The following is a 288,358-nucleotide window of genomic DNA, read 5'->3' on the forward strand; positions in this document are numbered from 1 at the left end:
AATGTGGAAAGTTTCCTTTGTCAGCGTCACTGACAACATTAGCGGTGTGGTTACAGCTAGTTTGGCCACTTCTCGGTAGGAAGCAGCACTGTTGTAGACAACAAACACGCAGTGGCCACTTTTCTCAACCTGGCCACTTTACCCTACTTTCTCCTATTGTGCTTTTACGTGAATTGCTGTCGTTTCCCTTTTGCGTGTGCGTCAGTGATAGGGAGTTTCACACCAAGCTCGTGAATCAGATTTAGAAACTGTTTCCAGACAAATACATTGAAATTCCCCCATTGCTATTATTATGGTCTTCATTCCGACGAATAGTGTGAAGCAGTTCTCCATACTACCCTAGCCTGTGCCAGCCTCTTCATCTCTGCATAACCACTGAAACCTACATCCACTTCAGTCTGCTTAGTGTAATCAACTCACGGTCTCCACCTGCAGTTTTTACCCGCGATATTTCCGTTCATTACCTAATTGAAAACACGTCGGTGCCTCTGTATGTGTCACACCAACTGGCCCCTTTCTTCAGTCAAGCTGTGCATAAATTTCTTTCCTCTCTTACTCCATTCCATATCTTTTTATTAGTTATCCGATCCAATCTTTGGCTTTTTCTTGCCTTATTTCAGAAGCCTATATACTTTTGTTGCTTTAATTACTGGCGATCTACGTTTCAGTTCCTTGCAAGGCTTCACTCCAGACAAATACCCTCTCCTACCATCTATCTTGAATCTCCTTAGCGTAGTCAAGCCTTGGTCTCCGCCTGCAGTTTTTACCCACATGTCAAAATAATGGTTCTGTGATTACTCGTGTCTTCACTTGCCTTTTTGGACTTACAGATATGGAATTCCCTTGTTATTCATCAACGACTGATCGTGGATATCATAGTTGTTTTAATATGTATGCGATAATAAGATTTTGAATGAAAAGTTACCATTACACTCATATTTTAAATTAAAATTTACACATTAAGTTTATGACGACACACTTATAAAGTCTTTCCTAATTTCATTTCTTCAACATAGTCTGCTGTTATTGGACAACATTCCGTTATCCTTTTTTTATTTCTGTTGACATTATAATCCATTTTCAAAACTCTATCCACTCCACTAAATAGCTCCCAGACTCTTTTTGGCGTCTGTGACAGAATCATAATGTCATCACCAAACTCAAAGTCGAAACAAGTCCTCGGTAATACACGATATTCCGTCCTAAGTGCTGATAGCCTTGGTAGAGCCGGCCAAGACAAAACTCTTCCAGCAGATGTGTATGATGTTTGAGACCGGCAAAAACCCTCAGGCTTCAAGAAGAATATAGTAATCCCATTCCCCAAGGAAGCAGTTGCTGACAGAGTGAAAACAACCGAAATATTAATCTTCACTTAAAACTTCCGGGCTGATAGATCGTGGTCGATGTATAAAACTCTCCCCTGACGTTTCGACTCCGATTGCGGGGGACATCCTCCGAGGTAAAGCGGCGAACTGCCTTACCTCGGAGGATGTATCTTGCAGTCGGAGACGAAACGTCAGGGGAGCGTTTTATACATCGACCACGGCCTACTACGGAGGATGTCTCCCGCAGTTGGAGACGAAACGTCAGGGGAGAGTTTTATACATCGACCACGGCCTACTTCGGAGAATGTCTCCCGCAGTTGGAGACGAAACGTCAGGAGAGAGTTTTATACATCGACCACGGCCTACTTCGGAGGATGTCTCCCGCAGTTGGAGACGAAACGTCAGGGGAGAGTTTTATACATCTACCACGGCCTATCAGCCCTGGAGTGTTAAAAATGAAGACAATATCGGCCGTGCAAGCCTACACTGTATGATCTACCGAAATATTAGTTGAATAAGTCATGTTTGCAAAATAGTCACACGTATTCCTTGCAGAAGAATGAGAACACTGGTAGTAGCTGGCCTTGGATATCAGTTTAGATTCCGGAGAAACGTAGGAACACGTGAGGTAATACTGACCCTGTGACTTATCTTAGAAGATAGGTTAAGGAAAGGCAAACCAACGTCTATAGCATTTGTAGACTTAGCGAAAGCCTTTGACATTGTTAATTAGAACACTCTTTTTGAAATTATAAAGTCAGCGGGGATAAAATACGGCAGTGAAAGGCTATTGACAACTTGTAAAGAAAGCAGACTGCAGTTACAAGAGTCGATGGGAATGAAAGGGAAGAAGTGATTGAGAAGAGTGTGAGACAGGGCTGTAGTCTATCCCCTATATTATTCAATCCGTACACTGAGCAAAGAGTGAAGGAAACCCAACAAAAATTTGGAGTAGAAATTTAAAGTTCATGGAGAATAAATAAAATTGTAGTTACGTCAGAGACATCAAAAGACTTCGAATAGCTGTTGAAAGGAATGGACAGCGTCTTGAAAGGACGATATAAGTTGAATATCAACAAAAGCAAAACGAGGATATGGGAATGTATCCGAATTAAACCAGGTGATGCTGAGGGAATTGGATTAGGAAACAGACACTTAAAACAGTAAACGAGTTTTGTTTTTTGGACAAGAAAATAACTGATGATGGCCAAAGTAGAAAGGGTATAAAATGTAGACCAGCAGTGGCTAGAAAAGAGTTTCTGAATAAAAAAGATTTGTTAATATCGAATGTAGATGTAAGTGTTTGAAAGTCTTATGCAGGCATTTGTCTGAAACTTATATGAAAGTGAAACACTGACGATAAACAGTTTAGACGGGAAGCGAATACAAACCCTGGAAATATGGCTATACAGAACAAAGCTGAAGATTAGATGAGTAAATCGCGTACCTAATGAGGAGGTACTGAATAGAAGTTGGGGAAACACGAAATTTATATCACAACTTAAATAGAAGAAGATCTGTTGGTAGGAAACATTGAGACATAAATGAATCACCAACTTACTACGGTGAGAAGTATAGGAGGGGGGAGGGGAGGGGAGGGGTAAAACTCGTAGAGGGAGACCAAGAGGCGAATAAAGTAAGCAGATTCTGAGGGATGTAGGCTCGGATAGTTATTGGAAGATAAAGAGGCTTTCAAAGGATAGAGAGGCATGGAGAGCTGCATGAAACCATTCTCTGGTCTGAAGACAACAACAACAACAACGTCATGTCAGTATATTTAAATTATATTGGTACTTGTGATAATTTAATGTACAACTGTTGTGTGTGTGCACCCTGTTTCAGTTATGGGTCCAAATGAATACGTAGTAGTGTGGGAGATTCACACTCATTTACCTATTCACTTACTTTATGGAGACAAAAGTGTACTCTATCGCTTTGTTGCTATTTAATGGTAGTTTATTCCTGTGCTTTCACATATTAGTTTGTTCCTGAGATGCCACTATGGAGACATCTTAGCCATTCTCCTTCGTCTATATTGGTATGAGTAATTACAAGAGTTGTCATCAGAGTATGTTACTGACAAGCAGGGCAAACAACTAGGCTGGACATTCATGTATATAAGAAAGAGAAAAGGGGCCTGGATAGGAGTCTCTGGCACTCCTATGCTAAGAGGTAGGGCATTTCATCTGCTATTACTTACTGTGACAACTCTTTTCCTATGAAACTGATATGGTTAGATTAATGATAGTTGCTTGTGATTGATACAAAATAAGGGCTTTAAAGACATTTGAGAGCATCTGTAACCATAGAGTTAACAGTTTCGATGGTGGGTAGACCAGGCTGAAACCATATACCGAAATAAGAGATTAGCTTATAGCTGTTGTAGTAGCTGCATACTTGTTCTTTCATGCAGTGTTCTATGACCTGGGATATTTTGCGAATTAACGATATTGGTCCATAATTCTCAGGACTGTTATTGTCTCTCTTCTTATAAATTGGGACAACAGTTATAGATTTCAAGACATACGGAACTTACCGAGATGAAACTTCCAGTTCATAAGCTATGTCAAGTGAGATACTGTAATGTCAGTTATTTGGAGAAGGCATGATAGCTTCACTGTGTACGTTACCTAGTTTCATATAATTCGGTACTCAGTCTCGCAAATAATCAGTGTCTTCTTGAAGGTAATGAGCGGGATATCAGGTAGGCCTATATTGTGCAAAGTGCCTTCAGAATAGTTTTCATCTATTTCGAGGTAGCAGATTTCTCATGTTTTGCACAGTTTATGATTAAGATATTTAGCTCCTCATGTGACAGTGGAGTTACTTGCTTGATTCTCTGTGCCATTTGGGCTTCTTTTAATACTTTGAGGGACGTTTCAATGAAAACATCATTGACTACCCTCTTTTCTACTTGCACTTACATCCTATATATTTTTTTGGTGCCCTATATATCTGCATCATAGCGAGATCGTCAGTTTTTGTATTGGTGAGCAACACAAAAAGTTCGTCTCTGAGTTCTTTCAGATAAGGGGTATAGTAGTGTGATTTATTCTATTTCCTTGCCAAATAAGTTTTTACACTATTAAATACTTGTGGGTAGCATTCAATGGGTCAGTTAAAAGGAGTATCAATAAAAACCTCGGAGGGTCTGCCGATGGAGTCACTGTTATTCAAACTTCGCCTCTCAGCTTCGAATAATTTCTTCCTTAAAGATATAATGTGATCCACTCTTAACATTTTGAACTTCTGAACATAATAGGGTTGCCCTATACTGTAATTAATACCTTAAATTCTTCATGACATTTGATCTGTCATACCATAATCTAATTCATTTTTACCCAGGGTAGTAACTAATTTGTTCAAGAATGCATCTTATTTTGTTGGGTGTTCGTTATTATAAGATGCGGTCAAATGAAACGAGACGTTTGGGGAGAATGTAAATAAACTGATTATTATTTCAAAAGCAGTCGCCGAACATGTTAATATACTTATCGCGCTGTGAGACAAGGCGGTCAATACCTTCACGGAACATACTGTATTTACAGTTACTTACGTCATCATGACTGTCCACAAGCGCGCATCTGTTCGTCCAAACCACATCGAGGGCACCAGTAACCTTCTTCAAGGCATCAAAAATATGGAAATCGCTTGCGGAGAGACCGAGATTTTATGGAGGATGTGCAAGGATTCAGAACAACGTTGGCAGCATTCAGGCTGGCCCGTGTCGTTTTGCTTATTTCAGCCTCTACTGCCTCCACTACTTCCTCCACTAAAGCTACGATTTCGTCTTCCAATGTATTCCTTTCCTGTATTTCCGTCAAACAATGTCCAATGCCGTTTTTTAAAATCTCATCAGCCAGGTGTTCTTTCGATTTATCAAGGTCCCTCACACTTATCTCCCACTTTTCTGCAATTTATTCGATTTTAATTCGAAGTTGATAGCCCTTAAGTTACTGACAGTGTTGACATCTGACTCTGGAAATAGTTTCAGTTTAAATTCTGATTTTGACATTTCTGTTTTATCACTATATCAGCTTGTGGGATCTTACTCACTCGTCGCTAATAGGATGCCTAAGGGATGCCGCATTCTCGTAATGATATACAACAATTCAAACAAATAACACTAGTAGTTTTATTTCTATAAAGCAATGGACAATACTTAACTTTGGAAACAGCAAATGTCGCTAGCGAAAGGCGACATGAAAACAGTAAAGTTCTTGCTATACACAAAGTCCAAGTAAGCACTTGATACGGATTACGCCAATCTGATAGCGCAGCACTAATCCCGTTGCAGACTGGGGCCGATTTGAGCAGCTGAGGCCATCAGAAGCGGCACTTACATTCACTTCTTCCAGGTGTCGCTCTCGGTGCAGCACGGTCCAATTCCGCGCACCATTGGCCGATGTTTACTCACCGCCTTCTCTGGTGCTACGTACTGCATCTTCGTTCCGGCGCTTGTGGTTACGCCAGGACATAGCTTACTTAACCCTTCCCAAGTCTCAAGGCCACTTCAACGTCTACATTTTTTCTTGAAAATTGTTAAACCAACTATTAGCAATGAATGCACTCTGACGGGTTCCACAAGGAGGATTCCTCTTACATTCCTTTCCTCAGTATGTGTCCTCCTATTACTTTTCCTTCTCTTCCTTTTACTACTGTAGGATTCCAGTCCCCCAACAAAATTAAATTTTCGTTCCCGGTAATGCTATGTACACTACTGGCCACCTAAATTGCTACACCACGAAGATGACGTGCTACAGACGCGAAATTTAACCGACAGGAAGAAGATGCTGTGATATGCAAATGATTAGCTTTTCAGAGCATTCACACAAGGTTGGCACCGGGGGCGACACCTACAACGTTCTGACATGAGAGAAGTTTCCAACCGATTTCTCATACACAAACAGCAGTTGGCCGGCGTTGCATGGTGAAACGTTGTTGTGATGCCTCGTGTAAGGAGGAGAAATGAGTACCATCGCGTTTCCGACTTTGATAAAGATCGGATTGTAGCCTATCGCGATTGCGGTTTATCGTATCGCGACATTGCTGCTCACGTTGGTCGAGATCCAATGACTGTTAGCAGAATATGGAACCGGTGGGTTCAGGAGGGTAATACGGAACGCCCTGCTGGATCCCAACGGCCTCGTATCACTAGCAGTCGAGATGACAGGCATCTTATCCGCATGGCCATAACGGATCGTGCAGCCACATCTCGATCCCTGAGTCAACAGATCGGGACGTTTGCAAGACAACAACCATCTGCACGAACAGTTCGACGACGTTTGCAGCGGCATGGACTATCAGCTCGGAGACCATGGCTGCGGTTATCCTTGACGCTGCATCACAGACAGGAGCGCCTGCGATGGTGTACTCAACGACGAACCTGGGTGCACCAATGGCAAAACGTCAATTTTTCGGATGAATCCAGGTTCTGTTTACAGCATTATGAGGGTCGTATCCGTGTTTGGCGACATCGCGGTGAACGCACATTGGAGGCATGTATTCGTCATCGCCATACTGGCGTATCACCCGGCGTGATAGTATCGGGTGCCATTGGTTACACTTCTCGGTCACCTCTTGTTCTCATTGACGGCACTTTGAACAGTGGACGTTACGTTTCAGATGTGTTACGACCCGTGGCTCTACCCTTCATTCGATCCCTGCGAAACCCTACATTTTAGCAGGATAATGCATTACCGTATGTTGCAGGTCCTTTAGGGGCCTCTCTGGATGCAGAAAATATTCGACTACTGCCCCGGCCAGCAAATTCTCCAGATCTCTCACCAACTGAAAAGGTCTGGTCAATGGTGGGCGAGCAACTGGCTCGTCACAATACGACAGTCACTACTCTTGATGAACTGTGGCATCGTGTTGAAGCTGCATGGGCAGCTGTACTTGTACACGCCATCCAAGCTCTATTTGACTCAATGCCCAGGCGTATCAAGGCCGTTATTATGGCCAGAGGTGGTTGTTCTGGGTACTGAATTTCTCAGGATCTATACACCCAAATTGCGTGTGAATGTAATCGCAAGTCAGATCTAGTATAATATATTTGTCCAATGAATACCCGTTTATCATCTGCAATTCTTCTTGGTTTAGTAATTTTAATGGCCAGTGGTGTATAATTTTCTGTACAGAGCACACAGTTACATTCTTTCAGTGTATTGACTGTCAGCTGCGCTATTACACAAATAAGCTTGTACTCTGCTCTTGATACTGGCTGTGTGCCTTGGTTGGATATGCATGGGCTTCAGTGTGTTGTTCATAGTACCTGACCGACATTTGAGTTTTTGTTTAGGACTCTGTACCATCCCGATAAGAAACTCAGTCCTTTCTGCTATTGCACTTCACTAATTCCTATCTTCTCTAACTTCGTCTTATCCATTTTCCTTTTTAGTTTCACTAATCCAGCCACTCACGCAAGGGGCAACATTCTAAGCTCCAACTCGCAGAAATCCAGAATGACAACATCTTCTAGGGACTCGTATATAGCCTACAGTGAGCCAAAGGGCAGGGCTGTATTTCCTCAGGATGCACGGAGACCTTTGTCGCGACGAGATCTCTCTGGGACTCAGTTATTAACTAATCTGGGGAAATACGATTGGCGGGAGATCTAATTAATCGTGATGGAACCTTGAACTTCATAGGGCACAGGACCCAGTGGTTAATATCTGCAGAAAAAATTTTACACTTAATGACACGTCACGCAACGATTAATTTAACTATTTTGATCACTGAATTTTAGCTCCAAAGCCCATAATTTGACGGAAAACGTGCATGTAATGTCACCGTTACCCATGCACCTACGAGCCGCAGATGCAGCAGTATTCGACAAAGGGCTGTAAACCCTACAGGGGGCGGTCATTCAGCGATAAATTATCCGCATGAGCCTCCGTGACAAAGTCTGGAATAAACGTACTGACTTGCACCAGGAAATACCAGTGGAAAACTCACCTGAAGCTGGCTGAATGTTTTTTCAGCCTAAATATCACGGCAACATATCGACCCGGTTCTAATTACGATACCTCATGAAATGCTCGTTACGCCGGGAAAATGCCAAAAAGTGGCGTAGTACGGGTCATACCAGTTTAACGTTTGATACGGGCCGTAGTCATAGAGTTGCGATTTTAATAGCAGTGTATGCATTGATAGGTTCAATGAGTAATTCCCAGTTGTCCCTTGGAGCTGAACAAAATGAACTTTCAAAAATATTCAAGTCAGCAATATTTGATTCTGAAGTGCACTACAACAAATGGTACATTTCTCATGTAAACCTACGGAAAAGAATACTGGTCTTTTGTAGATCTCTCTAGCAACAGCGAAGCTACCGCGGACGTTTTAAGACACAACCCAGAACCCAGTGGATATTCAATAACCCAGAAGCAACGTCTGAAAGCGAGCAACGACGGCGAGGTACAAGTCGAGCGTTCTTTTGTGTCGGGCTTGGCTGCTGCTGTACAAGGGCGCGTGGCAGCTTTTGCAGGGTCCTCGGGCGGAGAATAAAGCCTCGCAAAACTGCTGTTACACCGACTAACACAGCGATCGATGGCGTACATTTTTAGAGTGCCGTTTCAGGACAAAAGTTTTAATAGACTCAACTTTTGTGGAGAGGGTTTAAAGGGACACTCCGCGAACGAATCCGTAAGCACTCTTTTAAAAGCTTTTCCGTGTATGGCAAACAGAATTTTAAACGTGTAGGGCTCCCATTACTCGTTTTACAACTTTGTGTCTTTTGCTAGACTGAAGGGTCGACAACTGTGTTCGATAACTGAAGTCGGTATTTCATATCGTTCCGATGAAAATACCTGTGAGTCAGCAGCAAATATGTATGTTTGAGGCTTTGGCAAATGTACAGCCAAAATCGAGAGGACAATCCACCTCACTGAGCAGTATTTTCATCTAAAAATATGTTAGTACATTATTGAGGTTCAAAAAATGGTTCAAATGGCTCTGAGCACTATGGGACTTAACATCTGAGGTCATCAGTCCCCTACACCTTAGAACTACTTAAACCTAAATAACCTAAGGGCGTCACACACATCCATGGCCAAGGCAGAATTCGAACCTGCGACCGTAGCGGTCGCGCGGTTCCACACTGAAGCGCCTAGAACCGCTCGGTCACAGCGGCCGGCCATTACTGAGGAACCACATTATTATATACAGCGTGTTCAGAAATTTCGGTTACAATCTTCTAGGACCTGTAGACGAGAGTGAATACAGAACATTATAGTAGGAACCCATGTCCGGAAACGAAACGTTCCCTTCTACGAGGGTTCCAATTCAGAAGTCTAGCTCATCCACTTCTACTTGAGAAACTGAGAAAGCGATGACGCAGTACAAACACTATGTAACAATTCGCAAGGAAACATAACGAAACAGCCGTTTATCAAATGGTTCAAATGGCTCTGAGTACTATGGGACTTAACATCTGAGGTCGTCAGTCCCCTAGAACTTAGAGCTACTTAAATCTAACTAACCTAAGGACATCACACACATCCATGCCCGATGCAGGATTCGAACCTGCAACCGTAGCAGTCACGCGGTTCCAGACTGAAGCGCCTAGAACCGCTCGGCCACAATGGCCGGCAGCTGTTTATCACTTAAGCACATTTGTTTGTGTTAACTTATTACGTGTTTACATCATTCCAAAACAAAAATTAACCCAACATACTGTAAGTACAGAACGTAATGTTTTTCAGCCAAAATATCATGGGAACATATCGACCTCGCCCGGCTCTAATTACGTGTGCTTTAAGTGTTAATACAAACAAATGTGCTTAAGTGATAAATAAATGTTTCGTAATGTTTCCCGTCGAATTGTTAATTACCAGTTGTACTGCATCACATTTACTTAAGTTCCTCAAGCAGAACTGGATGAGTTAAACATCTGATTCCGGACATGGGTTCCTATTTAGAATATTACGTACTCATTCCCCTCTACAAGTCCTAGCAGTTTGTAACGAGAATTTCCAAATTTAATATTTCATTATATACAGTACATAAAGTGTGTATATGTATTACCTAAACATTACACCACCTTTCATTTTGTGAACGGTTCAAGGTATCGAAACTAAGTTACCGGAAAAAGATAATATGCACAGGGATATTCCACTTTTTATAAGGGCTATTCTGATGGAGGTATAGTAAGGGGAATTGCCATGACGTCTCAAACTTGAAGCCGACGGCATCCATGTTAGAAGCCCTAACATTAGCTTCCGGTGCAAATGTTTCGAAAAAGAAACGGCAACGTGCAACATTTACAAGTGTGCAAGTCGTCGTGATTATATCTAAAGTGTAAAGGAATCACGTCTGATTGGTAAGTGGAATAGTTGAAGCCATATTTTCACTTATATACATGAATTACAGTTGCGATGACTAGTTTTACTGTAGTGGTTTTATTTCTGTGATTTGGCTTACGATGTGCTGTCAGTACAACTCGAAGATCGCTCTGGTTGTAGATTGTGAAAAGGAAATATTGTTTACTGTCCAGACTTAGCAAAATATGTATTCAGAATTTTCAGGAAGATCAGTGTCTTCTTTCCATATGAAGGAAAACACTGGATTATGTAATCAGTCTTTTCCACATCACATACTTCTCTTCTTGGTCATTCGAAAAGTGCTTCAAAAATAAAATTATATTAACGAAGCGAAACGCGCCTTTTTACTGGATCAAATATGTCTCTAAGACCAGAAAAACTATGCTGTTCACGAAATCACTGAAATATTTACTATTTAAAACAACTTTTGCGTGGACACGACAGACATTAAAAACGAGGCTCCCCTTAATATATCTTCATAGTTACACTCTAACTGTTGCGTCAACCGAGATATTGAGAGAAACATTTTTTAATAGAATGATGTACTTTTTAAACAGCACGTTATAACACGAGTACAGCTACATAAAATAGAGCAAATGTTAAAGTCTGGGGCGCTTTCGCGTGACTGGAGTATTGGCTGTACTGCAGGTGGACTGAAGCCTTTCTTCGCTGCAGCAGGAGAGGCTTTTAACGTTTGACAGCAGGCTAAGTGGACGAGGGACCGTCCCGCAGAGACTTGAACGAAGGAAAATTCCTGCTATCGTCCGGAACTGAATCTAGTGCTCTACCTGCTAGGCAGGCATGGGATGACAGTGACGTAACGTTTGCTAAATTTCACGTTGATACTGAAACCTCCCCTTAGAAAAATTTATCAATTACTGTACTGGTTAACCTCTTACGTTATTTGATTTTCAAACAGCTGAGCAAAACTGGACGTAATCAATCATTTCTCTCTTTACTTATTCTGATCAACACTAAACTGGCACACAGTACTTTTAGCGCAACGCAATCTGACTTTCAATAATCCCTACAAAAGAATGGCCCTGACTAACAATAACCTATACCTTTCATGAATCACTTATCCCACAAAAATCTTCGTTACTCGAACTACCGCAATACAGCGTGCACCAATACTGCTAGCTAAATAAAAGATTCTAACTACTGAAGGCAGTAACTACTCATAGGCATAGTTAGCAAATGACAGATTTTGATAGGGAACATACAATGTATTTACCCTAATAATATTCAGTCTACATCTACACATCTACATCTATACTCCGCGAGCCACCTTACGGTGTGTGGCGGAGGGTACTTATTGTACCACTATCTGATCCCCCCTTCCCTGTTCCATTCACGAATTGTGCGTGGAAAGAACGACTGCTTGTAAGTCTCCGTATTTGCTCTAATTTCTCGGATCTTTTCGTTGTGATCATTACGCGAGATATATGTGGGCGGTAGTAATATGTTGCCCATCTCTTCCCGGAATGTGCTCTCTCGTAATTTCGATAATAAACCTCTCCGTATTGCGTAACGCCTTTCTTGAAGTGTCCGCCACTGGAGCTTGTTCAGCATCTCCGTAACGCTCTCGCGCTGACTAAATGTCCCCATGACGAATCGCGCTGCTTTTCGCTGGATCATGTCTATCTCTTCTATTAATCCAACCTGGTAAGGGTCCCATACTGATGAGCAATACTCAAGAATCGGACGAACAAGCGTTTTGTAAGCTACTTCTTTCGTCGATGAGTCACATTTTCTTAGAATTCTTCCTATGAATCTCAACCTGGCGCCTGCTTTTCCCACTATTTGTTTTATGTGATCATTCCACTTCAGATCGCTCCGGATAGTAACTCCTAAGTATTTTACGGTCGTTACCGCTTCCAATGATTTACCACCTATGGCATAATCGTACTGGAATGGATTTCTGCCCCTATGTATGCGCATTATATTACATTTATCTACGTTTAGGGAAAGCTGCCGGCTTTCGCACCATGCATTAATCCTCTGCAGGTCCTCCTGGAGTACGTACGAGTCTTCTGATGTTACTACTTTCTTGTAGACAACCGTGTCATCTGCAAATAGCCTCACGGAGCTACCGATGTTGTCAACTAAGTCATTTATGTATATTGTAAACAATAAAGGTCCTATCACGCTTCCCTGCGGTACTCCCGAAATTACCTCTACATCTGCAGATTTTGAACCGTTAAGAATGACATGTTGTGTTCTTTCTTCTAGGAAATCCTGAATCCAATCACAAACCTGGTCCGATATTCCGTAAGCTCGTATTTTTTTCACTAAACGTAAGTGCGGAACCGTATCAAATGCCTTCCTGAAGTCCAGGAATACGGCATCAATCTGCTCGCCAGTGTCTACGGCACTGTGAATTTCTTGGGCAAATAGGGCGAGCTGAGTTTCACATGATCTCTGTTTGCGGAATCCATGTTGGTTATGATGAAGGAGATTTGTATTATCTAAGAACGCCATAATACGAGAACACAAAACATGTTCCATTATTCTACAACAGATTGACGTAAGCGAAATAGGCCTATAATTATTCGCATCTGATTTATGACCCTTCTTGAAAATGGGAACGACCTGCGCTTTCTTCCAGTCGCTAGGTACTTTACGTTCTTCCAGCGATCTACGATAAATTGCTGATAGAAAGGGGGCAAGTTCTTTAGCATAATCACTGTAGAATCTTAAGGGTATCTCGTCTGGTCCGGATGCTTTTCCGCTACTAAGTGATAGCAGTTGTTTTTCAATTCCGATATCGTTTATTTCAATATTTTCCATTTTGGCGTCCGTGCGACGGCTGAAGTCAGGGACCGTGTTAAGATTTTCCGCAGTGAAACAGTTTCGGAACACTGAATTCAGTATTTCTGCCTTTCTTCGGTCGTCCTCTGTTTCGGTGCCATCGTGGTCAACGAGTGACTGAATAGGGGATTTAGATCCGCTTACCGATTTTACATATGACCAAAACTTTTTAGGGTTCTTGTTTAGATTGTTTGCCAATGTTTTATGTTCGAATTCGTTGAATGCTTCTCTCATTGCTCTCTTTACGCTCTTTTTCGCTTCGTTCAGCTTTTCCTTATCAGCTATGATTCGACTACTCTTAAACCTATGATGAAGCTTTCTTTCTTTCCGTAGTACCTTTCGTACATGATTGTTATACCACGGTGGATCTTTCCCCTCGCTTTGGACCTTAGTCGGTACGAACTTATCTAAGGCGTACTGGACGATGTTTCTGAATTTTTTCCATTTTTGTTCCACATCCTCTTCCTCAGAAATGAACGTTTGATGGTGGTCACTCAGATATTCTGCGATTTGTGCCCTATCACTCTTGTTAAGCAAATATATTTTCCTTCCTTTCTTGGCATTTCTTATTACACTTGTAGTCATTGATGCAACCACTGACTTATGATCACTGATACCCTCTTCTACATTCACGGAGTCGAAAAGTTCCGGTCTATTTGTTGCTATGAGGTCTAAAACGTTAGCTTCACGAGTTGGTTCTCTAACTATCTGCTCGAAGTAATTCTCGGACAAGGCAGTCAGGATAATGTCACAAGAGTCTCTGTCCCTGGCTCCAGTTCTGATTGTGTGACTATCCCATTCTATACCTGGTAGATTGAAGTCTCCCCCTATTACAATTGTATGATCACGAAACTTCTTCACGACGTTCTGCAGGTTCTCTCTGAGGCGCTCAACTACTACGGTTGCTGATGCAGGTGGTCTATAGAAGCATCCGACTATCATATCTGACCCACCTTTGATACTTAACTTAACCCAGATTATTTCACATTCGCATTCGCTAATAACTTCACTGGATATTATTGAATTCTTTACTGCTATAAATACTCCTCCACCATTGGCGTTTATCCTATCCTTGCGGTATATATTCCATTCTGTGTCTAGGATTTCGTTACTGTTCACTTCCGGTTTTAACCAACTTTCCGTTCCTAATACTATATGCGCACTATTTCCTTCAATAAGAGATACTAATTCAGGAACCTTGCCCTGGATACTCCTGCAGTTTACCAATATTACGTTAACTTTTCCTGTTTTTGGTCTCCGAGGACGGACATTCTTTATCAACGATGATAATGCCCTCTCTGGTAAGCCGTCAGGTATTTTATCGTTTCGCCCAAGGGGGGGTCCCTCTAACCTAAAAAACTCTGCTACCCTAGTAGCTGCTTCCGGTGTCATTTTATATATATATATTGTTTGTTCTCTATCAAAATCTGTCATTTGCTAACTATGCCTATATATATATATATATATATATATATATATATATATATATATATAATGACTTAGAATATTATTAACGTAAATACATTGTTTTTTCTCTATCAAAATCTGTCATTTGCTAACTATGCCTATGAGTAGTTACTGCCTTCAGTAGTTAGGATCTTTTATTTAGCTAGCAGTATTGGTGGACGCTGTATTGCGGTAGTTCGAGTATATATATATATCAGTTCATGATATACAGTATTACAAATTTACTCTTTCTGATGCACAAATGTCCAGACCGTCCGCTCTCAAAATTCTGCCATCTCTCTCCCCACATCCACCACTGCTGGCGGCTCACCTCCAATTGCGCACCGCTACGCGCTGTTCACATCCAACTGCCCAACACTACAGTAGCGAATATTCCAACAATGCCAGGCAGCCATAGACTGAACACAGCACAGCCAGTGATATTCATACAGAGGGCTCGTGACGATACCAACATAAAAACCTAAACAGCCTACTTACAATACCTCTCGCGAAACAGGCGAGTAACATGCTAAAATTAAATGCAAACTCCGTTGGAATCGCCTTTTGCTGTATAAACGCTGTCATCTAGGCACTCTCACTCCCCTCAACCGTTGTATCAAGCCTTTTCACTGTTTACTTTTCTCCAAAAATGCTATTCGCATAAACACGATTATATATACATACACTACTGCCATTAAAACTGCTACACCAAGAAGAAATGCAGATTATAAACGGGTATTCATTGGACAAATTTATTATATTAGAACTGACATGTGATTACATTTTCACGCAATTTGGGTGCATAGATCCTGAGAAATCAGTACCCAGAACAACCACCTCTGGCCGTAATAACGGGCTTGATACGCCTGGGCTTTGAGTCAAGCAGAGCTTGGATGGCGTGCACGGGGTACAGCTGCCCATGCAGCTTCAACACAATACCACAGTTCATCAAGAGTAGTGACTCGCGTATTCTGACGAGCCACCATTGGCCAGACATTTTCAATTGGTGAGAGATCTGGAGAATGTGCTGGCCAGGGCAGTAGTCGAACATTTTCTGTATCCAGAAAGGCCCGTACAAGACCTACAACATGCGGTCGTGCATTGTCCGGCTGAAATGTAGGGTTTCGCAGGGATCGAATGAAGGGTACAGCTACGGGTCGTAATAGATCTGAAATGTAACGTCCACTGTTCAAAGTGCCGCCAATGCGAACAAGAGGTGACCGAGACGTGTAACCAATGGCACCCCATACCATCACGCCGCGTGATACGCCATAGCGTTGACGAATACACGCTTACAATGTGAGTTCACCGCGATGTTGCCAAACACAGATGCGACCATCATGATGCTGTAAACACAACCTGGATTCATCCCAAAAAATGACGTTTTGCCATTCGTGCACCCAGGTTCGTCGTTGAGTACACCATCGCAAGAGCTCCTGTCTGTGATGAAGCGTCAAGGGTAACCGCAGCCATGGTCTCAGAGCTGATAGTCCATGCTGCTGCAAACATCGTCGAACTGTTCATGCAGATGGTTGTTGTCTTGCAAACGTCCCCATCTGTTGACTCAGGGATCGAGACGTGGCTGCCCGATCCGTTACAGCCATGCGGATAAGATGCCTGTCATCTCGACTGCTAGTGATACGAGGCCGTTTGGGATCCAGCATGGCGTTACGTATTACACTCCTAAGCTCACCGATTCCATATTCTGCTAACAGTCATTGGACCTCGACCAACGCGAGCAGCAATGTCGCGATACGATAAACCGCAATCGCGATAGGCTACAATTCGACCTTTATCAAAGTCGGAAACGTGATGGTACGCATTTCTCCTCCTTACACGAGGCATCACAACTACAACGTTTCACCAGGCAACGCCGGTCAACTGCTCTTTGTGTATGAGAAATCGATTGGAAACTTTCCTCATGTCAGCACGCTGTAGGTGTCGCCACCGGCGCCAACCTTGTGTGAATGCTCTGAAAAGCTAATCATTTGCATATCACAGCATCTTCTTCCTGTCGGTTAAATTTCGCGTCTGTAGCACGTCATCTTCGTGGTGTAGCAATTTTAATGCCCAGTAGTGTATTTTGGTGAGACCATAGAAGCAACAATAGTGGAAAAGGAAGCACAGAAAGTTCGGTTGCAAAAGCTCAAACGAGCATGCGGGAGATCGCGTGATATCTACGACAAGAAATGTATGACCATTTATACAAGTATCAAACATTATACTACAGTGATTAAACCTAAAGTGCTGCACGTGAGCAAAACTTTGGTAGTTAATAGAAAAGGCGATCTGGAGAAGATCTTGAAGGACGACAGAAAGATCATAAGGAAAATGCTGGCACCAGATAAAACAGAAGAGGGGTACAGTCTCAAATCGCGCAAAGCAACAGAAGAACTGTCCTACCTTGCTGCAGATATCAGGAAACGAAGGCTGAAATTCTATGGACACATTCATAGACTCACATCTTCAAGGCTAACTAACAAGACTTCTTCATAAACTGCAAAACTGAAGAGCATTCCACGGGTAGAAGAAGTCAAATATGACTTGGAAAAGTCACAGTTGGGAACATCGGACGTACCGTCAAAAGATAAATAGATGGCTAGTAAAGCCAGATAATGAAGTCCCTAAAAGTTCAGGGACCAAGTGGTCAGAAGAAAGGAGGAAAGAATTGAAGCTATATGCGATATTAGAAAGGCGAATCATAAATCTAATGCGTCATCCGACAGGGTCCATACGCACACAATAATAATAATAATAATAATATAAAACTTCCGTTACCGCGCAGGGCAGCGCGGAACGCGAGGAGGTTTGTCTGGGTCAGTTCGCTCGGATATACGACGAATTGAATAATTATGGAGGATTGCATGGAAGGTGTGCTAATGGGGAGAGCGGACAATGTTTAGCACTTCTCAAGCTGCATAAAACTAGCGTTCATGAAGAAACGGAAATGTCCGAACCGAAGAGGCAGGCATATCCAGATGTTGCAATAATTGAGATAGTCAACCCAGCGACGCAGCTTCTAAAGAAAAGTGAGTTCTGAAGAGGGCAAGACGAGTTTGCCGCTGATGATCGCGTACAACTAATTGATGGCCACATAGATCACAGTGTCTACGAGGTTAAGGCCGACCTCATACAGTTGAACGAGAGTGGTGTGGGTTGCATGACCCCGGTAGAAGAATTAGAAGCAGAAACGGAGCACTTTCCTCAAAGCAGTTTGGAAGATGATAGCCATCTTTCCGAAGAAAATTGGTCTGACTTGACAGTTAGCGAAGTGTTGGTAACACAGGTTCATTAATTGAAGAAATGGATAAAAATGTTACACTGTTGGGGTCAAAACAGAAACGCAGAACAGCCAGACAGAAATTATCAATGTCCAAGAACAGAAAATAAAAAAAAAAAAACAAAAAACACGAGATTAACTGATATCGGTGTCAGAGCCGGACGGATTTTTCGGGAATAACCTTGATGTGGATGAGGACTTGTTATGGGAAAACCAAGAATTAGACACAAGTATAGAGAAATGATAGTTCCCGTCGATATGCACGGTCTACTAATGTATGTTTTAATAGATACCTGGGCAGAACTAAGTACTATGTCCGGAAAAAATTTCGATTTGTTAAAGGAAAGACCAGGAGTAGTTGTAATGCCCGTAATCAGACTTAAATAAGAGGTGATACCAGAAAGAATGGCGTACCTATATCCCTTCAAGCATTTGCCTGTTTCGAAATTCAAGGGCAAAAATTTGAACGTGAATATATAGTCGTGTCAGATTTGAGCACCGAGATAGTAATTGGCTTAGACTGGTTACTGAAATAATGCACAGACGGCCGGGGTGGCCGAGCGGTTCTAGACGGTACAGTCTGGAACCGCGCGACCGCTACGGTGGCAGGTTCGAATCCTGCCTCGGGCATGGATGTGTGTGATGTTCTTAGGTTAGTTAGGTTTAAGTAGTTCTAAGTTCTCGGGGGCTGATGACCGCAGAAGTTAAGTCCCATAGTGCTCAGAGCCATTTGAACCATTTTTTTGAAATAATACAAAACGAAAAGACACTGATGTGCACGTCAAAAGATAAGACCGAAATTAGTGTGAGTTTTAACGAAATGGGTGGTGATGTCAGTAGTCAGTACCAACCAATTCATATTGTTACTCGGCCTGATGAGATTGGTTTAGGCAGACGTATGGATTATTGCAGTACGCGGAATCTAAATGTTGACAATAGATCGGAAGGCAAGTTACAGAGTATTGTGGACGGCGTGCCAAATGCTACACGTGAACAGTAACAAGACTTGTGTAATACTGTGTAGTTATGAGAAATAAAAGCGTCTTTTCGAATAAACCGAGGCTTGCTACTGGAAATGAGTGGTAATTAAATGTAATGGCCCATGAACCGTTCTTTTCACGACCGTATACGGTACAGGTGTCCAAAAAAGAGGCTGTACAACAAGAAATAGACTGAATGTTGGAATGGAATGTTATAGAGAGGATTATCAGTTCCTGTAAAAATCACCTGATCATACTAGGAGAAAGAGATGGTAGTATCAGAATTGTGGTAGATGCACATACACTGAACAAAGTTGTTCAACGTGAAACGGATACACAAGAAAGTATAGAAGAGATAATGCAATGATTTCATGATTTACAGTCTATGAACAGCCTCAATCACACGGCTGGCGATTGGCAGATCGCTCTTGAGGAAGAATGTAGGACATATACTGTTGTTTTGTATTGAGGTACGTGTTACCAGCACAGTGTAGTGCCATTCGGTATGATCATATCAGTAACTGTCTTTATCAGGGCGTGCAATAAAGTACTAGGCCCGGCCCTAAGTTCCAGACTGACAGTGTCGGCCGGAGTGACCGTGCGGTTCTAGACGCTACAGTCTGGAGCCAAGCGTCCGCTACGGTCGCAGGTACGAATCCTGCCTCGGGAATGGACGTGTGTGATGTCCTTAGGTTAGTTATGTTTAAGTAGTTCTAAGTTCTAGGCGACTGATGACCTCAGAAGTTAAGTCGCATAGTGGTCAGAGCCATTTTAACCATTTTAACCAGACTGACAGTGTACGTGGACAACTTGCTGTTGGCGAATGCGACCTGGCAAGAACATTGCGATCTTTTAGATGAGATTTTCAGTGCGTTACGGAAAGGTGGAATTACACTAAAACTGAAAAATTGATTTTTTTGGTCATGTAATCACTACAGCTGAAATCACCAAATATACATAGAAGGTGAAGGCAATAAAGAATTGTCCACCCCGAAGACTGAAAAATAGTGAAAAAGTTTTCTACGATTAACCGGACTTTATCACATGTTCGTGCAGGGGCAATCGTTCGATGATCCAAACTTAAACAACTTGTTACGAAAGAATACACCGTTTCTGTGGACTAAGGAGTGTGAGGCGGCAATTGAGAGACCGAAAAGCGAGTTGTTACAGAATAACATATTATACCATCCTGACCTTTCGTTACCATTTCGCAAGGGAACGGGTTCCTCCTGTTTCAGGAGGTGGGAAAAGGAGAGAACAAGGAACACCGGATGATTGCGTTCGCAAGTCGGACGCTGGCGAAAAGTGAGCGAACCTATACGATTTTTGAGAAGAAAGGTCTCGCAGTTGTATGGGGTTTTAAAAATTTCAAGGTTACTTGTGAAATTTACACGACGCTCACTCATCCCAGAGATTGTCGTTTACTCCACGAGAGACTGACAGGGTAGTTTCTTTATATACAGCAGTTTATTCATGATATTTATTATGTTAAAAGTACAGACAATTGCATAGTGGGTGAGTTTATCTGAGACCGGTAAGCGAACAGTGGAAAACGAATCTGAAGGTGTACTGAAATTGTAATGCTTTCAAGACGTAGAAGGACGAAAGAAGATAGAGAATATTAGTAAAAATCTGCGCCGTCATTAAAGCGAGGACTAATGCTTCAGAACAGTGAACACCAAGTATGACGAAAAGAATAAAGACGGAGAAAACTTGTAAAAGTATTACATGATGTACAACAATATCCTGTGTATATTGAAAAGTGAAAATAGCGATATTTAGTGTGTGTTTTGGCCCACGGAGAACATCTCCGAAACTGTAGACTATTATCAGTTAGCCTATGGTCATTGCGGGGCCAAGAAATGTACAAAGAAAATGGCTGAAGTTATGAACTTTAACAACATTTTAAAGAGAATAACAAATAGTATAAAGACTTGCTAAAAGTGTCAGAGGGTGAAAGTGATCAACACAAATTGTGGTCCTACGGAGAGTAAGATCTCAGGTAATTTCGTCTACGTATTAGTAGTGCTGGAAGCTTTTTCGAAGTTCATTAAGCTGTGTCCGATAAGAAAAGCAACAGCTAAAGTTGTTCATAACAAACTTCCAAATGATTACTTTGTGCGTATCGGCAGACCAAAGGCGATTTTGCCCGATAATGGGGCAGAGTTTACTTCCAAATTATGGAATGAAGGTATGGAAAGCATTGGGATTGGAGTGATACATATCTCAGCCTACGACCCGGCCGGAAACCAAGCGGAACGATACACACATGAGCTGTGGCGACTTTGTCGAACTATTTTCACCACAATCACAGGGCGTGGGGCAAATACATAAGAGATTTTGAGAAGATTACGAATGCTTTGACGCACAAATCTATAGGATTCACTCCGGAGGAAATCCTTTTACACCTTTCAGACTTTAGTTTGGTGGAAGAGGTAATTCATCTCCCTCCGCGAGTTAGTATTATTTTGGTGAAGAAAGAACGTTTACGAGAGTTAATGAAAAAGAAAGCAGAGGCGTCATAAAGTGAAAGCGCGGCTTGGTAAATTTGCAATTGGCGACCTCGTTCTCATTAAAGCGAACGAGAAATCAAGCGAGACTGATAATGAGATTTCAAAATTTTAATTCATTTATAATAGACCGTTTAAGATTGTCAGTATATCTCACACTAACGATTATTGTTTACCTTTTCTTAAATCTGGCAAGCTGTCAGGTGCACGTAACATTGTTGCCTTCAGTTGCATCAGTCAAGAACTGATTAATCTGCGAAAGAATTTCCACTAAAAACTGTGTTATTACTGTACTTTTCAAAATTTATATCTTGGACGAGATGGTCATCAACAATTTGCAAAAAGTATAACGAGAAATTTAGCTTACAGTGTAGATGTTCTAAAAGCAACTGAAATAACAAGAGATGCCTAAGCCATGACCAGTGTGTATAAATGCCACTCTGATCTATGTTTCATTTGTAATTTTGTAAATAATATGTTGCAAAAATTCTTTTATGCCATGTATTATGTAAGTTAAACAGATGCACTCAGACAGTGTAGAAGTTTCATGTCTCTGTATGCGTGTGAACATGGACAGTGTTGAGTTATCCACTGGGACAGAAATATAAGGACTCCTTGAGATTACTCTGGTCTGAGTTTTCAAAGAATAGAAGACAGGTGGACGTTCTAGAATGCCACTGTACACACAGAGAGATCAAGACTGCCTCTGTGGCACACGCAACAATTCCAAGTCTGGACTGGGCAGCTGCTCTCTTGGAGCGCTGCGCGGAGCGTCCTTTGTAAATACGTGCAGAACGCGACGTTCTTCTTTTCAGCATAACCGGAATAAGGCTTTAATGTATTAGTTACCTTGTTTCATTATCCTTTTACTCATTCTTTTGTATAGCATTAACTATGTTGCTTACGTTTTCTTGTACAGTACTGACATGTAATATTGTGGTTTAAAGTAAGTTATGGCACACTGTGATGATCTGAGCTATAACGACACAATGTTGTCATGCTATTACGTGTCCACACATAATTATGATAATTAATGAGAAGCTCAATGAGCGATTAACAAAATGTATGTAAACAAAACTGAATGCATTTACGCAACTGCATTTTCTTTTGTATTTCTTTGGACATTCCCTGGATCCGTTTCTATTCAGGGAAAAACTCACGGAATGAGGGGCACATGTAACACCAAAAGTGCAGATAACATACGTTTTGCAACATCCAAATTTTTTTGGCGTTTAGTATCCGTTGATAACGTGTACTGTACTTCTGATTCTGAATATGTAATCACGAACTAATAATGTGCAGTTTCATTTATTCTGTATTTAGCTTAGCGAGTGACTTCTGCTAGTTATTTATGTATTTAATTGTTATATTAAACGTAAATTCAGTTCCTCATTCGCTTAAAGCGAATTGAATTCATTCTTTCAATAATCAAAAGTAAATTGCTTCACTTTCTCTGAATTTTACATTACGTTACACTGAGGTTACTCAAAGTAAAATTGTTTACTTAACAAAGTTTCAGTTACATTTATTTAACCAATAACTCCAATTAACTCTACTTTCAGACTTAAGTATTTCGAAATAAGTAACTGAAATCTGTGTTTTCTGATTCATTTATTTTATTTAACCAATAACTCCAATTAACTTTACTTTCAGACTTATGTATTTCGTAATAAGTAACTGAAATCTCAGTGCTTTCTGATTCATTTATTTTCTCGTGAACTGCTGTACTGTGGAATAGCGTGATAACCTTCTGTAGCCACGCCAATAGCTATTTGCTTAAACTTCTTTGCCATTACCTTTCTTAACATTCTGGACATTCATTGCCCTAATGGGCTGGCGACCGTTTAATTGCCTGTTTTTTAGCTAATCAGTATTTTTTTTATTATCAGTATTTTGTGCATTAAATATTACGTGGTACCCTTGCCCCCTCTGTGTAGTTCGTGAGAGACAGCAGTATATTCCACCCATTTAAAAATTATCATCAGCATTTAGATTAGGTTTAGAATAGATTCTTCCTTCACAAGGGTCTGTTATACAGTTTTCTCGTACTAACCGATATTATTTTCTTTTGGTTAACAAGAGTCTTATTTACTGTAAAATTTCATTAGGAATACGCGATCACAGTCAATTATAGCGCAATGCAGCAGTCCAATTAGGAAGGGGGAGACTCTACTCCAGCGATGTCGTTATCCTGAAGGAAGTCATTCACAAGACGTGCACGATGGGGGCGCGAATTGTCGTTCATGAAGACGAAAGCCTCGCCAATATGCTGCCGATATGGTTGCACTATCGGTCGGACGATGGCATTCGTGTACCGTACGGCCGTTACGGCGCCTTCCGAGAACACCAGTGGCGTGCGTCGGCCCCACATAATGCCACCCCAAAACAACATGAACCTCCACCTTGCTGCACTCGCTGGACAGTGTCTCTAAGGCGTTCAGCCTGACCGGGTTGCCTCCAAACACGTTTCCGACGACTGTCTTGTTGAAGGCATATACGACACTCATTGGTGAAGAGAACGTGATGCCAATCCTGAGCGGTCCGGTTGGCATGTTGTTGGGTCCCACTGTACCATGCTTCATGGTGCCGTGGTTCCAAAGATGGACCAAGCCATGGACGTCGGGAGTGAAGTTGGCATCATGCAAGCTATTGCGCACAGTTTGAGTCGTAACACGACATCCTGTGGCTACAATAAAAGCATTATTCAACGTGGTGACGTGCTGTCAGGGTGCCTCCGAGCCATAATCCGTAGGTAGCGGTCATCCACAGCAGTAATAGTCCTTGGACGGCCTGAGCGAGGTATGTCATCAACAGTTACTGTCTCTCTGTATCTCCTCCACGTCCGAACAACATCGCTTTGGTTCATTCCAAGACTCCTGGACCCCTTCCGTTGTTGAGAGCCCTTCGTGGCAGAAAGTAAGAATGTGGACGCGATCGAACCGCGGCATTGGCCGTCTAGGCATGGTTGAACTACAGACAACACCTGCCGCAGACATCACAGACAACAAGTTCCTGGAGAAATGACGGGAACTGATAGGCTCTCGGACCCACTCCGTCTAATAGGCGCTGCTCATGCATGGCTGTTTACACCTTTGGGCGTGTTTAACAACATTTCTGAACAATCAAAGGGACTGTGTCTGTGATACAATATCCATAGTCAACCTCTGTCTTCAGGAGTTCTGGGAACCGGGATGATACAAAACTATTTTTGATGTGTGTACGTTCTATCCAGACGGATTGCTGACACCTTGGTGAGAAACGTAAAATTGACTGTAGATGGATGCACGGCTTCCCAAAAATCTTTCATTTGGAGATTTGAAATTTGGCTTCTGGTCCTAGGCTTGAAGTATACAGTTCCAAACGTCACGTATTATCATGTATTCGGCGTCACCCCGTTGAGATATAAACTCTCTTGTTTAAAAGATACGGCTATTTCCTGATTAGAATTATTACCAGACGGATCATGAACTTTAATAAATGTCAAGTTAACAATCTTACAATTTATCCTTCCCTCCCATTCTAAATATTTCTCATATGCGGATGGATGCCTTGCCTAACTAAAGAAGCGGTCCCATGTAAATTTTCGGTTGCCACAATTAAGATCTCTTGATAGCCTGGAATGCGAAGATCCTTAAGATTTACTTCTTGTAACGTTGCCACATCCGTGCCTGATTCATAAAGAAACTCCTTCAACGCACTAACTTTCACCGGAGACTGCATTCTAATGACATTATAGTTGCTGTACTGGACGTCTGCATGATTATAGAGGATGAAGTGAATTAATTATGTCAGTAGTGGTGCAAATACCCACGATTCAAATTGCAACAGGTGCTTCAAGCTGACATCGGAGAGTCAGATTTGGAGTAAGCCAATAGAGGTCAATTCTTCCTTGAATGAACTTCAGATGCTGCGCTTCCTCGCCTCCGACGTCTGCTGGCAACATTGGACTCGTCGTGGCCTGCATCGGAACAGGCTCTCTTTCAAAGTCATTTCCACAGTCCATGTTATGGTTCTCATAGTGACATAGCTCTCCTCGTTAAACTTTTTGCTGGGACCACGTTCTTCGCGATTTCCCCATCGTCTACTTGCTGTGGCTGTTCCACGAGAGGGCAATCTAGCGCGACAGTCGTTCGAGTTGCGGCCACGGGCGCCGTTCAGTTCATCAGCGGCATTTTTACGGCCAGAGCGGCTGCGTGAGCCGCGTCGTTGAACGACGGGGTGTGGTTGGTAGGTTGATTTGTGGAAGGGGACCAAACAGCGAGGTCATCGGTCCCATCGGATTTGGGAAGGATGTAGAAAGAAGTCGGCCGTGCCTTTCCAAAGGAACCATCCCGGCATTCGCCTGATGCGATCAGGGTGGGCGGACGGAGGTTTGAACCGTCGTCCTCCCGAGTGCGAGTTTAGTTTGCTAACCACTGCGCCACCTCGCTCGGAGACGGGATGTATTTCAACAAATCATTTTTCACCTGGAGAACACCGTTGAGCATAAGCAAAGGAAAACAGCAAACTCCCACCTCTCCTCAATAACTGAATATACACATCCATGCAGCCCCAGATCTCCAGCGTTATTACAAATGATTGAAGCGATTTCACAGCTGTACAATAACTTTATTATTTGAGATATTTTCAAAATTCTTTGCACACACAAACAAAAACTCAAAAAGTGTTTTTAGGCGTTCACAAATGTTCGATATGTGACCCTTTAGTGATTCGGCAGACATCAAGCCGATAATCAAGTTCCTCCCACACTCTGCGAAGCGTGTCCCCATCAATGAGTTTGAAAGCATCGTTGATGCGAGCTCGCAGTTCTGGCACGTTTCTTGGTAGAGGAGGTTTAAACACTGAATCTTTCACATAACCCCACAGAAAGAAATCGCATGGGGTTAAGTCGGGAGAGCGTGGAGACCATGACATGAATTGCTGATCATGATCTCCATCACGACCGATCCATCGGTTTTCCAATCTCCTGTTTAAGAAATGCCGAACATCATGATGGAAGTGCGGTGGAGCAGCATCCTGTTGAAAGATGAAGTCGGCGCTGTCGGTCTCCAGTTGTGGCATGAGCCAATTTTCCGCGGGCTACGCGTGAAACTTGCCCGCACGCGTTCAACCGTTTCTTCGCTCACTGCAGGCCGACCCGTTGATTTCCCCTTACAGAGGCATCCAGAAGCTTTAAACTGCGCATACCATCGCCGAATGGAGTTAACAGTTGGTGGATCTTTGTTGAACTTCGTTCTGAAGTGTCGTTGCACTGTTATGACTGACTGATGTGAGTGCATTTCAAGCACGACATACGCTTTCTCGGCTCCTGTCGTCATTTTGTCTCACTGCGCTCTCGAGCGCTCTGACGGCAGAAACCTGAAGTGCGGCTTCAGTCGAACAAAACTTTATGGGTTTTTCTACGTGTCTGTAGTGTGTCGTGACCATATGTCAATGAATGGAGCTACAGTGAATTTATGAAATCGCTTCAATCATTTGTAATAGCCCTGTACGATATTTCAGGAACCGGGGCAAATACTTGATAGTGGCTCCACCCCTGCACCTCCAGCGCTTGAGAGGGGACGTCTAACATTTTAAGAAATCGGTTTTTCGATAATATGTTCATTTTGTACCGCACATCTTCCTCAAGAGTTTAATACATACAACATATATGTTCGAGGATGCATAAAACATATTAATTGGTCTTAAGTTTTAGCGTCCTCGCGTCCCGCGCCCGGGTTCCCGGGTTCGATTCCCGGCGGGGTCAGGGATTTTCTCTGCCTCGTGATGACTGGGTGTTGTGTGATGTCCTTAGGTTAGTTAGGTTTAAGTAGTTTTGAGTTCTAGCGGACTGATGACCATAGATGTTAAGTCCCATAGCGCTCAGAGCCATTTTTGGTCTTAAGTTTGCCAAAGTGCGGTGTCATACGTCTTCAATCAGCATGCTTCTATCGAAAGTCACTGAATTTAGCTCTATGGGCCTCAAGTCTGTGTATTTTCTAATCGAAGGCATCAAACCTATCTATATTCAGGACAGCATAAATTAAAATATCCTGTGGTGCCTCTCCTGTTCGCAGTTGGCCGGTTTGACATCCTACTCTCTTTAAAAAAACTCACAATTAATACTGGGTGGGATTATTTGTGGCCGGGAGAATACGAACAGTTCAGAAAATTTGCACTTAAAAAAAACTCACAATTAATACTGGGTGGGATTATTTGTGGCCAGGAGAATACGAACACTTCATAAAATTTGCACTCTTCATTGCCTATTAGCTAATAACTTTCCCTTTTGAGTGAAATAAAATTAAACATATGAAACAAAAAAGTAGTAAAGACAAGAGACAAGCAAGATAGTCACATTTCTTCAGTCCTTAGGTCCCAGAATTTTTTCTCTCTAATCCTGCTACAGCTTTGAAAGGAGTGCTTTCCTTTCTGCGGAAGACTGTATTACCGCAAAGTTCGTCAAACATTTTGCTACACGAAAACTCAAAATGTTGTCTAATACTAAAAACGCTGTTAATACGAATAGTACCAAGACTCGTGTGGCTTCTCGATTTGATTACGTCTATTTTGTCACTGTCTGCTACATGAAACGAAATAGGACTTTCTAGTATTGAAACAGTTGTAATATATGCCAAAGAAGCGGCACTTTTTTGGGGACAAATGGTCGTTTCCGTCTATCTCATTTACGTAAATAAAACGACAGAATATAATTCACGAAGAATCACTATCAAAACGCTACTACGCCTACTACAAGCAAAAAGTTTTATGTTAGGAAATACTTTTACATTTCGTTCATATGCTCCAGTTTCTCAAGCATGAGATCGAAAAGTAGTAGTAGTAGTACGAAATATTTATATAAATTCGCAATCGTCATATTCTTCCATATAATTTGCTAGATATCCCCGTTTCTTCTCCCTCCTCGTTCTAATAAAAAATCCTGTCATCATTAACTCTTTAACTACTCCTGGCATTGTCTAAAGGTACTCTCCGATTAGCTTCACTGACGCTTGCAGAATCACTGGTTTAGCTATACCGGTTACGCGTTATTACGTGCTCCTACAAAGCATTTTCCGCGCTATTGCGAGAACAGAATTAAGCGGCTGCCAAACGGGGGCTGTACAACTGGTCCTTAGTAGTGTAGCGATCTGGCAAAATTTTTCTCTCAAAATTTCATTTTCTTGCATACGCCGAGAAGACGATATGTAATCTCTTTTACCTATTATTCCTGTTAGTCGTTTATTTCCACTCTGGTAGTCTGAATCTATGGATGTCGCTAATAATTATAGCAGCGCTTATCATTTACACACTCAATCACATAAACAAACAGCAATTGCCATTCGCCCGCTCGGGTTCATTCGGCTCAGTTCATATATCCCCGTCCCCATTCGTCTGCGCGAAAGCTTTTTTTTATTTCTAAATGCGACAGGGATTCCCCTCGCAGAGACATCACGTACACTATGCATGCAGTCAGAAATCAACTTACGATTCGATCAGATATCAATTTAGAATAAGTATATGTTCTTTCGAGAACAGTTACTGTCTTCATATATATATAGTTAAAGGCTACCCAGCCATTGACCTTCGTCTGTGAGAATGCGCATAGGTTGGCCAAACTCTTACGGGAATCGCCAAAGCGTGCGCGAGTAATGAGTGGATGAGCAAATGTCTATAAGGTACATTAGATATTTAGAATTGTGGACAGTTGGGAATGTGAGTCTCACGGGAAGCGTGCAAGGGATAAGTCCCTGCAGTGACGCTATTCATCTGTGTCCTCGGTGGCTCAGATGGATAGAGCGTCTGCCATGTAAGCAGGAGATCCTGGGTTCGAGTCCCGGTCGGGGCACACACTTTCAGCTGTCCACGTCGAGGTATACCAACACCTGTCGGCAGCTGAGGGTTCCAGTTAGTCATCATTTAACTTAGAATAGGTTCAAAAATGTTCAATAACCAACAGGGATCCGTTACAATATCAAACGAACAGTCGATAGAGCAACGTGGGCTGGATGCTAGGCGCTTTGTGAAACAAGGGATTTTTCTTCAAGAATATGAATTTGGCGCTTCCTGAAATTGCCGCACGGGGCAGATACTCCGGTTTCCCTCCTCTAGATATGGGCCTGCGTCCATGTTAACTAAGCGAACGGCTAATATAATCCGTTGGAAGCTCAAAAGGCAATTCAAATACGCATACAGTACGGAAGGCCATTCCTGCATGCGACACATTCACTTCACCAAAGTTCGCTCACAATGTGAGTTATGTGAGCTAAGGGGATTCCTGCTGCTCCAGTGACAAACTTACGAATGTCAAGTGAATTGGGCTTTGGACATTCACAACTCAACGGTAACTTGACCGTACCTCTACAATAAATCGTGGCCAAAAATCCAAATACACGTGCAGTATGCAGCTACAAACTTTGACCAGCGAAGTAAAAAAAGCTTTCTTCGAGAGAAACAGCCACCGAGAGTTCCCCTATGCAACCACTCGTCATGACGGCTCGAGGCAAGCTGATCACAGCTGTGGAGGCGGACCGTGGTGACGTAGGATCTAAGGAAATACGTTTCATCTCTGTAGTGTAGATCTCCCTGGTTACAGGATTTAAGTAAATTCCCTTTACAGACCTTGAAGCAAGACTTTGAACAAGTGCTCGTATCTCTGAAGATATCCACGTTAGAGCCCTTATATACTGGACAATCCTTCTGTTGATTCGGTGTACATCTACATCTACATCTACATTTATACTCCGCAAGCCACCCAACGGTGTGTGGCGGAGGGCACTTTACGTGCCACTGTCATTACCTCCCTTTCCTGTTCCAGTCGCGTATGGTTTGCGGGAAGAACGACTGTCTGAAAGTCTCCGTGCGCGCTCTAATCTCTCTAACTTTACATTCGTGATCTCCTCGGGAGGTATAAGTAGGGGGAAGCAATATATTCGATTCCTCATCCAGAAACGCACCCTCTCGAAACCTGGCGAGCAATCTACACCGCGATGCAGAGCGCCTCTCTTGCAGAGTCTGCCACTTGAGTTTATTAAACATCTCCGTAACGCTATCACGGTACCAAATAACCTTGTGACCAAACGCGCCGCTCTTCTTTGGATCTTCTCTATCTCCTCCGTCAAACCGATCTGGTACGGATCCCATACTGATGAGCAATACTCAAGTATAGGTCGAACGAGTGTTTTGTATGCCACCTCCTTTGTTGATGGACTACATTTTCTAAGCACTCTCCCAATGAATCTCAACCTGGTACCCGCCTTACCAACAATTAATTTTATATGATCATTCCACTTCAAATCGTTCCGCACGCATACTCCCAGATATTTTACAGAAGTAACTGCTACCAATGTCTGTTCCGCTATCATATAATCATACAATAAAGGATCCTTCTTTCTATGTATTCGCAATACATTACATTTGTCTATGTTAAGGGACAGTTGCCACTCCCTGCACCAAGTGCCTATCCGCTGCAGATCTTCCTGCATTTCGCTACAATTTTCTAATGCTGCAACTTCTCTGTATACTACAGCATCATCCGCGAAAAGCCGCATGGAACTTCCGACACTAACTACTAGGTCATTTATATATATTGTGAAAAGCAATGGTCCCATAACACTCCCCTGTGGCACGCCAGAGGCTACTTTAACGTCTGTAGACGTCTCTCCATTGATAACAACATGCTGTGTTCTGTTTGAATAAAGCGAGTTGGGTTTCACACGATCGCTGTTTCCGGAATCCATGTTGATTCCTACATAGTAGATTCTGGGTTTCCAAAAACGACATGATACTCGAGCAAAAAACATGTTCTAAAATTCTACAACAAATCGACGTCAGAGATATAGGTCTATAGTTTTGTGCATCTGCTCGACGACCCTTCTTGAAGAATGGGACTACCTGTGCTCTTTTCCAATCATTTGGAACCCTCCGTTCCTCTAGAGACTTGCGGTACACGGCTGTTAGAAGGGGGGCAAGTTCTTTCGCGTACTCTGTGTAGAATCGAATTGGTATCCCGTCAGGTCCAGTGGACCTTCCTCTATTGAGTGATTCCAGTTGCTTTTCTATTCCTTGGACACTTATTTCGATGTCAGCCATTTTTTCGTTTGTGCGAGGATTAAGGAACCTTTCCTCGGAGTCTGTCAAGGGAGTTCATTACACCCCGTACAACGACAGACTTTGGCATGAGTGACCCACTTGGACGAGCTTATACCGAGAGAGGTGATTCCAGCCGTCTTGACTTTAAAATTTAGAAAAGTTTTCAGATTTTTTCAACAATGTTCAACGCCAACATTAGCAATGGCTATTTCATTGCACTTATCAATTCACAAACTTAACTTCCCTTATTAAAAGTAAAAGAAGTTCGTAATATAGCGCGTACAGCAATGCCAGATGCTTTTAATAATTTACACAACGAAATTCTGTCTCTAAATCTGGCAGAAAACACAAAGAGATTCTGGTCATACATAAAGCACACCAGTGGCAAGACGCAATCAGTACCTTCACTGCGCGATAACAACCGTGAAGTCACTGATGACAGTGCCACTAAAGCAGAGTTATTAAACACGGTTTTCCGAAACTCCTTCACCAAAGAAGACGGAGTAAATATTCCTGAATTCCAATCAAGAACAACTGCCAAGATAAACATAGAAGTACATATCTTCGGTGTAACAAAGCAGCTTAAATCACTTAATAAAGGCAAGGCCTCCGGTCCAGATTGTATACCAGTCAGGTTCCTCTCAGAGTATGCTGATGAAATAGCTCCATATTTAGCAATTATATACAACCACTCGCTCACAGAAAGATCCGTACCTAAAGACTGAAAAATTGCTCAATTCACACCTATACCCAAAAAGGGAAGTAGCAGTAATCCGCTGAATTACATGCCTGTATCACTAACGTCGATTTCCAGTAGACTTTTGGAACACATACTGTAATCCAACATTATGAAGTACCTCGAAGGAGACGATTTATTGACACATAATTAGCACGGATTCAGAAAATAACGTTCTTGCGAGACACAGCTAGTTCTTTACACTCATGAAGGAATAAGTGCTGTCGACAGGGGATGTAACATTGATTCCATATTTATAGATTTCTAGAAGGCTTTCGACACCGTTTCTCACAAGCGTCTTATAACCAAACTGCGTGCCTATGGAATATCACCTCAGTTGTGCCACTGGATTCGTGATTTCATGTCAGAAAGGTCACAGTTCGTACTAATAGACGGAAAGTCATCGAGTAAAACAAAAGTAATATCCGGCGTTCCCCAAGGAAGTGTTATAGGCCCTCTAGTGTTCCTGATCTATATTAACGACATAGGAGACAATCTGAGTAGCCGTCTTAGATTGTTTGCAGATGATGCTGTCATATACCGTCTTGTAAAGTCATCAGATGACCAAAACGACTTGAAAAATGATTTAGATAAGATATCTGTATGGTGCGAAAAGTGGCAATTGACCTTGAATAAAGGAAAGTGTGAAGTTATTCACATGAGTACTAAAAGAAATTAGCTAAATTTCGATTACGCTATAAGTCACATAAATCTGAAGGCTTTAAATTCAGCTAAATGCTTATGAAGTGGACTGACAAGGCAGCCAGTCCACAGTGACGGGTAGCCGATAGAAAGGCACGCGTACACACTCACGCCGACGGGCGTCAATTCTGGAACAGGATAACTATTGAATGGTAGCAAGAAAATTACGTAGCTGCTTTATACTTAACTTTATTATTTGATGACTACAGCATTCTTCTTGAGACATTTATACTATAACTCTCAAAGTAGGTAAGGCTAATGGCGCCTTGCTAGGTCGTAGCCATGGACTTAGCAGAAGGCTATTCTAACTGGCTCTCGGCAAATGAGAGGAAGGCTTCGTCCGTATGGTCGCTAGCAATCTCCTCGTACAACTGGGGCGAGTGCTATATCGTCTCTCGAGACCTGCCTTGTGGTGGCGCTAGGTCTACGATCACACAGTGGCGACACGCGGGTCCGACATGTACTAAATGGACCGCGGCCGATTTAAGCTACCACCTAGCAAGTGTGGTGTCTGGCGGTGACACCACATTCCTCCCCCGCAAATCGGCGAACGGTCGTGAGATAAGGCTTCCGCCCGTCGTGGGGAGGACCCCATGTTGACGTATGCGACGAGGTGGGGAGCCTAACAACAGGCGAGGCTGTGCCACCCGCACCCGGCCATTCGGTCCGAGGGGAGCTAGGAAACGCCTGAAAAGCTAGTCCAGGGTGCACGTCAACATGCGGTGTATGCGCCCGTAAAGAAACATGAGGGGCCGAAGTGTCTAACTCCATTGCGTCGGGGTAGCCGACGCGCGATGACGTCATGTGGTCCGGAGCGGTCGGGAGTTCCATGGCGGAGGACAGCTGGTCACGGGAAGCGATCGGCGGCGCGTGACCCTGGGAGGCGCTTGGCGGCTGCAGCGAAGCGTCTAATGCGGGCGGCGCCGGCGGGAGAACAGGCAACGGCGGCGGCGGCGGCGGCGGCGGCTGCGGCGGCGCGTCGCCATGGGGCAAATGGGAAGGCATCGTCGGTAACACCTGGGGATGAGGCGAGCCAGTAGATGGGTCCCCAGGGCGCTGACCGGACGGCACCGTTGCTGAAAGCAGACGGGGAGCGGCAGAACCCGTGCGACGACAGAGGCGCAGCTGATTGAGATGCCGACGCACCTCACCAGAGGCCCCCAAAACCAAATACATCGCGCGGCCGAGGCAGCGAAGAATGCGCCCTGCGAGCCAACGCCGTGAACCGCGATAGTTGCGATAAAATACAACGTCGCCTGGAGCAAAAGCAGGAGTCTGCCGCTGCACAGGAACCTGATGCGGCGGATGCAGCAAAGACATCAAGGTGCGATGAGGACGACCGTGGAGCAACTCAGCCGGCGAGCGACCATCTCGGGGCTGAGAGCGATACGAAGACAAAAAGAGCAACAATGCGTCCTCCCGAGGATGCGACTCTTTCAATTTCAACATCTGTGACTTGAAAGTCCGGACCAATCGTTCAGCGGCACCGTTGGACTGAGGCGAAAACGGCGCGGATGTCAGATGTTGAATACCATTGGCCTGGCAGAATGACTGAAATTCTGCGGACATGAATTGTGGGCCAGTGTCGGAAACAATAGTCTGCGGAAGACCTTCAATGCAAAAGATAGCAGACAACGCTTGGATGGTGGCGGAGGACGTCGTGGAAGACATCCGGACAACAAAAGGAAAATTACTGAAGGCATCGACCAGAACCAACCATCGAGCATTCCAGAATGGACCAGCAAAATCAATGTGCAAGCGTTGCCAAGGGGAAGTGGCTTTTGGCCATGCAAAGACTTTCCGCGGCGGTGCGGATTGTTGTTCGGCACACGCCATGCAAGAAGAACACATATTCGTAATCGCAGCATCGATTCCGAACCAAGTACAGTGCTGACGTATGCGAGGGCAGTTGACCGGGCCGCGCAGCTCGAGAGCGCCCGGCGGGCCGGTTAATGTTACACGCAGCTGGCGAAGTTTCAAAAGATTCCTGAGCACAGTCAAGTGTGTCCTGTCTATCCAATATGTCTATCACTTGTTGAAGGGAGGGATTAACTAGTTTCAAAATTTGCTCCCGTATGCGAACATCAGAAACGTTCTGTGCAATTGCATCACGCACCATTGTATCTGAATAAGAAAGACCACAGTCACATTCAAAGGCACAGTCCCTAGTAAGTCCTTGCAATGTTGCTACCCACTCCCTATTAGTTTGACCGGCCGTACGTTTTGTACGAAAAAACGTATACCGTTTGGCAACCACATTAACTGTTTCTTTGAAATAGGCATCTAAAGCAGACAAAATTTCCTCGTAGGACAGAGTTGCTACGTCGCGTCGGGGAAACAATTTCACTATCACACGGTATGTGGACACACCGACACAAGAAAGCAAAAACAGCTGCCGCTCATTACCTTGAATTCTGTAGGCAGCGAGGTGGAAGGCAAACTGGCGGGACCACTCTTGCCAGGTCTCTTGGTTCGGGTCGTAGTGCCTAAAAGGCGGTGCAACGGCAGGTTGTGGCTGCGGTAGCGGTGAAGCGGCGGCGGCCGCATCGGTGTGCAGCGCACGTTGACCCTGGACGAGCTGTCCAAGGGCATCCAATAACGCCTGCGTCTGCTGATTCTGCAAGCGATAAAATTCGGACAGTACATCTGGCGAAGCCATGACACAAATAAATTAGGGCAAAGCAAAACACAAGATCCTTTGTAGACTCGTCGCCAATGAAGTGGACTGACAAGGCAGCCAGTCCACAGTGACGGGTAGCCGATAGAAAGGCACGCGTACACACTCACGCCGACGGGCGTCAATTCTGGAACAGGATAACTATTGAATGGTAGCAAGAAAAGTACGTAGCTGCTTTATACTTAACTTTATTATTTGATGACTACAGCATTCTTCTTGAGACATTTATACTATAACTCTCAAAGTAGGTAAGGCTAATGGCGCCTTGCTAGGTCGTAGCCATGGACTTAGCAGAAGGCTATTCTAACTGGCTCTCGGCAAATGAGAGGAAGGCTTCGTCCGTATGGTCGCTATCAATCTCCTCGTACAACTGGGGCGAGTGCTATATCGTCTCTCGAGACCTGCCTTGTGGTGGCGCTAGGTCTGCGATCACACAGTGGCGACACGCGGGTCCGACATGTACTAAATGGACCGCGGCCGATTTAAGCTACCACCTAGCAAGTGTGGTGTCTGGTGGTGACACCACAGCTTAGTGATTATAATTACAAATAACTTAAGTTGGAACGATCACATAGATAATATTGTGTGTAGAGCAAACCAAAGACTGCGATTAATTGGCAGAGCACTTAGAAGGTGCAACAGGTCTACTAAAGAGACTGCTTACACCACGCTTGTCCGCCATATTCTGGAGTATTGCTGTGCGGTGTGGGATCCGCATCAGGTGGGACTGACGGATGACATCGAAAAAGTACAAAGAAGAGCAGCTCGTTTTGTATTATCGCGAAATAGGGGAGATAGTGTCACAGACATGAGACTCGAATTGGAGTGGCAATCATCAAAACAAAGGCGTTTTTCGTTTCGACGGGATCTTCTCATGAAATTTCAATCACCAGATTTCGCCTCCGATTGCGAAAACATTCTGTTCTCACCCACATACATAGGCAGAAATGACCATCACGATAAAATAAGAGAAATCAGGGCTCGCAGAGAATAATTTAAGTGGTCGTTTTCCCCGCGTGCCGTTAGAGAGTGGAACAGTAGAGAGAGAGCTTGAAGGTGGTTCATTGATCCCTCTGCCAGGCAGTTTGTGAATAGCAGAGTAATCAGGTGGCTGTAGATGTAGAAAGCGCTCCACCGAAAAAGCTACAGTTCGGTCAAGCAAATTCAGTTGATACAATTGTTGAGGGTGTTACCAATACAATTTTACGTGCCCCTCTGTCTGCTATCGTTGGCCGAAACCTCGCTGTTTTCACATACTGAACCGTCCACAAAATAAAACTGACGTCACTTTTAGGCGTTTCACCATGGATATAAACAGTTCATGGAATTGACATTGCTACCTTCCACTTTCGCTCATCTGCATAGCAACGTGGTAGAACTGTCACCATAAATCAGTCACCTTCAATTGTAGCTGAACCCTAGAGAAAATTCTGAATGTAAATACTTATAATATACTGGTGCAAGGTGATTTTCCCACAGGTAACCTGCATCGATTAAAAAATTATCCAACATGCAAAACGTAGGTTCTTCTCTCATATTATACACTATCTGCTCAAAAGAACCAAACACAACTTTTTAATGTGGAACTGTCCCGCGAGAATAAAAGGAGGCAAGGAATATTGTGTTGTCCGTGGAGAAGCAGTAACAGCGGAATCGGTGGTTCGGTAGAGTTCAAGGACTTCAAATATAAACTAATCACTGGGTATCATCTGAGTAACAAATCCATCAGGAACATGTCAGCCTCTCTCAACCACCTCATTTCGATCGTCGGTGACGTGACTGTGAGGTGCAAATAGCTAAACTAAGACCATGCAGGCCTTAAGTATATACCGACTGGAAATATCGAACACTGCAGACGGTGGTATTAAAATTCACATGAAAACATGTCAAGGAATCCCTTGTGAATTCCAAAGGGCTGCTACCAGTCCAGCTAGCACAATGTCTTTGCGTAGGGAATTAAAAAGAATGGAGTAGACTGTGTAACAACGACTCTGTACTATTGTACATATAAGTAATTCTTTTCATCTGATCTTACGATAAACTTGTGTAATTGATGTTCTGATTTCATTTCCTTTTGTTTCATGCCATTATGTTAAGAAAACTGTAAATAAGTTTCAATGTGAATATTAATGTCTATGTCAAATTTCAAGTAATATTGTAATAGAATTGAAATGTAACAGATGTTGAAACTGTTGTAAGATGTTTAAAATTGTAACTGTGCGTCTGGTCCACACGTAGGCAACGTGTTAGGATGTGTAGAATGCAAAACCTCGGGTGAATACCCGGTCCGGTAAAAGGTGGATGGCAGGCGAGCGCGGGAAAATGCACGCGGGCACTGCACGGCACAACGGGCTCAGTAGTAGTTGGAGTTTGGCACTGGTTTAAGCAACACCTTCTGGAGCGAGGAAGCTCTCCTGGAAGACATAGCTTCACCGAGCCTCGGGTATGCCGTTCCAACGCCCACACAGCATGGCAAAATTCCATAGGCACTAAATGGAAAAGTATTGCGACTCTAAGAAGAATTAAAGTACCGATACGTCAAGAGCCATAGCTGTGGTTGTATGTGTGCTCTGTGCCTCGCCATCTTGCCGCCCGCCAACCGTCGCATCGACACTAACAAGTTGAAACTTTTAGTACTGTATTCGTGTGGATCAGAGAGTGAACTGTGTTTGTTTGGTGCAATAATAACCTAAATTTTGCCAGAACTTTTCAGTCATTTAATCATCCGCACAACTAACCTAGACAGGGTTCTTTCCAAACATTGTGCAATCCGAGTGTCCCGAAATGAAAATTAAAAATTGTGTTAATAATAATTATTTGCAGAACTAGCTATATTAGAATGGTGTTTAAAGAAATGTATTGTTAATGAACCAGTAAATGAATAGCGAAGGTCTAACGACGTTGAAAGATAACTTCAGTGTTGGTATAGTAATGAAGTTTATTATTCTTGAATGAATAGTAAATTCAGTAATCATTTTTTTAAATAGAGCGATCATAACAGTTTCAGGGTGCCCCCTTCATTAATTTGAATTCTGAAGTGTTCTAAATTGGTTTGACCAGCAAAAGTTAAAGTCAAAATTTATCAGTGTTTTATCTTTATCAAAATTGACATTTTGTGTGTGGTATGAAAGTATAATTTGTAGGGTAACCTATGCCCGATTTTAATCGGATTAATAGATAGTATAAAGTTTTGTAGTAAACATTATAGTGTAGTGTTATGTATTCATATCAGTACAGAATGTGAAACTATCAGTTCAATAGATTTTCTGGTTCTAAAATTCTAATATATTATGCAGTGTTACAACTTGTTGTTTTGCATAAATATATACCAACTTGTACAGGGAAGAAACTCCGTTAGTGCCTAATTAGGCTGGCGACCATATTATTGTCACATTGGTAGCATCTTCTGGTTTGCTTTTGGTCCATCCTGACGTGTGATTGCGTTTCGAACTTACTTGACGGATCATTGTTACTACAGAGTGGATGTAAGTCTGATTTGCCACCATTCAGGTACACGCGGTCGATATCTATGCGAAAATCCTTTCTCATAAGGTGAATCCCGTCCACTTACCATAGCACAGGCTTTAACGAGTACTCTGTCAGGGATTACAACTGGACGACGAGCTCCCCATGAGCCACACATTTCTGACGCTGAAACGTGTGATGTGGAGTGATGAATCACGCTGTACCCTGTGGCAATTCGATGGAAGGGATCGGGTTTGATTAATCCGTGGAGAACGTTAACTGGCATCATGTGCAACGCCAACAATGTAGTACAGATGTGGTGTCAGGGTATGGGAGTCTTTTTCGTGCTTCATGTGTGGTGCCCTTACTACGCCTAAATACGGAAGCACAGGAATGCACTTCATGGCACTGCGTACTGCATACAGTCGAGGGAAGTTTCGTAGACGATGATTCTTCGTATCAGCATAACAACGTGCCCTGTCAATTCAGCATCTGTGAGGCAATAGTTTATGGACAATAACATTTCTGAAATGACTGGTCTGCCCACAGTCTCGGAATGAACTAAAACTTTTGGATGGTTTAATATGTCGACTTCGCTCCTGACATCATTTACCGCCCCTCACTTCAAGTCATGGGAAAGAATAGGCTGTTATTCTACAGAGATAATCAGACACCTCGTTAAAATTATCCCTCTACAGAACTCAAGCCGTACTAAGTCGACTAACGGGTGCCTGAATGCTTTGATCAAATATTTTTCCACGGGTCACGAATAAATTTAACCTGCCAGGTGCCCATACCGAACCGACCACTACTGAAGTAATTATACTTGCAAAATCCACAAATGTGTACAAAAATAGCGTAAATAATGGATCAGATGTACGCATGTAAGTGACAATTCTTCCCATTCTACATTCGTCAATAACATGGGGAGAAACGTTAATACATGACCAGTATAAGTGCTAAGTCACGGAAGCTGTACTGAGAAGTTGAGTGCAGAAGTTGCTATGTATGTAGAATTTGTAACTTTGTAAGTGTTCAGGATTTTCGCTTCAAAGAAATTTTGCACCTACAACACACATCTTGAAAGACAGTTTTGAACGTCATTTACAAACATATTCCACAATATGCACTACTGGGACGTTCTGTAACAAAATGGTGAATAGTTTGTCTGCCTGCTCCACAGTAGCATTTTGGAGATGGAGTCGTACCCCATCTACACTCCTGGAAATTGAAATAAGAACACCGTGAATTCATTGTCCCAGGAAGGGGAAACTTTATTGACACATTCCTGGGGTCAGATACATCACATGATCACACTGACAGAACCACAGGCACATAGACACAGGCAACAGAGCATGCACAATGTCGGCACTAGTACAGTGTATATCCACCTTTCGCAGCAATGCAGGCTGCTATTCTCCCATGGAGACGATCGTAGAGATGCTGGATGTAGTCCTGTGGAACGGCTTGCCACGCCATTTCCACCTGGCGCCTCAGTTGGACCAGCGTTCGTGCTGGACGTGCAGACCGCGTGAGACGACGCTTCATCCAGTCCCAAACATGCTCAATGGGGAACAGATCCGGAGATCTTGCTGGCCAGGGTAGTTGACCTACACCTTCTAGAGCACGTTGGGTGGCACGGGATACATGCGGACGTGCATTGTCCTGTTGGAACAGCAAGTTCCCTTGCCGGTCTAGGAATGGTAGAGCGATGGGTTCGATGACGGTTTGGATGTACCGTGCACTATTCAGTGTCCCCTCGACGATCACCAGTGGTGTACGGCCAGTGTAGGAGATCGCTCCCCACACCATGATGCCGGGTGTTGGCCCTGTGTGCCTCGGTCGTATGCAGTCCTGATTGTGGCGCTCACCTGCACGGTGCCAAACACGCATACGACCATCATGGGCACCAAGGCAGAAGCGACTCTCATCGCTGAAGACGACACGTCTCCATTCGTCCCTCCATTCACGCCTGTCGCGACACCACTGGAGGCGGGCTGCACGATGTTGGGGCGTGAGCGGAAGACAGCCTAACGGTGTGCGGACCGTAGCCCAGCTTCATGGAGACGGTTGCGAATAGTCCTCGCCGATACCCCAGGAGCAACAGTGTCCCTAATTTGCTGGGAAGTGGCGGTGCGGTCCCCTACGGCACTGCGTAGGATCCTACGGTCTTGGCGTGCATCCGTGCGTCGCTGCGGTCCGGTCCCAGGTCGACGGGCACGTGCACCTTCCGCCGACCACTGGCGACAACATCGATGTACTGTGGAGACCTCACGCCCCACGTGTTGAGCAATTCGGCGGTACGTCCACCCGGCCTCCCGCATGCCCACTATACACCCTCACTCAAAGTCCGTCAACTGCACATACGGTTCACGTCCACGCTGTCGCGGCATGCTACCAGTGTTAAAGACTGCGATGGAGCTCCGTATGCCACGGCAAACTGGCCGACACTGACGGCGGCGGTGCACAAATGCTGCGCAGCTAGCGCCATTCGACGGCAAACACCGCGGTTCCTGGTGTGTCCGCTGTGCCGTGCGTGTGATCATTGCTTGTACAGCCCTCTCGCAGTGTCCGGAGCAAGTATGGTGGGTCTGACACACCGTTGTCAATGTGTTCTTTTTTCCATTTCCAGGAGTGTATAAAGAAAGCTCGCGGTTCTGTCATGATTAGTGCGTATTCTACTAATCTTTGTCCATATTATGCGCGACTGGTCGAAGGCAGAGGGTATCTTTCTTATGCAGGGTGATACTCAAGCCTCTTCCCGGGCTCATTCCCATGTTGTACAACACAAAGACGATTGATGAGGGCGGTGGCAATGACTTTTATGAAGGCAGTCTCACCAGTAGAGAGTAATTATTTCAGAATTCTCCTTTATTGATCATAGGGCACAAGAGTTTCTTTCCTTTCTAAATATTGTGTGTGCTTTACATTGCAATATAATATCTAAATAAGGAGACCGTTTAACGGGATTTTTGTTAGAAAGTGTATAGTGCCTCTCGGTGAGTATGGCGGCACAAATGTTTTGTAGAAGCCAGTTCTTTTTCTAAAAATCATAAGAAGTGTGGAAAACAGTGAATATGATTACAAAAGAAAACGGAAACAAACCAAAGATGCACAACAGGAAGAAAAACATTGAAACGTCCCCTTAGAAAAATTATACAGGACTGTGCTTAACCTGACACACAATATTTTTAGCGCAACGCAATCTGACTTTCAAAAAATCCCTACGAAAGAATGGCCCTGACTAACATTAACCTATGCGTTTCACAAATCGCTTACCTCTCAAAATTCTTGGTTACTCGAACTACTGCAATACAGCAGGCGCCACTACTGCCAGCTAAATAAAAGATTCAAACTACGGAAGGCACTAACTACTGATAGGCATAGTTACCAAATGAAAGATGTTAATAGAGAACAAACAATGTATTTACCTTAATAGTCATAATATATATAGCAGTTCATGACAAATTACAAAACTCCGCCATCCCTCTCCCCACATCCACCACTGCTGGCGGCTCACCTCCAACTGCGCAACGCTACGCGCTGTTCACATCCAGCTGCCCAACACTACAATGGCACACAACAATGCAAACTAGCCACAGACTGCACACAGCACAGCCAGTGATTTTCATACAGAGAGCGCTACGTGGCGGCGGCGTTACCAATTTAAGAACCTAAACAGCCTACTTACATAGCCCCCATGCTCCCCACAAAAAATTTTACAAATTGTTTTGGGCACTGGGCAATACATATTTGTTAAAATTTTTCATAATCGTAATTACAATAACAAAGAAATCAAATGCACACACTTATTGATACAATGTTGGTCAAAAGCTAAAATTTTCTCACAGTCCATAAAGATAGTCCTGATCATTCATCATAATAGAAATTACAGTTTTTTTTCACAAAGTCTCATTAGTAAAAGAAATTGCACACAGAAGTAGTGGATTTCCATGCAGTCTTGAAGTAGTAGTGTTGTCCTTCCAACGGAAAGACAGTGCTGACTCTTGACATGCTGACAGGTAATGGGCCACAACAGAGCAAACCCACAGCAGAGTCATTCGAAGTTTTGAAGAATATTGGTAGGTATGTCATCACAGAGCAGACCCACTGTAGTCCTGGTAGAGATTACGGTACTGGTGGGCCACCAGAGGTGCAGACCCACTGCAGTCCTTGTAGAAATAATGGTATTGGTGGGTCATCAAAGGTGCAGAACCACTGCAGTCCTTGTAGAAATTGGTGGGCCATCAAAGATGCAGACCCACTGTAGTCCTGGTAGAGATGGCCAGCAGCCATCTGTTGTGACTGTGCAGGTGCACAATCACCATTGAAGAGTCTTGCGGATTATATAGCAAGTCCATAACCACCACTTGTGCACTCACAAAGATTTTGGAATTGTCCTTAGAACCAGCAATGCTGTTATCCAGTCCCTTGCTGAATTATTAACACATGTGCAAACACTATCAGCCCCTACTTCTCACATATTGTCCTTATACTATGACCAACAGAAACGTGTGCAGTGAAATGTAACTTACAAGTTACTTAATTTGATGAACTGGTGTCAATTACAATTTTATAAATTTACAACATGAAAATACAATTGCAAAGGTACAAAATACATCATTAAAGAACATAATAGTACAGATAACATTTGTAGTAATATGGGCTTTACAAAAGAATATAAATAAACGTGTACATCAGTGTTACAAGAATTATGACATAAGTACATACATAAAAGATCAGAATAAATTTTGAAACATCAACTTCACACATGAGCATTAAAAAAAAACAGAATAAATAATGTCTAAGGATATTTACAAGGTACATAACATATTATTAATGCCAATTATATTTGAGGATAACAGTATTCCTCATCATAGTGAATGTAGCTTAGTATTAGAAAAATTCTACAACATAGCTCTCATCAGCTAAACACATAAAGACAGGAAGTACACAAATACCCAAGGGTACTCAAACACATAGCATAATAATACAAAAGGAAAGGACATGCTTTGTTTTACTGCAGTATTTTGCAAACAAAACTTTCTTTACTTCTTGGAGATCTCCCTTCATTCATCATTATTCCCAAAAAGACCTATCTATACCTGCTTTCTGTATTCTATTCATATTTCTTTCAAAATAATTATTTCTCAGTGCACAATACTCATTTTTGCCAAATCTGTTTCTTATATCTTCTCAATGCGTTTCTTCCAATTCATCGCAACTCATTCTCTTATAGGCTACACCCTCTTAAGCTAGCTTAAATCTACTGAGCTCAGATGCTAAACTAAGGGACGAGGCAATGCAGCAGCACAAAACAATTAACACAAACAGCAATGATAAAAAATACAAAAGGCAAAGCAAGCAGCATAAATTACAACTAATATAAGGCAATGAGCAGCAAACAAGAAAAATAAATCAGTAGTAAACTGGCTTAGCAGAGTAACACAAATTAAAATTCAGTAGCACTATGCCTGGCAAACAGCAGAAGCAAAAGCAATAAATTAAATCTAAACATGACAAAGCTCAAGCAGAAAAAATAGTACACTAAAAATGGTCATGTCCCCTTAGAATAATTATTACTGACTGTGCTTAAACTGATGCACAATATTTTCAGCGCAATGCAATCTGAATTTCAAAAAATCCCTACGAAAGAATGGCCCTGACTAACATTAACCTATGCGTTTCACAAATCGCTTACCTCTCAAAAATCTTGGTTACTCGAACTACTGCAATACAGCAGGCGCCACTACTGCCAGCTAAATAAAAGATTCAAACTACGGAAGGCCCTAACTACTGATAGGCATAGTTACCAAATGAAAGATGTTAATAGAGAACAAACAATGTATTTACCTTAATAGTCATAATATATATAGCAGTTCATGACAAATTACAAAACTCCGCCATCTCTCTCCCCACATTCACCACTGCTGGCGGCTCACCTCCAACTGCGCAACGCTACACGCTGTTCACGTCCAGCTGCCCAACAGTACAATGGCAGACAACAATGCAAACTAGCCACAGACTGCACACAGCACAGCCAGTGATTTTCATACAGAGAGCGCTACATGGCGGCGGCGTTACCAATATAAGAACCTAAACAGCCTACTTACAACATGACACGCTGTCAAACGATAGAAACGCGTGAAAACAAAGTCGACTTCGTAAGTTGCTCTCTAAATTTGTTTCCGTACGGAATTTAGCTCAGCTTTACCTTCCACTCTATAAAAGTACACGTATTACCAAAACTATATGTTCACAAACTGTTATCCAACTTACACTCATATGCTAACCTTTGATTTCACTGATCCTAATTTGAACTGAATTGTAACTTATCTGAATGCAGCTTGACTTTTGTTAAATGCGCAACAGAAGTAAAACTATTATGTTGCCCCAAGTAAAATTTTCATCAACCTCGCTTCTTGACAACATTGTTGTAGATTTCTAGAAAGCACGACAGCAAACAGCAAGGAGACAGTGGCTAAGCTAGATTTCTGTTTCTAAATACACATTCAAACTGTTGCATGTGGTAATGCGTAGTGATAAACACTGAGATGGGGAGAGTAACTATTCCTATGAAATGATGTTCCAATACAACGATTTTACGGGGTTTATTCGGAAAGTAACAAACGATCGCTCGCGAAATGGAAACCACAGTGAAAATCCGATAAAGTTTTACGCAGGTGTGTTGGGCAGTGTCTCTAATATGCCTGTCGATCGCATTTCGTCGTTATTTTTAGTTCTGAGCACACAGGGAGCACAGAAAGATACGTAGAACAATAGTGTCTCCCGCCAAGTACGAGGGCCTGCTGAGAAATTTCGCCTGAAGCTATGCAGCCAACATTACATAACTGTCGTGCGTTATCTTCTTCGAGACAATTCTCAGCCGCATTCTGCAGGGACAATGTATATGCTCCTGCATCGTTTTGAATCGGCAATGTTTGATTACCCACAATACAGTCCGTAATTGTCTCCCTCTGAGTTTCATCTCTGCTCACATGAACCGCTGGCTATGAAGACATTTGGGCACAGACAACGAGCAGTAGGCCAGCGTAGAGAATTAGCGGAAGGCGCTGGCGACTGTCTTCTATAACGAGGGTACTGTAAAGTTGGTGCAACGCTACGACAAGTAAGTGGGTCGGCGGCTATGGAGACAAGTAGCTGGAAGTTCTAGCTAACTGTTGCAAGTAAAACAGTTTCGATTTTCACTGTGGTTTGCATTTCGCGACCTATCGTTCCTTACTTTCCGAATAGCCCCAGTAGAATGAAATATATAGCCAAAACTTCGCATGATCTTCTCATGTAACACTGGTCTGAACAATAGTATGCTTACCGAAGTGAAGAATGATTTAACAGGATACGACGTTAACAAAGAATTTTTATAAAAATCAAACAGCTTAATCAACTAATATTTAATCCATTATTCAAGAGTGGAGGGGTTTTTCTCTCAGCTCTGAGCAAGTTAACTATCTGACAATAATCAGTCTGACAAACTGGGTGCTCAGTGTTGCAGTCTTACCAAACTTCCTCTCATCAGAAATAATGACATTCTCCAATGTACACATTATACTCATCCTTGCTGTCCTTTCTCCATCTAACACATACACCACTTCTAAATATGTCCATCACCTACCACACTTCAACTAGGAATGTATCAGACTGCTTAGAGGAGAAGATTGTGTCACGACAGGACCAAAGATTGTTTAACAGTAACATATCTCGCTCTCTCTCTCTGACGTACACATCGATGACATACAAAAACCGCATCACATGACCATCTTACAACTTCCACAATTTATATAACTTCTGAAGAAACTCGAGACCCATAGAAGATGACACATAAGTATCGAAATATGTTTAGATATACAGAGTGTCCCATTTATTTTGACCACCCTAAATAACTGTTTGTCCAGATGCAAATGTTTCAAGAAAATGTTCTTTAGCCGTCAGGGGAACATCAATCAGCTGACTGCCTTCGTTGTAACTTTGTTTTTTACAAAGATATGAACAGAGGTAGGGACTTCTTTAAATGGCACCCTGTATTTTTATTCGGTAATTCATTTCCTCTCCTAAAGACCTGTTCAAAAATGAATCACAATGAACCATTCACTGAAACACAACGTTATTAATTACATAAAACAACACTTACTTTGAGCCCGGGATCAAAAATTCATCCAAGTGCTGGAGTTCTCAGAAGCAAATGAAAACCAAGTAACAACATAACACAAAATTGACTTTGACTCTCTTGCAACATTGCCCAGGAGTAGAACATTGAAAGGTGCTCAAAGTGGTGACCCTGGACACCGATACACTGGTGCACTCGTTGAATGAAAGAATTATTTACTGCTTCCAGTGCTGGCTGCCGATGAGAATTACAAGAAAGCACGATACGTTCCTGCATGTCCTCTGGAGTTGTTGGAATATCGCGATAGACAACGTCTTTAATGCGTCGCCAAAGAAAAAAGTCAAGAGAATTTAAATCAGGAGACCTAGCAGGCCAAGTAACTGCTCCTCGACCAATCGGGCTGTGTACCTTCGGTTCAGAACGCGACGTGCATGCAAGGCATTGTGTGCTGAACATCCATCGTGCTGATACCACATAAGCATTCTGGTTCTTAGCGGCACTTCATCCAGAAGAGGAGGAGGAATTCGTCTGAGGAAGTTGGCATACGCTGTGCCGTTTAGACTACAATTGAAGAAATAAGGGCCAATAATTGTGGTACCAAGCATCCCACACCAGACGTTAACTCTCCATTGACGCTGACGTTCCACCTGTCTGAGCCATCGTGGGTTGTCGCAGAACCAATAATGTTCTTTGTATTTACCTTTCCTTTGTTTGAGAAGGGACATTCATCGGTAAATAGAACAATGGAGAAGAAGTTTAGGTTGGTAAGGATTTGCTGCTGTGCCCACTGACAGAACTGTACACGATTCTGGAAATCATTCTCATGCAGTTCTTGATGTAGGTTTACATGGTAAGGATGGAACCGGTGACGTGTAAGAATACAAGAATACGATGTACGCTGGTTTTAGGAATGCCAATCTCGTGTTCAAACTGTCGTGTGCTCACATGTGGATTCGTAGCAGCGGAAGCGAGAACTGTAACTTCGGCAGCTTCGTCTGTGCGAGTGCTACGACGATTGCGTTTTCGTAGGTTGAAAATTCCTGTTTCCTGAAGCGTCGCAACAAGGCGATAAAATATCCGTCGGCAAGGTGTGTTCTTGTCCTCGGTACAGTTCGGCTGCCTGGGTAGCATTTTGCCTTCCTTCAACAACAACAACAATAAAAGAAACGTTACGTCGATGCAGTTTGTAGGAAAGACAGCCTTTACTGTATGCCTACTTTACACAACAGTATTTAAAAGGACTAAACTACTGTACTAAATGTACTCGTACATAAGGAAACAGTATTGCAATTACTGTTCTGCTAACTTACATTCCCCATAGATGAGTAGCATTTCTATCTTCTCTTTGTTGGTGTACATTTTACTCACACAACTCTTCAACTGACGATGGTTGGCGGAATGACGAATGTGCATTCTACTTGTGTTTACATTTGTCCTCTGTCAACGTCAGCACGTGGATGCGCTCCATTACCCCGAGTACCTGCACTAAGCGCTGGGAGCGTCAACGTCAGTGTTGTGTTATGTAATTAATAACGTTGTGTTTCAATGAATGTTACTCTGTGATACATTTTTGAATAGGTCTTTAGGAGAGGAAATGAATTACCGAATAAAAAATACAGGTTGCCATTTAAAAAAGTCGTACTACTGTTCATATCTTTGTAAAAAAAAACAAAGCTACAACGAAGGCAAACACTCTGATTGATGTCCCACTGATGGCTAAAGAACATTTTCTTGAAAGATTTTGTAATTTGCATCTGGACAAACAGTTACTTAGGGTGGTAAAAATAAATGGGGCACCCTGTATACAACAAGAAATACATTGTGTTTTGCAGAAGGCGGAATTTAAATACCCAAATTTAATTCAAAAGGATCATTCGACACCAACCAAATAATCAGATGTAAAAGATAGTTAACTAAGAGTGAAAAGTGGTGCACAAGACTAATGGTTGCAACTATTGGGTTTCAGACATAAAATTTTTCTTGATGTCAAATGCAAGGAAGACTGGGAAAGACTGATGCACGAAGTATGGATTAAAGTTCGACGAGCTGATATGCATGTATCTGAGAGTAATAGACATCGAGGGCGTACTAAATGAGAGGCAAAGCCAAGCAATTACAACAGCCTCCCCTAGAAAAAAAAATTACCTAGAAATGGGCATCTTGCCTTGCCTCACAGATAAACGATTCAGTCAAGTAACAGGTCAAAGTAAGATGTGAAATCTGCTGGATATTAACTAGAAGCAAATCAATCCAGAAGCTGTGAGTTTTGAAATCAGGAAGATATTTCGCCTTTCGCCTCTATTCTCCTTGCAACTGAAAACGTCAGAAAGCTCTGGGTTCTACATGCTTCTGTTAGCATTGTATCTTCAATTTGTCACTTTTTTCGGGCTATCAACCCGTAAAAAATAACTATAAATTTGAATTACCTGTCTGACTGAAAAATTGTGCAAATCTCAAACTACATTTTCTCAGTAAAGTACATTCTGGGTATTGAGAAGTACTATTAGTGAATACGGTCATTAACAAATACATTTTCCTGTAGTTTTAAGTTTTAGAGATTATGCTGTAAATTCCTACCATACGCTGCTAAGGGTTTTCAGTTTCGCCGTTGTGCAAATACTTTCAACCTGGAGATCATGATCTGGCAGAACTTTAAAAAATTTTCATGATGAAAATCACAGTCTTCGTCTACCCCTGTGAAATGTAATCAATACTTATTTATCACTGTGCATACGTGTGAATCTAGAGTATCGAACTGGTTTTAATTTCAAAGAATTTCTGTTACGTTTTCCCTCTCCCTTCCCCTTCTTCCACGAAACTACTCTAAGTTGCCCTTTCGCTAACACCCTTCCGGCTCTTCTCCTCCCAACCACCACCCAGCGCAGTTCCTGAAACTTGATTGTCATGGGACTAGAGATATTCTAGGGAATGTTCAACAACAGACCCTTGCGCACAAAATATATTCATGAAACTCAGGTTAGTATTTCTGAACACTATGTGCTGGAGTATCATACCCCAATATGTATAAGTGGATTTCAGAAACTTGGACTGTAAGATACACTGAAGCGCCAAAGAGACTGGTATAATCATGCGTATTCAAATACACAGGTATGTAAACAGGCAGATATAGGTGCTGGGGTCTACAACGCCTATATAAGACAACAAGTGTCTGGCGCAGTTTTTAGATCGGTTACTGTTGCTACAGTGCCAGATTATCGAGATTTAAGTGAGTTTGGGCGTGGTGTTACAGTCGGCGCACGAGCGATAGGACACAGAATCTCCGAGGTAGCGATGAAGTGGGTATTTCCCCGTACTACCATTTCAAGACTATTCCGTGAACATCAGGAATCCGGTAAAAAATCATTCCGACATCACTGCGGCCTGCTAAAATTCCTGTAGCAACGGGAACAACGACGCCTGAAGAGAGTCTTTTAATGTGACAGAAGTGCACCCCTTCCGCAAATTGCTGCAGATTTCAGTGCTGAGCCATCAACGAAACATCATCGATATGAGCTTTCAGAGGTGAAGACCCGCTCGTCTGCCCATTGATGACTGCACGACATAAAGCTTTACGCCTCGCATGGGCCCGTAAACATCGGCATTGGACTGTTGATGACTGCAAACATCTTGCCTGGTCGGATGAGTCTGTTTCAAATTGTATCGAGCGGATGGACGTGTTCGGGTATGGAGATAACCTCTTGAATCCATAGACCCTACATGTCAGCAGGAGACTGTTCAAGCTGGTGTAGGCTCTATAATGGTGTGTGGTGTGCAGCTGGAGTGATAAGTCTAGACGCTACTCTGTCAGGTGACACGTAGGCAAACATCCTGTCTGATCACCTGCATCCATTCATGTCTACTGTGCATTCCGGTGGGTTTGGGCAATTGCAGCAGGACAATGCCAGGCGCCACACGTCACGAATTGCTACAGAATGGCTGCAGGAACACTCTTCTGAATTTAAACACTTCCGTCGGCCACCGAACTCCCCAGACACGAAGATTATTGAGTGTATCAGGGATGCCTTGCAACGTGCTGTACAGAAGAGATCTCAACCTCCTCGTTCTCTTACGCATATATGGACGGCCCTACAGGATTCATGGTGTCAGTTCCCTCAAGCAGTACCAGACAGTAGTCGAGTCCATGCCACGTCGTGTTGCGACTCTTCTGCGTGCTCGCGGGGCCCTACACGATGTTAGGCAGGTGTACCAGTTTCCTAGGCTCTTCAGTGTATAACAAGCTTTCCACACATCACCAGTCATAACAACAACCATAAATTCTAAATTTGTAGAAAATCTACTACGTCAGGTGTCATTACACGAGGGCAGTTCAATAAGTAATGCAACACATTTTTTTTTCTGAAACAGGGGTTGTTTTATTCAGCATTGAAATACACCAGGTTATTCCCCAATCTTTTAGCTACACAACACTATTTTTCAACGTAATCTCCATGCAATGCTACGGCCTTACGCCACCTTGAAATGAGGGCCTGTATGCCTGCACGGTACCATTCCACTGGTCGATGTCGGAGCCAACGTCGTACTGCATCAATAACTTCTTCATCATCCGCGTAGTGTCTCCCACGGATTGCGTCCTTCATTGGGCCAAACATATGGAAATCCGACGGTGCGAGATCGGGGCTGTAGGGTGCATGAGGAAGAACAGTCCACTGAAGTTTTGTGAGCTCCTCTCGGGTGTGAAGACTTGTGTGAGGTGTTGCGTTGTCATGGAGAAGGAGAAGTTCGTTCAGATTTTTGTGCCTACGAACACGCTGAAGTCGTTTCTTCAATTTCTGAAGAGTAGCACAATACACTTCAGAGTTGATCGTTTGACCATGGGGAAGGACATCGAACAGAATAACCCCTTCAGCGTCCCAGAAGACTGTAACCATGACTTTACCGCCTGAGGGTATGGCTTTAAACTTTTTCTTGGTAGGGGAGTGGGTGTGGCGCCACTCCATTGATTGCCGTTTTGTTTCGGGTTCGAAGTGATGAACCCATGTTTCATCGCCTGTAACAATCTTTGAGAAGAAATTGTCACCCTCAGCCACATGACGAGCAAGAAATTCCGCACAGATGGTTCTCCTTTGCTCTTTATGGTGTTCGGTTAGACAACGAGGGACCCAGCGGGAACAAACCTTTGAATATCCCAACTGGTGAACAATTGTGACAGCACTACCAACAGAGATATCAAGTTGAGCACTGAGTTGTTTGATGGTGATCCGTCGATCATCTCGAACGAGTGTGTTCGCACGCTCCGCCATTGCAGGAGTCACAGCTGTGCACGGCCGGCCCGCACGCGGGAGATCAGACAGTCTTGCTTGACCTAGCGGCGATGATGACACACGTTTTGCCCAACGACTCACCGTGCTTTTGTCCACTGCCAGATCACCGTAGACATTCTGCAAGCGCCTATGAATATCTGAGATGCCCTGGTTTTCCGCCAAAAGAAACTCGATCACTGCCTGTTGTTTGCAACGCACATCCGTTACAGACGCCATTTTAACAGCTCTGTACAGCGCTGCCACCTGTCGGAAGTCAATGAAACTATTCGAGACGAAGCGGGAATGTTTGAAAATATTCCACAAGAAATTTCCGGTTTTTTCAACCAAAATTGGCCGAGAAAAAAAATGTGTTGCATTACTTATTGAACTGCCCTCGTAAATAACATACCATGCCACCCAAATCAACACAGATTAGCATTATTTAGATCAGCAATCAACCGTGTTGTCAAAATTCATACTGTACCTGATGTAAAACCAAAGAATTTAACATTTTAAAAACAATATCCCACGATAATGTATACGAACCATCCACAGTTGACAAATTAGATGAAAAAATAAAACCCAAACAAACAGCATGAACAACACATTTATTAACAGGTGCTCCTGCTGATACATAGGACAAACAGGACGACACTTTGAAATTCGATATAAAGAACACACAGACGCACTACGTTTAAAAAATTTAAGTAGATCTTAGTTTTGCAGCCCATCTAACAAAAATAAGTCATTCAGTTACAAACATGACAACAAGCCTCTTATCCTACAAATTGCAGGCAAAGGAATAAAAATGTATCTCTTGTAACAGTTAGAAATTTTTGCTCATAAGAATAAGTCTCCCCAAATCTAGTTAAATGAACAAATAGATTTAGCACATTACCTATTTTTCCTACATTTCAAACAATCATTACACTTGGAAAACTAAATAACTCACAAAAAAACCCTCTTCTTCTCTTTCTCTCTCTCTCTCTCTCTCTCTCTCCATCTCTGTATCTCACACATTGGCACACTTACTCAACACTCTCTTTTCCGTCTACTACTACTACTACTTCTACTACTACTACACACACACACACAGACACACACACACACACACACACACACACACACACACACACACAATTTCATCCTCCCACATACCACACAGAGTAACAGTTCATTATTTTTTTTTTTTAAGAGTTGTGCTGTGACGTTTATTGTTAATTTCGTAAGTGATCATCAATGGTAGTTACACAGAAGACAAATGAAATGTAAATCGAAATTACAGTGCTAAAGTTGTAGTTGTATTATTTTCCAAATTGTTTCAAAGATTTTGTAAATATCACATGTCACATGTCAATTGCCATAGAGAAATAGATACATACTTACTGGCGACAATGTGTGTATTATAAGATCTGAAGAACGAGAATCCATGTCCTAGTACCAACTCTTTGAAACAACTTCAGCCATACTCTTTGTTTTACTTATATTTTGTAAAGCATGTGGAACTTGTTATCTACGGCTAAATGTGTAAAGTGCAGTACAGTTACCATCACTGGAAAACATTCAGAATGTTTTGCAGAATACTGTGTACACTAACATCCAACCAACGGATACCAATCACTGTAAGTAAAGCTATATATGTGCGTGTGTGTGTGTGTGTGTGTGTGTGTGTGTGTGTGTGTGTGTGTGTGTGTGTGTGTGTGTGTGTGTGTTTCTGAATAAATATATAATGTCAATAATTCTCGCTACACTCATTGCTTACATATTTCGTTTATACATCTTGCTACAGCTACATGACTCCCACACTGCTGCAGACAATTGGCGAAATGCCGCGAAAAGTGAGGGTAAAGGTCAAGTGGCCTTAATCAGTAGTGCGTGGATAAGCTGAGAATTTGTGTCTGAGAGGACGCATTCTATGATAGTCCACGCAGTTGCAATGACCACTGTGTCTGGATGGTGTAGTGGTCAATGCATCTGCCTAGTAAGCACAAGACCCAGTTTCGAATCCCGGCCTGGCACAAATTTTCAACTTTTCCCGTTGATTTAAAACAGTATCCAGTGGCAACAAATGTCATTAATTACGTTGTGTGTTGAAAGATAGTTAAATTTGGCTGGCGGCGAAAGTGAGGTGGCCAGTCAAACAGTTGGATACGTCCAGGGTAAAATTTACAGATTACCAGGACAGAGGCAGATGACACATTCTCATGATGAAACACTTTGCTAGCAGGACTAATGTGACACAGTTAAACATCTGCTGAAAACTTAGACAGTGCTTAAGTAGTCAGTGTTAGCAATTCCGTTGATTGATTCACTGTCTAAAGATGTCTGAATAACGTCCAGCCTGAGCCATAAGCTCGCCTACAACAGCTGCTACCTTCCATCTTACGTGTGTAGCCACCACACAACAGCGCACAACCAAGGATCCACTTGTAATAAAAAGCAGCAAATCGCTCCAGCAAAACGCCAGCTGTGAATATTCCGTATGTGTCACATTAATAATTTATATCCAACAAATAACGGGAACACTACTGTTTACTTTTAATTCTGTGTGTGACGGAAATATGTTAATTGTTATATAGCATCTATAAAGTAATCTACTAAGGAGAACTACACTCAGATTAGCCAGGCTCCAAGTAGACAAATTCCGAAGACGTCAGAGTAAGTATTACCTATTCAATGACAGTCCTTTAGCAGGTGAATCTAACCTGTTCATCTTTTTGACTGTAATCGTCACAATTAGGTACATTTTTAGTTAACAAATGTAAGTAGTTCGTCAAGTCGGATAACATCGTAAATTCATCAGCGCAAAGATGGCATTGCAGCTTCCACACAACAAAATTGATGTTACAGTATATTAGTTTTCCAGTTCCCGACTAAGAGTCATGTACAGAGGACGTGGGATGACAGATTAACTACAAAAATGAGCTACTCGTATTTACTACAGTGCACGCAGGAAGAAGGAATGTAGGCAGACAAAATAAGAAATGAGTCTAAGAGATGCATGGCTAAGGATGCAGTATCTCATAAGATTTGGTTTCCGTTACTGTTCACTGTGTGTATAAAATATCTAGTAGAAAGCATCGAAAGCTCTGTAAGTGTGCGGATAATGTGTTTGTCTATAAGAAAGTAGAAACGGCAAAAAGTAGTATACAATCGCAGAATGACATGCAGATAATTGATGAATGGTGCCGGTTCTAGCAGTCGGCCCCCTACGTAAATAATTGGAACATGTACAACGAAAGAAATCCACTAATGTACAACTGCACTATTGATGACAAACTGCTGGGAACAGTAACTACCGTAATATATCTAGGAGTATCTTTCCGGAGAAACCTTCCGTGGAATGGCCACGTAAAGCAAGTAGTACAAAAGGTGTATGCGAGACTGAGATTCATATGAAATATCTTAAGGAAAGAATTGGGCTATAAGGCGGTTGTTCGACCGATTCTTGAGTATTGTTCATCAATCTCGGACACTTGCCTTGTAGGACTGCTCGAGGAGGCAGGGGAGATCTAACGAAGTGCGGCATGTTTCGTCACTGTTCCGTTTAGTCTGCGCGAGTGCGTTACAGAGATGCTCAACAAACTCAGGTGGCAGACGTTAAAAAAGATGTTCTTATTGTGGTCTTCAGTCCTGAGACTGGTTTGATGCAGTTCTCCATGCTACTCTATCCTGTGCAAGCTGCTTCATCTCCCAGTACGTACTGCAGTCTACATCCTTCTGAACCTGCTTAGTGTATTCATCTCTTGGTCTCCCTCTACGATTTTTACCCTCCACGTTGCCCTCCAGTACTAAATTGGTGATCCCTTGATGCCTCAGAACACGTCCTACCAACCGATCCCTTCTTCTAGTCAAGTTGTGCTACAAACTCCTCTTCTCCCCAATTCTATTCAGTACCTCCTCATTAGTTATTTGATTTACCCATTTAATGTTCAGCATTCTTCTGTAGCCCCACATTTCAAAAGCTTCTACTCTCTTCTTGTCCAAGCTATTTATCGTCCATGTTTCACTTCCATACATGGCTACACTCCATACTAATGCTTTCAGAAACGACTTCCTGACGCTTAAATCTATACTCGACGTTAACAAATTCCTATTCTTCAGAAACGCTTTCCTTGCCATTGCCATTCTACGTTTTATATCCTCTCTACTTCGACCATCACCAGTTATTTTGCTCCCCAAATAGCAAAACTCCTTTACTACTTTATGTGTCTCATTTCCTAATCTAATTCCATCAGCATCACCTGAGTTAATTCGACATCCTCGTTTTGCTTTTGTTGATGTTCATCTTATATCCTCCTTTCAAGACACTGTCCATTCCGTTCAACCGCTCTTCCAAGTCCTTTGCTGTCTCTTACAGAATTACAATGTCATCGGCGAACCTCAAAGTTTTTATTTCTTCTCCATGGATTTTAATACCTACTCCGAATTTTTCTTTTGTTTCCTTTACTGCTTACTCAATATACAGATCGAATAATATCGGGGAGAGGCTACGCCCCTGTCTCACTCCCTTCCCAAACACTGCTTCCCTTTCATGTCCCTCGACTCTTGTAACTGCCATCTGGTTTCTGTACAAATTGTAAATAGCCTTTCGCTCCCTGTATTTTACCCCTGCCACCTTCATAATTTGAAAGAGAGTATTCCAGTCAACATTGTCAAAAGCTTTCTCTAAGTCTACAAATGCTAGAAACGTAGGTCTGCCTTTTCTTAATCTAGCTTCTAAGATAAGTCGTAGGGTCAGTATTGCCAACAGTTCTACGGAATCCAAACTGATCTTCCCCAAGGTCGGCTTCTACCAGTTTTTCCATTCGTCTGTAAAGAATTCGCATTAGATATTTGCAGCCGTGGCTTATTAAACTGATAGTTCGGTAATTTTCACATCTGTCAACACCTGCTTTCTTTGGGATTGGAATTATTATGTTCTTCTTGAAGTCTGAGGGTATTTCGCCTGTCTCATACATTTTACTCACCAGATGGTAGAGATTTGTCAGGACTGGCTCTCCCAAGGCTGTCAGTAGTTGTAATGGAATGTTGTCTACTCCCGGGGCCTTGTTTCGATTACGGAGAGGTTTACTATTGAAATTTCCAAAGACCACTTCCCGGGATGAGGAGAATACATAACACTTCTTCTTCCGACATACATTTGTCGAAATGACCACGACGAGGGAATTCCCGATATTAGAGCTGATACAGAGGCTTACAGTCTGTCATTCTCCCACGCGCCATTCGCGAGTGGAACACGGAAGGTGATATCAGGTAGTGGTACTAGAATCACCCTCCGCCAGACACCGTTAGGTGGCTTGATGAGTGTGATGCAGATATAGACCGCACAAGGAAAGGAGATGAAACATTATTCACAAGAGTGCTGGCTGAAAAATCGGTGAGTCAGCAGGATTCTGTGGTTCTGCCGCTGTACCAGTTACATACACTGGCGGGTGCAAATACTGCAGTTCCGAGACAAACAGGAAATATCGACCGCTGATACATTAATCAGCAACCGTACCCCATAAACCGAATAACATCAGAGGTATTTTGAAAGGACACTAAAATGTTTTCCACGAACGCAGGAAAACAATATGATTCGTACAGTTTACGCCAAAGCCAAAAATTCGCATTATGGTAGATCCGTTTACAAAGCTCAGTCGTAATACAGCGGAACAACGCGTCCGCTGTGATTCTCCAGTGGTGACAGCGGCCGCGATGCAGTTTAGGCTGTATTGCAGCGGCGCTTAATGAATTCCCGAAACGGGGATCACCGCGTAATAATTTCATGTATTACCAGCGTTGCTTAATCGTTTTATGACGTCCGCACTTCTACTTTCTGACTGAACGCCGAGTGCGACACCAAAAGTAAAGAAAAGTGCTCGTAACTTCTTCAGTTTATCAAAAAATGGTTCAAATGGATCTGAGCGCTATGGCACTTAACATCTGAGGTCATCAGTCGCCTAGAATTTAGAACTACTTACACCTAACTAACCTAAGGACATTACATACATCCATGCCCGAGGCAGGATTCGAACCTGCGACCGTAACGGTCGCGCGGTACCAGACTGAAGCGCCTAGAACCGTTCGGCCACACCGGCCGGCTTCAGTTTATCATCTACATCGTTTCAGTAACATTTATGATTGGTGTCGCCTTTCTTTCATACATCTGCGTTGATATCTCTTCCTTACAGAGTCACCTTACAGTGTTTAATGGCAGGTACTTCTGTACCATTATGTTTCTCTTCCCTTTCTTGTCTGACTCCAGAATTTAACGTGGAAATGACTGTCAGTGATCTTCCATTGAGTTCCAATATCTCATATATTCCTGACACGGTCATGCAGCCATATACGTGTTATATAACACATGGCTACATGACCATGACAGGATAATCAGAGGTATTGGAAATAGTATGGACATGACCGAAACAACAGATGCAATTTGGATCCCCCAGCCGTTAAAAATGAATGAAAATATAAAGGAATTAGCCGGCCGAGGTGGCCGAGTTGTTCTAGAAGGTACAATCTGGAACCGCGCGACCGCTACGGTGGCAGGTTCGAATCCTGCCTCGGGCATGGATGTGTGTGATGTCCTTACGTTTAGTTATGTTTAAGTAGTTCAAAGCTCTACGGGACTGATAACCTCAGAAGTGAAGTCCCATGGTGCTCAGAGCCATTTATAAAGGAATTAATGACATTAGCTGTCATAGGACGTTGATATAAATCAAATGGGAAAGCTCGAAATCTGTACTGGACCTAGATTCGAAGTCGCGTCTGCTGCTTACTGGGCAGATGCACTGATCACTGCACCATCTAGACTCAGTAGTAATCTTAACTGCTCGGATTACTCTAGCAAGCCTCCCGTCAGACTCACATTCTCACCCACGCACTCCCTTATGTGGTGCACCTCGCCTGTTATTCTCAATATTCGCGGCATTTCGCCGATTCCCGAAAGAGTTCAAACATGGTGTGCATCCACACTGAATAGATCCATTAGTCGTCCTCACCTTAAATTCCGGATGATCAAAAAGTCAGTATAAGTTTGAAAACTTAATAAACCACGGTATAATGTAGATAGGTAAAAATTGACACACATGCTTGGAATGACATAGGTTTTATTAGAACCAAAATGCAGGATGGCGCTCCACCCCATATTGCTAGACGCGTAAAAGATCTCTTGCGCGGGTCGTTTGTTGATGATCGTGTGCTCAGCCGCCACTTTCGTCATGCTTGGCCTCCCAAGTCCCCAGATCTCATTCCGTGCGATTATTGGCTTTGGGGTTACCTGAAGTCGGAAGTGTATCGTGATCGACCGACATCTCTAGGTATGCTGAAAGACAACATCCGACGCCAATGCCTCACCATTACCCCGGACATGCTTTGCAGTGCTGTTCAAAACAATATTCCTCGACTACAGCTATTTTTGACGAATGATAGTGGGCATATTGAGCATATCCTGTAAAGGACATCATCTTTGCTTTGTCTTACTTTGTTATGCTAATTATTGCTATTCTGATCAGATGAAGCGCCATCTGTCGGACGTTTCTTGAACTTTTGTATTTTTTTGGGTCTAATAAAACCCCATGTCATTCCAAGCATGTGTGTCAATTTGTACCTCTCTATATACATTATTCCGTGATTTATTCAGTTTTCAAATTTATATTGACTTTTTGATCACTCGGTATATATGTGACGCCTGCTCTTTCGGACATATATTGTAAGGGGGGAAAACGCAGCACCAGTAAAGAGCTGTACGACATACACGGAAGTTGGTAGGCTTGTTCTTACATCTGAAAGATGATTATTCTAATTCCGCGCCAGTCGCGTAAGAGTGGCACTAGCAAACCCAGCACCAGGATGAAAATAAGGTTTGCTTTAAATACATGCTATAATGGTCGTGAGCGTATCTTACCTTTAAGATTGGACGTTGTGAGTCGATGTTGGTTAACAATACTTTTAAGGCGACAAAGGCGCCATTAGCAACACCTTGCTGAGTTTGAAAGAGGTCGTGTAATAAGGCTACGAGAAAGCGGATGTACAGTGGCTACATTCCTGCCAAGGCTTTCCGCAGTATCGCAGAGAGCCTTGGCTGGAATGGAGCCACTATACGTGACTGCTGGAAGGGCTGATCACGAGGATGTACAGTCGCAAGAAGACTGGATTCCGGACGACCAAGTGGCGCTGCCAAGAGATAAGACCATCGTGTTCGGCGTATGGACCTGGTGTATCATACTGCATCTGCTGCAGCAGTCTCAGCAGCAGTTGGCACCACAGTAACACAATGAACTGTTACAAATTGGGTTCTTCAACGACATCTCCGAGCCAGTCGCCCTGTAGCGTGCATTCCACTGTCCCAAAACCAGCCCCATTTGCGACTTCAATGGTGTCAAGTGAGAACTCACTGGAGAGCATGGTTTCGGTCGGTTGTGCTTTCTGATAAAATCAGGTTCGGCCTCGGCGCCAGTGATGAATGTGTGCTAGTTATAAGTAGGCCAGTTGAGGGTGTGCAGCCAACCTGTCTGCATGAGGGACACACTGGATGTACACCTGTAGTCATGATCTGGGTATGATTTCGTACGACAGAAGAAGCACTCTCGTGCCTATCTCATTCACTTTGACTGCAAATCTGTACGTCAATCTGGTGTTCGGGTAAGTTGAGAATTTGGGTGCTAGGGTAGTTTGTGTAGTTGCGATAACCACTGTATCCTGTGCAAGCGTCTTCATCTTCGAGTAACTACTGCAACCTACATCCTTGTGAATCTGCTTAGTTTATTCATCTCTTGGTCTCCATCTACGACTTTTACCCTCTACGCTTCCCTCCAGTACTAAATTGGTGATCCCTTGATGCCTCGGAACTTGTCCTATCAACGGATCCCTTCTTCTAGTCAAGTTGAGCTACAAATTCCTCTTCTCCCCAATTCTCTTCAGTACCTACTCATAAGTTACATTATCTACCCACCTAATCTGCAGCATTCTTCTGTAGCACCAAAATTTCGAAAACTTCTATCCTCTTCTTGTCCATGTTTCTCTTCCATACATGGCTACACTCCATACAAATACTATCAGAAAGGACTTCTTGACACTTAGACTCCTTGCCATAGCCACTCTATATTTTGTATCCTCTCTACTTCGGCCATTATCAGTTAGTTTTCTTCCCAAATATCAAAACTCATCTATTACTTTCGTAATCTAATTCCCTCAGCATCACCTGATTTAATTCGACTACATTCCGTTATCCTCGTTTCACTCTTGTTGATGTTCATCTTATATCCTCCTTTCAAGACACTGTCCATTCCGCCCGGCCGCTCTTCCAATTCCTTTGCTGTCTCTGACAGAACTACAATGTCACCGGCAAAGCTCAAAGTTTTTATTCTTCTCCATGGATTATCATTCCTATTCCAAATATTTCTTTAGTTTCCTTTACTGCTTGCTGAATATTCAGATTGAATGACATCTAGAATAACATCTAGAAGTTGGAAACAGTGTATCTCAGGACTCATCTGACCAAATGATGTTCCTTCAATGCTTCATAATGTCAGTTTTCCTGTTACAGTCATTTTCATGACTGATGAGATGTTAACGAATCCCAGCTCGCCCTGCAGTTCCCTGTGTCTGGAGCTCCCTTCGTGTTGTTTTGGTGCCGACAGGGTTCCAGAATGCGACATTCAGTACTGCGACTTTTAAAGTAGTTGTCCTTTTGTTTTCCCCCACAGTTGTCTTCGCTAGCTCTGTGTCACGACCAGACAACACAACCTGTAGATCGTATTGTGAATTAACCGATGATATTTTTCTGCTCTCCGGGTATGACATATAAACGTTCCATGCGGACCTACTGAAACACGAAAACACATCAACGACATTTGTAACCAAAGCACCATCCAAACGAGCGCAGATTCGTATTCACTTATCTCCTACATAATCCACAAGTACAGAGAACACTGTTCTGACCACGCTGACACTTGCAACTTGCGAAGGACATTGGTGGTCAAATACAACAGCGCTACTTGCAGGTTTGGCTAGCATCTGTATTTATCTGCAAGCATGTATGTCTCACTGTGTTCCATACTTCTCTCCAACACCTCTGAGTAACCCCTCTCTCGTAGCATCTGCCTCTGGAGTTAGATGAGGGGCTTCATTGCGCTCTAGAGAGTAAAACCTACGACCAAACATGCTTTTCTTCTTAGATTCCCTCTGCTATTGGTCATACCTGCGATGAGTCGCTGAAAAACGAGAAATACTCTTAAATAAGTTGTACAATTATTCAACCCCCCCCCCCCTCATGAACCGTGAATCTTGCCGTTGGTGCGGAGGCTTCCCTGCCTCAGCAATACAGATAGGCATACCGTAGGTGCAACCGCAACCGGGAGGGGGGGGGGGAGGAAGGGGGGATGGGGGCGAATGTATCTGTTGAGAGGCCACACAAACGTGTGGTTCTTGAAGAGTGGCAGAAGCGTTTTCAGTAGTTGCAAGAGTCACAGTCCGGATGACTGACTGATCTGGAGTTGTAACATCAACCAAAACGGCCTTGCTGTCCTCGTACTGCGAACGGCTCAAACCAAGGGTAATCGACAGCCGTAATTTTTCCCGAGGGCATGCAGCTTTACTGTATGGTTAATGATGATGGGGTCCTCTTGGGCAAAATATTCCGGAGGTAAAATAGTCCCCCATTCGGATCTCCGGGCGGGGACTTCTCAGGAGGACGCCATTATCAGGAGAAAACAAACCGGCGTTCTACGGAATGGAGCGTGGAATGTCATACCCCTTAAGCAAGCAGGTAGGTTAGAAAATTTGAAACTGGAAATGGATAAGTTAAAGTTAGATATAGGGAGAAATAGTGAAGTTTCGTGCTAGGAGGAACCAGACTTCTGGTAAGGTGAATACAGGGTTATAAATACAAAATCAAATAGGGGTATTGCAGGAGTAGATTTAATAATGAATAAAAAAATAGGAGCGCGGATAAGCTACAAAGAACGGCATAGTGAACGTATTATGGTACCCAAGATAGACACGAATCCCACGCCTACAACAGTAGTACAAGTTTATATACCAACTAGCTCTGCAGATGATGAAGAGTTTGCAGAAATGTATGATGCGATAAAAGAAATTATTCAAATAGTTAAGAGAGACAAAAATTTAATAGTCATGGGGGACTGGAATTCGACAGTAGGAAACGGAAGAGAAGGAAAAGCAGTAGGTGAATATGGATTGGGGGTAAGAAATGAAAGAAGAAGCCGCCTGGTAGAATTATGCGCAGAGCATAACCTAATCTTAGCTAACACTTGGTTTAAGAATCATGTAAGAATGTTATATACCTGGACGAGGCCTGGAGACACTGGAAAGTTTCAAATGGATTACATAATGGTAAGGCAGAGATTTGGCAACCAGGTTTTAAATTGTAAGACATTCCCAGGGGCAGATGTGGAATCTTGGCACAATTTATTCGTTATGAACTGTAGTTTGAAACTGCACAAACCGCAGAAGGGTAGAAATTTAAGGACATGGGACCTGGATAAACTGAAAGAACCAGAGGCTGTAGAGAGTTTCAGGGAGAGAACTTTATGGAACGATTGACAAGAACAGTGGAAAGAAATACAGTAGAAGAAGAATGGATATCTTTGAGGGATGAAGTAGTGAAGTCAGCCGAGGATCAAGCAGGTAAAAAGACGAGGGCTAATAGAAATCCTTGGGTAACACAAGAAATATTGAATTTAATTGATGAAAGGAGAAAATATAAAAATGCAGTAAATAAAGCAGGCGAAAAGGAATACAAACGTCTCAAAAATGAGATCGACAGGAGGTGCAAAATGGCTAAACAGGGATGGCTAGAGGACAAATGTAAGGATGTAGAGGCCTATCTCACTAGGGGTAAGATAGATACCGCCTACAGGAAAATTAAAGAGACCTTTGGAGATAAGAGAACGACTTGTATGAATATCAAGAGCTCAGATGGAAACCCAGTTCTGAGCAAAGAAGGGAAAGCAGAAAGGTGAAAGGAGTATATAGAGGGTCTATACAAGGGCGATGTACTTGAGGACAATATTATGGAAATGGAAGAGGATGTAGATGAAGATGAATTGGGAGATATGATACTGCGTGAAGAGTTTGACAGAGCACTAAAAGACCTGAGTCGAAACAAGGCCAAGGGCGAAGACAACATTCCATTAGAAATACTGATAGTCTTGGGAGAGCCAGCCATGTCAAATTTCTACCATTTGGTGAGCAATGTGTGTGAGACAGGTGAAATATCTTCACACTTCAAGAAGAATGTAATAATCCCAATCCCAAAGAAAGCAGGTGAAATAATTACTGAACTATCAGTTTAATAAGTCAAGGCTGCAAAATACTAACATGAATTCGTCACAGACGAATGGGAAAAATGGTAGTACCCGATCTCGGGGAAGATCAGTTTGGATCCCGTAGAAGTGTTGGAACACGCGAGGTAATACTGACCCTAAGACTTACCTTAGAAGATAGAGTAAGGAAAGGCAAACCTACGTTTCTAGCATTTGTAGGCTTAGAAAAATGTTTTGAATATGTTGACTGTAATACTCTGTTTCAAATTCTGAAGGTGGCTGGAGCAAAATAAAGGGAGCGAAAGGCTATTTACAATTTGTATAGAAACCAGATGGAAGTTACAAGAGTCGAGGGGCATGAAAGGGATGCAGTGGTTGAGAAGGGACTGAGACAATTGGTTGAGGGGCAACAGGATATGTGTACCCATGCTAACGTATAATGATGGACGATTACTGGCAGATGATCTTACCGAGGACTTAGAACCACAAGATGAGGATAAGGAACAGGTGGCAGTAGCCGAAGTGCAAGTCATTATGGAAACCATACCTATAGTGGCGGTTTTAGAGGCAGCTGCAACCACAAATGTTATTTCGGAGGCACTATTCAACAGGGTCAGAAATATAAGACGAGTACCAATTTTTCCAGTTCAAAATTGCAGAATAATAGGCGCCGTTGAGGCTCGATCGGCTAATGTAAAGGTGCAGTCACTACTTGGTGTGGAATTCGGAAATGTAGCAATATTAAACACATTCCTTGTTGTGAAAAATTTGGTGGTAGATTGCATTATCGGAGTCGACAACCTACGTCAATACGGATGCAGAATAGATTTTAAAACAGGAAAAATTTGGTTGAATGTTAATAAACAAGAAATTGAGTTGGAGTTGTTGAAAAAAAAAAGCCTTACGAGAAAATATAATTGTGGGATCAGTGTGCAAGTAATCAGGACGGCCCAAAAATTCGAAAGAGCACGTAATTAATGAGTTCCAAGTCAAAGAAGATTTCGGTCAATTAGTGTTTGAAAAGTTAAATGAATCCGACTGCATTATCGAAGATCAGAAGAAGCAGCTCAATGAAAACGTTTTTGATGAAAAGCCAGGAGTTATTAAGGGATACATATGCCATCTCTACGTTAAGCCGCACGAAACGTATTGTAGAGCTTTCTATCCTGTTCCCTGGAGGTTAAAGGCTCAAGTTCAAAAGGAAATTGATCGCATGTTGAAATGGGGTTTGATCGAACCCTCTGCAAGCCCATACTGCTCCCCATTGCGAGTGACAGAGATGAATGCTCGTAAAAACATAACAATAAATTGTGTGTGTTTACTGTTAGAAAACTTTAAACTGAAATAATTAATCAGTGACACAGATTGTAGAAATAGTGACTAACTATTACTATCGAGTGCTGCAAAGAAGATTGTGTAGATAGGCTTCCCCTGTGTTTGGGTAAACATGGAACTTTAGCATTGCTAACGTCATAAAGATTTATAAAGGATCTGAATGACCTTCAAGAAGAAAGAAATATTTCCTAAAAATGACGCTGCATAATCAAAAGAGGTTCCCAGTGAATGTTCATATATAATTTCAAGTGCACGCTTAGATGTGTAAACGTGTGAAGTGATGCGTTTAGGCAGTGAATCATGAGTGACGGTTAACGCCGCAAAGATAATTTCCCGCGCAAAACAATTGACGTCAGCGCGAGAGTTAGAATCGATATAGACGACTCAGATATACTTTGTAAGAGACTCGCATCAAACGCGAGGGGAAACTGATTGATGTTGAACTTCAAAAAAGTGTCATAATTAGACGTTCAGAGTTCTTGATTTATTGTTGAATGTTAAAAGAAACTAAGATTCATAGAATTAGTAGTTATTTAATGGGTCTTGTTCATTTTGGAATTTTGTTTGAAAATCCATTTCCATATATGTGCATGTATGAATGCCGGATGAATCAGAGAATAAATGAAAGAAGTGAATCCACATTCCTCACTACTAATAACTTTTACATTACAGCAATCAAGCGGAGAAATATATGTATTTAGGATAAAAACTTTTATGAGTATAGATAAATGATACGACTTTTCAAGGAAATGATGGATTATGTCTTTGTATAAAATGAACCACACTTTCCATTATACGATGATTTGAATCCAAAATCTACTGCAAGTTGCATGAATCCTTTAAATTACGAAGAATAAATCATTGACAGAAAATGTGTCAGAATTTTTGGACTTACCAGCACAAATGGTGATGCGAAGTCCAAAAGAAATTCAAACTAGAGTAAATATTATGATGTTTCGGCAACAGCATTAGTCAATGGTAAATGAAAACTTTAAGTCAATGGCTAAATTCCTTGCAGTACATCGTAAGAAAAAGGATGCATGAAGCCATAGGGATTTTGTTTTCAAAAGGGAGAATCTTGAACGGTGCAACCTAACCAGTTTTTTACAGGAAGAGTTTCCCTTTCGGTCATTGCTAATTCTTTTGGAATGAATGTTGCATGTGAAATCTGGTATCCCTGTCCCTTCTACTCTTCCCATTGTGGGCCGCGTAGAAGACCGACTACAAATGTGGACGTCGGGGACATGCAAGATCCGGGGGAGTTTCAGCACCGCAAGATATTGTCCTGGGAACAAGATTGAAAAAAAAAACTCGAGTTATTTATTGTAAAAATTTTTTTGCTAGAGGCACAAATCACTCTTCTCCAAATCGTTATATAAATCGATCCCTATCTTTCCTTTTGAGATCAATTTCAAAATTATTTTTTCTCTTCTGTAGGCTTTCCTGTCTTCTATGTACCGTAGGCTGGGGGTCTAGGCTTAAGAGGTTTTCCAAGGTTTCCCTACTTAAGAAAGTTTCCGAATGGGTAGACCCTGATAACAGTTTCATGAAAGATCACCTTCCTTGGTTGTGCACAGCAAACATAACACCTTGATGCACGTAAAAGCAATACAGCCGTGGTACCTGTCTCTTCATTTCTTTTCTTCGTCTGTTTTTAACATAATTAATTTTTTTCAGTCGGAGGACTGACACTCATCACTTCCGGGCTACCCACACTAATAGATAGCTCGCGAAGTGTGTTCGGTAAATAAAAATTAGGATCACAAACTTCGCTCGCTGCGAGGGGCATTGTAATGTCCCCACAGAAAATACCCTCTACCACGCACCAATTAATCATTGTCAATCAAACCATCCACATTCATTCACTTTGGAAAAGTTATCTGATCTGATTTTCTCGTAAGATATGCGGCGACAGCTCGACGACGCCAAAGTATTTTCTGGTGCGTTTATTCTTTGAAATAACAGAAATGCATATATGCATTCTCCATGGTTGTTAGAGTGGTAACTAGGACAGCTTCTGGAGTATCTGTTGAGGGATTGACGAGTTTCTGAGAGATACATATTCTGCTTTTCTTCTCGCTAAAACGAGCCAATTAACATTTGTGCCGCTAGCGGCTGTTTGAAGAGAAAGAGACTGTAAACGGGAAATAATTAAGACGTGGAATCACCGGAGATCTGGACATGTAATGGAGATGGATTGAATACACAACTTCTTTCATAAATAAGGTTTGTGACATTTTTGTTCTGGAGTGAATGAACGAATGAATTTTTTTCTTAGTCATTTGATGATCACGTTGGCTCTGTAATTAGTGGGGAAGTTTCAGCTGTGTCGAAGAGAGCCTGCAATCACTGAGTCTGTGTTAAATCGTCCAAAAAGGCTTCGTACACATCTGGAATTCGCAATCTTTCGTAAAAGGAACGAATTGTCCACACGATTGATTCTCCCGACTGAATACAGTGTTTAACAGTAATAATAAATGTAAAGATCTCTTACAGCAAGTCATCCAACAAATGGGAGGCCCTTACTTTACTGTATAGATCTTTGTGTGAAGGTGAAGGGATCTTAAAGGCAACAGATACACGTCTATACAGACAAGACATTACACAAAGTTAGCGGCTAGCTGCATTCATCATCTATTCTTAGATGAAGAGATGGCAACTTATTATCCTTAACATTTAAAAAAAAAAAATGTTAAAGGGAGACCAAGAGATGAATACACTAAGCAGATTCAGAAGGACGTAGGTTTCAGATGAAGCAGCTAGCACAGGATAGAGTAGGATGAAGAGGTGCATCGAACCAGTGTGTGGACGGAAGACCACAACAACAACAATTATTCAGGAAACATTTCTCTTGTCAATGAAGTACACAGTGGTGGGTTTTCTCCAATTAATTTAGTGTGGCATTTCCTTTTCACGTATGTTAGTTTTTGTCTCTAATTGTATACTCATACACATTCCAATGATCAATAGTCAATAGTATAGTGAAACTATTATTGTTCTTGTGTCGTCTACTTTGAGAATCAGCACCGACACAAACAAGGAAGGAGAAATGTTGCGAAAGCCAGTGGCAGAAATCCAAAATCATCTGTACGAAACAAATTGTAATTAGAAGGGAGCCGCGCGGGGTAGCCGTGCAGCCCGAGGCGCCTTGTTACGGTTTGCGCGGCTCCTTCCGTCGGAAGTTCGAGTCCTCCCTTGGGCATGAGTGTGTGTGTCGTTCTTAGCTTAAGTGAGTGTGTAAGCTTAGGGACCGATGACCTTCGCAGTTTGGTTCCTTAAGACCTTACCACAAATCTACAAATTTCCAATTTCAAGGACTCATTATTTCTATAAACAAAATAAACATGTTATCTCTTTGTGAAGAGGCTACCTGTGTCTCCTGCTTGGAAGTACTTTAGTCTCCATTAATGTTCGCAGAGCGCCAGCTAAGGAATGTCTTCCTTTTACGCAGTACTGATGCTCTTGAAGACTGCGATCGAAATAGGCCGACCAGCGATGGGTGGACGGTTTAATCAGAGTTGACAGGAGGTGCTGAGCTCTGTCTTCCTGGAGGTGTGGAGCTGCCCTCTTTTCCCATTGGCGCCCAGTTCAGCGCCTTCTTGATGCCGCCTCGGAGCGCTGCGCTGGTCAGTGTGCAGTCGATGCTTTAGGATCGTACATTCCTCCCTCACCTACCCAAAATGCCGCACCGAGTAGGGAGCCATCTTACGACAACAGGGGAGGAGGGAGGAGTGGGCGGGGATGAGGAAGACAAGGAGGTGTCCTCGTGAGGAGACGGGAGCGGCCACTGGGACAGACACCGAGCACCCGGCCGCGCCCCGGCATCCATCCTGCGCTCCGAAAGCAACGTCGGTCCGAAAACCCCCAGAAAGCTGCCCAGCCTCTTCCTCAGCCGGTCCTCCGAAAAACGGAGAGGGTGTCGATGACAGTGGCAGCGGCGACGATCGGCACTTGGTCCATAACGGGCGCCGGGACAAGAGCCTGGAAAGTGAGCTGCTGCGGCGGTGAAGGCGGTGGTCCAGCTCCATCGGTTCCACAGGCAGTGTCTAGGAGGCACCCTGGGGCGGCCGCGCCCGCCCCAAGATCCCGCTAGGATGCGAATTTGCGGACAGAAAACTGACGAAAAATCTCGCGGTCGACCAGTATGAATCTATTTCTGATGGCGGCCCAGCAGCCCAACTGGACCACGAATTAAGTACGTGCAAGCGCCCAAATTTCGAAGGGTCATCCCCCTCTCCCAGTGACTGTTGCGACCAAAAACACTGAAAAGAATAGAATCATTAGGTGCAAAGCGATACTTGCGGAACGAGGAGGCGGTGTGAGCTGCCGTAGGTGCAGCAACTGGAGCAGCGTGCGGTGGCGTCGACCATGAAGATTGTAGAAGCTCCGCCGGCGACTGACCGTTGCGGCGCTGGGAGCGGTACATTGCGAGGAAGAGCATCAGCGCTTGCTTCCGCGTGTGGGAGGCGAGTAGTTTTCTCATCTGTTACTTGAACGTGCGCAGAAATTGTTCAGCTTCTCCGGTTGACTGAGGATGAAATGGATCACTGGCAAGGTTGTGATGAACTCAACCCACAGGAAAAATAATTATCATCATCTGAACTGTGAAGTCATCCAAAATTGTAGTTGGAAAACCACACTCTTTGTTGTTGTTGTTGTTGTTGTTGTCTTCAGTCCTCAGACCGGTTTGATGCAGCTCTCCATGCTACTCTATCGTGTGCAAGCTTATTCATCTCCCAGTACTTACTGCAACCTACATCCTTCTGAATCTGCTTTGTGTATTCATTTCTTGGTCTCCCTCTACGACTTTTACCCTCCACGCTGCCCTCCAGTACTAAATTGGTGATCCGTTGATGCCTCAGAACATGTCCTACTAACCGGTCCCTTCTTCTTGTCAAGTTGTGCCACAAACTCCTCTTCTCCCCAATACTATTCAATACCTCGTCATTAGTTATGCGGTCTACCCATCCAATCTTCAGCATTCTCCTGTAGCACCACATCTCGAAAGCTTCTATTCTCTTCTTGTCCAAACTGTTTATAGTCCATGTTTCACTTCCATACATTGCTACACTCCATACAAATACTTTCAGAAATGACTTCCTGACGCTTAAATCTATACTCGATGTTAACAAATTTCTCTTCTTCAGAAACGCTTTCCTTGCCATTGCCAGTCTACATTTATATCCTCTCTACTCCGACCATCATCAGATATTTTGCTTCCAAAATAGCACTCTTTGCTATACTTCTCAGTTGGTCACGATCCCACTTTGTTTATGAACTGAAAACTCTAATATTCACGAGAAACTGCTCTGAAATTAACCTGAACCCACAAAATTGTGTTTATATTCTCCGAAACTTCACAGACATCTAAAACAATATCGGAAAGGACTTAGAAATAGTGACAAAATTTCGTGAATCACACACAATACTGTTAATAATCGCATGAACAGTGGGGCGTTCACCATACAACTACCCACTTTTGAGTATAAACAGTGTCTCTTAATACTACGACTTGCAGCAATACAATATCAAAAACTTTTATTACTGGGTAAACAGTCCCTACGTGATTTGACAGCTGACATTTATTATTCACGCTCACGTCAGGAAATGCACCAATACGGGAATGGTAGCTTTTACGTTATTGGTCAGAACGCAAGCAATTATGGCGGTATCCGTAATTTTCGCGCGACGCCGTATTTCGCCACAAAAAACTCTTATTAGTCACTGTCATATATCTAGTCTCATAACAATACATAAAACTACATAAAATAACTACAATAATTTTGAGATGGAAGGAGAATTAGTTCTAATGTGAGGAAGAAGTTCATATTTACTGGTGTTTCAACAATGACTACCAGGCAACATTTAATTCACTGATTGTAGTTTTATTTTCGTTAGCAGAAAGCAAACATAAACTAAACAAAGAATTTATTTGAATAGAGTCTGTAATTCTTATACTTTTAATAGAGAAAGAAAGTTTCTAGGTCAGGGGATAGCGTTCGGTGAAATCTCGTAACTTATTGTTGCACACGATGCGTTGCGTTGGGCAGCACGATGTCGGCGGATTACGATGATGAGAGCAGGATACGGGCAGTTCCGCTGGTTAATCTTCTCCGGCGAAACGCAAATAAAGTTCCGCCACAGCTGTATCATTCATTAACCCCGTGGTGATTAACAAACCACAAGACGCCAGTATACGACCGTTGTTGACATGTCCTCTCTTTGAAAGTACATTACGTAGACATCGCTCGTTTTTACACTCTATGCGCTGCCCGTGACGCTATCGTCCATAATTACACTGTTCGCCACATTCATATAGTCTTAGCCACAAATACACAGCTCATAGAATTGTTCTTGTGTGTGAAGCACACCGTAAACAATGTCCACTCAGTTCTCGCATTTCAAACTTCGACAACGTCGCTGAAAGTCATTTATATTGCACAGTTAATTAAAGTCTTCCCTTTCACGGCTTGATAGAATGCGATAGACAACAGTTCCACCACCCAAAACCAATACCAGCAAAGTTCATTCGCATAAAACCACTGTTCGTGTCGGCCACAACAAAGTATTGTTAGCGGCACTTTCACAGTGTGGTTGATTTGCTCTTAAAGTTCGCTGGCGATGGCATTACATACCGCAGTGTTAAAGAGCATTAACAATCTGATAGTTCGGTATCACTGTCCCCACAATTACGTATGCTTTTCATAAAACACAGTACTATTTTTCCGCGCACGCTTCACAGACACACCACCCACCATCCCCTCTACTACACAGAAACCTTTCGACTATCGATATCACTATCGCTGCCCCCTGTCTATAGATGTTATATCGTTATCGTAAATTACATAAATCTTCATAAATGTTATTCAAAAATGGCTCTGAGCACTATGGGACTTAACATCTATGGTCATCAGTCCCCTAGAACTTAGAACTACTTAAACCTAACTAACCTAAGGACATCACACAACACCCAGCCATCACGAGGCAGAGAAAATCCCTGACCCCGCCGGGAATCGAACCCGGGAACCCGGGCGCGGGAAGCGAGAACGCTACCGCACGACCACGAGCTGCGGGCATAAATGTTATTGACTGCATTTTTCACAAGTAATAATATTCCAAAAGAGAACTTTACAAACTTTACCACAGGTACAAAGCCAGAAACATATTTATCCATTGGCAAACGAAATAATCACAATTACATCTTTACATTTAAAAACCACAGTAGAATATTACATAATCACAATTAGAAATGCCCATATGAACAAAAGAAAAAGAATAGAAATCTAAAGAAAATCACAAAACAAAATTTTATATGCGTAATTAGCAATGCCTTCACAAGGTGAGTGATATGACTGGTTGCACAAAGCTATTCGAAGTCCTGAGCCGTAATCTGTGGTCCGTTGTCGGTAACCAACACTTCGGGCAACCTTCCAAAAAAAGAAAAAAGTTTGTTCCAGACGGGACCAGTAAAGTCAAAATACACTCGTTGCCACAGCGATTGAGACTTTGGCCAAACTGAAGACATTTGCCGCAGGGCCGATACATTCTCAGCACAAGCTCAGCACTGTGACGTCATCTTTTCGATGTGGGCATCTGTGCGTGACCAAGCACAGTGCCGACGCGCTAACTGTTTCGTGCGTACAATTTTGCAATGGCCTTGGTGGGACAATCGCAACACTTCATTTTGCAACAACTTAGGAATAATCCCAAGCGATTATCAAAGTCATTTTGCAATAAAATCACACCATACTGGACGGAGAGGCTATGCCGACGAGCAAAATATCGGCGCACAGAAGAATCCTGAGTGTTTTTCGCTGAACAAGGCCGAGCAGTACAGATGCAGTGCAACAAATGTTCAAGTTAGGGTCTGCTCCTGTAGCCTATGAAATTTTTCTACAGTCCAGTGGAAAAGTCTGTAAAATTTCAGCGTCCTGCTCATCGATCTGACAACAAGAAGTGGCAGCGAATTCAGAATCGGGCCTAACATGTTGTTGTTGTTGTGGTCTTCAGTCCTGAGACTGGTTTGATGCAGCTCTCCATGCTACCCTATCCTGTGCAAGCTTCTTCATCTCCCAGTACCTACTGCAACCTACATCCTTCTGAATCTGCTTAGTGGATTGATCTCTTGGTCTCCCTCTACGATTTTTACCCTCCACGCTGCCCTCCAATGCTAAATTTGTGATCCCTTGATGCCTCAAAACATGTCCTACCAACCGATTCCTTCTTCTAGCCAAGTTGTGCCACAATCTTCTCTTCTCCCCAATCCTATTCAATACCTCCTCATTAGTTACGTGATCTACCCACCTTATCTTCAGCATTCTTCTGTAGCACCACATTTCGAAAGCTTCTATTCTCTTCTTGTCCAAACTGGTTATCGTCCATGTTTCACTTCCATACATGGCTACACTCCATACAAATACTTTCAGAAACGACTTCCTGACACTTAAATCTATACTCGATGTTAACAAATTTCTCTTCTTCAGAAACGATTTCCTTGCCATTGCCAGTCTACATTTCATATCCTCTCTACTTCGACCATCATCAGTTATTTTACTCCCTAAATAGCAAAACTCCTTTACTACTTTAAGTGTCTCATTTCCTAATCTAATACCCTGAGCATCACCCGATTTAATTTGACTACATTCCATTATCATCGTTTTGCTTTTATTGATGTTCATCTCATATCCTCCTTTCAAGACACTGTCCATTCCGTTCAACTGCTCTTCCAAGTCCTTTGCTGTCTCTGACAGAATTACAATGTCATCGGCGAACCTCAAAGTTTTTACTTCTTCTCCATGGATTTTAATACCTACTCCGAATTTTTCTTTTGTTTCCTATACTGCTTGCTCAATATACAGATTGTATAACATCGGGGAGAGGCTACAACCCTGTCTCACTCCTTTCCCAACCACTGCTTCCCTTTCATGCCCCTCGACTCTTATAACTGCCATCTGGTTTCTGTACAAATTGTAAATAGCCTTTCGCTCCCTGTATTTTACCCCTGCCACCTTCAGAATTTGAAAGAGAGTATTCCAGTTAACGTTGTCAAAAGATTTCTCTAAGTCTACAAATGCTAGAAACGTACGTTTGCCTTTTCTTAATCTTTCTTCTAAGATAAGTCGTAAGGTTAGTATTGCCTCACGTGTTCCAACATTTCTACGGAATCCAAACTGATCTTCCCAGAGGTCAGCTTCTACCAGTTTTTCCATTCGTCTGTAAAGAATTCGCGTTAGTATTTTGCAGCTGTGACTTATTAAACTGATAGTTCGGTAACTTTCACATCTATCAACACCTGCTTTCTTTGGGATTGGAATTATTATATTCTTCTTGAAGTCTGAGGGTATTTCGCTTGTCTCATACATCTTGCTCACCAGATGGTAGAGTTTTGTCAGGACTGGCTCTCCCAAGGCCATCAGTAGTTCTAATGGAATGTTGTCTACTCCCGGGGCCTTGTTTCGACTCAGGTCTTTCAGTGCTCTGTCAAACTCTTCACGCAGTATCTTATCTCCCATTTCATCTTCATCTACATCCTCTTCCATTTCCATAATATTGTCCTCAAGTACATCGCCCTTGTATAAACCCTCTATATACTCCTTCCACCTTTCTGCCTTCCCTTCTTTGCTTAGAACTGGGTTGCCATCTGAGCTCTTGATATTCATACAAGTGGTTCTCTTCTCTCCAAAGGTCTCTTTAATTTTCCTGTAGGCAGTATCTATCTTACCTCTAGTGAGACAAGCCTCTACATCCTTACATTTGTCCTCTAGCCATCCCTGCTTAGCCATTTTGCACTTCCTGTCGATCTCATTTTTGAGACGTTTGTATTCCTTTTTGCCTGCTTCATTTACTGCATTTTTATATTTTCTCCTTTCATCAATTAAATTCAATATTTCTTCTGTTACCCAAGGATTTCTATCAGCCCTCATCTTTTTACCTACTTGATCCTCTGCTGCCTTCACTACTTCATCCTTCAGAGCTACCCATTCTTCTTCTACTGTATTTCTTTCCCCCATTCCTGTCAATTGTTCCCTTATGCTCTCCCTGAAACTCTCTACAACCTCTGGTTCTTTCAGTTTATCCAAGTCCCATCTCCTTAAATTCCCGCCTTTTTGCAGTTTCTTCAGTTTCAATCTGCAGTTCATAACCAATAGATTGTGGTCAGAATCCACATCTGCTCCTGGAAATATCTTACAATTTTAGTTCCTAAATCTCTGTCTTACCATTATGTAATCTATCTGATACCTTTTAGTATCTCCAGGATTCTTCCAGGTATACAATCTTCTTTCATAACATAAAGGCGAGAAAGGGTGTCAGCATTTGCATGCTTCTACGAGGGCTGCTTCAATATTTAGTACACATACTGTGATATCAACAAAGTCCAATGTAGCAGCTTCCCAACAGTGCGTGGCGCAACAGGTTTGTACGGATGAAGTAAAGACTGAAGCGGGTTATGATCCGTCACTAAGTAAAACTTCCGACCAAAGAAATAATAGTGAAACTTTGTCACGCCATAGAAAATTGCGAGCACTTCCTTCTAGATTTGGGGATAGTTACATTGAGTCTTACTTAAAAACTTGCAAGCGAAAGCAATCAGCCTATCCGTGAACCAAATTCGTGCGACAGCACAGCTCCTATTCCGTTCGCAGAAGCGTCCAATACCAAAACAACAGGCCTAGCAGAATCAAAATGAACAAGGCATCTGTTACTCAACAAGACATTTTCAAGTTTCTGGAATGCATCCTGGCACTGTTTGCTTCAAACAAAAGGCACATTCCTCCGGAGCAAACTATGCAACGGAACCACAATCTGGATAAGTCAACTTTGCGAGAACTGAGTTAATTCTTTCACGTTCCGCAGGACAGGGATCTTCCAGACAGCCAGCAAACGTGAGTGAAGTGGATGGACACCTTGGCTTTTAAGAGCATGGTCTGAGTAGCGGATTTCAGTCTGGAAGAAGGCACGTTTGCCCAAGCGATACTTCAAAACTGCAGCTGAAAGTACTTGAAAAAGTGTATTGAGATTAATGATATAGTCCTCCGATGTACGTCCTGAAACCACAGTCCCGTCGAGGTTGTTGTTGTTGTGGTCTTCAGTCCAGAGACTGGTTTGATGCAGCTCTCCATGCTACCCTATCCTGTGCAGTACCTACTGCAACCTACATCCTTCTGAATCTGTTTCGTGTATTCATCTCTTGGTCTCCCTCCACGATTTTTGCCCTCCACGCTTCCCTCCAATGCTAAATGGCTCAAATGGCTCTGAGCACTATGGGACTCAACTGCTGAGGTCATTAGTCCCCTAGAACTTAGAACTAGTTAAACCTAACTAACCTAAGGACATCACAAACATCCAAGTCCGAGGCAGGATTCGAACCTGCGACCGTAGCGGTCTTGCGGTTCCAGACTGCAGCGCCTTTAACCGCACGGCCACTTCGGCCGGCCCAATGCTAAATTTGTGATCCCTTGATGCCTCAGAACATGTCCTACCAACCGGTCCCTTCTCCTTGTCAAGTTTTGCCACAAACTCCTCTTTTCCCCAATTCTATTCAATACCTCCTCATTAGTTATGTGATTTACCCATCTAATCTTCAGCATCCTTCTGTAGCACCACGTTTCGAAAGCTTCTATTCTCTTTTTGTCTATACTATTTATCGTCCACCTTTCACTTCCATACATGACAACACTCCATACAAATACCTTCAGAAAAAGACTTCCTGACACCTAAACCTATACTCGATGTTAACTAAGGAATTGAGTACAATAGAAATTTTTCAGTAAGGTATTCTTAGTAGCGTTGGAATGTGGGAGGCATGGATGTGCTGCCAAAGGGCAAGCTCAAAAACTTGAACAACCCTGAATGCGTGTTGACCACCATGACGTTCTGAGACTCCTCATCTAGCGAAATTTGCAAATACGCATCGCGGCCTGCACCAAGCCTATCCATTAATTCCTCAGGGTGAGGCAACGGATAAGTATCAGTTATTGATTTTGGATTCACAGTGGATTTAAAATCAACACAAAGGCGAAGTCTTCCAGAACGCTTTGGCATAATCACTAATGGAGAAGCCCATTGACTAACCTGGGTATGAGTAACAGCACCATTGTCTTGCCATTGATTTAGTACGCTTGCAACTTTATCTCTAAGATCCTGAGGTACGGGACACGCCAGAAGAAAACTTGCGCATTGTACTTCACTGTAACTTGCGACACAAAATTATTTGCTCTGCCAAGTCCTTCAAAAAAATAAATCAGGAAATTCCACAACCAGTTGAGCAATTGGAGAAAGGAGAAACAGAAGACAGTGTCTAACAGAAGTCGCACATAGCGGCAATGACTAATTCACGCCGCGCGGTTTGAGGCGCCATGTCACGGACTGCACGGCCCTTCCCGTCGGAGGTTCAAGTCCTGCCTCGGACTTGGGTGTGTGTGTGTTGTTCTAGGCATATGTTGGTTTAAGTAGTGTGTATAGGGACCGATGACCTCAGCAGTTTGGTCCCTCAGGAGTTCACAAACATTTGAACATTTGACTAATTTACAAACAGTTTGTCTGTCATTACACAGTACTTCGGCAGGGTGAAGGCACATATCGAATTTGGTCACTACTAGTACCAGCAGCCAGTTCAGAAAAAACTACTTTCACTAACGAGATAATGCTCCACGCTTACAAGAGCAAACTCAGGTAGAGTTCTTTTTCTGTTGCAAGCACGCAAATTGTACCTGACCTGGCTTTCCATAAGCAAAGCAAGTGGCGTTCTGAGAAGTGTAATGTTGTCTTTTACGCGTGGAAAAGCAGCGAGGACATGATTTCACAGAAGACACGCGCGGTGACATTTGTTTAGATTGTCCACGACGCGGCAGCCTATTTGCCCGTGGTGGTCTGTCGCAAGGCCAGACCTGTTTGTCGCTTTGCGTTACACTATAGGCGGGAGATAAGAGTCCACGCAGAATGCCGTGGCCGGTAGATGCGCCGACGACACACTGTATAAAGCTACAAATAAAGCAAAAATGATTTTTTTTATTCTACAGTTTTTGTTAAATGGTTTGAGAAAAATTACAGGGCGTTCACCTAGGTTCTGTTGTCGTTGACCGGCCCAAAGCTGGAAAGAACTTGTCGGCATCCCCTCCTGAGCGAACGAAAATACCCGCCTAGCGCTTTGGACGAAAACTGGTCACTGTGCGTCGACCATCATATCTTGTACGGACTCTACCCCAAGGTTTTCCATCACACTGCCACACGAATACTATCTATCGCTAGAGTCTTGTCCCGCATTTACGCAGGGTCAGCCATCGTTAACCGGATTTGGCATGTTAATGTTTAAGGGGTGGCCAGATGCCCTTCCTGCCGCCACCCCGTACTGTATGCATCAATATTTGTAACGAGTATGTGGCTGATATTATATGAATAAACAAAAATAATATTAATACTTAGTAATTACTTATAGTTCGTTAAACCATTAATTGCCGGCCGAAGTGGCCGTGCGGTTAAAGGCGCTGCAGTCTGGAACCGCAAGGCCGCTATGGTCGCAGGTTCGAATCCTGCCTCGGGCATGGATGTTTGTGATGTCCTTAGGTTAGTTAGGTTTAACTAGTTCTAATTTCTAGGGGACTAATGACCTCAGCAGTTGAGTCCCATAGTGCTCAGAACCATTTTTTTTTTTTTTTGAAACCATTAATTTAAATGTTAAAACATTCAAAAAATATGTGAGAAACTACATGTGGTGAATTATATCCCACACACCACCAGTATAAGGATTTCGTACCACACTACCGCTAAGTTAAGGTAACATTGTTAGCCATAGCTTCCGCTTCTTCTTCTAGCAACAAATGTATTTTCAAGCTGCTTGGTTTCTATTGCAAGGAGGAGATGTTATATGATACTAAATATAATTTCCATAACTCTTGAAGCTTGAGTATAATTCTAGGAAACCTAAAAAAGGTTACCAGTGAGGAACTGGCAAGCCCGAACAATTTCAGAATTATTAGCACTGATCCGTTTTACGGCGGTTGTGGTGTCACGAAGCGTAAGAATGTATTGTTATACCTAGATAACGTAGTAAAAATAACGTGTTTATTTCGGAAATGAACCCACACTGAAATTCTCACGCTAAAAGTGTGATTGTTATGGAACACGCTTTTAGTAGAGGGAGGGAGAGAGGAAGATGGAGAGAAACAGAGAGACAGAGAAGAATGGAAAGACAGAGAGGGAGAGAGAAGGTGGGGGATAAAACACCGACAGATGAAGCTCTAGGACCCGTGAGACCGATGCACGCCACTGGTGGTGGCGTTTTCGATGAATAAATAATTCCACCGGGCGACCGTCTCGTATGTAAATGCGGGAGCCCGCGGCCCGGCGGCACACGCTGTGAATCCCCCAGCTGCGTTGCTAGACAGCAGACAATCGCCGGCCGCGTTACGGCATTCCCAGAGTTTGCGTCACGTCCAAAGAACAAAAACGATAGACAAACCAGTTCCCTCGCACGCATACCCACGTATCGTCGCAGTAAAGCGATTGCATTCTTGACAAACGGAAGTCTTTACCATTTTCTAATGTGCGAGAGAAACTTAACTTCACCATGGCTTTCCTCACTGCCAATATCGATCTCCTTCCCTCGCAGTCTAGCCTCTTGAGAATTTTCCATACCATAATACAACCCGATTTTTTTCCATTGCAGACGTTATCTAACTCAGATGCTCTTCACTTACACCAATAAGCTGTGTGAAGTACATCGACATTTACACCAACATCAATAATCTGCAAGCTGCATGATGGTGTGTGGCGGATGGTACATCTATCACCACTAACTTTTTGCCATTTTCCTTTTTGTATATTATTGATGTGTGTGTCAGAGACAGAGAGGGAGATAGAGAGAGAGAGACAGAGCAAGTTATGTTACTGCTAAACTATCTTAGATTTTGTTGTGGCACAGTATTTACCTCTGCACTGTCTGACAGATTCTTAGTTGAAATTAAGTACGTTTTCAGTAGTGCTGTGTCGACTTCGGATTGTATCTGTTATCTGAAGAAAGATTTATTATAAAGGACAACAGGGATGAATATGATGTATACATTCGAAGGCGAAAAGAATAGAAATTGTGAGTAATGTTGTTATTTTTGAAGAGAAGTGGTTTGACGTAAGCTTGCAGCACTGAGCAGCTTATTTCTCAGAATGATTATTGTCAGCCAGTTTACTTGCTAAGAGCTGAGAGAAAGACCACCACTTTCCGGAGTCACGCATGAAGATATCAACTCATCAATCTATTTGGTCTTTACAGAAATTGTCTGTTACCATTGTATCCTTTTCAAATCATTGTTCACTTCGTTAAGCATAGTATTGTTCAAACCAATGTTGTGTGTGAAGATCACGTGAAATTTATTCGGGCTTTTTGAACACATATGAGGGGCGTTTGAAAATTCCGTGCAAAAGTAAAGGCTACTTACATGTTTGGGGTGGATGTTTTTTTTATTTTTCGATATAGTCTCCTTTTAGACTTATACATTTCGTCCAACGCTATTCTAATTTGTTGATCCCTTCCGAATAATAGGAATAGCCCAAGTTTGAAAAATAGCTATTACTTGCTGCAATCACCTCCTCGTTTGAATAAAATCTTTGTCCCGCCAGCCATTTCTTCAAATTGGGGAAGAAATAGTAGTCCGAGGGAGCGAAGTCTGGAGAATAGGGGGGGGGGGGGGGGGATTTGGAACGAGTTGGAATACTGTTTCCATTAATTTTTCGACCACAACTGCTGAGGTGTGTGCTGATGCAGTGTCGTGATGGAAAAGGTCTTTTTTGCGGTCCAATAGCCGGCGTTTTCCTAGCAGCTCGGTTTTCAAACGGTCCAATAACGATCAATAATATGCAACTGTAACATTTTTACCCTTTTCCAGATAGTCGATGAGGATTATCCCTTGCGAATCCTAAAAGACACAGTCATAGCCTTTCCGGCTGAAGGAATGCTCTTCGCCTTTTTGGTGCAGATTCTCCCTTGGTAACCCATTGTTTAGATTGTTCTTTGGTCTCAAGGGTATAGTAATGTATCCATGTGCCAGCCACGTGACGAAATGGCGCTTAGATTCCTGCAGATTCTTCCTGAACAGTTGAAAACCATCCCTGCAACACTTCACACGATTCCGTTTTTGGTCAAGCGTGAGCAACCGCGGAACCCATCTTGCAGATAGCTTCCTCATGTCCAAATATTTATGTAAAATGTTATATACCCGTTCATTCGAGATACCCACAGCACTAGCAACCTCACACACCTTAAACCTTCTGTCATCCATCACCATACCATTGATTTCATCAATGATTTCTGCAGTTGTAAGCTCCACAGGGCGTCCAGAATGTTCAGCATCACTTGTGTCCATATGGCCACTCAGAAAATTTTCAAACCACTTATAAACTGTTCCAGTCGAATGTGCAGAGTCATCGCAATGGTTATCAAGCTTCTCTGTAGTCTCCTGACGCCTTTTGCCTTTCATAAAGCAGTGTTTAATCACCACACGAAATTCTTTTTCGTCCATTTTTTGACAATCACTCGACTTCCTTGATTCACACGAATGCCAAACACAAAGAGATAGACCAATATGGCTGAAACTTGGTGTGCGTTGTTTCCAAAGATGCTACTAACTAAACATGACCTCGATAGGCGCTGGTGGTACCATCTCTCGGACTTAGCACAGACTTTTCAAACGTCACTCGCACTTCATTCTAAAATCGTTGCCTTGGAATATCATTTCAGAGGACTAGTTATCATCCCCATTCCATTGTTTAAAGAGGTTCATTCTTACGCATAACCACATTGCACCATATAGTAAGCAACACTTTGGATACTGTTTGTAAATTTTATTTAAAAATAGAAATTGGTTTGTGTTGTACTTCCGAATAATATGGAACAATGTTGTGAGGACGCTAGGTAAGTGCAAATTTTGATTAGGGCCAGATGACTGTTTTACTCCAGCTGCGCATTTAATACAACGCCTAGTTGCACTAAGACCATTAACAGTTCACTTCAAATTAGTTTCTGTTCAGTCTGAGGTTAGCATACGAGGTTAAGTTGGATAACAGTCTGTGAGCACACAGTTCCTCTAATACGTAATATTTTATAGAGTGGGAAGTAAAATTGGGCTAAATTTCGTGGAGAAAGATAGAGTGGGAATTATACAACTGTTCCACTTACCTGTTTCATTCATGAATGGTGCACGGGAAGAATGACTGTTGGCATGCCTCTATATTACCTGTAATTTTCTAGAATTTCGTCCTGATCATTTCGCACGACGTATGTGGCTGGTAGTATTGTTGTTCAACTATTCTCGGAAAGTACTTACTCGAAATTTCAATAGCAAAAAATCTCCGTGATGCACAACGCCTCTCTTGTATCATCTTCCACTGGAGTATGTCAAGCGTCTCTGGAAATCTCTCGCGCCGACTAAACGTCCCATGACCAAACGCGCCGTTATTCGTTGGATTTTCTGTATCTCTTCTATCAGTCCTACCTCATAAGGGTCCCAGATTGATGAATGATACTCAAGAACCGGTCGAACAAGCGCCCAGTTGGCCACTTCTTCAGTGGACGAATTACGTTTCCTTAAGGCTCATACTATGAATCTCAGTGTCCGTCTGCTTATTTTCCTACTTCTTTCATGTGGTAATTTCACTTATGGTCGCTCTGGATATTTATTTCTAGATATTTTACGATAGATACTGTTTCCAGCAATTTTTCATCAGTAGTGTAGTTGTACAATTATGTATTTCGTTTCCAATGCATGGACAATATTTTACATTTACTTACGTTCAGGGTCAACTGCCACCCCATGCACCATTCATGAATACTTTGTAAGTCCTTCTTCAAATTGTTGGCGTCTTCCGGCGTTCCTACTTAAGAAACACCCACATCATCTGTAAGCACCCTTGAAGAGCTCCTGACGCTTTCTTCCACATCATTCAAATGCACTGAAGACAGTAACGGTCCTATCACACTTCCCTGGCATACACCTCCCCCTCCCCCACAACCCAACTAACTTAACTTGCATCTGTCGATTTTGTTCTGTTAAGAGCGAATTGTTGAGTGCTCTTTGCAAGAAAGTCTTGAATCCAGTGGCACATGCCGTCTGAGGGGCAGTGCCAACTGCATTCCCGAAGTCGGGGGACACTCCATCAATCTGAGCATCGACGTCTACAGCACGGTGACTCTCTTGGAGGAACAGAGCGAGCTGACTTTCGTAAGATCTCAGTCAGCGGAACCCATGTTGATTTTTACAGGGGGAATTTGCGTTCTCCCAAAACGACAGATTACGTGAGCACATACAGGTTGCGTAATTCTGCAATGAAATGACATCAACGATGTTTCTAGAGTCATCAGTCCTCTGAATGGGTTGACGCGGCCCACCACGAATTCCTCTCCTGTGCCAACCTCTTTATCTCTGAGTAGCACTTGCAAACTACGCCCTCAATTATCTGCAGGATGTATTCCAATCTCTGTCTTCCTTTACAGTTTTTGCCCTCTACAGATCCCTCTAGTACCCTCGAAGTCATTCCCTGATGTCTTAACAGATGTCCTACCTTCCTGTCCCTTCTCCTTGTCAGTCTTTTCCACATATTCCTTTCCTCTCCGATTCTGCGCAGAACCTCCTCATTCCGTACCTTATCAGCCCACCTAATTTTCAACATTCATCTGAGCACCACATCTCCAATGCTTCAATTCTCGTCTGTTCCGGTTTTCCCACAGAACAAATTGCACTACCATTCAATGCTGTCCTCCGCACGTAAATTGTCAGAAATTTCTCCCTCAAATTAAGGCCTATGTTTGATACTAGTAGACATCTCTTGGCCAGGAATGCCCTTTTCGTCAGCGCTAGTTTGCTTTCGATGTCCTCCTTGCTTCGTCAGTCATTGGTTATTTTGCTGCCTGGGTAGCGTAACTCCTTAACTTCATCTACTTCGTGACCATCAATCCTCATATTAAGTGTCTCGCTGTTTTCATTTCTGGTACTTCTCATTACTTTCGTCTTCGATTTACTCTCAATCCACACTCTGTACTCATTAGACTGTCCATTTCATTCAGCAGATCACGTAAATTCTTCTTCACTTTCACTAAGGATACCAATTTCATCAGCGAATCGTATCATTGATACTCTTTCACCTTAAATTTCAATTCCACTCCAGAACCTTTCTTTTATTTCCATCATTGCGTATTAAACAGTAGGGGTGAAAGGCTACATCTCTGCGTTACACCAGCATTTCGTTCTTGGTTGTCCACTCTCATTATTCCCTCTTGTTTCTTGTACGTATTGTGTATTACCCGTCTCTCCCTATAGCTTACTCCTATTTTTCTTAGAACGCTTTTTATAGGTCTACAAATCCTATGAACGTGTCTTGAGTCTTATTTAGTCTTTTTTCCTTTATCATAATTGCCTCTCTGGTGCCTTCAACTTTCCTAAAGCCGAAGTGAATGTCATCTAACACATCCTCAGTTTTCTTTTCCATTCTTCTGTATATTATTCTTGTCAGGAACTTGAATGCATGAGCTGATTGTGCGATAACTCTCGCATTTGTCAGCTCTTGCAATCTCTTGTGTTGATCAAATTTTTCCGAAAGTCACGACGATATGTTCACAGACTCATACATTCTACACACCAAAGTGATAGTCGTTTTGTTGCACTTCCCCTAACGATTTAAGAAATTCTTCCCGATCTGATCTTAAGCCCTCCAAAGTTCTCTTAAATTTTGATTCTAATACTGGATCCCCTGTCTCCTTTTTAATCGGTTCCTGTTCCCTGTTCCTTCTTCTATCCCATGAGACAATGTTTACTCTTAAACGGGCCTACAACAAACTCTTTCCAATCAACCTCTCCCTCCTCTGCATTTAACAATGGAATTGCGATAGCATTGTAGTTGTTACGAAATGTAATGTCCCTACGTAATGTAATATGATTGTAATATTCCGGCTGCGAGTACTAGTGATGATGCGCTATGGAATTTGATGCGACAACCCTCTTTGCTCTGACGACAACGCTCTTTGCTGAAAAAAAAGAGGAGCGTCTATGTTTTCTTGTAATTGCTGGAATAGGTAATATTGGAGATAAGTTTGCATATAGAAGTAATGTGGAGTGCAGAGGTCAACATAAATTCGCGATCATCAAGAATAAAAATTGAATTTGTGAAAAAAAGGAAGTTAAATATCCTTATGAACCTTTATTCGGTGTTGGACCATCGGACCTTCATAAAAAGTATTGGTGCGTTTGTCGATACAGTACATAGTGATTTCTTCGCAAATTAACAATACTGGGTGAATCTGCTACTATCACGGTCCGAACGACGCACAATATTTCGCCGTCAGCTTGCATGTTCAAGACGTTCCCTAAGCGACTAGTTTGTTAGTCAGAAGACATACTGCCACTGTTGTCCAACTTTATCATTATGGAAGTTTTTCCAGCGACTCTAAATTGCAGTTTTTCTCCGACTTTGCCTGGCGTTCACTGAGAACCGGTGAAACAGAAACCTTCGACCGCCAACTCATCCTGTATCTAACCCGTTCTCTCCTTACAGCAGCCACGAAGAAAACACGTTCATCTATAGTCAAAATTTATCACTGATTGTTTGTATTAGACAGGTAAAAAATTTCATAATGTATGCATTTAGGCAAAAAATTCTAAGGACAATTTTTTAATGCAGTGCCTATCTTATCTGTGTCAAAGACAAAAGTCAGCAAGCAAGTTAATGAATTAATTAATTTTTCTTAACGACGTAGCAGTTGTATTACAGACCCTTGCTTTTAATTTCACCGAAGTTTAATTTGACTTTTCTATATGCTGAGGCAGTCCTTCCGGCTACCATTTCTTTTTCGATTTCTTCACATTCCTCATGGAGCCATTTCGTCTTAGCTTCCCTGCACAACCTGTTTATGTCATTCCTCAGCGATTTGTATTTCTGTATTCCTGAATTTCCCTGAACATTTGTGTATGTCCTACTTTCATCGATCAGCGGAAGCACTTCTTCTGTTACCCATGGTTTCTTCGCAGTTACCTACTTCGTACATATATTTTTCATTCCAGCTTCAGTGATTGACTTTTTTAGAGATATCCATTCCACTTCAATTTTACTGCTTATTGGACTATCCCTTATTGCTTTATCTACAGCCTGAGAGAACTTCAAGTGTATCTCGTCATTCCTTAGTGTTTCCGTATCCCACTTCATTGCATATTGATTCTTCCTGACTAATCTCTTAAACGTCAGCCTACTCTTCATCATTACTACATAGTGATCTGAGTCTATATCTGCTCCTGGGTACGCCTTAGAATCCAGAATCTGATTTCGAAATCTCTGTCTGATCCAACTGAAATTTTCCCCTGTCACCCTTCCTTTTTCAAGTATACCTCCTCCTCTTTTGATTTTTGATCATTTTACATATTACAGAAATCAATTCGTCTGTGGAAATGAATATAGACTGTGAAAAACTGTGTGAAGTGATATACCAACTGGCCGTCAAAATTGATGCAGACAGATGGACACTAACGAAAAAAGCTGCCTGTACTGTCGCAGTAACTAAAAACTAAATCTGCATCCATATCGACAGATAAACAATAGTCATGGCGACCCATTAAAGCGTGTTCTATCTTCTTGTCACAGAGCCAGAATCCAGCATTATGCTAGAAATAATTATGTAACTTCCAGAAATCATCTGAATTTGAACCTGAAAAGGTTCGAAAACCAGTTTATGGAATAATAAATAATTATTCAAAAAAAGTGACTGGTTGCAGTTTTACGTACTTACATTCAATTAACAGTCACGGGTTCTAAAATGTATTTAGTGGATAAGCTTAATGTGTTTTTCTAGTTCTGAATTAAGACACGAAGCATGGAATTTATTTGGGAAAACATCTAAAAAAAGAGAGAAACGAACTAATACAAGTCACGAGTTACTAGAAAAGACAGAAAAAGGAATAAACGTATGGGGAAACAGAGTGGAGTGGAAGTTGTAATGCAAATGTAAAGACAACGAAATGGAGGATGGCCAGACCATGTAACAAGGCAAGTGGATGGTAGAGGGACTTTTATGTTCTTTGCTGTATTATCATAGACAAGAAAAGACAAAGAAAGGGGAAACATGAAACTAGCACTCTAAAAAGTAAATGCTGCGGTGCACATTGGTAACTACTGTAAGGTCGTTAACGCTAATCCTTCTTCTCATACAGAGTATTCCTAGATATTTCTTCTTCACTCTCTCTTCTAGTACCTCACTTTACTTTATCTACTCTCAACTTCTAAAATTTTCATGTGACAACGCATTACAAATGTTGGCAACATCCTCACATCGAACTTTCTCGTTGACCAATTTTCATTTTTATACAGCTCTTGTAGCATGACACCAAAAGGTCCACAAAATTTGTCTGTATTTAAACCAAATAATAAACAACCGACCTCCTTCTCGCAGAATGAGCCGTTGTGAAAAACTGAAAAGGGAAGACAATTTATTGTGTAGCATTTTCTTCTGCTCCATGAGCCTACGGTAGAGGATTATTACGGTATGACAAATAAAGTGATAGAGATTTTAATATAGCTTTATGGACGAAGCTTAAAGGACACAAAATTAAACTGAAGTGTGATATATTTTGGCAGTTACGTTGTTAAGTTCACCGTTCTGAATTTTGCTGCATAATGTTTTGTATGCTTCCAAGAAACAGATGGAAATTAGTTAATATTATACTGAAATATTTGGGGTTCTTTTAATTTTTATGCAACTATTTTCAGTTTTCAATCAATTGTTTTTATCAGATATCGATGACTCTTATCTCCCTTTGTGTGAATGAGGACGCTGTTGTACCCAAGGTATCTCCACAGGGGGGGTAGGTGGCGGTTAGGTTCCGTCAAGGCTGTAAAGTACCCGCTGAGCTCGTTCGAAAACTTAATCTAATTTTGTCTCTAGGATCGTTCATTTAAGATGTCAGTAAGAAATACTGCTACCAAGAGACTGCACTCTGTCCGTCCTAGCCTCGAGTCTTTGAATGAGATCCTGGAGGACAACCCAGTGGCATTTTGTTTGATTTTCTCGCGTGTCCACGAAAATGATTTTCTAAATATTAGAAATTCTCTATTTTGTAACCTTTACTTTTAACATGGATGTCTTTGTTAAGCAGTGGAGACTGATGGCCTGTACTAGCGCTCTCGTCTTCTTCAATTTCAGCGCAATATATTGCTTTTCTTTACTGCATGTAATTCTGTTGTGCAGAATATATTTCATTAATCGAGAAAAATTTGGGCTCTTCTTGGTATTCTGGGTGTGGTTTGATCCTTCTTGTTCACCAGCTTCCGAGTGATCAACACTGGTTTACCTATGTCCTATTGACGCCTGATTCACGTCTGTACGTACGTTCGAGTGTCACGGTTCTGAAGATGGCCTTAATGGAATATCCTTCCCTGGGTTAGATTCATTAAGGTTTTACTGCTGTACTTCAGAACTCAGGACTCTTTATTTACAAAATTTTGCTCAAAATTGTCCACAAACATTTCAGCCAATAAGGACTTAGAGGGGACCACATTGTCAACAAATGTTTTTAGATAACGGGCTCCTCATTTCTGAAATGCAATACTGAACGAGGTATGTGAACGATGTAGTATGCTTGTGGATAGTCAGCACCCGACAAGCTATTTTTGACAACATTTCAGCTCATACCTCTATAAAATTATGTTAACAATGCAGCTGTGAGGAGACCTAACCTACTTCTTTGACATTGACGCCGACATAAACATGCAGAAACATTTACTTAACATTTACAGGGAAGTAGCTTCTACAGACGCATAATACCTGTCTACTGCCAGCACTAACATTACTAAACCTTTTGGCTATCGATCAACACCCATCACAGAATCCTTCTTCAATTTTTAAAAACCAAATATAATTCCATCATTCACTCTTGTTAAAGCTGGAGCTATGTTACTCGATCTCATTCTCAAGATTGCGTTGCCCTTTCCTCCCCTTTGACATCCCTTCCATTTCCCTTCCTTTTCCTCTTATCACATTCACCGACCTCTGTAAATCCGTTTATATACCATAGAAATTTATACCACTGCTCACGCGGTGTACTGTTTGCAGCTGTTGTTGTTGTTGTGGTCTTCCATGCTACTCTATCCTGTCGTAACCTCTTCATCTCCGAGTAACTAATGCAACCTACATCCTTCTGAATCTGCTTGCTGTATTCATCTCTTCCTCTCCCTCTACGATTTTTACCCTGCACGCTTCCCTCCAGTACTAAACTGGCGATCCCTCGAGGCCTCAGAGTGTGTCCTACCAACCGATTCCTTCTTCTAGTCAGATTGTACCACAAATTTCTCTTCTCTCCAATTCTATTCAGTACCTCCTCGTTAGTTACTTGATGCACCTATCAAATGTTCAACATTTTTCTGTAGTACCACATCTCAAAAGCTTCTATTCTCTTCTTATAAAAACTATTTATAGTCCATTTTTCACTTCCATACAATGTTACACTCCATACAAGTAGTTTCAGAAACGTTTTCTTGCCACTTAAATCTAACTCAATGTCAACAAATTTATCTCCTTCAGAAACACCGCTCTTTCCATAGCCAGTATACGTTTTATATCCTCCCTACTTCGATCATCATCAGTTACTTTGTTTCCTAAACAGCAAAACTCATCTGCTACTTTAAGTGTCTGACTGCCTAATCTAATTCTCTCACCATCTCCTTATTTAATTCGACTAGATTCCATTATCATTATGCACCGCTTACGACACTATAGTCGTGTACTTTTAACCTTTTAGTACAATGCAATATAAGTTTTATTTTTATCCACATTACATTACATTTGTAATACTCAAGTATGTGTATAGTTTATAGTCATTAACTAATAACTTTATAGGTTACGTATCACAATATATTTAGGCCAGACAACAATGGGCTTAGGATTTTAAACTCATACCTTTAGATTGTAAGGCATTCAGTGCATAATTACATGATATTTCTTTCTCTGTACTCATGTCAAACTAAAGCCTAGAAAATTTCTGTTTTTCGTGTATGTATGATGTTAAAATTGCACACGTTTGGAAAAAAAACTGTTTTTTACAGCTAGAAACTGTCGCTGATGTGCGACTAGCTGTTCAGTCTTAAACTGTCTGCTGCTATACTAGAAAGCCTAAAGGCGGTACGAAAAAGAGTATAAAGTAAATGTTGTTATGAAACAGAAATTCTCTGTGTCTCAATTTTTGGTAAGTCTTTGTTTCTTCAAGTACCAACGAAATATTCCATAAATGGTAACGGTCATCTGTCGTTATAACGATCTTCATGAGAGATTATAGAAGAAGGACTGCAGTTTTCTTTTCAACAAAGACATGCTGAAGAAAGATATTTACCAGGGAGGGCAGGCTTATGTGAGGTACAATTATCTTCTGGATTCTACATGTCCTCTGATTTTAGTAGCTGAAAAAGTTTATCACTGACTTCTGATGTAGACGACAAAATCAGTGCAGCGGCAAGCTGGGACAGCATTTCTGTATAACCCGTTTCTTTGTCATCAACTCCTCATTTTCGATCATACTCCAGGTACCCTCATTCTCACATATACAAATTAGGTATCTTGCCATGTATCAACCCATTCTTCTTCATTTCCCTTCATTTATACTTGTTCTTTCTGAACACGAAGTCAATTTTCACCATGACCAGCTCTTACTTAATACCTTTACATATCTATGCCGTATTTCTGAACTGCTTCTTTGCACTTTCTTTATTTTCAGTGCTCAGAATAGGCCCTACTGCGCTGCTTGTTTCTTATCTTACCGTTTTCATACTTATACTCCATTCGTTTATCAATAACATGACATATTTCCTGAGTTATTAAAATCGTTCTCATCGTATTCTGTCTTCACCAGTGACAATTATTTCCACATTTATTGTAGATCACGAATATTTTGCTATGCTATGAGCCACATTATAATCGAGCTCAGACGTCATTATTGACGATAATTTTCTTTGCGCCTTATTTGTTCGGTATATCCGAAAATTATTTTCCAAGCAACTGCCATTTCTAGTCTTGTTTGGTAAAGGCAGAACGTATTGCTTCAGTATCAAACATACAGAAATTGTTTTAACGGAACTGAAAAGAAACGTTATAGTCTTCTTGGCGGGCAAATGCTGATTAATCACTGTCTTGAAGTTTTTTGTAAGTTCCTGTATTCGGCTTGATTTGTGAACCTTTGTTATGAATATTATCCTATAAGCAGTACAAAGATATCCAAGTTTACTTATTTGCAGACCAACACTGCATTGCTTAGACACATGATCCATGGATCACACTGTACAGTTTATTATAATATTTATTGGATACTAATGTATTTTTTGTTATGTATGAGTGAATGCTGACCATTTATCGATGAGTTCACGTACGAGAAAACAATATTTATTATATTAATAAATAGAAATTTATATTACTTTTGCACGAAATAGGATAAATGTTTCTAAATAAACATTCTTTTGTGAAGTAGAAAGAATTGCCCACAAGTAACTTTTTTAGCTTAAAGTTTCTGGTAGCAACCAGTTTCTCAGCTAAAGTCAGTTCTAATAAAGCGTGACGTAGAGTGTGTGTTTTTACTTTTGCGCTGTAATTTTTAGTACCCCTATTTAAAGTGTAATATATTAATTAAAACTAATTTTATGAGAGAACCTACTTACTTTGAATCTGTCGTTCAAATACCCTACTCCTTAAATATATCTACAACGCGTTTGTACGTAAGCATCACATATTACTATTGTTGCAGGTTCTGCAATAAAAATGTTGTTCGTAGAGGAGAGTTACGCTTGAATATAATTCCTTATGTGTTGTTATTTCTCTGTAAAGACTTATAATGGTACTAAGTGCAAAATGGGCTAAAGTAAGTGTTTTGAGGAGGTTCAACTTATGTTCGTATCAGTTTGTTACATAGTAACTTTCAGCGTTCTATCTGCCGTACCGACGCTTCATATTTATCACTTGTGTTGTATCTTTCTGTCTACACATTTGACTATTCCAAGCCTTTTAGATAACGCTTTAAACATTCAATTCTGTAATCGTGTAACACAAAACATGCGTAAATAAAAATAGTGAGATCCTCATAGCATTTGTGAACCTGCAGAATATCGATGAAAAATTGAGATGGAATAGGGTGGTTAACACCGGAGAAGGAAAAAAGTTCACGAGATACGAGAACGTGCAATGACTTCCAGCTCAAACAGAAAAAAAGCTTTCGACAACAATGTGCGAAAGATGGTGGTATGTATAGACGCAGATCATTTTACAATATCAGCGCAATATGGAGGGAAACAAACGTATTGAATACTAAAGACAAGAATTCGATCGTACGAAGAGCGAAAGCCCTGTTATAAGCAACTGCCACTGTTAAACATTTGTGTGGATGGAGGAAAGAATGAAGAGAAAATTTCAGAACGTTGTTAAAATTAAAGCAGATAAACAGAAGGATAATTTTTGTGAACGGTATAGTTTCTCTCGCAGTGAAGCAAAAAACATTATTAATAAAGACGAAACGACCGAAAACCGAAGCAATTTTATTATTTGTACAGCTACCCTATTTTTCTTTTGTTCTACTGAACTTCATTATTGTGTTTATAATTACTGCGCTATGGTAAGAATTCATACACGCTTGTCAGTAGGCTATGAAGTCATGAATGTAATACAGATTTCTTCTTTGGTGGTCGGTCTTTCATGATGCCCATATTTTGAACTCTAACCTTCCGTTCTTGCTCTGATGAAGGGTTTCCGATAGGTGACCCACATAATGACAGAATTACTAAGATGCAAAAGTGAAAAGCAAAAATCCAGATGTATTCAGGAACAATTTACGTGCGATGGGCAATTTTCTCCAACGCTAGTCGGTCCTTCGCACCCGGAAAATGAAAGAGAAAAAGGATGTTCGACACATGGGCCTTATGAATTTTTGAGGCCTTCGTATTTGCACGTCTGTGGGTGGAATAAGCAGTAGCCCGCCACTCCCTCCTCCGCGGTGGCAGGGTGTTCTGCATAATCAAAATTTAAATATTGCATCCACTCGGCTGCCTCGTCCACGTCGCCTTTCGAGCGTAAATCTCACACGTAACGTACTTCGCGGGACAGATTAGGTTTAAATTGCCAGCAGTGCACTCTGGGAATGAACGAACATGGGGCGATGTCAAATGATACTAGCACAAGAGCGGGCGGTTTATTCATGGGCGTGTGCGAACTACCCCCGTGGAATACACCATAAGATTAATTAACGTCATATAATGCGGTAGTAACCAATGTTAAATGATATACATGAATGTACTCTGCACGATTACTGCATTCGTACATGTACCAAATGCGCATTTTCCAGCGGTGGTGCGTTGCCAACAGACCGATGGCTTTATGGAAGGAGAGTCAACGGAGAATGTGGTGGCTAAATGATGGGAAGGTCATGTTGAACTAATAAGGATTTCATATGATCGGTATCACTTTTTTATGCAAATGGATAAATGCTAATATCACGACATACTAAAATATGTTTGTTATAAAAAAAAACTGGCAGAACACCAGGATGAACGCGGCGATCAAATTGATGATAGTGAAACGCACATACTGGCGAAACAACCTGTTACTTGCAGGAAGGAGATTACTGAGGCAATAGAAATAGCCAACCGACCCGCAAAAACGAACAGGCAAGACAGGTACCGACTTCCGACATCTTGGCGTTACAGGACGAAAGCTCACGTGAAGCAATACACATAGGCGCGCGGAAGACCGCAGCGGCCTCAGCCGGCGCTAGAAACCAGAAAAACAACGCCACGACAGAACTGCCACCTGGTGTCCCATTCGCCGATTTCCACCAATCACAAGCAGTAATTCAAACACCAATGGAAATGTCGGGTTTCCACCAGTGAAAAGAAATAATAAAAACACCAATAAAGACTCCTAACATACCCTCCCTTCATTCTTAACAGCCTGTCAGAATTAGATATCAGCGACGTCTTCAGGTATAAAAGAAACAAAATTTTCTCATCATGCATTAAACAAAGAAAAAGACCCTGAAGAAGGTCACGTACAACAGGGACCGAAATGCTGATAGTCTTACATATTGACAATGAGTTCATAAGCCCAGAAACATTTTATTGGAAAAAAAAACCAAATGCTTCCGAATTAAGGAACTCAGATATTGTGTTTTCCTACATACCCAAAAATTCACAGATATACAAGACTGATGAACTGTTACAAAGTAAAGCCTATCGACAGAATTCAATGCGACGCATAAATCCGTACCAGTTAATTCTTGGTCGAGACTGATATGGTAAGGATGATATTTATGGCGATGCAGAACACGAACAACACTACTCTGGCTCATGTCAGACTCCCTTACGATTTGTCGCGAACTAACACAAGGATCTCGAACCACAGTGGTAAGAGTACCAATTTCCGTTTCCTCGTTGTCACTTTCCTTTGTCGGATATACTTCGGATGCGTGAATGATCCAGTTGTTCTGAATTTTGTCATACACATTTTAAATTTACGACGTGTAGGGTGAGTATATCTTTCAGCGTATAAGTCTCTAGCTCTCACTGAATTCCGTTGGCACTGCCCCTAAATGAGAAGCATATCGTCTTGTTCTTCGAAGGAATACATCATTCACAATCGCTTGATTCGACGACACTAGTTTTACTGTTTCTATTAGTGTTGTATTGCGAAACCGTCGAATGGTGTTTACATGTCAGTGGCACATTAGATGGATACGCCGTATTCGGCTAATATTTACTATTCGCTAGATATACGAGAGAGAACAGTCAGAGCATGTGCTTCGATAAGTGCCGAAGTGCTAAGAAATACCACCTAATCCATGATAAGAAAATTGCAGCATTGCACTGATACCAATGGTTATCACTTCGAACACCTTCTGTAAATGGACGTTCACGTAACCTTTTTGACCTTCGTTGACCTTCTAAGACCTTACTGTTACATATCTTTGGATTCTTCTTGATAGCCGCTATCAGAAAATAAGTACTAAACTATAGCATCCCATCTAAAAAAATAAATTTGACCATATCTCTCATGCGACCCCATCTCGCACTAAAAAACCATCGTCATATTATGGCCCCCGTTGTCCCATGCAACATCTGTCCCACAAACTTCTCAGCTACTATCATACTTTCGGAGTTACTCTAGGTGGCAATAGTTAGTGACTCACCCTGTGTATGTAACTGTTATGTCTATGAGTGAACAGGGTGAAATTCACAGATTGTTTACTACTGATAGTATAAAATTGGTAAATATTCTGCTATACAACACCATTAATTCTATCGTCTGTGAGAATTCTTCGCTCGGCCGCTGTGGCCGAGCTGTTCTAGGCGCTTCAATCCGGAACCGCGCTGCTGCTACGGTCGCAGGTTCGAATCCGGCCTCGGGCATGGATGTGTGTGATGTCCTCAAGTTAGTTAGGTTTAAGTAGTTCTAAGTCTATGGGACTGATGACCTCAGATGTTAAGTCCCATAGTGCTTGGAGCCAATTGAACCATTTTTGAGATTCGTCACTGAACCAATGCTAATCTCACACCCACGACTGTAACCCCACTTGTTTTTGCCTCCTTTCCATCCTCCGAAATGTGCCATCTCAGCCAATTTCGGATTGATTTCTTGACTCGCTTAATTAAGTTCTGATATCAAGTTACGAGCTTGACGACTGTCATTAGCTGTGAAAAAAGCGTGAGATGTTCCCGTTGACTGACTGCGACCAGTTCATCCACTTCTGGGTTTATAGTCCCTTGATGAGTTAGGAAAGCCATAGTTGATGACAAATTTTATCCCATCAACATCTAGACCACTTGCAGCAACATCAGTAGCAACAAGGATACACGTTCTTCCAGGGAGAAAATCATTTAAAACGTAGCCTCTTTCTTGTTATGATTTATCCTCATACATGCAAACAGCTTCAAACCCATATCTTCTTATACTGTTTGCTACGTTTTCTGCTTTCTTTTCTGTTGATACGAGATTATGGTTTTGTTCACAATTTCGTGAGAAGTTTCATGTAAGATACGGCATAATTTCTTTTCATTCTCATGTTCTTGACAAACATCCACAATCTGTTCAGTATTATGATTTGCACAAAGTTTAAGAGAGCGTACGTTGGTCTGAATATAGGAAATCTTCTGCCAATTGTCGCACCTGTTTAGGCCATGTTGCGGTCCACATCAGGGTCTGGCGAACAGGCCAGATTTGCGGAACAATCTTGCAAATCTGTGGCTAAAACCCCATATCCAGCATTCTATTTGCCCCATCAGGAACAAGGTATGTGTAACGTCTGAGATTTGTAGTTCTATGTTCAAGAAAGCCAATCAATTGACCAGGGGTTGAAATCGCAATTTCAACACCACGTTGAAGGGTACGTTCCTGTGGATGTTTTGGAGCACCACCAAAAATGCATACGTTCCTTATGAAAGCATTTCCACCAAAATTTGTTGCAACAGTTGGAAACTGTTGGGCTAGTTCTCTGGTTGGTGCTAGAATAAGAGCAATGTGGCTATCTACAAAGTATTTGTTCCTGATTATTTATGTCTATAACAACTGGAAGTATTTATGCGAACGTCTTTCGTGAACCATTTCTCGTAATTCCAACCATGTTCTTCCCACTCATTGCGATTGTCCACGCTTGAGCTTGAATAGCTGTAAGTTCAGAGAAATTCTGCATCCTGATGCTTTCCATTACATAATCAGCAGAATTTGACTCCTCGAAGTATTGAATAGGATTTGGGACATCAATGCCCTTAACTGTTATTTCCTTTGCTCGTCTATAATCATCCACTTCAAACTTCTTCCTGCTTGCCACATTAGGGTGTGGGACACAAAACTCTTTCGCTATTGGTGAAATCGTACTCATATCACAGGCTGGTTTCCTCAGTCCACCACCAAGTTAATCATCTCTTCACCGGAAGTTTGTAACTCTCTGGGATCTTCAAATTTGTTCCCCCCTCGATAGCCAACCCCGTCTCTTTAGAAAGATATATTCGGGGGAATTACCTTCCTTTCGTGAATCTTGTAGACATTAGTTCAAATGCTTACAACATGCGGTGTAACTGAGACAAACCTGTGACATTTGAACACGAAACTCATTCCATGTTAGCTATTTGCCCACCCATGCACGACTCAGGGGCACACCTATACGTCGTCAACTATGAGTCTACAACCCGTACTCGCATATCCATTGTGTATATTCCTGTACAGGTGACACGTTTTACTTGGAAGTCGCTCGCCCGACGTCCGCGGTAAATACGATGTTGTAGTGCCTGGGTTATTCCAAATTACGATGTTGTTTTGGACATACATGCATATCGAAAGGAAATTTGCATCGCAATTCAGAATACTAACACAGGCACCGCATTATAATAATTGAAATTGATGTCAAATACTGAGGACTACGATCCCTACACGTTGTCAATAATTTAAGCAATCAAAAGGTACATCACACATTTTGACAGTCGCAAAATCACTCCCCAAAACCTAAACATGAATTAACGGCCTTGTATGTCACATATTTTATACTCGTACACTCACTCATCAAAAGCGGTCCTGGTGGTCTTGTGGTAAAGGACATGGCTCGAACGCAGAGGTAGTGGGATCGAATGTCGGTGCAACTACAGATTTTTTCAGTCTTGGTTTAACTTTGACCTCTCAACGATGTGAAGAGTCGCCAGAAATAGAGGTGGTTGGTCATGTTTCCTCGGTTGGATAACTAGGATAGATTAGAGACACGCAAGTTGCCAAAGTGGCCTCCAGTAGAAAGACTTACATGAAGCCACTCAGACACATGAAATCATTATTATTATTATTATTATTGCAATAATAATAACAATAATAATAATAACATAATAAGAATTATTATTATTACCTATGAACGTAATTAAGTTTGTACGGAACCCTCAGAGCACGAGTGCCACTAACATTTCTCTGATTCCCCCTTTTCGCTTTATACAATCACTACTGCTTCAGATATCTTCTTCTTAGTGTAAAACGAAACTATGTATTACTTTTATTATGTTATGATGCAAAGTTACTATACTTTGTTTATTTGATTTTGTTTCTTTTTTGAGTGTGCAACAATTTTTATTTCATGATAAGAGTGCTGCAAACAGAAACGACACAATTGTGTGCTGGATAAATTGTTTGCAGTGGACTGAACTGTAGAAAATAATGTGTTCCACCATCGCTCATTTGCAACTTAATGAGGTTTCATGTGCGTTCGGACACTGGCAGTGGCTATGTAGACAGCTAGGCCGTTATATGCGAATTCGTGAACGTGACGCATGTCGCAAGCGGGTGGACTGTAATTTCACGTTCGTGGAGTTAAAGTCAATTTTGCGTGCATCACATTAATAATGGCATCGATTGTGCCTGCACTGTTATCGTCGTACACGTTCGAACTTCTATCTATATACTAACAGTTGCTTCGAGCAGGCTGAATCCAGACGGGAGAGGGGGAGGGGAGGCAAAGGATTAATATTATCGGCAAGTAGACTATGCACCAGGCAAGGGAAAGTAACCGTTGCGGATTACCACCGACGGAACTAATGTAATTTCGCCGCCTCAAAGCCGAGTCGTTGACTTCGTATATCGCTTCCCACATGCACGTAAGCATCTCACAGATTTCTCTCTCTCAATAGAGACTCAGAGAGCACTTTAAACAATTTCAAATGCAATTTCTTTTCTGTTTATGACAAACATCACCCAATATGCGTTACCTTCTAAGAAAAACATAGTTTTGTAGTGAGTGGTTTCAAAAATTTTGTGTTTAAGGTGTTTTCTATATTATTACTTGTTTCCTATTAGCATTTCTCAACATGACCGCCCTTTTTCTTGTTTTTATATCAGTTTCATTTATTTTCACTCTTGTTTTGGGGATTTTCTTCGCGTACAGTGATTTTGTTATGTAATTTTACGTATTTAAATGTTGTATGCGCTAAGTTACGCGATCTATGCCGTCCGTCATTAGTTTACGGACTCCAGTCAATAGGAATGAAGCAAGTTTTTTCTCATTTGTGGGAGGGATTAACACAGTGGGAACTTCGAATCTAAACAAAGCCGGCCACTGTGGCCGAGCGGTTCTAGGCTCTTCAGTCCGGAACCGCGCTGCTCCTCCAATCACAGTTTCGCATCCTGCCTCGGGCATGGATGTGTGTGATGTCCTTCGATTTAAGTACTTCTAAGTCTAGGGGGCTGATGACCTCAGATGTTAAGTCCCATAGTGCTCAGAGCCATTTGAACCATTTCTAACATAGTTCTGTATCTTTGCGTTCAGAAACTCATTACTTTACAGCGTTCTTGAAGCCGCCAGTGAGCTTACTTGCTGTAACAGATAGCGCTGAGTGATATTACAGCTTGTTGACTTCTTTTTCTCAAAGCAATCACGGGATTTTTGTAATACACATTGTTGTGGTGCTTTGTTTAGTACATTCTAATGTTAGTTTCAAAGTAACTTAGGTAGTAAAACGAATTCCTCCTAGTCCAGATTCATTTCGACTTCACTTCATTACGTTTCCTAAGTAACTATTAACGTAGATACTTTAGCAGTCAACATTCCATGCTTAAATCTTTTCAGAGCCGGTTTCATTACGAGGCATTTATGGTCTTCTTTCACTGGAACACGAGATAATTTTTTTTCATGTCTCGTTGGTGCGAATAATTGTGCAGATAAAAGATTTAGTCCCTGGAGGTACACAGAAACAGTTAACAGATACAGTGAGGCCATTTAGCACTCTATAGGCATCGTGAAATACGTTTCCTTAAGATGTTTGGCGCGACCACGCAAATGTGTCGCAATATAAGGGAGTATGCACGAGGCTAACACTGCTTGCATGGGACAAGAGAGCAGAGATAATAGGTAAAAGATACAGTGCTTACGATCCGACTATGCTGAAACTGAATGGTACTTACAAATGTACGCAATCCGGGGATGTAACGTATTAATACTATTTTTCCAGCGCATCATACGTTTTCATTAAGTGAGTAATCTCTGCAGCAGAGAGTATCCGCTAAAATCTAAACAGTCAAATTGTCGCCCTGACTACGATCGTATTCCGCTGAATAAGAGAACAACCACAAGAGAGTCTTCTTCCTGTACCTGACTATCTTTTGCATTCAAAGCCGCAGGACAGCACCACGATTGAGCTCCACATAATACACTGTAATTACTTTACATACCAAACATCATTGGTGTACGTGAGTTCAGTGACGTTGTGACGGATGTAATGTACTTACAACGCGCTTGAATATAAAACGAAGGTATATTATATTAAGGCAATTCTTACTTGTAATATCTGGTCATTTATGTAAACTGATTACATAATTTTGCACATTGTATTTTATTTTATATTAAAGAAATCAAACGAAAATCGTGTTGGCCGCCCACACTAAGTGTCTGCAAGGGAACCATAGGTGCAAAAAATCAACCAGAAGATCGTTATATTTGTCAGAAATAAAGAGAGTATGCTCCACACAGCATAATTAACTGAAATTACTCAACACCTAAAAGACATACAGCTGATAATGTGAAACTGAATGAATATTCTTCAACTGTATTATTATTGTTTTTGTAAAAAGACGTTAAACGTTATAATTATTTTGTAACTTTTATTATGTAACCTCCACACAAAAATGAAAGATAATATTCTAATGTTAATGGACATACAGCTAAGTGTAACCTCCCCGTAATTATTTTTAAATAATATGAATTGAATGAAAATGCAAATAGAGCCAAATGTTAGCTTCCCACAGTAGTAAAACTTAATGATAATAACAATGTGCAAAAATATGAAGTCCCCACAAAATTAACGTTATGATCAACCTGATAAATTTTATAAGGTCATCTGCGCTGACCTTAGGCCCTGTGCAAATCTGATAAATTGATTCTGGCAGGAAAAGCATAGGAAGTATTGTTTCAATTGTAATGATTATTTTCTTAAAAAATTGCTTTCAGAACAAAATTATTATTTGGGCGATTCCTGAACAATTTAATTACTGTTAAGATACATTACATTATCAGATGAGCGCAATGCTGCTTCATTACCTTATTTAAAAATACACCTCGTCCTGAACCTTGACCAGAGCCCCATGTCGACACCCGCCGACTCCTCACACGCAACTGCGACTGTCTCTCGCGCGCTACTACATGTTCTCGCGACTCGCTACGTACAACAACTCCCTCGCAACTGCAACTACCGACTCCCTACATGCAACTGAACTCTCGCGCGGTCAAGCGCAGACTATCAACGATAAATAACTCTCTGGTCTGAGATTCCGTCATGCCTCGCCATCGCTGCTACCGAATACATACGCGTTTCAATTATTAATATTTCTGCGGACCACACAATGTATACACAGAAAATACAACTCTTTGGTCTGAAAAATAACAATAAATCTACAGATCAGATATCAGTAATATAATAATAATGTCAACATCAAAGGAAATGTGTTCCTCCACCGAAATTGCTATGGTAGCTGAAAGGTCTATGCTTAGATCCAACAGTATCATGATAGTCATTTACTCCCAGGTGAAGTGTGTAACTCTTACCCCAACTTTTCACACCTCACCTGGGAGTAAATGATTATCATGATACTGTTGGATCTAAGCATAGACCTTTCAGCTACCATAGCAATTTCGGTGGAGAAACACATTTCTTTTGATGTTGACATTATTATTATAATACTGATATCTGATCTGTAGATTTATTGTTATTTTTCAGACCAAAGAGTTGTATTTTCTGTGTATACATTGTGTGGTCCGCAGAAATATTAGTAATAAAAGTTGCAAAATAATTATAATGTTTAACGTCTTTTTACAAAAACAATAATAATACAATTGAAGAATATTCATTCAATTTCACATTACCTCTTTGGTTGGCTCTTTGATACGGTGGGTAGTCATTAAGTCTTAATCATCACCTCCAAAACTCAAGTTGCTTCTCTGAATCCAGTGGATGACGTTGGTTCTTCCCTACACACTCATCCCTCATATGTGACACATTTTCTAAACCATGGAAGACTTGGCAGGTACCTTTGTTGTTGGAGTTATCATTCTGACGGTTCAGGAAGTGTACCACTAGAAAACACCCTCGTCATTACTCTGTAAATAGCTCCTGTGGAGTATTTTCTTCACTCGAGGAAACAGGAAAAAACTCCTGTGTGCAATGTCAGAAAAATACGGAGGATGAGACAAAATTTTATAACACAGAGAGTGCCACATGTGACCACGGCCTGCACAGAATGAGCTGAGTAAAAAACCCCTTGGATATCTTCCCCCGATGCTTCATCTCATCAGCCTCCAGCAACCTCGTCAGGAGACCTCGATAATAAGTCCTCTGCTGGTTCGCCTCTTAATCTCGAGACCAAGGTAGGCCAAAACGAGCGCAGCGTCATTTTGCCCGATGTTGGCTAAGCCGTCGCCGTTTTCGACTGTGGTATCCACATGTATTCACTGCTTGTGATGCTCTTTTGTTTTGGGGCCATAGTGGGACACCTTGCACTCACCCACGGCGATTAGATGGCTACAAAAATCATCTCTATTGTTCTGACACAGCTGCTACATTCGAAGTGTCGTTCGAAGTTAGCCAAAAGTAGTCATTGACGCCATTTTTCGCCTTCAGACTGTCAGAATGTGTCCTTTTTCCCTTCTTCTTGCTCTCCACGATTTTTGTTTTGCTTCGGTTTACGTTCATACTACGCCCGGCTGCTAAGACTTGTGGTTCAACAGGTGAAGTGTCTTCCATAAACAGTCTTCTGTTCTGACCAGTAAAATCAAGTCATGCACAAAACGGATCATTTAGAAGCATTCACCATTAGTTGTTATCCCATTTCTGAAAATTTCTTCACTGTATTTTCGGTGTACAAGTTAATTAATAGTGAAGAAAACAACGTTTATTCCTTACTCCATTAAATATTTTAGTCTATGCTACTTTCTCTCCTATGATATCATTTTTATCCTTGTAGGACTGTAGATTGATTGTTCTGTTCGCGTAGCCTATTCCAATATTATTCCAATATTCTTCATCCTTTTGATTAGTTTGTTGTATTTAATGTCATCGTATATTTTCTATGTAGACCATCAAGACTGGTCTCTTCAGTCTCAAGGATTTCTTTTCAACTAACCGTCGGGTATTCCCTTTTGAGTTACACGATTCCTTTCGTAAAAAATTCTCCTTCTTTGTGATCCATGCAGAGGCAAATTAGTAATTTTGAAGGGTGTGATATGAGGTGATGTACTTGTATGCGTTGGTTCTCTTCGGAATGCATATCGTATGTGTCTGCTCAAATCCGGAGGGGGGGGGGGGGAGAGGGGCACTAGTCCACTCGTGCACATATTGTTTATAACCTGAAATACCGTGTTTTGTAACTATTTCTCCAAATAATTTCAGTGAATCTCCAGGAATGTTCCCAGTCCCAGTTCTTGGAAATCTGTAATCTTCCAGTGCATTTTAAATTCTTATCTCAGTACTGGTGGACCAAGCTCAAAGAGTTAACACATCTTCTGCTTGTGACTTCACATAATATTTCTTTGATCCTAAGTAAAGCTTAATTATTGCCATAACAGTTCCACTTACTGGCAGCCTAATAACGCTTCTTCACAGAAGATATTTGTGTTTAGTAGTATAACACCATTAACTGTAACAATCCCAAAGACTTACATAAAACAGTTGAATAAAAAATTAAAGTCTTTATCTTGGACTCAGCGTTCACTTTTGCTGTTGCTCAGACATACTCTAAATTCCTGTAAATTTTGATGTTTTTACTTAACTCCATTCGTAAATAAACTGATGACATCATTAACATTGGTTTACAATTGATTTCATCCATGTTTTTATTTTCATCCATTTTGACCGATATTTTCACTTCTGAAAACATTAACAAACTTACAAAAATCGTAAATAAATTACTACAAGAGAATGTCTCTCTCATACTGAATTCATAATGTAACTACTCTTTAGAAACCGCATGTGGTACAAGCCATAAGGAAGTCTCTCTTGAACGGTGGGTGTTCAGTAACTATTTTATTTTAAATGTAATTTTTTTCTTCATGCCATTTGAGTATTAAGTGCTTTCAGTGATGGAAATTTAATATGAAAGTAATTCCGCATAAAGTTCACTGATTCTTCTTTTCTTTTCTTTTCCTTACTGTCACTAACGTTTTATGTGAAAATAATGTAATTAACAAAATTTTAATTGTTTAGTATAATGTACAATAGCAGGTCTTAATACTTTTCGGAGTACACTAAAGGAATAGAGGTAATGTTACTTCACGTCAAATGGCCAGGATATGATGTTTAGAAAATGTGACATAATGACAATAATGAGCTAACTTTCTAATAATACTAATTTTTTAATATAAACTATTAGCAAGCACTTCCTCACTGTACAAATAACATCTTTTCATTATCGTTCTAATAGGCTCGAAATGTATTGGGAATGAAAGGTTATTTTCGTATAACTGTGGTTCTAGATGAATAATTTGTGTATAAATAAACGAAACCAAGAAAATTATACATATGCATTAAGTATGTCGAAGCACTCAGAACTTACTCACATACGACTTCAGAGCTAATTAACATTTGAAGTCAAGTAACATAAATATACCATATCCCACATTTTGACGTCTAAATATAAAGTACTAGAACACCCACTTCTGTTAAAGTGTGATATATTGTTTCCCAGAATATTTTCAACCAACTCTTTCTCACCAATCAGTTCCTCTGTGCAGGGTGTCCCATTCGTGTAAATCATCCCTAACAGCTTTTTGTCCAGGAGCAAAATCAGAAATGTATCAAGCAAATGTTGTTTCACTACGAGTGAAAATTAACCTGTTATGATTGCTTTTCTAACATTTTTAAAGTGTTTGATCTCTTGTTACTGTGCATGTTCTCCGTTTATATCATCATGGTTTAGTCCCTCCATTACTTGTATGATTCAATGTCCTCATCACCTATGCTTCCTTCTGGACTTTTAGATGCTGCTTCTTTAAACGTTTCCTTTTTTCCTGTGTATTGCATGTGAATTCGTGTGTCACCTTTTCTAATGTGTCTATGACTTCTGTTTCCTTCTCTAGATTAATTACATTCCACTTTTGGTCTGAGTCATGTAACGGACCAGTGATCGTAAGCCAGGCAGAAAGAGCCCAGGACAAGCTGAACGGTAGTACGAATTATAGCACCTGCTTACAACACAACGTGGAAAATCCCAATCGTCATCCACTTTCGAGGAAAGCTTGTAGCCTAAGCAATTAAAATTTTTTCGTTTTCAGTTCGTTCACAGAAAATAATATAAATTTTTGAGGGCATTACTAGCATGAAATAACTGGACTAAGGTACCCTCTATCAAAACAGCATTAATAGTTTTCCTTTGCAATTTGCGGTGTGTAAATTAAGTATGCGTCGAAGTGGAAGTATTTGGAAAATTCAAGACCTCTGACAAAGGAGCTTAAGAAATTCCGGCTAAAATTAGAAGGTTTGTATCAGGAGAGCCTGTAATTATGCTGGAAGATCGTCGAAATATAGCAAGTGAAAAGAGATAAGACGTTGTTTTTCAAACCCTTGCCGAATTACTACACATCATTGCTTTGAATATATTTACAGTGGAAAAAGATAACCAGTTCCTGACCAATCAGCAGTTAGAATGGCACCTGAATGTACATGTGTGGAATTAGTTTTCAGTTGTTTCAGGAAAAGAATTCCTGAGCGAGCACAGGAATCCATTAACAGAGGAGGGCGAAATGAATATGAAAATCAACAAATCAATAAATTAAGCAATAATATACTTGAAAGATAAATTTTACACATAGATGCATTTGAAAATAAAATAAGCATATTTCGGTCAATAACTTACTATGAAATTTTAGGAAAGAATTGTGTGTGAAAGTCGCAATGACCAAATACTAAAATAGGGGCTACACTGAATCATGAAGCAGAACCAACAGACGAAGATACATAAGAATTCAACAGATACCAAAAAATATGGCTATATGAGTTGAGCTACTTGTTTATAATATGAGTGTAACTAAACAACATTAGTTGATTTACAATTTTATTAAGATAGGTTCTTCACAGTGACATGTAAATGAAGATGTCAGCACTCTACACCTAGTTACTAAACTGAACTTCGTAATATGCATCAGTTTCATGGAACACAGTAACAAATAAATTGCAATATATAACCGCAGCAGAAGCAATTAAATAAACTGAAAAAAAGGAACAGCAGCAGAAGCAATATACACTTTAGTTTGTCCCATTCTTCATCGAAACCTAAGTATGTTTAAAATTTTATTTTTTCGTCATATTTGCGTCATACGCTTGGTAGACAGTAGATTAATAGGTTGTATCATTGAAATTAATACAGCAGTACATTATTGACAATTAAGTTAACAGTAATAAAGTTATTCGTTAAAAAGATACTTCTGAATAATATTTTTTGAGATAAAAAATATGTACGATTCTACGCCATTCTACGATTTTTCGAGTGGAGAAGCACTCTTTTCCCTATTACTACGGAGCCTAAATGAAAAAGAACTCTTTTTTTGTGCAATGATACCAAAGTAGATGGGAGCAAAACGAAACAACCTTGGAAAATGAGAGGCTCCCTAACGAGCACGTTTTATTTTTGAAAGAAATGCGAAAATTGCAAAAATAAACTATTTTACCCTACAATAAAAAAGATACATAGTTATCTTTAACACTGGTCCTTAAATCAATCACATGAAACCTAGAAAATCTACAAATAACAAAAAGACTTGCGTTGTGATATGTGCTCTACAGGTGAGGAAACTGACGAAGAGATGCTCCGTGGTTAGCACTGTTCGAGCATATGACCTAACTTTACTATACTTACACCGTCTGTGGTTTACGACATTGCTGCGAAAGAGTGTATATCTGTGGACCAGCAAGGAGGAAGTGGACAGTGAGAGTACGGAGTGAGAGGGGGAAGGGGATGGTTGTGGCAGCTTTCCTTGTCAACAGACGTCCACAGCTGGTCTGCTGTGTGCGCCCCAAAGTCTCTGCTCTGAAAGATTTTGTATCGGGCTTCTCTATCCTGCTGGGCGTGTACGACAAAAGCGTGTGCATTTATGATACGTGCAGTGCACCTGGACTGCGCTTACTCTTAGTGCTAAAAGGTATTGCCATATTTACTGACTCCCATCTTAGGCAGCAGTGAGTTGTATTGAGTCCACCGATAGACTGTTACAATATTGAAGCACCCTGAATGTTTCTTTGGGTGCAGACATTTCTGCTTGCTATTTACTGAATCCTAGTTGCACTCACTATTACTTACTGGGATGTGTCCTGAGATTTACGTTGGCTACCAGTTGTAGTGAAAGGAAGAAGTGTTGAACTGCCTTATGTTAAGAACGTAGATCGCTGGCTAATAATTATAGTCTGTTGCAAGTTCGATTCCCTTTATATTTATTACATGAAAGAATTTATGAGTTAAATGCCTGTCACACGTAGGAAAAAGAGTAAGTCTGGTGCTGTACGCAGTGACCAGTTGAAGCTAACGTTGTTCATGCCTCGTGGTTCAAGTGTTTTGATTATTTGGCTAACGGGATTAAAAGGGAGGAACGATCGACTGATCTTGGATCACACATCCTACATGTAACATTTATTGAAACTTTTATCATATCTAACAAAACCCATTTCAACATGCCAAAGCCAACTTACTTGGACTCACAGCTTTAAGAAATATGAACTTAAGAAGAAGCCAAAATTACTTTAAGGTTTACACGTTCACGTATATGAATTACTTGAGAAAACAGTTCAGCAAATAACCTCTCATCAAAAAACCTTAAGCAAACTGTCTTTCAATTACTTAAACAGATTTGGCAGTAACAATGAATTCAGATAACAGAACATTGTAAGAAAGAAAGAAAAGCTGGCACGTAACGTAACAGTCAAAAATTGTTGTCTGAAGAAATAACTGAAGCATTATTTGTTAAGAAACTGAGAAGTAATACCTAACTGTGTCCTGTAAACCATGATGTCGTTGAGGAAAATATACTTTAGTTAAGACAGGACGGCAAATATTGTTTATTTGTAAGAAATTTAAACCTAGGCAATACACACATACAATCATAACCACTAACGGAAACTCTTCATTGTATGATTCTCTTCGTCATATCATTAGGCATACATAGGAAATGAAGCTGCTTGGATACAGTTACAGAAATCACAAGAAAAACTATCTTTCAACACGTCCAACTAATATTAAAAAACGCTGTTATAATTGATACAGTATATTCATAATAATGTAAGGCAAAAACAACGTTAGCTTCCCTTGTTAACACTGTGTGCTCGACCGGCGTCACTTACCTTTCCACATATGGCAGGCATTTAGCGCATCATTTCTGTCAAGTAATAAACATAAGGGAAATTGAATCTGCAACAGGCTATAATTAAAAGCCAGTAATCACTGCTCGTAACATCAGTCCAGTTCAACACTTCTTCCTGTCATTACACATCCCGGTGGTTAATCACGAGAGTGAAACTCCGATTCAGAAAATAGTAAGCAGAAATGCCAGCAAACAAAGACACACCCTGTGTGCTTTAATACAGGAACACAGACTATCAGTGGGCACAGTACAGCTCACCTGCCATCCATGACGGAACTCAGCAAATACGACACTTTTAAATTTTTGTTATTCATGGGGGTCCAAAGCCTCAATGCGTCTCGAGAATGAAGACTTGGTCCAGTCTGGTTGTATTCTCTTTATTATCTATGCGGTTGGCCAGTTTCAACATTTGGTCATTTTCAAGCACGTACCTTAAGCTTCCAGCTTCATTTTACATTATAATACACAGGTGTCCAAGATTAAAGCAACAAACCGTTATTTCCTCTATCTGGGTGTAATTCATGATCTAATCATAGAATCTTTCAACAGAAGTCAGTACGATCGTATTATGCAGGGAAGATGGCATTCTGGTCGACGGACAACCTTTGCCGACAGTGACGTCAGAGCACTTATCAAACAGGTTAGTGTTTGCCGGGTTGTCCCACATCCACAATCGCTGTCTGTACTGTCATAGACGGTAGAGTATGGCACCGAGAAGAGACCTAGCAAACTCTCTGTGGTGGAAGCCCATAGGAAGAATGGAAACAGGACAGTCGCAAACTGATGTTGTAAGACGTATGCTTTGCCGGCGATGGGCGAAGCATGACAGCATGTCTGACCAGAGAGTAGTTTGTCGTTAGTTGTTGCTTGTACTAGTCTGCGCTTGACTACGCGAGTTGACAGTAGTAGTTAGTAGCGAGTCGGTAGTGGTCTGATGTAGTCAGTAGTAGTCTGGTGGAGTCGGCATGCGTCGGCGGTGTGCTCTGCTCGCGACTCTGGTCAGGACTCTGGAGGATGAGTATTGTTGTACAAGGTAAAGAAGCAGCCTTGCGCATATTTAATAATGTATGTTAATTGTAATTTAATTTCTTCAAAAGAAATGCCCCAATAATAATTTTTATAATATAAAGCAACTCTTTTAAAGAAAAGCATTCATTTCAATTTAAAGAATTTTTCCAATGCATTATCATTGCTTCCAAGAATCAAAAAAAAAAAAAAAATACGCCAGCATTGCATGAAGCTGTGTCGAAAAATGACTAATTAAGAGCAGATATAATTGCAGTTTTATTGAGGTAAGAATTTTCGCTTTTTTTATTCAGAATACAGGGCCGAAGGTCAGCGCCGCTGTCCTTACAAATTCAACAGGTTACAAAACTTTTTTTATTATTTTTGGTGTTTAGGAATTTTTCTATTTCGAACTTGACGTTCAATGAGAAAATGATTTTGTGGTAACATTAAATGTGAATCCATTTCTGCACACAGACTATATATCGGAGCCAATTCTGTTCAGAGGTCATAATATTTAAAATTCATTTAATTATTTTCTGTGGGGAGGTTACACTTGGCCCCATTTCCATATGAAATATTTCTTTGGGAGGTTACAATGTGGCCCGATGGCTTAATGTGAATCGTTCCGTTGTTTCTCGGACGTGGCGACATTTTATAGACTGAAGCTGTATCCGAAGATAAGGGCAAGGCCGACCACATGTAACACCAGATAGAGGGGACCATTGTTTGGCCGTAAGGTCAGGGCGTGATACACCCGTTAAACCGCTAGGCAGAAAAGATAATAGTATTGTGGAAAGGGCCAAAGGTTGAGGTCAGTTTCTCCTTCTAATTGTCATTTATTGTAATTTAATAACCTTTACAACCAAAGCGGCACATAGCCGGACCTCCACCTAAAGCAACTCTTTCACGGCTGAAGGCCTCCAAACAAGAAATCTTAACAAATCAATAAGATAAAAATCCAATTAAAATAGCAATAAAATAATTTAAAAAGAAAACCAGCAAACATATGCAAAGTGCAATACAGATGGCTGAGGGCCACAATTAAATTTCTAAATTTTAAAATATATTTGAACAATACATTTAAAGGCAGAAGGTCAGAATGTTTAACAACAAGAAATCTTAAAAATCAACAAGATTAAAGGCAATTAAAGAGGTAAATCAAAGAAATTAACTAAAACTTATCACGGCTACGAGGAAAGCCTTAAGGCTAAGTAGATAGAACATACATATGCAAGGTGCAATACCAATGGCTGAAGGCCACAAGTTTCAAAATTTTAAAATACATTACCATTATCTTTTATAGGCAGAAGACCGCAATGTTTAAGCTTGAAAGATAAACTTAAAAATTAATTTCGCAAAATTTTTAAAAAATTAAAAAGATAACCACAAGCTTTGAATTTAAAGTAGCTGGCAACAGATAATTAAACACCGGTGGCACTCAGAAGCCTCCAAGGATGTCGGTCTGCATTCGTCGTTGTCAAGCCTGTGTTGCTGCCAGCTGCTGTCACAACCCATACTGAGCACAGTAACCAGTTATCAGAATTTGTGTACAAATCTGTTAAGTTGGAGAAAAACGAAGAACGTTTTTGTCTACCGTTATGCGTGTTACAGTTGGCTACATGCTGTATTCCTTGTGTTGTTTCTACTTTACTATCACATGTTCAAACTGTTTTGTTGAAAAATAAAAGCAACCCTGCAAAATTTACGGTCGTTGCTTTAATTTAGGTCACCAGTGTATATAGAAAAAAGGTTGAAATGGCTCTGAGCACTATGGGATTGAACATCTGAAGTTATCAGTCCCCTAGAACTTAGAACTACATCAACCTAACTAACCTAAGGACATCACACACATCCATGCCCGAGGCAGAATTAGAACCTGCGACCGTAGCAGTTGCGCGGTTCCAGACTGAAGCACCTAGAACCACTCGGCCGCAGCGGCCGGCCCAGTGTATATCGCTGATAGTTGTGGATAGGAATACTTTTTTCTTCTGTGTGTATAAGCTCGCTGACAATAGTCATCCGGGTAGTGAAGAACTGCGATTCGCCGCGGAAACACAGTGCGACACCACTTACCAGCAGTAAATTCTTCCCAGTCACCGTACTACTACAATAGGAGCCATTTGTGTTGTGGTGCTTTGGCAGCCTGGGCATAGGACGGTAACTCCCTAACTCGGATCCTGCTAGTCTACAACCAATGATGGAGGAGCCAACAGAATGTTGAAGGGGGTCCATTGCTTCTCGGCTGCCAGAAGCAAATGTGAAGGGTCTACAATATACTCGGTGCACAGTAGGACGGTTCTTCTTTGTGGTGGTCGGACGAGTTGGACAGGAGCGTTGTCGACGAGTATGCCTGGCTTCACGTTCCCATAAAGTCCAACGTTGGGCTGCTGTAACATGCCCCACGAATCTGGATATTGCTCGATTCGATCGGCCGACCATATGGAGACCCAAACTGACTTTCCTTCCAAACTCTGTCAGATGCCGAAACCCTGTCTCACAAAAGTACGCAAGATCTCCGTACCTTTCATAGTGTCGCTCAACATCTGACGTTGTTCACACTCCTTATACTCCCCACCAGGACTGATGAGAACACAAAACACGGAAAACAATAAAGCACTCGGATGGCTGAACTGCCTGTTACAGAGACCCGTAACTCTACGCGTTTGCATTCCTGCCGATCGGGCGTACGTGTACAAAGCAATAGTGACGTCCGACCATGTCTTCTGTGTGCTTCACTTTTTCGGCAGGCAGTGAATTAACATGAAGGATACATATACACTCAATAGCGGTTTGTAAAATACGTACATTCTTCCAATAAAGAATTTTACGTTGGTTTTACAAATACACTACTGGCCATTAAAACTGTTACACCACGAACATGTGCTACAGACGCGAAATTTAACCGACAGGAAGAAGATGCTCCGATATGCAAATGATAAGCTTTTCAGAGCATTCACACAAGATTGGCGCCGGTGGCGACACCTACAACGTGCTGATATGAGGAAAGTTTCCAACCCATTTTCCATACACAAACAACAGTTGACCGCCGTTGCCTGGTGAAAAGTTGTTGTGATGCCTCGTGTAAGGAGGAGAAATGCGTACCATCACGTTTCCGACTTTGATAAAGGTCGGATTGTAGCCTATCACGATTGCAGATTATCGTATCGCGAAATTGCTGCTCGCGTTGGTCGAGATCCACTGACTGTTAGCAGAATATGGAATCGGTGGGTTCAGGAGGGTAATACTGAACGCCGCGTTCTATCTCAACGGCCTCGTATCACCAGCAGTCGAGATGACAGGCATCTTATCCGCATGGCTGAAACGGATCGTGCAGCCACGTCTCGATCCCTGAGTCAACAGATGGGGACGTTTGCAACACAACCACCATCTGCACGAACAGTTCGACGACGTTTGCAGCAGCATGGAATATCAGATCGGAGACCGTGGCTGCGGTTGCCCTTGACGCTGCATCACAGACAGGAGCGCCTGCGACGCTGTACCCAACGACGAACCTGGGTGCACGAGTGGCAAAACGTCATTTTTTCGGATGAATCCAGGTTTTGTTTACAGCAAGCATCATGATGGTCGCATCCGTATTTGGCGACATCGCGGTGAACGCATATGGGAAGCGTATATTCGTCATCGCCATACTGGCGTATCACTCGGCGTGATAGTGTCGGGTGCCATTGGTTACACGTCTCGGTCACCTCTTGTTCGCATTGACGGCACTTTGAACAGTGGACGATACATTTCAGATATGTTACGACCCGTGGCTCTACCCTTGATTCGATCCCTGCGAAACCCTACATTTCAGCAGGATAGTGCACGACCGCACGTTGAAGGTCCTGTAGGGGCCTTTCTGGAAACAGAAAATGTTCGACTGCTGTCCTGGCTAGCACATTCTGCAGATCTATCACCAATTGAAAACGTCTGGAAAACGGTGGCCGAGCAACTGGCTCGTCACAATACGCCAGTCACTACTCTTGATGAACTGTGGTATCGTGTTGAAGCTGCATGGGCAGCTGTACGTGTACACGCCATCGAAGCTCTGTTTGACTCAATGCCCAGGCGTATCAAGGCCGTTATTACGGCCAGAGGTGGTTGTTCTGGGTACTGATTTCTCAGGATTTATGCACCCAAATTGCGTGAAAATGTAATCACATGTCAGTTCTACTATAATATATTTCTGCAATGAATAACCGTTTATCATTTGCATTTCTTCTTGGTGTAGCAATGTTAATGGCCAGTAGTGTAGTAAGGCTTCTACTGTATGCATACTACTGTAGAAATTATTCAGGGTATAATTGTATGAAAATGATTATTCAGGGTATAGTTGTATGAAAATGACAAAAAAGAAAAAAGCTGAGACACAGAAAAGTATCGTGGGGTAGCTGATAGCATGACCTCTGAGAGCTCATCACGGGCGATATTATACGCACGTTTGATTATCCGGCAGGCACGAAGGACTGCTGGTGAATGTATCTCTTAATTAACACACACACAAAGCATTAATCAAAAGGGAACGACAGACTTAATTAAGTAACAAGTTCAGAAGTAGATATTTCATTAGGTAACATCCACTCAATTAACCAGGTTAAACTAGGAGTGTTATATACATGACAACTTTGCAAAATATCCACAACAGCGCACACCAATAGCGGGAGAAGATATAAATGGTTATGAGAGCTATCACACATGCCAACTAATCATTAGAATTTTTTTGTTGTTTACATATACCTGACGTTTCGATTACACCAAGGTGACAAAAATCATGGGATACCACCTAATATCGTGTCGGGCTTCCGTTTTCCCGGCGTAGTGCAACGACTGGATGTGACATAGACTCAAGAAGTCGACGGAAGCCCTGCAGAAATGCTGAGCATGCTGCCTCTATAGGCGTTCACAATTGCGAAGATTGTTGGTGCATGATTTTGTCTCTCGATTATGTGCCATAAATGTTCAATGGGATTCTTGTCGGGCGACCAAATTATTCGCTCGAATTATTAAGAAAGTTCTTTAAACCAATCGCAGACAACTGGGCACGGTGACATGGCGCAATGTCATGGCCTCCACCCAGTCGGACATCAACCATTTTCAGTCAACGATTGGTTCTGCTGGACAAGAGGACCCAGTCCAATCCATGTAAACACGGTCCACACCATTATGGGACAACCACCAGTTTGCACACTGCCTTGTTGACAACCCGGGTGCATGGCTTCGTGAGGTCTACGCCAGACTCGAACCCCACGATCAGCTCTTACCAAATGAGGTCGGGAGTCATCTGACCAGGCCATGGTTTTTCAGTCGTGTAGGGTCCAACCGTTACGATGACGAGCCCAGCAGAGGCGCCGCAGACGATGTCGCGCTGTTAGCAAAGGCACTCGCATCAATCGTCTGTTCCCATAGCCCGATAACGTCGAGTTTGACCGCACTGTCCTGACAGATGCGTCCTTCGTACGTCCGACACTGATTTCTAGTGTTATTTCGAGCAGAGCTGCTTGTCTGTAAGCACTGCTCTCGGTCGTTAAGTGAAGGCCGTCGGCCACAACGATGCCGGTGGAGGAGGTAATGACAGAAGATTGGTCTCGTCGGCACACTCTTGATATTGTGGATATCGGAATATTAAAACTCCTAACGACTTCCGAAATGCGAAATGGGAAGTCTCATGTGTCTAGCTCCAACTAACATTCCATGTTCAAAGTCTGTTAATTCCCTTTGTGCTGCCATAATCACGTGGGAAAACGCTTCACGTGAAACAAATGTCTACATAGGACAACTCCGTCACTGACCTGCCCTCTTTTACCTTGTGGGCGTGTTTCTACCGCCATCTTTATAGGTGCATATTGCTATCACATGTCTTTTGCCACCTCAGTGTATATCTACACATTTCCAATAACATTTTAGTAATAGGATAAGATGAAAACATGTTGATAGAGGACGCAACGTGATATACGAATTAGCACTATAGGGCAATAACTTAATTACATATTCTAGCCTTTGGGCCTCGGATTTATTACGGTTGGCGTTTCATATGTGCGATAATGCATTTCTTAGTTTTACTGCTTTACAGCATATGCATCTAGCATGCTCAGTGAGCTAACTATATTAACATCAGCAATGAGCTTGTTAATACAGGAAATGTATTCGCAGTTGTGAATATGAACAACCTTCGAATTTATATTGGAATGACGAATCTGAAAATTTATTTCGGACCTTAACTCGAATTCGGATTTCCGGACTTACCTGAGCAGCTGCCTTATCCATCTTCGACTAACAGTGCACCAATCACGTCCGGACCACAACTTACATATGCAGCCATGTGTTATAACCTACATTCACATGGTATGTAGATTCCCGTCCAGGAATGACATATTTATTGTGTACAATATTTACGATATTACAGTGTTTGTGTTTTCCGAATTACGATATAGTTTCTTGGGAAGTATGTGAAGTCACTGCGGTGACAACAGCAGTCATGAAACACATGAAATGTAATTACGAATATGGACTACCATCAGCTGCATAATGGAATGAACACAATGAAAATTTGTGCTGCACCGAGACTCGAACAAAGGTAAGGCGCTTATTACGAGCCGTTGGCTAACCGTTTAGCTATCCGAGCACGACCAGACCCAAACTTCTATTTGTCGACAGCTATCTTGCTATAGCCTGTACTGATACATCCATCACGTGTATTCCCGTACAGGAGAGATGTATTTCTTGAAAATCGCTTGCGCTGTGTCGTCGGATAAATGCGATATTGCAGTGCATCCGAATTACGATGCACTGTTCCTTCCGACATGTACAATGGATGTACGGGTACAGGATGTAAACAAATACTTGACGGCATATGGAAGATTGGGTTTGCCCTTGAGTTGTGCTCAGAAAGCCAAATCGAATAGTTCCGCTTCGAGCACCGAGCGGGAAGGTTCTTGTTTACATCACTTGCCGCAGTGTCGCTTGTGTGAAGTTTTCCTCGTTGGAGTGAGACATAGCGCCTCCTCTCCGCCTTACTGTCTGTTTTGTGTTCGTCTATTTGTAGCGGCGTCGGCCGCTCCGCTATGGCTACCATAGTTTCAACGTGTATTCGACGAAAAGGTACTGTGAGCTTTACTTTCGATAAAACAACGCGACACGTGCAGCCCATGTCTCTAGAAATCCACAGTTGGCTTGTCGATGCATTTAATCTCTGATCAGGTCCACATCGCTTATTTTGCCACAGAAGAGTGCGTGTTTTACGTTAAATTTATGGACACCCTTCATATTGAAAGATTACTCTCGCGACATGGTTCCCAAGCCCCGGTCAAGCATCGTGATAATTCTGTTAGTATGGTGTCACTCGCAGATGCTGATGGCCGAGCGGTTCTAGGCGCTACAGTCTGGAACCACGCGGCCGCTACGGTCGCAGGTTCGAATCCTGCCTCGGGCATGGATGTATGTGATGTGCTTAGGTTAGTTAGGTTAAATTAGTTCTAAGTTATAGGGGACTGATGACCTTAGCAGTTAAGTCCCATAGTGCTCAGAGCCATTTTTTTTTCTTTTTTTTTTGCAGATGCTGAAAATAACTGTACCAATGTTTGAGTGCTCAACCTTCCGCCGGAGTTTGATAACAACATTCTAAAGGACATAATGACTCCTTATGGCAACGTGAAAAACATCCGTCATGGACGTTGGTCTACTCAACACAGATTACAGTGCTGTAGTGGAATCCGTTCCGTGGAAATGCATGCCAAACGCACTATTCCATTCCAATGTAATGAAAGTGGACACGTTCGGTCTAATTGCCCACGGAGGGTTTTTGTATTAAAGCCATCATTAATGCAGCATCGCAAATTTACTGTTGCTGATCTTGTTCCTTCCATTTCCGACGTCGGACCTACTTCTGCTTCAGATCATAATGAACAAGAAGTTAGTTATGATAATGGTGTGAATGAATTTCCGCCTTTACCTCCACAACAGGTTCAGAATCCTACTTCCCCGGGATAAAACATTAACGGTGACAAACAAGCGACGCCGCACTCAAGAGGCTGATTGTGTGGATTAGGCTGTGCTTTCTGCCCCAGCCTCCTTCTCATCGTTTGTGTCCTCTGCTACTCTTAGTGCTACGATACCTCCCGTCTGTGGTACGGCGAGTGGCGAAGAAGTCATCTCCAGTATCCCTCCTGCTCACGAAGGGGCTCCTTCTGAGCTGCCTGTGTGTTAGGAGAGGGAGCGGAGTATCCCCCTTCGTCTCTGTGTCCTCTGTTACAGTCTGAGACGATGCAGTGTACTCCTGCTCCTGCGTCTTCATCCGCTGACGGCTTCCTGAATTTGCCGCCTACAGCAGCTCCCGAGGAGAACAAAAGTAGCGACCAAGTATCACCTGCTGCATTGGTAGTTCCACAGAATGCTACCGCCTTACTGACTGGACCTGCCTTACACGTCCCTTGTTCTGAAGTGCAGGAAGCTGTGTCTATGACCGCTCCCACATCTCCGTCTGCAGGGGCCGCCACGCTACGTAGCCGACAGAATCAGAGTATACAACCTGATCGTACGGTGGCACATAAGAAATCTGATAAAAAAGGTTGCGATGACGGGGGTTCTGCTCCCCCCGACGTCTGATTCATCAGTGGTCTCCGCAATGGACCTTGGCGTTCAGCTGTCTCCCTAATTCTGTTCGATACGTTCCGCACATCCCTGTATAGCTGTGACAAATGACCCAAGCCTACACATTCCTTTCCTTTACCGTTAATCGTGTGGAATCGAAACTGCGAATGGCTTCGCTGCATCAATTCATTTATGATTCATGTGCGGACGTAGTGTTCTTACAGGAGGTGTTATTTAGGAATTTCTCCTTACCTGGTTTTCGTATGATCTTTAATCTCGCACCCGAATATTCTACGGGGACCGCCTTATTCTTTCGCGAAGGCTTTCCTATTGCTGAGGTGGAAATGTTGGATTTTGGTAGGGGTACAGGTTGTCGACTTTTTAATCTTACCTTGGTTCTTTTATATGCCCCTTCTGGCACTGGACGCACAGTAGATCGTTCGCGTTTTTACAAATAGGAAATTGTTTATGTGTTGTGTAATAGTCCTCCTGATATTCTGTTGGGTGGTGATTTTAACTTTGTGTAGCGTCCTGCAGATCAGTCTCCAAATTTTAATTTCTGTCGCGAATTGCATGAACTGCTCCGCTCTTTAACCCTGAAAGACATCTGGATATGTAAATAACCCACGTTAGTTAAAATTACCAACTTTACTGCGACTTCTAGTAGCATGTTACACTTCTGGCTGTTAAAATTGATACACCATGAAGAAATGCGGATGATAAACGGGTATTCATTGCACAAATATATTATACTAAAACTCACATGTGATTACATTTTCACGCAATTTGGGTGCATAGATCCTGAGAAATCAGTACCCAGAACAACCACCTCTGACCATAATAACGGCCTTGATACGCCTGGACATTGAGTCAAACAGAGCTTGGATGGCGTGTACAGGTACAGCTGCCCATGCAGCTTCAACACGATACCACAGTTCATTAAGAGTAGTGACTGGCGTATTGTGATGAGCCAGTTGCTCGGCCACCATTGACCAGAGGTTTTCAATTGGTGAGAGATCTGGAGAATGTGCTGGCTAGGGCAGCAGTCGAACACTTTCTGTATCCAGAAAGGCCTGTACAGGACCTCCAACATGCGGTCGTACATTATCCTGCTAAAATTTAAGCTTTCGCAGGGATCGAATGAAGGGTACAGCCACGGGTCGTAACACATCCGAAATGTAACGCCCACTACTCTAAGTGCCACGAAACACGGATGCGACCATCATGATGCTGTAAACAGAACGTGGATTCATTCGAAAAAATGACGTTTTGCCATTCGTGCACCCAGGTTCGTCGTTTAGTACACCATCGCAGGCGCTGCTGTCTGTGATGCAGTGTCAAGGGTAACCGCAGCCATGGTCTCCGAGCTGATAGTCCATGCTGCTGCAAACGTCGTCGAACTGTTCGTGCAGATGGTTGTTGTCTTGCAAACGTCCCCATCTGTTGACTCAGGGATCGAGACGTGGCTGCACGATCCGTTACAGCCATGCGGATAAGATGCCTGTCATCTCGACTGCTAGTGATACGAAGCCGTTGGGATCCAGCACGGCGTTCCGTATTTCCCTCCTGGACCCACCATTTCCATATTCTGCTAACAGTGCCTGGATCTCGACCAACGCGAGCAGCAATGTCGTGATACGATAAACCGCAATGGCGATATGCTTCAATCCGACCTTTATCAAAGTCGGAAACGTCTTGGTACGCATTTCTCCTCCTTACACGAGGCATCACAACAACGTTTCACCAGGCAACGCCTGTCAACTGCTGTTTGTGTATGAGAAATCGGTTGGAAACTTTCCTCATGTCAGCACGTTGTAGGTGTCGCCACCGGCGCCAACCTTGTGTGAATGCTCTGAAAAGCTAATAATTTGCATATCACAGCATCTTCTTCCTGTCGGTTAAATTTCGCGTCTGTAGCACGTAATCATCTTGGTGTAGCAATTTTAATGGCCCATAGTGTAGATAGGTTTTACTAATCAGACTGCCTGAGCGATAGTATTCTTAATGTTGAAGTCATCCCAGCTTCCTTTACGGATCACTGTGCTGTGACTACAACTCTCAGTCTTAGAAGGCAACCAGTCAAATAGTTTCGACCTCGTACTCTTCGGTCCACAGTTAAGTACTCTTCCGCCCCTGACTGGTGAAAACAGCTGGCAAAACAGAGGCTCAGGCAGACTTTGATATTTTTCTCTATTGCCAAAGCGCGAGACTTTCGAAGAACTTATGAATATTACTATTCCTTCTTGCGTGAACTTCATGCTGCTTCGGATCACGCCCCTCTGCGAATTGCGGATGTTAGATGTGTAAAGGCAAAATTGTTGACCTTGAAGAGAATACAAGTGGAAGGTTTGAAAATCCGATCCAAGTCGCGTTCATTGGTGGCGGAAGAACTGGCACCCTTATATCACTTGCTTCGGCATCACACGCGTCGCCCACGAGCTTGTATTCATTCTGTCGCAACAAATGATGGACGTATCTTAATGGTGCACGTTGTTGTGGTGCGTGTCTTAAACCATCACTATGTCGACACCTACGACATCGATGAGTCAACTGAAACCTTTTACGATCTACTAGTAAGCATCTTGGATACGACAGTTACACCTGAACATAACGCTCTCAACTGCCCTTCAGCCTGAGGAGGTTTACAAACTTATTATGGGATCGCCTTCTCAAACGTCCCCGGGTCTGGACGGACTTTCCAAGGAATTTTAAGTCAGCTTTTGGCCGTTGTTGGCTGCTATCTTTATGTCCCTTTTGAATGATATGTTACAGGGTGGAATAGTGCCAACCTCGTTCAAATTGGGAAAAATTGTTTTAATCACGAAACGCCCAGGACCGGCTGCCTCTGATAGCTTTCGCCCAGTTACTTTGTTGAACTTTTATTATAAGACTGTGGCAAGGACAGTTAACAAACTGTAGGACATTGGCTTCGATGGAGACGGTTGTTGCAAAACATCAAAGCTGCGTACCTGGTCGCACCATTATTCCCCTATAGTCGAGTGTCGTGATGTGTTTTTGGTTGCTGCTGTAGCCGACGTCCCATTGTACTCTTGCTTTTCTAGACTTCGATAAGGCATTTGATCGTGCTAATCACGACTTTTTGCTCCGGACTCTAGAGGCAGTTGGCTTTACTATCGACACACGGCGAGTGGTCTCAAATCTGTTTACGGGCATTTCCGCTTCGGTGGTTGTTAATGGTCAACTGACGTCAGCGATAAATATCCGCAGGGGAGTGCCTCAAGGAAGACTGCTGTCAATGACCATGCTTGTATTGCGTCTGGAGCCCCTACTTCGGATGCTAGCATCCCAGCTGACAGGCTGGACGCTTTACGGCGGGAATATAACTTGTAAGTAGGCTGTTTAGGTTTTCATATTGGTAACGCCACGTAGCGCTCTGTATGAAAAATGACTGGCTGTGCTATGTGCAGTCCGTGGTTTTCATACAAAGCGCTACGTGGCGTTACCAATATAAAAACTTAAACAGCCTACTTACAAACTGTTCGTGCATACGCGGATGACGTGATGGTTGCACTTCACAATCCTGTGGAGATACGTTGACTGAACCATGTAATCGATGATTTTCGTCGGAGTTCAGGTGCATTACTTAAAGATGGTAAAAGCGGGCTTCTTATCTTGGAAGGTTTTGATGACGTGGTTGTTCCATCGGTACTGCAGTGGATCGGCATACGTCTCTTGGTATCATCATTGATCGTTGTCCTCTCAAAATGGCGACGCTCAGCTGGAAGCCTGTCACGGAAACAATTCAGGGAGAGATACTAGAGCATGAAAAGCATTCTGTTACTGTGTTCTTATGTCTTATGCTAATCGTATCGCGTGACCCAAGTTTATCCGCTTCCCTCAATGATGGCGAAGAAACTACAACATTTGCCTGGTCGTTTCTTATGGAAAAGACATGACATATATTTCGATTACGGTATGAGGTGATCATGGAGCCTCGTTCCTTTTGGGCGGGGGGGGGGGGGGGGTTAGGCCTGACTGATATACGATGGAAGACGCAGATGCTGCATGTGAGTCGTACTGTTTTGACGGTGACTCAAGAAACTGAAACAATGGAAAATCCAGGATGGAACGTAACAATACCAGAGAAGGAAAGTTGCTACTCACCATATCGCGGAGATGCTGAGTCGCGATAGGCACAACAAAAAGATTCACACAATTATAACTTTCGGCCATTAAGGCCTTTGTCAGCAGTAGACACACGCACACACACACGCACACACATACTCACGCAAACGCAACTTGCACACACGTCTGCAGTCTCAGAGAGCTGTAGATTCAGCATCTCCGCTATGTGGTGAGCTGCAGCTTTCCTTCTCTGGTATTGTTACACTCAAGAAACTCACATATTTACGCCTCGTTTATTTCCCTGTGTCCGTCCTGCTAGTCTCGAATCCGCTACTGATGTTGGTCGCATAAATTATAAGTTAAAACACGTTCGTGACCTCTACCTTGCGGCGAGTTATTTAGGGACTGATATTTTATGGAGACTCGTCCTTACCATAAAATTCCTAAAGACTCCTTCGAAAGCAGTCCCTTGCCGGAAGCTCGCTGAAAGAGAATAGCCGCAAACGATATGGACGAGAGTTTGGTTCAGTATGAGTCTCCCGATTTTGCAGATGCGCGTAGCGTCCTCCTGGTATAAGGTAGTAAAAAACTTGATTCCAACGAACGAGCGACTTTTCCGTATTGGGCTTAGAGACACGGATTTATGCAGTCGTTGTACGTCTACAGATACGATACGACTTGTGGAGGTTATACGGCAAACTGGTCTTGGAGTAGGACACAATTGGTCTTCCTTACTCGATCTTCCGAGACTGTAAATACTAAGGACATCATATTGCGCCCAGATTGTTCCTTCTTTCCATGGTCGATAACCCATAATGTTATGTGGTTGCTGGGAAATTCTTTCATTATGTTATAGAAGGCGAGGGGAAAGATCACGTGAACCTCATGCAGCACATGATCACGGCCTATTGGACATGCTTGCTAATACCTCGATATCGAGACCTGAAGAGCGACAGCAGCCAGGGTGAATGACTGATCTGGCCTTGCGACATCGCCCTCCTAAGCTAGTATTGTGAACGGGTATAAGTGAGCCATTCTTTTCCCCGAGGGCATACAGCTCTATTAATCATACCCACTCCGTATCTCCGGGCGGGGACTACTGATGCGAATGTCATCATCAGGAAAAACAAAACGGGCTCTCTGAGGATCGGAGAGTGGAATGTTAGATCCCTTAATCGGGTATGCAGGTCATAAAAATTAAAAAGGGGAATGGAGAGGCTGAAGTTATATATGGTGACAAGTAGTGAAATTTGGTGACAGGATGAAGAGGACGTCCGGTGAGGTTAGTAAAGGGTTAGACATACAAGATTAGAGGTAGCGCAGGGGTAGGTGTAACAATGTATATCAAAACAGATATGTGGATCAGCTACTATGAGCAGCATAGCGAACGCATTTTTGCACCCAAGATAGACACAAAGCCAACACCTACCACAGTTGTATAAGTTTGCATGCCAACAAGCTCAATGAAAAAAAAAGTGTGATGAGATAAAAGAAGTGGTTCAGATTGTTAATGCGGAGGAAAATTTAACTGTTCTTGTGGAGTGGAATTCCATAGTGGGAAAAGAGAACAAAAAATAGTAGGTGAATACGGTCTGGGGGACCGGAATGAAAGAGGAATCCACCTGGTAGAATTTAGGACAGAGGATAATTTAACAATCGCTAGCGCCTGGTTTAAGAATAGTAAAGGAAAGTTGTGTATGGGGAAGAAACTGGGAGTTACCGGAAGGTTTAAGATTGATTATGTAATTGTAAGACAGAGATTTTGTCACCAGATTTTAAACTGTAAGATGTACAGGGACAGATGTGGAGTCCGACCACAATTCATTGGTTATAAACTGTAGACTGAAACTGAAGAAATTGAAAAAAGTTAGGAAATTACGAATATAGGACCTGGATAAGTTGAAAGAAGCAGAGAGGCGTTGAGAGCTTTAGAGGGAGCATTAAGGCAACGGTTGACTGAAGCAGGAAAAGCAGAACAGTAGAAGATGAAAGGGTAGCTTTGAGACACGAAATAGTGAAGGTAGCAGAGAATCAAATATTTGAAAAGGCAAGGCTTAATAGTAATCCTTGAACGTCACAGGAGATATTGAATTTAACTGCTGACGGGAGAAAATATAAAAATGCAGAAAATGAAGCAGGCAAAAGTATATACTAAAGACTAAAAAATGCAGTTGTCAGGTAAAGCAAAATCGCTAAGCACCACTACTAGGGAAGAGATAAATACCGCTTTTTGGAAAATTAAAGACGCCTTTGGAGAAAAGAGGGTCAGGTGAATGAATACCAAGAGCTCAGATGGAAAACCAGTAGGCCTATTAAGGAAAGAAGGGAATGCTAAAAAGTGGAAGGTGTACATAGAGGGACTATAGAAGGGAAGTGAACATGAAGGCAGTATTATAGGAAGAGAGAAGGACATAGACGAAGATGAGATGCGAGATATGATACGGCAATAATAATTTGATAGAACGCTGGAAGACGTATGTCGTCAAAAGGCCCTGGAGAAGCAGTCGTGTCAAAACTATCCCACATCGCATGCAAGACTTATGAGACATGCGAAATTGCCTCATACTAAAAGAATAATTGTAATAATTACAAGCCAAAAAAAGCAAGTGCTGACTGTTGTGAATATTGCCAAACTATCGGTTCAATAAGCCATTGTTGCAAAATACTAACATGAATTCTTTGCAGAAGAATGAAAAAACTGGTGCAAGCCAATCTCAGGTATGATCGGTCTGAACTCTGTAGAAAATCAGGAACAAGCGAAGGCAATACGGCTTCCCTCACGTTAAGGGAAGGTTACTACAAACATTATCGTAAGTCAACAGTGTGTGAAGATTATATCAATTTAATGACACTTCATAGAGAGGACTTGTGTTCAGGTTACATTGGTCTATTACCAAACCTTAGAAACCTGCTACAGAGGCCAAGTAGAAGCAAATATGTTTTCATCTGCACATCTTGTATTTTTTAAATTAGATAAATAGTGGCAGTGGTCCTAAAAGGGAAAGTCCACACCGGCCGCGGTGGCCGTGCGGTTCTGGCGCTGCAGTCCGGAACCGCGGGACTGCTACGGTCGCAGGTTCGAATCCTGCCTCGGGCATGGGTGTGTGTGATGTCCTTAGGTTAGTTAGGTTTAAGTAGTTCTAAGTTCTAGGGGACTTATGACCTAAGATGTTGAGTCCCATAGTGCTCAGAGCCAAGCCATTTGGGAAACTCCACAAAAAACACTCATTACTGAACATATATAGGTGTCAAAATGTACAACCCGAATACATGTACACGCATCATATATGCAGCAAGATATGTGGAAACAATACCTTATTTGAAGAAGAATGCACGGTAATCAGGTAGCAAAGTAATGAAACACAGGGAAAGTCTTACAATGACGTACAAAATTGCTCTGAGCGCTATGGGACTTAACTTCGGAGGTCATCAGTCCCCTAGAACTTAGAACTACTCAAACCTAACTAACCTAAGGACATCACACACATCCATGCCCAAGGCAGGATTCGAACATGCGACCGTAGCAGTCACGCGGTTCCGGACTGAAGCGCCTGGAACCGCTCGGCCACCCCGGTCCGTACAATGACGTACATCAAGTAAGAAAACTGTCTAATACAAATTACCTATTAAGCGAATCAAGACGTCAGATCACAGATCTATACCTTTATTGGTTCCTGTTATTACTTCCTACCATCTTGGTGTAATAAAAGGTAGACCTATAGTCATAGATTTGCATGTCATAAATTGTTAGCTGATCCCACTGATCAAACACGGATAACAATACTTAGATTGTTTTTGAAATTTATATTTGTATGAATCATTCCTCTGTACATTATGTCAATAAGTTGATCTCCGTAAATCTGTATGTAACCTGAAGTCAGTGATGACCTAAGTTAGAATGTTCTTTAAGTCCGGCACGCCGTTAATAAATAGATTCTTTCTTTGTCAATATTTCACGATATTCATACCTTCATATATGACTTTAATGTACTGTAAAGAACATACATATCCTTAAGTCATCTTTGCTCACCGATTACTGAGTACACAACACTTCAAATGAGTTCGCCACGCCAGCGGCAAACACATTTTAATTACACATAGCTATCAATAGATTTACAATGTTTGGAGAGCAAGTGCATGTTTGACAACACCATAACGGCTCTTTCACTTGTCAGCCTACAGCTCTTACGATATGTTACGATGGAGTACGACTTCTGGTTTTACGTATGTGACGTAAAAGAATGTGATGAGCACGCTATGTAATTCATGACACAGCAAATGTAAGTAATGTTATTGCACTCTAAATCTGATTTCGATCACATGAATTATACATGACGAGCTATGTAGACGTGTGACGCCATTCCACGCTGGTGTACAGTGTTTCAGGTGCTTGATAATGGCTCACGACCAGCTAATAGCACGATTTTAATAAAGCGCCATACAGCTTACAATGGACCATGTACTCTTTTATTAAACACTTAGAAGCTGTGGATCCCTGAGGAAGCGCAGGCCGGGGTGCCGAGCGGTTCTAGGCGCTACAGTGTGGAACCGCGCGACCGCTACGCTCGCAGGTTCGAATCCTGCCTCGGGCAGGGATGTGTGTGATGTCCTTAGGTTAGTTAGGTTTAAGTAGTTCTAAGTTCTAGGGGACTGATGACCTGAGAAGTTAAGTCCCATAGTGCTCAGAGCCATTTGAACCATTTTTGAACCTAAGGAATCCAAATCTCTCGTGAATATGTTTGTTTGAAATGTAGCCTCGTATGGAAGTAAAGCGTGGACGGTACACAGTTAATACAAGGAAGGAGTAGAAGCTTTTGAAATGTGATGCTACGGAAAACTGGTGCAAGTTAGCTGGGTAGATCTTGTAACTAAGGAGGAAGTATTGAAGATAAATGGGTAGAAAAGAAATTATTGGTACAACTGGACTAAATGAAGGGATCGATTAATAGCAGACATTCTTAGGCATCAAGGGATCACCAATTTTGTGTAGGTGGGAAGAGTTGGTGATAAAAATTGTAGATAGAGAGACCAAGAGATGAATACAGTAATCAGCTATGAAAGGATGTTGGTTGAAGTCGTTCTTTTGGAGGTAGAGGGACTTTCATAGACTAGAGTGCTTTGTTTGGAGAGCAACCGTCCGTTCGTTTAGTGAGCCAATCAGTCACGCTCCAGCTCTCGGCTGATATGCGTCTACAGAGTGGCAAGTTAAGTGTTTACCTTTTTCTCTGTTTTCATCGTTGTGTATTTATTAAATTTCATAGTTATTTCTGTTTGCGATGTTCAATGCCGCGTCTTTGTAAGTGTAAATTAATTCAGTCTGTAGCAAACTAGTTGCTCACTGCACAGCCAGCTACATAGCTCATTAACGCATCAGCGTTCGTTGGTGACACATGTTGAGGATGGCAAGTTGCGTGTCTAGGATTCTGTCTTCTTTTGTTGTTTACATCTACAGTTAGCCTTGCTAGCATGGTTAGGATGTGTGCATGCTGTGGGCAGATGCAGTAGGAGCTGGTCACAACTCGCGAACAGCTGAATGCTGTTTTGACTATGATCAGTCACGCTCTGGCTCCTGCCTCGGGGTGCAGCAGTGGCGGCGAAACTGGCGAGTCGCATGGGACCTCAGGAGTCGCTTGTTTTGACCTCTTAGTGCACCCGATGCGGTGGATCCACCCTCACAGCAGGGTGAGTGGAGGGTGATATAAAGCGTTTTCCTCGCTCAAGGTGGAGGACCATTGTGGAGACTGACCGCCTGGCCTCGCTCATTCAACCTGTGAGTGGATAGGTGGCCGCTCCTACAGCAGGGTCCGAGCAGGCACACAGGGAGAGGGGTTTACTAGGCAGACAGAAAGCCAATGTGCACTTCTTATGTCTACCAGATGGCCTCTTCCGAGATGTGGAGGCGGCCTTGCCTGCGGCTACCGAGCGTGTAGGGTGCAGTCGTCTGGAATTTTTGACTCACTTCGTTACCAACGACACCTGTCGCATGGTTTCTGAGGTCATCCTTAGTTCCTATGGGCAGCTGGCGGAGGAGGTGAAGACCTCACGAGCGGGATCCGAGCAGAGCTCTCTATTTGCAGCATTGTTCCCAGAGGTGATCGGGGTCCTTTGGTATGGAGCCGGGTTGAAGATCTCAACCAAAGGCTTCGTCCACTCTGTGACGATCTTGGCTGTAGATTTTCTAGACCTACGTCATCGTGTGGGGATTTGTAGTACTCCCGTTGATAGGTCAAGGGTGCACTACACCAAGGAAGCAGCTACTTGGGTAGCAGAGTACTTGTGGAATGAACATGAGAGTTCTTTTTAGGTAGTTCGAGGCGTTATGATGAACACTCGCCAGTCGAGCAAGGGATGTCAAATGGTGTTCAGAACAAAGACACTTAGATTGTCATAATTTTATCAGTAAGATGTCGAGATATTCGTAATTAAGTTCCCAAATTTAGTGCCTTCCAGAAACGTTCTCGTGCTCAAATTATACTTGAGGCAGAGAGCTGGAATGAAACCTCAAGTGGAAAGCTCTGAGATATTTAGCGAGTCGTGGAACGTATATCGGAAAGACTGATTAGAGACCATAGGAGGAGTGTTCATTGCAGTTGACAATAGTATTGTCTCAGCGAGGTCGAAGTTCAGTGTGACAGTGATCTTATCTTGTCGTGTATAAGAGGTGTAGGTGAAACCAAGTTAATTCTTGGATGTTTTCCACCGCCCACCCGTGTTTGGTGCGACATTTATAGCGTCATTCAAAGAAAGCAATAGCGTGCAAATACTCAAAGCATGCAATACTAGTTGGAGGCGACTTTAACCTACCGAGTACAGATTGGGATGTCTATGGATTCGTTGCAGGGGTTATAGACAGACAAACATGCGAAATACAGGGTGTTTCAAAAAGAAAGTAAGTCCCGATCAGTCGCGAAATGGAAACTACATTGAAAATAAGAAATATTTTATTTGCGACAGTTGGCTTCACCTCCCAGCTATTTCGCTACATAGTCGCCGCTCCAGCTAGGACATCTGTCGCACCGTTATACCAACTCTCCAATACCCTCGTCATAGAAAACAGCCGCCTGTGATTCCCGCCAATTCTCTACGCTCATCTATAGCTCGTTGTCTGTGCGGAAAATGTTGTCTTCATAGCCAGTAGTTAATGTGAGGACAGATGAAACACAGAGGGAGCCAATTACTGGCTGTAGTGCGGATGATCAAACACTTCCCATCGAAAACGCTGCAGGCGCATTTTCATTGACCCTGCAGATTGCGACCGAGGAATGTCACGAAGTAGGAACCGTATGGCAGTTCTGTAACGTGGGCTGCATAACATCAGGCGAAATCTCTCACCAGAACCTCGTACTTGGCGGGAGGCACTCTTTTCTACGCATCTTTATGTGCTCACCATGCGCTCAGAAATGAAAAGAGCGAAGTGATGGAACCGACAGGGATACTAGAGGGTGTAAAGCTTTATTAGATTTTCACAGTGGCTTCCATTTCTTGACCGATCGCAACTTACTTTCCAATATCCCTCGTATTTCGATTCATATATTTATTAAACTGTAAGACATTCAACTATGAAACTTGGTACACATGCCTACTATACTCTCAAGTTTAGATTACATATGTTCAATAAGTCCTCTAAACGAATAATATCACATCAATAGTCCAATTCCTCCCATACTCGGGCAAGCATGTCCATCATCACTGATGTTAGGGCAGTACAAATCCGGTTCTTCAACTCTTCTAGGTTCTGTGGTAGGTACTGTTATTTTGTCGTGGATGAAACCCTTACAGGAAGAAGTCACCGGGCGCCATGACAGTGGAGCCCACCTGAGAAGTGCGAAGTTTCCGGCTGTTTGACGACCAATCCAGCTGCTCAGTCGGGGTTCGTTCAGATATTCATGTACATGGTGACTCCAGTGAGGGGTGCACTGTTTTGTTGAAAAATAAAGTTGTCCTTATTCAGCTTCGGAAGAAACAGTTTTGTAACATAGAAAGATACTTTAACCATTAACCGTGTTTCCATCAAATAAGAATAGGCAGTAACCTCATGGGATATCGCACAAAATACATTGACTTTGGGTGAATCTCGTACATGCTCATTGTGTGCATGTGGGTTCTGTACTCCCCAAATTCGAATATGGTGTTTGTTTATATTCCATCTAAGGTGGAAAATCGCTTCATCACTGAACACGATGCGTTGTGCAAATGTATTATCACTGGCAATAGCATTCTGAAACTCGACAGATAAAACTACACTTTTGCCTTCGTTGCCATGACGCAGAGCCTATAGCACCTGTAAGTTGTATGGCTTCATTACCAACCGATGTGTCAAAGCACACTATATTGTTGTTGTAAGCGCCGGCCGCTGTGGCCGAGCGGTTCTAGGCGCTTCAGTCTGGAACCGCGTGACCGCTGCGGTCGCAGGTTCGAATCCTGCCTCGGACATGGATGTGTGTGATGTCCCTAGATTAGTTAGGTTTAAGTAGTCCTAAGTTCTAGGAGAGTGATGACCACAGAAGTTAAGTCCCATAGTGCTCAGAGCCATTTGAACCATTTGTTGTAGGCAGCTGTAGCCCCCGACTGGCAGGACGAGTTGATTTTGTAGGACTACGTTGGAAAGCGGTTTCAATTCGTGCGGCGTTTTCGGCGGTAACACGAGGCCGGCCATGACTTTACTTTACACACACATCCTGTGTCTACAAATTGTCGATACCATCTGCGAATGTTCCATCCATTCGGAAGATCAGTTTGGTACCTCAACTCGAAACGACTTTGCACTTTAATCAAGAACACAAAATGGTTTCTTCTGCGGAGTAGCCATTTTGCAAAAACGTGAAGAAAACCAAGCAAACAGAAGACAACCGACATCTAGCGTCAACGAATATAAACAAGACGATGTGTACGTTCCTCGAATAACCGAGCCGTGGCGCAGCGATCGATAGTTTCGGCAAAATAATGCTTTGTAACAAGCATATTCTTATCGGAAACACTGTACTTTTGAGCGCGTTTTATGATAACTGTCTTGAGCAGCTAGCTCGGCAGCTCACACGCAATAGAAATATCTTAGACCCAGAAGTTACAAATAGGCCTAATCTTATCGGCAATGTCAGTACAGAAATTGGGATTAGCGGTCATTATGTCACTATAGCTACAATGATTACGAAAGTTAATAATTAGCCAAGAAGGTTAGAAGAGTGTTTCTGCTATATGGAGCGGGTAAGCAATTATTAGTAAATCACTTAGACAATAAATTGGGATCACTTAGCTCCATTAAGATGGATGTAGAGGAATTATGGGCAAAGTTTAAGCAGACTGTAAATCGGGGGCTGGAGAGCTATGTGCCTAGTAAGTGGATAACGGATGGTAAAGACCCACCATGGTTTAATATCGAAATTCAGATGATGCTGAGGAAGCAGAGGCTGTTGCACTCTCAGTTCAAAAGGGATCACACAAATGACGACAAGCAAAGGTTAGTAGAATTTCGGGCGTCTGTGCAAAGATGTATGCGCGAAGCATACAACAATTACCACCGTCGCACCTTAGCTATTGATCTAGCAGAGAAGCCGAGGAAATTCTGGTCTTACGTAAAATCACTAATCAAGTATAAGACTTCCATTCAGTCCTCTGTTAACCAACCTGGTGTGGAAATTGAAGGTAGCAAATCGAAAGCTGAAGTTTCCAATTTCACGTTCAAGAAATCGTTCACAGGAGAATCATGCAAACATACCTCATTTGGCCATCGAAAAAGCTCCCGTATGGATGACACAGTAATAATCGTCCCTGGCGAAGAGAAATAACTGAAAGATTTGAGAGAATATAAGTCACCAGATGCAGCTGGAATCCCAGTCCGATACATTTATCGCGATCTCTCACTCAGCACAAATTCCCAAGCCACTGTAAAAAAAAGCGCAGTTTACTCCAATATATAAGAAGGGTACAAGAACAGACGTGCAAAATTACAGACCAATATCCCTAACTTCGGTTTGTTGCAGAATCCTTGAACATATACTCAGTTCGAATACAATAAATTTTCTTGAGAAAGAGAAGCTTACCTCCACGAATCAGAATGGTCTTAGAAAGCATCACTCTTGCGAAACTCAGCTTACACTTTTTTCGCATGATATACTGCGAACTACGCATGAAGAGCAACAGACAGATTTCATATTTCTAGATTTCCGGAAAGTATTTGACACGTTGCCCATTTCAGGCTGTTAACAAATGTACGAGCATATGGAATAAACTCACAGATATGTGAGTGGCTCGACGACTTCTTAAGTAATAAAAACCAGAAGGTTGTTCTCGACGGCGAGTGTTCATTAGAGGGAAGGGTATCGTCAGGAGTGCCCTAGGGAAGTGTGATAGGATCGCTGTTGTTTTGTATATACACTCCTGGAAATGGAAAAAAGAACACATTGACACCGGTGTGTCAGACCCACCATACTTGGTCCGGACACTGCGAGAGGGCTGTACAAGCAATGACCACACGCACGGCACAGCGGACACACCAGGAACCGCGGTGTTGGCCGTCGAATGGCGCTAGCTGCGCAGCATTTGTGCACCGCCGCCGTCAGTGTCATCCAGTTTGCCGTGGCATACGGAGCTCCATCGCAGTCTTTAACACTGGTAGCATGCAGCGACAGCGTGGACGTGAACCGTATGTGCAGTTGACGGACTTTGAGCGAGGGCGTATAGTGGGCATGCGGGAGGCCGGGTGGACGTACCGCCGAATTGCTCAACACGTGGGGCGTGAGGTCTCCACAGTACATCGATGTTGTCGCCAGTGGTCGGCGGAAGGTGCACGTGCCCGTCGACCTGGGACCGGACCGCAGCGACGCACGGATGCACGCCAAGACCGTAGGATCCTACGCAGTGCCGTAGGGGACCGCACCGCCACTTCCCAGCAAATTAGGGACACTGTTGCTCCTGGGGTATCGGCGAGGACCATTCGCAACCGTCTCCATGAAGCTGGGCTACGGTCCCACACACCGTTAGGCCGTCTTCCGCTCACGCCCCAACATCGTGCAGCCCGCCTCCAGTGGTGTCGCGACAGGCGTGAATGGAGGGACGAATGGAGACTTGTCGTCTCCAGCGATGAGAGTCGCTTCTGCCTTGGTGCCAATGATGGTCGTATGCATGTTTGGCGCCGTGCAGGTGAGCGCCACAATCAGGACTGCATACGACCGAGGCACACAGGGCCAACACCCGGCATCATGGTGTGGGGAGCGATCTCCTACACTGGCCGTACACCACTGGTGATCGTCGAGGGGACACTGAATAGTGCACGGTACATCCAAACCGTCATCGAACCCATCGTTCTACTATTCCTAGACCGGCAAGGGAACTTGCTGTTCCAACAGGACAATGCACGTCCGCATGTATCCCGTGCCACCCAACGTGCTCTAGAAGGTGTAAGTCAACTACCCTGGCCAGCAAGATCTCCGGATCTGTCCCCCATTGAGCATGTTTGGGACTGGATGAAGCGTCGTCTCACGCGGTCTGCACGTCCAGCACGAACGCTGGTCCAACTGAGGCGCCAGGTGGAAATGGCATGGCAAGCCGTTCCACAGGACTACATCCAGCATCTCTACGATCGTCTCCATGGGAGAATAGCAGCCTGCATTGCTGCGAAAGGTGGATATACACTGTACTAGTGCCGACATTGTGCATGCTCTGTTGCCTGTGTCTACGTGCCTGTGGTTCTGTCAGTGTGATCATGTGATGTATCTGACCCCAGGAATGTGTCAATAAAGTTTCCCCTTCCTGGGACAATGAATTCACGGTGTTCTTATTTCAATTTCCAGGAGTGTACATAAATGTTATAGCGTACAGAGTGGACATCATTCTGCGGTTGTTTGCTGATGATGCTGCGGTGTACGGTAAGGTGTCGAAGTTGAGTGACTCAAGGAAGACACAAGACAAATTAGACAAAATTTCCAGTTGATGGATGAAAGCTAGCTCTAAATGTGAAAAAAAAAAATAAAAAAGTTAATGCGGATGAGTAGGAAGATCAAACTTGTAATGTTCGGATAGAGATCTGTAATGTCCGGCTTGACACATTAAAGTCGTTTAAATATCTGGACTGACGTTGCAAAGCGATATGAAATGGAACGAGGATGTGACAACTGTGGGAGGGAAGGCGAATGTTCGACTTAGGTTTATTGGGAGAATTTTAAGAAAGAGTGGTTCACCTATGATGGAGACCGCATATACGACGGTAGTCTTGAATACAGCTCGAGTGTATGGGATCCATACCACGTCGGAATGAAGGAAAATATCGAAGCAATTCAGACTTCTAGATTTGTTACCGGTGGGTTAAAAACACTTAAATGTTATGGAGATGCGTCAGGAACTAAAATTGGAATCGCTGGTGGCAACGCGAAGTTATTTTTCTAGAAAATTTAGAGAACCGACATTTGAAGCTGACAGTCAAACGATTCTACTGCCGTCAACATACATTGCCCGTTAAGACCACAAAGATAAGATACGAGACATTAGGGGTCATACAGAGACATTCAGAGAGCCGTTTTTCCCTCGCTCTATTTTCGAATGGAAGATGAAAGGAATGGGCTTTTAGTGGTAGACGGTACCCTCTGCCATGCTCGCGGAGTTTCTATAGAGATGTAGAATAGCATGGAGAGCTGCATCAACCCACACTGAAGATCACAACAACAACAACAACAAAATCGTAATTCGTGACTGCCATGTTGTAACTATAAAGTCGTCTACCTAAAAATACACTACTGACCACTAAAATTGCTACACCAAGAAGAAATTCAGATGATAAACGGGTATTCATTGGACAAATATATTATATTAGAAGTGACGTGTGATTACATTTCCACCAATTTGGGTGCATAGATCCTGAGAAATCAGTACCCAGAACAACCACCTCTGGCCGTAATAACGGCCTTGGTGCGCCTGGGCATTGAGTCAAATAGAGATTGGATGGCGTGTATAGGTACAGCTGCCCATGCAGTTTCAACACGATACTACATCAAGAGCAGTGACTGGCGTATTGTGACGAGCCAGTTGCTCGGCCACCATTGACCAGACGTTTTCAATTGGTGAGAGATCTGGAGAATGTGCTGGCCAGGGCAGCAGCCGAACAATTTCTGTATCCAGAAAGGCCCTTAGAGGACCTGCAACATGCGGTAGTGGATTATCCTGCTAAAATGTAGGGTTTCGCAGGGATCGAATGAAGGGTAGAGCCATGGGTCGTAACACATCTGAAATGTTACGTCCACTGTTCAAAGTGCAATCAATGCGAACAAGAGGTGACCGAGACGTGTAATCAATGGCACCCCGTACCATCACGCCGGGTGATACGCCAGTATGGCGATGACGATTACACGCTTCCAATGTGCGTCCACCGCGATGTCGCCAAACACAGATGCGACCATCATGATGTAATACACGGAACCTGGATTCATGCGAAAAAATGACGTTTTGCCATTCGTGCACCCAGGTTCGTCGTTGAGTACACCATCGCAGGCGCTCCTGTCTGTGATGCAGCGTCAAGGGTAACCGTAGCCATGGTCTCCGAGCTGATAGTCCGTGCTGCTGCAAACGTCGTCGAACTGTTCGTGCAGATGGTTGTTATCTTGCAAACGTCCCCATCTCTTGACTCAGGGGTCGAGACGTGGCTGCACGATCCGTTACAGCCATGCGGATAAGATGCCTGTTATATCGACTGCTAGTGATACGAGGCCGTTGGTATCCAGCACGGCGTTCCGTATTACCCCCCCCCCCCCCCCCTTCTCCTGAACCCACCGATTCAATATTCCGCTAACAGTCATTGGATCTCGACCAACGCGAGCAGCAATGTCGCGATACGATAAACCGCAATCGCGATAGGCTACAATTCGACCTTTATCAAAGTCGGAAACGTGATGGTACGCATTTCTCCTCCTTACACGAGGCATCACAACAACGTTTTACCAGGCAACGCCGGTCAACTGCTGTTTGTGTATGAGTAATCGGTTGGAAACTTTCCTCATGTCAGCACGTTGTAGGTGTCGCCACTGGCGCCAAACTTGTGTGAATGCTCTGAAAAGCTAATCATTTGCATATCACAGCATCTTCTTCCTGTCGGTTAAATTTCGCGTCTGTAGCACGTCATCTTCGTGGTGTAGCAATTTTAATGGTCAGTAGTGTATATGCTACTAGTAATACAGCAGGGATTTCGTCGACGTGGCCGGAAATAATTGTTGGGCTGGGGCGTTAGAAAGTCTGTCAAACGACATTCGCACAGCAAAGGCAGTAACTTAGGGTAGTGTTCTGTGTTAGTATGTGTGAAAGATTATGCCATAAAGTGAGTGATAATGCGATACTCTGACAGAAGACTGGCGTAAAGTGGGCGGGGAATCGGCGATTGGCGCGAGGGGTGAGAATGGCGTAACGTGGAAGTTTCGGAGAAGGCAGTGCGGAAATCAATACGTGCTTGCGTTTTCAAATACCCGGGGAAAAGGAAGAAAGGGTGATGGCAAAGAAAAAAGAACCTGTGGCGGAACCATGCGTGTGTGGCGGGGAAAAAAAACTCAGGAAAGCGGTGGCGACCGAAGGCGTAATTTCCGCCGGCAGCATCAGAATTTCAAATAGCATTGGCCACTCTTTCCCTTCCGCTGCTTTGGCGTTCACTCGCTCACCGCCTCTGGTGTTGCGTTACAGGAGTAGCTTCAGTCTTTATATCGAGTACAGAACAAAAGATTAACTAACGTTCTGTCATCTGACAATTTACTCTCTCGCTTTACGGCAATTATAAAATGACAGTTGCCTTCCCCACAATATGATGTTAGCACAAGATAAATCGAGAAAACATTTAAAAAATGTGTGGTAAAACAAGGATTTCACTTGCCAGCTATCCGCTTTTTCAGCACCGTGAACTTAGGATTCTACATCTACATCTACATTTATACTCCGCAAGCCACCCAACGGTGTGTGGCGGAGGGCACTTTACGTGCCACTGTCATTACCTCCCTTTCCTGTTCCAGTCGCGTATGGTTCGCGGGAAGAACGACTGTCTGAAAGCCTCCGTGCGCGCTCTAATCTCTCTAATTTTACATTCGTGATCTCCTCGGGAGGTATAAGTAGGGGCAAGCAATATATTCGATACCTCATCCAGAAACGCACCCTCTCGAAACCTGGTGAGCAAGCTACACCGCGATGCAGAGCGCCTCTCTTGCAGAGTCTGCCACTTGAGTTTATTAAACATCTCCGTAACGCTATCACGGTTACCAAATAACCCTGTGACGAAACGCGCCGCTCTTTTTTGGATCTTCTCTGTCTCCTCCGTCAACCCGATCTGGTACGGATCCCACACTGATGAGCAATACTCAAGTATAGGTCGAACGAGTGTCTTGTAAGCCACCTCCTTTGTTGATGGACAACATTTTCTAAGCACTCTTCCAATGAATCTCAACCTGGTACCCGCCTTACCAACAATTAATTTTATATGATCATTCCACTTCAAATCGTTCCGCACGCATACTCCCAGATATTTTACAGAAGTAACTGCTACCAGTGTTTGTTCCGCTATCAGATAATCATACAATAAAGGATCCTTCTTTCTATGTATTCGCAATACATTACATTTGTCTATGTTAAGGGACAGTTGCCACTCCCTGCACCAAGTGCCTATCCGCTGCAGATCTTCCTGCATTTCGTTACAATTTTCTAATGCTGCAACTTCTCTGTATACTACAGCATCAACCGCGAAAAGCCGCATGGAACTTCCGACACTATCTACTAGGTCATTTATATATATTTTGAAAAGCAATGGTCCCATAACACTCCCCTGTGGCAGGCCAGAGGTTAGTTTAACGTCTGTAGACGTCTCTCCGTTGATAACAACATGCTGTGTTCTGTTTGCTAAAAACTCTTCAATCCAGCCACACAGCTGGTCTGATATTCCGTAGGCTCTTACTTTGTTCATCAGGTGACAGTGCGGAACTGTATCGAACGCCTTCCGGAAGTCAAGAAAAACAGCATCTACCTGGGAGCCTCAGTTAAAAGGAATGAGGGGTCTAAAGAAGACAATTCGACCCGTCCTCCGCAGAGTTTGGACGACTTTCTATCTATTACCACATTAATGAGCATTTCTAGGAAAAAATATTTATTGTCAGTTTCAGTCAGTGAAAAACCCGAGGCTGACGGAAAATACTGCGACACCAGTAATCACCACTTATCTTTTGCTTGCCTCTCGTGCTGTACAGGCAAAATTATGCCGTTTTTATGGCATAAAGATGGTTTTGGTGCTATCCCGCAGTCAAACCAAAACATTGCGTAACAGCTTTGATAGCATTTCCCTTAATATATTCACACACATGATTGAAAACAGTCTGAGAGAATTCGGATAGTTTGTCAGTTTCACGCCTGTGCGTAGTATGTTGGTAGCACTTCGTCGCCTTGCCTGTTATGCTGTGTTGCAGACTTTAAAGCTGTGCGGATCAGCATAACGAAAAGGTGAGGGGTCTGTCTCGTTTTGTGCACGACTGTACCTGCGGAGGTCCATAATATGCAGCAACGCTCGCTGAACAGTCTTTGAGGAGACGCTGTTGGTAGCCTCTTGCTTAACTTGGGCGGTCAGTTGCTCGAAAGTTGCACGTCTACTCGCCCGTATGCATCTACGCAGCTGTCGATCACCCGTGTCATCTGTGACCCGTGGTGCAGTACAGTTGCCTCGGCGCTGCTTCTGGATAGCGCCATTTTGCCGTGCACGGTATACTTTAAACACGGCGGCATGCGAAAAGTTTATAAACGTAGCCGTTTCTGTTATGCTTCCACCCTTAGCACGTAAGGCAATGATGATTCACTTGGGGACTTCAGATAAACTGCTCGGTTTCCGCATTACGACGGCGACTGTATTGTTTTTCCGCTTCCTCCTGACACACTTTTTATATCCACCACTGCCAATGCTGCCACCTACCGTCTGTGGGTGGTTAGGACAGGAATTCGTCGCTTCGCAGAATCTACAGCCATAAACCTGGCGATTCAAGGATTTCCCTCAGTACAGAATAGGTAGCAGGCAAGTAGTCTGAGAAAACCGGGTCACTGTTGCCCTCGGCCCAGAAAGTAGACGGTCACTGGCGTTGCAAAAATTAAACGATAAAAACGGAAAAACAATGATGAAAAAAATACGGAACTACTAGTGAAATCGATCAGTCGGTTGAATTCTTTCCCTATTTTAAAATAATAAAAGTGGTTTTTGGAAAATATTTGCTGATAATTTACCTCAGTTACCCATTTCAGAGATTAATCTGCATCACGCACACCGTCAGATCCATAGAACGTTAGGTGCTAGATGTGGCAAATTTTGGGGCCAAAGCTGGGACGGAACTGAGACCTTCAAGATGTATTTGCGAAATACAGACTGGAAAGTTATACACAACACACATGATGTGAATGAGAAACATAACGTTTTCTATAACATAGTCGAAGGCTAACTACTTCTAAAGGAGTTGCTTACACAGTTAATAGGTGTAAGTAGATTCAAGGCGCCACAAAAACCCAAGCTACGGACAGAACCAGAATCAATGGCTTTAGATTACTGTAAAGTTAAATATCAACATAAATTTGGTTAGAAAATTCTAAGAAATGGTCTAGGATTAAAATTTGAATATTTTCAAAGAAGGAAGGATGATGAGAGTTTCACGTCCTGTCGATAATGGGGTCATCAAAGTCGGAGCAAATGCTTGAATTGGAGAAGGACCTGGAAGGTGACCCGTGGCCTACGGTTAGAATCTTTGTTTAGCAATCAAATCATCTTCGGATCCACGTTCGAAACCCGTCCCAGCTTAAATTTCGAGTAATAATTATATTGGTGACCGAAGACTTCCGGCATAAGAAGTCAGCCTCATTCTGCCAACGGCCTTGTCAAAGAGGGCGCAGGATTGGACAGAGGTTCAGGGCACTCTCTTGTCCTATGGGTGGGAAATTGCCCCTAAAGGCGGAAGAATCAGCAATGATCAACGACATTAGGATGCAGAGGCAATGGGAACGACTGCATTAAAGACACACAACGTGTATCCGCAGGACAGGTGGACTGTAATCGATAAAGTACCACGATGATCTCTCCTTTAGTAAAAGATTCCGGAATAGTCTCCGATTCGGATCTCCGGGAGGGAATTACCAATAGGGAGGTTACCATGAGAAAAAGATTGAATATCCGACGACAGGTTAACGTTCTACGTGTCGGTGCGTGGAGTGGCAGAAGCTCGAACGTGGTAGAGAAGCTAGAAAATCCGAATAGGGAAAATGCAAAGGCTCAATTTAGATGTAGAAGTGGTTAGTGAAGGGAAATGGGAAGAAGACAAGCATTTCTACATCTACATCTACATGGATGCTCTGCAGATCACACTTAAGTGCCTGGCAGAGGGTTCATCGAACTACCTTCACAATAATTCTCTATTATTCCAATTTTGAACAGCGCGCGGAAAAAACGAACACCTATATACTGTATATCCGTGCGAGCTCTGATTTCCCTTATTTTATTATGATGATCGGTTCTCAATATGCAGGTCGGCGTCAACAAAACATTTTAGAATTCGGAGGAGAAAGTTGGTGAATCGATATTTCATAAGACGATTCCGCTGTAACGAAAACCGTCTTGGTTTGAATGATGTCCAACCTAATTCCTATATCACGCCAGTGAAACACTGTCCCCTACATCTCGATAATACAAAACGTGCTGCCCCCCTTTGAACTTTCTCGATGTACTCCGTCAGTCCTACTTGGTAAGGATCCCACACCGCAACGGTGTTCTAAAAAGAGGACGGACAAGCATAGTGTAGACAGTCTCTTTAGTAGGTCTCTTACATTTTCTAAGCATCCTGCCAATAAAACGAAGTCTTTGGTTTGCTGTCCCCACCGCATTTTCTATGTGTTCTTTCCAACTTAAGGTACAATATAGCTACTTGTTATATGAAATCAGGGGCTACACAGTGTCGTAACAGGTCATAAACAAATTATTCCTAGCGCTAAAAATTACTTATAACGAAATTCGATTAATCATCAAGGTGTCAACTACGATGTGAGGCCTGTTCTGCACAGTATCATTTGAGTGCCAATATTGGTAGCGAGATGAATCAACGTATGAACAGCTCGGCAGGACTCTAGGGAGCTCTGCTTATTCGGTACCGGTACCAGGCAGAGAAGAAGCAAAGAAACTACGGGTGCACTGTGCTCTAATGTACTGGGACTGAGGGCAGGTGCTGCAGTGCACAAAGACGTTAAAGCTAACACACTGTATCTGATTATTCTTAAACCTAATTTCAAATTGCTTTTCATTCCGACAAACAGACACCAATGATTAAAAACAGAAATTAGTTTTCAGACAGAATACATTTTAATACTGAAGTCCGTCTGTAGTGAGTTACAATTTCTCCTCAAATGAAAAAGTGCTTCTGATACGTGCATGGATAATCCGTATTTCAAGACATGATAGTGTGATACACTCGACTTGTGTAGAGCATTTGGCACAGAAACTTCCATATGATAAAATGTAATTTGTAATATTCCGATTTTACTATGATATTCCAAATTTCATGCTTCTCCAAATTCAAATTACCGTGAATGTAACTGCTGTGACAAAGACCTCCATATTGGCTCTGAGCACTATGGGACTTAATGTCTGAGTTCGTCAGTCCCCTAGAACTTAGAACTACTTAAACCTAACTACATCCATGACCGAGGGCGGACTCGAATCTGCGACCGTAGCAGTCGCGCTGTTCCATACTCAAGCCTATAACCGCTCGGTCACAACGGCCGGCTATCTTCATATTCATTAGGCATAGTGGCCTATGGTATACGATGTCATGCGTCTGCAGGGCAGTGCCATGAACCTCATACTCTCATACCTGTGCTTGGGTTTCCAAGCACTAGGAGAACTCAGCTGTCTGCTGACGACTTACCTCCTGAATGCTGTCGCTGCCCCTCCTTCTCGTTACACTTTACGGCTTTGTTGAGACGTTGGCGACTGAGACTCATACGCTCGTGGTTGCTCTCCAACCGCCTCGTCGCAGACTGGTGCTTAGCGACAACGTGGACCACTGCAGAGACCGCTGCATTGTTGAGAACAGCATGATGTGCCGATTCGTTGTTTCCTCCAAGGGATCGTGTGGAAAGCATGATTAAGGAAACTACACAACGTAAAAATAACAGGGTTTACCTACGATGCGACGAATGGTGGCAATGTCCGCCAGGGTAAGGACTGCTGACGGCCCAAGAAAACAATTTAAAACAAGGAAAAATTAATGTGAGTAGAAAAAGTGGAAAAATTGGTACAATCGATCAGTCAGTACAATTCGTAAGCTATGTAAATACAATTAGAGATGATTTTAGAAACCATTCTAGAGCTTGAACATCAGTCAGTAGTACCAGTATTACCTATGGAACAATTGTTCCCAACCTTTCAGATGCTGTGACTAAGTAAAATTAGATACTACCTAGTACACCCCACTATCACCACCATCAACATTAGCGCCTAACTGAACTCTAGAATGAAAACTATCTTCCAGTACTTTAATTTTTAAAGTAATGAAAGATAAATGATGAAGGTGTTCTATTAAACCTCGAACTCATCAATTATTCGGACAGATGGTACTGTTTATTTCTAACAAATGTGTTCTATAGAATGATGAATCAGGTCTCAGTGTTACATTCAACTACTCCTCAGAAACGAAAGCTAACTTTTCACATCGAAGGTAGACACGTATTACAAAATATGCTTCCTACACACCACTGCTATCCCTAGCACCCCGCAAGTAAAATCAACCATGTTAAAATGCTTGTAGTACACTCACTGTTTCTAATTCACTTCATTACTGGACTCTTTAATGCTGAACTTGCTTAAATTGGGAACCTTCAGGATACCAGTGGCTTGCATCTGACCACTGCCACTAATATTAATGATAATAATAACAACAGAAATCATAATGATAATAACAGTAATACTGAGTAGGCGTTGCACTGATATAGTACCAATTACATAGGTACTGCCGTATTGTGGTGTGCTGTCAATTGTTTCGTTTATCTGTTACAAAGTGAAATGAGCTAATTTCTGAGTTACTACTGGATTTCTCTAAGACTTATACAAGTAATTTTCATCAGATATTTAAGCATATGTGACATTCGTGTGCCAATTTTACAGTCATACATGGATGATAGGGAGTACAAAGTATGTGTATAGTGGGTGGACTATGTGGTGAAGAAATTGTTCATACATTCGTATCAAAAGTTGTAGTCTCCATTACCTTTTGTCACGCTGCAATGCTGATAATTGAGGGAAAAAAGGAATTGTTGGTAACTTATGTAATAATTACCTATTACAGACCTACAAAATAGTGGTAGTAGTAATACGCATTTAAAAATAAGTAAGCTTCGTCACCGAAACAAGACTGGGCTCTTTTCATTTTACCTCACGAACAAGTACGTTTTACCCCTTAGAGGTAAACCTCCATGTTAGAAGCCACTGCTACAAAACGAAATGGACTAAATTGTGAGAAAGTATTTTTGGCCAAGGTTAAGACAGAGCCTACCTCATGATATGTGTAAGTAATGGGGTGCAAAAAGAAATCAATTCACAATTTAAATTTAATCCTTAAACGCGCAGTAGAGGCTAAGTAGGCAATAAAGAAACAACCGCATATTTTGGAGTATGCTACGGTGGTGGAATTTCAACTAGTTACATGAGCTAAAAAAAATTCTGCAGACTGATATAGTTGACACGGCACCATGTACATGCTAAAAGAGAAATTCATTGACGTTCTTCAGGCTGAAACAAACATAATTTGCGCTACTAAGAAATGTAGTAAATGAAGTGTAGCAGTAGCACTTAAAGTGAATGCTACAGTTTTGTTATACTTCTAAGGTTCAGCACGACGTACTACAGAGAATCAATGCAGCACCAAAGGTTTTGAAATGTGAGGGTATGGGCGTTACCGCTGCGTATGACCTCTTAGGTACGACACGTTTACAAAAGAAAGATGGAAGGTCAGAGTTCAACGTCCCACCGGGAACGCGGTCGTTAGAGGTGTAACACTGACTTAAGTAGCCCCGCTGTCGTATCACAGGGACACCTCTTAGCCGATTGCTATCCGAAATACTTAGCGTCAGATGATAATTTAATAAACATCCTGACGCAATTGTCAGCCCATATCAAAGGTATGGCATCGAGTGTAAATTGTCCAAAAGACGAAATGAAGTGGTATAAAGACACTTCGACGTGTTTTACCAGTTTGAAAATTCAAACAGCACGTCTCCCTCCAGTGGCTGATAATATTTATGTTTGAGATGCATATTTAGCAGTACGGCTTCCTTCACGTCACCTGCCTCTGACGAAGATCTTAAGAGTGGACCACTAAATTTTTTCAGTGACGTATCATAACAACATTTCGCTTCTATTTCCAGCATAGTTGATGTTGATGAGAACTTCGTTTAAGGTACAAACATACTAAAAATCCTGGTTTATAAGACTTGTTGTTGTTGTTGTCGTCGCTGTTGTGTTTTTCAGTCCGACGACAGGTTTGATGTTTGTCTCCATGCTACTCTATCCTATGTAAGCCTCTTCGTATCCGAAAAACTACTGCAGCCCACATCTATTTAAACACGTTTACTGTATCCATGTCTGGGTCTCCCTGTATTATTTTGTCCCCCCTTCCCCCCCACATATCCCTCTGCTACCAAACTTACCAAACTGATTATTGCTTGATGATTGAAAATGTGTCATAGAAGGCGCATTCTCATGTTCATCAAGCTACGCCACACATTTCGCTTTTCCTCAATTCCATACATTATTTCGACACTAGTTACTCGATCTACTCATCAGATCTTCAGCATTTTTCTGTTTCTGTTTCGAAAGGTCTATTCTTTTCTTATCTTCCCCGAGAATGGCTTTCAGAACTTTTTATTTTCCTCTGTAGGTAACTCATGTCCATGACATATTAAAGAGATGATAGTTCGCAATTATTATATTCATCCTGAAGCCTGACGGTATTTCCCCTACCTCATATAACTTGCGTAGCATGTGGAATGTCTTACCGCAGCTCTTCCAAACTTCTTAGCAAACCTGAGGGAATGTCGTCTGCTGTAGGGGTTTTCATTCCACCTACGGTTCTCAGTGCTTTTCCTGCCAGTGTTATTTTTAGACGAATTTATTCCCTCTCCCTGCTTCATTTGCTCCATTTTTATATTATTTATTTTTGTCAGCTAAATTCAATGTCTCTTGTGTGAAAATTGGATGGTACGTGTTAAACAAAAAGACATATACCGGAGTGTAATTAGTTGATTTATTACCAATGCAAATTAAGTACAAAGTACGCATAATGTTCAAACAGTGGACGCATGACGCAATTAACACGAATAGTAACCCAATTAACGGGCTTTTAAGCGGTCGAAATGAGGCTCAGTAGTTTGTGCACTAACTGGTGGACCAACCGCTCTTGTTATAAAATCGTGGGAGCATTTGACTCTCATCAACACTTCTGCATCTCTGATGTCTTTAAAAATAGTGCTTGGCAACAGCACACTACAGAAAAACGTCACAATGAAGCAAATATCCTAGAAATGCAGATGGTTATATTTAGTTTGCAATGCTCACCTACTAAGTCAGATCGAGAATACTAAAATTTTATTTAGTCTAATTAAGGAAAAAATATTCAGTACGGAGCAATGATCTGAAAAGTATAGCAAACTGAAACGAAATGACTCTAAACTCAGTGGGAGTCATGTGTAATTGGAGGACTGGAAGAAGAAAACATGAATAAACTTTCCATTGTTAGACCTGAGTTTCTCGCGGAATATACAGAGTTCAAATAACTTACGTGAGTTAAGCCGGGTGACTTCGTCGACAACCGCCAATATTTCAACAGGAACACCCTGCTATTTTCAAGGCGTAACTGCAGCAGGTAAGCACTGTTCAAAGGAATTTAAAACCTCTGTTCTCAGGGAAACTCCGCAAAGATAAAACTCACATACACTGCAAACACTAGCGCCATCGCAAACCAAAGATGACTGACGTCAGAAGTTATCGATAGGGAAACTGGTAATCAGCGGGTGAGGGAGTATTAACTCCGTCCCTCTGTTTATACCTGGAGAATGGCAGGGTGTGATCCTGTCAAAATACTGGTGGTTGACAATGACGTCACCCAGCTGCATTCCTGTAAGTTATTTGAAAACTTTCCACTATTGAGCGGCTCGCAAGACCTAGACAAATGAGACAAATGTTGCTATAAACAACTGAGCATTCATCATGCGAAATCAAATGAGTTACATGTTAGGTGCTCAGAAGGTGGCTTATGCTACCGCGTGAGAGAAACGTAAGTTCTTCACGTCGAGTGAGAGTTTACCGGACGGCACCAGACAAGAGCTGGGAAGCGAATCGTTTGAAGTCTCTGTTCTCTCCTGAACTCCTACAACCACCAAGCTCCACATGCAGTGCGGAGTAGCCGCGCGGTGTTGGGCACCTTGCCACGGTTCGCGAGGCACCTCCTGTTGGAGGTTAGAGTCCTCCCTTGGGCAAGGGTGTGTGTCTGTGTGTGTGTTTGTGTGTGTGTGTGTGTGTGTGTGTGTGTATGTGTGTATGTGTGTGTGTGTGTGTGTATGTGTGTGTGTGTTGGCCTTAGCGTAAGTTATTTCAAGTTAGATTAAGTAGTGTGTAAGCCTATGGACCGATGACCTCAGCGGTTTGGTCCCATAGGAACTTGCCACCATCAAGCACCACTTGGAGGTGTGATTCAGTAGCCGGCAGCTGTGGCCGAGCGGATTGCTGATGATGCTGTGGTGTGCGGGAAGGTGTCGTCGTTGAGTGACTGTAGGAGGATACAAGATGACTTGGACAGGATTTGTGATTGGTGTAAAGAATGGCAGCTAACTCTAAACATAGATAAATGTAAATTAATGCAGATGCATAGGAAAAAGAATCCCGTAATGTTTAAACTCCATTAGTAGTGTAGAGCTCAGTGCAGAGCGATATGAAGTGGGACAAGCATGAAATGGCAGTTGTGGGGAAGGCGGATAGTCGTCTTCGGTTAATTGATATAATTTTGGGATGATGTGGTTCATCTATAAAGGAGACCAATTATAAAAAACTAATACGACTTATTCTTAAGTATTGTTCGAGCGTTTGGGATACCTATCAGGTCGGATTGAGGGAGGACATAGAAGCAATTCAGAGGCGGGCTGCTAGATTTGTTACTGGTGGGTTTGATGATCACGCGAATGTTACGGAAATGCTTCAGGAACTCGGGTGGGAGTCTCTAGAGGAAGGGAGGCGTTCTTTTCGTAAATCGCTACTGAGGAAATTGAGAGAACCAGCATTTGAGGCTGATTGCCGTACAATTTTACTGCCGCCACCTTATATTTCGCGGAAGGACCACTAATATAAGATAAGAGAGATTAGGGCTCGTACAGAGGCGTATAGGCAGTCATTTTTCCCTCCTTCTGTTTGGCAGTGGAACAGGGAGAGAAGATGCTAGTTGTGGTACGAGGTACCCTCCGCCACGCACCGTTTGGTGGATTGCGGAGTATGTATTTAGATGTAGATGTAGGCGCTTCAGTCTGGAACCGCGCTGCTGCTACGGTCACAGGTTCGAATCCTGCCTCGGGCATGGGTGTGTGTGATGTCCGTAGGTTAGTTAGGTTTAAGTAGTTCTAAGTCTGGGGGATTGATGACCTCAGATGTTGAGTCCCGAAGTGCTTAGAGCCCTTTGAACCATTTGTGATTCAGTGCTGCTACGAATCTGACAAATGAATACTTCCCTGTCCTACATAAAAACAGTGCAAAGCTTCGAAAACTTTCCACTGGCCCTTGTAAATAATATCATAACAATTCATAAGGTTGGTACTGGTTTCAAGCGGTTTCCCTCCAGTGGTCAGCACAGTCTGCACTGCATTTGGTGGTGGGAGCGTTACTTTGGATTGGACAATCCGTAATTTTGGATGGAAGCAATGGTCTTCCTCATGTAAGGGAAACGCGGGTTAACGACTCCTCTTTGATGTGCGAACAGAAATTGTAATTTCGCTCTCATCCACATTCAGGATCAATCAATCGTGAGCAGCAGCACTGCACGTGTGGAAAATGAATTAGCGGCAGAACTGTGTACAATTATCATTTCAGGGAACTGCTTCACTTCTACGAAAACTGAATGACACCCAGGAAGCACTAATGCCCTACTTTTGAGACACCATCCTGCCAAGGATACTGGACAACCAAGCCTTTCAGGCCTATACCCTTCTGGCGATAAATCGACTACTTTCCAGTCCCAGAAAAATGTACCATGCTCACAAAAAGCAGTAAACAGTGTATATCACGAAACAAATGACTTTTACTCTTGTGCCTTCTGCCGACAACATATGAATAGTTCTAAAGTTACATTAAGTGTTGTGTGCCATTCTCTTTACTTGGCTAAAGCAAGCAGTCCAGACCGGTTCTCTATATCGCAAATGCTCTCATTTTTCCTTGGTTCTGGTATTTCTTGTTGTGAATTATTTTACGGTGTTTTTTAATAAATGCACCGTAATGGTATCCCCTAATTTGTTTGACGTAGGTTAGATATCTGCATTTACACTTAATAGCCGTATAGGTCGGCTATTTCATCTCCAAACGAATCCAAAGCACTAGGAGGACTTCGTCAAAGGACTGCGGCACCAAGAGCAACACACAGAAAACGGAGGAAGCAAATCTAAGAGTTGATTCAGTAGGTTGATCTAGGAAAGGGTCAAATTTATTTTTGCAGTCTCAAATGGGAAGGAAGGACCGGTTGTATTCTACTCCGCGTATAGCACATGCTATCGAGATATGGTTTAAGCAAGATATACCTGTGGAGGCTTAGTACTGCGGGGGGGATCTTACATTCTGACTCTGACACTAATTCAGATTTTTTTCCCATTTGATTCCATGCTGTTTTTCGTCTTGCCCTGCTGCCAACGACTCGTTCTCATGGGCACCCCTACTCCGTACACTTCCGATTAAAGCTTTGGAGCTGTTAGTGCTATTCCACTACATCCATTCGTCTATTAGTCTCAGGTCCTTTCAGCGTCCCTTCTGATTTGGAAACGACGTTCTAATTCTTACATGAAGCCGATGTCACTACAGGTTCCCAAACAGCCTCACTGCCTAATATCGCAACTGCGGGGACAGCCTCATCTATTACCCGGAAGATGAATAAGGGTCTGAACCCGCTTTATTCACACAAATGGACCAAAGGTGTTTAACTGCTGACGGCTGTCCATCATCTGCCACGCACCGACCAGTCGCCAAGATGTATCTGAAACAGCAGCTCATCGCACGTACCCGCCACAGGTCATTGCCCGCCTCCAGTCAGTTCTTCGCCGCTGACAGCTGGTACAAGACGCCAAGCGTGAGACTGCTCATAGCGTCGTACAAACCCAGTCACTGAGCACTGTGAGCCCACTCTAACCGCCCTGAGAAACACGAACATTAATGCGTGTTACACTAACATTCTTATTTTTATAATTGATGTTTGAAATTACTGTCCTTGTTCAGCTCTTAGTTATTCAGATACATTGCCTACATCCAGGACTAGAAGTCTAACGTCAGCAAGGATGTAACATTTAGTTTCGTTAATGATGATCGAGCCTGGCAGCCAGTAAAATAGAAATTCATATACAACATCAGACCAAAACTATCCGGTCACCTTGTGGTAGAAATTTATAAAGGATGTGACCAATCTTCGTCTCCGTGACGGCTTGAAATTTGGGGAAAGTTTCCATGTCTGTGGATGAATGGAAGTGTGGTGTCACCGCCAGACACCGCACTTGCTAGGTGGTAGCCTTTAAATCGGCCGCGGTCCGTTAGTATACGTCGGACCCGCGTGTCGCCACTGTCAGTGATTGCAGACCGAGCGCCGCCACACGGCAGGTCTAGAGAGACGTCCTAGCACTCGGCCCAGTTGTACAGCAGACTTTGCCAGAGATGGATCAATGACAAATACGCTCTCATTTGCCGAGACGATAGTTAGCATAGCCTTCAGCTACGTCATTTGCTACGACCTAGCAAGGCGCCATTACCAGTTTATATTGAGATTGTAATTAATGTATCATCAAGAGCGATGTTCTCCAATTATGGATTAAAGTTAAGTATTCCAGAAGCTATGTACTATTTTTGGCTACTATAACTCCTTTAACTGTTCCAGACCTCACGCCAGTCTGCGTGAGCTTAAACGCGTGCATTTCGGCCTCCTCTAGCAACACGGTGTTGGCTCTTCTGCCAACACATCAGGAAGCCCAATCTTCCGCAAGAGCGGAAACCAGAGGAGATAATGATGTGTACGCTGGGACCAGGAACCAAGTCGACGTTGTAACTGATTACAAAGGTATTCACTGGATTCACGCCAGGATTCTGGACACATAAGTTTATTTGAGGGATGTTAGTGACCACAAACCGTTGCTTCTCTGACACTGTTTTATGAGAAGTTGTATTGTCATGCTGATAGAAACGATCATGTCTCCGAACTCTTCCTCTACTCCGCGCAGTACCCAACAGAGTGAACTGTGTTCACATCCTTCCACATTTAGCGTTTCTCCAAGCGCGTTAATGGGACCACCACGGAAAACATCACCTGCTCGTATTTCACGTTTGGCACCACACGTGATAGCAGGTAACGTTTGCAGGCATTCGCCAAATCCAAATTCTTCCATCGGTTTGCCACAGCCTAGAGCGTGTCATCATTCCATATCACTCGTTTCCAGCCGCTCACTGCCCAATGGCGTCTCTCTTTGCTCCACCCCCTCTGTCATTTAGCAATGACTGCAGAAATATTTGACTTACGATGAGCTGCTCGATCATATTGCGCCACCGTTTTTAACCCCCTGCCTACAGTAATTCTGTTAGCTGTACTGTTGGTAGAACTTTGGACTCTCGAGTGATTCCTTCCAATGATTTCATATGATTTTCTTATAACCATACTTCTGTCAGTATAAGGTGTCTGCTTGGTCTTGCTGTGGTTGCTCATCGCGTTTTAACTCCTCAGTGACTTCACCATGAGTAGACGTGGACAGCTATACTAGGGTCTCTGATGGATTTGTTACTCAGGTGGCATCCAGTGAGTGCTCTACGTTAGGTGTCACTGTTTTCTGCTGGCCGACCCTTTATGCTGTTACTACGTCTCTCCTGACCAAGCAATACTCTCCGCGTCCTTTCATACCGGCAGGTCCGCCTCCCGCGGCATCTAGTTGTCAAATCAGCCCCACATAGTGGTGGCAGGACGATAGTGTAACTTGTGTGTAGCATGGACACGGTACAACAGAAGCAACAGGAATGTGACTAAAATCTCTTGGTCTTCTTAGACTGAGTCTCATTAAAAATCTCTTAGCCTTTTTAGGCTCAGTGTCTTAAGGGGTTTTTCTGGTCTAGAGGTTCGATTTTTACCTAATTTTCAACATTTTTGTGGAGGTGAAATCAAAAGATAAGTCAAACAGTGCTTATACCCTTTCATTCATCTATCTTTTACGCCTATTAAAAAACCTTTTCTCCCAAAATATTAAACAGTTACTAAACAAACTGACGCCGAGGATAGTAATGCACGTTTTGCACCGTTAGGCGGACTGACCTGGTTCACGTAACTGTGTGGTCTGAAACAGACCAGACCAAAAAGTTCTTAAAACATATAAGTCCAGCTATGATCAGCACCTTTGAAATGTGAAAAGAATGAGATTTTCACTCTGCAGCGGAGTGTGGGCTGATATGAAACTTCCTGGCAGATTAAAACTGTGTGCCGGACCGAGACTCGAACTCGGGACCTTTGCCTTTCGCAGGCAAGTGCTCTGATATCTGAGCTACTCAAGCACGACAGGTCCCGAGTTCGAGTCTCGGTCAGGCACACAGTTTTAATCTGGCAGGAAGTTTCTGTGAAAAAACTGTTATTTTTTCACAAAATGGCGTCTATTTGAAAGGAGTAAGAAAAATAGACTTTGTTTGGGCATTAAAAGTACAGAAAAAATCGCTATTTTCAAAACTGTTTAGCCTTTAGAGATCAGTTCAGATCTCTACAATAATAACTAACCGGCATCAAAATCGTCCGCGTAGTTTTTTGGCAATCCAAACACCCAGCATAAAAAAGGAAAAAAGTGACTTTTAGAAAATCGCGTCAAAAGTTACGGAAATGGTTTCCCCACAAGTCTGCAGTGCCTGGAGCATACACCACACTTTTCTCAATCTCGTAAATCTGGTTCACGTACACCGCTTCTTCCCGGGTCGTAGATTTGGCTTGCTTACTGGTCATATGTGGGCTTTGCTCTCTACTTACAAGGCGGTCCGCGTTGCGCCTTCTGTGAAATTCGAGCATCGTGTTGCCAAGCTGGATGCCCACGACATTCACTGTCTGTGAGGGTCCTATGAAGCCGTCGTTGAAGGTAACTGTGCCGAAACTGTCTGCCGTTCAGACTACTTCTTTGCGGAATATATGTGTCTTGGGGAAAGCGTCCAAATCAGAGAACTTATCGACTCAGAGTTTTGAATCAAAACATCCTTCTTGCAAACTGTCATTCGATAGGTCTTCGTATTTAGGTATCATTGCCACCGGGCGCCGTCCATAGGCACTGGACGACGTGGGACTGCCCATCCGCTGATCATATACACTCCTGGAAATGGAAAAAAGAACACATTGACACCGGTGTGTCAGACCCACCATACTTGCTCCGGACACTGCGAGAGGGCTGTACAAGCAATGATCACACGCACGGCACAGCGGACACACCAGGAACCGCGGTGTTGGCCGTCGAATGGCGCTACCTGCGCAGCATTTGTGCACCGCCGCCGTCAGTGTCAGCCAGTTTGCCGTAGCATACGGAGCTCCATCGCAGTCTTTAACACTGGTAGCATGCCGCGACAGCGTGGACGTGAACCGTATGTGCAGTTGACGGACTTTGAGCGAGGGCGTATAGTGGGCATGCGGGAGGCCGGGTGGACGTACCGCCGAATTGCTCAACACGTGAGCGTGAGGTCTCCACAGTACATCGATGTTGTCGCCAGTGGTCGGCGGAAGGTGCACGTGCCCGTCGACCTGGGACCGGACCGCAGCGACGCACGGATGCACGCCAAGACCGTAGGATCCTACGCAGTGCCGTAGGGGACCGCACCGCCACTTCCCAGCAAATTAGGGACACTGTTGCTCCTGGGGTATCGGCGAGGACCATTCGCAACCGTCTCCATGAAGCTGGGCTACGGTCCCGCACACCGTTAGGCCGTCTTCCGCTCACGCCCCAACATCCTGCAGCCCGCCTCCAGTGGTGTCGCGACAGGCGTGAATGGAGGGACGAGTGGAGACGTGTCGTCTTCAGCGATGAGAGTCGCTTCTGCCTTGGTGCCAATGATGGTCGTATGCGTGTTTGGCGCCGTGCAGGTGAGCGCCACAATCAGGACTGCATACGACCGAGGCACACAGGGCCAACACCCGGCATCATGGTGTGGGGAGCGATCTCCTACACTGGCCGTACACCACTGGTGATCGTCGAGGGGACACTGAATAGTGCACGGTACATCCAAACCGTCATCGAACCCATCGTTCTACCATTCCTAGACCGGCAAGGGAACTTGCTGTTCCAACAGGACAATGCACGTCCGCATGTATCCCGTGCCACCCAACGTGCTCTAGAAGGTGTAAGTCAACTACCCTGGCCAGCAAGATCTCCGGATCTGTCCCCCATTGAGCATGTTTGGGACTGGATGAAGCGTCGTCTCACGCGGTCTGCACGTCCAGCACGAACGCTGGTCCAACTGAGGCGCCAGGTGGAAATGGCATGGCAAGCCGTTCCACAGGACTACATCCAGCATCTTTACGATCGTCTCCATGGGAGAATAGCAGCCTGCATTGCTGCGAAAGGTGGATATACACTGTACTAGTGCCGACATTGTGCATGCTCTGTTGCCTGTGTCTATGTGCCTGTGGTTCTGTCAGTGTGATCATGTGATGTATCTGACCCCAGGAATGTGTCAATAAAGTTTCCTCTTCCTGGGACAATGAATTCACGGTGTTCTTATTTCAATTTCCAGGAGTGTATTTCGACTATGGGCAGTAGTTTACGGGGAACACGGCTTCATCCCCATGGTATCCATATTATAAGGTAACGAAAAATGCTATAAAAATCGATTTTTTTTAACTTCCAGGCCAGGAAACCCTCTTAAGGAACCCGGCAAAGCTTGCTGTCGCGCCAAGGGACAAAAAGACACAAGAAGTATGTCCATCTGAAATAAGACACTTAGATCATTACGTGGAGATGATTAGCAACTGTTTCGTTAAAGAACTGTGCAATATATCCTTTAACAATGGGAAACCATATACTCTTTACATGGCGGTACTACAAACGTAGCCGGCCGGGGTGGCTGAGCGGTTCTAGGCGCTACAGTCTCGAACCGCGTGACCGCTGCGGTCGCAGGTTCAAATCCTGCTTCGGGCATGGATGTGTGTGATGTCCTTAGGTTAGTTAGGTTTAAGTAGTTCTAAGTTCTAGGGGACTGATGACCACAGAAGTTAAGTCCCATAGTGCTCAGAGCCATTTGAACCATTTTGAACTACAAAAGTAATGAGGTAAAGAATATTTTACTGTTTAGTTTTCAAGTAAGGCGCCTTCCTGAACTGTAATGAAGTGTTTCTATGAACTAATTTTTATTAATTCAAAAATGTGTGATGGTCCTTGGAAGCAATTAACTCCTTCTAATCAGTGAAAATGCGTTGGAGCTCTTAATATTCGTACAGCTGCTATTGGAATTTACTTGATAGCTACACTATGTGATCAAAAGTATCCGGACACCTGGCTGAAAATGACTTACAAGTTCTTGGCGTCCTCCATCGGTAATGCTGGGATTCAGTATGGTGTTAGCTCACCCTTAGCCTTGACTACAGCTTCCACTCTCGCAGGCATACGTTCAGTCAGGTGCTGGAAGGTTTCTTGGGGAATGGCAGCCCATTGTTCACGGAGTGCTGCACTGAGGAGAGGTATCGATGTCGGTCGGTGAGGCCTGGCACGAAGTCGGCGTTCCAAAACATCCCAAAGGTGTTGTGTAGGATACAGGTCAGGACTCTGTGCAAGTCGGTCCATTACAGGGATGTTATTGTCGTGCAACAACTCCACCACAGTCCGTGCGTTATCATAAGGTGCTCGATCGTGTTGAAACATGCAATCGCCATCCCCGAATTGCTCTTCACCAGTGGGAAGCAAGAAGGTGCTTAAAACATCAATGTAGGCCTGTGCTGTGATAGTGCCACGAAAAACAACAAGAAGCGCAAGTCCCTCCATGAAAAAAAAGATCACACCATAACACCACTGCCTCCGAATTTTACTGTTGGCGCACTATGGCACATTGTGTTCATTGGGCGTTCGCCTTACCCATACCCTGCCATCGGATCGGCACATTGTGTACCGTGACTCGTCACTCCATACAACGTTTTTCCACCGTTCAACCGTCTAATGTTTAGCCTCTTACACCAAGCCAGGCGTCGTTTGGCATTTGCCGGCGTCATGTGTGGCTTACAAGCTGCCGCTCGACCATGAAATCCAAGTTCTCTCACCTGGCATTAGAAGGCAGCACAGTGCACCTAATATCAAAAACGTATGTTTTTGGGCATGTCCGGATACTTTTGACATAGTGTTAAAGGACTAAAGTATCAAAAATATATTCAACATTGAAAAAATGTCTTGGCGAAACATAAAAAAGTATTTTCGATCCTACTATCTTAACTGTGTGCGATCACCCCAATAGAAAGAAAGTTTAGCAGTGTCCTCCACATATTCCTAGTGAAGGAAGTTTCAAGCCACTCTCCTGGTTTCGATCTTCGGGCAAAGCGTAAGAACAACTCTCAACGGTTCACAGCCCTATAACAGCTCCCAAAAGCACGGCCGGAGTTTCATCGAAGTTGCGGGCGATCGACAGGTGTCAGGTGCAAAACTACATACAGTTTTTTGTTTGATTCCCATTAAGACTGATGGACAATTATTCTATTGAAATTCTGCTGGCATTTCAACCTAAATCGTTAGTCGTTAGTCGATGTAAATAACGTATTTGTGACGGATAAGCATTGTATTTCACTTTATTTCATGCCAGTCACCCCAAGAAGTCGTATGATCAACACTTACTGATCCCTTTGTGTATTACAAATAAACACTTGTCTCGTCATACGTTATCGAGGAACTTCTGTTACGAGCAACTGACAGAACGAACATAACTCACGCTTCCGAAAGACACGCTTGTTACATTTATCACCCAGAACATTACAAATCTACAAACGCAGTCCAACTTTGGAGCGCGTAATAGCTGCATTAAATTTACGATATATATTCTGCAAGTATTTACTAGATACATAGGTGAAGTTTATTAAGGTGTAAGAGATGTAATTCAGTTTGTCTACATGAAAAGCATTACAGACGGACAGATTACTAGAGGGATGTTTCCGAACCCTGCCTTGGCACTCATTATGTCCCGTGTGTGTTTGTTACAGATTTATGCTATCGACTGTTGTGCTGTAGGTGTTAGGTCTAATGTGGCATTCTACAATTGCTAGGCTGTGTGACTTGCAGGCTGCAGCAAAAACTTCTTGCCTGGCCGTCTAAAAATACTGATAGCATGTCACGCGTGGTCAATCAACTCCCTAAGATCATCCTTACTATACGTACAGAATTCTCCTGTATTATCTCATATTTTATTTCTACATTTACGTCTAAATCTACGTCACTACTCTGCAATTCACACTTAAGTTACCGGCAGAGGGTTCATCAAACGACTTCCACACTACATCTCTACCGTTTCCCCGCGCACTGTTGAGTGCGCGGGGGATTGAAAAATTAAATATTTCCGTGCGAGCTCTGATTTCTCGCAATAATCATTTATCTGTATGTGGGTTGGTGTCAACAAAATGTTTCAACATTCGGGGAACATTGTAGATTGAAATTTCGTGAAAAGATATGGCAGCAACGAAAAAGGATTTTGTATTAATGGTTGCCGCTTCTACTTGCCCATCATGTCCATGACACTCTCTCCCCTATTTCACGATAATACAAAACGAGCTACCGTTCTTTGTACTTTTTCGATGTCCTCCATCAGTCCTATCTCATACAGATCCCATATCGCGCACTAATATTCCAGGAGCGGATGGATAAACTTGGTACAAACAAATTCATTAGTAAAACTGTTGCATTTTCTAAGTTTTCTGCCAGTCTTTGGTAAGCTTTCCTCCTAACATTATCTTTCTCATCGCTCCAAATTAAATAATTCATAATTGTAATCCCGAAGTATTTAGTTGAGTTGACAGCTTTCGGACTGTGTGGTTTATTGTGGAGCACTTTTTATTTTTCATTGTTCACTTATGGGCGCAATATGACCACCCGAGGTACAAAAAAAGTTTATACTCCATAGAGATATTCAGGTTTGATTACAGAGCTTGTGAGTTAACGAGCATTTCGCTCTCATTTAAGTATATGGCCGAAAGAGTCAGCCTTCAGGAACTGTGAAACAAACCCCGTCGTCCAGACAAGAGGAGATTCACCACGAGATGGAGAAACTCACAGGCATCTATTGTCTATTGAGGCCTATGCGCTGTAGTGAGCGAGTGAGTCAGACGAGAACCTAGGTCATAGGGAAACCCAGTAGAAGCCGTTTGTGGCCAAGGAGATGTAGCAGTGTTAAATATGGCGGACCTAAGACCGGCCATAAAGGGAAACATTTATGAAAACTATTTGATTCTGTAGTAGTGCAGGGAATGAAGACACAGTAAAATTAATCTGCCATCCTCCATTAATTTTCATGGTGGTGCCAGTAAAACTTGAATAATGATCATATCTATAATCGCAGACGCCCTATCCATCTGAGGACACAGATGAATAGCGCGACTGCAGGGACTTATCCCTTGCACGCTTCCCGTGAGACCCACGTTACCAACTGTCCACAATCTACATACATAATGTACCTAATAGGTATTTGCCCATTTTCATTTTTGAAGCAAAGACTTTCAGGTTGTTATGCGGTTCGTTTTGTTTTGAATACTTAGTTTCTTATACTCTTCTTAGGAAAGTCTTTTTCTATTTCCAAAAGTTGGAAATTTTCGTAGTTTTTTTTAGTCTGTCGGATTAATTTAGATGTTTCTTTTCTTATAGTTAGAAATTTTTGAATGTCTCATGCCTATACTTAACTGCTGCTTCACAATACGCGTTCCGCGAAGTTGTTTTTGTTTGTTTAGAAGCGGAATTAAATTTCATGCTGTTTTGAAGAACCTTTCTTTTAGGCTTTGCCAATTGTTGGATTGTTTTTTGTCAAGTTCGCTGGAAGTTATTTTAGCAGTGTCAAATTATGGGACAGTATTTTTTGTTTTGAAGAGATTTTGAAGTTTTACTTTTATTTGTGTTAAATAGTGGTCGGAATTAATATTAGCCCCTTTCCTAACTTGGAAAGTTACAATTTCTTTGAAGTTAGGGAATGAAATTGCTCCACGATCTATTTCAAATTTCACAATAAAGGTATTTGTTGCCCAAAAAGTTTTTTGTTTAGAAGGGTTCTGTTTAAAAAGTGTTTCCATGATTTTAAGGTGAAAATTTTTGCACATTTCAACAAGTCTTTGGCCATTTCGGTTCGTCCATTTATGCGCAGAAAATCCACCCACCGTTGTCTTGCATTTTTTATCTTTCCCTGACTGAGCATTAAAATCACCCATTAAAATTTTGAAATGGTTTGGGGGAATTTACGAGATAATGTTTTCTAATGTTTCCGAAGCTTCATTAACTTCTCAGGTTTCTTACAGTTATCTTCACTGACTGGCATATGGGCATTAAAGTGTAGGCTTTATTTTGCGCATTTATGAGAAATTGTCATCAGTCTGTTATTAATGGGTTATACCCCTGTTATTGAATTGAAAATATTTTTTGGAGTCAGTAAAATCAACTCCCAAATATGGTGTGTTATAAAGTATGCGGTTATCAGTTTTTCTTTTAAAAAGACTATATTTACCGAAATCCATGGTGTTACTGCCCGTCATTCGTGTTTATAGAAGTGCTAATATTTGAATCTTCTGTTCTTTTAATGTGTCTCCGATTTTATGAATAACACTTTGTTTCAAAAGTGTTTGTATATTAACTGTTGCAAAAAATATATTTGTTTTGGTTTAAAGTTAGCCGAAGGACTCTTACTTCCTCTGCTGAATCACCAGTTGCGCCAGTAATACTGGTCGTGATGTGACCATCTGAGATAATACGGTGATTATCAAAATGCTCCATAGCGATTGTACCTGGTATAATTGGGGTTGAGTCGATTCACTGAAAGAACTCAGGGTATTAGTTCCTGAATATAAATTTCAGCGGCACCACTGGCGAACAGATGCTGACCGCTTTACCGTGAGCTACAATATAGACGGCAATTGGTTTTGGTTTAATTTTGCCTTGGTCCAGGATTGCTTACTCTGTATTCGCAACTGTCCACCATATTTGATGGCATGTTTACTATCCGCTGCCTGTGACCCATCCAATACCATAGGTAAGGTCGGGTTTTTAGACTTTTAGTTACAAAGTCTTGCATCCTGTATTTTTTATTATTTAGAATGAATCTCAGCTTTTCAGCATAATCAACAGATGTCTTGCCTAAATTATTTTGCAGATGGTTTTTTCTAATGAATTTACAACGCGGTACATGACAGGCCTAGGGATGGGGAAAATCGACCATTTGAGATTGATAATGGTTTTTTAGTCCTGAATAACTAGCAATTTTTGGTATTTGCCTGGTCTTGGTTATAAGAGGTATTTTTATTTGTTTACTAATAACCGAGTAAAAAAACGCAATACCAGTAGGAACAGTAACAGTGCAAAAATTTTTCGTTTTCCAGCAAACCTTTCTTAAAAATTAACTAATTTTATATGTAAAAACTGCGATATTATGAAATATTGTGTTACTTCGGAAAATTTTAACAATAACGGCGACAGAAAAGACCAACAAACACATGGTGTAAGAATTGGTACAACTTTGCCGAGACAATAACGTACCCATTGCCGTCTATCATGGCCTAAGGTACACGTGTACGTGCAGTGTGCAGAACTTGCCCCCACCCAGTCCAGAGGGTAGTTTCTCGCTGTCGCCGCTGGACATCCGTTGTATTGCAGAATGGTATCAACCCTAATTTGGAAATATTTTTATGAAGTGTCGTGATAATGAATTACAGTGCTTCATATGCTTTAAAAGATTAAAGATCTACCTATTACTTCTGTGAAATAATAAAAGAGGAAGGGGATTTTGGTATAGTAAGCAATAAAAAATTAACAATTCGTTCCTAATGCACAATAACAATAGAAAGTAGCATATCTGTTGCCGGTGTTTACAAAACATGCCTTTATCTCCTTGCAGCTATGAAAAACGAACATATTAACACGAAAAACAGACTACTTTAACCTCAGTTTTCCCCCTTTAGTACTGACTATTCGTATTGGCCAGATGCTGGTATTATCCCTGATTACAACGTGATTTTTGAGCAGAGTTTAAAACAATTAGAATCAGTATGTAAATGCTTGTGATTTTCTCTAATATTCAACAACTTACCACTTTTCTGTATCCTATATCTACGTTTATTACGGAAAATAAAAGCAACAGAAACCTGAAAATTGGTTATTTCAGAAATGTCGACCTGTAGAGTCGTACCTAGCAGGCCCTCCCATCGTAATGGATGGAAATTGTGTTAAAAATAGGATTTTATAGCCAAAAGAGTGATTAATAATACAGTGTATTGGAAACTTAAGTAAAAGCAACCTGCTTCTAGGAAAAGAAGTAGCATAGCTTATTGAAAACCCACCTTAGGTAGAAAGAAAAGGGTCAGTTGCAGGACAACAAAGCAAGCATGCCAACCTACTAGACGTAGGGCTGGAAGTCAAATGGTTCACCTATACAATGTATCCTGACTGGTGGTGGTGGTGGTGGTGGTGGTTAGCGTTTAACGTCCCGTCGACAACGAGGTCTTTAGAGACGGAGCGCAAGCTCGGGTTAGGGAAGGATTGGGAAGGAAATCGGCCGTGCCCTTTCAAAGGAACCATCCCGGCATTTGCCTGAAACGATTCAGGGAAATCACGGAAAACCTAAATCAGGATGGCTGGAGACAGGATTGAACCGTCGTCCTCCCCGAATGCGAGTCCAGTGTGCTAACCACTGCGCCACCTCGCTCGGTATATCCTGACTGAGACCGTCAACACCTTATAACAGAGTCCCCAACGATCCATAGTGTTTAATATGCACCTCACGATAAACACATTACACCGTGTGTTCCACATGCCGCGCGGGATTAGCCGAGTGGTCTTGGACGCTGCAGTCATGGACTGTGTGGTTGGTCCCGGCGGAGGTTCAAGTCCTCCCTCGGGCATGCGTGTGTGTGATTGTCCTTAGGATAATTTAGGTTAAGTAGTGTGTAAGCTTAGGGACTGATGGCCATAGCAGTTAAGTCCCATAAGATTCCTCACACATTTGAACAATTTTTGTTCCACATGGACAATGTTCATTTGAAGCACGGGTGAAACAAGTAGCGTGTTCCAAATGCATTAACAATCATCTACAATGCCTTGCAGGACTTCATCGAAACTATCATTAGGGCTAGAGAATACACCAATGCCTTTAAATATCCCCTCTGAAAAGAATCGTATAGGTTGAAGTCGGGGCATCTGGAAAATCAGGGTCTTGGCAGCGCACGACCAACACACTTCTTGAAGAATCGTGTTACGCTACTGGAGGCTAGTAAACCTTTTAAGATGATTGGTATGAACATGTTAGGCTATTCTGGGCAAACGTAGGCAGAATACCCCTTTATTCTGAGCTTAATAGATCGTTTTTCTGACTGCATGGGAATCCCAACTATCCTTATTAGCAAGCCAAATAAATGGCACAGACAACGGTACAAGATATGCTGTTGAAGTATGGTGTTACGAAGACTTTAATTACCGATCAGGACGCCATTTTTATGTCAGAATCAATTAATCAGCTGTATTCACAAGATAACGACCAGTTCATTGCATCCACAGGCGAACAGAAGAACAAAGGGGGTATATCAGACAGTAGGAAAAATACTAGGCCACCATGCGAATCACCATCACAATGATTGCGATACTCTCCTGCAGTATATACATTACATATTATTATTATCAAATTACCTTCGTTTGGAATGCGGAATGCAATCAACCACAGTGGTTATACGTTTGAAATGATGGAGCGCAGCAATCAATCGTCGTTTCTTTTCTAGTTTTATTCAAGCACCTCCAGGTTTCGGCTAGTAACTAGCCCTTACCAGTGCGTATTTCAGAGTTTCAATACGTGTCCTAGTACGTCACACTCTATTATTCTTTACTGTCACAGTTCATTCAGGACTACTAATTATTAATATATTACACTATTATTATATTGTATTATATTATATTACATCATGTATTATCACAGCTTATATTTCTAAGATCCATGAAAATACAGGCCTGTCACCACATTGTTGATGTTGTGGTCTTCAGTCTGAAGAGAGGTTTGATGCAGCTCTCCATGCTAGTGTATATGTTCTCTGCATCTCCAAGGGACTGCTGCAACTTTCATCCTTCTGACTGCTTACTGTATTCATCACTTGATCTGCCTCTACGGATTTTACCCCCAACACTTCGCTCCAGTGCAAATTGGTGATCCCTCGGTGTCTCAGAATGTGTCCTACCAATCGATTCCTTCTAGTCAGGTTGTGCCACAAGTTCCTTTCTCTCAAATTCTATTCAGTACCTCCCCATTAGTTACATGATCTGCCCAACTAATGTAACACTACAGTTCAAAAGCTTCTATTCTCTTCTTGTCTAAATTGTTTTCATCCATGTCTCACTTCCATAAACGCGTACACTCCATACAAATACTTTATGAAAAAGCTTCCTGGCACGTACGTCTATATTAGATGTTAACGAACAACTCATCTTCAGAAACGCTTATCTTGCCATTGCCAGTTTACATTTTGGATCCTCCCTACTTCGGCCATCATTAAACGTTTTGCTGCCGAAATAGCATAACATACCTACTTCTTTAAGGGTCTCATTTCCTAATCTAATTCCCTCAGGATCACCTGATTTAATTCATCTACATTCCATTACCATCGTTTTGATTTTGTTCATACTCATCTTATATCCTCCTTTCAAAACACGGCCCAACAACTTTCAACTACTCTTCCAAGTCCTTTGATGCTTCTGACAGAATTACAATGTCACTGGCAAACCTCAAAGTATTAATTTTAATATAAATAATTAACAGCCTCAGTTGCACGTATGCGTAGAAGTTACCTAGGTTACAATCGGGATAACCGAACCTTCTTCAGAATAACAGTAACTACCGTCTTTCCATAGTGAACATCGTCAAGCTAAAACTACAAATCATAAATTATCGTCACACTATAAAACTTATCTGGAACTGCCACGGACCCACTTCACGACCGTGATGCGGCAGCCACGAGTGCTGTACTGGAACCGACAGTAGCACCATGAGGCCCGCCTAGGCGGACACAATACTTTGAGCCTGCGCAAAAACTGAATGATAGTTACTTGTTGAGACAAGACGTGAACTTAACTCCTGACCTTGAATTTACTAGTAAAGTGAAATAAAACGTATAGCTGAGGAAAAGGGCGTATATGTTAACCTGCGCGGAAAGTAATTAGATCGACTGTCTTAAAATTTATGAAGTATTCATTGTCATGATATGAGGAAGACATGTGCTTATAAGGTATGGCATATCTAGGAAGATTTTCGAGCTTAAGCACGAAGTTTAATCACCTAAGAAGAACATAGGAGTGGAAATTATAATATAAAGCCAACATCGTCTTTATTACGACTAGGTCTACAGGTTTTTAAGACGTAATTGTTAAGCACTTGCTGAATTCTGGTAACAATGCATGAACATCTTATTGACTTAGAACACAAATGTTAATGATTGAACTTAGGAAAAAGTCTATATCTAATCTGTAACATCCGGCAATACGTGCCATATAAAATAGATGGTCATTAATCAAGATTGGTATATTTGACCTGAAATGGTCTAGAACCAAGTCAAAAACTAATACACGTGCCTGATTGAGCTTCTAGGCGAATTTATGGTTATGAGTTGCAGAACACACTAAAGTAGGGGAAATGTGGCAGCAGTGGGGTACTCAATTTGCCCCCATGGAGATGATCCACACATATTGAAAAAGCAGTGTGTGGACCACTGCCATCATAATTCGGGCCTGGTGGCCATTGTCATTTAACTTAGGGAATGACAGCGGAAATATGCGTAAAGCTAAAGTGTGACTTGGCGAACATCGCTCCAGTCAACACACTTAAAAACTATTGACCGACATAGGTCAATTATGCTCAAAGATAAAGTGTGACTTGGCGAACATCGCTCCGGTCAACGCGCTTAAAATATTTGACCGACATAGGTCAATATGTACTTAAAGAACTAGTCTAAATTGTGGAAGGATGACGGGAAATGGTTAAATTGTGTGATTTGGCGAGCAACGCTCCAAGGACACCTTTAATCGTACCCTCTTGTGATACCATTATAGGGATATAACTGCCATTAATTAAGATAATAAAAAGCTGTGTATGACAAGATGATAGCATCACTGCTGTCGTATACACATAGTATTGATCACAATCCGCCATATTGAAGGATTATGTAATAGTACCTATATTCTGTAAGGGCGTAGTGGGTTGGAGATCGTCATTCCGGTTACTACACGTACATGCTATTGACCAATGAAGTTATTATCCACTATTTGAATCAAGTGTTGAAACCGTTCTTAACTCTAGAATGTGCATACCGAATATGCGGTTGACCATCTGTGCGCATGTTCATGGTGTTCAGTACGCCGAATATTACCCACTAACGCTGTTACCCTAAATAATAATGAAATATTAATTAGGTAATTGAATATTCCTATACAACTAACAGACATCTTCATAGATGGGTCAAAAATTTTTTACAGTGTCAAAGTAATATACCAAGCTATAAAACCAACGGGTGAACAAAGTTATGTTGGCAATGGTAAAGCATACCCTGAATTAACATTGCAGTGGATGAAATAATGGTTGTAAACATTCAAAGAAGCTTCTATTTCGAAGCTGCAGCTGGTCGTTAAGAAGGTTGTTTTTGTCATGTAATAAATGTTTAAAAATTTGCGTTTCCCCTAAAATGCCTAACCTTGCAGCTTTTACCTCACTATGCAAGAGCTGAGTATTGTGCGGGTGGAGGGGGGGGGGTTGTGGCATGAGCCCATTGCGCTTAACGTTCGGCAAATGTCGAACCACGTGTGATATTTTTAGCCCTTACCGATCTCCACGAGAAAATTAATTTTATTCTTGAGAAGGAGTCACCTAATAGGACATTGAACTACTTAGATCTCACGGTATCTGTAGTAGATAATCACGTGGAATATGACATCTTTAGGAAATATATGTTTTCCGATATTATTATACCTGCTGATTCGCGCACACGCTAGCGCATAAAATGGCATTTGTTCATTCTAGCTTACATAGACTGACGTCGGTTCCTTTCTCCGCAAATGCCTTGGAACGAACTGGTAACTCTTGAAACAATAGCCCGAAATAACGGATATGAGCCCGAAATTGTGAGACGGCTCTATAACAAGAAAGTAAACAATACCAGAACGATGAAAGCTTTTACGCAAAGCACCGCGACAGCTGTTACTCCGTTTGCCATAATACCTATTCCTTTTATAGGCAAAGTTTCGTATAAAATCGGACGTCTTTTGAAAAACCAGGTATTTAATGCAGTTTTTTCCACTAATACTAGCCTTCAGCAGAATCTAAATCATAGTCTAAAATGCCTAAAGGTAAACTGGTACTATCCGGAGTATACAAGATCACGTGTGACGAATGTCCGAAATTTTATATTGGCCAAACAGGAAGAGCCTTATCAACAAAATACAAGGAGCATATTCCGACCAAAACTGGAGATTTATTACATGACAAAAACAACCTTCTTAACGACCAGCTGCAGCTTCGAAATAGAAGCTTCTTTGAATGTTTACAACCATTATTTCATCCACTGCAATGTTAATTCAGGGTATGCTTTACCATTGCCAACATAACTTTGTTCACCCGTTGGTTTTATAGCTTGGTATATTACTTTGACACTGTAAAAAATTTTTGACCCATCTATGAAGATGTCTGTTAGTTGTATAGGAATATTCAATTACCTAATTAATATTTCATTATTATTTAGGGTAACAGCGTTAGTGGGTAATATTCGGCGTACTGAACACCATGAACATGCGCACAGATGGTCAACCGCATATTCGGTATGCACATTCTAGAGTTAAGAACGGTTTCAACACTTGATTCAAATAGTGGATAATAACTTGATTGGTCAATAGCATGTACGTGTACTAACCAGAATGACGATCTCCAAGTCACTACCCCTTTACAGAATATAGGTACTACCACATAATCCTTCAATATGACGGATTGTGATCAATACTATGTGCATACGACAGCAGTGATGCTATCATCTTGTCATACACAACTTTTTATTAACTTAATGAATGGCAGTCATATCCATATAAGTATCACGAGAGGGTACGATTAAAGGTGTCCTTGGAGCGTTGCTCGCCAAATCACATAATTTAACCATTTCCCGTCATCCTTCCACAATTTAGACTAGTTCTTTAAGTACATATTGACCTATGTCGGTCAAATATTTTAAGCGCGTTGACCGGAGCGATGTTCGCCAAGTCACACTTTAGCTTTAAGCACATTTCCGCTGTCATTCCCTAAGTTAAATGACAATGGCCACCAGGCCCGAATTATGATGGCAGTGTTCCACACACTGCTTTTTCAGTATGTGTGAATCATCTCCATGGAGGCAAATTGAGTGCCCCACTGCTGCCACATTTCCCCTATTTTAGTGTGTTCTGCAACTCATAACCATAAATTCGCCTAGAAGCTCAATCAGGCACGTGTATTAGTTTTTGACTTGGTTCTAGACCATTTCAGGTCAAATATACTAATCTTGATTAATGACCATCTATTTTATATGGCACGTATTGCCGAATGTTACAGATTAGATATAGACTTTTTCCTAAGTTCAATCATTACCATTTGTGTGCTAAGTCAATAAGCTGTTCATGCGTTGTTACCAGAATTAAGCAAGTGCTTAACAATTACGTCTTAAAAACCTGTAGACCTAGTCGTAATAAAGACGATGTTGGCTTTATATTATAATTTCCACTCCTATGTTCTTCTTAGGTGATTAAACTTCGTGCTTAAGCTCGAAAATCTTCCTAGATATGCCATACCTTATAAGCACATGTCTTCCTTATATCATGACAATGAATACTTCATAAATTTTAAGACAGTCGATCTAATTACTTTCTGCGCAGGTTAACATATACGCCCTTTTCCTCAGCTATACGTTTTATTTCACTTTGCTAGTAAATTCAAGGTCAGGAGTTAAGTTCACGTCTTGTCCCAACAAGTAACTATCATACAGTTTATGCGCAGACGCAAGGTATTGTGTCCGCCTAGGCGGGCCTCATGACGCTACGGTCAGTTCCAGTGCAGCACTTGTGGCTGCCGCATCACGGTCGTGAAGTGGGGCCGAGGCAGTTCCAGATAAGTTTTATAGTGTGACGATAATTTATGGATTTGTAGTTTTAGCTTGACGATGTCCACTATGGAAAGACGGTAGTTACTGTTATTCTGAAAAGGTTGGGATATCCCGATTGAAACCTAGGTAACTTCTAAGCAAACAGTGCACTGAGGCTGTTAATTATTAAAATTAAAATTAATATTTACACTGTTGCTGACAGGACCCCGAAATATTTAAAAACCTCAAAGTGTTTTTCCTTCTCCTTGGATTTTAATTCCTACTCAAAGTTTTTCTTTTGCTTCGTTTACTGTTTGCTCAATACAGAGATTGAATTTCATCGGGGGTAGGCTGGGTTTCCTTTACGGTTTGCTCAGTGTGCAGATTGAATAATATAGCGGATAGACGAGAGCCCTGTCTCACTCCCTTCCCAATCACTGCTTTCCTTTAGTGCCCATCGACTCTTGTAACTGCTATTTGGTTTCTGTGGAAATTTTAAATAGCCTTTCGCTCCCTGTGTTTTATCCCTGTCACCTTCAGAATTTGAAGACAGTATTCCAGTCAACATTGTCAAAAGCTCTCTCTAGGTCCACAAATGACGTAAATCTAAGGTTTCCCTTTCCTTAACGTATCTTGTATTAAAAGTCGAAGGGTCGGTATTGCCTCGCGTGTTTCAACATTTCTCCGGAATCCAAACTGATCTTTTCCCAGTTTGGCTTCTACCAGTTTTTCCATTCTTCTGTAAAGACTTTTTGTTAGCATTTTCCAGCCGCGACTTTTTAAACTGATAGGTGGCTAGTTTTCACACCTGTCAGCATATGCTTTCCTTGGAACTGGAATTATTATATTCTTCTTGAAGTCTGAGGGTATTTCACCTGTCTCATATATCTTGCGCATCAGATGGAAGACTTTTGTCACGATCGGCTCTCTCAAGGATGTAAGTAGTTCCGAGGGAACGTCATCTGCTCCCAGGGCCTTGTTTCGGAATAGGCCTTTCAGTGGTCAGTCACTTTCTTCACGTGGGATCACATCTCCCATCTCAAATTTACCTATGTGTCATTTCCATAATATTGCCCTCAAGTATATCTCCCTTGTATAGATTCTTTATATACTCCTTCCACCTTTCTGTTTTACCTTCTTTGCTTAGGACTGGTTTTCCACCTGAGCTCTTGATTTTCAGACAGGTGGTTCCCTTCTCTCCAAAGCTCTCCTTAATTTTCCTGCAGGCGGCATCTGTCTTGCCCCTAGTGATATATGCTTTTAAATCCTTATATCTGCCCTCTAGCCATTCCTGCTTAGCGATTTTGCACTGCCTGTGAGTATAATTCTTTAGACGTTTGTATCCCTTTCGCCTTCTTCATGAACTGCCTTTTCATATATTCTCATTTCATAAATTAAATTCAGTGTCTCCTCTGTTACCCAAGAATATCTACTAACACTAGTCTCTTTACCTATTTCATCCTCTGCTGTCTTTTCTTTTTCATCTCTCAAAGCTACCCATTCTTCTACTGTAATCTTTTCCCCTATTCTTGTCAATCGTTCCCTAATGCTCCTTCCTAAACACTCTACAAACTATGGTTCTTTCAGTTTATCAGGTCCCATCTCGTTAAATTCCTACCTTCCTGCTGTTTCTTTAGTTTTAATCTACAGTTTATAACCAATAAATTGTGTTCAGAATGGATATGTGCCCCTGTAAATGTCTTACAGTTTAAAATATGGGTCCTAAATCTCTGTCTGGTCATTATATAACCAATCTGAAATCTTCTGATGTCTCCAGGTCTCTTCAAAGCATACGACCTTATCTCATGATTCTTAAAGCTAGGGCTCTGATTAAATTAGGCTCTGTGCAAAATTCTACCAGGAGGTTTCCTCTTAATGCGTTAACTATGCTGTTCGTAGCAGCTTAGCAGCGCTCGTTTCTTTTACTATCATAAAACTTACTCCTGCATCAATCCTATTTGATTTTGTTTTTATATCCCTGTATTCACCTTACCAGAAGTCCTGTTCCTACTGCCACCCAACTTCACTAACTCACACTGCATATAACATTAACCTATACATTTCCATTTTTAATTTGTTCTAACCTACCTACCCGATTAAGGAATCTGATATCCCATGCTCCCATCCGTGTAGCGCATTTTGTTTCTTCTGTTTATGACGTCCTCTTGAGTAGTCTCCGCCCGGAGATCTGAATGAGGGACCATTTTACCTCCAGAATATTTTACCCAAGAGGATACGATCATCATTTAACCATATAGTAGAGCTGCATGCCCTCGGGAAAAATTACGGCTGTAATTTCCCTTTGCTTTTAGCCATTAACAGTACCGTTTTGGTTGATGTAACAAGGTCAGATCAGTCAATCATCCACACAGTTGCCCCTAGAACACTGAAAAGGCGGCTGCCCCTCGTCGGGGATCACACGCTTGTCTGGCCTTTCAACAGACCCCTCCCCAGTTGTGGTTGCGCCTACGATACGACTATCTGTATCGCTGAGGTACGCAAGCCTCCCCACCAATGGCATATGAAGTAGTATATGGTCGTTACCATTTGAGATAGTCAAACCCAAAGTGGGATCAGTGGAGAGCCAGGGAGAAATTTTGCAACGAGGTTACGAGACGTGTGGAAGCATGTACAGAAAGCCAATACAAATGTCTTTGAGCGCCAGGAACCAGTGAAGCAGTGCAGCCCAAAGCGACGAGAGTACCATGTAGAGTAGTGTGTGATGTTAATGAGACCATACACCCTAAACTGAAAAACAAAGAATCTGTTCACATGGTTGGGATGTCAATATCAAGTAATCAAATTAACATCACTGGTGAATGTTAGGTCACAGCTTGCGCGTATATAATGGTCGTACACTTTGGAATTGTCCGTCTTTCTGGGACGCACCAGATTCTTTACCTCTGATACCAACATCAGTCCCGAATGAGGGAGGAGACAGTAAGAGGAAGGAAAGACAGGCTGCGCCCACACAGGTTACGCTAGCATCGCCCTATGCTTTGAAGTCGAGGCAGGGAGAGGGATTAATGCTTCCCACTTCATGTGCACCGCCTTTCATGGCCATGGTGAGGTGCCTGCGCACTCTTGCCCAAATTGTACGAGATGCCCAGATTGAGATAGCGAAGCTGCAGGAAACCATCAACCATGTGGTGCTTGTAAAGTTAACAACATTTCTATTACCAAGACAGTTTCTGGTCGGCTCAGGTCAGGCATGGAAGGAGTTGCCAGCGACGCAATTCATTGTAACTTTGGAAGATAAAACCGTATCGTTAATGGCCATGTCATATAATAAGTCCATCTACGTGTAATAACTCATTTCCTTGTAGCACGTACAAATGACTGATGAATGCTATATGCTTCACCCATTATCTGTAAGATGAGGGAGCTTGGGAAAGTTTCTACAAGGCAGAGCGAAGGTAATTCTTCCGGTAATGCCAACTGGGAAAAGTCATGCATTAATGTTATCAGATCAATTGTGGCGTTGTTAAAGAGAGCTGATTACAGTATGCCCATTATAATGATTCTTTATTTACGTGACCATTAAGGCACTTCAACCCCAGTTTCCGATACCAGTAATATCGTACTACTATTCTGCGAAGTAACAGACATATTTTTGTGACAAAGTCACATTTGGTTTTATTAATGGATAGGTACTGCGATGTATCGATATATTACAGTGATATGGTTCTGATGTGTATTCATTTCTGTTAGACTCTCATAGTCTTTGACTTACTTGTAACCGTTTTGGCTCGAATGCGCACAGGGCAGTCTTTGTTTCACTTTGCAGAAGTTAAGTTGTTATTTTGCTTTGTAAAAGAACAGTCAAGTCTTGTGTTTGGTTAAAGTGGAAATTAAATATATGAAGATTGATACAAAACTGTTTTCCTGATGATGTGACAATGAAGAAGAAGTATATGTGAATGTACAAGAAGTTTAATAAAAATGTGGACTGTGAACACCAGGTCAAAAATTATTTCTACCATACCATTGTTCTGATGTGGGATTGTTTGATCATTAAGAATTTCCTGAAAAACGCATTTGTTAGGTCTTCAAATATTGCTATAATACAGATCTCGACCTTCTAGCAGTCAAAGTGGAATCACCCTAGAATCAACAAGATGAGCCATAACAACCTCGACGAAATCTACGTGGGATATCCATTCAAGATAAGTGCCAAAATTAATGACTTTTTTTATAGTGACTTCATTATTTCCATTCTGACGATACCATCCACTGTCAATAATTGTTGTTGCCCGATAAAGCGAACATACGCTGCGTTAGCAACATTATTAATCTTATTTCTAACCTACTTTGCTAGTGGAGGTTATGTTAGACCATCCAGGATGGTTCAGACAACCTCAGGAACGTGTGAAACAGAGTTGTTTCTAGGAGGGACAGGAGCGGAAAGTTGCTTATAGAACATTCTTGCACTGCATCCTTATTTTCAGAAGACACGTCCACGGTGGTTATCAGCTGTATTAGATCGAGCGGTAATTCCTACAAACTGTAAGGGTACGGAATACTTGAAGGTGTGGCGCAGCAGATTGATGCTAAATGGTATAAAGTATGAGATTTCATGGGCATCTTTTCGGTTTCCAGCCACTATGACCGGGGCTACGTGTCAGAACCGGGAAGTATCTGCTACTGAACTTGCCCCATAAACCCTTAAGCATTTTGACGGCTAAGAAAGTGACATTGTTGAACGACACCTTGGACGCCACTATGCTGCGTCCTCTGGACGAGCTTATGGCAGTGCACAATGGGAACATTAACTTGGAACTGACGTCTGACGCCCCAGCATATTCCACAGTATCTCAGTAGATGCCTCCACAAATTCATGGTGTAAAAAGGTTCAGTGGTAGGCGTTCTTGGGCCAGAAGCCGTACTCAAACTACGCTGACATTGAAGTCGTCACCCAGTGCTCCTTAAAAGCATAGTTGCGTCCCTGTCACAGTACACACAGACTGCGGAAGGAAAAGGGCTCGGCAGCGCAGGCCGCGGTGTCATGGCTGCCCAATGACGCGCTTCCGTCTCGACTCTGCTGTCGTTTCAGTAAAAGTAGTAGACCGAGACCACATAAAGACTTCCTGTTTTAGGCCTATTCAAAAACAAGAACGCCAACGTAGGTTTTCCACCAGTAATAGATTTCATTAAAGAGTTGTACACTCTTTCTCACACATTATTAACCATTAAGACGGGTTTGGAATTTGTAAATTAAATTGTAGTAAATTCTACATTGGTGAAACAGGTAGAAGGCTTTAAAAAAGATACAACGAACACCTTAATGTCGTACAACTGGATCACTTACGTAAATCTGGCTTTGCCACCCACCTTAGCCACACATAATCCTGATCTAATAGAGAGCGTCATGACGGATACAGGTATTAGTGAACACAAGGTCATTGCAGCGAGGCTCAAAACTATATCAACGAAAACCACTAAAAATAAACGCAAAATATATCTATTTAAAACAGCAGATAAAAATTCGCTTGATGCCTTCCTCAGACAGAATCTCCATTCCTTCCAAGTTAATTATGTAAGTGTAGACCAGATATGGCTAAAATTGAAAGATACAGTATCGACAGGAATAGATAGATTCATATCTCATAAGTTAATAAAAGACGGGAATGCTCCACCATGGTTCACAAAACACGTCGGAACACTGTTGCAGACCGAGCGGTCTAGGGCGCTGCAGTCATGGACTGTGCGGCTTGTCCCGGTGGAGGTTCGAGTCCTCCCTCGGGCATGGCTTGTGTGTTTGTCCTTAGGATAAATTAGGTTAAGTGGTATGTAAGATTAGGGACTGATGACCTTAGCAGTGAAGTCCCATAGGATTTCACACACATTTGAACTGTTGCAGAAGCAACGAAAAAAGCATGCCAATTTCAGAAGAACGCAAAATCCCCAAGACTGGCTGAGTGTCACGGAATTTCGAAATTTAGTGCGGACGTCAATGCGAGATGCTTTTAATAGTTTCTACAATGATATATTGTCACAAAATATGGTAGAAAACCCGGAGAGATTCTGATTGTTTGTAAAGTACACCAGTGGCAAAAAACAGTCAATACAGTCACTTCGCGATATCGATGGAAATGTTACCGATGGTGGTGCCACTAAAGCGGAGTTACTAAATACTGTTTTCTGTCATTCCTTCACGAAGGAAGATGAAGTAAATACTCCAGAATTCGAAACCAGAACAGCTGTTAGCATGATTGACATAAAAGTAGATATCTTAAGTGTTGCGAAATAACTCAAATCACTTAAGAAAGGCAAGTCTTCCGGTCCAGATGGTATAACAATCAGGTTCCTCTCAGAGTATGCAGACACAATAGTGCCTTTCTTAGCAATCATATACAACCGCTCACTTGACGAAAGGTCTGTTCCTAAAGACTGGAAAGTAGCGCAGGTCACACCAATATTCAAGAAAGGAAATAGGAATAACCCATTGAATTACAGACCCATATCACTGACCTCAATTTGCAGTAGGATTTTGGAGCATATACTGTACTCGAACATTATGAATCACCTTGAAGAAAATGACTTATTGATACATAGCCAACACAGATTCAGAAAATATCGTTCTTGTGCAACGCAGCTAGCTCTTTATTCCCATGAAGTAATGAGTGCTGTCGACAAGGGATCTCAGATCAATTCCATATTCCTAGATTTCCAGAAGGCTTTTGATACCGTTCCTCACAAGGGACTATTAATCAAATTGCGTGCATATGGAGTATCGTCTCAGTTGTGTGACTGGATTCGTGATTTCCTCTCAGAAAGGTCACAGTTCGTAGTGATAGACGGTAAATCATTGAGTAGAACAAAAGTGGTATCTGGCGTTCCGCAAGGTAGTGTTATAGGCCCTCTGCTGTTCCTGATTTATATTAATGATCTAGGTGATAATCTGAGCGCCTCCCCCCCCCCCCCCTTAGATTGTTTGCAGATGACGCTGTAATTTACCGTCTAGTAAAATCATCTGACGATCAATTCCAGTTACAAAATGATCTAGAAAGAATTTCTGTATGATGCGAAAAGTGGCAATTAGTACTAAACAAAGAAAAGTGCGAGGTCATCCACATGGGTACTAAAAGAAATCCGATAAATTTTGGGTATACGATAAATCGCACAAATCTAATGGCTGTCAATTCGACTAAATACCTTGGAATTACAATTTCGAGCAACTTAAATTGGAAAGACCATATAGCTAATATTGTGGGGAAGGTGAAACAAAGACTGCGATTTGTTGGCAGAACACTTAGAAGATGCGACAAACTCACTAAAAGAGAGCCGACATTACACTTCTCCGTCCCCTGCGGGAATACTGCTGCGCGGTATGGGAGTCTTACCAGATAGGACTGACGGAGGACATCGAAAAAGTGCAAAGTGCTCGTTTCCTGTTATCGCGCAATAGGGGTTGGAGTGTCACTGATACGATACTTGAGTTAGGGTGGTAGTCTCTGAAACAAAGGCGGTTTTCTTTGCGGCGAGATCTGTTTACGAAATTTTTCTATTCCGAAAATGTAAATATTTTGTTGGTACCCACCTACGTACGGAGAAATGATCACCATAATAAAATAAGAGAAATCAGTGCTCGAATGGAAAGATTTAAGTGTTTCTTTTTCCCACGCGCCATTCGAGAGTGGAATGGTAGAGAAGTAGTATGAAAATGGTTCGATGAACCTTCTGCCAGGCACTTAAGTGTGAATTGCAGAGTAATCATGTAGATGAAGATGTAGATTTAGTTCCATATGCAAAAAGCAGCCGTTACAGATAATCACGGTACGCGGAATCTTCTGCTGGAGATTTAGGACCACGCATGCATGAAGTCTTTCCCTGACTTAATTCGACTATCTGCCCAGATAGTCATCGAACAACACTTTCCCTAGTTAGTTCCAAAAACTTTTGTCGCATTTTATAGTAACATAATATTGCCAAGTTCCATGATGGCCATAGCTCATCTTCAGTGGTGCCTCATTAAAAAATTTTATCCTCTTGGTATGATTATAATATGAATCATTTATGTTTAACTGCAAAATCCATGTTTATGTGATATTCAGAGTCAGGCATGTAAGAGCACTACATCATATTTCTTACACCGTAATCAGCAAAATAGGCTACTATTTTTAATTTAGAATATAACTTTATGTTCGAACTTACAACTCAGTTTAATCACTGTACCAAAAAAAAGTCTCTCTATGTTCATGTATTACACATAATGCTGGCCTTTTTCAAAGTGTACTCTGCGTCATTCTCCCCTTACTTTGTCTGCATTTGTCGCGAACCTGTCGACCAGCGGAAAGTGCCAAGCGACTGAAGAAAAGACCAGGTTATTCCTTTATATAAGGAGGGCAACAGAACGTACCCGCAAAACAACAGGCCAGTACCTATAATATAGGATTGCTAGAGAATTCTGTAGCATGTTATGAGTCTGAATATAATAAACTTCCTAGAGATCGTAAAGCTCATGGTCACCAATCAGCTCAGCTTTAGAAAGCACCGCTTGTGCGAAAAGCATTCGTCACGTACCCCACTGCAGGCTGTTAACGAAGGTACGTGCATACAGAATGTTCTCCCTGGTCAGTGACGGGCTCGAAGACTTCTTAAGTAATACAACATAGTAAACTCCCATTAATCCGAATCGCGTTTATCCGAAATCCCCTTTATCCGAAATCCCCTTTATCCGAAATCCCCTTTATCCGAAATCCCCTTTATCCGAAATCCCCTTTATCCTGACAAATTTTTCTGAATTTCGCGGCTCACATTGGCGCTGCCTAACGCATCGCGCACTACGCTTTTGGCTAGCTAGACTGGCACATGACAAGTTTCAACTGGTTTGCACCCGGAGCCATGCATTCGCTGGTGTTTTTCGACAGTCTACTTCTAATCGGTGCACTGGCGCGTGTCAAAAGTCCGAATGTCGTCAATTCGTGCGTGTGTTGGTTGAAGTTTTAGCGTGTTTCTTGTTCGTATTGCGTGGATTCATGCCACTGCCATCTACTGGAACTCCTTGGAAGTACAGTACGTACAGTATTGCGCTATGCAGTTATGTAGGCATGCTGTTCCTTTTTTGTGTTAAAGTATATCCTGTCCACTCCATTTTTATTTATTTACTATTCAATTTTTTACTTTTTCATTGTATTACCAACAAACTGCCAGAGATGTTACTTACTGTATGTTTCTGCTGCAGTCTAGACATGTTACTTCTCTTCCAATGTTATTTGCAAACATTGTAACTTTTTGGTGACAATACACACTAAATATCTGAAGGTGGCCTTGTAAACCGAAAACCGGTTAACACAATAAAAGTAATACTGTGGAACAGAAGAAAACTGATGCTTTTCATTTACAACTGAGAAAGTTTAGAGAACCGCCATTTGAAGCTGACTGTAGATCGACCCTACTGACGCCAACATACATGTCGCTTAGGGAACTCAAAGATAAGATATGAGAAATTAGGGCTCATATGGAGGCATATAGACGGTTGTTTTTCGTTCGCTCTGTCTGCGACTGGGACCGAAAAGGAAACAAGTAGTTGTGGTAAAGGATACCCTCCACTGCGCAAAGTTTGTATGTAGATAATAGATGTAGATGTACAGTGCTGTTCCATTCAGTGTTCACATACTTTTCTGATCACCGTGGAATGCATAAATGATCTTGTTATGTAATTATGTAGCTTACACACATAAACCATTCATTATGTGAGTAGGTTTGTGTGTGTGGAATCTCAATGTAGTACTCACATAATTCTTGACAACACATTATAATGTCTTCTCTACTAATATATAAAGATAAGTCATTGTTAGACACTGTTACCAAAAATCCTGAAAAGTTCTTGAAGATATTTACTTCAATTTTTTACATGATAATCTAATAATTGCCCACAATATATAAATACGAGGGCAGTTCAATAAGTAATGCAACACATTTTTTTTCTGAAACAGGGGTTGTTTTATTCAGCATTGAAATACACCAGGTTATTCCCCAATCTTTTAACTACACAACACTATTTTTCAACGTAATCTCCATTCAATGCTACGGCCTTACGCCACCTTGAAATGAGGATCTGTATGCCTGCACGATACCATTCCACTGGTCGATGTCGGAGCCAACGTCGTACTGCATCAATAACTTCTTCATCATCCGCGTAGTGCCTCCCACGGATTGCGTCCTTCATTGGGCCAAACATATGGAAATCCGACGGTGCGAGATCGGGGCTGTCGGGTGCATGAGGAAGAACAGTCCACTGAAGTTTTGTGAGCTCCTCTCGGGTGCGAAGACTTGTGTGAGGTCTTGCGTTGTCATGAAGAAGGAGAAGTTCGTTCAGATTTTTGTGCCTACGAACACGCTGAAGTCGTTTCTTCAATTTCTGAAGAGTAGCACAATACACTTCAGAGTTGATCGTTTGACCATGGGGAAGGACATCGAACAGAATAACCCCTTCAGCGTCCCAGAAGACTGTAACCATGACTTTACCGGCTGAGGGTATGGCTTTAAACTTTTTCTTGGTAGGGGAGTGGGTGTGGCGCCACTCCATTGATTGCCGTTGTGTTTCAGGTTCGAAGTGATGAACCCATGTTTCATCGCCTGTAACAATCTTTGACAAGAAATTGTCACCCTCAGCCACATGACGAGCAAGCAATTCCGCACAGATGGTTCTCCTTTGCTCTTTATGGTGTTCGGTTAGACAACGAGGGACCCAGCGGGAACAAACCTTTGAATATCCCAACTGGTGAACAATTGTGACAGCACTAACAACAGAGATGTCAAGTTGAGCACTGAGTTGTTTGATGGTGATCCGTCGATCATCTCGAACGAGTGTGTTCGCACGCTCCGCCATTGCAGGAGTCACAGCTGTGCACGGCCGGCGCGCACGCGGGAGATCAGACAGTCTTGCTTGACCTTGCGGCGATGATGACACACGCTTTGCCCAACGACTCACCGTGCTTTTGTCCACTGCCAGATCACCGTAGACATTCTGCAAGCGCCTATGAATATCTGAGATGCCCTGGTTTTCCGCCAAGAGAAACTCGATCACTGCCCGTTGTTTGCAACGCACATCCGTTACAGACGCCATTTTAACAGCTCCGTACAGCGCTGCCACCTGTCGGAAGTCAATGAAACTATACGAGATGAAGCGGGAATGTTTGAAAATATTCCACAAGAAATTTCCGGTTTTTTCAACCAAAATTGGCCGAGAAAAAAAATGTGTTGCACTACTTATTGAACTGCCCTCGTATATGAGTATATAAGAAAGAGTAATGTCATTGGCAAAAACTTCAAAGAGTTCTTGATTGATTTCCTTCAAATTTTTACACGATACTCTAATGAACATTTGGATTGACGTAGGCTGCACTTTTTTAAACCGTACATAATATATGCGTATTTATGTAATATGTAACTGAAAATTGTTGTTATCATAATCCTCAAAATGTTCTTGAGTGGTTTAGTTGAAACTTCTGCATGATACCCTTATGTACAGTGAGACAGACAGAGCCTACACAATTTTATTTACACATATATATGTATAGCATGTAAATGTGTGTACAATATATGAAGGGGAAACTCGTTGCTAAAAAGCTCGAAAAGAATTTGACTAATTTACTTAGAATTTTATACATAACTTTAAAAAACCTTTGGACACACATAGGCTATATATTTTTAATAGGGAAATGTTGTTAGAAAACATCTCGAAAAGCTCTTGAAATAACAATAGAAAGTGCTCCAGGTAAGAGAGAGTGAGGAAGAGGAGAGGGACAAAGGAAGAGGGACAAGCAGAGGAGGAAGGAGGAGATAGAAAATGTGGAGGAGGTGATAGGCAGAGAGGAGGGAGGAAGTGACATACAGAGAAACAACGGGGAGAAGGTGACACAGAAATGGGGAGGAGGAGATAAACAGAGATTATGACTCATACACACTTCCCGTACATATTTAGCAATTGTGAAACATTGCTGGGTTCGCTATTATCCATGTAAATTAAATTTATAATAACACTGCAATCACTGCTATCCTAAAGTCTGTTTTCGGGAAGACAGTGTAGTGATAATGAATTTAGAGTTTTACCATTCAGCATGATACAGTGCGTGCTAGTACCGTGAAAGCTAAGAAGTGCTTAGAAATTATTTTAGAAAGCTTCATTCTGTGCAAGTTTCTATTTAGTATGAGGGATATGTGAGAAATGAGGTCGTTATAACTCGTAACGACAGCTGCTAAAATTTAATGGTTTGACGAGATGAAGGATCCATCTCAGCCAGCCATTTGTAAGGATACACACTGGAAACATTTTGCAAAGCAACAGGGGAAGGAGACGATACTCTCACTGTGGAACACTTTGCTGTGGGGTCTTGTCCGACACATAAAAGCGCTAACATACGTAAGTAAAAGTCAACCTGCCAATGGTCCATTTCTCTCAATGTGATAACTGCCAGCCAAGGAAGCGACAATGCGAAAATTGTTATTAGAACAGACAGAGTATGATTTCATTTTAACAATTACATGTGATGGAACATGGTAATTGTTTATGAATGAATTTTTTGGTTGGTAATTATAATGAAGTTAGCTACAATTCTGAATAAGATAAATCTTGTGGGAATTAAAGAAATTATATCTTACTGCTTCTACTTTGCAGAAGATGGCACAGGTTATCATTTTATTTCACATTTATGACTAATGCCACATGAAGTGAAATTTTGTAGTTAATGAATGTTATTAATACGAATTAGACTCTCGCTCACATAATACATATAATAAATCCATCACTATATAACCGACGATAAGCGTTTAAATAAAATAGCTACCCAACAATAGGCTCATGATGTAAGCACTTTGAATATTTTAATTAAATAGTTTAGCTCTTGTAATTAAATGTCATCAACAAGAGTGCATTTGGGTGCGTATGTGTGTGTTTGTATGACAGTGCTAGTGCTATCGTGTTATAGTCTGACGAAATATTCAGTGATTTGGATTTTTATTTATCATATTCATCAGGAACAAACGTTAGCACTATCTAGAAGAGATTGAAATAAAGCCTCCTTATGAATACGAGAACCATTTTTGAAAAGTTCCGTCATGTTTACAAAAAAAGAACGAGAGTTATAACAGTTGATGGGATTAAATTTAACATAAAGCTTTTAACGAGTGTGAAACTGTTGATGAAGAGCTTCAAGAAATTCATGATATCGTTTCTTGTAGAAGAAAAAATAAAAGAAGGACAGCATTTTTCATAACATAACTAGACCAAATGTTAAACTTAACTCCATTATATGGTAAAGTCAAATCTTAAAAACTTCAAAGGATTTTTACGTATGAGATAAAGCATCATAACATAATGAATGCAAATTTTTGTATTAAACAGTATTTAATCAAACTGTTCAAGAGTCGACAAATGTTGGATATTCTATTTCATTAGTCATAATATTAGGCAAAATAATGTTTTATATCTTGTTTGTACACCTTATGGAGAATGTTAACACAAAGATGTGATGACAGTGAAAGATGCACAGGGACAGGAAACCAAGAGTCAGTACATAAAATGTGCCTTCAAGGTACGGATTACCATCACACTTTCCCACCAGATCAGACTCTGTAAGGAATTGTCGATTGTAACTCAGGACATTTAGCACACTCAGGTGATAAGGAAATGTGCATTATAACTTCTCCTCCCCTTGCTATTCGAAGTTTGTAGATAAAATTTTATTCTGCTGTCACAATCCAAAGCACCTACAGTATATCTAAGTTAGCCATATTCTGTTTGCATATGGAAGCAATATTGGTATCGAAGACCAACCATCATTAACTAATCATTAATGAACTTAAGGAAATTTTGCTAATCATCCAGTATTAAACTTTTTTGTTATCTAGTTGTGCCTCTATGGACTGTGTGGCAGCAACCGATTTCATTTTAGTGTCTAGGTCTTGTTCTTGTTCCAGCTTTGAGTTCCTCCCAGTATCTTCGGAGCTCACCAAGAAGTGCCTGTTTATGCTCTTCGAACAATGGTCCTCATCGTCTTTTGGACATTGATGCCATTTTAAAACGTTGGTAGTTGTTCACTAATCTTCTAAATTTGCTCCTGTCAGAATTTCTCCCAGATACCCAACTGCTAAGATGTTTTCACATTCATCGAACCATCTCGGCCTTGTTTTGTTAGACTGGATGAAACTTCATATCTTTTTGTTAGTTGGTCACCGTTCATGCTCATGAGATGACCGTAAAATAACAATCATCTCCTCTTAATGAATTCTGTGATAGGTTCTGTCTTGCTGCACAAGTCCTCATTTGCTCTCATTCACCAAGTATTAACTATTATTTTTCAGTTACATTGTTAATGATTATGCTGAGAAATAAACATGCAGACATGAAGAATCAAGATGTAGATTGTTAACACCGTTCATTTTATTTAAAAAGATTTAAGAGTGTTCACATAAGAAATTCGGCGGCTTTAATTTTCAGCACTCGCCCGTATATTACTTCAACTCAAAGAACGTATGGCTGTTTCATTTTACGAGAGCAGCCAGTAGATTTACTACAAGAGTTACTCTCTTTTTGGAACTGTTTCCTTCGATTTTGTGTAACGTATTCACGTTGCTGGTAAAGATGGGGTAAGGTAGACAGTGTACACTGCAATCAGTTTTGTATTTAGATTTAAGTTTTGTGAATTCAGTGAGCCACTTCTTCGTCCTAACTAAAATCATTGCGAGATACATAAATCATATTCAAATTCTAATTTTCCATCTGAAGATGCTGTTTTGACCAACTGAAAAGCGAAGTAAATTATTAACTGCTTTAAAAAATATTTCATAACTATTCTCCATAACCATGTGAAACAGTCATTTGTTAGTAAACGTAACCTTAAAAATTAAAAACTGTTAATTGATTTGTTGCTATTTTACAAATTTGAATCTACTAATTAATTATTTCGTACTATAACAAATCATTATATAACAGAGAGGACAAACAATTCGTCCTTACACCGCAAGAATAACTGGAATCTAAATTTTAAATTCATTTTTCCTCCGTAGTTTATTGTCAGAGTTAAAAATGTGCTGCATGATGGGAAGAATTAGTTTTATAAGGAACTGTTCTTGTCATACAAAGAAGGAAAAGTTTTTCAGTTTTAAAAAAGAATTCTAAGTGTGTATTTGTACTGCATCAGGTAAATAATGTTACCAATAGATGCTGGTCATTATTTTAAGCGTCCATTGTTAGTATTTGTGAAGCTGAAATACTATTTTTAAAGCATGTTCGACATAGACTTGCTTATATTTCGCACCTGAAACTTGTAGGTAAGATGTGATGTTTCGTGTTTATAAATAGACCAACAGCAAGTCCCAGGAAGGGAAATATAAATATTTTTGCTGTCGTAGTACATCAAGCGAAGTTTTTTGTTTGAAAGCTTTGGTTTGCAAAAGAAATAGGAACGCAGTAATGTGACGTGTGAAGTAAACGACCTCAAAGAACAGGATGTGTGTGGCAGACCAGCCGCAGGATGATGCTAGGGTCTTTGAGGTCAGCCGCACGACATTCGAAACTGTTCGGATGACGCATATCGACATGCTTGGGGCTTGACAATCGGCCACCAATGGCAGGTATCGATTAGTCACTGCCAGCGACAGTGTCCAAGGTGCGTGGACTGAGTTCACTCGTCTTGTCTCTGGCGGTATCAAACTACTTGCGGGACTGCAGCGGTTTCGATGATCTCGTTAGAAAAAAGAGAGGTGATTTATGGTTTTAAGTGTTCCTGTGTGACTGAGATTACCTTCGTTAAAGTATTAATTCAGTTATCAGGGCCCTAACCTCATAAATTTGTAACGACAGCTAATGTCCTTTACCACCTGAATCGGAATGTTGGTTTCTTGATTGTGTGGACGTTTCTACCATCTTTACTTTCGTCATTGCGTTGTTGATCTCGCTGTCTTATCTGTCTCTTTCATAAAAGTATTTGTACATTCAGCTTCATGAACGCGCAAGAACGGTGAATCTTATTCTGTTCTTTTTGTTATCTTATCCTGTGATTCTTTCTCCACCATGGCAGCGTTCTAATTCGTGCAAACCTGCATGATTACTCATTTCTCCTTGTAATTTAACCCAGTGATTTTCATACCATACAACATTTCGTGCTTGTTAATGGTACAGAACACTTTATGTAGCTGCATAGACCCTGAGCTTCAATAATTCCTCCGCGATTAATTCCAAGATACATATTAGCTCCCGAGTTCTATGATTCCGTCGGAATCCAAACTAATTAAGCTGTAGAATTTCTTATTTTCTTATTACTCGTCCTATGAACATTTCATTAGTTGAACTTCCCTGATTTTCAACAGAAATTAGAGAGAGATATGAAACATAAATACTTGCGGTTTGTGACGCAGTGTAAGAAATTAATACACTTCTACAAGGAGTTCTCTCATGACCTGTAAAGAGTCTAGACGATGCTCTATCTCAACTCACAGGCGCTCAAGCATAGCTGGATTAGTGGAGGTTATTGTATCCATAATTACAATTAATTTTCCCACATGTGTGGAAGATGCTTCGTCAAAGAAAGCGACATTTTCGAGATCCTCTGTAACATCCCAACAGCATACCCTTTATGAAGCCGTTTAGTTTCGCTTCAGTCCTTGCACTGTTTGAAGTTAGGTAGCGTGCAAGCGAAGTAGTTTGTGCAGTATCTTGCAAACTTTTGAACGAGGGATGTTGACTCTTTTGTAGCCCGGCGAATTGACTGAGATGGTCTTCTTTGGGTGGTCTCTGCGATTTCCTCCACCATTTGTTGATATGCGCGTTTTCTGCAAGAACCTGAGTATTGTTAACACTGTCAATGGCTTAGGAACTTATCACACCAAGCCTTTTCGTCTTGTCGCCTGGTTGCTTCCTTTCAAATTAAAAAAAAAAAAAAAAATTAAATCACAATCTGAACAGGCCTTGAAGACCCAACGGTACAGATCGGCCCCCGTGTCATGCTGAGCCCTTAGACGTCACCGGATGGGGATACGGAGGGCATGTAGTCAACATACCGCTCTCCCAGCCGTTGTCAATTTTCGTAACCGTTGCCACCACTACTCAATCAGGTAGGTCCGCAAATGTTTTCACAAGGGCTCAGTGCACCCGGTTTGAAAACAGCACTCGGAAAACCTGGAGGTTGCCCCATACAAGTGTTAGGCAAGCCCGACATCCCTTAAATACGCTGATCTGATGGCAACCGGTGTTACCACTGCGACAAAACGATTGGCCCCTTTGAAACTCACGTTGGTAATTTATTTGAAGAACAGTAGGTGATTTCGTTTCATCATACTACATCATCCATTTGGGCTCTCTGTTGATGTAGTATAATTTCTGATAAATACTTAGCATCTGAATCTAAACGAAATCATTTAGAAGAAATCAGCAAAAAATCTTTTGAGACGCTTTACGTGATACCGCTAACTGAAAGTAGCTATGTCTCAAATCATTTTTTCGCTTGCATTTGAAATTCAGGGAGGTGTCGTGTGGACACCGTATTTTTCAGCAATTGCATTGCTAGTCTTCCGGGTAAATATCATAAACACCTGTTAAAAACACTATAGTGCTCGAACGTCCCTTACATCAAGCATTTGTTGATGTTCGCTAGAAATAACATGTTTTCAGTAATGTCTCTGAGTGGCCTTACAAACTCTCCAAAGGTGTTTCAGTTACAAACGTTCTGTAAAATTCTTCTCTCTGTATTAGTATACCAAGTTAGTCTTCGTTACCCATCTTTACATTTTCCAGATCAATTTCATCCAAACATTTTCCATCAAAGTATAACTCTAGATATCTTCATAACTGTTTTACTATTGCTTATTCATGTCTCACTACCTTTTATTTGCCTCATAACTGCTAAAAGTCCAGTTCTTCTATTTAATGAATTCTGAATTTGTTGGTAGGTTCGGCATATATTACTTTTTATCACATTTTCATCTGTCTGTTTACACTTACTCTGACACCACTCTTCTCTTCCAATTTTCTTTTCCTTATTTACCTTGATTATGATCATACTGATGACCTTCCGTGTTTTCTGTCTCTGTTCATATTTCGAATTAAAATTATAGAATGTTTTCAAAGGAAGAAAATTCCTCCTAACTGGAAGACTAGCGCAATTTTTATAGGGCGCAGTAAGAGAAACAGAAAAAACACACAACACTCCAGCCCTATCGGCCAACCCTTCATAATGTACATCATTTTTATCACATTCATTCCCAGCCGCTCAGAAGAAAATTCGATATTGGTTAAAGAAAGGAAAAAAGCTTTCTTTGATGTACCACAGTTAACCGCGAACAACATTAAAGAAAGCTTTTGATGCGATTTTCGAGAAAATCCTGATTAACAGTTCCTGAAAAATGAGGTATTGATCCACCTGTTAGTATTCAGAATTACTTATAAAAGCCTTTTCAGAACGATTCATTTCTGTTTTAGAAGGCTGTTATGTTTTACAAGCTGAATATAAAACATAGGGTGAACGTTAACTCAGCCTCTGAAATGTAAAATTTACCTAACCTCCTGTTATGAGTTGCCGTTTTCATGCGGGTCTTCCTGATTCTGGCTGTTCGCTCATTCATTAAATGATCTGCGTCGAGTCGAAATGGTGATACCACAGCAGCAAAGGTCGTTTTACAGTTCTCCACTTCAACGGGCGCAATTCATTTACAACCTTGTGGAGTGATTTCCGTTGGGAGTACGACAGCTCATCTCGTACAGCTCACAGCATTCGACGTCTGAATCAGCAGTATATTTGCTAGGAAAGCCACCGATAGCCTTGTTTGCTCATTCAAGAAATCGAGCGAATTCAGCATACTTTCGCAAGTTGTCCTCAGAAGGCAACGTGCGATCCAAGAGTGAGCCATTTCTCTTGTCTGTCTTGCACCGTTTCAGACATTGGGTGTTGATAGGAGTGAACTGCAACAGGTCCTTCTTGATGTGAATTCAGTCTCGGCTTGGAGATACTGTAATATCCTACCTGATTCAGAGATCTGCGATGAGGCTACAATCCATATTGAGTTGAGCAGCCACAACTTAAGACTGGGGCTAACACAATAGCCAAGATGTGGGAACAGGACTTCTTTTTTTCTCCGTTTAGGCAATTCTGTAGGTGTGAATATTCGCGACACAATACGTAATTGTCTCAGCCGCCACCAGGAACTGCCGGTTTGCCCCTTATTCGGCAGTACCGGCGAATAGGAATTAAAATGAAACTCTACCATCAGTAAAGGACGCAAGTGTCCACCCCGGCAGTCCTGAGATCTAATAAAAAAAAAAAACTAAAATGAACGTTCTTGACGAACTGACACAAGCTGCAGGATGAAATAACAGTATGTAAGATCTGAACGTCACTGTGGCTTAGAAGGCAGCTCGCAAGACTGATCGAAACGTTGGTCTTCATAACGACAGGAAGAAGTAGTCATCCTCAATAGTTCTATTAAAGGTTGCTATTGTTGGAACTGTAGATAACCGTTGTTCTATGACCAAATCAGTAGGGTTGTGGAGATACGTAGATGTTAAATTGGCAGAGACCATTTAATATAAGCAAGAATGCTACATTTTTTAAAAGTAATAGCTTTCCCGTTATTTCGATTGTGTTAAAATGATTAAAATTAGCTTCAATACATGCAGCTGTTTTATTATTAACACATCATTTAACAGTTGCTTTATTTTATTTTTGTGGTTCTTGGGTCGTTCCACGCTGTTCCAATTTCTCCTTCAGGATGGGCTGCACCTAATACCATGAGTAGATGCATCTAAAATTTTGAGTTCATAGATCAATATGTAAATGGCAACAAGCAACATATCGAATTCATACCTACTTTCATTGAGACATATCCAGAATAGCTTAGCTTCGAATAGACTAAGAACAAATAAAATTCTCTTTTTATTGTGCACTGGAAAAAAATATGTTTTGTCGTCAGTTGAGGTTCAAATGGTTCAAATGGCTCTAAGCGCTATGGGACTTAACATCTGAGGTCATCAGTCCGCTAGACTTAGAACTACTGAAACCTAACTAACCTAAGGACATCACACACATCCATGCCCGAGGCAGGATCGAACCTGCGACCGTAGCAGCAGCGCGGTTCCGGACTGAAGCGCCTAGAACCGCTCGGCCGTCAATTGAGGAAAACAGTGGTCTGTCGCAAGCGCACGTTTGTAAACGAAGTGATCCGTTAGTATTGTTGCAGCACGACTCCGTTGGGAGCAATGAACTACGGCGGTGATGTTCAACAAAAGGACATCATTCAGAAGGAAGCGATCGTATGTTTCGCAACAATGCATCTTTGGAATGGATGAGCGCTTATTCAGGAAGATGACGAAATGGAAGAAGAGCAATGTTACAGCTCTAGCAAGGCACCCCTGGTCATTACAACATGTACTCCCATGCGATGTGGTGTGCTGCTGTTGGAGAAGTAACGGCAAGCAGACTCTCATAAGTACCGCCCCAAAACCAGAACCTCACTCTCATATGTGGTCAGATAATCACCGATGCTTGGCGACATTCTCCGCACACGACAGTATCAGTGTGTATACAGGACGCCGAACACAACTATCCTCATGAACTGTCAACTTCAGGGGAAGACCACTGCAGTGTCAGATGGAGCTCCAGCCACTGTCCAAGGACTTCGTCTCGTCAGTTTCTACCGGTGTCTGCCCGGGTGTAATATTAACTCACTTTCTTTCCTGGTGTGTGGTGGAGGGTACTTAGTATGAATATTTACAATTAAAAACAGTCTTGACCATAATTTATTTATTATGGTTACCGGTTTCGACCACTAGTGTTGTCATCTTCAGACCAATGAGTAAGAACCTCCTTCTGTGGGACGGTCACTACTCTGATTCTCCAGCAGAAGGAGGTTCTTACTTATTGGCCTGAAGATGACCACAGTAGTGGTCGAAACCGGTCACCGTAATAAATAAATTGTGATCAAGACTGTTTTTAATAGTAAATATTTGTAACATATTGATCACTGTCACTCCCATAATGTATTCAAAAGTAATTTACTTAGTATGACACTGGGCAGTCGCGAATCTTTCGCACTAACAATGATTTCTAGTAAGCCTCCATGTGAGCTCGATCATCTCAAATTTTTATCTTCACGGCCTTTTCGCGAGATATAGGAAGGAGGAAGAACTGTATTTGTTGCCTCAGATAAACCTTAAACTTACCATATGTCTCTGTAACAATCTCATCAAAATGTTTGTAATTGATTGAGACGTTTCATTTCACACACAAGAACAAAAAAAAAATCATAATTTTTTAAAAAATATAACACGTTCTTTTAATTGACTAAAATTATAAAATAATTTGTCTTAGCCCCATATAGTCTTCTAGCCACAGACCTGAAAATTTCGACATCTAAATTATTAATAATTATGACACCACTTGTACAATTTACGAAGAAAACTCTGGCACATAATCAGTAGATAATTGACATATTAAAGGTTTACTAATAATTTTATTCCACTGCAAATGATGTTAACTGTTGTATGACTTTTCTCAACGACATCTTCTCTCTACACTTATTACTATTATCTAATGAACGTGCCATGAGACCCAGAATTTTCGTTTTAAATTTTATAAATATTAAAAACGTGTTATGTATAAAATTTCCTTTAGTGAAACTCTTAAATAATTGCCATATACTCTACCAATATACGTTCCTCAACATCAGTAGTCATACCCCAGTTTAGGAAAAAGATACGTGAACTTTTGTACAGAACTGTGTGCTTCACATTTCCAGTGGCATAGTTTTCGGCTGTTGCACGCATGCGCACATTGGAAGCTGCATACGAGGCTGCCGACCATGGCGTGTTGGTGCAAGGCAACTTCTCTTCACTTCGCAAATATTGTGTTTTAAGTCGTATATCATATTCTTGAATGGGATAGGGTGTAGAATTTGGTTATCATCCTGCTTCCAGCTTTTCATTTGATTTTTTTAGTTATTTGATTCTACAGAAAACTTTAACCGGTTCCATGCATCCCCAAGAAATACACGACTGGCCATTAAAATTGCTTCACCATGAAGATGACGCTACAGACGCGAAATTTAACCGACAGGAAGAAGATGCTGTGCTACGCAAATGATTAGCTTTTCAGAGCATTCACACAAGGTTGGCGCTAGTGGCGACACCTAAACGTGCTGACATGAGGAAAGTTATCAATCAATTTCTCATACACAAACAGCAGTTGACCGGCTACGGCTGGTGAAACGTTGTGTCATGCCTCGTGTAAGGAGGAGAAATGCGTACCATCATGTTTCCGACTTTCATAAAGGTCGGATTGTAGCCTATCGCGATTGCGGATTATCGTATCGCGATGTTGCTGCCTGCGTTGGTCGAGATCCAATGACTGTTAGGAGAATATGGAATCGGTGGCTTCAGGAGGGTAATACGGAACGCCGTGCTGGATCCCTTCGGCCTCGTATCACTAGCAGTCGAGATGACAGGCATCTTATCCGCATGGCTGTAACGGATCGTGCAGCCACGTCTCGATCCCTGAGTCAAAAGATGGGGACGTTTGGAAGGCAGCAACCATCCGCACGAACAGTTCGACGACGTTTGCAGCAGCATGGACTATCAGCTCGGAGACCATGGCTGCGGTTACCCTTGACGCTGAATCACAGACAGGAGCGCCTCCGATGGTGTACTCAACGACGAACCTGGGTGCACGAATGGCAAGACGCCATTTTTTCGGATGAATCCAGGTTCTGTTTACAGCATCACGATGGTCGCGTCCGTGTTTGACGACATCGCGGTGAACGCACATTGGAAGCGTGTATTCGTCATCGCCGTACTGGCGTATCACCCGGCGTGATGGTATGGGGTGCGACTGGTTATCCGTCTCGTCCACTTCTTGTTCGCATTGACGGCACGTTGAACAGTGGAGTTACATTTCAGATGTGTTACGACCCGTGGCTCTACCCTTCATTCGATCTCTGCGAAACCCTACATTTCAGCAGGACAATGCACGACCGCATGTTGCAGGTCCTGTACGGGCCTTTCTGCATATAGAAAATGTTCAACTGTTGTCCTGGCCAGCACATTCTCCAGATATCTCACCAACTGAATACGTCTGGTCAATGGTGGCCGAGCAACTAGCTCGTCACAATACGCCAGTCACTACTCTTGATGAACTGTGCTATCGTGTTGAAGCTGCATGGGCAGCTGTACCTGTACTCGCCATCCAAGCTCTGCTTGACTCAATGCCCAGGAGTATCAAGGTCGTTATTACGGTCAGAGGTGGTTGTTCTGGGTACTGATTTCTCAGGATCTATGCACCCAAATTGCGTGAAAATGTAATCACATGTCAGTTCTAGTAGAATATATTTGTCCAATGAATACCCGTTCATCATCTGCATTTATTCTTGGAGTAGCAATTTTAATGGCTAGCAGTGTACGTTCCGAAACAGTACGTGGACTTCAAGGGATCATGTTTTCACTACTGTCTCTCCATGTGAAAGTTACAGTTAAGATAAGAGGTCGCTCAACATTTGATTTTCCAATATATCAGTCAGGCATAAGCAACAAGAAGAATTGTGTTCTTACCTTTAATTCTGAATTGTAGCTATGGAAGGGTTGGTTTTACATCTGTGAAGTAAAAAAATGTATTGTCTGTTTTCCGTGTTTGCTGTTTGGAGGTGATTTAACATGGACAAAATATGGAGTTAGAAACTTTTTGAAAAATGAAATAAGAAACTGACAAGCATGAGAAGTCACAGAAGCATGTTGAAAATGTGATTTCACTGTCAATTTTAGGAACTGTAGGTATTAAAGAGAAACTTAGTGGGGGATAGAGACTTCCAATAAATTAGCACCATATCCTGGTGTCGAAAAATAAGGCAACAAACGGAAAAGTTATAAGTTTGCTTTTAGTTTGGCACTAAACAGTATAAATAGGTGATACTAAAGTAGAAACAATGTAGAGATACAGAACTTAAACAACTGCAACATGCATAACCTTAGACAAATACGATCTTCATATTTTACAACTTAGCGTACATGGACAAGCATTCCTACAATTGATTAATGAGCGCAGTATGGGGTGTGACCATTTCCGCCCACAATACAGGCCTCGCAATTATGAAGCATGCTGTGAACGATGTTATCAGTTGTATGCTGAGGCAATAACGCCCATTATTCCTGCAGAACTGCTCGCAAGTCTTAGAGGGTGGTTCGCGGATGCTGAGATGATGCAGCCCGTCTCCCTAATGGATTCCAGACACATTCTGTGGGATTCTCATCGTCAGAGTGAAAAGGCCACGCCATGTATGCAATATCTTCCGTTTCTAAGAAAACATCATCTACCCTTGCTCTATGAGGTCGAGCACTATCGTCCGTCAATACGCAATCTGTACCTCGTGTGAACGACACGTGAGGTCCCAAGATCTCGTCACTATGCCTGTTAGCAGTTAAACCTTTCTGTACTTCGCGTGAGCCACGCATGAGGTCCCAAGAACTCATCACTATGCCTGTTAGCAGTTAAACCTTTCTGTACTTCGCGTGAACCACACATGAGGTCCCAAGAACTCGTCACTATGCCTGTTAGCAGTTAAACCTTTCTGTACTTCGCGTGAACCACACATGAGGTCCCAAGAACTCGTCACTATGCCTGTTAGCAGTTAAACCTTTCTGTACTTCGCGTGAACCACACATGACGTCCCAAGAACTCGTCACTATGCCTGTTAGCAGTTAAACCTTTCTGTACTTCGCGTGAACCACACATGAGGTCCCAAGAACTCGTCACTATGCCTGTTAGCAGTTAAACCTTTCTGTACTTCGCGTGAACCACACATGAGGTCCAAAGATCTCGTCACTATGCCTGTTAGCAGTTAAACCTTTCTGTACTTCGCGTGAACCACACATGACGTCCCAAGAACTCGTCACTATGCCTGTTAGCAGTTAAACCTTTCTGTACTTCGCGTGAACCACACATGAGGTCCCAAGAACTCGTCACTATGCCTGTTAGCAGTTAAACCTTTCTGTACTTCGCGTGAACCACACATGAGGCCCCAAGAACTCGTCACTATGCCTGTTAGCAGTTAAACCTTGCTGATTAGTCAGCATAATTTCATGAAGAGATTGCTGAGTGGTCAACATAATCCCTGCTGATACCATTAGGGATCCTCCTGTATGTAGGCCTCAATTTTTGGTTCCCGAAATCCTGTTTCACGTTCCCTCCTGGTGCGAATAGGTCGAGGATCACTCTCCAGACTCAGACACCAACCCACTGTCCGAGCCTTCAGGAGGAATGGCGACGACTCCACTCTAGACATTCCCTTCTGTCAAGACAGGTGAGAGGTATACATACAGCACGTCTCCGACATTAAGGCCACAATGCCGAGGCCTTTTCTACGCTGTTTGCCGCCATACAACACATCCAGAGGACACTGCTAGTCCAGATGCTACTTGCTGTGCAATAGGGAGGAGCTACCGTAGTGCCCTTACAGCCAAATAACGGTCCTCTATTTCTGTTGTCTTACGTGGTCGGCCCTGCCCCGATCTGCGAGATATAGCTTCGGTTTCTATAAACTGTCGCTACAGTCGAGAACCAACAGAACGATTCCCACATCAGTTTGCAACTGTCCTGCCACCGTTCTTCCTGTGGCCGTCCACCGCAGAGAATCTGATCGACGTCATGGCACAGCGATTGTGGATGTGAGACAACCTGGCAAATGAACGCCGTTTGATAGGTGCCCTGTCGTCATTGCTGGCGTGGTTGTCCATAGACTAGAATGCCATCTCTAACGGTAACACCGGCCATCTTAAATGGCAATCGACGCTAACGTTAAAAAAAGTGTTACACATCTTCCCTGCAAAACACGATCATACGGATATCTGTTGACAGTTTGTATGGTTATATAGTGAATTAGACACAGGATGGGGAAATACCAGTTTTTGCTTTAATTTTGGACACCAGTGCATAAAGGTTTACATGTTTCCTTCCTTTTACACAATCTTAAAACAAAGGCTAAGAATTTTCTAGAGCAGCGCCATCACAGATTTTAGCTTAGGGTCTCTTTAGCGTAGTTGACCCTAATGAGCGTATATAGAGTGTAGAGTTGTTTTTGTATTGTTGTGCGACTGATCAAGAAAGAAGAGAGAGTGTGGAAACCGATTAATGCACGTAGGTTAATTGTCTTGAACAGAACGAAGTTGACCACCAAGCTTAGTGTCGTTCGATGACGAACAGATCAGGGAGAATACTGTCACACGCCTGCTTTCAGTCGGATAATGGTGATAGGTTTTGAATTTGAACCAGGATTTTGACACAAATTCTGATGATTAGGAACATTACTCCATTACTTGCTCTCCACTTTCCGGCCAGATACTGTCGGTGAAAATGTTACCTACCATCAGAATTCCTACCTGTTGTCCCTGAGCTAAGGGCAAATGCTGTTTCTGCTATGGGGGCTAGGTATTTTCCATTCCTTTTTTTCCTCCACCTCCTAGTAGAGGACAGGTTTGTAGCTTGCAATCATTTTCAGAATTCTGCGCTGTAATATAAGTTTAATATAGATTCTGGTCATACATAAAACACGCCCGTGGCAAGACGTAATTAATACCTTCACTGCGTGATAACAACTGATGACAGTGCCACTACAGCAGAGTTATTAAACAAGATTTTCCGAAACTCCTTCACCAGAGGAGACTAAGTAAATATTCCTGAATTCCAATCATGAACAACTGCCTAGATGAGAAATATAGAAATAGATATCCTCGGTGCTGCAAAGCGCCTTAATTCACTTAATAAAAGCAAGGCTTCCGGTCCAGATTGTATACCAGTCAGGTTTCTCTCAGAGTATACTGATACAACAGCTTCATATTTAGCAATTATATACAACCGCTCTCTCACAGAAGGTTCCGTACGTTAAGACTGTAAAATTGCTCAGGTCTCACCAATACCCAGAAAGGGAAGTAGGAGTAATCCATCGATTTACAGGCCCATATCACTAACGTCGATTTGCAGTAAGGTTTTGGAACATATACTGTATTCGAACATTATGAAGTACCTCGAAGAAAACGATTTATTGAGAAGTAGTCAGCACGGATTCAGAAAATATCGTTCTTCCGAAACACAACTAGCTCTTTATACACATGGAGTAATGAGTACTATCGACAGGGGATGTCAAATTGATTACATATTTTTAGATTTCCAGAAGTCTTTCAACACAGTTCCTCACAAGCGTCTTCTAACCAAACTGCGTGCCTATGGAATATCTCCTCAGTTGTGTAACTGGATTTTTGATTTCCTGTCAGAAAAGTTACAATTCGTAGTAATAGACGGGAGGTCATCGAGTAGAACAGAAATAATATCCAGCGTATCTTAAGGAAGTGTTACAGGCCATCTACTGTGTCTGATCTATATTAACGACATAGGAGACAATCTTAGTAGGTGTCTTAGATTGTTTGCAGATGACGGTGTCATTTACCGTCTTGTAAAGTCATCAGATGACCCAAAAGAATTGAAAAATGATTCAATACGATATCTGTATGGTGCGAAAAGTGCCAGTTGACATTGAATAAAGAAAAGTGTGAAGTTATTCACATGATTCCTAAAAGAAATTAGCAAAATTTCGATTACGCGATAAATCACACAAATCTGAAGGTTGTAAATTAAACTAAATACTTAGGGATTACAATTACAAATATCCTAAATTGGCACGATCACATAAATAATGTTGTGGGTAGAGGCAACCAAAGACTGCGATTCATTGGCAGAACACTTGAAAGGTTCAAGAGGTCTACTAAAGAGACTGCTTACACCACGCTTGGCTGCCCTATTCTGGAGTATTGCTGTGCAGTGTGGGATCCGCATCAGATGGTACTGACGGAAGTCATCGAAACAGTACAGAGAAGGGCAGCTCGTTTTGTATCATCGCGAAGTAGAGGAGATAGTGCCACAGACATGATACGTGAATTGGAGTGGGAATCATTAAAACAAAGGCGTTTTTCTTTGCGATGGGATCTTCTTATGAAATTCCAGTCACCAAGAGGAATCAGGGCTTGCACAGAAAAATTTAAGTGTTCGTTTTTCCCGCACGCCGTTAGAGAACGGTACGGCAGAGAGACAGCGTGGAGGTGGTTCATTGAACCCTGTGCCAGGCACTTATTGTGAATAGCAGAGTAATCACGTAGATGTAGATGTAGATACACTGTAAGACAAAAAAAATCGATGCATCACGAAGGTATTATTCGAATGGGATGAAAATCGGTAGATGTGATGTATAGTTCTGTGCAGTTGGTATGTTAGATCGCCAAAATTCCGAAATGGTTGGAGGGCCCTTTCCATTTTACTCCAAACATTCTCAATTGGGGAGAGATCCAGTGAGCTTGCTGGGCAGGGTAGGATTTGGCAAGCACGAAGACAACCGGTAGACTTTCGCTGTATGCGGACGGACATTATCGTGCTAGACATTAGCACTGAATGGCTTGCCATGAATACAACCTGAGTAGCGCTCTACAGTAATGGAGCCGCAGTGATAGCCAAAGATGTCCTGTTATGAAAAGAGTTGGCACCTCAGACCATCACCCCTGGATTCTGTTCGTCCATCCTCGTGGCTGATGGTCTGCAGGTCTCCGACCGTTTACTTACGTGTTGAAATGAAACATCTAGAACCGTCGTTTTGGCGTTACTTTATTATATCGCAACCAGTTTCGGTGACTCAGTACATCATCTTCAGGCCTGAAATGACGCTGAGGGGATGAACTCCAGTCGTATACACGATCACATCAGTGTCCTACATCTATGAACTAGCTTCCGTAGAACACATAAAAAGCGATGTTCTGACCGTTACCATCAACTAGTTGCAGTCAACTAGTTGATGGTTGCAGTCACATCAAAACGACGGCTGCAGATGTTTCACTTTATTTTGAATCACTCCTGGTTGTCGCTCATTTAGCGGACCCGTCTCCACTGGATATCGGTGCTCATTTAGAAGCGGTAATCATCATTGAAGACAATTCTACTCCAGGCTATCAGATTCCAGTCCAAAGAAGTCTCTGGGGCCGCCCCAGACAGCGGTGGAATGCCAACCTGGCTGTCGCCTACAATGTGGCCCGACAACTAGGAGTGATGGTTTTTGTTGTGGTCTTCAGTCCAGAGACTGGTTTGATGCAGCTATCTATGCTACTCTTTTCTGTGCAAGCTTCTCCATCTCCCAGTACCTGCTGCTACCTACATCCTTCTGAATCTGTTTAGTGTTTCATCTCTTGGTCTCCCTCTACGATTTTTACCCTCCGCGCTGCCCTCCAATACTAAGTTGGTGATCCCTTGATGTCTCATAATATGTCCTGCCAACCGATCCCTTCTTCTAGTCAAGCTGTGCCACAAATTTCTCTTCTCTACAGTTCTGTTCAGTACCTCGTCATTACTTATGTGATCTACCCATCTAACTTTCAACAGCCTTCTGTATCACCACATTTCGAAAGCTTCTATTCTCTTTTTGTCTAAAATATTTATCGTCCATGTTTCACTTCCACACATGGCTACACTCCATACAAGTACATACTTTCAGAAACAACTTCCTAACACTTAAATCTATACTCAATGTTAACAAATTTCTCTTCTTCAGAAACGCTTTCCTTGCCATTGCCAGTATACATTTTATATCCTCTCCACTTCGACCATCATCAGTTAATTTTCTCCCCAAATAGCAAAACTCATTTACTGATTTAAGCGTCTCATTTCCTAATCTAATACCCTCAGCATCACCCGATTTAATTCGACTACATTCCATTATCCTCGTTCTACTTTTGTTGATGTTCATCGTATATCCTCCTTTCAAGACACTGTCCATTCCGTTCAGCTGCTCTTCCAGGTCCTTTGCTGTCTCTGACATGGCATGGGGTGCCTTTCCTTTTCATATCAGCGCCCCTTTGCTTGTCATCCGCTGTATTCTCGCAGGACAGCGGTATGTAGACGATATTCTACTCCCCGTTCTATTTTCCTTCATGGGAAGGTATCCTGGCCTTGCATTTGACGGCGAGAGATACTGCTGCTTGTCTCTGTGCTTGCCGTACCCTACCTTGGCCAGCGAAGTCGCCGGATATGTCCCCAATTTAGAATGTTTGGAGCATTAATGGGCAGAGCCCTCCAACTAACAGTTTAATGCACCAATTGGACGTATTGTTGTACAATGTCCCTCCTAGCCCACCAACTAACACGAGGTTTTGACCGTCTAATGCACCAACTGGATACAAGAATGGTTCAAATGGCGCTGAGCACTATGGGACTTAACTTATGAGGTCATCAGTCCCCTATAACTTAGAACTACTTAAACCTAAGTAACCTAAGGACATCACACACATCCACAACTGGATACATTGTTGTACAATATCCCTCCTAGCCCTCCAACTAACGCAAGTTTTTGACAGTCTAATGGGCCAATTGGACACATTTTTGTACAATATGCCTCAGGAGGACAACCTGCACCTCTGTCAACCAGTGCCAAGTAGAGTAACTCGTTGCATGATGGCCGGAGGAGGACCTACCCGTAATTGACTTGCTCAATTTGTAAAGCTCTTTATCTTGAATAAGCCAACCAATTTTTCTGAAACTGTAATCATTTGTTTGTCTCCACATGTACATTACATCTACTGATTTACTCCCCATTCGGATAATTCCTTCGTGGAGCGTCCATTTTTTGTATTTGATTGTCTTTTATTTTTCCATTTTTAATTGATGGCATTCACTATTTTGCTCAACGTGCTGCTGGATTTTGTCTGAAGTACAAAAATTAACTACTCCGGAACAACCTTTTTACCAAATGTGAAAATATGTCCCAAGTTAAAACAGGGTCATCAACCTAGGACCAAATATTCTATTAGGGTTTAATTGTGTTATTATATTTACTCTTCCCACTGTTGCGCTGTTATTGTATTAAACACAAATAGGCAGTAAGTGAAATCAAAATAAACAGTTCCATCGTCTGTATTCAACTACAAGCTAAATAAATTTTGATACAGAATCTATTGGAATGTAATGCAAATTTCCGTTTTCGAGACAGATAAACTTGTTAAGGCTTTAAAAAGAGTAAGTTTATTTATAAGTATCAGATGTTTCATGGTAAAAGACCTTCTGACGATGCACGACCGATATGTACTGGCTAAGCGTCCCCACACTGTATGATGAGTTTCAAAAACATGTAGAAGATATGGCGGAGGCTGCTTATGGCAGTCTATAGTGCACATTCCTTAAAGTGATTCTACAAACAGTCACTAAACTGAAGTACCGACCAAAAAACGTCATGTGTTCCTAGGTACACTATCCTTTAGGTTCAACACCGTGGAAGTCATCTCCTGATATCTTCACCTATGTCCTACCATTCAATCTCTTCTTCGTAGACCGCAGCTCGTGGTCGTGCGGTAGCGTTCTCGCTTCCCGCGCCCGGGTTCCCGGGTTCGATTCCCGGCGGGGTCAGGGATTTTCTCTGCCTCGTGATGACTGAGTGTTGTGTGCTGTCCTTAGGTTAGTTAGGTTTAAGTAGTTCTGAGTTCTAGGGGACTGATGACCATAGATGTTAAGTCCCATAGTGCTCAGAGCCATTTGAACCAGCCATCTTCTTCGTATCAGCGTTTTCCACATATTTATGTCCTCACCGATTCCCCAGAGAACATCCTCAGTCCTTATCTCATCAATCCACGTTTTTCCAATATTGTTCTATATCACCACATGTCAAACGCTTCGAGTCTCTACTTTTCCCCAACTTGAACGATTCATTGTCATGCAATGTTATGTTCCAAAATTACGTTCTCAAAAATATATTTCTCAAATGAAGGCATATGTTGGATAATAGTGGACTCCTCTCCGACAGATACCTACGGCACAGGGGAACCCTATCGTTAATATCCATTCAACCTGAATTTTAATGCCATTCCTGCACCTGCCTTTCCCCTGCCAGGGCTTCTGCAAGATAAAGAATGTATGAGTATGAAACTTCCTTGCAGATTAAAACTGTGTGCCCGACCGAGACTCGAACTCGGGACGTTTGCCTTTCGCGGGCAAAGGTCCCGAGTTCGAGCATCGGTCGGGCACACAGTTTTAATCTGCCAGGAAGTTTCATATCAGCGCACACTCCGCTGCAGAGTGAAAATCTCATTCTGGAGACATCCCCTAGGCTGTGGCTAAGCCATGTCTCCGCAATATCCTTTCTTTCAGGAGTGCTAGTTCTGCAAGGTTCGCAGGAGAGCTTCTGTAAAGTTTGGAAGGTAGGAGACCAGGTACTGGCAGAAGTAAAGCTGTGAGTACCGGGCGTGAGTCGTGCTTCGGTAGCTCAGATGGTAGAGCCCTTGCCCGCGAAAGGCAAAGGTCCCGAGTTCGAGTCTCGGTCGGGCACACATTTTTAATCTGCCAGGAAGTTTCATATCAGCGCACCCTCCGCTGCAGAGCGAAAATCTCATTCTGGAATGTATCAGTATTTCACACAGCTTTGGAACACATATGATCAAATAAAATGGATGACATAGATAACATACCTTCAGAATTTCTAAAATAAAAACGGCAGGCAAACGACTATTCAAGATAATGTGCGTGATCTTTGAGACTGGAAACATACCATCAGACTTTCGGAAAAATTACATCCAGTCAGTTCCGAAGGCAGCAAGAAAATGGCACTAATCACTATGGGACTTAACATCTGAGGTAATCATTCCCCTTGACTTAGAACTACTTAAACCTAACCAACCTAAGGACATCATACACATCCATGCCCGAGGCAGGATTCGAACCTGCGACCGTAGCAGCAGCGCTGTTCCGGACTGAAGCGCCTATAACCGCTCGGCCACAGCGCCAGCGCAGCAAGAAAGATGAGTAATCTTTTACCTCTTATACCTACATTGTGATTAAAAAGTAACTATAAGAACTTTGTCAGTTTAATCTACCGAAATAACAGTAAAATGCTAATAAAGTATTGTTTGATATTGCTTTATTTCCGAGATACGCAGTACGTTAGGTATCACACATAACCCAAGATTAATTCTTGGTGATTCAAAAGCAGCTGTACACACTTACGAGTGTAATGTAGTGAACAAAATAAGAGTAAAATGTTAATTAAAATTTTATCTGAAATTGCTTTATTTCAGAGTTACGCAGTACAGTAGGGATCACAAGAGCAGCACAAACAACCCAATATTAATTCTTCTCAGAAAGCAACGACATGAAGGGCCAGAAATTCTACAGAACTACATACTGTACATTTACCCCAGAACATTTTCAAAATGATGTCAGTGTAGAAGAAGACAGTGACGAACTCGAGATCTTACCGCTCTTGCAATGTTGTGGCCTCCGTTTATCTCATTCTGCACCACTATTTTTAGTCTGCTGCTGTAGTTATTCTGCATTCTCAACTGGAACACCACGCACGACCTCCTTGAAATGGCCACAAAGGTACAGGTCCATGGTTAAGATCTGGAGGTTTGGTGGGCCAAGCAACAGGTCCCATACGATCTGTCCACTTATTAGGAGAAAAACTTGGAGTACTGTCTTGCATCCCAATTGAAATGCGCAGGGCCATTGTTGACAAAGCAACATCAATCGATACGCAGGCGAACACTTCATGCCAAAAGCCTTACTGGCCCATGTTTTAATCCATATAACAAATGGCATTATGGACCACAACTCAGAAATAAAGCAGTTTCAGATTAAACTTTATGTAATATTTTACTCATTTTGATTCATATGTTATACCCTCGAAGTGTGTAGAGTTACTTTTGAATCAGCCTGTAAAAGCAGAGTGTATATGTGTATGTGTGTATGTCCAGGATTACCTCCTGAACTCTTGGACCGATTTAAGGCAACTTTGGGACAAGAGTATCAGCACCGTGGAGTTTACAAACTCCTAACTGCAATAAGAGGATAAATATGGGTGAGAAAGTGTTTTTTTAGCCCCCAGTATAGCGGCTACCCTGTACAACAGGCATGATTTGTGGGAACAGTATTGGTCTTCTGAATCAAACTGCATTTATGGACACATATTAGAGGCAAGAAACTGTATTCTGTGCCCTGTCATGTAGACAGCCCAGATTGATAAGTGTGTTGTGTTGCGTTAGTATCGCCTTGCTTTACCAACCTGCTTTGCACAGTAACCCGTAGATCGGGGGCACATAAATAATTTTCATGCCTCTGATGTTTAGCTTGCCCTGTATGACACACATCTTGTGGGAGTAGTATCGGTGTGCTTTTCTGAACTGTAGTATAGATGTTCCACTTGCTCACGAGCATGATTTGGGACAGGTTGAGATGGACAGAGGAGGTGATGGACAGAGTGAGGAAGATGGGGAGGTGGGAATGTCCAGAGAGAAAGGAGAAGGGAGAGATGTGAGAGGCAGGTGGAAGGTGCAGGGGGATGGTTGGCAAGTGGAAAGGAAGAGGAGAGGCAGAGATGTGAAGAGAGACGGGAAGTGGATATAGTGAGAGGGACAGGGAGGAAGATATGGTCAGAGAGAGAGGGTGGAGGATATGGACGATAAGATAGAGAGAGAGAGAGAGAGAGAGCGTGGGGAGGAGGAGATAGATAGATCGATAAAGATGGGAGCGTGAAATGGATAGATGGAGGGAGGAAGCGGTGACCACAGAGAGGGGGAGAAGGTGTTGTGTTCAGCAAATGTGTCGAACACATAAACGCACGAAGCTAAGGGAAAAGACCAAAAGAAAAAAGAACAAAGAATGAGTGAGTTCCCAAGGACGAGTTACTCTCAGTCTAAGCTATAAACAAATAATTGAGTTTCTTTCGTAAGAATTGCTAAGACATGTGTATACTAAAGGCATATTTTGAGTAAAAAGTGATCTTCAATGAGTCTGGCGTCGTTTTGTTATGAACTATAGTTAAATGACAAATAAATTTCTTAAACATTCCACCACTTTATTACTAGTCACCATGTGATACACATCATCATGACAAATCGTTGTAGTCACTGTTGAACGTCGAGACACCAAGCGTCTCTGTGATGCGTGGTTACCAGCTTCTCTTAGAACCTACTGAAGAGATGGGCCAGAGATCTTCTTGATTCGATCTGTCCACCTGATGGCTGCTCTTTCCCTCGCTCTCTAGAACTTGATCTTCCCTTGTATGATTGTTTCCTGTAGGTATTCTTCATCTCTTCTCACAATACGCGCTAAGAACCGGAGAAGTTTTTTGGTTGACATAAGAAAGAAAAAAGGTGCCTAAGATACTGACTTGCTCAATACTGGAAACATCCGTCCTTTTTTCCATCCGTTTCATACGCAGCTTCCTGCAGCAGCACCGAAACTCAAACGCTTAACTCCGGCCTTAAGGGTTCATGTTTCTCAACCATAGAAAAACACAGAATACACAAGTCTTTCAGCAAGCTCGACAATAGCAGTGTTCGTTATTGCTCTGGTGTGCCACATGTTGGTAAGAATCTTCATAGCCACTCTGCCTAGCGTGATCCGTCTTCATATCTCCACAGCTTCCCGTGTCGCAGATGGTTGATCCAAGACACAAAATTCCTTTATCAGTAACCCTGGAAGTTCATCTTCGCTGCTGGCATGTACAATGTGGGACTGTTTCAGAGTTTTGCTGTGACTTCTCAGTGTACCCATTTTACCTGCATGCTCTAAAACTGGGCTCCACTCTGCATTTTAGGTGGATTTTTTACGGGCTACTTGGATTTTTCTGCCCTGCCAAGTGTCCAGTCGTGGATTTCTTGCCTCAATATTTTCCTGTGTGGTATATCAGGTTGTATTATTTTGTGTTTTCAAGTCTTCTGATACAGCACCGACCCATTTTATTGTTCCAGTTTCTACACTGCTGGGAATTTCATAGAATTCTGCAACCAAACTTTCTTCTGTTCTTAACTGTAGAATTTTAATCTGCGTTTCCCATATCCCAATAAATTGTGGTATAATTTCAATTTTACAATTTTCTCTCAGTCTATCCGTTCCTTATTAAGTATAATTTACACTTAAATATTCCTAGACAGTCAAATGAGAGCGATATATATGGGGAAAAATTAAGTAAATTATTTTTATGTGAAATGTGATAGCAGTAACTGTCAGTACATTTATCTCATTGCGAAATAAGACGACAAATGCCTTCAAAGAATCAAGTTAGCGATTGCCTACGGAATCACGATTGTAGCCAGTCGTGCACCTCTTCCTCTAAAGCAAATCGATGGCCACAAATGTGTCATCACAGCTCGAAAAATATGAAACAGACACGGAGAGAGATCGGGACTGTGTTGAGGATCTGTAAGGGCTTCACAGCGAAACTTCTACAGCGTACAACCTCGGCAACAAGTGGACCGTGGACATTCATGGGCCGGCCAGTGTGGCCGAGCGGTTCTAGGCGCTTCAGTCTGGAGAAGCGCGACCGCTACTGTCATAGGTTCGAATCCTGCCTCGGGCATGGATGTGTGTGATATCCTTAGGTTAGTTAGGTTTAAGTAGTTCTAAGTCTAGGGGACTGATGACCTCAGATGTTAAGTGACATAGTGCTCAGAGCCATTTTTTGACACTCATGGCCATAGATTTGCTTCGGACGAAGACGTGCAGGCCTAGATAAAAGTATGGTCCCATAGGCAACCGCATACATTTATCCATGGAGTTAAGGACCGGCTTCCCTCAGACTGAGATATGTGTGTTAAGATATATGGCGATTACTTTTGAAATTATAAAGAGTTACTTACTCTGAAACTTCCTGGCAGATTAAAACTGTGTGCCCGACCGAGACTCGAACTCGGGACCTTTGCCTTTCGCGGGCAAGTGCTCTACCAACTGAGCTACCGGAGCACGACTCTCGCCCGGTACTCACAGCTTTACTTCTGCCAGTACCTCGTCTCCTACCTTCCAAACTTTACAGAAGCTCTCCTGCGAAACTTGCAGAACTAGCACTCCTGAAAGTTTGGAAGGTAGGAGACGAGGTACTGGCAGATGTAAAGCTGTGAGTACCGGGCGAGAGTCGTGCTCCGGTAGCTCAGTTGGTAGAGCACTTGCCTGCGAAAGGCAAAGGTCCCGAGTTCGAGTCTCGGTCGGGCACACAGTTTTAATCTGCCAGGAAGTTTCATAACAGCGCACACTCCGCTGCAGAGTGAAAATCTCATTCTGGAAACATCCCCCAGGCTGTGGCTAAGCCATGTCTCCGCAATATCCTTTCTTTCAGGAGTGCTAGTTCTGCAAGTTTCGCAGGAGAGCTTCTGTAAAGTTTGGAAGGTAGGAGACGAGGTACTGGCAGAAGTAAAGCTGTGAGTACCGGGCGAGAGTCGTGCTCCGGTAGCTCAGTTGGTAGAGCACTTGCCCGCGAAAGGCAAAGGTCCCGAGTTCGAGTCTCGGTCGGGCACACAGTTTTAATCTGCCAGGAAGTTTCATAACAGCGCACACTCCGCTGCAGAGTGAAAATCTCATTCTGGAAACATCCCCCAGGCTGTGGCTAAGCCATGTCTCCGCTATATCCTTTCTTTCAGGAGTGCTAGTTCTGCAAGTTTCGCAGGAGAGCTTCTGTAAAGTTTGGAAGGTAGGAGACGAGGTACTGGCAGAAGTAAAGCTGTGAGTACCGGGCGAGAGTCGTGCTCCGGTAGCTCAGTTGGTAGAGCACTTGCCCGCGAAAGGCAAAGGTCCCGAGTTCGAGTCTCGGTCGGGCACACAGTTTTAATCTGCCAGGAAGTTTCATAACAGCGCACACTCCGCTGCAGAGTGAAAATCTCATTCTAGTTACTTACTCTTTTCTAACCGTCTCGTATTTCATATATTTTGAGATACATTTCTCGTCATGGGTGTCTTTATAAGCCTGAGAGCTATTTAAATTTTAAGACAACGAATTTTGCAATCAACCTTTTCGACGAAAGTTTGCTGAACTGAGGAACTCTGATTATTCAGTGTTTAGTTTTCAGAATTTTATAGGCCAGTTTGCTGCTAGATACGTATGTTGTTTTCTCGAATGATACTTGGAGCCCCATTTCTTCTACTGTCTCATTAAGAATTTCTATTAGTTTTTGTGCTGTTTAAATGTGCCGTCTTAGTCACAAAGTCGTTTACAAAAGCTAAAGGCCTATTCAAGTTCAATAAGTTTATTATTTGTGCTGATATCGTAATTTCTCATACTCTGTGAGTGAAAACGACCCACAAAGATGTTCTACACCTACATCCACGCGATTACGCTGCTATTCATAATAAAGTGCCTGGGAGGGGGTTCAATGAACCACCTTCAAGCTGTCTCTCTACCTTTCCACTTTCAAACGCCACGCGGGAAAAACGAGGACTTAAATTTTTCTGTGTGAGCCCTGATTTCTCTTATTTTATCGTGACGATCATTTCTCCCTATGTAGGTGGGTGGCAAGAGAATATTTTCGCAATCGGAGGAGCAAACTGGTGATTGAAATTTCATGAGAAAATCCCGTCGCAACGAAAAACATCTTTGTTTTGATGATTGCCACAGCAATTCACATATCATTTCTGTGACACTATCTCCCCTATTTCGCGATAATACCAAACGAGCTGTCCTTCTTTGTACTTTTTCTATGTCATCCGTCAGTCCCACCTGATGCGGATCATACACCGCACAGATATACTCCAGAATATGGGGGACAAGCGTGGTGTAAGCAGTCTCTTTAGTAGACCTGTTGCACCTTCTAAGTGTTCTGCCAATGAATCGCAGTCTTTGGTTTGATGTACCCACAATATTATATATGTGATCGTTCCAACTTAAGTTATTTGTAATTGTAATCCCTAAGTATTTAGCTGAATTTACAGCCTTCAGATTTGTTTGACTTATCGCGTAATCGAAATTTAGTTGATTTCTTTTAGTACTCATGTGAATAACTTCAAAAACATGGCTCAAATGGCTCTGAGCACTATGGGACTTAACATCTGAGGTCATCAGTCCCCTAGAACTTAGAACTACTTAAACCAAACTAACCTAAGGATATCACACACATCCGTGCCCGAGGCAGGATTCGAACCTGCGACCGTAGCAGTCTCACGGTTCCGGACTGAAGCGCCTAGAAACGCACGGCCACCGCGGACGGCTGAATAACTTCACACTTTTCCTTATTCAGGGTCAACTGCCACTTTTAGCGCCACACAGATATCTTATCTAAATCATTTTACAAGTAGTTTTGATCATCTAATGACTTTACAAGACGGTAAATGACAGCATTATCTGCAAACAATCTAAGAGGGCTAGTCAGATTGTCTCCTATGTCGTTAATATAGATCAGGAACAATAGAGGGCCTATAACACTTCCTTGGGGAACGCCGGGTATTACTTCGTTAATGCTCGATGACTTTCCGTCTATTACTACGAACTGTGACCTCTGTGACAGGAAATCACGAATCCAGTCGCAGAACTGAGGCGATACTCGGTAGGCACGCAGTTTGGTCACAAGACGCTTGTGAGGAACGATTTCTGGAAATCTAAATATATGGAACCAATTTGACATCCCATGTCGATAGCACTCATTACTTCATGAGTATAAAGAGCTAGTTGTGTTGCACAAAAACGATATTTTCTGAATCCGTGCTGACTATGTGTCAATAAACCGTTTTCTTCGAGGTACTTCATAATGTTCGAATACGGTATATGTTCCAAATGTTGCTTCACTTTCGGAAAGGACTCTTCAGGAAGCATAATATTCATACTACTGTAAAGAATAAATATAGTGTTTCTCTCACTAAAGTACGGACTAGGGAAATGACCGTGTAAAATTAACAATGCCACCAAAATAATCCTTAACCAAGATAGTGCGCAACCACCCGAGTAAAAGCACGCTACAGACAGAGGAAAGAATGTAAGAGAAGAGCACCAAATCAAATCAGGCTGTACGGAAGGAATTTTCATTACATGGTGAGCCATTTGTGCTCGTTCAGAACTGCAAGCAGCAGCGCCAGGCCGAGCTAACGGCCAAGCAGAGCGCCTCTGTCCTTTGCTCTCTTCAAGCAGCCTCCGGGAAATTGTTTTTCTCCCCGGAATTGGATGAGAACAGTGTCGGCGCCGGGAACTACAGACCGTCTGGAGGACATCGGGCAACGGCTTTTCCAGTTTTTTCGCAGTGTTGCTGCTCTTCCTGCATGTAAAACATATAAATGAAAACGTAAAAATCCAAAAGTAGTTTTGTAATCAAGATCCCTGAATTCAAATTTCAGAATATTCCCAAACTGATAGAACATTTCGTCTTTCGAGGACGGCTTGTACTTCTCCGCAGCAAAATTTCTCACATTACGAGAATAACTGAAGTTACTTGGATAATTGTCAGTTATTCGTAGCAAGTTTTGTCATAATTTAAAGATGTCAGTTATTATAATTTCTTCAAATAAATAAACCATACTTTCAAAGTTTTTTGTGTTGAACTAAAAACTTGGGCAGAACTTTAAAAAGCAAATAAGTTGAGAATATTATTTAAATATTTTAGAAGGAAAAGGAAAAACGTTTATTACCTCACACAATAAATGTCCATAAATTACTAGTTTTCAAATCCATATTCAGACTGGATGGGCTTACAGATCGCTCAAAAACATTTCGTAATTCGTTTTCCCTCAGGTGTCTAAATAATACACTCCTGGAAATTGAAAAAAGAACACATTGACACCGGTGTGTCAGACCCACCATACTTGCTCCGGACACTGCGAGAGGGCTGTACAAGCAATGATCACACGCACGGCACAGCGGACACACCAGGAACCGCGGTGTTGGCCGTCGAATGGCGCTAGCTGCGCAGCATTTGTGCACCGCCGCCGTCAGTGTCAGCCAGTTTGCCGTGGCATACGGAGCTCCATCGCAGTCTTTAACACTGGTAGCATGCCGCGACAGCGTGGACGTGAACCGTATGTGCAGTTGACGGACTTTGAGCGAGGGCGTATAGTGGGCATGCGGGAGGCCGGGTGGACGTACCGCCGAATTGCTCAACACGTGGGGCGTGAGGTCTCCAAGTACATCGATGTTGTCGCCAGTGGTCGGCGGAAGGTGCACGTGCCCATCGACCTGGGACCGGACCGCAGCGACGCACGGATGCACGCCAAGACCGTAGGATCCTACGCAGGGCCGTAGGGGGCCGCACCGCCACTTCCCAGCAAATTAGGGACACTGTTGCTCCTGGGGTATCGGCGAGGACCATTCGCAACCGTCTCCATGAAGCTGGGCTACGGTCCCGCACACCGTTAGGCCGTCTTCAGCTCACGCCCCAACATCGTGCAGCCCGCCTCCAGTGGTGTCGCGACAGGCGTGAATGGAGGGACGAATGGAGACGTGTCGTCTTCAGCGATGAGAGTCGCTTCTGCCTTGGTGCCAATGATGGTCGTATGCGTGTTTGGCGCCGTGCAGGTGAGCGCCACAATCAGGACTGCATACGACCGAGGCACACAGGGCCAACACCCGGCATCATGGTGTGGGGAGCGATCTCCTACACTGGCCGTACACCACTGGTGATCGTCGAGGGGACACTGAATAGTGCACGGTACATCCAAACCGTCATCGAACCCATCGTTCTACCATTCCTAGACCGGCAAGGGAACTTGCTGTTACAACAGGACAATGCACGTCCGCATGTATCCCGTGCCACCCAACGTGCTCTAGAAGGTGTAAGTCAACTACCCTGGCCAGCAAGATCTCCGGATCTGTCCCCCATTGAGCATGTTTCTGACTGGATGAAGCGTCGTCTCACGCGGTCTGCACGTCCAGCACGAACGCTGGTCCAACTGAGACGCCAGGTGGAAATGGCATGGCAAGCCGTTCCACAGGACTACATCCAGCATCTCTACGATCGTCTCCATGGGAGAATAGCAGCCTGCATTGCTGCGAAAGGTGGATATACACTGTACTAGTGCCGACATTGTGCATGCTCTGTTGCCTGTGTCTATGTGCCTGTGGTTCTGTCAGTGTGATCATGTGATGTATCTGACCCCAGGAATGTGTCAATAAAGTTTCCCCTTCCTGGGACAATGAATTCACGGTGTTCTTATTTCAATTTCCAGGAGTGTAGTTGAAGATTACCTTTATCTGCATTATGCGTTTCTCAAACACGTGATTGCCTTTTTACTCCCAAACTACAAATTAATATACGTTTCATGACGTGGTTAGTCATTAAGAAAAAATATTCTGCCCTAGCCCCTCACCAAATTTCCTTAGTTACGACCTTGAAATGAATACATATACTGTTTAATATTACTTTCTACAGAAATTATTACACCTCTCCTTGTAATGAGTCGATGCTGGTATAGTTAACGAACACTTGCAATGAGCCAACAGGTGCAATGAGTTACAAGATGATATATCTTTGGGGCGGCCTGAGTGGCCGAGGGGTTCTAGGCGCAACAGTCTGGAACCGCGCGACCACTACCGTCGCAGGTTCGAATCCTGCCTCGGGCATGGATGTGTGTGATGTCCTTAGGTTAGTTAGGCTTAAGTAGTTCTAAGTTCTAGGGGACTGATGACCTTAGAAGTTAAGTCCCATAGTGCTCAGAGCCACTTGAACGATTTTTTGATATATCTTTGATTTTAGTTTTCATATCATGAATTGCTGATCAACTCGAAGACTGTCCAGTCTAGATGTGCATAGTCTACAATATATTATCACGTGAAATCAAATAATTTGTACAGGTGTTGTTAGTAGTCCACAGGCGATTCATTTTTCAAAAATATATTTCGTAGAAATGAACTCGAAATGTAAATACGATAATATTTATTCTCGTCTGCTGCTACTGGATTTAAATTTCTAATATGCACTGACACCATAATTCTCTGCGATGTACAAGATTTTTCACAGTCGATCAAGAATCTAGAACAGGGCCGGCCAGATATTCTGCACGCGTGCGGTGCTCCTGCACATGTGCAACTTCTGGGTCACAGCGTGCACGCCGCAGCCGCCAGCCTTCATGTAGTGCGTGTCTCTACGCACTGATGTCGCTTTATCCACTTGCTGGAATACTCTGTAGCGGCGCATTCTAGTGCTCTTTCCAGAGCTTGCCAGCCAACCATGGGAAGGTATTTCGCATATTAAACATTTAAAATACTGTCACAGTCTACTCATTGAGACGTCTACTTTTATGTTAACAGTTTAACCCAGTAAGACAAGTAATACAGTTAACAACCGTGGGTTTTTATTGAGGCAGCTTGACTGATGGCACGTAAATACGCCTAATATTTTTGATCTGGTATTTAAGAAAGAGAGCACTTTGCGACTTCCAACGAACCTTATTCATGATTTCAAATAACATTAAACTAATGCAAGGTTTCCTATAACTAATTCTCGGTGCCCTCAGTTACACACACATAATTTCTGTCTCACTGACCTCTGAACACAATGATAACCGCAGACCTCTCGATGATCAACTGTTATTTCAATACCATTATTGCTATATCTTTCATCAGTTACGTCTGAAATCTGCATAATAACCGACAATGAATGTTATGTTTTATCGAGTTCAGCTGAGCGTAGCCCTTCACACATTAAAAAAAAATCCCTAAATGTAAGTATGCATTGGAACAATCGGTTTAATGACCAACTTTCCTGATAATAATGTAACATGGAGCAGAATGAGGCAATAATGCACAGTTAGTAAACAATAATTTTTAATTGTGAAAGGAATAAATCCAAACACGTTTATCACTGGTCATGAGAAATGATAATTGAGTTGATGTGTCTCCTCCATTTTCTTAAGGACATTTAACTTTGCTTGCCATTCTTCACTGTTGAGTACACTACACTCGTCTTTGTGACATGTACTGTAGTGTCTTTCAATTGAAAACTTACGCTGGCCGCCTATTATTCGGCTGTGCAGCAAACATTGTGAGTTTTCACCAACGGCTGCAAAAAAGAATTGCACTTCCCAGACATTTTTAAACGACTGAGAACATAGATCTCCCGTCCTTTGCTTTTCCACTACCTGCCATTTCTCAGTACTTCTCTGTTAAGGTTATGTCGCTCGCTGTCGCACACGTGCGCACATGTGCAGCACTTCCGCACTTCTGCACACTGTGCAGCGTTTGGCCGGCCCTCATCTAGAATATCGTTTTGGAGCTACAAGCAAGCAGGCTGGCGTGAAAAAAGAAAGCTTCTACAAATTTTAAGAATAAACTTATGGTAACTAAATTTATGTTGGTCGTACCTGAAGTATGAATTGCGCGTTGAAAATATTTTTCAACATCTTCCTGGACGACTACTGGAAATTGCTGTTGAGTTTACGTGACTGCATTTGTATCTTCCACCTATCGTTGACCCACCTATTGCTTGATCCGTAGAGCACTGATGGAAACAAATCGCAACACCAAAAAGTAATTAATGTGATGTCATGGAATTCCGGGAACACATTTGTCTAGGAAACATATTTGAGAGATTAACACTGCAAGATCACAGGTTAATGTGAGCACGAGGCAACCCATTGGAAATGTGAAACGGTGCAGACACGTAAACGTGCATGCACTGTACTATACAGGTGCCGTATGTCAGTCTGTGGCATGGAATTCCGTGCCTGCTGCAGTTGGTCAATAAAAGGATGGTTTGTGGATGACGTTGGAGTTGTCGTCCGATAACGTCCCATAATTTCAAAATGGTTCAAATGGCTCTGAGCACTATGGGGGTTAACTGCTGAGGTCACCAGTCCCCTAGAACTTAGAACTACTTAAGCCTAACCAACCTAAAGACATGACACACATCCATGCCCGAGGAAGGATTCGAACCTACGACCGTAGTGGTGACGCGGTTCCAGACTGTAGTGCCTAGAACTGCTCGGCCACTGCGACCGGCATTCCATAAGTGATCGATCGGAGACATATCTGGTGACGGAGCAGGCCAGGGCAACATGTTGACACTGTGTAGAGCACGTTGGTTTACAACAGCGGTATATGGGAGAGCGTTATCCTGTTGAAGAACACTTCCTGGAGTACTGTTCATGAATGGCAGCACAACTGGTCAAATCACCAGACCGACGTACAAATTTGCAGTCAGGGTACAAGGTATAACCACGAGAGTGCTCCAGTTGTTATATGACATCGCATCCCAGACCATACTCCAGGTGTAGGTCCAGTGTGTCTAGCATGTAGACAAACTAGTTGGAGGCCTTCAACTGGCCTCTTGCTACCCAACACATGGCCACCATTGGCAGCGAGGGAGAACCAGCTTTCATCAGAAAACACAACAGATGTCCACCCTGTCTTCCAAGAGCTCTCGCTTGACATCTCTTTAGTCGCAAATGGCGCTGGTTTGGGATCAGAGGAATGCACGATACAGTACTTCAGGCTCGGACCTGTCATTGAAGTAAGCGACTTCCAACAGTTCGTTCTGTCACTGTGGCGCCAGATGCTGCTCAAATTGCTGCTGAAAATACTATACTATGCGCCAGAGCCATACGCCTAACACGATGATCTTCCCTCTCGATAGTGACGTCCGGAGCCCGATCTTCTTGTCACTGTACATTGTTGTGACCACCGCTGCCACTAATCATGAGGAGATGAGTTGCGCCGGAGCAACTGAGGCTTGTGCATCACTGGTGGTGCGCGCTGCCTCAGCTTGGCCAGAATAGAAGCTGCGAAGCTGTGCTCGAACTGCGGTGTGACGCAAAGCGAACTGTCGTGCGTCACTACGACACAGAAAAACCGTCGTGTTCTCACGCCACAGCATGGGCAGAAATGGCCAGAAGAAGGCAGACACGGAGAAGAAGCTTTCGACACCGCAGTCCACTAGAAATGCGGAACAGAAACATGACGATCCCCCATTCGCCTGTTCCCCTCTGTACATCCAGTGCAGCAGAGGGTCGTGGGCAGAGTTGTGTGATGTTATAGCCGACTGCTGCAAAGAAGAAGTTGGCGTGGAGTCCCTTGACCCAGACCCTGTCGTAAAGCTGCAAGCAGCAAACGTGGTCGACCTCCGCACACTGAAGAACTGGTTCAAATGGCTCTGACAAGGGAACCTCCCCATCGCACCCCCCTCAGATTTAGTTATAAGTTGGCACAGTGGATAGGCCTTGATAAACTGAACACAGATCAATTGAGAAAAGAGGAAGAAGTTGTGTGGAACTGTGAAAAAATAAGCAAAATATACAAACTGAGTATTCCATGGGACACATAGGCAACATCATGGACAATATCAGCTCAGAAGCGCCGTGGTCCCGTGGTAGTGTGAGCAGCTGCGGAACGAGAAGTCCTTGGTTCAAGTCCTCCCTCGAGTGAATATTTTATTTTCTTTATTTTTGCATATTTATTATCTGTCCGTTGGTTCATTGACGTCTCTGTTCACTGTAATAAGTTTAGTGTCTGTGTTTTGCGACCGCATCGCAAAACTCTGCGATTAGTAGACGAAAGGACGTGCCTCTCCAATGGGAACCGAAAACATTTGATCGCAAGGTCAGAGGTCAACCGATTCCTCCACAGGAAAACACATCTGATATATTCTATACGACACTGGTGACGGCATGTGCGTCACATGACAGGAATATGTTGTCGACCCACCTAACTTGTACACTTGGCGAATGGGTAAAAAGATTCTTCTACCTTGCCCGATTTAAGTTTTCTTGTGGATGTGATAATCACTCCCAAAAAAGTGATGAAAACTTAAGAGTTTGTCACATAAACTAAAAATAAAAAATTAAACTTTTCACTCGATGGAATATTTGAACCAAGGACCTTTCGTTCCGCAGCGGCTCACGTTACCACGAGACCACGGCGCTCGTCCGTTGCTACAGTCCTTGATGTTGCCTATCTTCCCATGAAGTACTCAGTTTGTATATTTTGCTTATTTTTTCACAGTTCCACACAACTTCTTCCTGTTTTCTCAAAATATCTGTGATCAGTTTTTCAAGGCCTATCCACTGTGCCAACTTATAACTAAATCTGAGGGGGGTGCGATGGGGAGGTTCCCTTGTGAGCACTATGCGACTTAACTTATGAGGTCATCAGTCCCCTAGAACTTAGAACTACTTAAACCGAACTAACCTAAGGACATCACACACACATCCATGCCCGAGGCACGATTCGAACCTGCGATCCTAGCGGTCGCGCGGTTCCAGACTGTAGCACCTAGAACCGTTCGGCCACCGCGGCCGGCCGCACTGAAGAGCGCTGTGGCCACCCTCATCGTTGATCCACCTACCGTGAAGAAGACGACCGCGCCAAAACATCGCGAGAACACGTCCAAGGCTTTGCTCAGGGGGCTACCTTGGATCTGCGACGAGAAGACGTCCAAGGCTTTGCTCAGGGGGCTACCTTGGATCTGCGACGAGAAGACGTCCACGGCTTTGCTCAGGGGGCTCCCTTGGATCTGCGATGAGAAGACGTCCAGGGCTTTGCTCAGGGGGCTACCTTGGATCTGCGACGAGAAGACGTCCAGGGCTTTGCTCAGGGGGCTACCTTAGATCTGCGACGAGAAGACGTCCAAGGCTTTGCTCAGGGGGCTACCTTGGATCTGCGACGAGAAGACGTCCAGGGCTTTGCTCAGGGGGCTACCTTGGAACTGCGACGAGAAGACATCCAGGGCTTTGCTCAGGGGGCTACCTTGGATCTGCGACGAGAAGACGTCCAGGGCTTTGCTCAGAGGGCTACCTTGGATCTGCGATGAGAAGACGTCCAGGGCTTTGCTCAGAGGGCTACCTTGGATCTGCGATGAGAAGACGTCCAGGGCTTTGCTCAGGGGGCTACCTTGGATCTGCGACGAGAAGACGTCCAGGGCTTTGCTCAGGGGGCTACCTTAGATCTGCGACGAGAAGACGTCCAAGGCTTTGCTCAGGGGGCTACCTTGGATCTGCGACGAGAAGACGTCCAGGGCTTTGCTCAGGGGGCTACCTTGGAACTGCGACGAGAAGACGTCCAGGGCTTTGCTCAGGGGGCTACCTTGGATCTGCGACGAGAAGACGTCCAGGGCTTTGCTCAGAGGGCTACCTTGGATCTGCGATGAGAAGACGTCCAGGGCTTTGCTCAGAGGGCTACCTTGGATCTGCGATGAGAAGACATCCAAGGCTTTGCTCAGGGGGCTACCTTGGATCTGTGACGAGAAGACATCCAGGGCTTTGCTCAGGGGGCTACCTTGGATCTGCGACGAGAAGACGTCCAGGGCTTTGCGCAGGGGGCTACCTTGGATCTGCGACGAGAAGACGTCCAAGGCTTTGCTCAGGGGGCTACCTTGGATCTGCGACGAGAAGACGTCCAAGGCTTTGCTCAGGGGGCTACCTTGGATCTGCGATGAGAAGACGTCCAGGGCTTTGCTCAGAGGTCTACCTTGGATCTGCGACGAGAAGACGTCCAAGGCTTTGCTCAGGGGGCTACCTTGGATCTGCGATGAGAAGACGTCCAAGGCTTTGCTCAGGGGGCTACCTTGGATCTGCGACGAGAAGACGTCCAAGGCTTTGCTCAGAGGGCTACCTTGGATCTGCGATGAGAAGACGTCCAGGGCTTTGCTCAGGGGGCTACCTTGGATCTGCGACGAGAAGACGTCCAGGGCTTTGCTCAGGGGGCTACCTTGGATCTGCGACGAGAAGACGTCCAAGGCTTTGCTCAGGGGTCTACCTTGGATCTGCGATGAGAAGACGTCCAGGGCTTTGCTCAGAGGGCTACCTTGGATCTGCAACGAGAAGACGTCCATGGCTTTGCTCAGGGGGCTACCTTGGATCTGCGACGAGAAGACGTCCACGGCTTTGCTCAGGGGGCTACCTTGGATCTGCGATGAGAAGACGTCCAGGGCTTTGCTCAGGGGGCTACCTTGGATCTGCGACGAGAAGACGTCCAGGGCTTTGCTCAGGGGGCTACCTTAGATCTGCGACGAGAAGACGTCCAAGGCTTTGCTCAGGGGGCTACCTTGGATCTGCGATGAGAAGACGTCCAGGGCTTTGCTCAGGGGGCTACCTTGGATCTGCGATGAGAAGACGTCCAGGGCTTTGCTCAGGGGGCTGCCTTGGATCTGCGATGAGAAGACGTCCAGGGCTTTGCTCAGGGGGCTACCTTGGATCTGCGACGAGAAGACGTCCAAGGCTTTGCTCAGGGAGCTACCTTGGATCTGTGATGAGAAGACGTCCAAGGCTTTGCTCAGGGGGCTACCTTGGATCTGCGACGAGAAGACGTCCAGGGCTTTGCTCTGAGGGCTACCTTGGATCTGCGACGAGAAGACGTCCAAGGCTTTGCTCAGGGGGCTACCTTGGATCTCCGACGAGAAGACGTCCAGGGCTTTGCTCAGAGGGCTACCTTGGATCTGCGACAAGAAGACGGTCCAACAAGGGCGTTACGTGCCGGATTCTGGGATGCAACTGAAAACTTGCTCAATCGGACGTATTAAGAAGCGACAGTGGCTGTACATGATCGTAGTGGAAACTGTGACGAATGGCGGCGACATCTTCGGACTAAGGAACTTCTTAGGCTTTCCTGCGACCGCCGAAGCTTTCTCCTTCAAATGGACCATGAGCGCTATTGCTGTAGGTGCAAAGTTGAGGGTCATGTGGCTAAATTCTGCCGCAACTCACTGCGGGGCGCCGAAGCTCTCCCCTTCGGTTGTACCATGAGCTCTATTGCTTTGGGTGGAAAGCTGAGGATCATGTGGCTAACTTCTGCCGCAACTCACCGCGGTACGTCAAGTGCGTCGGCGCGCACGACAGCCGCGCCTGTGACAAACGACCAGAGGAGGCGCCAATTTGTGCTCGCCGTGGCGGCCCACATGTGGCCAACTGGCCTTTGCCAGCGATGGCTGCGCTGGAGACAAGGCGCAAAGCGAGAAGAAGCGACGACGGCGCCGTAAGAGCCGCCGAACAAAGACGGGATCGAGAGGCGAGAAGATAGTTTTCATACCGCGGTAGTGAGGGTGGCGCCCCACGGAGCAGCCGGCGAAGAAACACAGCGCGACTGGCACAACGAAGGGGACCACGGGTGCCTCTACAATAACACCGAATCCCCTAAGCTCCGAACAGCTCTTCTCCGATGTGTGGGCTACTACAGCAATCAAAGCGCTCAAGGTTATGGGCTACGCCGTCCGCTACACAGGGGTGACTCAACCGTAGCCCGCACTTAGCCAACAGAGGAAGAATGGTGCCACTACACGACCATACATCTCCGAGTGTTTGGCTATGGCTGATGCCTACCAGACACCGATGGGTGTTCCCCAGTCACCACCAACGCAGCACGGCAGGGGGCTCTCACAGCTTAAACAGCAGCACACCTTGCTGCCGCACCGTAATGGACTGATCTCTTGTGACTAACACGTGGCTTGACATGATATTCGCTTGCATGATATCCGCTGTTAACTTAACCTATCATTGCGTGACAAGTCGCAGTCAACAAGATTACGCTACTGCTCTTATTACCCGACCCAAATATCGCAGAGGGTTTTTTTTTCCATTGGAACTTGGCGTGGTACATTTTGTTCCCTGTGCCTTTCAACCTCTACCCTTCGTCCAATTTTCGACCCTGGTTAATCTTAACCAGACGTATGCAAACATCGCAGTACCCACAGCTTGTGAGACCTCACTTTAATGAAAACTAACCCTTATACAGAGACGGCAGTAGACCTATTGTGTTGAGCATCACATCTGTGTGGTGGTGCAGGGTCTCCATCTCCCGGATTTTTAGGGCCTCCAGTCATGCATAGGGGGCTACATTCCTGCCAAGTATTCCTGAAATACCGCAGAAGGAACATTCAACTTCTCGTGTCGCTTTCATATGGTCCCATCCAAATACTGCGACGTGTTAATAACGGCGTCTTTGTTGCCTTAAAGGCATTCTTGACTACCATCAACTCACCGCGTCCGTTATAGCGTGTATTTATCCAAACCAGATTTGCCACTAGCGCCATTCTTATGCGATTGACGCGAAATTTGGATAGACATAACCTTTCAGATGTGGAAATACGCTTACTAGTTTTTGTGTATGTCGCACAACTCCTTGGTGTTGCGATTTTCCGTCAGTATACTGTCACATAGACACGCTAAAGATCAAGCTTCAGTTATTCTGGAAATACCAACCACAGATAACTATAGATGTTGTGTGAGTCGTCCCACGAGCAGTCAGCTAATATCACAAGTTGTGAAATGTACTGATCAGTGTAATGTTTAGCTGAATACTTTAATGTATACATACTGCTTTCCATTCGTAAACATGACTGCTTTAATACAGCAAACCTGAGACGATTCTGCATTTTATTAGGCACCTCGCTAGCTCTGTGTCCTACACATAGATAACAATCAGCTGTTCTCAAGTTACTATATATATATATATATATATATATATATATATATATATACGAGGGTTGGAAGTTAAACAGTGGCAACTATTTATTCACAACCCATACAAAAGTGTTACATATTTGCACCTGTTACTGTCGTTCAAAGTAGTCACCAGCGTTGTGTAGAACCCGTTGCCAGCGATGTGGAAGGTGTAGTATACCGTTAGCAGAGCCTGTTGTGTTGATGGTGTGAATGAATTGGTCTACTGCCTGTCTAATCTCTGGAACAGTTCTGAAGCAAATGCCATGAAGTGGTTCCTTCATCTTCGGAATCAAATTAAAGTCACAAGGACTTAAGTCCAGGGAGTATGGTGGATGGTACAGTACTTCCCAGTCTCATCGAGCGAACAGAGCAGCCACAGCTTTCGCTGTAAGCGCCTGCGCATTGTCGTGCAGAATGATGGGTGGGTTGTACCAAAAGTGTCGCCGCTTCTTTCGCAAAGTTCGTCGCAGGTGATGCTCCTAATAGGAACAGTAATACTGTGCATTGACGGCCTGCGTGGAGGAACGTAATGCGTTATAACAACACCATCACAGTCGTACGCGAGAATCACAATAACTTTACATCGCTCCATTCGCACCATCTACATCTACATCTACATGGATACTCTACAAATATTCAACAGAACAGGCTCTGCTAACGGTAAAGTAAGCCTTCCACATCGTTGGTAATGGGCTCTACACGACGCTGGTGACTACTTTGAAGTACAGTAACAGGGCATGTAACACTTGAGTATCGGTTGTGAATAAGTAGCTGCCACTACTTGTGTGTGTGTGTGTGTGTGTGTGTGTACCTGCGTGTGGCGAGCGTGAGTGCGTGTGTGCGGGCGAACGTGTGAGGGAAGAGATTGCTCATATATTTTGGTGCTGTTGGTAGTCCCATGGCACTATCAAATATGGTGCTCACCTCCGAGAGGAAAACAAACCAACTAGGAATTATGTGCTCATAAATATGGGATGGCTAGGTTACACACTATGAGAAAAAATAATCGAGCCAATGATACTCGACATACGGAAAGGAAATAGCAATACCTTTACTCCTGTCAGATTACACAACTTGTAGAGCGATAGGAGTAAATACATCTCGCCAGATAGTGATACTCCAGTCAAATCACCAAAGAAATTGACAACACAGCAACGACAGTACGTCGATAGCGAGAGATATAACCGTATTCTTCTCTGTAAGACGTAAATATTCTCAAATTTACTAGAGGGGAGTGTGGTTTGATAAGTTTGGTAGAAAAAGCAAGAAAAAAATTTGTTTCATTATCAGATCACCTTACTTTTCGACCAGTCTTCTTTGAGGGCTATACACTCGGACCAGCGATCCTCTTGCAAAATACGCGTTGAGGGCAACTATCAATCCCTTATTTTATGAAAATTTCTTCCCAGCAAGCCAAAGTTTCAACTTATGGAACAGGAAGAAGTGGCTTGGGGCTAAGTCTAATGAATAGGGTGGATGAGGAACCAATTCAAAGCACAATTCATGCATTTCACTGACAAAAGTGCACATTTAGTGTGCCAATATTGGTCTTTCAAAGATCTATCAATGAAGCATCATGGGCTCCAGTTGTGGATGTGGCTTTTTCCAAGTAATCTGTGACGACTATGCTTTGGGAATCCAAAAAAAAAAAAAAAACAACAGTCGCGATCACTTTATCAGCTGACAAAAAGGTCTTTGCCTTCTTTCGTACTCTTTTATCAGACTTTGACCGTTGGGTTGACTGCCGTTTTGGCTCTGGTGTATAATGATGGATCCATGTTGCACCAAAAGTCCTAAACTGATGCAAAAAGTCTTGCGGATAGCGAGTAAATATCGCTAGACATTGATCTAAAATGTTGCGCCGGATGCTCTTTCAGTCAACCATGAGAAATCGCGGCATCCTACTCCCACAGAATTTTTCATAGCCATTTCTACGTGTAGGACGTTTTGCACAGGCTCAGTTGAGATTCCTACAGTCCCAGACATCTCACAAAGTTTTATTTGGCGGTATTGCATTGCCACATCATCAATTTTGTCAATAGTTTCCTTTCGGGCGACCTCAATTGCACAACTGGAGAGCGATACGTCTTCGGCGCTTGTCAGTCGCATAAGAGTGGCGCGACTATGAGGATGCAAATCTGATTTGGATAAATACACGCTGTAATGGTCGTGAGGATTAGTTACCTTTGAGACGGAACGTGGTGAGTTGATGGTAGTCAGAATGCCTTTAAGGCAACAAAGCGGTACGAGAAGCTGGATTTCCCTTCTGCGATATTTCGGGAATACTTGGCAGGAATTCAAATGGTTCAAATGGCTCTGAGCACTATGGGACTTAACTGCTGAGGTCATCAGTCCCTTAGACTTAGAACTACTTAAACCTAACCAACCTAAGGACATCACACACATCCATGCCCGAGGCAGGATTCGAACCTGCGACGTAGCGGTCGCGCGGTTCCAGACTGAAGCGCCTAGAACCACTCGGCCACTTGGCAGAAATGTAGCCCACTATACAGGGTGTTACAAAGAGGTACGGCCAAAGTTTCAGGAAACATTCCTCACACACAAAGAAAGAAAATATGTTATGTGGACATGTGTCCGGAAACGCTTACTTACACTTTATTACTTCTCTTCAAATCACATTAATCATGGAATGGAAACACACAGAAACAGAACGTACCAGCTTGACTTCACTTTGTTACAGGAAATGTTTAAAATGTCCTCCGTTAGCGAGGATACATGCATCCACCCTCCGTCGCATGGAATCCCTGACGCGCTGATGCAGCGCTGGAGAATGGCGTATTGTATCACAGCCGTCCACAATACGAGCTCGAAGAGTCTCTACATTTGGTACCGGGGTTGCGTAGACGAGATCTTTCAGATGCCCCCATAAATGAAAGTCAAGAGGGTTGAGGTCAGGAGATCGTGGAGGCCATGGAATTGGTCCGCCTCTACCAATCCATCGGTCACCGAATCTGTTGTTGAGAAGCGTACGAATACTTCGACTGAAATGTGCAGGAGCTCCATAGCGCATGAACCACATGTTGTGTCGTACTTGCAAAGGCACATGTTCTAGCAGCACAGGTAGAGTTGGTTCAAATGGCTCTGAGCACTATGGGACTTAACATCTAAGGTCATCAGTCCCCTAGAACTTAGAACTACTTAAACCTAACTAACCTACGGACATCACAAACATCCATGCCCGAGGCAGGATTCGAACCTGCGACCGCAGCGGTCACGCGGTTCCAGACTGTAGCGCCTTTAACCGCTTGGCCACACCGGCCGGCACAGGTAGAGTATCCCGTATGAAATCATGATAACGTGCTCCGTTGAGCCTAGGTGGAAGAACATGGGGCCCAATCGAGACATCACCAACAATGCCTGCCCAAACGTTCACAGAAAATCTGTGTTGATGACGTGATTGCACAACTGCGTGCGGCTTCTCGTCAGCCCACACATGCTGATTGTGAAAATTTACAATTTGATCACGTTGGAATGAAGCCTCATCCGTAAAGAGAACATTTGCACTGAAATGAGGATTGGCACGTTGTTGGATGAACCATCCGCAGAAGTGTACCCGTGGAGGCCAATCAGCTGCTGATAGTGCCTGCACACGCTGTACATGGTACGGAAACAACTGGTTCTCCCGTAGCACTCTCCATACAGTGACGTGGTCAACGTTACCTGTTACAGCACCAACTTCTCTGACGCTGACATTAGGGTTATCGTCAACTGCACGAAGAATTGCCTCGTCCATTGCAGGAGTCCTCGTCGTTCTAGGTCTTCCCCAGTCGCGAGTCATAGGCTGGAATGTTCCGTGCTCCCTAAGACGCTGATCAATTCCTTCGAACGTCTTCCTGTCGGGACACCTTCATTCTGGAAATCTGTCTCGATACAAACGTACCGCGCCACGGTTATTGCCCCGTGCTAAGCCATACATCAAATGGGCATCTGCCAACTCTGCATTTGTAAACATTGCACTGACTGCAAAACCACGTACGTGAAGAACACTAACCTGTTGACGTTACGTACTGATGTGCTTGATGCTAGTACTGTAGAGCAATGAGTCGCATGTCAACACAAGCACCGAAGTCAACATTACCTTCCTTCAATTGGGCCAACTGGCGGTGAATCGAGGAAGTACAGTACATACTGACGAAACTAAAATGAGCTCTAACATGTGGTCTTTAGTCCTGAGACTGGTTTGATGCAGCTCTCCATTCTACTCTATCCTGTGCAAGTTTCTTCATCTCCCAGTACCTACTGCAACCTACATCCTTCTGAATATGCTTAGTGTATTCATCTCTTGATCTCCCTCTACGATTTTTACTATCCACGCTGCCCTCCAATACTAAATTCGTGATCCCTTGATGCCTCAGAACATGTCCTACCAACCGGTCCCTTCTTCTAGTCCACTTGTGCCACAAACTCCTCTTCTCCCCAATTACATTCAATACCTCCTCATTAGTTATGTGATCTACCCATCTAATCTTCAGCATTCTTCTGTAGCACCACATTTCGAAAGCTTCTATTCTCTTCTTGTCTAAACTATTTATCGTCCACGTTTCACTTCCATACATGGCTACCCTCCATACAAATACTTTCAGAAACGACTTCCTCACACTTAAATCTATACTCGATGTTAACAAATTTCTCTTCTTCAGAAACGCTTTCCTTGCCATTACCAGTCTACATTTTATATCCTCTCTACCTCGACCATCATCAGTTATTTTGCTCCCCAAATAGAAAAACTCCTTCACTACTTTAAGTGTCCCATTTCATAATATAATTCCCTCAGCATCACCCGAAATAATTCGACTGCATTCCATTATCCTCGTTTTGCTTTTGTTAATGTTAATCTTATACCCTCCATTCAAGACACTATCCATTCCGTTCAACTGCTCTTCCAAGTCCTTTGCTCTCTCTGACAGAATTACAATGTCATCGGCGAACCTCAAAGTTTTTATTTCTTCTCCATGGATTTTAATACCTACTCCAAACTTTTCTTTTGTTTCCTTTACTGCTTGCTCAATATACAGATTGAAGAGCATCGGGGAGAGGCTGTCTCACTCACCTTCCAACCACTGCTTCTCTTTCACGTCCCTCGACTCTTATAACTGCCATCTGGTTTCTGCACAAATTGTAAATAGCCTTTCGCTCCCTGTACTTTACCCCTGCCACCTTCAGAATTTGAAAGAGAGTATTCCAGTCAACATTGTCAAAAGCTTTCTCTAAGTCTACAAATCTAGAAACGTAGGTTTGCCTTTCCATAATCTTTCTTCTAAGATAAATCGTAGGGTCAGTATTGCCTCACGTGTTCCAACGTTTCTACGGAATCCAAACTGATCTTCCCCGAGGTCGGCTTCTACCAGTTTTTCCACACATCTGTAAAGAATTCGTGTTAGTATTTTGCAGCTGTGACTTATTAAACTGATATTTCGGTAATTTTCACGTCTCTCAACACCTCCTTTCTTTGGGATTCGAATTATTATGTTCTTCTTGAAGTCTGAGCGTATATCTCCTGTCTCATACATCTTGCTCACCAGCTGGTAGAGTTTTGTCAGGGCAGACTTTCCCAAGGCTATCATTAGTTCTACTGGAATGTTGTCTACTCCCGGGGCCTTGTTTCCACTCAGGTCTTTCAGTGCTCTGTCAAACTCTTCACGCAGTATCATATCTCCCATTTCATCTTCATCCACATCCTCTTCCATTTTCATAACATTGTCCTCAATTTTAGAGGTAACTAGACAAAAAAAAAAACCGGTAGAAAGCTGTGGGAAAGGAAGTGGCTAATGGAAGAAAATAAATTCACTCACGTTGTCATAAGCAGGAGGAGCCACGATTTCCGCAAGTATTTGAGAAAGGCTATACGCTACTAGGAGAGTGTTTTAGCTTCACTACAGTTTCTAGCCAGTGACAGAAGTCAAGAGAGCAATTTCAGTGCTGTTGTATCCCCACAGTTATTAATGTCAGAAACCTGTAATGTGGTTTATAGCTGACAGAGGAAATACAACATGATAAAGCAAAAGAAAGAAGTCAAAAGGTGCGTTCATTTAAGCGTTATTAATTTATGCATGTAGCAGAAACATGAACCGTGAGTTTAAGAAACTGATTTCATATTCGAAGAAGAAAGACTACACATGGTGGTGGCCCGGATCATCTGATACATACGACACGTACGTTTAGATACTGTAAGAGCTATAAAAAGAATCCCACGCTTTGCTGATTATAGTAGAGGGGTTGGATGTAGGCTGGAATTCTTTTAACACTTATAACAATAAAGCTCGAGTATTTTATGAGTTAACGTCCATTGAATGTCGATATTTCGGTTTTTAGATTTCATTTCAGACACGTATCTGAAATAAAATCTAAAACAAAAATACAGAGGGTCAATGAACTTTTAGTGCATGCGCCGCACGAAATCACTATGGATTTATTTAGAAACTGAAAGAGGTGCTTGATTTCTTGCGTCTGTATTGCTGTACTCTTCGCGCTATGTGTCCTCCCGCAAACATCACCCTGTTTTGTATCCGGCCTGGGAGACGGCGCGTGGGTTGGAACGGGAAAAGGTAATACAAGTCGGTACTGCAAGAACATGGTTTACTGGTGCAAAATCAAGGTGATAAACGATTACATAACTTTGTACGTAGGTGCGATGCCGATGCGAAGTGTCCTGGCTGGCTGCACCTGATGAAAAGGGGAGAATCTGTAGCGATGCTCTTAGAGCTCTCCAGCGCCAGCTAGAGGGCGCTGTCGTCGGTGTCGGTGTCGCACTGCCAACTTAACTGGTACCTAAGCCGTGGCATCGCTGCTATCGGTACCACACCCTGTCTTGTATTAGAACAGTATTTAATCACGTGCGCAGTGACAAAAGACGAACTTTTATGGGGCAGTTGGGGCGACAGCGCTACACACGGCACAATTTGTTGGGTGAAGTGGGGGGGGGGGGGGGATACAATGAAGCGTGGCGCTACCCGCCCGATATCCCGTCGAGGAAAGCTCGTCGGTCGGTCTGTTAACGCGCCTACACACGTCCAATGTGTCAGTAGGTCGGTTGCTGGACGTGTAGAGCAGGGCCGGCCAGAAATTCTGCACGCGTGCGGTGCTCCTGCACATGTGCAACTTCTGGGTCACAGCGTGCACGCCGCAGCCGTCAGCGTTCATGTAGTGCATGTTTCTACCCACAGATGTCGCTTTATCCACTTGCAGGGGTACTCTGTACCGGCGCATTCTAGTGCTCTTTCCACAGCTTGCAAGCCAACCATGAGAAGGTATTTCGTGTATTAAACATTTAAAATACTGTTACAGTCTACTCATTGAGACGTCTACTTTTATGTTAACAGTTTAACCCAGTAAGACAAGTAATACAGTTAACAACCGTGGGTTTTTATTAAGGCAGCTTGACTGACGGCACTTAAATATGCGTAATGTTTTTGATCTAGTGTTTTAAGAAAGAGAGCACTTGGCGACTTCCAACGAACCTGATTCATGATTTCAAATAACGTTAAACTAATGCAAGGTTTCCTATAACTAATTCTCGGTGCCCTCAGTTACACACACATAATTTCTGTCTCACTGACCTCTGAACAAAATGATAACCGCAGACCTCTCGATGATCACCTGTTATTTAATACCATTACTGCTACATCTTTCATCAGCTCCGTCTGAAATCTGCGTAATAACCGACAATTAGATGAATGTTACGTTTTATCGACTTCAGCTGAGTGTAGCCCTTCACACAAAAAAAAAAAAAAACTTAAATGTAAGTATACGTTGGAACAATCGGTTTAATGACCAACTTTCCTGATAATAATGTAACATGGAACAGAATGAGGCAATAATGCACAGTTAGTAAACAATAATTTTTAATTATGAAAGGAATAAATCCAAACACGTTTGTCACTGGTCATGACAAATGATAATCGAGTTGATGTGTCTCATCCATTTTCTTAACGACATTTAATTTTGCTTGCCGTTCTTCACTCTCGAGTACACTACACTCGTCTTTGTGATATGTATTGTACAGTCTTTCAAACGAAAATTTACGCTGGCCGCCTATTATTCGGCGGCATAGCAAACACTGTGACTTTTCACCAGCGGATACAAAAAAGAATTGCAGTTCCCAATCATTTTTACACGACTGAGAACATAGATCTCCCGTCGCTTTGCTTTTTTCACAGTACCTGCCATTTCTCAGTACTTCTCTGTTAAGGTTACGGTTACCAGGGGTAAACGAGACTGGGTATGTTGCGCTCTTGCTTGTACCACATAAACCGGGAAGTGGAGCCGCCGCCGTTCATTTAGGACACATGTCTAATAACAGATGTCGCTGTCGCACACGTGCACACATGTGCAGCACTTCCGCACGTCTGCACACTGTGCAGCGTTTGGCCGGCCCTGGTGTAGAGCCTATTATCTGGGCGACTACGAAGCAAACTGAGTTCGGGGGCCTGCCCGCGAGAAGAGAGCGGATTTGTTGCTACTTGGCCGCTCTCATCCACGGAGCCATTGTGCACCTGTCTGAAACAGTGAGTGGAACCTCGGGGAAAGTGGTTGTGCTCGGGGGCTGGACTGCTATTACAGAGCGAGTTACTTATGTGACCGTTTGCATGCACGGAATCGTTATGAGTCGACACAGATGAGCCGTTTGGAAGTTCGGTAACCTGTGGCGGATGATGGTTCTGATGGTGTGGCTACGTACGATAAGAGGAATTACATTGTAGTCACGACTGTATCTTGACTGTCGCAAGGAACCTTCATTTGGAGCTGGTGCCATAATCTTACAGGTACTATACTGAAAGTAGTTCAGAATTATCCAGTGCGGCCATATTGCAGGCAATAACGTTTTCAGTGTGTTATACCGTATAATCTTACACACTTTGTGTGCGTGTACGCTCTGAACAGACCGGTGTCCTGCTAGATATTGTTCATGGCGACTATCGAGATAAACTTTGTTACTAATTATTAGTAACTGATTATCTTGAGACCGTTTTGCAGTGTTTTGATGATAATTCTATGCGACGAGTATGTTGTGTTAATAATTGTTTACGTTCGCGGACATCCACAATATACACTCTACAGACACATTAATGTGATCACCTATCACAAGCCTGAATAACGACCTCTAGCAGCGTGGGCAAATGCGAAATCTGCAGGAAGAGAGTCAGTGAGTTTCTGGACGTAGAACCACGCCGACTGCATTGCTGTGGCTGGATGCGATAGGTTCTTGGTTGAGGATCCATGGAGCGAACAAGGTGATCGTGGGGGTTCTACAGATTCTCCATTGGGATTAAGTCAGAAGATTTTGGTTGCCAGGGGAGTACAGTAAACTCAATCTTATTCTCTTCGAATGACGTTATGTACACAGCGAGCTGTGAGACACGTTACATTGTCGTGCTGGTATATGCCATAGTGCCGAGAGGAAACAAACTGCATGTGGGGTTTACCATGGTACCTAAGGATAGATGCATACCTGTATTGATTCATTGTGCCGTCCAGAATGACGAAATCACCCAGGAAACGCCTCCAGATGGACCCTCCCGACAATAGTTGCAAGATGTTTGCTTTACCACGTTTCCAGACGTACACTACGACAACCATCTGTGCGGCCGAGCATAAAACGTGATGCATTCGAAAAGACCACCTCCACCATTCAGTGGACGTCAAGTTAGCGGGCAAATTGCAACCTTCGTCGCCAATTAACAGCAATTAAAACGGCTGTGTGAACCAGGCGCCTGCTATGAGGCCTCAACGCAGTGACGTTCGCCCAACAGTCACTGAGGAGAAACTGTTATTAGCCCATGGGTTCATATAGGCGGTTAGCTGCTCAAATATTGCTCATCTATTCGCCCGCACATATCTCCACATGCCTGTCTTCTACGGCTCGTGGTGCACCACCGTTGCCTCAGTGTCGGTTTTGGATAGTGCCATATTGCCATGCACGGTATACTTTAGCCCTAAAATACTGCGAACCCTCCCATACCTATACCGTCGTCGATTCGACTACCACATCTAAGTTTGGCCAGGAAAATGACTAAAGCGACGCAATGGTGGAATTATAAACCCTTTTTGTTGGAAAGTTAAGGAAAATTACATTTTACAGTTTACACGGTCTTACCATTGCGTTAACTCACAAAAACTCGCATTGCGTAAGTCCACAAACCAAAGGGCGCTGATACTTACTTTTCACCCGGGGAACACGTTGGAATAAGAACTGAAAGGAAAATTGCATCAACTCTTACACGATAATTTGAGTGACCACGTGCCAGGAGTACTGAATACAAACAATAGTTACATAAAAGAACAGAAGAAAAATGTCGTCTGAGAAAAATAATCCAAACCATTTTAGAATGTCACTCGTATATCCAGTGGAAGCCGTCGGTCCTTGGTGAAGATGGACAATATTCATTACTAGTGGTTTACCAGTTGTTTCACGCGGACCTTTCGTTTACCAGTCCATTCCTGTCTTAGCCATTAGCTCGCCTTTAGATAGCACCAAGATGTACTGGAATTGTCTCCGCAAGACGCCGTTGTGACCGACGACAGGGAAGCTGCTGAGGAACTGTACTCACTTGAACCATTCTAGTTACTTGTGTTCTGTTCATTTTTCAGACCCGTTTCTTCAGGGCGAATAGTTCGCTGTCCTGCCCCCTTCTTGTTTTTCCCAACAAATGTTTCGTTCTCGATTCGTGCCACCGTTGCCGGCCGGAGTAGCCTAGCGGTTCTAGGCGCTACAGTCTGGAACCGTGCGATCGCTACGGCCGCAGGTTCGAATCCTGCCTCGGGCATGGATGTGTGTGATGTCCTTATCTTAGGTAAGTTTAAGTAGTTCTAAGTTCTAGGGGACTGATGACCACAGCAGTTAAGTCCCATAGTGCTCAGAGCCATTTTTGTGCCACCGTTGCGTCCAGCGTTCCTTCATTCCAGTCTGACGCAGAGTCGATAGCGTCATCGGGAACGATGTCTTTTCCTTCGACGTGGTGGTCTTCCTCAGGTTCATCAGATGATGATATGTCAATATCTGATTCCTCTGCATCCATAACTCTCGGTTTTGAGCAGTTCGTCAGAACCTGACAAGAAAATGAAAGTTATGGAATAGGTACCACAGCTCACCTGGAACCAAAACGTTCTTTTTAACAAACATCCAATCACACACCTATAGCAAATTAGCTGCTCATTACTAAACGTTCGTCGAATCGACGAGTCTGTTTTCTTCGTGAATACTAAATGTTAATCGTTTCAACGAATCATTTACGGGCACACCTATACCATCGTCAATTCGACGCTGTAACTTCGGGACGAAATGTGGTTTACCTGATCTATGAGCGGTGCACCCCCCCCCCCCCCCCCCCGGCCTCAACCCCCCTCCCGGTCCCAGGCACTGCTGCGAGGTGCGAGGACAGCGCTTCTGTCCTGTCCACAACAATAGGGGAGTTGGGAATGTGTTCGTCGAATCAACTACTAATAGCATTCTGAGGTTAACCAAGGCGGCACGCCGTTTCAGAAAGTCAATGATCCTGTCCTTCTGAACGTCAGACACATCTCGCCGTTTCCACATTACTATAACGACTGCACTATTTTCCGCGTCTCCTTGACGTGGTTTACATTCTTTCCACTTCTAGTTATGCCAACTGCCGTCAGTCTGTGGTTACTGCAAGTTGACGTCGAACATAGGCGGTGGCCACATTAACATTATTGTATGAGTTTGTATAGAGGCAGTGTGTTCCATTACAGTAGACTCGTTAGATTTTCCATATTATGAGTAATTCGGGGGCGGCTTTACCAACGGTAACGTGTATTGCTTATAGAAGCATCACTTATTTCCATTGCTAGTACTAAGCTGTTGCATGTTAGCTATTGTGGGATTTCTCCTGTCTTTTATTTGCTGCTGGACTGCGGCTCCAGTACCAATGTGTATGTGACGGCGATGTTCTCATTAGAAACTTCCTAGATCTTGGTAAGACAAGCTTCGTTCCTGACTGAATCACTAGTTTAAAGAAGGGAACTAATCCAGAACCTCTTTTTGTGGAGAAATGCAAAGAAACTTCCTCCCGTTCTTATTTATAATTTTGTCTTAACGAAACATTTATATGAGATTCTTTACAGTAAACTCCTATCTCAGTAGCTTGGAAAGGTGATGTGCATTGTCCTGAAGGGCGCATCACAAAATTAAAAACTAAGGATTTGTTCCCTTCTTAAAACTGACAATGACTTAAGCCTTAAAACATCTTATTACAGTGCCACAAATAGTTATACCTTCACAAAACTCTCATAACAGGACGCATACAGGAAATGTCCGTATTACTCATAGGTTTTTAAAGCGTTATCTACGGAATTTACCCTGGAAATCCTGACGGTCATTCGTTTTTATCGTTCCCTGCAGGAGCTGTTGCTGCTCTCATCAACACCTCCATATAAAATGATATTTACTCATCATGGATTTATGTAACTATCTTGCGTACATCATTGATCTTCTTGTCTTGACTGGAATTTGTTTTATGGTACGTCCTTTCTGTTGAATGGGGGGGGGGGGGGGGAGAGGGCTCTCGTTCTTTTGCAGCAAGAAAGTGTTCTTCACGAAACCATCAGTGAACTCAGATGCGGTTAATTAATATTTAGGTAAGAAGCATTAACTGCCTGTAATTGGAAATCGAATACGAGGAAAGTTCCAGGGACTTCGTTGTTGTCGTTGCTGCCAAACTAACACGCTTTTAAATGATCTAACATGGTTACTGATTTATATTTATTGAAGGGAATGTGAACTCAGACGTGGCACAATTAATACAAAACAATGAGGCACTGCAAATACGAGGTTTCAAACAACTAAGCAGCAGATACGAATATCAGCTATTGTAACAAACACAGCGTTGCGGGTGGACGAACTCTAAATTGCGATGCGGTCCCTTCTTCAAACTGACGATTGTTTCCAATTCCGATTAAGCCGACACGTGAGTGGTTTTTGTTCCCGTTTTGTATCTTACAATGTGCATCTATGTGCTAATAAATGTTTGGTGAGAATAAACAAAAATATATTTTGCGCCGGCCAGTGTGGCCGAGCGGTTCTAGGCGCTTCATTCTGGAACCGCGCGACCGCTACGGTCGCAGGTTCGAATCCTGCCTCGGGCATGGATGTGTGTGATGTCCTTAGGTCAGTTAGGTTTAAGTAGTTCTAAGTACTAGGGGACTGATGACCTCAGATGTTAAGTCCCATAGTGCTCAGAGCCATTTGAACCATATATTTTGCGCTTGTTTCTTTCTTCAAACTACCGATTCAGTTATTTTTCTTCTACTGTAATTATTGGCTCAGTGCTTTTAATTAGTTGATTGTGTATTAAGTGAATGCTGATGCTTTCCATTCAATGCTGTTCGTGCTTGCTGCACTGGGCTGTATAAAATTTTATTACATTGAACACTGTACTAAAGTTCAATCAAACATTTTCTTAAGTGTCCGTTTCTCTTTGATTCTGTTTAACGCTATTCATGAATTTAGATGCTCCCTGATGGTCCATGGTTTTATGCTGTGGTACTGGACCTAGTGCTGAGGTATCAGATTAAATATACACGTCAGAAAAAGTTTTGCATCACCCCGGTTCCCAGAACTCGTGAAGACAGACGCTGACTACGGATGTTATACCACAGACACAGTCCGTTTGCCTGCTCAGAGATGTCACTAAACCCGCCCAAAGATCTAAACAACCATGCATGAGCAGCGCCTATTGGACGGAGGGGGTCCGCCAGCCGATCAGTTCCAGTCATTCCACCAGGAAGGAGGTACATGGCCAGTGTTGTCTCTAGTTCATCCATGCCTATACGGTCAATACCGCGGTTCGTTCGCGTCCGCATTGTTACTTTGTGCCACGAAGGGCTCTCGACAAGGGAAGTGTCCAGGCGTCTCGGAGTGAACCAAAGCGATGTTGTTCGGACATGGAGGAGATAGAGTAACAGGAACTGTCGATGACATGCCTCGCTCAGACCGCCCAAGGACTGCTGCTGTAGTGGATGACCGCTACCTGTGGATTATGGCTAGGAGGAACCCTGACAGCAACGCCACCATGTTGAATAATACTTTTCATGCAGATACAGGACGTCGTGTTACGACTCAAACTGTGCGCAATAGGCTGCATGATGCGCAACTTCACTCCTGACGTCCATGGCAAGGTACATTTTTGCAACCACGATACCACGCAGCGCGGTACAGATGGGCCCAACAACATGCCGAATGGACCGTTCAGAATTGTCATCACGTTCTCTTCACTGATGAGTGTCGCATATGCCTTCAACTAGGCAATCGTGGGAGACGTGAATGCCATCCTCCGATCGATAGTGCAACTATATCGGCAGCATATTGGCAAGGCATTTGTTTTCATGGACGACAATTCCCGCCGACATCATGCACATCTCGTGAATGACTTCTTTCAAGACAACATCGCTCGACTATAGTGGCCAGCATGTTCTCCAGACATGAACCGTATCGAACATGCATGGGATGGATTGAAAAGGGCTCTTTATAGACGTCATGACGAATACCGGCATGCATCAATGCAAGAGGACGTGCTACTGGGTATTAGAGGTACCGGTGTGCACAGCAATCTGAACCACCGCCTCTGAAGGTCTCTCTGTATGGTGGTGCAACATGACATGTGTGGTTTGCATGAGCAATGAAAAGGGGGAAATAATGTTTATGTTGATCTCTATTCCAATTTTCTGTACAGGCTCCGGAACTTCGGGACGGAGGTGTTTCAAACCTTTCTTTGATGTGCGTATTATCTTTTGACTGTTGCTGTAATGTTTGTGGTTGATGCATTTATCGAATTATGGAGTGAAACTTTAGGTTGTGATAAAATATCATTGTAGCCTTATTAATAATGGGTCTGCCAACTGGCACAAAGTCAATCAAGTAAAGTAATAGTTAAAGGCAGTCAAATTTGTACATGGCGAATAAGCTTTGGCAGATTTTTCCAGTTAAAAAATCTACAGTCAAAGGAAAATCCTCTCCCTTCTCGCCCATCCACCTTCTATTTACATATACACTAAACAGAATCTGTAACTATGCCCTGGTTATGCAGTAATGTGACGCTGTCTTACAGTTCCCAAAAGTTCATCACGAATGTAGCTATCACTCACAAAATGTTAAAGTGTTACAGTCGCAAAAACCGAAAGCAGTTGAAAGCAATTTGAAAATTGTCGCCAAAGTGCTGCTCAGTATTCGATTACTAGAAAATTTTCAATGTACCGTCGGTCTGTGAGGCTAAATATCCCTCAACACATGACAAAAAACAACACACACTTAGTGTAGCCATTCATCATCCATACCACTCTAGAAACTCGCCAGACCCGAATACCACGAGACATGCAAAAGCCGACTGTTCTCTTTGTCTCTAAGACCAAACTTGTGTGTTTTTCTTTAGTCCAAGAAAAGGTGTCAATGTCTTGAACTCTCCCCCTCCGTTCTTGGCCTGTTATGTGACTTATTTCCAAGGTCAAGGAGTCGGTTCTACTTTCCGCTCCCCTCCCTTCGACAAGGGCTCATTGTTCTATTATTTTGGCCACTTTGCCTATCCTTCTTATCTCTTATCACTTTCATTAATGACCTAGCTCGTTACTGTTACAATAATGAGTAAACAGAACTCACAACCAAAAGAAGATAGCCGGCCGAAGTGGCTGAGCGGTTCTAGGCGCTACAGTCTGGAACCGTGAGACCGCTGAGGTCGCAGGTTCGAATCCTGCCTCGGGCATGGATGTGTGTGATGTCCTTAGGTTAGTTAGGTTTAAGTAGTTCTAAGTTCTAGGGGACTGATGACCTCAGACGTTAAGTCCCATAATGCTCAGAGCAATTTGAACCATTTTGAGCAACCAAAATTTTCAAATTTTGTTTATTGGCAGTAGCACAATTACAAGCTTGATTATAGCAATTAACATAGGGAAACAAAAACATTTTAATGACAGTAAACAAATTTCTTGAGCGAGCTTCCACCTGTTAGCATAATGTGACCTGTGTAGAAGTTTGAATGTTAGTTAAAGACCTGTTCATCATCAATGTCCGAGCTACAATTTCTGCAAAAATAAAAACAACGTGTTTTCCGCGGCACAGTCATCGTGATCCCTCCTCTCGTACATCTGAGGCGCGACCCACTGTTTATTTCGTTTTGATTGGTTGTACTCTTTCAATCAGTGAATATTTAGGCAATTTTCATCCTCTTCATCAGACTGGTGCAGGATGTAAGGGAAAGGAAGAAGAGCTGGATGGTACCTTCGTTGATGTGAGGTGCTTGCTGGCAGATACTATGGAAGGATTAATTTGCGAGAGGACTTTGAGAGGGAGGTGGATATCCAAGATGATGTACGACATAAAGGAAAGCGGATATTACACTCTACCTGAAGAGGATGGCATAAGACAGGAGAGCTGGTTGAGTTGCCATGTGAAAACCTGCCTCTGGCCAGAACACGAATGCAGACATCAGAAGTATGTCTATAGACATTTTACCTTGTTCTTCCTTTTCAGTTTCTTCACTTAATGGCTTATTTAGCAATTTCTATTATTTTGTTGTCCATCATTTGTTTAAGGATTGCGTTTCCAATTGCTGTTGTCTTAAAGTCTCCTTGACTGGGAAATCATTTAGGATGGCAGTACAAAATGGTGTGTAAAGTGACCCAACAGATACTCACGTCTGAATTAGTTTCGAAATTACGGTTTAATTTTCAGCTTTTCAATTTGTATAAATGTTCCTTCTGAAGTAGAGTAATATCCTGTAAATGAACATATATTCATCTATTTTCGGTTCAAAATGGTATGCTCCCTAGGAGCATTCTGAGTAACAAAATTTACTCACGTTGCACGAAAACACACATAGTATGTTCTTCACTCTAAGACAGTCACGCTTCAGGTGCCTTGAAGTTTCTGCCATCCCTAAGTAGGTGGCAAAAATAATCTTCCCTTAACGGCAGCGCTCTAGGAAGAATAGTTGCTGGAAAAGTGCTCTACGCAATCGTGCCCAAGTCTCCCCTACGCCACAGTGAACAAATCATCATGAAGTGTTACCAGATACCACCATCAGACACAACAATAAATAACAATGTTGGGGCTTTTGGTACCCAAAAATGGATATCATGAATATTATCCTCTAAAACAATTGTTCCCTAGTGGGAAATTCGAAAAAAGATGGGAAAATCAAGCAGGATGTTATCCGTTTGGTCAGGAAAAATTGAGCACTTATGATATATTCAATAAACTCATGCTATATAATAATCACACTGTGTGAGCATGGCGTTTATTTTGTACAGTCTAGGCAAGTAGATATTATAATATGGAAGTTAATGAACAAATACATTGATAGCCCCTGGTCCCCCTCCCGCTTTCACACAGACAGCAGAACTGTCTTTCACATTTATGAGCAGTGGAACTGCAAGTGTGGTCGTATTTGAGGACTTACATTTCCTACCTGCACTTATCTCTTATACGCACACACCTGACAATACTATCAGAAACCGAAGCGCCAGCAACAGCAGAGATCAGCAATCTCCATCCCCAGGCAGAATAAGAAAAAAGTGACATGTAAATGAAATGACACAGTTTCAGAGATTTACTGATCTCATACAGGTATTATTTTATGCAGTTTTATGTATATAGACTAAAGCGGCGAGTGATGATTTGCACCAAGCCCATTTTTTTTTTTTTTAAGGAATGGAAGAATAGAAGGAATGGTCTCTGGAGCAAAGTGAGCGGGGGTCATTGCATTGTACGAGGCCGGGCCACAATGCCTCCGTCGCCAAAAAGGAACGTATGAAAGCGGGAAATGGCCATAGGAGAATATTCATTTATTTATTGATTCATTTAGTTATTGACAAAAAATTAATCCACAATTTTAAATTGTTGTGTTGTCAAGCAGGTCAGTTTGGCACAGCAGACCAAACAACTGCACAGATTACCCCGGCACATCTCCCTCCTGGCGTCAAATTCTCACTGCCGCCTCAATCTACTTCAGATTCCCCCTTACACACAAACAGAATTGGCGAGGCTCTTTGTGTTCTGGAATAGCAACTCAATATCGAACGTAAGTGTGGTATGCATGAAAGTGACATGTAAGTTTTAAATCATTCTTCTCAGTGGCCATAGACTCATGACTGCTTGTCTGTCAGCACACATACAAGACACTATGGCAGAAAGCCATAACGCATCAAACAACATGAGACTTTGAAAGTTAACACTGTGGGGCTGTTATAAATGACTGAGAATGAAGTAAAATTTACTAGAGTTCTAACAACATTTGTTTTTCAAAAGGAAAAAAAGAGATAAATTACGCCAAACAAGTTTTGATTGAGTACTGTAAACAACTAACAGGTGGTTTAAGACCACAATGGACAAGGGTACTGGGTGGCAGAAACGAATCAAGTACTATGTCCCTAAAAATGTGGGTAACGCAATCTGAATTGATCTGACGCTGAGCAGGCTTTGATTGATCAAATATACTGTGGTTTTACTACATAGGTACAGCTGAGAGCAAGTGGCAGTTGAGATCTGTATGCCCTGACAATGCCGCAGCAGCCGTACATTACCCTGCTTGCTTCGTGTGGCGGTGTAACTTGCAACTGGCGAGATGGGCGCGGCGGAGGTGAGATGTGAGGTGGCACCTGTGAATAGATCATGGTCACGAAAGAAATGCAAAAATCTCGCGGTCAAGCGATCAGGCGGACGGATCGCATTTTACTCTCTACCAGAGTCCTGAAATTATGGTAGATTTCAGTGTGTGACCCACCCGTTCCCGTTCACTGGTCGTACTAAGGACAAATTTGGCTCTATTAAACGACAGAGCGCACAAGGATACCAAACGTTAAGACTGGTAAACCAAAAACGAATAAGTGTGCCCTCGGCAAACAAGTAGTCCGAGACGTTTGAATTCACACTGTAGGTACAGTAAGAACTTCACCATAGCTCCCCAGTCTAAACTACACGCAAATGAAGTCAGTCTCAGGACAATTCCTAAGCACCAACCACACATGCCAGTGCATCTGTGAGAAGTCTAGAAGTCTCCTTACCAGACCAAAGTCCAGCACCCGAAAAACCTGATTCCCGGCAAACTGCACGAACGACATCGCCTTCACGCCGTCCTGAACCAGTCATAGGGCTCTAAAGGCGCTAAATGTCCCCTCCCACACGACAGCACAAACTCATGCCGAACGAGGGCAAGAGTTACGAAACCTGCATCTTTGCAAAAAAATGAAACCGCCAATTACTGGCTTTTTTTAGTTTTTGCGGAGGGGAAAGACGTTTTTGTCCAAAGTTACATTGCTTCCCACAGAAACAAGCATACAGATACAGTCTTATAGATCTTTATCTAAATCGCCTGTGCCTTGGAGCTTGTTAGTTCTAGCTATGAGGTGTAATAAAGATTCTATCTCCTAACATTTCTCAGACACTGGAATCACAACCAAGGCAGCTGACGGAAGTGGGTCATAGTCCTATTTGCAGTATTGGCGAACACAAAACTTGTGAATTTTTATTACATGTGGTTCTGCACACAATGCCTAGTTTACGACTCCACTATGTAGATGTGTCCCTTCAGTCTGTCACCCCCAGCCCAGCCTTTGGCTGGCACCAATGCAGGTATCACAGCATTGTCCTGTTGAAGACCTGTCTTGATGAGAGGCTGCTCTGACTGCCTTGTACGGCTGTGGACCAGTCTGGCAAGATTTACTGAGGGATAGGCTCACTGCCAATTGCTTCCAACTCCAAACATGCCGGTTCTACGAGCTACGGACCATAAAAAATACCTCTTGGTTTTAGCACCATACCAGGCCCCATGAACGTCGTTAACTTTCTAGAGCCTCACTCAAGGTGAGTCAGGTTGTAATAAAATTTTTAATAATTTTCTGTATACGAAAAATAGGTGAAAGAGTAACTTGTCCTCTCTCAACTTCACTACGAATTACATAAATAGGCCTCAGTTACAATTACTGTCAGTGTTTCTTTATGCAGTTACGCTGTACCACCAGGTATATTATCGAAGGAATGGGTCCGTTATGAACCTTTCTATCTCGAGAGAGGTCAGGCCTTCTGCTCACCTGCCCTGCCAGATTAGGCAACCTCAGCAAGTTGCCTGAAACCGGGAGCAGCAGCAGAATAGTCAGTCCTCTTTCCACTGAATGCTGGTCCAATAACAGAAACTTATTCAAGCTAATTTGTCACTGTGTACTCTGCATAAATCACCTGATCAAAAGTGTCTGAATACCTACCAGTGCCTAGTAATGTGATATCTACAGGGTGTTTCAAAAATGACCGGTATATTTGAAACGGCAATAAAAACTAAACGAGCAGCGATAGAAATACACCGTTTGTTGCAATATGCTTTGGACAACAGTACATTTTCAGGCAGACAAACTTTCGAAATTACAGTAGTTACAATTTTCAACAACAGATGGCGCTGCAAGTGATGTGAAAGATATAGAAGACAACGCAGTCTGTGGGTGCGCCATTCTGTACGTCGTCTTTCTGCTGTAAGCGTGTGCTGTTCACAACGTGCAAGTGTGCTGTAGACAACATGGTTTATTCCCTAGAACAGAGGATTTTTCTGGTGTTGGAATTCCACCGCCTAGAACACAGTGTTGTTGGAACAAGACGAAGTTTTCAACGGAGGTTTAATGTAACCAAAGGACCGAAAAGTGATACAATAAAGGATGTGTTTGAAAAATTTCAACAGACTGGGAACGTGACGGATGAACGTGCTGGAAAGGTAGGGCGACCGCGTACGGCAACCACAGAGGGCAACGCGCAGCTAGTGCAGCAGGTGATCCAACAGCGGCCTTGGTTTTCCGTTCGCCGTGTTGCAGCTGCGGTCCAAATGACGCCAACGTCCACGTATCGTCTCATGCGCCAGAGTTTACACCTCTATCCATACAAAATTCAAACGCGGCAACCCCTCAGCGCCGCTACCATTGCTGCACGAGAGACATTCGCTAACGATATAGTGCACAGTATTGATGACGGCGATATGCATGTGGGCAGCATTTGGTTTACTGACGAAGCTTATTTTTACCTGGATGGCTTCGTCAATAAACAGAAATGGCGCATATGGGGAACCGAAAAGCCCCATGTTGCAGTGCCATCGTCCCTGCGTCCTCAAAAAGTACTGGTCTGGGTCGCCATTTCTTCCAAAGGAATCATTGGTCCATTTTTCAGATCCGAAACGATTACTGCATCACGCTATCTGTACATTCTTCGTGAATTTGTGGCGGTACAAACTGCCTTAGACGACACTGCGAACACCTCGTGGTTTATGCAAGATGGTGCCTGGCCACATCGCACGGCCGACGTCTTTAATTTCCTGAATGAATATTTCGATGATCGTGTGATTGCTTTGGGCTATCCGAAACATACAGGAGGCGGCGTGGATTGACCTCCCTATTCGCCAGACATGAACCCCTGTGACTTTTTTCTGTGGGGACACTTGAAAGACCAGGTGTACCGCCAGAATCCAGAAACAATTGAACAGCTGAAGCAGTACATCTCATCTGCATGTGAAGCCATTCCGCCAGACACGTTGTCAAAGGTTTCGGGTAATTTCATTCAGAGACTACGCCATATTATTGCTACGCATGGTGGATATGTGGAAAATATCGTACTATAGAGTTTCCCAGACCGCAGCGCCATCTGTTGTTGAAAATTGTAACTACTGTAATTTCTAAATTTTGTCTGCCTGAAAATGTACTGTTGTCCCAAGCATATTGCAACAAACGGTGTATTTCTATCGCTGCTCGTTTAGTTTTTATTGCCGTTTCAAATATACCGGTCATTTTTGAAACACCCTGTATGTTTAGACACGCATGCAGAATTTGCGATGCATTTTAAGTGATTCGTTTTGAGGTATTTTACTGTGATAACTGATCATGATGCAGTACTAATCAACTGCACAGTATGATTATGTAGGACAAAAAAAAAGTAAAGTTAGTACCAAACACGCTCAGCCACTTACAGTGCTCTCTGGTGTGTATGTGGGCCGAAAAGCGGATTTAATACTTCAATATAAGGAAGACAAATTAGATTACTAAGTATCAAAGCAACTGTAGCGGAATGTAGGCTGATGTGTGAAATGGTGTTGGAGAAGAAAGTATAATAAATATGGTATGTAAATGCCTGCCCAGCTAGCCATGCGTTCTAACGGGCTGCATCCCGAGTGGGAAGGCATGCCGGTCCCCGGCAGGAATCTGCCCAGCGGATTAGTGTCGAGATCCGGTGTGTCGGCCAGCCTGTGGATGGTTTTGAAGGCAATTTTCTATCTGCCTCGGTGAATTCGGGCTGGTTCCCCTTATTCCTGCTCAGGTACAGTATGTCGGCGATTGCTGTCCAGACACTGTCTCCACATATGCAGACACTATAATTACTCTACCACGCAAACATTTGGGGTTACACTCGTCTAGTACTGGCATGAGGCGTTCCTGGGGGGGGGGGGGGGGGGGGTCCACTGGGGGCCGAACCACACAATAAGCCTGGGTTCGGTGTGGGACGGCGGTGAGATGGGTGGACTGCTGTGGCCCTTTGTGGGGCTGTGAACCACTGAGGGCTACAGTGGGACGAAGCCTCTCCATTGTTTCTAGGTCCCCGGTTCAGAAAACATACCCACACACCCGTTAATGGTGAGACTACAGGTGAAAGATGATTAATATATCCCTAGAGCAATGACGAATTAACGCTCTCTCTTGCTCCTTAAAGTTTGCATTATGTAGAATAGCCGAATAGTATCGTCCCATGACGTGGTCACACACACATCATTCATTTTTTCCATTCAATATAAAAGAGTAGAGCGAGGCTGAAATTTCGTTCTGGCTAAACTATCATATTTCTTCTCCCATATTGGCACCATACATGTGCATATTGGTAGTTACTTTAGATCATCTTTTGTTGTGTCTTTCTGGGTGTTTTATGGTAGCTGATGTCATCCTTGTCTGTCGACTTGATCACAGTTTTAACCATCACAACTTTCTCACAAAGCAGACCTGTAATAGTTATAAATACGTTTTAATTCTTCTTGCTAAGGAACATACCACTTTCGTTATAATTTATGATACCAAACAAGCAAGAAGAGTGACCAGGTAATACAGTAATACCCAAAAAACAAAGTGCTCGGCAGTTGGTCTCATCTTCCTACCTAACAGCCGAGTGATATTTAGCGCATTGAAAAATACGCAACGATAGTACCATAAGATGCAAACATCTGTACTGAAAACCAGGTGCTGACGTACAGATTGTCGTTGCGAGAACCTCCATCATTTAACCCCCTCCTTGTATATCAAGATAAGTAATTAATGTGCATTTCTATACATCACAGTAGTGCCGAAATATTTAAAAGTTGTGGGAAATCCGCAAGTCATACACTTTGCTTACTGCTTTATGCATACAGGCACCAACTATCCCACTAGTGTCAATACGGGAGTCACGTGTATTTCTCTACTGCTATAGAATAACTGTGTTACGACAGTGGTGTCACATATACGCCTTATACTCTAAATCTTGAATATGGAGCGGTTTAAGTTTGTTCACTGAACTGGATCTTATTAGTAAGTCCTGTGAAGTAATAGTGTTTGTAGTGATCTACCCCAATTCGGTTATATCCCTTTATCTGAAAGTATTGTGGCGAACAATATTCTGAATTGAGAAAAATGTGTTTCTCATGCTTTACTGTAGCATTCTCAACCGCTAGCACTTAACACATTTATATAACCTTCCACTTGATCAAACAATATTATCAGTAGCATAAAAATATATTTCCTCAGGATCTACAGTTTGTCTCCTGCTGCCGCAGTATAGTTCCGTGTAGGAGAGATGCCAGTTTCGTGGTGACACCATGTCTCTAGAAAGCATCCTATATTGTAGTAGCATATGGTGACCCGCCTCACTCGTACAGCATACCTTAAGAAAAAAGCCGGATAAAATGCTATTGTTCCAGATAATACTGTTATCCCACAGATCAAAGAAACGAAGGCGACGTATCGAATAGACTTACAGACAGAGATACCTATTAAAGACGTTATTTCGACGTCACTGCAGTACACAGAAAACAAGTATGCTACGCTACACTAAATACAGTGTCAAAGTAAAGCCAGTGGAAGACACGAAAAACTCAGGAAATACTTACATACCACGATTTTGTCATATATTGTTGTTGAGAGCTGCAGTCCTCGAAGTATTACACTACTGGCCATTAAAATTGCTACACCAAGAAGAAATGCAGATGATAAACGGGTATTCATTGGACAAATACACTCCTGGAAATTGAAATAAGAACACCGTGAATTCATTGTCCCAGGAAGGGGAAACTTTATTGACACATTCCTGGGGTCAGATACATCACATGATCACACTGACAGAACCACAGGCACATAGACACAGGCAACAGAGCATGCACAATGTCGGCACTAGTACAGTGTATATCCAACTTTCGCAGCAATGCAGGCTGCAATTCTCCCATGGAGACGATCGTAGAGATGCTGGATGTAGTCCTGGGGAACGGCTTGCCATGCCATTTCCACCTGGCGCCTCAGTTGGACCAGCGTTCGTGCTGGACGTGCAGACCGCGTGAGACGACGCTTCATCCAGTCCCAAACATGCTCAATGGGGGACAGATCCGGAGATCTTGCTGGCCAGGGTAGTTGACGTACACCTTCTAGAGCACGTTGGGTGGCACGGGATACATGCGGACGTGCATTGTCCTGTTGGAACAGCAAGTTCCCTTGCCGGTCTAGGAATGGTAGAACGATGGGTTCGATGACGGTTTGGATGTACCGTGCACTATTCAGTGTCCCCTCGACGATCACCAGTGGTGTACGGCCAGTGTAGGAGATCGCTCCCCACACCATGATGCCGGGTGTTGGCCCTGTGTGCCTCGGTCGTATGCAGTCCTGATTGTGGCGCTCACCGGCACGGCCCAAACACGCATACGACCATCATTGGCACCAAGGCAGAAGCGACTCTCATCGCTGAAGACGACACGTCTCCATTCGTCCCTCCATTCACGCCTGTCGCGACACCACTGGAGGCGGGCTGCACGATGTTGGGGCGTGAGCGGAAGACGGCCTAACGGTGTGCGGGACCGTAGCCCAGCTTCATGGAGACGGTTGCGAATGGTCCTCGCCGATACCCCAGGAGCAACAGTGTCCGTAATTTGCTGGGAAGTGGCGGTGCGGTCCCCTACGGCACTGCGTAGGATCCTACGGTGTTGGCGTGCATCCGTGCGTCGCTGCGGTCCGGTCCCAGGTCGACGGGCACGTGCACCTTTCGCCGACCACTGGCGACAACATCGATGTACTGTGGAGACCTCACGCCCCACGTGTTGAGCAATTCGGCGGTACGTCCACCCGGCCTCCCGCATGCCCACTATACGCCCTCGCTCAAAGTCCGTCAACTGCACATACGGTTCACGTCCACGCTGTCGCGGCATGCTACCAGTGTTAAAGACTGCGATGGAGCTCCGTATGCCACGGCAAACTGGCTGACACTGACGGCGGCGGTGCACAAATGCTGCGCAGCTAGCGCCATTCGACGGCCAACACCGCGGTTCCTGGTGTGTCCGCTGTGCCGTGCGTGTGATCATTGCTTGTACAGCCCTCTCGCAGTGTCCGGAGCAAGTATGGTGGGTCTGACACACCGGTGTCAATGTGTTCTTTTTTCCATTTCCAGGAGTGTATATTATGCTAGAACTGACATGTGATTACATTTTCACGAAATTTGGGTGCAAAGATCCTGAGAAATCAGTACCCAGAACAACCACCTCTGGCCGTAATAACGACCTTGATACGCCTGGGCATTGAGTCAAAGAGAGCTTGGATGGCGTGTACAGGGTACAGCTGCCCATGCAGCTTCAACATGATACCACACTTCATCAAGAGTAGTGACTGGCGTATTGTGACGAGCCAGTTGCTCGGCCACCATTGACCAGACATTTTCAATTGGTGAGAGATCTGGAGAATGTGCTGGCCAGGGCAGCACTCGAACATTTTCTGTATCCAGAAAGGCCCCTACAGGACCTGCAATAGGCGGTCGTGCATTATCCTGCTGAAATGTAGGGTTTCGCAGGGATCGATTAAAGGGTAGAGCCACGGGTCGTAACAGATCTGAAATGTAACGTCCACTGTTCAAAGTGCTGTCAATGCGAGCAAGAGCTGACTGAGACGTGCAACCAATGGCATCGCATTTGATCACGCCGGGCGATACGCCTGTATGGCGATGACGAATACACGCTTCCAATGTGCGTTCACCGCGATGTCGCCAAACACGGATGCGACCATCATGATGCTGTAAACAGAACCTGAATTCATCCGAAAAGATGACGTTTTGCCATTCGTGCACCCAGGTTCGTCGTTGAGTACACCATCGGAGGCGCTCCTGTCTGTGATGCAGCGTCAAGGGTAACCACAGCCATGGTCTCCGAGCTGATAGTCCAAGCTGCTGCAAACGTCGTCGAACTGTTCGTGGAGACGGTTGTTGTGTTGCAAACGTCCCCATCTGTTGACTCAGGGATCGAGACGTGGCTGCACGACCCGTTACAGCCATGCGGATAAGATGCCTGTCATCTCGACTGCTAGCGATAAGAGGCTGCTTGGATCCAGCACGGCGTTCCGTATTACCCTCCTGAACCCACCGATTCGATATTCTGCTAACAGTCATTGGATCTCGACCAAATGCGAGCAGCAATGTTGCGATACGATTAACCGAAATCGCGATAGGCTACAATCCGACCTTTATCAAAGTCGGAAACGTGATGGTGCGCATTTCTCCTCCTTACACGAGGCATCACAATAACGTTTCACCAGGCAACGCCGGTCAACTGCTGTTTGTGTATGAGAAATCGGTTGGAAACTTTCCTCATGTCAGCACGTTGTAGGTGTCACCACCGGGGCCAACCTTGTGTGAATGGTCTGAAAATCTAATGATTTGCACATCACAGCATCTTCTTCTGTCGGTTAAATTTCGCGTCTGTATCACGTCATCTTCGTGGAGTAGCAATTTTAACGGCCAGTAGTGTAAATTCAGTTTTCGTCCCACATATATACCACAGATCGCTCTACACAGTGGAGGATGTTTTGTACATATTGTAGTGGCTTTTTCTGTGGTAAATGCATATTGTGCTGTGCAATAGTGTTTTCATGTAGAGGTGTTACTCTAAGGAATGTCAAAATGACAGTGTTAGTTTGTTATTATGCTACAGTATCTTGAAACGAAAGACGTAAAATTCATCGCAAATACCGGGCACAGGTCTAAACCTTAGCATTCTCGAATTTCGTTTCATAAATGCTTCCTGCATTTCGACTAGAATGTAGATATCACATTAATGGCCACTATTAGGTTTGCCTATTACTTTTGATCAGATGATTTACGCGGATAGCAGAACTTAAGAGGGAGGCAAATATGCTAAAATAATTCTTTGTAATTGCAATGGCGGTCAGCGGGAAGAGGAACGACGGCATCTGGCTGGGCAGGTTAGCGGAAGGCGTGACCTCTCGCGATACTCCGTCGCTATGGCTACGGCCATCAGCTCTGGCCGGTGCGCAGCCAGTGGCTGCTCAGTCGTGACGTGACTGCGGTGCTTGTTGTGATAGTTTTGTAATAAAAATCTCTTTCACCGACCCGTTCCATCCATGATATGTACGTTTGGTGTTACACCGCAGGCTGATAGAAAAGGAATAGAAAATTTGGATCTATATCACATAGAATATATTTCCCTGCATTTTCACATGAAACTATCAGTATCTGTACTGCAATCAAAAATTCAAACGATGGCCAGTTTAATTAGACGCCTATTCTAAACTATTCCAATCAAACTAAAAATATTTAATTTAACAGGAAAACTGCTTACCTATCCCAACATAAATCCACTTAGGAAAAGAGTGATCGTGTAGGACATCACATGCTCTTTTCATAATCCGTGTAACTGCCGAGTACCTATTTTTCTGTTTTGTTACTCTGATTCAATACTATGGATCTACTTACGGTTCACTAACTTCACATTATTATGTATTCACTGTACAGTTCAACGACTATCCATCGCATTATTTATGACTCTAGCGTTTTTGGTTCATAAGTAATGTAAGTCATTTTTTTTTTAAATTGCCTTAAAACCAGATTTCACCTATAGAATTCATATAAGATCATGCAAATGGTGCATTAACCGTGCAGTGTACAGATGCTTAATTTGATACCATCACTTACTTTGTGGTCCGCTACCGTAGCTGAGTGGACAGCACACCAGCTTGTCATGTCAGGGGCCCTGGGTTTGATTCCCGGCTGGGATGGAGATTTTCTCCACTCAGGGACTCGGTGTTTCTGTTGTCTTCATCATCATCATTTGATCCTCATCGACGCGCAATTCACCGAAGAGGCGTCGCCTCAAAAGAATTGCTCCAGCCGGTCGGGTCTACCCGCCGGGAGGCCCTCGCCACACGACATCTCATTTCATTTTCATTCACTATGTAATCCCAATACAAGCAGAGCCAGTATTTTTCCTATTTTCACATGGGAAGCCCTAAGTTTCCAAGACCAGATGACATTTGTGCCATATAGGTAATTTCAGTTACCAGCCACCATGTAGACTTATGATTAAAACTCAGAGAAAAACTGTGGGAATCAGAATATAATCACTTTTATATTACTTAAAAGATTTATCCTACACAAGCCAGGAAAGTTCTAATGGGGCACGAACGTTAGCCCTTTCATACTTAATTCGCGCTTGATGTGAAACTTTTAAAACAATGGAAAATTCAGGATGGAATGTAACAACATTCTGAAAAGTTTAGTTACTACTCACCTTATAGTGGAGATGCTAAGTCGCAGAATAGGCACAACAAAAAGACTTTCACAAAATAAGCTTTCGTCCAAAAATGCCTTTGCCAAAAATAGATGATACAGACACACACACACACACACACACACACACACACACACACAAATTCAGCTCACACACACATGACCACAGTCTCTGACGGCTGAAGACAGGCCTTGAGCAGCAGCATGATGGGAGAGTTAACAGGGTGGGGGTAATGAGGATGCTGGGGCAGAGAGGGGGAGGATAGCAGGGTAGGGGTGGTGGACGGTGAAGTGCTGCTGGAGAGAATGCATGGATGAGGTTGAGAGAGGGTAGGGCAGCTAGATACAGTCAGGAGGTTAGATGGATGGCAGGGGAGAGGTGAGGGTAGTTTAAAAGGAGAGAAGTAAACCATCCTGTGCCACGCAACGTTGGTACGTAGTACCCACTGCCTTTTATCTGGAAGAATGCACCCTCCGCCACGCTACAATGTTGTGAAGCTCCCTCCTCCAAGGAACATCGTCATGAAGTATCATCTGCCAGGCTACATTTGTATAAAGCACCCTCTCCCAAACAACAACCTCTACCACGTAACATTCGTACAAAGCACCATCTGAAACCCAACATCGGTGCGGAAAAGGCGCTGTCAAGTAACATCGATACGAAGCACCTTCTTCCAATTAACAGTAGGGAGAAGCGCCCTGATTTACGTTACATTTCTATGAAGCACCCTGTACATTGTAACTTCACTACAAAACATCTTTCGTCACGTGAGATTTAGCACAAAGCACCCTTGTCACATAACATCGCTACGTGGAATCATTTTTCATGCAAATTTCGTACGAAGCACCCTCTGCCACCCAACATTCTTGCAGAGCACCCACCTGCAATAATACCTGTCCGCGAGGGCTACCATGATTCAAGGAATTCCTCGTTTCCGCAACTTCAAGGGACTTCGATTCATAATATTTACAAAATTTGCGCGAAATGTTTGTAAATTATAAACAGAAACTTACCTTTAATCAATGTATTGGTGACAATGGCATCAAAATCCGTGCAGCAGATACTGGGTTTATCACGAACCACGGCAGGGTACTTCTATTTCCGTATGTGTAGAAGAAGATGATAGAAGACATAAAAGAGTTGTGAGTAATATGTAGTCGACAAACGGAGACAAACCTGTGGTCGGATAGTCGACCATCGTTGACTCTTGTCAATATCTTTCCTTGCTTCGTGTCCATGGTAAGCTGTACTGACCCATCTCTGCAAAACTGCCCTTCGCTACTCCAGCCTTCTCGTCATCCCATGTGAGGTGTCAACCAGGCTTGTAAATTAACAAACCTGCCTCCTAGTATTGAAATATGCAAACGCATCCAAGTAAAACTCTGCGTGTGTTTCATTCCTCTCAAAAGAACAACTAACACGCGATAAAGCTACCACAGCTTAACAGAAGAGGCTTGGGCATGCCATTGTAACGCTTAGCGTGTGGTGCAAAGATGTAAATTATAACAATTATCTTTCATTCACATTCATTTTCTTTCACAAATATCTGGTCCTCCACCTTAATCTTGAGTGGATCAGTGAACTACATTACAATTACTTTTATGGATACATCCAGTTGTCCATCTTATCTGTCTAGAAGACGTTCAAACTAATATTGCACTGACGGACGTTAAAAATTAGTTTGTATCACATAACATTAAAAACATGCGAAAGAAAAACGTTCCAGATATATCCGTTTCCATAATATGAAAAAGCAGTACCTACTCATGTTTTACTCTTGCGGGAATATTGAAGTTCTTTATGTAGTTTTGCTTTGTAGTAGGCTTCCCACATTTACTACTGATGTGATACAAACACCCGGTATCACGTGGTGTTCTGTTGGTACAGTCCGAATTATTTCCTTCATCAATGGCTCAGGGATTGGAGGTACCTAATTTTCCTGCTGGAACTGCTGGTGACCACAGCTGTACCACACTGCTGTACCTCAGCCAGAAGAAGCGCAAATAAAACTACATTTCTTTCGAAAAGATGAATTGTCCTACAAACAGTAACGCTGTTGCATCTTGGAAAGGTAGAAAGAAAAAGATTAAGAATGACACACTCATATTTTCTAAATTGAAATAGTCATAAAAATAATTTTTTATGCATCTCACACGGTTTCACATCTATATATCGGTAAATTACATATAACTGTTGACAGTGGTCACGATCTGTGATTGCAAATTTATCTTGAATTTCCCACTATTTTACTTTACGTTTGAAGTATTCCTAGCTCGAGACTAAATGGCCAAGCAGCTTTAAGTAAAAACAAATGAAATATGTAGGATGTGGGCATTTTACCGGTCTATTTCGAGTAAAGTTACTTCTCCGTGATATCTTTAACGTCTCTCTGTATGTCATCCAAACATCTCGAACGTTTTCACAGAACTTATGGTCTGCTAAAGCAGACAGCATAGTGCCACTGCGAGCAGCCAATTTGACTTACAGTTTGCACAGTGTTGACTCAAGTACTGCAAACTAGAAGGGGTATATGCTCTGCAATGATTAACAACCGAACAAATTTCCGGCTGACCTCATTACCACAGAGCAAACCTGCCGCACAGTTTCAAATTAAAAGCCAACGGTACTCATTCAATTCACAAAATACCGGTCGGGCACAATTACTGCACATAGGAAGGAAATGTTATGACCGGGAGCAAATTAACAGACCAAATTAGATTGTCAGTTAAATACCACGGCGCTGTGGAGTGGACGTGCACCTATATAAGTCCTGTGATTTCTCTGTCAGAGTTGCTCTTGTTCTCCCCGGTGTAACATATCGTAGCATTATACGCGGGCGTTCAGGAAATTAATGCCTCCGATTTTTTTACATATAAACACTTAAAGCATTTTAAACAGAACAAACTGTGTTATCATTCCATATCATTATTCTTCATATCTACACTACTGGCCATTGAACTTGCTACACCAAGATGAAATGCAGATGATAAACCGGTATTTATTGGACAAATATATTATACTAGAACTGACATGTGATTACATTTTCACTCAGTTTGGGTGCACAGATCCTGATAAATCAGGACCCAGAACAACCACCTCTGGCCGTAATAATGGCCTTGATACGCCTGGCCATTGAGTCAGAGTAGTGAGTGGCTTATTGTGACGAGCTAGTTGCGCGGCCACCATTGACCAGACGTTCTCAATTGGTGAGAGATCTGGAGAATGTGCTGGCCAGGGCAGCAGTCGAACATTTTCTGCATCCAGAAAGGCCCGTACATGACCTGCACCATGCAGTCGTGCATTATCCTGCTGAAATGTAGGGTTTCGCAGGGATCGAATGAAGGGTAGAGCCACGGGTCGTAACACATCTGAAATGTAACGTCCATTGTTGAAAGTGCCGCCAATGTGAACAAGAGGTGACCGAGACGTGTAGTCAATGGCATCCCATACCATCACGGGGTGATACGCCAATATGGCGATGACGAATACACGCTTCCAATGTGCATTCATCGCGATATCGCCAAACACGGATGCGACCACCATGATGCTGTAAACAGAACCTGGATTCATCCGAAAAAATGACGTTATGCTATTTGTGCACCCAGGTTCGTCGTTGAGTACACCATCGCAGGCGCTCCTGTCTGTGATGCAGCGTCAAGGGTAACCGCAGCCATGGTCTCCGAGCTGATAGACCATGCTGCTGAAAACATCGTCCAACTGTTCGTGCAGATGGTTGTTGTGTTGCAAACGTCCCCATCTGTTGACTCAGGGATCGAGACGTGGTTGTACGATCCGTTACAGCCATGCGGATAAGATGTCTGTCATCTCGACTGCCAGTGATACGAGGCCGTTGGGATCCTGCACGGCGTTCCGTATTACCCTCCTGAACCCAACGATTCCATATTCTGCTAACAGTCACTGGATCTCGACCAAAGCGAGCAGCAATGTCGTGATACGATAAACCGCAATCGCGATAGGCTACAATCCGACCTTTATCAAAGTCGGAAACGTGATGGTACGCATTTCTCCTCCTTGCACGAGGCATCACAACAACGTTTCACCAGGCAACGCCGGTCAACTGCTGTTTGTGTATGAGAAATCGGTTGGAAAGTTTTCTCATGTCGGAACGTTGTAGGTGTTGCCACCGGCGCCAACCTTGTGTGAATGCTCTGAAAAGCTAATCATTTGCATATCGCACCATCTTCTTCCTGTGGGTTAAATTTCGCGTTTGTAGCACGTCATCTTCGTAGTGTAACAATTTTAATGGCCAGTAGTGTACATAGTTACTTCTCAACATAGTCCCTGGGACGACAGACACGTTTCTCCCCAATAAGAAAGGACCAGTTTGTTGATGCCATCACTGTAGAACGTTGTTGACAGAGCCACAATCTAATCTTTGCTTGCAGCACTTCACCACTATCAAAGTGAATTCCTCAATGTTCTTTAAGTTTTGAAAACATATGACAGTCGGATGGACCGAAGTCAGGATTATGTGGACGATGATATATGACAGTGAACGCAAAGTGTCAAGAATGTTGCTGACGTCGCAGCGCACCTGTGCGGTCAGGCATTGTCGTGCTGAATGGGAAGGGGCTCCATGTGTGATGAACACTTCGAATTCGTTCTTTCAGTTTTCTGAGGGTCTCACAGAACTTTGCAGAGATTATGGTGGTGCCTTTGGGCACGAATTCCAAATGCACCATAGTTTGACCATCCCACAACTATGTGAGCATGACTTTGCCACTAGACATTTTTCTGTCGGTGATTCTTTGTGGCGGAAGACCATTGATCCTCTCTTGTTTTCAGGGTCAAAGTGGTGTACCCCGCTTCAATCACCTGTCGCGATGTTAAGGAATACATCATCCTCACGTTCAAAACGCTAAAGAAAATGTTGACGTACGTTCAGTCTCCTCTGTTTCAAGTCAGGAGTGAGCGTTCGAGGTACCCACCGTGCACCCAGTTTCCTGCACCGCAGATCGCTACACAGTCTCCTGATATGCCACACTTACCTCAAAGTTGCGTCTGTTTCATCCAACGAGTTCCTCTGATGAGCACAGTATCAATCCGATTCCTATGAGGCTCGTCGGTTGCCATTACAAGTCCATTCACACACGTTGAGGTTAACACCTTCGTTTCCTTCCTTAGGACTTGACTTTCATTTTTCTATCGATTTCAATTGAAACCATGTCGATTACAGCACGCTGTTTCTTACGCACCGGTATTCGCGTATTTACGTTACACACGGCCATGTTACGCGCTACAGTGCTCTGCCCTGCAGTGGCAGAGAGTTGCAACAGGCGTCAGCGGATGCGGAAAGTTGACCGAGTAATATGGATGACATGTAATACCTCAAGCGATGCAGAGGGCAGAATAAAAAATTCGGAGCCATTACTTTTCAGCACGCCCTCGTAGTCCGACTGGCGATGTTTGCAATATTTGTCTGCGGCTACGCAGTATTCTAAAGGTTTTAGTCAAACATTCTGCATGGGCGTTCTGTTCTCGTGCTTGGCCTGTACATTTCAGTTCAAAGTTATCTATCTTATATTATGCTAATAAAACTGATAACGTTTGTGACATACTTAATACTTCTTGTAATAATTATGAAATCATTTCACTAAAATTATTATTCAGATCCTTCAATAATTTTGAGTTTGGCATCAGAAAAGAGCAATGTTAGTGTTTATTATGCGAAATGTATTCGTGTTCCTGCCTGGAAAGACTATTAATTGAGACGAATTATTCTCTCATTTATTTTGGCGGTAATTCCAGCCTGCAACTTTATGGACTTTTCGAAACGATACATTACTTAATAGATTCCGGCAAAGCTATTTTTCTTCACGTCAAACCGCTAAATAGGACAAGCCGAGATAACACTGTGTAATTCTGCTTGCAAATGTGCAGCTCATGATAAAACAGGACGAATAAGCAAATGTTTTTTCATTAATGTAATTCATATGTAATTAATGTTATATGTTCATTGTTTCATGGACCCCTGAAAAATTACAAATTCGAGTGGAGAACTTGCGGAGCACGAAACCCAAGCTGAACTTTACTTATTTGTATTCTGGTTTACTTGATACCAAGCAGTATGATATAATAAATAAAGGATCAGCCTAGTAGTGATACATAGTTTTAGTGAAGTGTATGCAATAACTAGTATTTCTACATAATGTGAAAGTGAAATTTGCACACTGAATCAACTATCAAACTCTCTTGAATACCTGCTGTAACGTAAGTATTGTTAAATGTTCTTGTTATTTTATCATAACCGTTGCTGCAGGCTTTTGCACTGAGTACTGCGATGGGGCGGTAAAATAATGAGGAAGTACGGTTGCAGCGTTTTCACACGAATATGCATATACAAATGTTGGTAAAAAATGTTATTGCAAATTTTAGCTCTCACGTGAATCTCAGGGGATGATTTTCACACTTGGTGCATTAGTACACTTCCACACCCACGCATTTGTTATAGTTTTGAATTAATTATTCACTCAGACTTAAGTACAGTTTATGTTAGGGAACGAGAATTAGGCGATTATCATATTAAAATCAGTTTTTCACAACACAGTTCAATCACTATTTATTGGCGTTGTCCTTTTCTTTCACACAATGAAATTATCACTGGTGAGACGGTTTATAGTTTTACTTTCATAATAATTTGACTCCGAGCCCCCAATAGCAGTAATGTAGGCTGCTATAATCGTTTAGTCAATCCATTCGAACAGAACCACAAGTCCCACTGTCCCCTTCGTTCTAACAGTTGTGGCGCGAAATCACAGTTCGCCACATGTTCACATACGACGATGTATACCTCGTAAATCGAACTCACGAAAATAATCGTAGCACTTCCAGTTCACCAAATATGTGCTTGCACACTTCCACTATTAAACAATACTCTTTGTCGAAATAAATCGGCGCGAAAAAGAATTCTCAAACGACCACATGGGCCATCCTCAAGTGGGGCTTGCTCGCCACCCGCCCTCCAAAACGACTGCCCCTTGCCAAGATGGCCACTTGCTTATATAGCTCGGTCGTCTATCCCCCTGGTTATGCAAGTACCAGTCAGACCAGTTATGGTTACAAATTTTGATACATACATCAGAAATAAGTTCACCATCGGAACCGCGCTAAAAAGTACATCTCATTTACTATATTACAGTAATTTCTAGGATTATTCTATCGCATGTAAATCAAGTTTTATTTTTTGCATAGTTTCGCCACTTAACGCAAATTTGTTCGTTGACATCTGTGCTGCAAAGTTTTTACATAGAACTGCATATGGCACCGTTTTTAGACGTAATCTATAGCGACGTACACATTGCGCTGCTCAAAATCTGCATATCTGTAAAAATTTATTAATTATAGACGATAAATGTTAATAATAATTTGCAAACAATGAAAACTATTGCAAGTTAAGTATAGTATAACTTAACTAGTTTAAAATACGTGTGATGCCACCCAAAATATTATATAGTGCCCTTCTTTAACTCATGAATTTTCTATTGAATTTTATAAGCAATTTCCCCTCAAACTTTGTTTATTGCTCTTTACGGGCCTAATTATCATTGAATCTTAGCACATGGCTACGGCACTCGATCCGCTATGACGAGACGTTTCTAATGAGTGCTCGCTCATCCCTGTAAGTTGTTATTTACTATTTTTTATTAATCTTTCAGTATTCGTGATATTAAACGATTTTGAGGCTACTGTAACTTTTGCGTCTCGTGACTTGAAATAAATATCGATCTTTCAGAAGGTGCATATTGCTGACCACAATCCACTGCCGCGTCGCTCTTCACCGTAAATTACATAGTTTTCGCGTAATGCGCGAAAAACTAAACAATGCCCCAAGCTGCGGGCCGCGTGGTCGCCCGGCCGCCGGAGACCATCACACCGACCGTTGCAAATCTCGCTCGCCATGTAGAGCGCTCGCTCTCCACAAAGCAATCCTTGCATACTAGAAATATCCGTCTAGTAACGGGGGTTTGTACCGTCACAGTACTGAATATGGTGATTAGTTATTTTGATAGTCTAAAGAGTTTACCTTTTGAACAATTTGTTTAAAAACGTGTTATAATGACAACAGCAAAACAAACAGAAATGGTTAGCGATCAGACTAATGAAAACGAAATGAAAACTGTAATTCTGGGCCAGCCACAGCGTGCCAAACTTGACGCATACAGTTCATGTTAGACCGTTGCAGCAGCGTGGCGAAGCTGCGTGAATAGCGCTCGCCTACATCACTCGCTATGCACGCGAGCGCGGACACACGCGGCTGGCGGTTCACTCACTCTCTAGCACGGGGCGCTTACTCGCCGAGTTACGTGCCTTTGCACGCTGGTGATGTTAGAGGCCACAGCAGCATGCTCACACCTTCGACAAGACGTAGCTACGCTAATTGCCTCAGCTATTGTTCAAGTGCATTTAGAATTATATTTTCTTTTTAGCTGCCGATAATCGATGTTTGTGTGGAGAAGTTGTGCGCTGCATGCCTGAGATTCACCAAGTATTACCACAGTATGACGGAAATTACAGTATAACCGAAGACTCAATGTTATTGAAGGTCACTGTTTCAGTTGTAGAACTAGATATTTATGTGAAATAATACACTACTAGGCATTAAAATTGCTACACCGCGAAGCTGACGTGCTACAGACGCGAAATTTAACCGACAGGAACAAGATGCTATGATATGCAAATGATAAGCTTTTCAGAGCATTCACACAAGGTTGGCGCCGGTGGCGACGCCTACAACGTGCTGACATCAGGAACGTTTCCAACCGATTTCTCATGCACAAACAGCAGTTGACCGGCGTTGCCTGGTGAAACGTTGTTGTGGTACCTCGTGTAAGGAGGAGAAATGCGTACCATAACGTTTACGACTTTGATAAAGGTCGGATTGTAGCCTATCGCGATTGCGGTTTATCGTATCGCGACATTGCTGCTCGCGTTGGTCGAGATCCAAAGACTGTTAGCAGAATATGGAATCGTTGGGTTCCAGAGGGTAATGCGGTACGACGTGCTGGTTCCCAACGGCCTCGTATCACTAGCAGTCCAGATGACAGGCATCTTATCCGCGTGGCTGTAACGGATTGTGCAGCCACGTCTCGATCCCTGAGTCAACAGAAGGGGACGTTTGCAAGACAACAACCATCTGCACGAACAGTTTGACGACGTTTGCAGCAGCATGGTCTATCAACTCGGAGACCATGGCTGCGGTTACCCTTGACGCTGCATCACAGACAGGAGCGCATGCGATGGTGTACTCAAAGACGAACCTGGGTGCACGAATGGCAAAACGTCATTTTTTCGGATGAGTCCAGGTTCTGTTTACAGCATCATGATGGTCGCATCCGTGTTTGGCGACATCGCGGTGAACGCACATTGGAAGCGTGTATTCGTCATCGCCATACTGGCGTATCACCCGGCGTGATGGTATGGGGTGCTATTGGTTACACGTCTCGGTCACCTTTTGTTCGCACTGACGGTACTTTACACAGTGGATGTTACATTTCAGATGTGTTACGATCCGTGGCTCTACCCTTCATTCGACCCCTGCGAAACCCTACATTTCAGCAGGATAATGCACGACCGTATGTTGCAGGTCCTGTTGGGGCCTTTCCGGATACAGAAAATGTTCGACTGCTGCCCTGGCCAGCACATTCTCCAGATCTCTCACCAACTGAAAATGTCTGGTCAATGGTGGCCGAGCAACTGGCTCGTCACAATACGCCAGTCACTACTCTTGATGAACTGTGGTATTGTGTTGAAGCTGCATGGGCAGCTGTACCTGTACACGACATCCAAGCTCTGTTTGATTCAATGCCCAGGCGTATCAAGGCCGTCATTACGGCCAGAGGTGGTTGTTCTGGGTACTGATTTCTCAGGATCTATGCACCCAAATTTCGTGAAAATGTAATCACATGTAAGTTCTAGTACAATATATTTGTCCAATGAATACCCGTTTATCATCTGCATTTCTTCTTGGTGTAGCAATGTAATGGCCAGTAGTTTAGCTGATGAATTAATGCTCACTTTTAGTCAGCTGCTAAAATCGCGCTGTTATATAGATGTATTTTGATCAGAACAAATTAAAACGATTTACGTTGAGAGTGTGACATCAGCGTATAATTGCAAACTTTGTTTATAATTAACTTAAGAACTTCAAACTGCACTGTAGGGTTTCATTAATAAAATGACGTATTGATCTAGTAGAACTTGTTGCATTTCATAGTATGAACAGAAAGAGAAAGGACGCGAAAAGCGTAGTTTTGGCGAGAGACGGGTATCGTTCGGACAGATTTCTATCGGGATAATTATTCGAATAAGCATCAAACAAATTCATCGTCAATAAATTATATGTATATTAAATAACGAATAACATATAATACCACTGAATTTTATTTGTTTACCTCTTGCCCGAAATTAGTTTTCATTCCCTTGGCTCAGTGCAGTTTCTGTTTTGTAATTAACTGATTAAAGGTTTGTACAGCAATATGCCTTTGTCGCTGAGTGGTTTAAGTTTTAGACTACAAAAATTAGGCTTAGGGTCCGATCCCTGGTTGGTCCAACATTTTTTCTCTGTTATTGTCGCTTCTTTCACTTATAACAATGGCAATAATGCCAAGCCAAGCTGCATCGCATTTCGGAGTACTTGTTGAAATGTAGATCCCCCTCTAATTGGCTGTCTCTGTTCAGGGATGGGAGAAGTCAAGGGCACACCGTCAAGCCCAGTAAAGATCTGCAGTGCTGAAACCATTCTTCAAGTTGATCACAGCTTTACTTTATTCACAGCGTAACAAATGAAACGCAAAAGTGCTTACAGGCGGAGGGCCTCAGTAGTTTGGGCAGTAACACCCTAGGGGCCTAGGCAGTCTCTATTTTAAGCAGCCAATTTAGTCAGCCAGCTGATGGTCAGTCGTGACCGATCAGCCGAGTGAGATAGGCGTGGAATGCGGTACGCATTTTTTCTCACAAGAAACGTACATACTATCATTATAAAAATTACTTTTCCGCCGTTTTACTTAATTTATACGCTGCGGATTATTATCTCACTTACAGTTATTTTGGAGAATATGGAAAATATAGTGACTCATCTAGTTTTATGTTATCTGTTTGGAATGAAACTCTCGTTTCTGCGTGTGAAATCATATGGGACTTAACTGCTAAGGTCATCAGTCCCTAAGCTTACACACTACTTAACCTAAATTATCCTAAGGACAAACACACACAGCCATGCCCGAGGGAGGACTCGAACCTCCGCCGGGGACCAGCCGCACAGTCCATGACTGCAGCACCTGAGACCGCTCGGCTAATCCCGCGCTGCAATCTCGTTTCTAAAAACTTACAAATATTGGAGAAAAACCAGTATCAAACAGGGGAGTACCAATGCTGCCCTGCACTATCGGAGTCAAGGCATTTGGCATATCTGAATATTTAATGCATCGTTATGGGGGAAGAAATTTAACAAACAATACGGGAACCCTTAAAAACCGGCTGTCTAGAACTAGGCGGTTTATAAAAACACTCTTGCAAATAAATGGAGAACGGAGAATTTGTCATTGCCCAATGAATGACCGAGATGAATTAACAACTGCCGTAAACTTGCATTCTGCGTTTTACAAAATAATGTGCCATAAAGAGATGACTATAGATTTGAAAACATATTGTACATCCCTCCAGATCTGGAAATTCTGTCGAGTCCTACAAGCTGTCGAAAGTCACCATGAAATTTATTTCAGGATGCAAGGAAGGGCTGCCTGCTTCGACAAGTGCGCGGTCACTGAAGGCAGCCATATTCCTCGTGAGACGACCTGCCCTCAACTGGCACCACGGAGACAGCTGCCTGTCGCAGTGACCCAGTGTGTGGGCGTGCTGCGTCACAGCCCTACTTCACTACTGACTCGGCCCCCTTATTGCGTCACTGCACCTGTCAATACGTCCCCCCCCCCAACCCCCCCCCCCCACATGGTGCAAGATCTCTTCATAAGCAGCCAACGAAGAGAATGCAGCCGACAAAAACTCTCATTCTTCTAAACCTCTCTTAGATTGCTAACACTGTCGGATTTGCGCGTTGTAGTGCTGGAAAATGAGTGAACGAAGCAAGAACTCAGTGGTTTCTAACGTTTAAAATCAGCAGACTTTAAAATTAATATCTCGTAAAACGTTTATGAAATGCTACTGGACGTCCAGACTGATGTAAGGCTTTTAAGATTAACTCTGAGTTAGCTTGTCATTCAAATATGAGACAGTTTTTTGATCTGACACCTGTTTATGCAATTACATTGAGCGTTGGGTTTCAATAATTTCACTGGGCTCGAGTATATAAAAAGAGTTCATAATACTGCAGCGCACTTGCAATTTGTGGATCATGAAAGTGTCAGGACACGATTGTAAGTCATTTTTCACCTTTCTCTGCCAAATGCAATTATTACCGTAAAGTCTTACCCGCTATTTAAAAACAAGTAGTTCATCTTTATTGCTGTCCATGACCTTACAACGGTGTTAACCGGACACGGAAAATTAATGCCTTACTACCATCGATCGGTTCAGGCTAGCCACAAGAGCTGCTTGTATGTGCGAAGAGCGGGATCAAACAGTAGGTCACTTTTTACGGATGTGTCGCGAACTTAATACAGAGAGAAATGCCCTAAGAAAGAGTATCACAGGAAAGGGAGGCAGTTGGCCCATCGATAAACCAGTTTTAGTAAAGCTATGCATGAACGAATTTCACAAATTTTGCAATTTAATAGCCAACAGAATATCAATTAAATTGGGTCGCGAGTCCCATATGACATTATGATGTAAGAGGATTTTCTTAGGAATGCGATTTGGGTAGTGAAGCTAAAACCGAGTCACAATGAATTAGCCGGCCGCTGTGGCCGAGCGGTTCTAGGCACTTCAGTCCGGAGCCGCACTGCTGCTACGGTCGCAGGTTCGAATCCTGCCTCGAGCATGGATGCGTGTGATGTCCTTAGGTTAGTTAGGTTTAAGTAGTTCTATGTTTAAGGGACTGACGACCTCAGATGTTAAGTCCCACAGTGCTTAGAGCCATTTGAACCATGAATTATTAGCTAAAAATTGGTGATTCCTCAAATTTTCCTGATGAAAATTATGAGCTGAAAGTCATACATCGAAGACACGATTAAAGACGAATTCAGGAGTGGATTGGATGAGTAGAACGTGTTTTCTTTCGTATCAGAACGGTAAATCTCCGTAAACGGAATATTTTATGATGAGACATTTCAGAAAGTGAGTTATTCTGAAAACCAGTTTAAAAGAAACGAAAAGTACGTTCGTTTAATGAATGACAAAGAATTGGCATATAAATGCAATTGGGTTTCAAATGTATCTGTTAATCCTTAATACTTATATTTACAGATGAAAAATAATTGTTTTTATTTGTGTGAATAACGTTTCGGACAGTATTTGTTATTCAGGAATAACGAATAGTAATTTATATATGTGTTCATCATCCGCATAATTTGCGCTCAAGTTTGGTGTTGACCGAAGTCCAATACGCATGTGCACACTGCAGATTCGCAACGTGTGTGCAGCTGAGCACGGGCGCGTGATATCCTGCAGGCGGACCAAGCCTCCATTTCATTTTGTACTACGGTGTCGCATTTTTCGGGCGCCGCAACTCTCTTCACTTTGGTAGAAACGTGTATCAGCGCAGTTTACCCTTCACTATTTATTTGTATGAAAGACGTTCACAGGTCAGTAGCTATTTGTACGAAAAGAGTCACTCTAGCGATCTAGCGTCACTAGCGTTTGAAAATGAAAAGGAAAGACAGAAGACAGGGACGAGAACCCTCGACACTTATTATTCAGTCACCTAAGTGACAAGTACTCCAAAATTTGCTATGGAACGACACTGTTATACTACGCAGAAGTAATTTCAAGATTTAGTTAGCAATGAAAGAGCGCATAATTACAACGCTCAATTGATGGGAATCGTGGTTCTGTACATAAAAAGCACTTTGTGCAAAATTTGCAGGCGTGGAACAGGTGAACCAATTTCTGAAGTCACACGCAGGACGTGTGTTGCAACAGGTTTCCATAAAACTGAAAGACGAGTATGGAGATAACGTATTACTGAAAACTACGTTCGTTAAGTTAAGGGGCATGTCTGGAACGATTTTTCGGTTTAAAACTCACTATCGTTGAATTTATGCAGGAAATAGGTGTGTAGGAACGCAGATTATAACATCTGAAATGGATTATAGATCTCGCATCTTAAGTAGACTCGACTGCACACTACCCATACTTAAAACAGTGTTAGGTGAGAAACTACTTCTTTCTGTTTTGATGAGGATGCATTTAAAGAGAAAATCGCGTTCTAGAAAGAACACATTCTGACAAACACAGTCCAGTTCTATAATCTTTGTGGCGATAAACAAAATGTGAGGTTTGAATACGTTCAAATGGTTCAAATGGCTCTGAGCACTATGGGACTCAACTGCTGAGGTCATTAGTCCCCTAGAACTTAGAACTAGTTAAACCTAACTAACCTAAGGACATCACGAACATCCATGCCCGAGGCAGGATTCGAACCTGCGACCGTAGCGGTCTTGCGGTTCCAGACTGAAGCGCCTTTAACCGCACGGCCACTTCGGCCGGCTTTGAATACGTCACTTAGGCCTTGAGAGCATTACAAGACTAATTTCCTAAACGTTTTGAGAACACTTGCAATCCTACATCTGATTTCGAACGGTTTTCGAAGTTGTTCAATTTGGTTCAGATGGCTCTAAGCACTATGGGACTTAACATCTAAGGTCATCAGTCCCCTAGATTTAGAACTACTGAAACCTAACTAACCTAAGGACATCACACACATCCATGCCCGAGGCAGGATTCGAACCTACGACCATAGCAGCAGCGCGGTTCTGGACTGAAGCGCCTAGAACCGCTCGGCTACAGCTGCTGGCTTTGAAGTTGTTTGCCATTTTAGATGACAACACTACTATGCACCTGCAGATGTAATTGCTTGGCCTGCAAGGTAATTCCTGTTTTAAAGACAAATCCACTTAACATTAAAACTGTCCAGGTTGTCTACATTGCTTTCCTTGGGTAGTTTCCACGTTTCTTTAATGAGACTGCAATTTATTTCGACCAGCACATGTTGTATGAAAGAAGTTTTTTCGTTTATGAAACTAAATAAGTCATGGTAGCATGGAAACCTGAAGGAGAAAATCTGTGAAATTTTCTGTGTCTGTCCGTGCGCCGACAGTGCATACCAAATATATATTATATGTTTTCAGCGCAGCAAAAATAACTATCATCATTGATAATTTGTTTTTTTTTTATCTACATTATTGAGAAATGTGAAACATAAAACAATGTCGCACACAGCTGGACTGCATTGTCAGTTGCCGGCCGGGGTGGCCGAGCGGTTCTAGGCACTCCAGTCTGGAGCCGCGCGATCGTTACGGTCGCAGGTTCGAATCCTGCCTCGGGCATGGACGTGTGTGATGTCCTTAGGTTAGTTCTAAGTTCTAGAGGACTGATGACCTTCGAAGTTAAGTCCCATAGTGCTCAGAGCCATTTGAACCATTTTTTGCATTGCCAGTTAAATGGGGCACTTTCGCATTTCACCCCCCACCCCCCTCCCCTAATGCTTCAGCAGACCGAGAAAATGCCACGTCCAGGCCTGAACGCTATGGCACTCGTGACAGATCACGGCCCGGGAGCCGAATTCTTGACCACCTCTGCTATAATTGAACAATCCACAGCTAAGGGAAATTGCTAAATCGATCAATTAACACAGTTATTAAGAGAACTAGAAACAATGGCTACGAAAACGTCTGTGTCATTGAATCGCGTACAGGAATTGACGAATACGTAGTCCGAACCTTTTCTAAAACAAGATAATATGTCGTCTGAACTTTTGGCAGGGTGCTTTGTCAGCTTCGCAAATAGAAATATCAACAAAACGGGGCTGTTACGCCTTCTGCACCACTTGTTAGCAGCAGACACAGTGGCTGCGCCAAAGACTGAGACGGCGTGGAGTTTTTTAATTATTTATTGAACTTTCTTTACAATTTCTCCTTTGTCGTCGGTGCCCAGCCCTGCACATCCCTCCGCCTGGCTACTGCTGTGTAGATTCTCCGACAATGCTCGCAACGCGCGCTACTGATCGCACTCGGGACCTCAGGCCAGCAGTGCTCCGCTGAGGTCAGGATGCCCTGTGGTTGAGATGAACGCGTCGCCGCTCGGTGCCCCAGTACGGGCACGCCCACGGAGCCGCGTCGCCGTGAGGTCAGCTGCCGACGCCTGCAGCACCGGCGGCTGGGAAGCCGTCAGTCGCGATGTCCGCGAGGTCCCGTCATGGACGGACCACGCGCCGTGGGGCCGGGTTGCCGTGAAGTCCGGGCGTCAGTTCCCGGCGGCGCCTGTGACCGAGACCGCGCTGCGGCCGGTTCTGCTGGAAGTTCTCACTGTAGTTAGTCACCCGTGGTGCCGACCGAACTCGGGCCGACCTCCAGAGCTGAAGTTGACATCTGGAGGCGAACGGCTGACTCCTGCGAGCTGGAACAGACTTCCGGAATCGTCACCTACGAAGACTGATCATTCGGACATGGACCACGTCCGTCCTCAGATCCGAACTGCTTCCTAATGGCTTCTGTCTGTTGCTGCCTGGCTCCACTATGTATATCTGGCAGGAGCACATTTTTTACCCTCGGTGGTAGCTTTTCGTTATTACTCCCGAAGTATATTGCAGCGTAACTGATAACTCTGCGGACAAGCAGTCGAAGTATTTACAAGAAAAATTCGAATGATAGTTAAGGAATCCGACAACGGGTTCTCTTTGGGATGTCCAGAAAAGACAACCAAATTAATCGACACAAAAAGGTCCAAGAATCCATCAGAAGGGTCACACCTGGGGTTGCATCCGAGCATGATCGTCTGCCAAATCAGGTGGAAATCATAATTCAACGGAAAAATTAAGCCGAGATTCCTTCCAACAACAAAAGGCCTTTCATGAACATATAAACAATGTTTGGTAATAATTTGCAGAGGTAAAAGATGCAGTGAATCACAGACAGTCGATCGCCAAAAGTTATGAAATAGATCACTTTTCCGAACGCACACCAGGCAGGCCGTATCAAATGCAACGAATGCTACCGGTAATGTTGAATCCATCATTGCATACGTATATTGTAACATTAACATGGGAGTATCACTGCTGTTCACATTCATGTTACTCGAGGAGAATTTAATATGACTCGAGGAATTTTAAGTGTTTTTGCCGGATATAGTAGTTATTCATGCATTCCGTAGCCTGAATGACAATTAGGTTTCGAAAACGGCTATATTCTGGGAGACGCCTCGAAGTGGGCCCTGGAAGGTGCTGGATATTGTAAAACATATGAAGAACTGAAAAAAATGTTTTTTATTTTTTTTGCGGAGTCCAGGAAGAGTCCAAGAGCACCTCCTAAATGAACTGCTTAACACCAAGCCTTTCCAGGCACAGGAGCAAAGCCTACGTAAATACACTCCTGGAAATGGAAAAAAGAACACATTGACACCGGTGTGTCAGACCCACCATACTTGCTCCGGACACTGCGAGAGGGCTGTACAAGCAATGATCACACGCACGGCACAGCGGGCACACCAGGAACCGCGGTGTTGGCCGTCGAATGGCGCTAGTTGCGCAGCATTTGTGCACCGCCGCCGACAGTGTCAGCCAGTTTGCCGTGGCATACGGAGCTCCATCGCAGTCTTTAACACTGGTAGCATGCCGCGACAGCGTGGACGTGAACCGTATGTGCAGTTGACGGACTTTGAGCGAGGGCGTATAGTGGGCATGCGGGAGACCGGGTGGACGTACCGCCGAATTGCTCAACACGTGGGGCGTGAGGTCTCCACAGTACATCGATGTTGTCGCCAGTGGTTGGCGGAAGGTGCACGTGCCCGTCGACCTGGGACGGGACCGCAGCGACGCACGGATGCACGCCAAGACCGTAGGATCCTACGCAGTGCCGTAGGGGACCGCACCGCCACTTCCCAGCAAATTAGGGACACTGTTGCTCCTGGGGTATCGGCGAGGACCATTCGCAACCGTCTCCATGAAGCTGGGTTACGGTCCCGCACACCGTTAGGCCGTCTTCCTCTCACGCCCCAACATCGTGCAGCCCGCCTCCAGTGGTGTCGCGACAGGCGTGAATGGAGGGACGAATGGAGACGTGTCGTCTTCAGCGATGAGAGTCGCTTCTGCCTTGGTGCCAATGATGGTCGTATGCATGTTTGGCGCCGTGCAGGTGAGCGCCACAATCAGGACTGCATACGACCGAGGCACACAGGGCCAACACCCGGCATCATGGTGTGGGGAGCGATCTCCTACACTGGCCGTACACCACTGGTGATCGTCGAGGGGACACTGAATAGTGCACGGTACATCCAAACCGTCATCGAACCCATCGTTCTACCATTCCTAGACCGGCAAGGGAACTTGCTGTTCCAACAGGACAATGCACGTCCGCATGTATCCCGTGCCACCCAACGTGCTCTAGAAGGTGTAAGTCAACTACCCTGGCCAGCAAGATCTCCGGATCTGTCCCCCATTGAGCATGTTTGGGACTGGATGAAGCGTCGTCTCACGCGGTCTGCACGTCCAGCACGAACGCTGGTCCAACTGAGGCGCCAGGTGGAAATGGCATGGCAAGCCGTTCCACAGGACTACATCCAGCATCTCTACGATCGTCTCCATGGGAGAATAGCAGCCTGCATTGCTGCGAAAGGTGGATATACACTGTACTAGTGCCGACATCGTGCATGCTCTGTTGCCTGTGTCTATGTGCCTGTGCTTCTGTCAGTGTGATCATGTGATGTATCTGACCCCAGGAATGTGTCAATAAAGTTTCCCCTTCCTGGGACAATGAATTCACGGTGTTCTTATTTCAATTTCCAGGAGTGTATTTCGAGATGCATATTAACAAGACTACATATTGGAAAAAACCAATGCCACCTAGAGACGCGATGCGAATATTAAAGCCAATGTAGCCAATACATATCTGTGAGAATTTCTAAGAATTTTTATATGTGTTGGATTCAAGAGATTTAATCCAGGAGGAAGTTTAATAATGGCATTGACATTTATGTGCATAATCATCACAAACGCTATACCGGACTGCAAGATGTGTTGAGAGTTAAAATAACAATAACCAAACGAATAACAACGGTCATGTGAACAGGTGAAATCAAAAGTGTCACTGTAACAGATACAACTCGTGATTGCCACCCCAACCTGTATGTTGTGTCTGCATAACTCCATACCCAATTTTGCGATAGTACAAAACAAGCTGTATTTATTTTAACTTTTTCGAAGTCCTTTATCAGTGATATCTGATGCCTATCCCAGACCACACAGCAATACTGCAGAAGAGCGTACTGTAGCAGTCTATTTATAAGACCTGTGGCATCTTCTAAGTGTTCCGTCAATAAATCAGTTTTTGGTTAACTCTCTCTCTAACATTATCAATATGATCATTTTGGTTTCAATTATTTGTAATGGCAAATGTACATGAAAGACTAATGTACACACCTTACCAGTTCTCCAGTATACTGGGACTGATAAGCACCAGATCTTGGAATGTAAAGCGTAAAGCCCATGTTCCGTTCCTTTCATTCATTTACATTCTACAGCTACCTCTAGTAAAGTGGAGGTTATCCCCTAATGTCTTATCGGGTCTCCTACCATCCTGTCTTGTCTTCTTGTCAGTATTTTGCATATATTCCTTTCCTCACCAATTCTGCAGTATACCGCCTCATTCCTTATCTTATCAGTCTTCCCATTTTCAACAATCGTCAGTAACAGCACATCTCAAATGCTTCGATTTTCTTCTGGTCAGGTTTTCCCTCAATCTCCGTTTTACTGTCATCCAAAGCTCCGTTCCAAACGCACATTCTCAGAAATTTCCTCCTTAGCGTAAAGTATTTGTTCCACACCTATAGACTTACCTTGGACAGGAATGCCTTTCTGCCAGTGCTGGTCTGCTTTTTATGTCCTCCTTGTCCGTCCATTATGGGCTATTTTGCTTACTAGGCAGCAGAATTACTTCGTCTACTTGGTCTTCACCGATTTTGATATTACGTTTCTCGTTATTATCATTTCTGCTAATTCTGTTAGGTTTATTTTTGTCTTCTTCCAGTTTACTCTCAATCCATATACTGTTCTTATTATGCTCATACCCTTCTTCACTTACGCTAAGAATGCAATATCATCAGCGAATCTAATCATTGATATTGATATTGCTTCACCTTCAATTTGAATACAACTCTTGAACTTTTATTTCCGTCATTGCTTTTCCGATGTGTAGATTGAACAGGAGGGGTGATAGAGTATAATACCCCAGCCTGACTCCGTTTCTAATCCTGGCGCTTCGTTCTCGGACTTCCAGTCTTATTGATACTTCTTGTTTCTTGTATATATTTTATATTAACCTTCTCTCTCTACGGATTACCCCTATTTTACTCAGAATTTCGAAGATTTTGCATAATTTTACGCTGTCGAATGCCTTTTCCAGTTCGACAGATCCTACAAGCGTGTCTTTATTTCCCTTCAGTCTTGCTTCCATTTCCAATTGCAACGTCAGAAGTGCCTCTCTGGCGGTTTTACCTTTCTTAAAGCCAAACTGATCGTCATCTAACAGATCCTCTAGTCTCTTTTCCATACTTTTGTGTACTACACTTGTCAGGACCTGGGGCACATCAGCTGTTAAGCAGACTGTGCGCTAATTCTCGCACTTGGCGTCTCTTGCTATTGTAATGGAACTGAAATGATGGTGGGCTGACAGTAATTTGGAGCCCGCGCGTCGGAAACGGGCGCGCTGGTGTGAGACTGCCAGGGAGTGCACCCTGATGCCATCTATTGGCGAAACTGGGAATTAGCGCTGCCTCTCAGACAATGCAATAAGCTCTCGGAGTCAAATGTATTCTTTTTCTTGGTAATTATAAGCTATTACTGTATGATTTAATGTTATAAAGCGCTAGTAGTAAATTATTATGACTGGTATGAACTCCAGGGTAATAAATATAAATATTCTTAAATACTAAATGATTTCGGTGAAAAGGTGGTAGGGGAACGCCCCCACTCTTGGTGATACGAGCGTAGCTAGAGGTAGCTGGAGACACAGGGACTGAACAATGGAATGGCCCAGGGAGTGTTGACGTGATCGGACGTGCGTAACTGTGCTCACGCAAAAGTGATTGTGCAACAGCGAAGAGGCGAATATCGTCGCCGTTTGTGGAGTGGAACGCGACGAATGGTTGTCGAAGCCGTCTCTATGCCACTGGGGCTGATTGTAAGAGTTCCTGCGCCCAGATTTTATGGCGGACGTGCAGTAGCTTATACGAGTGCTACAGCTCGTAGTTCCAGCCGCCATTAAGGGCATGAGGCGTGAAGAGCTGCGTTAGCCACAGGCATCTCACCACCAGCACCGACACGTCTACCCAAGGCAAGACTGCTTGCAATTGTTAAGTCGAACTTTGTATACATGTAAAAGGAGAATACCAGTTTTCTTTTGTGCAAGTGCAGAAGACAGAATATAGTAATGAGTAAAATTACGAAGCATGTTGTTCATTGTAAAGTGTAGTAACCTGAAACATAGTGTAGTGAAATCAGAGTGAGGCCACCATCGCCTCTTTCATTTACAATTCTTTTGGGTGTAGAATACTTTAGCGTATAAGAATGTTGAAAAGAGCAATGGTCACACCAGAATGAGTCGCCTATTTATAGTTACTTAAATTTTTCTGAGTAACCTTTCAAGTAAAGTCACTTAACTAATTCTATATCAATTGTCCAAAGAGTAATATCCAAAATCATTAAATAAGTTGAAGGATAGAATTTTGTTAACCTAAGTTGCATAAGTTGTCTTGGTGGTAATTACCAAGCCAACTCACAGAAATTGAGAGAGTATTTGCTTTGTAGAATCACCTAGAATGATCAGAAATAGTAATATTCAGAATTAAGTTTAAATTCAACTTAAGCCGTTTCACTTTGAAACGAGCCAAAAAACTGATTTATTCTTTTGCTCCTTCAGAGCTGGCGACCGTAGTTATAAGTATTTTCAGGAGGATTCGACGGTAAGTCTGCTGCTCTCGTCGTGCTGATAGGATTATCCACTGCTGCTAGCAGTGGTGATTGGATACATAAGCTCACTACCAAGTTAAGTGGGTCAGGTAGGCAGTGTTACCGTGTGAACTGTAGGGCACTGTAGGCCGTGGATCGAACCCGTTCAATCATCACAGCTCTTTGAGAAATAGTCCGGTTAGGAGTGTACTAATCCAATAGGTAAATACTGGCGAGTAACGGTCTAAAATGTATACGCAAGTGAATTTAGCAAGGTCCATGTAGCACCTAGTTAATGTGGTGCAATGGCGAGGGTAGGAGTGGAGTAAAAGTGAGCTGAGCTTGTGGCAGCTGTGCTGTCTTCAAAGATCAATAACGTGAATTCACTGCTAACTCTTACCATTAGGGCTGAGCTATTTACGGTTAAAATACGTAGCAGTAAGCGCAAAGGCGTGACAGCTACAAGTCCGTATTGGCTTTATACATACGGAAGTAGGAAGCGGGTCATTCTGTCAGTGGAGGGGTTAAAACAACGGAGTCACTTGAGAACATACCCCATTTACTGATGGAAAGATTCGGCGGTTCGGTCGCACTATCTTCTGAATTGGGTGGATAAAGTTCTTCCGAAACTCTCATACATTCCACACACCATCGGGAATAATCGCTATATTTCCGCTTTCCCTAACGATTATAGATATTCCGATGGTGTGTTATCTGTTCCTTCTCCCTCATTTGATCTTAAGTCTTCCAACCCTCTTTTAAATTCTGAACCTAATATCGAATTCCCTATTCTTCCCTGTCGGCTCCCATTTCATCTTCTATCAGATCATCAGACAAGTCTTCCCTCATAGAGGTCTTCAGGGTACCTATCCTCTCTCTCTTCAGTATTTAACAGTGAAATATCCATTGCACTCGTAGTGTTACCGCTCTTGCTTTTAATTTTAGTGAAGGTTATTCTGACTGTTGTACATGCTGATTAAGTCCTTCTGAAATTCACCTCTTTTTCGATTTCTTCACGTTTTTCCATACAGTCATTTTGTGCTCGCTTCCCTGCACTTAATATTTATTTCATACTAAGTGACTCGTATTTCTGTATTGCTGAACTAGCCTGAACATTCGATCAACTGAAGGATTTCTTCTGTTATCCCATGATTCCCATGCAGTTACCTCCTTTTTACCTATGGTTCTCTTTCCAACTTCTGTGATTCTTCTTTTTAGAGCTGTTCATTGCGCTTCAACTAAACTGCCTAATGAGCTATTCATTGTCACACTATCTGTAGCCCCAGGGAACTTCCACCTCATTTCTTCATTCCTTAGAACTTCCGCACCCCCACTTATTTGCACATTAATTCCTCCTGACTAACTTCTTAAATTTCAGCCTTCCGTTGATCATCACTAAATTGTGGTCTGAATCTACATCTGCTCCTGGGTACGCCTAACTATCCAGTATATGATTTGAGAACCTCTGCTTCACCATGATGTAATCTAACTGGAATATTCCCGTGTCTTTCGGCCTCTTCCAAATATATCTACTTCTATTGTGGTTCTTGAACAGAGCATTACTAACTGAAATTTATTGCAGAACTCATTTAGTCTTTCTCCTCTCTCATTCCCATTACCAAACCGTTAGCCTCCCGTCACACTTCCTTCTACTCTTACCCGTATAACCGCATTCCAGTCCCCCATGACTTTTATATTTTCCTGTGCCTTTGCATACTGAATTACCCTTTCAGTATTCTCATATGATATCTCTATCTCTTCACTTTTTGCTTGCGATGTCGGCATGTATACCTGAACTGTTATCGTTCTTCTTATTTTGCTGTCTGTTCTGATGAGAACAGCCCATATCACTCTCTGCCCTACCTTCCTTTCCATGACGAATCCTATTGCCGTTTTAGCTTTTTCTGCTGCTGTTGATAGCACACTACACTCGTATGAACAGAAATCCTTGTCTTCTTTCCGTTTCACTTCACTGACCCGCACGATATTTAAATTGTGCCTTAGCATTTCCCTTTTCAGATTTTCTAGTTCCCATACCACCTTCAAACATATGATATTTGTCGCCCGTACTCGTAAATGTTACCCTTCCGCTGGTTGTCCAGTCATTATCTTATGGCCAGCTCGCCCATGGTTGTCCCCTCGCCGAGATCAGAGTGGTCAACTAGTTCAGAATCTTCTGCCAGTGGAGAGATCGTTATAACAGTTTCTGCTACAGACCACATATCCTATGGTTACACATTATGTCTGTTTCATGCAGTGGTTTCCATTGCCTTGTTCACCCTCAAGCCGATGATCATTGCTGATTCTTCCGTCTTTTAGGGCGGTTTCTTACACCAAGAGCAACGGAGTTCTTTGAACATCCGTCAGCTCCTACGCTCTCTTTCACAAGGCTGTTGGTAGAACGAGGGTGACTCCATATGCCGAAAGTCTTCGGCTGCCATTATTGACGATTCTTATTCAAAAGTTAACAAGCGACGAGGTTCCAACGGGTCACCTTCCAATAGGTCACCCAGAGTGTTTCGTTTACTGATCAAAGGCACAATTCACATACCACATTTCTGTTGCGTAAAAAATGTAGCAAGACGACGCACGTTCCTAGTACCAAATGAGTGGTCGAAGTCCTACTAACACAGAGACAGTCCCAACTTTGAGTCACGGCGTTTAAAGCCGTTTTGGGATGAGAGAATATTCATTTTAAGCAAATTAAATATCCGCTTTTGGCCGCCAACGGATCAAACATTTTTCAAATATTTTTCAAAACTTTTTAAAAACCTATAAACGGAAAGTTTTGCAAGCGTGTGAATCGAATAAATATTTTCTTGTGTGATAAGGAAAGAACAGAAATGGAAGAAGAAGTCGGACCTTCCACCAGCACGAAAATAAATTACCGCGAGACCTCTTTGGAAGATGGAAACGTCAGGGCCAGTTTACGAATGCTCTTCTTGCATCGAACGCCGTTTACTGCCAACACAATTTTAATTCTGTTTCTTTAGCCATGGCCGAAGAAATCAGAAGAGCTACAATGGACATAGTAAACGCAAACTTCCTCTCCACTGAAGCAGAGTTGATTCTTCCATATGAATCAGATACTGAAGCATTATTCTAAGAGGTATGTTTCACTGTCTTACCATGTAATACTGTAATTACCTGTCGTTTAATTTCGTGATTTTGTGCCGGAGCGCACAGATGAGCCAAGCGTAGAAGAATATGAACCGGAAGATTTCGAAGATTCTTCGATGGAATAGATTCCACTGGATGTTAAAGCTAAAGACATCGTCATTACCGAAGCACATCCAAAATGGAGTTTAACTGTCCTTCAAAAACGCGACAGTCGTTGCTTGGAAAGAAAAGATAATATTAATCGATGGAAAGAAGACGTATGACATGATAGCACAAAAAGGTTCAATTCACAATATTTGCTATGTACACGAACTATACGCTTACAGACGAGTACAAGAACAATTCAGCAATGGGTGTCACTGGCATCTTTTCCCCCACTTTCCTGTAACTTCCGTTTTCAAACGAGTCCTTCCTAGGTGCAACGTTTCAAACGAATACACAAGAGTACTATAAGGAAAAGTAAGGAAATTCGTGAACACAAGAGACACAGTCACTCTGGAAGAAACCGTGTAGCTAGCCCAAAAATTTCAATCACAAACTAAATGCAGTTTTAAACATGGCTGTTAGTCAGCAACTGTATAATAGTTTCAACATAGAATTATGCAGCCAACCGGTAGCACATAACTGGTAGATACATTGACCTAGGTTCCGACACCTACTAGGGATGTCTCCAGCAGAATTACATTTCGGTACATCGCAAAATTACATTGCTAAAAAGCTTTGGTTAGAATTTAGAGTAGCTTTGCTCAAGTCAAAAATGAGATAAAACGTTCTGGCCTTTTCCACGTGTGTTCAGCTGGGAATTACATTTATTTCACTTTTGAATTGAGCATGTTGTTGTTGTGGTCTTCAGTCCTGAGACTGGTTTGATGCAGCTCTCCATGCTACTCTATCCTGTGCAAGCTTTTTCGAATTGAGCATAGCTGCTCTAAATTCTCACCACTGCCTTTTGGCAAGGTAATTTTACGTTTTATCAAAATTTCATTCTGATGCAGAAACCCTTAGTTGCCTCTATAATCCTTTGTTGAAACAAGCAAGATGCCTAAATGCTCATTATTAGACAGATTTTGTTATAAACACTGCTCAGGTGAGTTGTCAGTATCAAACAACGTACAACGTCACAAAACCAAGTTTGAATAGGCTATCACATTCGTACACAGTACAGAATAACTGAATCTTGCAAGCTCCTCCCCAAGGAAAAAAAAAAACCATGTTTCTGGGCCGTCTGTTTCTAAAACCGTTGGTAAATTGCCCGTAGAGTTTTAAAATGTTGTCGTGACTTCTTCAAAGTCCGGGAAGCTCGACAAAGTTTTTTTTATGAATATGTCAAACAGTCCTCCGCTCTCACGTCAAGAATGAAAAATTCTTACTCTTCAATGATACCAGGGGCGGACAAACCGATTGCAGTACACACTAAGAGATTTTTGACAAAGAGGCTGGAAAAGCGACGTGCACGCTCAAGTTCGCACAGCCTAAATGTGTGCCCTTCAGTCAGCATTGTGACGTATATTTCTGCTGACAGATGAAACTTTAGATGAAGCACTTGCAAGCCGCTCTTATTTTAGTTATAGACCAGAGGGATGTAGCACCATACGAAGATCCTAGCAAGATTCATTGTTTGATAGTGAATCAGTTTTTGACACCGAAAATGCAGATAAAATACGTTCTGAACCATCCAAAGGTTTTCGCTGTTTACTAGCTGTTGATAACTTCTAAGATACTGATATTTCTGAATCTGTAAGCTTTAATACCATAAACCGTATTTAATACGTAATAGATACAATACCATATTTATTTTTGGACGTGTATAATTGATTGTAATTATAATGTAAATGTTTTAAACCACTGGTAATCGACAAGGGAACTTTCTTCAAAGATATCTATTGCTGTGCCGTTGTTTTTCTTTGCGTACGGAGAGTTTCTGTCATGCTGCAAGCGGAGACAAAGACAGCAGCTTGAATCTTGAAAGAGTGCGGAAGTGTTTGCTGGGCGCTCAACGAGATGCGATGTGCGATTACGATAACGCCAATGTAGGCGTGTCTACTTTACTAACTAGGAAGTAATTACTAAGAGTCCGGTCGGATGAACAGGCGGAGAAAGCTGCAATTCCAACTATTGCCTACCCCATAATTATTCGTGAATCTGGCGAAGATTCTTTGTTATCAAGCAGCAGCAGCAGGTCACTACTTTCGCCAGCTAAATACGGCGTGAACACAGCTACACCATAAGACTGTTAACTCACAATACACACATTGTTGTTGTTGTTGTTGTTGTTGTAGTCTTCAGTCCAGAGACTGGTTTGATGCAGCTCTCCATGCTACTCTATCCCTTGCAAGCTTCTACATCTCCCAGTACCTACTCTAACCTACATCCCTCTGAATCTGTTTAGTGTATTCATCTCTTGGTCTCCCTCTACCAACCGATCCCTTCTTCTAGTCAAGTTGTGCCACAAATATCTCTTCCCCCCCAATTCTATTCAGTACCTCCTCATTAGTTATGTGATCTACTCATCTATTCTTCAGCATTCTTCTGTAGCACCACATTTCGAACGCATCTCCTCTCCTTTTGTTTACACTGTTTATCGTCCATGCTTCAGTTCCATACATGGCCACAGTTCCATACATGGCCACACTCCATACAAATACTTTCAGAAACGACTTCCTGACACCTAAATCTATACTCGATGTTAACAAATTTTTCTTCTTCAGAAACGCTTTCCTTGCCATTCCCAGTCCACATATCCTCTCTACTACGCCATCATCAGTTATTTTGCTCCCCAAATAGCAAAACTCCTTTATTACTTTAAGTGTCTCATTTCCTAATCTAATTTCCTCAGCATCACCCGACTTAATTCGACTGCATTCCATTATCCTCGTTTTGCTTTTGTTGATGTTCATCTTATATCCTCCTTTCAAGACACTGACCATTCCGTTCAACTGCTCTTCCAAGCCCGTTGCTGCCTCTGACAGAATTACAATGTCATCGGCAAACCTCAAAGTTTTTATTTCTTCTCCATGGATTTTAGTGCCTACTTCGAACTTTTCTTTTGTTTCCCTTACTGCTTGCTCAATATACAGATTGAATAGCATTGGGGCCTTGTTTTGACTCTGGTCTTTCAGTGCTCTGTCAAACTCTTCACGCAGTATCGTATCTCCCATTTCATCTACATCTTCTTCCATTTCCATAATATTTTCCTCAAGTACATCACCCTTGTATAGACCCTCTATATATTCCTTCCACCCTTCTGCTTTCCCTTCCTTGCTTAGAACTGGGTTTCCATCTGAGCTCCTGATATTCATACAAGTGGCTCTCTTTTCTCCAAACGCCTCTTTAATTTTCCTGTAGGCAGTATCTATCTTACCCTTAGTGATATGTGCCTCTGCATCCTCACATTTGTCCTTTAGCCATCCCTACTTAGCCATTTTGTACTTCCTGTCGATCTCATTTTCCAGACGTTTGTGTTCCTTTCTGCCTGCTTCATTTACTGCATTTTTGTATTTTCTCCTTTCATCAATTAAATTCAATATTTCTTCTGTAACCCAAGGATTTCTATTAGCCCTCGTTTTTTACCTACTTGATCCTCTGCTACCTTCACTATTTCGTCTCTCAAAGGTACCATTCTTCTTGTGCTGTATTTCTTTCCCCATTCTTTTCAATCGTTAGCTAATGCTCTCCCTGAAGCTCTCTACAACCTCTGGTTCTTTCAGTTTATCCAGTTTCCATCTCCTTAAATTCCCACCTTTTTGCAGTTTCTTCAGTTTTAAGCTACTGTTCATAACCAATAGATTGTGGTCAGAGCCCACATCTGTCCCTGGGAATGTCTTACAATATAAAACCTGGTTCCTAAATCTCTGTCTTACCATTATATAATCTGAAACCTTCCAGTGTCTGCAGGCCTCTTCCATGTATACAACCTTCTTTCATCACTCTTGAACCAAGTGTTAGCTATGATTAAGTTATGCTCTGTGCAAAATTCTACCAGGCGGCTTCCTCTATCATTCCTTACCCTCATTCCACATTCACCTACTACTTTTCCTTCCCTTCCTTTTCCTACTCTGGAATTCCAGTCACCCATGACTATTACATTTTCGTCTCCCTTCACTATCTGAATAATTTCTTTTAACTCATCGTACATTTCATCAAACTCTTTGTCGTTTGCGGAGCTAGTTGGCATATAAACTTATACTTCGGTAGTAGGCGCGGGCTTCGTGTCAATCTTGGCCACAATAATACGTTCACTATGCTGTTTGTAGTAGCTTACCCGCACTGCTATTTTTTATTCGTTATTAAACCTACTCCTGCATTACCGTATTTGATTTTATATTTATAACGCTGTATTCACCGGACCAGAAGTCTTGTTCCTCCTGCCACCGAACTTCACTAATTCGCACTATATCTAACTTTAACCTATCCATTTCCCTTTTTAAATTTTCTAACCTACCTGCCCGATTGAGGGATCTGACATTCCACGCTCCGAACCGTAGAACTCCAGTTTTCTTTCTCCTGATAACGACGTCCTACTGAGTAGTCCCCGCCTGGAGATCGGAATGGGGGACTATTTTACCTCTGGAATAGGAATATTTTACCCAAGAGGTCACCATGAATCATTGAAACATACAGTAAAGCTGCATGCCCTCGGGAAAAATTACGGCTGTAGTTTCCCCTTGCTTTAAGCCGTTCGCAATACCAGCACAGCAAGGCCGTTTTGGTTAGTGTTACAAGGCCAGATCAGTCAATCATCCAGACTCATGCCCCTGCAAAAGACATTACCCAGTGGCATTTCTGTATCGTAAGACTGTTAACTGACAGGATATAACTAATATTGTACAGGCATTACGCAATGGCATTTCTGTAACAAAATTCTTGAATAATAGCCTACAGTAGTTAAGACTTGTATGGAACTTCTGTTGTCATTGTTCTCAGACATTTTCACTAACCAGGGTCCCTTCCCTTTCCACGCAACTATGGTGTCGTAAAAATATTAACTATTTACTGCCAGTTCGCTTGTTTGCTAATGACCAGTTTCAGTCTAAAGTTTGCTCCCTCAGTAACTGTTCCTTCTTGTATTGCATAACAGAGGCTTAACTAGTTTGAAGGTTTTGAGTATTAACTTCACTCACTTAAAGTAACTGGGAAAACTAACAACTTAAGACACAATACAAATAAAGAGCGTTCAACTTCATTTATTCTGTATTTAGCTTAGCGAGTGGCATCTGCTGGTTTGTTACGCATTTCATTGTTCTTATGTTAAAAGTAAATCAGTTGCTCCTTTGCTTAAAGTAGATGCAATTCAGTGATTAAAAGTAAACTGCGTCTCTTTCCAAATTTTGCATTACATTGTGCTGAGATTAGTGAAAGTCATTTTTTACGCAACAGTGTTTCAATTACAGTCAGTCATTTATTTAAGGTGAATCATCATTTAACTTTGCTTTCAAAATTTAGGATGAAGCAGCTGCAAACTCACAGCTATCTAATTCATTTATTTTCTCGTGAATTGTTGTGTTGTGGAAACCTTCTGTTGCCACGCCAGTGATTATTTGCATAATTTTCTTTGCCATTACCTTTCCCAGGATTTTGTATACTGGTTGTCCTAGTGGGCTGGCAACCGTTTAATTATCCGTCTTCTTTTTGCTAATTAGTATTTCTTTTTGTATTAAATATTACATGGGACCCCTTTGTCCTGTGTGGTTCGTGAGGGAGTGCACTACACTCCAAACATATCAAAATTATCGTCAGTATTATATCAACTTCACAATACATTCTTCGTTCAGGAGGGTCTATAGTACACTTTCCTCCTACTAATGGGTATTATTTTCCTTCAGTAATGATATTCTTACTCATTGCAAAACTTCATTAGTCATATGCAATCACGGTCATTTATACAGCAATCCAAATTGGCCGATTAGGAAGGGGGAGGTTACAAGTTAAGCCCGTTGCTATTTCAAAATGTGTAGCAGTATTCTCGGTTTGTGCCAATTTGACAGAACAGGGGCCCGAATTTTTAAGTGTCAACGAAGTATGCTTTCCTGTGACAGCCGTAAAGAATTAAAATAATAATAGTAAAACAAAAATAAAATAAAAATAAAAGAAGAAATAAAACAAATATTGTAAGAGCGATGACACCGCACTTATACACTACTGGCCATTAAAATTGTTTCACCAAGAAGAAATGCAAATGATAAACGGGTATTCATTGGACAAATGCATTATACTAGAACTGACATGTGATTACATTTTCACGCTATTTCGGTGCATAGAGAAATCAGTACACAGAACCACCACCTCTGGCCGTAATAATGGCCTTGATACGCCTGGGCATTGATTCTAACAGAGCTTGGATGGCGTGTACAGGTACAGCTGCCCATGCAGCTTCAACACGATACCACAGTTCATCAAGAGTAGTGACTGGCGTATTGTGACGAGCCAGTTGCTCGGCCACCATCGACCAGACGTTTTCAGTTGGTGAGAGATCTGGAGAATGTGCTGGCCAGGGAAGCAGTAGAACATTTTGTGTCCAGAAAGGCCCGTAGGGGACATGCAACACGCGGTCGTGCCATATCCTGCTGAAATGTTTCGCAGGTATCGAATGAAGGGTAGAGCCACGGGTCGTAACACATCTTAAATGTAACGTCCACTGTTAAAAGTGCCGTCAATGCGAACAAGAGGTGACCGAGACGTGTAACCAATGGCACCCCATACGATCACGCCAGGTGATACGCCAGTATGGCGATGACGAATACACGCTTCCAATGTGCGTTCAGCGCGATGTCGCCAAACACGGATGCGACCATTGTGATGCTGTAAACATAACCTGAATTCATCCGAAAAGATGACGTTTTGCCATTCGTGCACCCAGGTTCGTCGGTGAGTACACCATTGCAGGCGCTCCTGTCTGTGATGCAGCGTCAAGGGTAACCGCAGCCATGGTCTCCGAGCTGTTAGTCCATGCTTCTGTAAATGTCGTCGGACTGCTCGTGCAGATGATTGTTGTCTTGCAGATGTTCCCATCTGTTGACTCAGGGATCGAAACATGGCTGCACGATCCGTTACAGCCATGCGGATAAGATGCCTGTCGTCTCGACTGCTAGTGATACGAGGCCGTTGGGATCCAGCACGGCGTTCCGTGTTACCCTCCTGAACCCACCGATTCCATACGCTGCTAACAGTCATTGTATCTCGACCAACGTGAGCAGCAATGTCGCGATACGATAAACCGCAATCGCGATAGGCTACAATCCGACCTTTATCAAAGTGGGAATCGTGATGGTACGCATTTCTCCTCCTTACACGAGGCATCACAACAAAGTTTCACCAGGCAACGCCGGTCAACTGCTGTTTGTGCATGAGAAATCGGTTGGAAACGTTCCTGATGCCAGCACGTTGTAGGTGTCACCACCGGCGCCAACCTTGTGTGAATGCTCTGAAAAGCTTATCATTTGCATATCATAGCATCTTGTTCCTGTAGGTTAAATTTGGCGTCTGTAGTACGTCATCTCCGTGGTGTAGCAATTTTAATGGCCAGTAGTGTACTATGCGCTTGGTGTAACGATAATAATGTATGTTTCGTCTGGTTCTACGAGAATTACCATCCCCTTGAATGTAGGGGCAGTGCCCCAGGCGACGGCAGCGATAGCGACTAACAACACCATCACAGGCGAAATACATTGTAAATTTTTGTAAGATTTGATAATAAATAGTTGTAAATAATGAAGACTGATAGCCTTACATTCCACAGATTAGTAGACAAATTCGTGTAAGAATGAATAACATGTCTTTAGATGGTAATCGAAATGAAAAAACGAAAGAATCTGAACACCGACCGCTCGGTTGGTAATCGGATTGTCAACGTGCGAGGCACACAACTCTGGCGTTGGCCTCTGAAAGAGTACGGGTATATAAATCGTGTCACGTTATTCAAACCAATATTACTCGTAAACGGCTGAGCGTTGGCAGCCAAAAGGGGTAGTCTTTAGTTTACTTACAACGAGTGCTTTGTTATTGTAAAATGGCTTTAAAATGCGTGACGGAAAGTTGAGAGTGTCTCCTTGTAAGCTTCCGTCTACCACCAGATGTAACGCCTAGGAGTCTAAGCAGTGTTTGACACTGTAAGTAGCCACGTCGTCAGCGAAAGTTTAGTGTTGACACGACTCGGTAATAAACATGTGTGCCTGGTAACAGCTTGAGTAATATATTAAATTTTTCTTGTTAACCTTGTAAATGGCACATTGTTCTAAATTTCTCACACATGACATGAGTATTGTGTTTCTAATACATTTTAATTTTCTACAGTGAACAAATTTTTGAAGTGTAATTAAATAAATAACAGCGGAAGATAAACTGTTAGCATTCTTGTCATTAATGTCAAAAGTCTGAGTATGTAACAATCAGGTGGAGGTCTGTATTAATTTACGATATCCAAAGATATGGTCTAGCGCAGTAGATTTTAAGTAGGCATTGTTAATGTGCTGCCTGAAAGCAAGATGATCGCTAGATACTGAACTGTACGCTACGTGATAAAGGTGTTGTGTTTGCACTCCCTGTCAGCCATTCTGTCAGAAGCTGGGATTAGTTACATGGTTACCCACTGGTCTGAGGAGAGATTCCAGCCAGATCGAGCCGGACGTCGATAATTATAATAATAAGGACGCTCACGATCGTGCTACTGCCTCACTGCCTCAATACGTTTCAGCTACGTAGTACGTCGACTCCGATGTGCTTGCAGCGCAGATTTTAATTGCATATTTGTCCTTCCATTTCATTTACAAAAATTAAAATTAATGTACGAAAGTTTAATTAAAATCTAATCCTTCTGCTTCAGTACATTATCCGTCACAAATACATGTGGGGGAAGGGGGGGGGGGGGGGTTATAAAAATGAGGAAAGAGCAGAAACACAACACACTACCATGCCTAATGCGTTGTAGGAAAACTGTTAGCATTCAAAAAACAGCTTCCAGTCGTCTCGGAATGGTCAAATACGAGTCCTGTATGGTTTTCAAGGGAATACTGTACCATTCTTCCAACAAAATAGTGGCAAGTTCAGGTAATGACGATTGAGGCGAGTAGAATGTTTTGGTAGGTTTTGGCTCATCAGCTCAGTTTAGGCTCATCTCGGAGTTCTCCTCTATTTCGCCAAAAACTTCGCTAATTAGCCAAGACCTACCAAAACATTCTAATATGTTTCCAAATAGTTCAGACCTAACTCACCCCATTTCATTCAAAAGAATATATTTTTTTACAAAGGTGCATGTAAGAAAAATGAATTTTAATTTTTTTATGAATGTGCACGTAAAAAATGATTGGTGCATGTAAGAAAATTAAGTTAATGCAATTTGTATCAAGTTCAACGTAGTAAAATAAATGAAATGATTTGGTTAATGAAAATGATTGAGAACCAGCCACAATATTTTTATGTGTTTTTAAAAATATAATCATTGTCAAAAAGTGCAAAACCTTCTGCGCCATTTGAAGGAAACCCAGAGGGCGTATTTTTCTTCTCCTTTATGGTACTCTCTTTATTTCATTTTTTCACCCTCTGTGTTTTTTGCTGAATGTCGATGTTGTTCTGTGACTTTGACTGCTTCGAAAAGACCGATCACATACCGTAATATGCCATCGGTTATCACCAGTCAATCGAATTATGCCAGGTTATACACTATGTGATCAAAAGAATCCGGACACCTGGCTGAAAATGACTTACAAGTTCATGGCGCCCACCATCGGTAATGCTGGAATTCAATACGATGTTGGCCTTCACAGCTTCCACTCTCGCAGGCGTACGTTCAATCAGGTGCTGGAAGGTTTCTTGTGGAACATCCCAAAACATCCCGAATGTGTTCTATAGGATTCAGGTCAGGACTCTGCGCAGGCCGGACCATTAAAATGATGTTTTTGTAGTGTAACCACTCCACCACAGGCCGTGCATTATGAACAGGTGCTCGATCGAATTGAAAGATCGCCATCCCCGAATTGCTCTTCAACAGTGGGAAGCAAGAAGGTGCTTAAAACATCAAAGTAAGTCTGTGATGTGATAGTGCCACGCAAAACAAGGTACACAAGTCCCCCTCCAAGGAAAACACGACCACACCATAACACCACTGCCTCCGAATTTTACTGTTTTTTCAACTCCCGCCTAACGCTCATTGTACATGCAGTGGATCCTGATTCAGTCTGGAACTCGTGTGTGATAGTCTGGATAGATGTCTGCCTATTACATATTACTATCCCCTTCAACTGTCGGCGGTCTCTGTCAGTCAACCTACGAAGTCGGCCTGTATGCTGTTGTGTTGTACATGTTCTTTCACGTTTCCACTTCACTATCACATTGGAAACTGTGGACCTAGGGATGTTTTGGAGTGTGGAAATCTCGCGTACAGACGTATGACACAAGTGACACCCAACCACTTGACCACGTTCGAAGTCCGTGAGTACCGCGGAGCGCCCCATCCTGCTCTCTAACGATGTCTAATGACTACTAAGGCCGTTGATATGGAGTACCTAGCAGCAGGTGGCAGCACAACGCACCTAATAGGAAAAACGAATGTTTTTGGGGGTGTCAGGATATTTTTGACCACGTAGTTTAAGTGGAAGACTATCCAGAGAATTCCACAGTTTAACAGCCCTGAAGAAGACTTGTGAAAATGCACTCGTAACTACAGCTTTATAGTTGTTTTCGTGTTTTAAAATGTCGCGACCTAACAGCCAAAAGGATTTTATAGAAACTCAAAATGGCTCTGAGCACTATGGGACCTAATTTCTGAGGTCATCAGTCCCCTAGAACTTAGAACTACTTAAACCTAACCAAGCTAACGACATCACACACATCCATGCCCAAGGCAGGATTCAAACCTGCGACCGTAGTGGTCATGCAGTTCCATACTGTAGCGCCTAGAACCGCTCGACCAGTCCTGCCGGCTTTTTATAGAGATTGACAGTGGCTGCGTTCGATGCACACTTCCATCACACTGTGGTAGGACATGAACGAGTGACATTATTTAATTGTATCAATGCAGTTCCTAAATATTCGTTGTGCAGCAAATTATTTCCATACTGAAGTCACTACCGAATAACAAGATCCAAGTCAATCACGTTTTTTGTATAAGAGACTGTTAAGTTGCTTAAAATAGTTCTAACTTCTTAAGAATTCGCAATATAGCAATAGGATAATATATAACTACAAACAAGTGCCGTTTTTAAATTAATTCATTTTAAAAGCACTGCCTTCCACTTTCAGTTACGATATTTATTTTTTTTATTTATTTATTTATTGTTCCGTGGGACCACATTTAGGAGAAGTCTCCATGGTCATGGAACGAGTCAATACATGAAATTATAACACGATTGTAGAAACAGATAAAATGAAAAATAAGAAACATATTCAGGCGACAAGTCGTTAGTTTAAATAAAGAAAATCAAGAATGTAACACTGGAATTTGCTTAATTTTTTAGCTCTTCCAGGAGCTCCTCGACAGAATAGAAGGAGTGAGCCATGAGGAAACTCTTCAGTTTAGACTTAAAAGTGTTTGGGCTACTGCTAAGATTTTTGAGTTCTTGTGGTAGCTTATTGAAAATGGATGCAGCAGAATACTGCACTCCTTTCTGCACAAGAGTCAAGGAAGTGCATTCCACATGCCGATTTGATTTCTGCCTAGTATTAACTGAGTGAAAGCTGCTAACTCTTGGGAATAGGCTAATATTGCTAACAACAAACGACATTAAAGAAAATATATACTGTGAGGGCAATGTCAGAATTCCCAGACTATTGAATAGGGGTCGACAAGAGGTTTTCGAACTTACACCATACATAGCTCGAACAGCCCGTTTTTGAGCCAAAAATACCCTTTTTGAATCAGAAGAATTACCCCAAAAAATAATACCATATGACATAAGCGTATGAAAATATGCGAAGTATACTACTTTTCGTGTTGAAATGTCACTTATTTCAGATACTGTTCTAATGGTAAATAAAGCGGCATTTAGTTTCTGAACAAGATCCTGAACATGGGCTTTCCACAACAGCTTACTATCTATCCGTACGCCTAGGAACTTGAACTGTTCCGTCTCGCTTATAACATGCCCATTCTGTCTGATTAAAATGTCAGTTCTTGTTGAATTGTGGGTTAGAAACTGTAAAAACTGAGTCTTACTGTGATTTAGCATCAAATTATTTTCCACAAGCCACGAACTACACATATTATAAGTACACTGATGCGCAAAATTTATGGACGAAAGCAACACGAACAAGGCATGTCACCGCCAAGTAATATATTTCGACGAAACTTGAACCATATGCGGAGACAACTACTATGGTATAACACAGAAGGTAAACGAAAAAATGGTTCAAATGGCTCTGAGTACTATGGGACTTAACTGCTGAGGTCATCAGTCCCATAGAACTTAGAACTACTTTAACCTAACTGACCTAAGGACGTCACACACATCCACGCCCGAGGCAGGATTCGAACCTGCGACCGTAGCGGTCGCACGGCTCCAGACTGTAGCGCCTAGAACCGCTCGGCCACCCCGGAGAAACGCAATGTGATGGACAGAAATGACTCTTTTATTCGAAGACAATAACTACACTTGAATGAGTTTGTTGACCCATTTTGTTCCCACTTTGAGTTTATGGACTGACATTGTACTGGGTGGTTATAACTACACTGACGGAGTTCTGAGTGTTGCAGTGAGGTCTGTATGCACCGCAGGATGCTGAAACATCGTGGATATACTCATTAATCGGTGCACTCAGGCGTATGCTGAAAAACTAATAGTTCCAGTTTCTGCCACCAGGTGAAAATATGGCGCTAAGTTGTTGGTGTCTAAGTACAGATAGGGGTTACTGACGTATTAGGCTGGAAGTTCATGTGAAAGGTATATTCACAAGTATTTTGATTAATAAGTAAGAAATCGCAGGACTTGGGAGATACAATATCGCCGACTTGGTTCTAACCCGAAATCTAGAGAAGAATGATCTACACATTTGCAACCGTATGAGTTGAAACGGAGTGTCTCCTGGGGGACTGAGATCAGTCACATTTCAAGCGATTCAGACTCTAACAACACATTAAGAATTTCTCGAATCCTTATGTTATCTGACGAGAGGCCTACTAAGCTACTCTTACACAGAGCTTTAATAAAAATCGCTCAGTAACTTCAGTTAGGTAGCGTTCAGTTTCTCGACTTGTAAAGAAGAAAGGCTACAAATGATTTTAAAAATACCTTGTTATCTGTAACACGTAGAGAAGAATAGGGCATTTGTTTAGCACCGCTCTAACCGCAGCCAGAAGGCTCATGTTTCTTATAACTTCTCCTCTGCCTTTTATCTATGGGCTGCAAAACGTTTCACCGTTATTAAGCGTAAGGAATATCTTCCGCTTGGTTTGTTCCGACCGTTTACTGCAAAGCACTACACTTTTTGCAACCTTTTTCTAGCAATATGTCTTTTATATTGCCAGAGTTTAATTCCGCGGTTGTTAAAATTAGTCGACAAACGAATACAGGTTAAATTAAATTGCCCGGGAATATTATTCACTAACTGTGTCGCTGAATCAAGCGACAAAATATATTTTAGAAATTTCCCATAAATTTCTTGGGGCTCCATACAATTTAAATGATTCTTTCTGCTCTATATACTGCAGTCGAATGTCGATAAAACGTTCGCCTTTAACTTTATTTTTCAGAGGTCTGCGTTATAATGAGTTAATGGCGTTTACATCCCATCTGTTGAATGATTTATATCCTTTCTGCTCCGACACTATCTCGCACTTCAGCCTACGTTCCGCTTCATCTGGTTTGATATTTAGCGATCTAATTTTTCTTATACCTTTCCCACTGAACAGTAATGGGGTAGGTTTCTGTTTTATTATAAATTTCCATTGACATTCATATTAACAGCGTGTTTCCTTCAATGCCTCTAGTTCTTCGAGTTCTTGATTTCTGTTGCGTACTTTGTTTTGTGTGTCAAAATATGAACATTGGTTACCCTCGTTCATTAAAATATTTGTATAACACGCTTAGAGATTGTACTAACCTATAGTTTCTTCGGACGTCATACGATGCAATTTTATTTCCAGAGCATGCACAACTTCTAGGGGTTTACTTTCATTATAAATTGGGACTAAGTTTCGTGATTCAGTGCGGCTGCTGGTTGCAGTTTCAGACTTCCTGTTCTTAGTGAGCTGTAAGTGTCACGCAAGTCCCATCTCATGAATGTTGCCCATAGAGATCTGCTATTTTCATTTTTACGTTTAAAATTATAGTTACCTATCCTTCAAATTTCTTGCACACAAACAATTCGTCATTCTGCTAATATCAAGTACGTTACCGCATAGCAACTCTGTCAATGAAGCTGCTTCCTCAACCTTTGTCTCGCAGATCC

The 288,358-nt window shown here is 42.8% G+C and overlaps 4 non-coding genes and 1 pseudogene across 4 annotated transcripts; 3 read left to right on the forward strand and 2 right to left on the reverse strand.

The window, feature by feature from the left end:
* The first annotated feature begins 29,423 nt into the window (after positions 1 to 29,423).
* Trnat-ugu (transfer RNA threonine (anticodon UGU)) lies at positions 29,424 to 29,497 on the forward strand. Its single transcript has one exon. It is a non-coding gene; the product is annotated as a tRNA-Thr (tRNA).
* A 40,707-nt stretch (positions 29,498 to 70,204) lies between these two features.
* LOC126418786 (uncharacterized) lies at positions 70,205 to 231,039 on the reverse strand (annotated as a pseudogene).
* On the reverse strand, positions 205,557 to 205,631 carry Trnas-cga (transfer RNA serine (anticodon CGA)). The gene has a single exon. It is a non-coding gene; the product is annotated as a tRNA-Ser (tRNA).
* Positions 206,104 to 206,178, forward strand: Trnas-cga (transfer RNA serine (anticodon CGA)). Its single transcript has one exon. It is a non-coding gene; the product is annotated as a tRNA-Ser (tRNA).
* Positions 206,405 to 206,479, forward strand: Trnas-cga (transfer RNA serine (anticodon CGA)). Its single transcript has one exon. It is a non-coding gene; the product is annotated as a tRNA-Ser (tRNA).
* Positions 231,040 to 288,358: the final 57,319 nt, after the last annotated feature.

Source organism: Schistocerca serialis, chromosome 9 (genome assembly GCF_023864345.2).
Source record: "Schistocerca serialis cubense isolate TAMUIC-IGC-003099 chromosome 9, iqSchSeri2.2, whole genome shotgun sequence".
Taxonomy (NCBI): domain Eukaryota; kingdom Metazoa; phylum Arthropoda; class Insecta; order Orthoptera; family Acrididae; genus Schistocerca; species Schistocerca serialis.